This window comes from Diadema antillarum, unplaced genomic scaffold, assembly GCF_040938485.1.
Source record: "Diadema antillarum isolate AM-2024a unplaced genomic scaffold, OU_Dant_1.0 seq00000526_RagTag, whole genome shotgun sequence".
In the NCBI taxonomy this organism is placed as follows: Eukaryota; Metazoa; Echinodermata; class Echinoidea; order Diadematoida; family Diadematidae; genus Diadema; species Diadema antillarum.
In genome coordinates this window covers 1,569,205-1,816,560 of record NW_027271478.1, presented here as the reverse complement: position 1 = coordinate 1,816,560, position 247,356 = coordinate 1,569,205, and the positions used below count along the sequence as shown (strand labels likewise).

The following is a 247,356-nucleotide window of genomic DNA, read 5'->3' as shown; positions in this document are numbered from 1 at the left end:
AATTAATAGGTCCTGTATCAGTGTATAGTAGCTACTTATTTGGTATTTCAATAGTTAATGTCGGAACGTTACATACACGGCGATTACCGACATGACTGTGTCCATGAATTCTCACATCCACAACACAGGGAGGCAACACTCACAGCGAGCCGGGTAAGCCGTGCTGCGGGTTGCTGCTGCGCTGGTTCCGCTGCACACACACACTGTACGGCACAGCACCACAGACAGTCCATCATGATTTGCAATTAAACTAGTTTATTGGAAAACTCACCCTTGGGTTGAAGGAGTTTCCTGGCAAAAATGGTAGTGACATGTCGCCTTCTGTGGTGTTATTTCGTGTGTCTTTCCTCCTTCTTGATAAGTTGCCCTGATAAAATATTCCGGTGCAGTTATTGCTTTCCAACTCGAGTTGCACTCGTGTACGTGTGTGTCTGCGACTCAGTTGTTATTGTGTGACCCAGGCACTTGGCAACGTAGCGTTTTCGGTCGTTATGCGTGACGTCACATACTACAGTATGTAGCTGGCATGACTGTACTGAGTGACCTTATTGTTACGTAACTACGCGCTCCGTGCTGAAGTTTGCAAGCTACTTCAGTCTGAGAAAACTCAGTTTTGGCCTAAATTCATCAAATTAATCGCAAATAGACCCAAAGAAGCTTTGATTCCTCGATCATCCAACTAATTTTTCTGCCCTTTTGTTGGATAGCTGGAGCATTTCAATAGAATATAGGACTAGTTTACTCAGTAATTGCAAATGATTAATATAATTCATAGGTTTTGTAAGAACTAAAAGGAGATTTTTGCTGCCTGTACTGGCACAATAACACGGCCTGTATGTTGATTGTTGCAAAATTTTCTATTGATCATCTATTATTTTGTTAAAATTGATTTGAAAATTTTCCTCAACATTATTTGTTTGTTAGTTTGTTTATATGTATACTATGCTTTTCACTTCAGTTTTGATGATGATGATGATGATGATGATGATGATAATGAATAGCATCAGGGTATAATTGAGAGGACCTCACGCTGTCATTCATGCACGCTTTAGGAAAAACAAAGAAATGATGAACAAATCAAAACAAATAGTTTAATTATCAGATCCTCCTCGCAGGCTTATTCCAGATACATGTAATTATCAACTAGCCATATCTAGCTATCTTTTACACCATGATTGATAGGCCTACCACCGAAAGCTCATGACAGGATAGAAATATAGGCCTACCTAAGTGACAAACCGATATCGGACAATTAATGTCAGATAATAATAAAAACAAAAACAAAATAGAAAAATATTTAGATTTGTGCATCACACACCTCTGTGAACAAGTATTTCCAATTATTGTTTTAATTGGACAGACAAAAATTGCCACCAGCACGTATCCTCTATATCTCCTGAAAGTGATGGTGGCCGCGGCCATCTGGCCACCGCTAGTCGAGCCCGGCTAGCATCCACCTGCCCCCCCCCCCCGCCCCCCCCCCCCCAAAAAAAGAAAGGATACACAATTCCACACACAAAAGAAGCTAGGGGACTGCAGTCGCCCCCCCCCCCACACACACACACGCATTTTCGGCTTCTATCACCCCCCCCCCCTACAAAAATAAATAGGCCCTAAACAAATACAAAAATGTTTGAAAAAAAAAAACGAGGTACAGGCGGGGAAAGAATTATGATACCCCACCCATGAATTTCCAATAAATATTCCGTCCGTAAGATTCATCCCGTCTAGCAAGACGGGCGGGGGGGGGGGGGGGGGGGGGGGGGTTGGGAGGGGGGGGGGAGTTCCTTGACCTTCAAATCCCTGGTCCCAACCCTCCCCCCCCCCCCCGAAAAATGTTCCGCACACAGTCCCTGCTCTCCCTTTGGCAACCTTGCTAATTACAGCAGTAGGATGATTATTAAATTTAGTATATTTTCTTATTTCTTTTCTTGCTGAAAATAGTCGAGTGTATTTTATCTATTAGATAAAATAGGGGAGTGAATATTCAAAATTGAATGAAGCGCCTTCAATCATCAACAACATCAATACAACTTGGACAGAGACTCCAACTCTCCCGTTTTCGACGGGAGATCTCCCGCCGAAAACCCATTTTTGCAAAATCTCCCGTTCTCCCGCTTGAGATTTAATTTCTCCCACCTTGGCTCTGTGTCTCCCGTTGGAAAGGATTTCTTACTTATTGCTATTGTCCCTGTGGCCTACCGCGCCGTCTACCCCTACCCCCCCCCCCCCCCCCCCCCCACCCACCCATACCATCCATGACGGCATTCGTTGCACAATCTTGAGATGAGACTTGACACATCATGAAGCGCAGTCTTGGGTGATCTTGGTGGCTTTCCCTATTCCTCTCCACTTTCTGTTTGCGACATTTATAAAATAGGATGTAGGATCTTAAGCATCCTATTGTGCAAAAATGCCCAAGGGTGATCCGTGCCAAAGACAAGCGTGCGACATTCAAGCCTGTTTGCAAGGTAGGTCATGCTCAGTCCCATGTATTGATTATCGTGTAACGGTAGTAATCACGTGTAGATTTAATATCTATAACTGACAACGGTGCCGTAGCCCGTAGGCTTGTTTATGTAACAACTGTATATTAGCTACAAAGCACATGTCATCATCGGATAAGATTACAAGAATGATACCAGCATAGATATGTAGATAAACCATTGGGCAGTTGTGCATCTTATACCTAACCTGGTACTAGGCCTACTACTAGTGAGTACTACTAGCTGCCGAACGTTTAATAGACCTACTGGCTAAATTTTTAGCAAACTTAAATTTACATTAACACTACTAACACATTAATAAATTACCTTAATTGGAAATATAAAAGATCGGTGAGGTATAAAACTCTGTAATCTGAAATGTAAAGAAAAAAAAAGAGAGAAAAAAAGAAAGAAAGGGGAAAGTGATATGGCAGACCATCATATATCGAAAATGGATAACTGCATCACTCGATGTAAATTGATCACAGAAATTTGAAGTTTGGATTTAATTTGTTTATAATGTCAATGATTAATTCATAATCCTACTGAAGTGTTCTCTTTTAATACTGCTTTACTAATCATTGATAAATAATTTACATCTCTCAAAATTAAACTGATGAATTAGTTGGGGTATTTTTGGGGGGGAGGGGGGGGAGGAAGAGGATGCCAAAGTTCTCCAGTCAAAACATGCCATGAAAGCTATACTACAATCAGTTCAATAACTGACGGTGTCTTTTAAGAATTAATTTACAATCTCGACTAATGTCATAATGAGTCAAATCCAAAGCCTGCAAAGGGACCAGAGATCAATCAACTATTGTACCATGCATTTTAACTTACACAATACAATTAACATTATAAGTTTATATCCATCCAAGTAGAATTCTTCTTTGACTTAGCCATTTTTTTTGTTTACTTTGATATGACTTTATACAGCGACTTAAGTTATAGCGGATTGAGTTGACTCTACACTGATGTACTCCAGCTACTTTGTTAGCTTTTGTGCATTGTGTGTATTTTACATGTATGTTATGTGTATCGGTTTTTTGTTTTTGTTTTTTTTCAACCCACAATCCAGTCTCACATTTTAACCTCAAATTATTGTTCTCACTCTCAGCTTACAAATATAACGAGGCTAAGTGTGTCCACGTCATCGAAGCGATGAGAAAGTGCTGCGACAAGTTTGACTCCAGCCAGTCCGTCTGCTGCTCCGGCTTCCTCAAAACCCATGGAAGACATTCCCGGAAGGGCTCTGAAAGTGAATCTTCAGTCAAGACATCCTGACAACTGGAGGACCTTTTGTTAGCGCAGAATGACTGAAAGTGATCTCAAACCAGCAATCCTTGCGATTTATGTTAGAATTGTTGATTTACAAAAACAAACAAAACAAAACAAAGCAGTATGATCAGAAACTGCCAAATTGGGAATTACGCGTGGCTTGGTTTATATCGTGACTGTTTATTTTTGGCCACAGAGCATGAACAGCCTGTAAAATTTGATTAATCATATGGTTGAATGGTGATCCTGATGTTGCACATTGAATGCCGTTTTGAGGATTGCTTCCCCAAGTGCTTATTTGTGCAAGGTACCCACTTACATTGTTTTTAATTATGAGTAAATGAACTGAGCTTCTGTAGCATTCATAGATTGATGCCACACTCAGAATTGATATCATTATTGCCTTGATGTCACCTGTGTATTGATTATTACACTACATTTTTCAATGTACAGAGATATCATTTAGTGCAATCATTCATGTTTGAACTGCTTCATAGGCAGAAATAAATATTTTCTCTCTGATGTTACATACATACACACTGTATGCGTTCCATGAAGTACAATTTATAAGTGTATGTGTACACAAACTTTGAGTGCAAGTTTGTAGATAGTGGATGAATATTACCGGTAGTTCAGCTCTTGAGTTTGTCATGAAGGGATGGTATCTTGATACCAATGTCATGCTCTGGGACGTGGTTTATTTGTGTTTTATGTTTCAAGACGATCATTGATACCGGTACCTGAGCACAGATTCACATTGTGGCAAAATACAATGCACTTGTTCTGGACTACTATGCATTTCAGACCTCAGGTGTGTTCATCTAAAAATTTTCTGAGGCAGAATCACGATCCTAAATACGTTTAAGGCATTTTCAGGCAATAGTTAAACACAACCGTGTTTTCAAACACATTTAGAAACGCCTATTTGAAATGCCATTCAAAGGGTGTTTTGAAACATGTTTGAGACCATGATCGCCTTTCTGAGAGTTAAATGCAATGCTGTTTTGAAACAAATTTATACAGTGTACAATGTATCTCTGAGCTGCCAAGGTCCTTGGGTCAAACTGCACGAAGCAGCTGTGCATTGACAACACTCAAATTGCTATTGAGTGATGGGTAAATGCCATTCCAAATACATTTTGAATTGTGATTTCCTCTTTCAAGTTAGACAAATGCAGCCCTTGTGTGTCTGCACATGTGTGTGTGTGTGTGTGTGTGCACGAGGGTGTGTGTGCGCAAGACATATTGTAACCTCACCAATTTTAGTTCCTGTCATGTGGTAATAGTAGAAAGATCCTGACAAATTTTGAAAAAATATCAATTCTGGTTCATTGGTATCAATCAAGAAGTTTCAAAAATCTGGATAGTCTGCATTAGTTAGTAAACTGAGCTTCATTTCCAACCAAGTTCAAGTTTTAATCAATGATTTTTTTTTTTTTTTTGACCGAAGTTCTAATGATAGCCACATGATTATTCTTTGTCAATGCATCAATACTATCTAGCTTGGTTTTCTTCACAACCTGTGAGTCAGATTTCAGAACAATACTGAAAGATGCTGGTAAATGCCTCTAAATTTACAAAATATCTGTCAGTAATCAATTGTGCAAATAATTCAACTTCTTTAAAAACAAAGTAATCATTGTCAAATCAATATAACTCTGGAATACTTTGATGTGAATGGAATGTTAGCTTGTGGATTAGTTTCTTTCTTCTTTTTTGAAACAAGCAGAATTTAGGACAAGTTTGTGATCAGGTCAAGTGGAAAGTTGTAAAGAATGATGTCACCATCTTGTCTAGGCGCACATCGACTACACGTATAACGAAAAAAAAAATAGTTTCAAGAAAACTTGAGAATGTCTAATATTGCATAACTTTAATATCTAAGGTCCAACTCTCATTGCATTATTTTTTTTATTTTACTCCATTAATTGCAATAAAAATGAAGTAGCATTTCTCTCTGAGCTGCTTTCATAGATTGTTTTGTTTTTAAACAGCAACTCGCAAGCAACGCTTTTTTTTTTTTTTTTTTTTGCACTACCTGCTGTACAGGTTAAAGTTTCAAAGTCTTCCCACCACTCCATGAGAAACGTCACAAGTTTGACAGAAATTCTTTCACATTAACTCCTCCACGTGACAAAGAATCTGAGAATCATAATAAAAATGAGACATAGCGAGAGTCTTGTATTGAAGTATATATCGTCGGGTGCCCGTGCATTGGCCGCTAACTCAATACAATTTGTATTGCGTTAGCGGCCAATGCACGGGCACCCGACGATATGTATTTAATTTGTAGATGCTGCATTTAACTTAGATACAAAAATACTTTGAGTTTAATTACACATTGTATTATGATAGATTTTGGTCATAATCGGACATCCAGTTATTGCATGACATAAATATTTCATTACGCTTAAGCACACAACCATGAAGGAATCACTTCTTCTATGTTGATAACACTGAACGTGTCACATCATGTAAAGCAAGCTGCATGACTTCAAACTTGAATATGCGCCCATGAAGTCAACTGGCTGACAGAAGAAATGCTTGTGACAGGTGAATACAACTGTAATTACCCTTCATCAGAACATGTACTGTAAAACCAGAAACATTCCAGGCATCAAACTTTCTAGAATTAGAGCCAATGGCCTCTTTTGCGAATTGCCACTGGCATAATAAATGCATTGTGTAGACGAGTACATGTACTTTCATGTGCATTTTACTTTTGCGAATCCTGGCTCTTTAACAAATTTGCTAAAGTTTCATGCATGTGAAAATTTCTGGAACTGCAGTATTTCTAACAGCTGAAGTAGAATGGTTACACCCTGTACAACAACATGAATGTTTGAAAACAAACATAAGTGGTGCTAGAAGATATACTGTATATATTTTTACTGTAGACAAGATTTTGACAGGAAAACATCAATTGTGCACAATTAATGCCAATTCTTGTATGGGGTCTTTTAGTGAAACACATCCATCTGAATACTGCAGGTGACAATAGGTTTAACTAGAATTATCACTGAAGGTGATTAATACCCCCGCCCCTAGTGTTGCTTTATAGTATACTGTATGTGAAGTCATGAGGGCAATGACGTTGGTACAACTTTGTGCACTTGTCGAATTGGAAACAGAATAATGTTAGTTTACTGTACAATTACAGAGTTGACACTGAGTGTAAAACTTACAGTAAATGGAAACACGCCTTCCCCCAGCATCACTACACCTACAGACCATCATACACACAAAATTTGACCTTCACAGCTTGGTTTATTTTGATACAAATATGAGTGGTTACCATGGCAACACATTTTCCTTAAACTAACACATTGGTATCTTGCAAAACTACACCTCTAGATCACGATTCATACTAAATTTGACTTAAAATTGCTTGAATGACGGAAAAATTATCCGATCTGCAAGGTTTTGGTAAAATTGTGGTTACCATGGCAACGGTTTGTGTGACAAAAAAAAAATTAAGTGTTCCACATCTATGCCTCAAGGCCATAATGCCTACCAAATTTGATTTCAATTGCTTGAAAACTGTGGAAGTTGTTCACTCCACAAGATTTTGAAGAAAACATGCGGTTACCATGGCAACGATTTGTCAAGTACAAACACAAAGAGTGTTGCATATCTACACCTATAGATCATCATACCAATTTTGAAATTGATTGCTTAAATACTATGGAAGTTATTCAATCCACAAGGTTTTGGTAAAATTATGGTTAGCATGGCAATGCATTGTCCAACAAATACAAAAAACATGTCTTCCACATCTATACCTCAATATCATCATTTACCCTAAGTTTCATTCAAATTGCTTCAAAACTGGGGGAGGAATTCGCGATGCAAGATTTTGCAACAGACCGACCGACCGACATCACGGTGATTCATACCCCCTTCACACTACGTGTGGCAGGGGTATAAAAAACAGTCTGGTGTATAGACACAAACTATGGTGTGGTCATACAGCTGTAATTGGACATCCAGTTACTGGATGAAAAAACAAAAAAGAAAAGACAACTGCATGACATGCTCATAAGGGCTGCATACAGAGTTGTATTAGTACAAATGCCAATTGTTTTTTTTAACTTGTACTGATAACCATAGGTCACATTCAAGGTCATCTATAACATTTTCACATAGATTATCATTCTACACACTCATTTTGTTTTCTTCAATATCAAGATGGGTGCATATGTCTTGTGACAAGTATAGAGTGCTAGACGTCCAATTTTAGTGAGACTTCCAGCCTCAGTGGAATCCTGGACATCTATTTCAAATACTCAATCTGTAAAATACTTGTCCACTAAAATCTTCAGAGTAAAATTGTCATTCTGCAGAGAACATGATCAGAAGACCAGTCCTGTAGATGATGCACCTTATCGCCATAGTAACAGACTTTGTCGAAGAACAGAAACATGTGTGAGGATGTCCTCTCTTTCTCATTCTAATGAGAAGCAAACTTCACCTCCTTAAGTACGTGTAATTACCAAAGTTATTTTGAACTGGCAGGGAAAAAAAAAGAAGGTTTAATTGCATGTAAATTGCATATCACAAACATCAATTCATCCCAGAGTATTTAGAACTAGACTATTGCAAATACATGTACCTTACTCATATACACCACTGCATGAGTTGCATTGAAATGTGTTCCAACCAGAACTACTCACTAAGACATGCTACTAGGATTCAATTTTCACTATGTCGATGAAGTTGAAGTTCTACAAATATCCTACTGACTATAAAGTCTACACCCATAACGGAAAGGCATATCACAGAAAAGCCCAAATTTGGCGCCTGATACTTCATCCTCCAAAAATACTTTGTACTGCTTAACCATCACTTTGCAGATGGGTTATAGATCATACATTGTATCATTAAAATGTACATATAAAATTGTGAAAATTGTGAAAAGCATGAAATTGAGAAAATAAGCCAGACATGTTGACCAAACTACACAGAATCAACAGTAATAGTGTGACATGATACTTATGATTGTCAAGAATCTTTGAGAAGATGAAATAAGATTTACATTAAGATATTTAAAGCAAAGCAAAAATGCTTCACGACCTATTCACAATTATATTTCAAACAGTGTCTTGGTCACATAGATGATTACAAATCGCTTGAAATAAATAAAATAACAGAATTTCAAAGCGGAAAATGCAAGATACTTTCAGAAAGCCACTAAATCTTGAAGTAAACCAAGCTTCTTCCAAATACATGAACAAAATTAATAGCATAACAAGCTGACTGGAGACATGGCAGGTTTAATGTCTATGTCATATCATTAACCCTAACTAGGCCGGGCTATTTAGGTAAATGATAAGTACTGAAGGTAGATGATGCATGAAATCAGACTATTCGTTATAAATCACTAAATAAAGCTCAAAACAGGCACATTTTTTGTGTAACTATTCTTTCTTGTGTCCTTAGCAAATGTAAAAGAAAAAAAATTGTGCAATCAGAAAAAATTGTAAATTTCTTTGTTTTTATACTTTCATTGTTTCATTTTTTCATTGTTTTTTCGATGAAATTCGTCCACGACATTGTTCCGAACATGAATTGATTTTCAAAAAAACAAACAAACAAACAATCATGCTTTTATGACATTTGTCTGTAAGTACAGCTTGCATTGAAATTGTACATGACTTCACATTTTTGAGCAATTTTAGGTCTGACATGCATGTGTACATAATGTAACTTTGAAACCGTGTGCCCGGGTGTCGCAAATGTGTCAAAAGATGCAGGAGACTCAAAAGAAAAAAGTCATGAAACATCGCCGTGACAGCTTTTTGCGATGGTGATTCATCACGCGGAATGTCGAGGGGGGGGGGGGGGGGGGCCTCTGAGGGCCCCCCAGCCTAGTTAGGGTTAATCCTTTGTGTGCTTTTAGTGCTGATTGCCACAGTAAACCCACAGCATAGTACACACTGTCACAAGTCCCCAGCACAGAAAGAGTTGATATCAGTCTAATTTTACTAATGACAGGTGTAACTCGAAAAATGTAAGTCTGTGCATAAGATCTGTCATTAACGTCCAGTTTGTAAAATAAAGCCATTATACAAACACAAAAATCCATTGTTTACCTCTAGCAGCATTTTCTAATAGAAAACAATTGCCTTCAACACTAACAGTGTAACATGGATTATTGATTTTCGTACACAGCTGCGGATCTGTCAACATGATTGCATTGCCTGAATCACACTTGCAACAGAGTAGCATGGTATCATGTGTGTGTGTGATTTTACACCTTTTACTTCTGCCCAAAACAGACTCACTACAAAACAGGGATGCCAACCTTGTAAGCAGCATAAAAGCCTTTCTTTTTTTCCTTTTCTGCAATAGACACAGGAAGTACAATTGAGGAGAAACATTATTGTCCATGAAACCTGTGCACAGTATTTTTTTTTTTTTTGCACTAACAGCACAAAATACTGAAAAAAAAGGAACAGTTGGCATCTCTGCTGAAACATTGCACATGTGAAGAGAAAAAGAGAAAGAGACGAAAACAAATACTTTGCACTTTCAATCTTGATACCACTTTAAAACTTGTGCATCCAGCATGCTTCTGCTTATAAATAACAACCAAATGTTCAGGAGCAGACTAAGGTTACGGAAGTTTGACAAGTCTACTCCAGTAGTCTGTGGATGTACAAGAAAACCCTGTTAGAACGAGGCTGTCAAGACCTTACCTCGTTACAACTGGTACCTTGTTGAAAATGTACTGAAAAAAGAGACCGGCTAAATACAGTAATGGACAATTGGGACCTTATGATTTACCTCCTTAAAAGCGGTATCTTGTAAGCAAGCTTGTTATAAAAGGGTTTCCCCTTATGCACTTTCAGTGCTTAACTTGATAGGCCTGTATTCATCCCTGGTCATGTGGGGGATGCCTTTTTCTGATGTATTCTGGGAGGATCAGAGTCCATAATTTGGTGCACATGGCGTCTCTCACAAACACGCATGATCGCAATTAGGGCTTTTTAGTCATTTCACATTTCTATTTATACAGTAGGGCCTGTATACTGAAGTGTGTCTGTGACGTAGAAAAAAAAAATTGTTTTTCTGTCAACTTGCACAGATGATTGTCAACAAATTAAATGACCCACCTATGGTACTGCTGTGGTAGCTTTAAACAAATGTCACGGAGATTGGAATATTTCCGCTGGCAGTCACGAGAAAATCCTGTTACTCCTGCCTAAAATATCTTCTTTGCGCAGCCACTTGGTCCACAGGATGAAGTTTGAAACATGATTGACTCCCAGCAAGATCTATACTGCAAACAAAACGTCCCTGTAGCACGGTTGTCTGCAATAAACTTCTTTGACACAGAACGCCAAGAAAATGACTGCTAAGTTGTGCTGTCTTCATCCTCTCTGCTCATATCTGTCAGAGGTACCATCTCCTCCCCCATGACAGAACCCTGGAATGCAGAGGAAAAACCCGAAAAAAATTCCTATAGCTCTGATCTGTACTCAACTTTATACCAAATTCTAATCAGTTCTTTGCTAAATTTGATGATATCAGGGTCTGCAACTAGAGAAAAGAATGTGTACAATTGTAGTTGACATTATTAGATACAATTGTAGTTGGCATTATTAGCATATACTGCCTCAAACTTTCAAAAGATGAAAATTACTATGTGTAAAGATCTCCATCTGGAAAGTGAAATTTCACTCAAGTAATGTAGATTTTTCTCCCTCAGAATTACCATCCAAACAAGAAAACGGACAGAATGTGTTTCATCCAAAGGGTTTTACATGCCACTGAGGAACAAAAGTCATCACCTATTATGATACAGGCCGGTCAAAGTATTGAAAGACTACATACCTTCCACTTGTCATGAAAACTCCGCTGAGCCGGAAATGGATTGTGTTCACACACTCTGAAGTCTTGTGAAAATTCATTCACTTGTGCTAAACCTACCACTCCAACACTTGGTATCATTGGCCATGTGTTTAGAATAAAATGTTCTCCCAGGTAAGGAGATAATGTAATCTTCTCCCCATCGAGAAACATAACAAAATGTTCTGATGTACCAAATAGCTGTGTCTACTTTTTGCTGACTGCTATCTTATTAACAAATATGACATCAATATAGGCGAGTTTGGCGACTTATAGACATGAAGAGAAAGTTTCATAAATGCAAACACATGGAACAAAGATAGAAGAAGATGCTATAAATTCAAGACTATTGACTGCTGAATCGACTTACCCTTTTCTGCTGTGCCCCGTGGCCTCGTGAAGCCCTCATGCTCTCTGAAGGGGTCCTCTGTCGACCCCCACCTGTTGCTGACTGGTCAGGACTGTGGCTGGAGTTGTAAATGAAAATGGCCAGGAAAACAGTGGGCATCTGCAGGAAGAAGTCAAGCGACGGCTGGAAGCCGGTCAGCCACATGGACAGACTCAGGACGGTCACCATCGTCACCTGGGCGCTGAGAACGTGGAACATGTTGTCCCGGTACTTGAGGATGAGGGAGATGGTGAGGCCAACGAGGGCCGTGTCAAAGATGAGCAGGGTGGCGTACAGGTTGTAGCCGGCGAACATACCGCAGTAGAGGATGCGGTTGCGAAAGCGCGGGATGATGAAGAGGGTGAGGAGGTTGAAGATGACGCCAAAGGTGTACAGCCGGGTGTTCTGGATGAAGATGCTCTCTGTGTAATTCTGGCCTTCCTTGAAGATCTTCTCATTGTAGACGTTAGCCAACGAGGCCATGAAACATTGCACAATGACCAGAATGTGGCCCAAACTGACGGTAAAACTGTACTTGCTCTCCACACTGTTCGTGATCGTGGGCTCCACATTGTTTCGGGGTTTGCGGTGGCAAAAGTCCGGCGGAATGGCAGATCGCTTGTCCATGCTCACCAGTGTTGAGTTGCTGACAGATTCTAGAGTGGTTGCAGAGCGGTGGTTGTGCAACGCTGTCCTGTGATCTTGGTTGGAAAGCGATACAATTGCCAGAAAGAGGACAAGCAGTGAAGCCCACTGCACACGAGAAAATTTGCGCCTGTTGGGAGACACAATAGATAGAAGAAATACGAGGATCATATCAAGAAGAATATCACAAGTATGCAGATTTTTCGAAATAGGCACTGAAATATAGAAACACAACAATTACATGTATCATCTGATATTCTACAACAAACAATTTGCCAAGGGCCCTGTTTTATGAAGAGTTAAAATTGATTATATAGTTGATTTTAACTGTGAGTCTATGGCAGCCTGTGTGGTAAGGAAATTTAAAATCAATTTTATCTTTTGATAAAACAGGGCCCTGTTCATGCAATGTGAGGTATTATGGTAACAGCACAGAAGTAACATAAACATATCTGACAAGGGAACAAAGGGGCATAATTTAGACCAGTACCATCTATCTTGATTCTATCAAAACTTCAGTCTCCCTTGTTCCACTACGAATGATTTGCATGCTTCAATGGACAGCAAATATGCATAGCAGAAAAAATATGAATAAAGTTTACTGTACCCATAAACCCATGCAGTCCCAGAAACCATATTTCTACACTATCAGTTTTGTGTTATCGCTTTTTCATAATTTTTATTGTTTGCTGTTAGTGTTACACTAGACAGAGTAAAAATTTACTATTCATTTCAGCCCATTGGTATTTATTGTTTCAGTTACAGATTTTCAAGTCTCAAAACTTAACCCTACTCCAACTTGGGGGGGGGGTCAAATTGACCCCCCCCCCAACATTACGCGCCACGATTCCGCAACGCGCAAAGATTTTGCCGCGTCGTTTAATGACTTTTTTCATTGAAGTCTCCCGCATATTTTGAGACCAAATTTGCGACGTCCGGGTACACTGTTCAGAAGTTACGTAATGTTTTGCATCATGCATGTCAACCCAAAAACGGCTCAAATTCATGATATCGTGTGCAAATCCAATGCAAATTGTGTTTTTTTGTTAAATTGATATAGATTAGATTATTTCAACTTTAAACCATTGAAATTAATCAATTCTAATGTAGATAAGCTTGAAAAAGTGCCTGCAACAAATTTTGGCAAAAAAACAATAGAAAACAAAAGTCGAAAAAACAACAAAATACATTGTACATAAGAAATTAACAAAACAATAAAAATCATAGGAAATTGATTTTGATTTCGCTATTTTTTAAACAAAATTGTTCGATGTGACTTGAGGAACTCTGACATAAAAATTTAGGGATCCTTCAGTCATTTTAATGGAATTATAGATGAAAATATGATTTCATGCGTAAATTTGCATAATTAATTTACTAAAAATAGAAAGCCAATATTTTTCTTTTGTATGACCATGTAATCTTGTAGTTGACATTCGGCTCTATCTTCAGGCAAAATTTTGCGGCGATCGCGCGATTGGCGGCCGAGATCTGAAGGGGGGGTCAAATTGACCCCCCCCCCCCCCCCCCCAGTAAAAACTTGGTCTCAAATAGCCCAGTTAGAATAGGGTTAAGATTGGAAACACATATAAGAGGAAGAAAGATTGGAAACACATATAAGAGGAAGAAAGTTTTACTTGCTCTTTTAAATTGGTTGATCTGGTTCAGATGTACTCAATTTAACCATTTCTGCATCATTCCTCAATATGCAATATGCACAAAATTGCTCTGGATGCCAATGGAATTAAATGTCTGCAAGATAATAATTTTTGCAGCAATATTCCCCCAGGAATGATGGGATGATTGAATTGCTCTTAAAAAAAAACCACATAGTGCTCTGACTTAAAGGGATGGTACAGTATTGGTGGAGATGAGAATTGGGCTTTTAACTTTTTGCGAGATACCAAGAAAACACTTATAAAATAGTACGGAGCATACCAATTTAAGAGGAATTCAAAGTTTATTTGAAGAAAATCAGGTTTGGAATGACTGAAACATCTAAAAACAAAGTAAAACAAAGCGATCGTAATAAATTGTGGGTCCCACACTTATTAGAATCGCTCTGTTTTGGATATCTCAGCCATTTCAAAACCAATTTTCATCAAATAAATGTTGAATTCCTCATGAAATTACATGCTCTTTCACATTTCATAAGAGGTTTCTCATTATCTCACCAAAAAATGTTAGAAACCTAAAATTAGGTCTCAACCAAAACTCTACCATCCCTTTAACATTAACAGATAAATATGCAAGCACTTTCAAAAGGTAGAAATACTATCACCACTGAAGCAAAATGCATAAACTGTTAAACGTTTAATGATGTGTATCTGAACTTTACATGCACATTTTTCAAATGGGTGCACGTTACGAGACCAACACCCAAGAGTCATTCAGCTCACAAGTCATACAGCCCATGATTATACAGCTCATGAGTCATACATCCCATTAGTTCGACACTATAAGCTAACAAGGCCCACGAGACCGACACATTTAGCCTCACGTTATATCTGTCAAGCTCATGGGCTATTGTTACCTAGCGTCGAACTTACGGGCTTTATTTGCCTAGTGTCAAACTCATGGGCTGTATGACTCACGAGCTGTATGACTCATGGACCTGTTTTCAATGTCAAAATTCATGGGTTGTATGACTCTTGGGTGTCGGTCTAGTGGGATGACCCCTTTGAAACTTACTTTAGAATGACCCTGAAGAGTAATGCTGTTGATATGATGCCAAAATTTGTGAGTAAAACAGCAACCGCCTGGAATTTGAAATAAACAAACAAAAAGATAAAACAAGTATACATAGTGAGACACTGTAATCAGGAAGAAGTTTGCACAGATGGAACGGAATGAGACAAAGTTGGACAAGGAGGAACAAAACAAGATGACAGCTGTTGATTGGTTATACCCCAATTATCTATCAATAATTACCCACTACAACCTGGGTAAATTTAAGCTCCATATGATAACTTAAGTACCAGGATGACAGTACAGACAAGTAGCTCTTTCCTAACCTTTCTGGACTTTAAAATAATAACCATACAGTAAAATCTTAATGCTACAGGTTTGCATGCATGCATGAAATCTGTTCAAAGACACAAAAACAATACTGATGTAGCCTCCTTTACCACACTTGCTTCATCATTTTTTTTTTAATGTTACTTTGCAATGTACAGTATGCTGGTATGTATCTACACTGTATATGTCATCTTCTGTATATACGTTTTGCTATTTAATGTACATATGTTCATCAATATTATTCAGGGCTCCATGGAAGACCACTATTTATTGGTGAATGGGCTACCCTGACAAAAGATTAGAAATAAATAAATAAAATAAATATATAAATAAAATTTACAAAGGGTAGTTCTGAAGGTCTCAATTGCAATTATGAGCACCTCTGGATTGCCAGGTACCCCCATTCATACAGCTGATTCTAGAGAGTTATTTTGGGTATCAAAAATGTTTTGAGGAATGATGACTGCAGCAAACATGGTCTGAACCTACAACCTTTTTGTTTACAAATTTGAATCCACAATACCACAGTGCTCCTGCATGCTTTCTATACTTCACCTCTCAAGAGATATGGGGGGAGCAAGGATAGTATGACCAACGAGATAGAAATAGCAAGCCAAATCATTTTGCAAGCATGCACTTACCGGCTCAAAATAACTCATGACGTAGAAGCCGATCAAGTTGTCCAGGAAGTAGAGCAGGCCAGGCACACTCCAGTGAAAAAACTTGAGACACTCCGGCCAGCTGAAGTGAAAGAGCTGATGGAACATTGACCTTCCTGCAACGCCAAGGGAGAGAAACCAGGCATCAAATTAGTTGATATTTAGACCTCTGCTTAAAGGCATAATTTACCATTTGCAGATAAAACAAAAACCCAGCATTAGTGCTTCAAAATAGTTCTGAAATGTGAGTTACAGATAGAAACAACCAATGTAAAAATTAAAAAAAAATATAATTGATGTTAAGTATTGTTAAATATACAAAATGTGATCAATACTTACAATAAAAACGTTTCAGACTAAACCGTCTACAGTTATGGTTTAATGAGAAAAATAGTGATATCTCCTTATATTTTAGGCTTTATTGCAAAACAATTTATATGGTAGGATGTTTTGTGATACAACTGACCTACACATATGCATCAAAAGTGATATCTTGAACATATTTTAACCCATTCCCTACGGGAACCTGGCAACCTTTGTACTACGTCTATGGGGATGCCGGAAATCAGTATGGAATGGGTTAAAACACTGCTCCCAAAGGTAAACAGGACCTTTAACCCTATAAGGGCAAATGCACTAGGCCAAACTTTGTTGCAGCTATTGCGCTGCAACCTCTGACAATGTTAGAAGTGGAATGATTTCCATTCTTTTTGTCGACGAGACAAGTCATATATATAGAAGTTACAGAACTTGCAAGACAACCATTACGTTATATTGCAAACAAATACTGTTCCTTTACACACATACATGTTATTATAAACTGAATAAACTACTGTATATATTGTCATAATATTGTAAGTATGTCATACATACAGTCAAACCTGCCATAGCAATCACCTGTCTACAGTGGCCACCTGCTGTATATGACCACTAAACTCAATTTCACGTTAAAGACCCTGTCTATAGCAGCCATTTATCTATAATGGCCACTTTTTTTGTTTTTGTCTGCCTTGAGTGGCCACCATAGACAGGTTTGACGGTATATGGGGATATTTGGCCAAACATGCTCAAGGCAATTAACCCATTCCATGCGGGAACCTGGTGGCCTGTGTATTAAGTCTATGGGGATTTCAGAATGGAATGGGTTAATGATGTTATTGTGGCCCCATATCTGGGTTTTCAGCAGTTACCATTCAGCTCCATCTTCAGCATGAGCAGGAGACACACAACCAACTTGACCGCCTCAGCACACACGTTGACCGTCACCGGCAGGTAGTCATACTTGTGGTCTGAAGTGTGGGTCAGTGTAGAAGAGAATGCTCTTATTAAATCTTGAAGGGAAAGAATGGCATGGTGTTCCTCAAGGGAAAATTTGTAACTAACAGCAATTTTTAACTATATAAGAGCTGTGATATACACAGTGTTCTCCCATTATAACGAACATGGTTCTATCAAAGTGTCATCACAATAAAGTAAAAATTCAGGTCACAGACTTGGTCTGTATTATTGTGTATTTACTTCATTTGTTCGGCTCTGCTACAAAATTTTGATAAAACAAAAAGAAAACTGCTCATCTGGAGGACTTATATATAATGGGAGTCACCTCTACATTAAAGAGCAGTCAAACTTTTAGAGGAAATCAAAATTTACATCAAGAATCTTACTACAATCTGAGAAGTGCAACATCTACTTTTTAATAAATTGTATCATTCTCCCTCAAAAACTGGCACGGCTTCAATCACCCACCTCTGTTGGCGGACAGTTTCATCAGCATGACACGGCCAGCACCCAGGAAGACGTAAATTGTTGCCAAGGCAACAGTAGTGCAGGATGGATACTCCATGACAAGAGGGTCCCTTGATTCTTGACGGATAATCTTTAGGTTTCCAAGAGTATCAATCCAGGCTCTCACCACAGATCTAAGTGTGACAAGGTACAGAAAATAAAATGGATCATATTACAGTATGTAGCGTAACCAAATTTTAAACATCATCAATAATGATACAAATATTGTAGAATGCTCATTAGATGTGAAGTTTGAGTTTCCATTTCACCTCATTCTTCTAAACAGGGGGCGGGGGGACAAGCAAGTGATGCAAAGTACATTGTATAGCGCAGCAACTGAGCAAGGGGAGGATGTGAAACAGGTATCCCCCCGGCACAAAAGAGTGCTTTTGCATAATTCTTCAATACTGAAATTCAACAATCCACACTTTGGTGGAATATTTGCAAACTTTTCAAAGAGGTTGAAAAATTAGTATTCAGGGCAATTGCGAATGGTTTAATGTTAATTGTCATATCCGTCACCTTTGAACCACATCTTTATTTTGTGCTTTCACTGTGTACTGTAGAACTATACATATCATGTAAATAAGTTTATGGAAATGTATGATGGGGGAGGGGCAATAATGTACTCTCCTGATATTCTACTATTCAAATTCTATAATTTTTTGCTCCCAGTTACCTGAAAGATTTGTCTCATGATATTGGACAGTTAACATCAGCATCAGGTTGTGCTGGCAGTGTTTGTCACAATTGCTCATGAAGAGCGAGTTGTTTTGAGAGACAACATGAATGTCAACATTGATATTGATACTTCCCGATGACCAATTTGGATCAAATTTGAGTGAGTGATTGCAAATATTATTTAGTACATGTTGTACATACCCTGCACGTGTGATTTTGGTGCAATTTAGTTCCCTGTAGAATCCAAGATATTTACACGGGTACTAAAGTACATTTGTACGTTTAATAGTGCTGGGGGAAGGGTTAAATGCGAAACACAGCCCGAACCCCGAACGCAAAGCGTTCAGTATAACTGTGTACAAGGAGTGCCCCGGGGTTAGGGAAAGGGTGGGTCCCTTTCCCACACTTTCAGAAGCACTGAAATTCAAAGATGTGGAGCACACGTTTAGTTGTAGTTAACAGATTGAATATTTAGAAATTTTCTCTTTTTTTTGAACATTAATTTTATCATTTGAGCAGTTTTTCGGTTGCACATTTATCAAAGAGAAAAAGCATAAAAATATGATTCTTATCAATATGAATATTCTAGTTGAAAAACATCACCCTCTTTTCTGATCCCCCATGTAGGTAGCATGTAGCAACACACTTGGTACTTGGCAGTGATCCTCCAAAAGACCCCAAGCGGAGTTTAAACTGGAGGTTTCATCCAAATGATAACATGGTTGCATTATTTCCTTCTTCATTCGATCATGGCTTATAAACGGTTAAATCTACGGCATAATCGTGATATGGTCCCCACCTGCGTGTCCGTACTAAATAAAACCCTACCTAACCCTATAGAGGTCTACCCTAACCCTAAACCTAACGGGTGCAGGCGCACTGTGGTGGTGCAGCAGTGGGGACTATATCACCTACATTTGACCGACAAGTATGTCTAATTCCGCGAAAAGCTTATAAATAATGACATTTGCTGGGTCAGTTTTTCGCTTCTTAGACAGACAGCATTGATATATACGCTATTGTGACGGTTTTCAACCATTCCAGTAAACACAACTTCGACCCAGTTCCCCCCGCATAAAAATGGTTATTATTATTTTTTCCAGCTTGGTTTTCAAACCAATCTGGAAAAAATATATACAGGATTAATCAGTAAACATTTTGACTCGCCTCTTCCACTGTTTCCTCCTGTTTCTGGTTGTTTCCTCCACTTCTTTGCAGCCCTCCCTAATTCATCGCCACCTTCATTTGAAAAACGACCGCAAGAACGTCTATATGGCAAGCCAAATGCTCATTCACAATATTACGAAGTTAAATTTAGCACTCGAACAACTTACTAGTACTTTAGTCAATAAACTTAAGTGTACCGATATAGTGATTGTATGTAGCATTTTGCTTGCCATAGACGTTCGTGCGGTCAGTTTTCAAACGATGGTGGCAATGAATTGGGGAGCGCTGCAAAGAAGTGGAGGAAACAACCAGAAAACAGGAGGAAACGGTGGAAGAGGTGAGTCAAAATGTTTACTGATTAATCCTGTACATAGTTTTTCCAGATTGGTTTGAAAACCAAGCTGGAAAAAAACATTTTTATGCGGGGGGAACTGGGTCGAAGTTGCGTTAACCAAAACGGTTGAAACCGTCGCAATAGCATGTGTCTGTCTAAGAAGCAAAAAACTGACCCAGCAAACGTCATTATTTAATATAAGTGAGAAGTTTTTCGCGGAATTAGACATACTTGTAGGTCAACACCTACATTGGTCATTGTCACATTGACGCTACATGTACCAGCAGTCACTGAAGTACTCTACCCCCTGAACATTTGTGGAAGAATGGAAAAACAGACCTTCTCTTTTCTTGACTGCCGTGATCGAAATCCTCTGAAAAAAAGGGGGGAAAGAAGCCTGAAGCTCTAACAAAGGATTATATAATTATTGAGGTCTCTATTATCAGTCACAGACAGTCATTCAGACTTTTCCCTAGACTCTTTCTACTTTCTACTTACTTTCCGTATCAGTCTGGTCTGTGTCCATGTCCGTCTGCCACCAACAATCTCTTCCTGTCGCTATTTCCTTTAGCCGGTCTCTGTACTGTAGCAGTGCTGAGAGCGCGAGCAGCTCATGTAGCAGGTAGCAAGCTAACTGCGGCCAGCCCGCCCCGGGGTCGGGTCAGTAGCAAGTGAACCGGTACCGTCGATTAATACGTCGCGTCCGTCGTCGGGCTTTTTTCCTGCCTAACCTGTGTGGCGTCGCAAGTCTTGATACTAGGAGTACATCATGTAGACAGTGTAGGAATGGGCGATCTGACCGCTTCAGGCGCTAAATTTGCTTTTCCGCAATGGTGACGTGATTGATCGAGTCACAAATTTACCGGCAGTTCAGCTACAACACCGTACCGTATACGAATTCGGCTATATACAGCTAGCTAGCTACGTGGCCAGGGCGCGCGGCCAGGGCGATGATGTTACGTGCGTGGGATCGACACGAACGTGTACTGGGTCAAGTTAGAAGCTCGGATCGCGGAGTAGATTGAGCGGACTCACTCACCGAACTAACCAACATAGTTCGGTGAGCGGACTACGATTCTGAGTTGACTGCCCTCTATCGCTCTGCTATCGTAGCATCCTTTGGTCGACCAGTCCAAAAAGCAAAAGAGGTAACATCATTCTGATCATGGCAGCTGAAGGTAAGAACTTTATGTAAATATACTTTCAAAAGATTGTTATGAATGTATTTTGGACACCGCAGAGTATCTCGTTATTGTGAAGGGAAATGACCTAAAGAGTGATGTGCTATGACTTTATAATCAGGCCCCAGTTCTTTCGGTGTTATCGTGGTCCCAAATACTGATATCTATGTCAGTTACCACTAGTAAATAGTAATACAGCCTACGCTTGGCGCTATTATAAAGATACAGGGGAATCCCGTTATAACGAGATCGGATACAACGAGATAAATCGTCCAGTCCCCAATAAATTTGCGTGTTAGCCTATGGGGATTCGTAGTTCCGGTTATAGCGAGATAATTTTCGGGCCTAAAAACAAAGAAAAACAAAGACGAATTTGTGTGGATATAACGACTAATTTAATATTAGAGTTCTACTTCTTTTTTTTTTAATCGAATGAAATAACGGGAAAAATCACGCCCTATTTTAAAACCAGAAAAGGTCAATTCTCCATGAATTGTCTGAATTATCGTTGCGTGCAAGCAGAGACTAAGATCTTCCAGTGCCAAAGATAACGCAATCAAGGTTACGCGCCACAAGTTCATAAAGTTCTCTTTCCGAGGGCCGTGATGGAACGGCATCGGAATATTTAGAAGCTGTACTGTAGATTTCGCTAAAGAATATGCCTAAATGTTATCGCCAAACGCTGCAATTCGAATTAGCATTCTTAAATATTGCACATCTCCAATTTTTGTATCCGAAATGTTAAGTTAACCTTTCCGAAGATGTGTAAAGGGCGTATCTAATTGTGAGCGGGAAATGTTTACGAACATAGCGAATTGTAGTAAAGTTTCGGGAGAAATTTTGAACATGTTCAAAATTTCTTTGTGATAAAGGAAACTGGTTGCAAAACTGAAAACTGTTTTTGAGTTTGATTGCAACTGTTACAGAACCCTGACGAAATTTAAAATCTGCTATTATTTACATTTGCAAACATTAGCCACTCAGTTAGATACTGTAAAAGTGGAAATATTGGCGGTGTTGAAATTTTCACGCATTTCGCGCAACCGCAAGCTAGCGCGAAAATAAAAGTACACGAATATTTTTGCGTGCCATATGTCACAGTTGTTGATGTCTTGATTCCGCGGAATTAAAAGCACGCGAAACTCTTCTTACGTGGCCAAGCGCAAAAAATTAGTCGCGCGAAAGTATCCACTTTTACAGTGCCCCATTTACGTAACTTTGATTATGAGAGAAATTGAATTAGATGTCAAAATCAAAGTATGATGAGGTCGTAAGCTAAAATTTGAATTATCTCAACTCTAGCTAATCGAAATACTATTTCAGTTCACCAGTTACCGGGTACTGGTTTTTGTTTTCGTAGATGGCATGCACCCGTCAATCTCGTCAGGTAAGACATTGGGTGATTTCAAGTTCGGTGCTAGTGCTAGTGCTAGTGCTAGTGCTGAGATAGCACTGGGCACCGGCGATAAAACCGAACTTGAAATCACATCAGTGTTGGGAGTTGACCTCAAAATTATGACGTGTTTCCGGTTGCTGGTGCTGGGCTCGGTGTTGGATGTCGTCTGCTGAACCGAGCTCCGCCGTTTGTGTTAGCGATTTACGTGCTTTTTCTCCATTGACTAACACTAGTCCCTAGGGATTATCATTTTCGTCATTTTAAGTTCGGTGCTGGTGTAAGCGTTGCCGTGCGAGACTCATATTTACGTCTATAAGTAGTTGCACGTTTTACGTGCAAAGTCTATGCTAATGCAGTGGTCGCCCACGTAACGTAAACAAACACCATCGACATGGCTTTATAAATCTGAGCCTATGAGCAAAATAAGGATAATTGTGTTTTGAAGAAGTGATGAAATTTGTGGCATTTTAATCCATCTTCCTCATTGTACAATTGTATGTCTAAAACTAAGCAACTTTAGCTACATTTTTAAGTATTTGACTGTAATGACACGCCATCACTTTTTTCGTCGCGCAATTCCCGCGGAGCTCGCGGTGCTGCGATTCCAACACCTAGTGCTGGTGATCGATAATTTTGATCGGTATCGCCTCGTTAATCTGACCGTCGGTGTTGGAGCTTGATTTAACGCTGTTATTCGGGGGTTAGCACTAGGGTTAGCACTAGCACCGAACTTGAAATCACCCATTCATGCAAAGCACGCATTCAACCTCGTGCTTTGCAACAAGCTGGCAGCACATGGCGCACTGGCAGTAAAAGTCATCACGCGTTTCGCGCATCGTTAACAGGCTGTTAACGATTGCCCCGACACTGTACAGGCATGCTAACCTGGAAACATTGAACTGCACATTACTTGAATATGAGACCGTACTGAAGCAAATAATTTTCACACAACATTACATATACTTGTATAATGTACTCTTAAATGAATCCAGAAGGATTGGAACAATCATCCCCCAGCATTCCCACTGATCAGGTACTAGCCATCCCCTTTAAGGTCGTATGACCGGTCTGATTGTGTGGGTGGTGTACGGCGGGCTATAATGAACTGATGACATCTTATGCCTGGTACAATTTCTTAGCTAAACTCTTCCTTTCCATTATTTCCTATGCTTGGGGTCTCTTTGTCGTGATCAAAATAACAACCTTTAGTGGGTTTTTTTTTTCTTTCAAATCTTGAAATGCTCATGTTGTTACAATTTTAACAATTCTTCCTTTCATCCTACAGGTAATAAGCAGGAGGAGAAGAATGCTGATGAGACATTTGAGATACTGGAGCTAGCAGAGGTTGGCAAACACTGGCTAGAGAGGGCGCTAGACGGAGAACTTTCCAAGAAGTCAGTTCCCGTTCAACTAGCCATGGGAGGAACAAGTGGCTGGTAAGCACTGCAAATCCTTGAAACGTGTGATTCTTGACAGTACTGGTCTTCACCAGTTTATTATCCGGTATTACATGTCTGGCTTGATTAAATTTACAGGCCCACGCAAAAAGGAGTTTACCCACTCTAATATTATATTACAATTTTAATCATACATGTAATGATACATTTTGGAAATGTATTCATCTCCTTTGAAGTCTGTTTAACCGGTGTTCTTAATTCCTAGAGTTTTCACTTTCTAATCATTTTTTTTTTCATGTGTGTAATTACAACAGTTAACTGTGCTTAAGTTAGTGCATTCTGCTGAATAGAATGCACTTTAATAGCAAATTTTAAGACCACTGTCATTATATTAGAATATCTAGTCATTAATCACCTCATGCATCTTGTCATTGCAGGGTTGCAGGGTACCTGTTTCAGAAAGTCAGCAAGGCAGCAGCAACGGCAGTGGGTGGCGGTTTCATGCTCATCTTGGTGAGTTTAAGTCATCTTTAATGCTGCTTCTGCTATCCACGCTAGTTTACCTGGAGGGGGATTTACTCTGTTTAGAGCCAGAAATGCTATTTGAAAATGATAGAATGAAAGATAGTGACAAGCAATTTAAAGCCAAAACATTGTTCTGGTACGCCTGCAAAAGTTGTCAAATTTCGCTCCCAAATGTAAACATAAGCCTAGGAAATGTGCGGAATAACGCTGTAATAACAAGATATTCGATGGGTAACGACGAAAATGCGAAATATCAACCAAAAAGGTTCAGTCTCAGAATTTACCCGAACGGGATCAGGCTAAACTCGGTCTCAGGGATAACTCGGCCTCGCTTTGACGGCGGGCTGAGTTGTATTGGTTGTCCCTCTGGATTGTACAGTGTTAAAAATGGGAGCGGCCTGTATAAACTAGCGCTTCGCGTTCTGGCTACTCGCAGTAATGGTCCGAGTTTTTACAACACGCGCATCAAAAAACCTCTTTGGCGCACATGCAGAATTAGTGTGCGCCTATCAAGCACCTCTGAAAACAATCAAAGACGTTTGATAAACAACAACAAAAACTTCAAAGACAGCGCGTCTCAGCAACTGAGGTGATGTGCGCATAGGCTTGAGGGCCGCGCGCTGTCCATTTGTTTTGATTTTAGCACGCACTTTCCTGTCTGTTCAGTTAGGCCTCGTTCGGTATTATACAGTAGAATAATATGGCGATTGCGAACTGGGTGTAAATTGTCTGAAATAGGGTTGAGTTTTCCCTGAGACCGAGTTGTCTGGATTCTTCTGGAACAAAAGTCGGTTTTCCGACTTTTATTGTTTTTCTCAAAATACTCCAAAACGACTCATCATCCCGGCAAATCGCGTCAGCCGGGTAAGTTTCTTTGTAGACTCTTTCGATATATTGCAAGAAAATATGAAATGGTGCCAGACGGGTTCTCAAACCCTTACCAAAACTATGTTTTCACTTTAAGCAGCAGACATAGTTTACACACATGCCAAGAACATTTTGATTAACCTGTTGAAGACTAGTCCCTCGTATACTCGGGCAGGTGTCTATGGGAAATGTGTGTTATAGAAAAATCAGCCTGTCCTCAACAGGTTAATAGAACTTAATGCAAGAATTCCAGTATATCCCTCAAACTAAACATCTTCTTCAAGCTCATTTTGTTCGACAGTGCCACAGGCCGCAATATAAAAGACTGTTCACACACCTCACCATAGCAGAAAGGGAAACTAATAGCTTGTACAGTTTGTAGTCTTTTCCATTAGCCCCTGTGTTGACTTTGCCCCCAAAACCTGATTGATTGTCCAAATTTTGCCATTGACATTCTTGTCTGTAATCAGATTGGACATCAAACAGGCTACCTGAAAGTCAACTGGAAGCAGTTTGAGAAGGATGTCAACAAGACAAAAGAAACAGCAGTGAAGGAAGTGGAGAGGAGATATCCAGCAATCCAAGATGCATTCAGCAGAGTGAGTGAAAAGCAACTTTAACCCATTGAAGACGAATCCCGAGTATACTCGGGTAGGTGTCTATGGGAAATGCGTGTTGTAGCAAAATCAGTCCATCCTCAACGGATTAATATTTTCTCTTTGCATTATGAGCTTCTAATCGTGGCCTGATTATTGTAACTTTTGCAAACACTTCCCTCACCTCCAGCATAAAGCATCAAAAACCTTCGGTGTCAAGAGCTTTAGATAAAGCTTTCTCTTATTCTCTTAATGAGTAGAGTGAAGTGTATTTCTGAATCAGTAGCTACAGAACCTGACAAAATTGCTATTGCGCTTCTCATATTTCTAAATCAGAGGGCATACCGGTAGTTCGATAACTTACTTCTTTGAAGACACTTGCGTGTATTCTGCACATATGACTGCACATAATAAGTGTTATTAACTTGTTATCATCATTGTCATTTCTTCCTTATCCTCTTTTCTGTGTGTAAATGTCACCTTCAAAGGAACAGAAATATGAGAGTGTTTGACTTTGCAAGATCTTTTTCATGTTTAGATAGAACATGACCAAAACAAAACAAAATGTTCTGGGCCCTGTTTCATAAAGCTGTTCTTAAAGTTACGAACAACTTACGAGCGACTGGTGATCAGTTCTGATGTGCTGTAGTTATCAGAATTTCCATAATTCAGTACAAGAACTGATCACCAGTGGCTCGTAAGTCGTTTGTAACTTTACGAACAGCTTTATGAAACACCCCCCAGGTGTGAGTTTCTTCAATTTGTCTCCCTCTACAAATTAAACTTGTTAAGATCGCAACTGCTGATCTGTAAATTAACAGACATGTCCTATTTTCCGACATGTTTGTCAATTTACAGATCAGCAGTTGCAATCTTAACAAATCTAATTTGTAGAGGGAGACAAATTGAAGAAACTCACACCTGAACCTTCACCCCTCTAGATAATATCTTTCTTTCAAAACAAAATGTTGCTATAAGTTTGCAGGGGGATTTTAGTCTCATACATATTGCTTCATTGCCCAAGTTTACTAATCTGCAGGAAACATATGCCCTCTGGTACATAGTTTGTCTTCTGAGTAAATATGTTTCTTTCTTCTTCTTTTTTAGGGGCAGGACCTGGTGAAAAAGAATGTCATGATATCCAGCGGCTTTGCAGCAGGATTTCTCCTGGGAATGGCCATGTAGTTCATGAAATTCCACCCACTTTATGGACTTGAACAGAGACTAAGGAATCCACTTATCCGTTATGTTCCCTTTGGGGGCAATAGTCGAGGACTGTGTACTGGTATCGGAGGATGCCAAGGAGGCTTGAGATCAGAGAGGAGATACTATAAATGGAAAGTTTACCCTTCAAGGAGGTGTGTCTACAATTATCTCTGGATAATGTGCATCTGCGTATGATCTTCTACCTAGATAGAGAATGACTTTCATGGTAGTATCACACTAGTATACAAATAATACACATCAGTGAAGGCATTTATAGTAGGAATTACCCACACAATTTACCTTTAGCGGAACAGTCTAACACACCAGAGCATGTTTGGACTGTTTTGAAAGTACCGATTGTCGGTAATTAAATTATGCTAAAGCCTGAGCAAACTAATGTGTATTATTTGCTGTATGAAATGATCAAGCTGATCCCTCTCCCTTGATAAATCACCCTCATTGCGAGTATATAAACGATGAAATCTTGCACGGTCACCATTGCGATGTGAATGTGCTTATGACAGGTAGTTGTGTTTAACAAAAAAAAAAAGAAAGAAAGAAATGGGAAGCTATTCAAAATAATTTTTCCCAAACAATACTGACATCACATCTGACCCTAATAAATCTTAAACCAATCAAACATTATCATATACATTGTTATGAAATATAAAGTCTCCATGAAGGTGCTCATAAAAGAGTCTCCAAGGGGAGTTCATAAGGGAGGTCTCCACAATTGAGCTCGTAATGAATATCTCCACAAAGGAACTTATAAACATATTAATTATTACGATAATACTCAGTAACTGCAATGATATAAATGTCTTGAAGAAGGAGCTCATAATGAATCAATACTCCTTTGACATTATCCACGCTGATGAATTACCTTACTATCATTACCTAAACACAAATGGCTACCACCATCTTATGACTAGTCACAAACAAAATTATTTGTTAGGCAAAATAAATGCCTGGTCACGTATACACTCTAACTAAACCAATCATCTGGATCTGCTCCATCATTTTATCATATGTTTTACCCCACTCCTAGTGCATGTGTGAAGATTTATACAAGTTATGCATCTAAATCCAGTGTCTGCAGTAAAGAGTGTTTCCATTATGACAAGTGTAATGCTAGTGAGTGTAAATCAGTATTGGATTGGATATCTTGGATTTGCAATATGAGCATTGTAGACTAACATGACTCACATGAGTTACAATGACAGTGTACTTGTAGATCACGTTTCTTTGAATCAGGCCCGAGTGATAGTTTGTACACCCATGCAAAATCAATTAGAGCATTTTTAGTGAGACTTGATGACCAAATGGTTGATCTATTATATCCATCGCATGTACCCTGCTGTGATTAATGTATCGTGCACTTCCTAATAAGTCATACACATGCACAATGCTAGTATCACAGTGATGCAATATTGAATGTATAATTGTATATATACACATATAATTTATGTACAATGCACTATTATTTCACCAAGTTGAGGGGTTTCACTTCCGCTGGCTACATGAGGAAGGGGTGGGGTAAGGGTGTGTTACGTGCTCTGATTTGGTGCTCTGCACAATCAGTACAATGAGAGTAGGACAAAAGGAAGCCACTGTACAGATGTGGAAGCAGAATCCAAGAAAGGAGAATAGGTCGAAGTCAGGTTTTTTTTGTTCACTTTTCTTTGTCACAGTTTGTCAAAAATGGCATAATGATGGATTTGGATGTGAGAATTCAATGAGATTTCAGGCAAATTGTAAAGTCTGTACATAACAGGGGCCATGGAACGGGGAGGCAGGGGGGAGGGTGCTGCCCAGGTTTTGGCTTGCAAAAGAAAGGGGGAACACAACTCCACTTAATTTCCAATGGTTCCATCCTTAGATTCCTGTTTAAGGGGGGGGGGGAACCATTGATCTTGAACCCCATCCCATAGTCTCCCCCCCCCCCCCAAAAAAAAAGAATGAACGTTCCGCGGCCCCTGCATTGCCTCTTGATGTGCGAACAGAATATTAGACTTCAATTAACTGCTCAAATTTGAGCTTAAAATGATTTAAAGAGTTGACAAAAAAAAATAGTATGCAGAGCTCATTGGTTAGTATCATAGTGCCACAGCGCTCTTGTACAAACTCTAGTCATATGATTGCAGCATGCAATTGTACTTTCTATTTTACACATTAACACAATCGTGAGTACTCTGTGCGCAACATTACAATGTACATGTACGCAGATACAGAAAAGTGATGTGAGCAGATGTATTTGTGTTTATGAGATTATTTCTGTATGCAGGCAAACAATTTGTTCTTGCATAACCTGTTGCAAATACAAAATTTAAACTCATTTAAAGCCAAGATTCTTGTTATACAGTGTGTTTGAGTTTATTTTGTTGCCGTATTTTTTTTTTCTTGTGAACCATACAATCATCTGTTCTGTTGCTTCATAATTTAATTTCAGAATACATATTATTGTTTGTGGGTTTTTTTTTCAATGTTGTCCTTGTTGAGTGAATTGTTATGCACATACTGAGCAATATTCTTCATGTGACCACATATATGTTGTTTAGAATTACATCATGGAAGGTATGGATTTTTTTATGCCTCCACCACGAAGTGTCGCTGGAGGCATTATGTTTTCGGGTTGTCCGTCCTTCCATCGGTCCGTCCGTTCGTCCGTAAGGAATTTTGTGGACAGCGTAACTTAAAAACCATTTAAGGAATCCTAATGAGACTTAAATGACATTATTGGTATGTATACGCACCAGTGAATGAAGTTGTGCCTATCAACTTTTGGGCACACATGCTACTTGTTACTTGTTGCAGTAATCCCTTTCGCAGCTCCAAGGAAGCTATACCGGGATACCGGGATGCGCAAGGTTAAAGGTCAAAAGGTCAAGGTCAAATGCTCAAAATTTCACTATTTCCTCCATATCTATGCAATGCCTGGAGGTTTTTCCTTGAAACTCAGTGTATACATGTGATACCAAATAAAGACTTCCAGAGAGAGTTTCGAGTCACGAGGTCAAAGGTCAAGTGAAAATGTTAAGAATTCACTTTTTCTCCGTATCTTGGAAATGGTTCAAGCTATCTTCATGGAACTTAGTACATATGCATGTACTGACTAGCAGTGATTATCTAGGGAATGTGGGGTCATGGGTGAAAGGTCAAGGTCAACTCATAATTTCACTTTTTATCTCATGTTTAAATGCAATACTTGCCAGATTTTTCTTGAAACTTGATATATACATGTGTAACCCAATAGAGATTCTCTGGGAAGTTTCTTGCCCAAAGTTCAAGTGAAAGTGCTAAATTTCATTTCTTTGTCCATATCTCGAAAGTGACTCAAGGTATCATGAAACTTAGTACATATCTATACAGATGCATGTTCTACCTGACAGTGATTCTCTTGGGAATTTTAGGGTCAAAGGTCCAGGATCAAAGGCCAAGTTAAAATGCAAAAAATTTAATATTTGATAGTGAATTACACTATTTCTTCATACCTTGAAAGTTGATCAATGCATAGACTTATAAAAAGAAAGAGTCAAAAGTGAGGTAAAAATCCTCAAATCCCCAAATATCTCCGCTCTTAGGCAGTATAGCCATCCATCCAATTAAACCTAGTTCAAGGAAAGTGAACATTCAACACATTTGTGACAAACCTGTCACTTAAATATTTTGCCAATTATGTGAAACTCATCACACATTGTCAAGACATTGTAGTATAGACTTATTAGGAGAACCATGCATTAAGGTGGAGGCATACCAGTCCCAATAGGGACATTTCTAGTTTTTTCATAAGTTTATCAGTATGTTTTTGTTTTCTCCATGCATGCATTCAAAGTTGAAATCAATTAGTCCTTCAAATGTTTGTGATAGATTGGTTAAAGTAAGCATACTTATCTTATATTAAGTCCTATGTGCTGTGTTGTTCTATTTTTTGTTAACTTGTTATAAGGATAAAACATCACTATTGGTGCAATTTTATGTGTATTCCTTTTGCTGTAAATATTTTTTCCTATTTGTTTTCAAAGCAGACTGAGAATGCTTGAGATTATTTGGAAAAAAAAAAACGTATGAAAATGGTGGAACAATGGAACGTGTCAACTGATTAACAGCGAGCTTTAGATCTACAACGCAAGCATAAACAAAGGGGGGGGAACCTACTTATCAAAATCGATCTTGTGCTGTCAGACTTTTCTTGATAGTTCTGGGTCATTTTAGTGTCCACTCAAATTCTATGATGCCATTGATATTATTATGAACAAAATATACAGGCAACTGTCGATGCAACTGTCATTTTAATGTTTGTGCCACAGGTCTAAAGCTTGCTAATGACAAACGTGCTATAATTTGAGACAATGCTTTACTTCTTGCATGTACATCAAGTGGATCCTATCAGAATGAAGAATTAATCTTAGATGTATTTCTGTCTACAAAAGCGGCATTTAATTAAATGCATTTTATCATAGTACATTGTTTGTGATTACACAGTATATCTTCGCATTGTGTTATTGTTTTTGATCTGTGGATAAGGGATGTGAATAGTGATGAGAAGGTTTGAGGTTGGATTCATCCTGTAGATCAAAACAAACAAACTTTTCTATATCACGCGCAAGAAAGAAATGTTTATCGTATACAGGGGGAACCAGGAATTCTGAAAAGGTTGGCGCCTTTACAAAATTAAGGGGGGGTGCGCGTCCCCCTCTATTTTTTTTTTATTACTTTCGTTTTAAAAAAGTAATGAATTGGGGTGTGTGATGCAAAATTCAGTGGGGAATGGCTCGTTCGTTGTTAGGGCATATTCTGTCATTTTACTGTATTTATGAATTTGTTTGTTTGCAAAGATCTCCGTTTGTTTCATCTATGGCTTTCCAAACTTAAAATCTTATCACAGTTATTGGTATGGAATGATCAATTCTCTGTGCTTTCTTCATACTCCTGTGAATAGAAATCTTTGTTTTGTTTTGTTTTGTTTTGTTTTTAGTCATTTTATCATATTTTTTTGCTTTTTTTTTCTATGCCTACAATGGCAAGAAGTTATGCCTGTGTGTGTGTGTGTGTGTGTGTGTGTTTTGTGTGTATGTGAGTGAATTTGTGTGTGTGTGTTTGTATATTTGTGTTGTCAAATTAGCCCTTGACCTATACTAGATATGCCTAGGGCCTATATTGAAAACATTACAGCTCTTGTAGTGTATAAAGTTCACAGATTTTCAGCATCATGACATGACACCACTAAGTTTTTTTGTCACCATTTTTGGTAAAGACCACAGATCGATCCATGTATTTCAAATATGATCAGTACTTCTATTGGAGTGTGTCCCTTTTCTTTATATCACAGCTTCCGCGGTTGTTTTGTTTTTGTGGAGGCAGATTAATTATGTGGTGGGGAAAACCAAATGCCATTGAGAAAAGAGATATGATTATTCAATTTAGAAAACCAAATGTCGCTGCGATATCTGTTAATGTTATTTTCGTTTTAAAAAGGGGGGCGAAAAAACAGAGATGAGATTGTACATCTTGATAGTTGTTAGCTCGTGAGTGACATAATATATGTTGTCAGCTGGTGTCGTGTGCATTGCCTAAACCAAGGTGCTATTGGCTACACCTGTTCAAGTGACTTGCTGTCGCAGTGGGAAAATCCCATCGCGCGAATGTCGCGCTCGTTCACAGGAAACTCAGAACGCTTTGAGTGCAGGCTAGCACACATGTGGCGCGCGTGCGGGAAAAAAAAAATCAGTCGCTGGGGCTGTCAACACTGGGTACAGTGGTCCCAACACCAGCAAGTTGTGATGTGACCAGTGTACTGTTTTGTACGGTGGCATGATGTGTGTGCAGCATCGGTGAAGCCGTTGTTACAGGTAGGTTTCGTGTGGTCCACAACGCTTGCCACCATATACGTACTACGGCGCAAGAAGGCATCACTTGGAAATGATGTGAACACCACCGAAACCCCACTGCCAGTCTGCTGTAAAATTCGTACAAATTAAGAAATTAGACACCCAGATATCACTACATCGGCCAGCCTCGCCTCGGAAGGTCTCCATCAGACTCTTGGTCTAACGACACGTTAGCAAGCAAGTTACATTGAATCTATTATTGCATATCATATGCATGCAGTTATGTTTACTCTGCTCTGGCACTGGCAGTAACGTACAGGTAACGTAAGTCTTGCGGGGGTGCGATTTACTTTTTTTTCTGTGTCTATGACTAAGAACAGATTAACGATCGTGTTGTCTTGTAAAACTAAAATTTATTTATTTATTCATAAAGCCAAGGTAGGAGGTATCTAACGGGGCGGGGTCAGTGTCCATTTCAGTAGAGTACTATCAGCTCAGCCTCGGACCTCCTTGATCACCTGTTGATCACTGGTTGATGCGTGGCATGATGGTTACAGCTCTTAAGAGTCGGAAGGGGCGCATAGAAGCAATTGAATTAGAGAAGATGGACGCTCCCTGGCGCATGGCCTGGATCTGGAGGACTTCATTGCATCGTCAGAGAGGATGAGGGAACAGGTGCCTCCGATCCGTCTCACAAGTCACAACACCCAAGGGAAACTCACCAGTCAAGTATCATAACCCCTGAGGAGTTTATCATTCTCATGATTCAACTTCAAGTTTCACATTCAGTGGTGGATCCAGAGGGGGTGCAACTGGTGCACCCCCCCCCCCATTTATAATTGGTTAAAAACAAAAGAAATTAAAAGGAAAAAAATGAAATGAAACCTGGAAGTGGCACCAGAAATATTTGTTGCCCCCCCCCCCCCCCCCCCCCCCTTTACAGAATTCCTGAATCTGCCCCTGTCATTTATGATCTGTGATCTACACATCCTCGGGAGACAAATCTCAAAGGAACCGTAGCTTCAGCGTAAAAGTTGTAAGCTATAGTCCTGCAGAATTTTGTTTTGTTCAGGGTAAATCCAAACTTTGTGTGTATGATCATTATGTGCACCTAGGTTTTCAATTTTATTGTGTTCTCTCTTTTCTATCCAATACAGACTGCTTCTGCCATGTACTGCTCAACATTCAAAAGCACCCCAACCAATATGAGAGAAATCGCATGGGCATTAGCATCTACTTGTTAAAAGACAACCAACAGACCTACTTGTATTTGTTATCAAAGGATTTATTATTGGTTCACCATCTGGGTTGCCTGCTAATTATCAGCATGACTATAGATTGTAGTCAGCTGAATTCTGCTTCATGACGTTTTCTGCTCTGGACAATTCAGTTCACAGTGATGTCATATTTGCTGTACCAGTAGTGCTTTTTCAAAACCCTCATGATTAGTATTTAGAGATTAAGCATTCATGAAGAGGTACCATGTGGGTAATTGACAATTAATGACAAGTCAAGAATGTTGCCAAATGTAAACCAAAAATAAAAACTTTTGCACAATGTGTTGATGGAGAAGGTCCGTGCTTCATGTAAGATGTTGTACACATTTGTGGACTAGCTAGCCCATAGAAGGTTTAGTCAAAGAGAGCTGAACAGAGTATTTGTTGGGAAGTAACATAAAAGGTGCATGTTGCGAGAGAGGCATGGAAAGGTCTGGCGAAGAAACAGGAAAGCCCAGTGACACCATCGGTCAAACTGTGGCTTCGAGCACGGCCGACGCCCAGGCTGACCAGAGTGCCGTGGTCAGTATATCCTCAGAGGGCCTGTCTAGCAGATGTGGGCAAGCGTGTGATGCGATGCAAACAGCCAGTGGTCAAGAGACTGCCCAAACGTCAAATGACTCCTCTACAATGCCCAGGAAAGGGGGTGGTGATGGTGAGGGTGTGGCTGGTGGCATTACCGTGGCAACAGAGAGGGAGATCTGTGATGATGATGGGGGTAAAATGCAGGAGAGTGGGGGTGATCCAGATACTGCAGCAATGGACATAAGGTAAGGCAGCATATTATAAATGTGGAATATATGTACATACTGCAGGGCTCGACGCTAACTTTTTGCTGTGGTGGCCCATTCAGACCACTAAAATCATTACATTTGAAATGTTGGTGACCCAAAAAAGAAGTGTAGTGACTCTAAATAAAAGGAAACAAAGTAATCTATGTTGAATCGTAGTTGCCCGATCTGGCCACCAAAAGATTATTATTATTATTATTTTAATTTGATTAGCATGACATCAATCTATACTGGCCCCGGGCCACCACCTAAGTCAATCCCTGCATATTGCATGAATTTGATTATGACGAGCTTGGTTGAATTTTAATAATAATAATAATAATTCACAACATTTATATAGCGCGTTATTACATAAAATGTCTCTAAGCGCTCTAATCTAATTGCTCAACGAACTCATTTTGCCAAGCTGCCAGGATTTCAGATTTCTCAGACAGCAATGTACAAGTGTACATACAGTGAACTATGCTTATAAAATGCAATATTTTGTATACCGGTACAGCGTGCTTTGATAGGCTTATTGGGTTTTACTAGGCTAGACAGTATATCTTACATTACAGATAAACAGTGTTCTTTCAATGAGATTTAATGTTACACTATGCACACATCCTTGTAAAAGCCATTGTCAAATGAGTCATCAGTAATTTCATTGTGTTAACAGCAATACATAATACTGTCCATTAAGAAACCATGTCCTCAACAAAGATGTAGATCCACTGACATGGAAATATGATGTAGTGCCTCGTGATTGGAAGACAGATCTGCGCTGATTGTCAAATTTTGGCACCTATGAACTACAACTGCATGTGCTTTATTGTGTGTGTGTGTGTGTGTATGTGTAAAATATTTTAGAGTGTGGTTGCTGTGTAAAGTGACATATTGTTTCTTTTGAATCTGAAGTTTTCGCACATGGGTCAATGGGAGGGGAACAGTGTTTTATACAGTCAAACCTGTCTCTAGCAGCAGCCACCCAGTCTAAGGGAGATGGAAAAAATGACTGTTGTAGACAGGCGGCTGCTATAGACAGGTTCTTTAACATGCTTTTTTTCTTCTCAAAAAGAGAATTGTTTTAAGTGGTTGTATTTGGCAGGTGGCCACTATAGACAGTCGGTCACTGTGGCAGGTTTGACTGTACTTGTCCATTTGGTGTTCCACTGCAGCTCTGTGCCAAGATGTGACTTCAGCCAAGAACCCGTGCAGATCGCGAAGGCATCAGCAGAGTACATGCATACGAGCTGTAACTTTCTTAAGGGATGCAAATGGTGAATATGCAGTGCCATGAGCCTTCATCAGAAAACGATGCATGCATCTTTTATTTGCTCTTGTTTCATTTATCTGTAAATGACTTTGAATGATTTGAAAAATTATATATTTGCTCCCACTCCCAGATGAATATTTACTCCTACCCTGTGAAGGTACAATTGTAGGACAGGGCATTTTCAAGTTCTCCCAACATCCATCAAATTGAGTTTAAAGATTTAAAACTTGTATTGTAACAGCTGTATGACAAGTTATGCTCAATTTGATAAAAAGCATATAAATTTGTCATAATCAAATGGATTTCAACTTTTTGACAATTATGCTTTGATATTAGTATACTTGCCATCACTATATGAAGAGTTTTATGGCAAAATGGTCTAAGCGCCATTTATAAACATTTCAAAGTAAGTCCATTATCAATATAGCAAAATTAAACCTTTCCATTAATACCTTACTTGTAACATAACAAGGAATATTTTAGAAGTTACAATTAAAATTATCCTGTATGTTCTTATTATTTTCTTTGTCTTTTTTAGCAGCTTTGATCACAAATATCTCAACTTAACAAGAATGGACTTAGCTCGTTTTGCGATAAAACTCCTCATATGCACCCTTTCCTTTTCCTGTCGTAGATATTCGCAACATAAATGCGACATGGTTTATGAAATATTGTTGTAGTAGTATAGTGGATACTTGAAGTGGGTACAGAAGATAAAGACTGTTACCATGGTAATAGCAGGGATGTTACATTTTTCTGTGTGTCAAGGTCTCCAGACGGCCTGTGCATCATGACTAACAGTGACGACCACACCCTCCGCGTCTTCAACCTACCGCCCGAACTCTGCGGCGGCACTCTAGGAAAGGATGAAGGGGGTGGCCCACAGGAGGACATCCGGTCTGTGCTGCAGATTACTGAGGGGGAACTGATCTACGACTATGCCTGGTATCCACAGATGAACTCATACTACCCTGAAACATGCTGGTAAGCAACAAACAAAAAGAAAAGAAGAGTGTATAATAAAGAGTCAGTCTAACATTGGTGTTGACAAAAGGGGAAACCTTGGTATAATGAACTGCTTGACACCACTGGAACTTTCTCGTGTATGTTTGTCGTGTAATGACTTTGGAACAACTTACTGTATACGCTATATATTTCGCAAGTCTAAATTTTCGCGAGTCGGGAATTCCTGACGATTTTGCGAGTAGTTAAATTCGCGATCGTGGAGTCTTGTACTGAACAGAGAAGTGTACACGCGTATGTCACATTCACATCAAGATCAGAGTCGGTATTTTCATGTGTCTTTAATTTCACGTATAGCACCTGACTCGCGAAATTTGTGAAAATAAAAACCTTGCAAAATATTCGGTGTATACAGTAAAATATCCCACTGAAACTAAGTATTTATATACCATATTTACAAATATTCAGAATTGATTTACTTCATTTGGAGTCACGAGATCATAGGTTACTAGATCACAAGTCCTAATGTGAAGGGTCAAGACAAAGGCTAGAAATTCACTCTTAAAGGAGTGATTCAGTGAATGCAAAATAACATTTGGTCAGAGTTTGATGATATTAGATTAATTTTCTGTTTGATTGCGGATAAATTAAAATGTCAAGATCAAATTTTTTTTTTTTTTTTAATTTATATATTTTGAGAAGGACTGCAAGTGAATTTAAATGACACAACAGTTTCGAGTAATAGATTTAGGAGAAATATTGTGAAGGTTAAACATCAAGGTGTTGTTAATATAGTTTTACAAATTTGTCATGATCATAATTTGAACAGCACTAAATGTTATCACTGGAATAGAGTACGAAAAAGTGATGCCTGTAGACAAGCTTGTGATCATTTGGACTAGAGTCAATGTTTGAAAGTTAAGGTCAAGTTCTACTGTGCATATTTTCTTCAACAGTTTGGTGAGCTCTTGTAGGGATCACCCAGTCCATCTCTGGGATGCCTTCAGTGGAAGCCTGAGGGGTACATACAAACCCATCAACAGTGTGGCAAGTGGGATTTATATTAACCAGAATCAATAACTGAATACCAGTACCATACCTCAATAGGAGCATTCCCATTACAAAAAGTTATGCTGTGAAACTTGAGGTGTAAAACACTGTTTGTCCTAACTACTCGGAAAAGTTTGTGATGAAAGCACTGATGAAAATATAGTGAAGTTTCTGGAAGAACTGCACATGCCTAGTTTACTTGTTCAGCCATTCCCAACATGCTAAACCCAACTAATCCATGCATTGCTGTATCCGACTCTCAAGAGCATGACTTTTAGGAGGAGAATCATGTGTATAAATCCGTAGCCATTAAATGTATTACAACTATATTGCCACAATTAATGCTTATGGTAATTCTCTCAATTTAGTGACATTTCTTTGATAGGCTATATATTTGCAACTGATTGACAAATTGCCCTACATTGACATAAATAATAAAAAGAATTTCATGAAAAATTTGAAAGCTGTATATTTACCAGGTTGGCCTTTTGCAGATGCCATTATTTCTCTCTGTTTCTTGGTTGTATTTTTTTTTTTATTAGGATGAGCTGTCGACTCCACATTCGCTATGTTTCTCTCGCAATGGCAAACGTCTCTTCTGTGGCTTCAACAAGCAAATCAGGATCTTCCATACTGATAGACCAGGCCGGGACTGTGAGGTGATTCCCACAAAGGGTATGTTTCCTCTGCTGTGTACACTGATGTTTTTCCGTACAGGTATTTTCACGAATGGCAGTTAACTGTAGACCTTTAATCAAATTGGTAAGTTTTGTGCTTTGGGGTTTTCTCACTATCATGATAATTGCAAAAAGGAAAACCAAAGACACATACCATTACATCCCAAAGAAAGTGTGATACCTCAAAGATAGCATTGGTTGTTACTGAAAACATTGAAAGTGTGATCAAATCTCTCAGACAGAAAAAAAAATGGTAACTTCAGGTAAAATGTCATCCATGCTTCTTGTGGTACCAATTACCTTAAAGGTGCATGGTCGCGGTGGTTTAGTCAAATGCGTACGCGGACGCACGGTGCAAGTTTCCTATAGAGACCTACGCTATCGACTCTTATTTAGTGCTTACGCTGTGGCCCACTTCCCCGAGTCCGAAGAAGTCCGAATCACTGTAGTCAGTGGTCCGATCACAGTTCAGCTCATGATTCGGCTGAGGGGGATGACAGCTTCAGCAAACTTCTTTTGTGATGTCATAACAAGAAGCACATATGCACGCACCCTGGCATTACTACAGACTGCGCAACGAAGGCAATGTTACTTAGCAACACCTACGCACTTTACTCTTGATGACAGCTCAACTTCGGTAACCTTCGTATCAATGCTAATGGTGATCGGCAGTATCATCAACAGCGCCCTCTACACTACCGGGACTATGCACCTTTAAACTAAGGAACACTGACAACAAATGTGAGGGTTGCAAGGCAAATGAGGTTTTCATTAATCGTAATCTCTTGGTCTTTTCATCAGGAAAAGGTGCTGCTGGTCAGTTTGGTATCATCTCCTGCTTTGCAATGGCTCCAGAACTCAATATCTTTGCTGCTGGCTCCTACTCCAAGTCAGGTCAGTGGGTAAACATCACCTCCATCTGGTTGTCATGACAACCGTCTCGTGGTGCTACCTGGAAGTTTTCTTTTGTATGTTTTATCATAACTATCTATGTTACTACAATTGCCAGTAGTAGTAGTAGTAGTAATAGTTGTAATAGTATTAGAAGTAGTGATAGCAGTAGCATTTAGAGTGGTAGTGGTTGTGATAGTAGTTGTAGTGGTGATAGTGGTGGTGTAATAGTGGTAGCAGTAATAGTGGTAATGGTGGAGGTAGTGATGTTGGTAGTGTCGGGCTCTGGGTTCGTTCACATTTATCACAGAGGGTGAATTACTGTTTATGACTTGTATAACATTCGTAATGAAGATGGCTGAACAATGGATATTTGTTACAGGAAAAACCATTGGGGAAAATGTAGGGAAATGAAAACAATAACTTATGTACTGGTAGGACATGGAGATGTGCCTTGGTAGGTATAGTAGTAGTAGTGGTGGTGGTGGTGGTGGTGGTAGTAATAGTAGTAGTAGTGGTAGTAGTAGTAGTAGTAGTCATAGCAGCATCAACATTGTCATCAATACTACCACTGCTACAACTATTAGTCCTATTACTACTGCCACTACAATTAAGATATTATCAGTATTACAGTATTGATGTTATCAACATTGTTGTTAAGGTTGTGTACTTAGAATGATCCCTTTTCTTCGCAGTTGGTTTGTACTCGGCTGATAACAGCAAGCTGATGTGTCTGCTGGAGGGGCACTCTGGCGGTGTGACCCACCTGCAGTTCTCTCCAGACCGGACCAAACTGTACAGCGGTGGGAGAAAGGTGACTATGGGTGCTATCACACTACACGAACTACACATAATTCATTACCTGGTTATTTTTCTTCGCGCAGCTTGGGTAGTGTGACCTCAAACTCCCCAAGAAGTTACCAGCAAAACTTCCTGCATGCACGTGGGAAGTTTCTCACTTCTTGCGAAAAACAAGGTGTACTTCTGTGTAGTCTGACCAGGCACGGACGAAACTTGATTAGATCCATTTCATGTTGTTTAAGCACATTGTGCATTGTTTTGCATGATGAATGTGTTTCCGTTCTTTATTATATTAAGGAGGGTGGATGGATTTTGGCCGTGTTAGCACGTGTGTGTTACAGACCGAAACTATGAGTAGTTTTGCGTCACTCTGACTATGCCTGGGTTTGTCAGTAGTTGGCCATATACTCAAACTTCTGGAGGTTATCGGGAAGTTTACTAGGTGTAGTTTCATGTAGTGTGACAGTGCATTTTGTACTCCGCCAGAGACCCAGTAAAATGTTGTTTTTTAACAGCCATTGGCCAGCCTTCATCATGGAATGGCACAGATTGACTATTTAACAGAGGGTAGTGATTGCATGATCTTCTTAATCCTTTTTAGTGTCACAATGGCTTTGCATTGGACGACCAAGTTGTTACACCCAAGTGGGTTGCCTATGAAAAACCACATTAATCCTCTATGTGCCTTGAGTGCTGATTGACACAGAAAACCCCATAGCATAGCAGAGACTCCAACCCTAAGCACCTTCTGATCGGGAGATTCTCCCGCCTGAAACCCCTAGCAAACAAGAGACTCCAACTTGATGTGCGTCTATCATGAGCACAAAGTTCCTTGTGGTCTAAGGTTCTAGATGCTCTCTTGTGTTATCTAAGGCTTATTTTTCAACATACAATGAAATTAAGTAAGAAGTCATTTCAAGTGGGAGAACGGGAGATTCTGCAAAAATGGGCTTTCGGCGGGAGATCTCCCGTCGAAAGCGGGAGAGTTGGAGTCTCTGGCATGGTACACGCTGTCCAAAGTCCCTGGCACAAAAAGGGTAAAGGTCAAGTTAGTGCTGTGGGCGGCCAACATGATCTGACTGTCATCTTGGGCCACAACTAATCAACAAGAGACAAAGGAAACACTTCTCCCAAGGAATACTCCGCAAATTACAAGAAATTTCAGTCAGCAGTTGAAGACTGGTCATGAAACCAGTATATTGAGAAGAGGAATTTGAAACTGTTCCTTTGGTTCTTTCATAGCTATTTATGTGAGCTTGTAACAGATTAGAAGCCAATGTTTTTTGAGTACTAAGGGCTGTTACTGTCTTTGTAATTCATTTTTTTTTTTCTCTCTCTCTCTCTGTTAAGATACGGTATGGGAAAATTTGGTGAATTTGTCTACATTGACAGCTTTGTTTGTTTTAAGTACATGTATTCAACGTAGGGCATAAATTATCTTCCCCGCTGTTCTTATTTTCCTTCATGGTGGAAAACAATGCATTAGAATTTGATGAAGTAACTTTATTAGTTGGAAAATCTTAGATTGTATTTTGTCAGTCTTAAGGGAAAGAAATTAAGAAATGATTGAAGTTTCCTTCTGTTTTTCCTGTTACACATTTATCTTCAGGACAACGAGATTCTCTGCTGGGATGTCCGGAATACGGGGCAAGTGTTGTTTAGCGCCCTCAGGGAAGTGAGCACACATCAGCGCATCTACTTTGACCTGGATGGGTTAGTAAACATGTTTTGGCCTGACGAAATAAAGACAACAACTCTCATGACAACTTTGAAGGGCAACTCCCCCCGAAACATGTATCTAACCCTCACTCTTCCTCTATAAGTAAGAGCATGCAATATCATAGTGGTAGTAGTGCGTAGAGCAGTGATTGTCGTAAGAATACCATTCATCCCCTTTGCCAGAATTCATAGTTAATAGTATTTAACTGTGTCATACGATGAAAGCAATGAATGTCTTATGATGCTACTTCATCCAATAATGACAACAATCTCTGTGATTCCTCCGTGAGCAGCGAGGGTCGGTATTTAGTCTCCGGGAATCAGAACGGGACGGTGACAGTGTGGGACACAACTCAGACCCCCATAACTTCCATGGATGTGGGCTCTGATCCCTTGCTCCTTCCTGCCATGAAGTTCAAGGCTCATCAGGACTGTGTGAATGGAGTAAGGTGAGTTAGACTGGTTGGAAGGGGAACATCTTTGCCCCTCCCCCTTTAACTTAATAAAGGTAATGATTAAAATACATACGCATACAAACACTGGGTGGTCGCTGCAGAAATTTTAATTCATTGTTAAAACTTCAGCGGCCATCAAGTGATGTCCAAAAAAACAGTTGCCGGGTCTATGCCTGAAAGAGATTGGTAGAAACTTTACTGAGCAGGCTGATTTTGGGGGATGTGACCATAGCTTTAATGTGGTATAATTTATTAAGAACATCACATGCTTGATTCTGTAAGTGTTCCTATTCTGCATACACAGTTACATTACACATCATGAGCACAGTGTAATTGTGACCCTGCATCACAAAACCAACAAGAAGTCGCCAGACATGGATTTTTAGTTAAGGGCAGATTCTGAAAGAGCAGACTCTAAGCTTTACAATGATGTATGGCTCAATTGAAATGGACTCTCCTAACCTATCTAAATATTGGAAAGAAAGCACACACTCTGGAAAAGTGTGAACCGAGAAAAGAGGCTCTGAAGTACAGGGTCTATCTGTCTATTCAAGCGCTTAATCTTTACCAAACCGTGCTAGCTGTGCGATGAATGGGACAAAAAACAGGACGTAAACCACTGGAGTAACAACAATGAAGAGATTATCAGATTAAGTTGAAATTAAGCATGCTCTATTACCACATTCTGCCCATGATTAATGCCAACTTTCAAAGCAGTAGCATTATTTCTTCAAAAGTTATCACACTTGAAATTGAAGAGTGTGCAATGGATTTTCAAGAAATGAAAAGGGGCCTGTAAGACATACCTGATCTCACTACTTTACAAAAAAGGGTTGTAGAAAAACTGTTGAAAATGCACTTTCCCATTCATTTTATGATCCCAAACTTAAGAAAAATGTAGAAGAAGGGTAGCTCATTCAGAAAATAAGAAAAATTTGATAATGACTTGGTTGACCCGTTTCACCTTATTTGAGTCCTCACTTAAAATCAAGGGGTGCGACTTTTTGTTCGTTTTGTGGTGCACGGTCACAATTAGGGATCAGCTCAACCCATCACTTTAGAACATACCAAACTGTTGGATTTATTTTCCATGGTAGTATACCCCATTTGCCTGAATTCACAAAGATAGTTTGAATTTAGTCCATGGTTTATGCAAATTTCTTCTGCGCAAATGTGCATAACAGATCACGTATGCCAACAAACATCAAATATTAGCCATGCGTTGATACTCGCATGTAAAAGGTACACCTGTTTCACACTAACTTTAGTCCATGTACTAAATTGGAACCATAGATTTGACTTAAACGCATGATTTACCATTTGCAGATGAAACAAAAACCCAGCTTTAGTGCTTCAAAATGGTTCTAAAACCTGAGTTAAGGGGGTATCTCACTGAATGCCAAATGTTTGTGAACGTAGCGAATTCTAAGGAATTCTAGGTTTTGCCAGGGTTCATTAACAGTTGCAGTCAAATTCGTAAACAATTGCAATCACATTCGCAAAGTTTTCATTGTCGTAAACGGTTTTTTTGTCGTCCGTCCGTCGTCCGTCCGTCGTCCGTCCGTCGTCCGTCACAAATGTTAAAGTTTACCTGCAAGACTCTCTTATGATGCATAACTTGGCAACTGTTACAGCAATGGCAGCCACACTTGGGTGATAGAAGCACTAGGGGTATCTTCATGTTATGGTGTTGTCAGAGGTCATGTGATGATGTCAAAGGTCATTTAAGGTCATATATTCAAGAGTACAGTGGAAACTCGATATAACGAGATGGTCGGGACCGAGTCATTTTCCTCGTTATAGCCGATATCTCGTTATATCAGTAGGCATAAAAGAAGGCATAACATAAAGACATTAATTTGCACATGTGGGACTACCCATCATATTTCAATCAATACTGATAACTTGATATTGTGCGTGAGGGAATTACTCACCTTGATGGGTAAGAAGATGTTTTTCGCCAAGGAAATCCAATATCAAGAATGCGTTTCTTATTAATTGTAGATGTCTGAATTTGTAAATTTATAATATAGCTTGCGATTGTATCAAGATCGTCTGTGGATTGGTATGTGGGTATCGTATAGGTGTGTGTTGTGTGGAAAGCTTGAATATGGTCTGCACAATGCTGTGTGTGTATGTGACACATGCTGTGTGTACATTATGACTGCGTGTGTGTAAAGATGGGGAATTCCCTACGTCGAAGGCCAATCACAGCATCAGATTGGCTTACACCCGCTAAACGTCATGATGATGTCATGTATACTATGGCCGTCCCACCACATTTTCTGCATGTGTCAGTGTGCGCGCAAACACACACTTACACGTACAACATGCAGTGCTATCTGGAGTGCACTGAAGAAAATGATTATGTGTGTACAAGACAGTTTTTGGCGCATCAAGCTTTACAATCTCGGAAGATATAGCACAGGCGAAGTAAAGCTTTACCGAAGGCATTTTGCTTTACCTCGCTATAGCAGGTTTGATTGACTATGTTTTTCTTTGTTTGGAAGTCACAAAATTTATCTCGTTATAGCAGTTATTTCGTTATAGCCGATCTCGCTATAAGAGTAGCATTTTACATAGACTTGTGTGGAAGGAAATTTGGGACCGGGAAAATTTCCTCGTTATAACCGATATCTCGTTATAGCAGTGTTCGTTATACCGAGTTTCCCCTGTATGTGGAAGACTCTCTTTTCTATGTTAAAGTTTACCTGCAAGACTCTCTTTTGACAAATAACTTCACACAAGTTGCTTGGATTACAGCCTAACTTGGGTCATAGATGCACTGGGGGTACCTTCATGTTATGGCGCCGTTGGAGGTCACAGGATAAGGTCAAAGGTCATTTGAGGTCATACGTTAAAGTTTACTTGCAAGACTCTCTTATCACACATAACTCAGCACATGTTGCTACGATGGCAATCAAACTTGGGTGATGGTAGATGTCTCTTGGGAATTTGAAGGTAATCACAAGGTCAAAGGTCACAGACAGGGGTCAACGAACTTTTAGGGCCCAATGTTAAGTTTTTAGGGCGCATTTCGTTTATGGCTCATAACTTTTGATCCCTTTGTCCGTTTGTGACCAAACTTAGATGGAAGATGTCCCTTGGGGAGGTGAAGGTCGTCACAAGGTCAAAGGTCACAGACAGGGGTCAACAAACTTTAAGGGCCCAATGTTATGTTTTTAGGGTGCGCTTTGATTGTGGCTCATAACTTTTGATCCCTATGTCCGTTTGTGACCAAACTTGGACGGTAGATGTCCCTTGGGGAGTTAAAGGTCATCACAAGGTCAAAGGTCACAGAAAGGGGTCATCAAATTTTTAGGGCCCAATGTTAAGTTTCTATGGCGCGTTTCGATTATGGCTCATTACTTTTGATCCCTTTGTCCGTTTGTGACCAAACTTGGATGGTAAATGTCCCTTGGGGTGTTGAAGGTCACCACTAGGTCAAAGGTTGTAAGCAGGTCAATTAACTTCTTGGAGTTATAAAAGATATTAATTCCTTGTACGCGAATGGGCGAGACACAATTTGGCACTTGCCTTGTCTTGTCACAGAGAAATTTTGAACATGTTCAAAATTTCTTTGCGACAAGAAAAACCGTTTGCAAGGATGAAAACTTTGCGAATATGAATGCAATTATTTACGAATTGAATTGCAACTGTTAACGAACCCTGAATTTCCCTAGAATTCGCTACGCTCGCAAACAATCGCAGCTCAATGAGATACTCCCTTTAGGGATAGAAACAACCGTTGTAAATATGTTAATCAGTATAATCAATGTTAAGTACCGTATTGTTAAATATACAAAATATGAACAGTAGTTATAATAAAATAATTTCGCGAATAAACCGTCTCTATTTATAGTTTATTAAGAAAAATAGTAATGTCTCCTTTTATTGTAGGCTTTATTGTGAAACTTTTATATGGTAGGATGTTTTGTGATACAACTGACGAGCACATATGCATCAAATGTGATAACTCAAACATTTGTTTTAAATCACTACTCCGAATAGTAAACAGTACCTTTAATCTGCCGAGGGGTTTTTTGGCCAGTGTGTTTCAACTGTCAAAAGAGTTGAGCAGTGAAAAAAAAAAAATGTCTCATAAGAGGTAACAAGCTGCTGATAATCGTGATGAAATGATTTGTGTTGGCTCTCTGATCTGCCCACAGTCTCCACCCCTATCTGCCGGTCATGGCCACAGCTTCTGGTCAGCGCAGACTCCAACGGCCGTGGACAGACCGTCTGGAGGATGGGGACAGCGATGATAGCAGCAGCGGAGACGAGGAATTGTCAAAGACAGCAGTGGACCACTCTCTTAGACTGTGGTCCCTCCAGGGCAGAGGGGTTGCTAGGTAACTTTGGAAAGGAGGAGGGCTCTTTTAAAGGGAAAATCTTACCCCCCCCCCCCCCCCCCCGAAAATTAGTTTGTGTGAAAAGAAGCACAAAATGTAGAAGAACAGGACAGTGAAAGTTTGAGCAAAGTCTGATGAAAATTGAGAAAGTTATGTTTTGGGGTGGAGACCAATCAAACACAAAATTAACTATTCTGTGATTTCAAATTAAATCTCATCCCCATTTGCTGTGTACCATGAAATCAGAAATTTTCATGTTTCCATCAAGTAAGTTATTTTCAATTGAATATGCACCCATGGCTGAATCAGTATAAGTATTTTTCTATGCAACCCCTGCATGCCAAAAATGTATTATGTCATCAATGAGAGCAAGAGAGAGAGAGAGAGAGACTGTATGGCGCTTATTGTATGCACAGGGCAAATGAAAGATGCGCTCACATGCTACATCATGAGTTGCCAATTTGTGCTTGATTGATCTTATCTTTAAACGATCATGAATTTCTTAGTTCTGATCAAAATTTACTCAGTCTTTCACTGTCATCTTTCTGTCTGTTCAGGCTTCTATTCACACAAACTAGTTTTCAGGGTGGACTTTTCCTTAAAACCCCCTCCCCACTACTTTCCTGTGTCAAGTGAAGGTAACAATGAAGATAAATTGTTGTGTTCACATAGCTGTACAATTTATTTTACTCGTAACTGGTTCCATGACATTTTCTCCTGCAACAATTGCTCCTAAATTCTACCCACAAACATAACCCTAACCCTAATCCTAATCCTCATGTCAAACTAACCCTAAAACCCTATCACAACCCTAACCGTAAGTCCTTGGAGAAAATAAGGCCGGAGCAAATGTCGTGTCGCCCTCGCAACTGGGATAAACTTTTGATGGGTTCTCAAGTGACACTTGCATTTGGCTCCAAAATCGAAACTAGTGTCATTTATGTTTGTTAGCTTATTAGCTCACCTGAGCCAAAGGCTCAAGTGAGCTATTGCGATCGCCCTTCGTCCGGCGTCCAGCGTGCGTCGTGCGTCGTCCGTCGTCCGTCGTGCGTAAACTTTTTACATTTTCATCTTCTTCTTGAAAACCCCATGACCCATTTTCACCAAACTTGGCAGGTAGCATCCCTAGGGGGTTAGGAACTCAATTTGTTAAAATGGGCACCATGCCCCACCTAGGGGGCCCCCAGGGGGCCCAAACCCCCCAAAATTAAGGAATCCGCAAAAATCTTCTTCTCTAGAACCAGAAGTGATAGAGCTAAGTTAATACTATGAGTTAGTACATTGATGACTGTAGTTTCAAGTTTGTTCATGGCAGAATCAGGGGTGCCCCCCTTGGGACCCAGGGGAGGGGGTGAGGAGGGGTCCTAATGGGGCCTAAATTGTACATTTTTATCTTATTCTTGAAAACCCCATGACCCATTTTCACCAAACTTGGCAGATAGCATCCCTAGGGGGTTAGGATCTCAATTTGTTAAAATGGGCACCATGCCCAACCCAGGGGGCCCCCAGGGGTCCCAAACCCCCCAAATGAAGGAATCTTTATAAATCTTCTCTAGAATCAGAAGTTATAGAGCTGAGATAATATTATGAGTGAGTACATTAATGACTGTAGTTTGAAGTTTGTTCATAGGAGATCCAGGGGTGCCCCTCTTGGGTAGGGGGGGGGGGGGGTGATTGGAAGGGTCCAAATGGGGGCCTGAATTGTACATTTTCATCTTCTTCCTGAAAACCTCATGATGGATTTTTGTCAAGCTTGGCAGGTAGCATCCCTAGGGGGTCAGGATCTCAATTTATCAAAATGGGCACCATGCCCCATCCAGAGGGCCCCAGGGGGCCCCAATCCCCCCAAATTAAGGAATCTTTAAAAAATTGGGCCCTTATTGTACATTTTCATCTTCTACTTGAGAATGCCTGGTCAAATTTTAATTTAGATTAGTGACTGCGTGAAAGGTGAACTTGCGATACTCAGGTGAGCGCTAGACCCGCGGGTCTCTTGTTTGTGTATAGATTGTTTTAATTTTCTGAGCTCTTTTTATTTATGTAATGCAGATGCATTGTAAATTTGAATTTAGGTGTAGACATTGAATGAAATGATTCACCTCATATACATTCTATTCACTTGAAAGCATTTGGATTTTTTCTTGAACATGCCTCAAATATATGACAATGTATGTTTTGTTTTATTTTCATTTTTTCTTCATTTTTGCATGTGTATAGGTGACAGCTTAGTGCAGCTTGTCAGTCTTCGTGTACCAGCTGTTGAAGAAGAAATCAAAGTTGTTGGATGCATACCGGTAGTCAAAAGTGGAGATTGGATGTGAGGCAACGATGTGAATTCACCAAAGGCACTTCGAATGCGACATTTCAACATGGACCTCAGCAAGCAATCCCTGAAAATGGAGGGAGAATTTTGGAACTTGTAGATGAACAGAAAATGTGAGAAATGGAGTCTTAAGTCCTTGTGAAATCATGGATCCTTAACCCGGAGCTTGTCTTTGACATGCATCGTTCGATGGTCTTTTTTTATTTCTTTTTTCCTTTGGCCATCTTCAATATTGTGGAAGGAATAGCCAGCAAGAGATCTTTTAGGGATCAGAAAGGTAATTTGGGAATGGGGAATTGCTCATGAATGTTTGATGGTCTGATGATGGAGGATAAGGACTAAAAGTGACTTAGTCATGGCTCACAGTGACAAGACTTAGCATCATTGGGATGGTCCTGAGCCAGATACTTTTCTCACACTACAGCACCAGTCCACCCTATTGATAAAGAGATGCAGCAGAAGCTTTGTGCAACCTGTGAAATACTTGTGTCTGCATATGTTTACTCTGCACCAGACAATGATACTGAGTGATTTCAAGTTCGGTGCTAGTGCTAGTGCTAGTGCTAGCCCCCAAATAACAGCCTTAAATTGACCTCCAACACCGACGTTCAGATTAACAAAGCGATACCGATCAAAATTATTGATCACCAGCACTAGGTGTTGGATCACAGCACCGCGAGCTCCGCGGGAATTGCGCGACAAAAAAAGTGATGGCGCATAGTTAGAGTCAAATATAAAAACACATAGCCAAAACTGCTTAGTGTTAGACACGTAACGAGGAAGACTGATTAAAATGCCACAAATTTCACCCCTTCTTTAAAACACAATTATCTTTATTTCGCTCCCAGGCTCAGATTTCTATGGCCATGTCTGTAGTGTTCGTGTTCTTTACGCGGGCGACCATTGCATTAGCAGTCTCATATGGAAGTGAATACAGGCAACGCTAACACCAGCACCGAACTTGAAATGAAGAAAATGATAATCCCAAGGGGCTAGTGTTAGTCAATAGGGAAAAAGCACGTAAATCGCTAACACAGACGGCGGAGCTCGGTTCAGCAGACGACATTCAAAACCGAGCCCAGCACTAGCAACCGGAAATACGCCATAATTTTTAAGGTCAACTCCCAACACCAACGTGATTTCAAGTTCGGTTTTATCGCCGGTGCTAGTGCTGAGATAGCACTAGTACTAGCACTAGCACCGAACTTGAAATCACCCACTGACCCCTCGTGGTTCACCCCAGGTGACCAGTAACAGTCATCAGATGGTATCAACCAGGCACATTGTGCCGTATGAAGAACTAAACTGAAGTGAACTGCTCCTGAAATTAGCTTCTGTGAAGAACTACTTGACACAAACTGCCTCCATAGCACAGATTTTTGATGTGCTATGGAAAATATACAGCCATTTTGATTGAGAAAACAAGTTTGTGAAGAACTATTGCAATGTTATGTTATGGAGCAGAAATAAAGTCATTCATTTCAACTAGATGATGTTAAAAATGTTGTTTTGTGTGTTTGTGTTCTGTTATTACAGAGGTTTGAATTAGATAGATCTCTTCAGAGCTGCCAATGCTCCCCGAGTCTGCAAGAGACAGACTCAGATATCTCTTCATGTGTTTGCAGGGCTCAACATTAACGGTGGCCCGGTGGCCAGGGGCCACCAAAAATGAAAGTCGGGCCACCAAATTTCAAAAAAGGGCAAGTTTGGTGGCCTGCCTCGGGCCACCAAAATTTTTTGAAAAGTATGTCAATAAATTCATAACTTTTTGTGCCGGAAATTAGCAGTTAAATTTGTTCAAAGGATGGATGAAAAGGACTGAATGAATGCCTGAGAGTGAGTGTTGCAAGTTTGTTGAAGTTTATTTATGAGTAGATATGTCCAACTTCTAATTCTTACTATCATAAATCTTAAATATTTGACTCATTTAAAAAAAAAGGACTTTTAATGTTTTTTATTGTTGTTTTTTCGGAACACCAAATTTTTATCTCGGGTCACCAAAAATTTGAAATTTAGGATTTTGGTGGCCCCATCGGGCCACCAAACAAAAAAGTTAGTGTCGAGCTATGTGTATGTAACAAAATACTAGGTATTACAAAAAACATTTCCCACTTTTGATCCTCAATAGTTTGGAAACTGTACATCGGATAACACTGTCATTGATATGAGTAGTAGCTGAATAGTGTACAATTTATTTGGAGGTGATTTGAATATGAGAGCGAGAATCAGTTTCGTTAGGTTCCAGGTTGTGGTCAAATTTGAACCCTCTACACTATTCAGCTATTGTTCATATCAATGTCAGTGTTATCTGATATATAGTTTTTGAACTATTAAGGATCAAAAGTGGGAAATGTTTTTTGTAACACCTAGAATAAAAAAAGCTCTCTGATATGCAGCTTTTTTTTATCTCATTGAGATACACGTGCAGAGATGCCAACCTTTATTTTTTTTTTTTTGCAGTAATTTGTGCTAGGGTTTTTTTTTTTTCTTTCTTTTGTCAAAAAAATACTGCCAGTTTCATGGAAACTACCAGTTCCCAAAATGATTGTACAATGTATCCCAATACATGTCCCTTGCAGGAAAGATAAAATACTGGTTTTGCACCAAAAATTCATCTTTTCATCCCTCAAAATACTGCATTTTTTTTACAAGGTTGGCATCCCTCCATGTAACACACAGCTACAACTTTATATCCCTGATCACTACTTAGAACCTCCTTGATGTTGACAGATGAGTGTTGGCAGCCATGTCTTTTGTGACAAATTTTAGAGAATTTCTAGCTTCAAATGCTACTTCCACAAACTCAAGTCATTATCACATTCACGTCAAAATGACACATTTTAGAGATTTTCAGCTACAAATGCTACTTCCACAAACTCCAGTCATTTTCACATTCACGTCAAAATGACAAATTTGAGAGATTTGGTTCTACAATTGCTACTTCCACAAACTCGAGTCATTTTCACCTTCGTGTCTAAATGACAAATTTTAGAGATATTCAGCTACAAATGCTACTTCCACAAACTCCAGTCATTTTCACATTCACGTGAAAATGACAAATTTTAAAGATTTGGTTCTACAATTGCTTCTACAAACTCGAATCATTTTCACATTCACGTCAAAATGACAAATTTTAGAGATTTTCAGCTACAAATGCTACTTCCACAAACTCGGGTCGTTTTAACATTCACATCAAAATGACAAATTTTAGAGATTTTCAGCTACAAATGCTACATGTACTTCCACAAACTCGAATCATTTTCACATTCACGTCAAAATGACACATTTTAGAGATTTTCAGCTACAAGTGCTTCTTCCACAAACTCCAGTCATTTTCACATTCAAGTCATTGGCAAATGCAACTTAGATTTAACTTGATGTGTGTTTATGTGACGCCCAATTCAAGAAAGTGTTAGTCATAAAGGGTAGCTTGTGAAGACAGTCTTCTGTATCGGGTAATCTGTGAATAGTTTTGTCTTTTATGATATGGATTTTTTATTTTTGTGTGCAGACTTAATGATATGGTGTGATGCGCATGATCTTGGAATTTGGATAAACGGTCTGTGAAGTGTGTTTGAATATGATTTGATTGGATGAATGATGCATACTAGCACATAATTGTGATAGTGTAGTAAATTATGATTCAAGATGATGTGGTGAGGATGTGTGATATCCAGTTCTTTAATAATGATACTGTATGATAGCATGGAGTAGTAATATGTGATGTGCTCCGCATTTCTCCATTCTATCTTCTCTTTTGCTCTCTTTTCTTCTCAATCTCCCGTTTTCTTTCCTACTGTATAAGCTGTTATTTTTGCATACAAATATTTTCGCGAATGAGGAGGTTAAAGACATGTTGTTTTCGTGAATTGATACCGAGGCTATTGAGCAAAATATAACAAGAGCAAGAATGGAAATTTGGTCGGAGTAAAAGTAAGTAAGGTGTGGTATTTCAAAGATTCACCAATTTTTTTTAAAACAATTCTTGAACAGTTGATATGAATATGTAAATGAGTGAGCTGTTGATCTTATCACCTTCCAATTTTCCATTGATCTTGTACCAAATCAAAAAAAAAAAAAATGTTTTCTACACCAAAATAGTAAAACTATGTTATTCCTGCCTGAATAACTTCAAAATGATGATCAGCCAGATATATCATGATGTGAGACTGGGTCATGATTACTTTTGAACGAACAAAAATGGAACATGTAAAAAATTTTATGGGGCAAGTTGTGAGAGAATGACGGCATTGTTTCACTATTTGTATATTCATATCGACTGTTAGAGAACACACTTACTGTTTCGTGAATGTCAGCCAAATTTACAAATGAAAGCTTCCTCAATTTTATCGTATTTTGATCAAACTTTGATTGTTCTGCTTAGAAAATTGCACTCTTCCTTTTCAGACTTACTTTCATTTGATGCGGAATTCCTTTTTGAAATGAAAGGGGAGACAGAAGATGAAGAAAAAAATGAAGGAGTTTTGGAAGGAAGAGGGTGAGGACTGAGGAGGGACTGAAGAGTAAAGGGAGAGGGATTACTGGCGCTTTCTTACTTTTCTGCCTCAAAATGGCCGTAGTTTCACAGAACAGTGAAAGCTTTTATTTGGAAGATACTGGACTGTCTGCCCAACCCCCTTCTACCATTTTTTTTCCAGCAAATTATAATCATAGCTTTAGGAATACACATAAGAGCACAACAATGTACTGGAACAAACAATCTGTGAACTGAGATACAATGTTGTCAATTTCATGATAAATACCCAAAGAAATTTTTGGAAAAGGAGGGGACTGCAAAACAAAACAAAGAAAAAACAAAAACGGGGCTAGTGCCGAAATGTGTCTCGCCCACAAATGTACCACAACACATTTGTAAAAATCTAACTAAAGTGGAATCAAAGCAAAGTGTTAGTACAACAAGAGCTTTGTAACTTAACATTGGCCCCAAAAAGTTCGTTGACCCCTGTTTGTGACCTTTGACCTTGTGGTGATCTTCAACTCCACAAGAGACCTCTAACACCAAAGTTTGGTCGCAAACAGTCCTACCGATCAAAAGTTATAAGCCATAATCGAAAACACTCTTCACTCCAAGTTTGATTGACATCGAAGCACTCAGTACAAAGTAATTTAAGTTTTTGTAGCGTTACGGACGGACAGACAGACTCCGCAGGCGATCCCTTAGTCTCCCCTCACCTCCGGTGGGCTCGACAAAAACGGGGCTTGTATTTTGCAGTCCCTCCTTAAGAAGAAAAAGAAATCTAATTACAAAACTATTATAGGCAAATTGCTTAACGGGGAAAAAAGATAAGACGGACAAGGAGTAGACATATCCAGACACATAACAAACACGAGACATCTGTCTTGTAAAAGAAGGAAGTGGGAAAGTAAATAAACGTGGAACGCATGACAGGAAGAAACTATCTACATAGTGGGCAGAGAAAATAAAAAGGAGAAGGAAGAGGAGATTATGGGTCAAAACCACGGCACGAGAGGAACTAGATACAATTATAAACTCACCAAAGTATAACGAGATATAGTGAGGAGTTGTAGAAGACCACAAACAATTGAATTTAAAAAGGGGACTTGAAATTAAGGCTTACAAAAGTATAACTCATTCTGCAAAAAAAAAAAAATTCTTGAAAATGTCTTTCATTTAAAAGAGGCCTCCGGATGATTTTTCAGACTTTTACATTTGAACAACTATGAACTAGTTATACTGAGGACCAGAATTTATAGTGATTGGAATGAGGAATATGAATGTTTTGAAAATTCATAACAAATTGCAATGAACAATGATGATGACATGGCAGCCTCATCATAAGAATGCACGAGTTGCTATCAAGAGAATTCCAAAATTTCGGACCAGAAAAAAGAGAAAACAGATTTGGCAAAAATAATCTTAGTCAAAAGACATGTATTATATTTCGCCAGTGGACTGGGCCCTCTGACGTGGGCCCAGGTCTGTATTGTGTGTTTTCCTCCTAATTACCTGAAGCCCCATCTCAACGGAAACTATACCAAGCCTTTAACTTGCTTGCAATTTTCACTGGAGTTTCTTTTCTTTTTTTAAATCCTCAATCAGCTCCTCGTCAAAGGTATATTAGCGTCACGAAATAATTATATACTCAACTCTTAATGATTGGGGGGGGGGTGCATATCAGGAGGGGGCATCTGCAGGGTCAAATATACTGGGGACAATACTTTACTGCTGCACTTTTGCAATGTTACATATATATATATAATATCATAAGGAACATCTTTTTAGTTTCTCTTGTCAAGCCTGTACAAGTGAAAACGGATGATATAATATATATTTATATATATATATATATATATATATATGTACATATACATATATTAATTTGAGATATGAGAAAGGAAGGAGAAAACGGTGCAGTGCGTACCGCTTTGACATCTTTATTCCTCTTACTGTTCCTCCTTTTCGGAAAAGTGCAAGAGTGCATACATATATATATATATATATATATATATATATATATATATATATCATCCGTTTTCACTTGTACAGGCTTCACAAGAGAAACTAAAAATATATATATATGCCTTTTTTTTAGATGACTACTCGTGCCACTTAATGAGGTCAACGCAACACGCATATCACTTTTCTTTCGACAAAAATAGAAGATATGTGATAATTACCATTTGATCAGCTCAAGAGGGAGGGAGCACGTCCCTGGCTCAAGGCAGATGATATCTGGTCTTTAATTCGTGTGGTATTGCGTAATTCTATGGACATAGCACGAAGGTCTGTCACAGGAATTATTTCAAGCCTTGGTATTATAGCACGCCAGAAGAGCCGATATTCTGCGTAGCCCCTGATCTGTGTAATTACCATACTTTGGTTCATAGCGCAGGTAATGACCGCGTCACATGCTTCGGGAGTCAGGCGGGTCTAAAAATAGACTATCCCTCGAACCGGGAAGATTTCGACGCATATAGGGCCTATACACACACCTTGAAGCGAGCCAATGTTAGGTATGAGGCGGTCAGATTTATAATGAACGTTTCTCGTGTGAAGTGAGGGGCAACGAATGATTTAATGATCCCGTTTATTGCAACATTTGAGTTTTTTAAGAGTGACAATGAGGGTTGCTTTTCCACAGTGTTCGAGCGTAAGAGGAAAAAGGGGGGGGGATTCCATGCAAAAACTTGCATCAAGCCTTATTGCAATATTTCTTGCTCAGGAACAAAGAGTAAATTAAGTATGAGTAAACTGAATTTTGTTTGGTTATAAAATAATGATGTGTAATGTTCACTTTTCAATTCAATTCAATATCTTATTTCATTTTTCGACAAGAACATATAGACATCACTTTTTTTGGTAACAGAAAATAAGGTGCGTAAAACTATGTAGGATGAAAAGAATGTGCAATGATATATTGTAGCACCTTACGATAATTATACATTATCATATAAAACTCAAGTGATTAGAAGTAAGTAAACAGTATGCAAAATTCGAAAAATAAAGGTTGTTGTTTGTTTATGTTTGTTTGTTTGTGAACAGGATTTAGTCTGCCCCTCCCCCCCCCCAAAAAAAAAAAAAAAAAAACGAAGAAGAAAAGTGTCAATACTACAAGACTACAGTATATACCGACACGAATATGTTTCTATTCCAATGATTATGAAGGTGCACCTTTATTCTACCTATATGGTATACCATTAGTATGCGTGTTGTTTATGTGTTATTTTTTTTTTTTTAGTTGCGGTTATCATAGGGGTGCTTTTTTTCAAATAATAACCAGTCACAAATTATCTCTGCATTCACGACATACCCATTCATGTTTAAAAGGGCGAGCAGGCGGCACCACCTCTTATTTCTTTTTCCTTTTGCTTGTCAGCTGATTAAGCCCGGAAGTGGTAGGCCTACGTAAAAATTCCTGTTGAAGCCCTTTTTTTCTGTTTGTTTGTTCGTTTGCTGTTGTTGTTGTTGTTGTTTGCTTGTCAGCTGATTAAACCCGGATGTGGCAAAGAAGTATAAAGTGCTTTGCGCCCATCCCTTTTTTTTTTTCTTTTTTCTTTTTTACGGAATTCCTGGATCCGCTCCTGGGAAACATAAATGTTTCTTAATTAACCTTCTCGCGGAATTCTCTGGGGAATGCTAGAGCAATGGAGTCTTAAGCCCGGCCCATTTTAACAGAGCCCATCAAACTAGTTACCGCGACAACGTCCGAGTAGCGTCCGGGTAACCTTTTTTTTCTCTCTCTCTGCCTGTTAAAACGGTCCCCGCATAATGTTGCTGGGCCGTTGTCGCGGTAACTTTTGCCAAATTCTGTCCTGGCGTTCTAGGGTAATTACCGCGACATTACCGCGGCATTACCCCGACAACCCGTATGCCAGAACAAAAATGCGGTAATATTCCTTTGATATACTCAACATTTCACTCAAGCGCAACATTGCAGACAGGGAATGATTGATACGCCTTAACAGTCTTTATGTGCGTAGATTGTAATCACTGATTTCTGTGCTGTTGAGATCAGCTGGGCTGTTTTATGAAGAGTTATCGATTATTATTTGATTTACATCATAAGTCTATATAGCAGCCTGTGTGGGAAAGGGAATTTACAATCAATTATATCTATAAACGGGGCCCAGTTAATGTAAACACGTTTTGTTACTAACATTGTTGCCTATCAAGCTGTGTACAATGTAGGACAATAGGCAGCGCTGGCCGGTGGGCGGGGTCAGAGCCGTAAACGGTTCTGGGCGGGGTAGTCGCATTAGTGGACACACCCCCTTCCTGGAAACCTACCTGGAGAAGGTTTTCGGTGTGTGTTTGTTAAAACTGTGCCCCTCGCTCTCTCCTATGGTTTCATTACCTGACGTGAGGTGGGGAATTTGTTCTCCAGACGTTGTCCTGGGGTCTGGGGTAAGGTCTGTTAAAATAGGGCTTAAATGTCCACCAGATCGGATGGAATTGTCACATTTATGGTGATGCCTTATGGCCGTTTTGTATAATATCTCGCAATTATAAAGGAGTGTCAACGAGGAACAATAAAAATCTCAAAGCGACTCTGTACTCCACTTCGAGGCTGCCCTCAAGAAGTCTGGAAAAGCTAGGGTTAAGAGTTCCTCCTTAAATACCTTTGTCTAATCTGCGTATCTTTTATGTTTACTTTAAAGAGATTTTTAGAGATTGACCTGAGATCTGAGAGGACTGCTGGCAACTCTCGTGTGTTTGTTTGTTTGTTTGCTTGTTTCTTTGTTTGTAAGTGCAGATGTATCTAAGGTCCGTTGGTACACTCCAATTATCGAGACAGGTGTAGAGATTCATCTCTGAATTCCACATCGACTTGGCGTTTTTATGATTGATCAAACATGCCCTACCGATGAGACACAAAGATCGTTTAAGATCAGCTGTTTCGAGATCTTTAATCTTTGCGCGGATTCAAAGGTATATCTGAAGACAAAAAAAAACAACAAAAAAACAACAACAAAAAACAACAAAAAAACACCACCCAAAGAAGAGATGGCGATACCGAGGTCAAAAATCAGCATCGTCTTTCTATTTTCTTATACAGTCAAACCTGTGTATAGCGGCCACCCAAGGGAGACAAAAAAGTGGCCGGTACAGACAGGTGGTCGCTACAGACAGGTTCTTTAACATGTTTTTTTTTTTTTACTCTCAGAGGGAATTGTTGTTGTTTTTTTGTTGTTTTTGCTTTGTTTTGTTTTGTTTTGTTTTGTTTGTTTTCGTTTGTTTGTTTGTTTGTTTGTTTGTTTGTTTGTTTGTTTGTTTGTTTGTTTGTTGTTGTTGGTTTTTTTTTGGGGGGGGGGGGGCGGGGGGTCGTATACGGCAGGTAGTCGCTATAGACAGGTGGTCGCCAGGACAGTCACCAGGACAGTCGCCAGGACACCGTCACACACAGTGTCACCGGTGACACACAGTGTGACTGTGTGGTTGTTCCATGAGCGATGTGCCAGCAGAATATTTTCTCAAAAAATATAGTTTTTTTTTCTTAATCATGACGTCGAAAAGCGCGTATTCATAGGCCGAATGGCAGAATACTAAAGTCAATATATTATGATGCGATCATTATGTCACATTTTATGGTTATTCATATCTAATTAGTATGAGTTACAAACATTGTGCTCTATCCCATACACCATTACCTGACTAATCATATTTATACAGACATCAAAATATCGTTCACAAAAGCGTTTACACTGCACACAAACAAACATATTGATGCAAAGATGCAAGAATATCTATCTAAATTGCTACGGCTGCACTTGTGATATGTAAATTTAGTGGCACTTTGAACGTATACCATATTTCATTTGATTTGATTCATTTCCACTTCAATAAACGTGTATATCAGATAGATAGATAAAGAGAGAGAGAGAGAGAGAGAGAGAGAGAGATGTAGATATATAGTAGAGAGATGTAGATATATAGTAGATAGAGATAGAGATAGATAGATAGATAGATAGATAGATAGATAGATGGATGAATGGATAGATAGATAGATAGATGGATAGATAGATGGATAGATAGACGGATGGATAGATAGATAGTTGGATAGATCGATGGATAGATAGATGGACAGATAGATAGATGAATAGATAGATGGATAGATAGGTAAGTGGATGGATGGATAGATAAATAGATGAATAGATAGATGGAAAGATAGATGGATAGATAGGTAGGTGGATGGATGGATAAATAGATGAATAGATAGATAGATGGATAGATAGACGTATGGATAGATAGATAGTTGGATAGATCGATGGATAGATAGATGGATAGATAGACGGATGGATAGATAGATAGATGGATAGATAGATGGATAGATAGGTAGGTGGATGGATAGATAAATAGATGAATAGATAGATGGATAGATAGATAGATAGATAGATAGATGGATAGATAGATAGAAAGATATATAGATAGAGAGAAGGGGAAAAGGGAGAGATGGGGGAGGGAGAGATATGGTTATCTATATGGTTGGGATGGAGGGGACAGGCTGTACAAAGAAAAACTAAGCTTTTGGATTTCGGAGGATGTAAAATCCAGAGCCACTTCCATGGCAGAACATAACTTGTCCGACTCGCGATCAACGCATTATGTCTGAAAATGAATATGAGAACAGAGCCAATGTCACACCCGGGGCGTTTTTGTCTTTGAGTGTTTGTTTGTTTATTTTTTTGTTCATTGTTGTTTTTGTTTTTGTTCTGTTTTGTTCTGATCTTCTTCTTGGGGGGGGGGGGGGCAAAGTCCTCGACGGAATTCCAAGACGGGTTGGTCTGAAGTTTCCCAATCTTATTATAATAGTCAAACATAAATAGGGGAAAATGTAAGGAAAAGACGAGTGGAGAAAGATACTGACTCGAAGGTATAACCCTTGTCAAGACATGAAAATTATAGTAGTAATATAGATGTTGAACTTTGACTACATTGGTCTGCGGAACATTATTTTGGTTGCAAAGACTGATTTTCGGTGATTTTGTTAATGAACAATTAGTATTCCCAGGTCAGCAACTGCTAGATAAGTTATTGCTCTTACACTGCCATTCACTGCGTTAATTTCCAGGCTACTGATGACGTTCATTCAGTGCATGCACGCAAGGCAAGATGATATATAGGCCTATATATATATATATCATTTATTAATCTTTATGCTCAAAGGGTAATTACAGTGAATCGTGAGAAAGTTACGTGAACAAAGTGTATGGAAGGTAGTTAAGCATTTTTTTTCTCTCTCTCTGACTTTTATTTACAATTTTAGACTCTGAGACTCGAAACAACACAAAAATTACACATTTGCTACTCAGGGCAGACGGGACCCCCCCCCCCCCCCCCTACTTTTTTTTTTTTTTCACCCATACATATAGGAATACATAGGGTGTCACCACTCTTGGCCCCCTCCCCCAACAACTTTTTTCTTCTTCTTTTTTTACCCCGAAAGGGGCAGTAGAAAAAAAAAATAGAATGAAACCTTTGAACCCGCTAAGACCTTTGGTTTTGCTCTGAAGAAACCCGGAAGTGGAATGAGAAAGATGAGCTGAAGATCTCTTTTTTTTTTCTTTGCTTGTTAGCTCATGAAACCCGGAAGTGGGCCCCCTCCCACTTTTGAAAAAGTGGCGCCGGCGGTGTGCTTTAAAGTAGTATCGCGAAACCAGGTAAACATGAAGACCACACGTGTCATGTAGGCTTCTAGTTAAGAATGCCGTCATAGCGTGTTTTCCGGGGATTACTGAAATACGTTTATATTTACTGAGCTAAGAACGGAGACAAACCGAACTGTTCTTGATGACGACTAACTAAATAAAATTTCGAGGAATATACATGGAAGGTTCATTAGCATTGTCCTCGGTCTAAAGGCGAAACGATCTCTCCTTTCATGTCACTCGTGTACACAAACAAACAAACTAACAAACAAACAAACAAACAAACAAACACAAAAAAATCGATACCATGCGTCAATTTTTAATAAGCCTTGCCCCGTCGACGCGTCGGTGAGTGAAAATTAAAGACTATAAACCATAAAAAATAATCATCGAATACGGCTAGCCTATATTGTTACGTCACTGTCAGTATTCATTAGTCTCATTCCTGTCCCCACATTTGGCATTGATTGAAAATAATAGGAACTCCGTAAAAACGAAGTTTTACCACAGTGTGCTACTTGCGATTAAGTACCGTGTGTTTAAATTATTTGCTGTTTTTTTTTTCTCTCTCAAATAATTATTTCCTCTGCACGTTCTCTGATTTCCCATCAGTATTACTTGTGGCTATGGACAATGCTGAATAGAATTAAGATGACTAGCTGCCTTACGACTTCCCTGTTCAAATCCATGCATAATTAATCGCCACCACTCGTTTATTTTCGTGCGTGACTTGCTGCAACGTCACCAGCGGGTATGCATAATTAATCGCCGTTTCGCACACTCCCATCTACGCTTTCACAGCCTGACGCTTCGCTTCACCCGTGCGCGCTTCCGCTAGTCTATTCCACAAGACTCTCTTTGCTTTTCTGCCAATACTGCACATTCGTTTTCACTGTAAGTTACGACCATATAATCCTTCTAAGCCTTAGCCTTCTATAATATCCTGACAGTAAAGGGGGAAGGAAGAAAGAAAAATGATAATGTCGCTTAGGAAACAGTAGGGCTTATCAGTTTTTGGTGGTTTTTTTTTTTTTTAGTCTAAGGGATCGATTGGGGGGAAAGGAAGTATTGAAGAAAAATAAACGCGAGAAAAATATGAGAATGAAAGATTCGATGTTCATTAGCGAGCAATGGGACGGGAAAGTGTAGAGAGGTCAATTAAAAAGGTCTTGGCGAAGGCAATGCCTGTAGGGCCAACGTCATACGTGGCAGTACGAATGGCAATGAGTATTTCAGATTGATATGAAGTAAAAACGCTGTTAATCTTTAAAGGGGTTGAACGGTTAGGATTCTATACATAATGACTGGAAGAATCAATCATGTATCTCAAACGTGTCGAATTCCATCATGGCTCGTCATCTTCTGATACAATATCAAAGTCTCCAAGAAAGAATTCCAAGAGTGACGTCACTTCACATCTCCTGATGTATCATTTCCGTCGACTTGCTTAATATACGTTAATATTTGATATTCCAGTCCATTGTTTTTTGTATGTGTGCTTCATCATAATATGCTTCATTTCATTTCATTTATTAAATTTCATTTTCAACAAAAATTATATAAATGTATAAAACATATCATGCTAAAATATACATGTTCTATATATAAAATGTTAATACAGTATAATCAACACAATACGATAGGTTGTAAAGAAAAGATGCATACGATATTAACTAAATCATGCTGAAAGGGGTGGAGGAGAGCTAAATGCAGGGCTTGTAAAGAATCCCCCTCAAAACAATAGGAAAATGTTGGCTATAAAAAGAAGGCGGTGACAAACAACGTAATAAACATTAACGGCTAAAGAATAACCATCACCTTTAACAACAAAGCACACTATAGATTAACACACACACCTATATATACACATGCACCAGGGCATTATCTACATAAACATACACATAACAATTGTTGCAGTTGTCTCAACTATATAATTATATACAACATTACATGCATGGTGTATACTGCATCCATTTCCAACAGCTTTTTTTTTCGGTATTAGTCTTGAAATTTAATTTACAAAATTCCATCAATGTTCATAATTTGTTTCTCATTCCATATTGTTGTGTTACTTTGTGTATTCAAATATTGTAGTCATATGTGTTGGAAATGAAATGTAATGAAATGAAATGATATGCAATGGTGGTGTAGCATAGTTGACTTATATACAATGAGCGAGGGGCAGGTATCTAGGCTATTTCTGCAATTCTCTTCCTCCTTCGCTTCTCCTATGCGCTCCTCATGGTAGTCCAAAACTAAGGACAGGACGACCTTGCATCGAAAAGAAATATGATAAAAATGATTTTATGCAACAAAATATAAAGAAATTGTCATCTCTGTAATGGACCTTTACAATGATGCCAGGAACACTTGCGAACATCACAATTTAATATTTTCCTAACATATCTTTGCATTGTTATTTATTTTTTTTATTCCATTTTTCTAATGCTATATGAGGCTTTGTGCAGACAACAACCGAAACAACTGGGAATTGTGACGTATACAGACAGTACCGACACCAAACAGAAGTCAATGCACTTTGAGGGCCCTTTAAACACGTTTACATCAATTCCCGTATCAACACAGCTTACTGCTTTGGCGCAAACAACGCCACCAAGCGGTACCCGGAGAAGCAACTGGTAACGTACTTGTCAACAGACATCACAAATAAATCAACAAAAGTAAAAGCGTTCTACGGTATATAACGCACACACTTTAACGGCCTGGGGTAGGTAAAATGAATATTATGCAGATTCAAGAGTTCATAAAATGCAGCTTCTCTTTGCTAGGAACTCCATTCTGATTCTTTATAATACAATATTTTGCTCAGTGGAAGTAATTAATGTAGTTGTATTAATAAATCGTTTTCCTCTCTCAGAGCATTTCTGAATTTGCTGTGATTTCTTGTGTCTGATTTATTCATCTGTTTATTTTGAGTGAAGAAAAAAGTGCACTTAAGACATCAAACTGGATAAGCAACAAAAAACAGTTTTTTATATATGCATGTACATGCACTGATAATGCGGAAACTAACCTAGTTTGCACCACATGAGCAACGAATTTAAAAAAAAAAAGTGACAATATTTACATCATCCAATGTCAGACAACAAGAGAGTATTCTGGTAACCCTTTGTCTTTACTTTACAGAAGGATAAAAGGGTTCAGCAGGGTGGAAGGTTTTGGTGACAAGGCGTGGGGAGGGGAGATTCTGTGCTTTTGGACAGACACAATTATTCCATCATAGTATTGTGTATTACGAGTATGCGCAGCCAGAAAGAGAGAGAGAGGGGGGGGGGGGGGGGCGGGGGGATTTCAAAAGTTGGGCGTGGACATCACACAGTCCCTCCCATAACTACGGCCCGCCTTTTCGCGCGTCCAATACGCGCATAGGGAGATCAGCTGTTATTGAAGACCTTCCCTCGCTGTGTGTCTCGTGGAAAGTTTGCTGTAAAGCAATGCGATGTACTCGTACTTCAAATCAGAATTTCGTGAACTCAGCAGCCTTAATTACTGTCTTCTAAGCGTGCTATCATGATAACATTTTCCTATCACCAGATAAACAAAAAACAAAAACGCAGGTAGTTGTCGAAAATGCAGAGAAAAGGAATATTTCTTGGAATGCGAGCGAAACAAAAAGGGAAATGTTTGGATTAGCGTGCACCCAACTGTTCAACGTTTTGCCATTTCTATGATGTATACAAAGATGTTGCAACTGCTATTGAATTACGTATTTATGAACGTTTCTCACGATATAAGGAGGGGCTGATATGCGGCTAAATAAATCGTAATTAGATAAACAAATGTATCCGACTGTAGTGGAAAAAAATTGATTCAATTAAAAGTCTTATCTAATTGAGATTGCCATGAAACGGTATTACGGCGTGAATCCTTTCCTAGCCAAGCGCGGGTTTATTTCAGATTATGTGTCAGGAGGATATTTTAAATGTTAATGACTTATTCCATTTAGAAGGTTAATTTCGAATGATTTCACTTATGATCTGTGCAGCGTCCTTGTTCGGGTCTTATATACATCCAGTCCCCTGCTAGCAAGCAGCTATGATATGCACGATATAGCCGGGGCTTTCGCCGTTCGAGCACCGTCAATTAATTTTTGTCCTTTTTTTTTCCTTGGAGCATGCGCGGTGTGGAGGAATGCGTGAAATCTGCCAAGATGGCGACTCTGTTGGTTTTTATGTGAAAATACCTCTAGGTTTTCACCATGTTACCGTCGTAAAAATCGAAGGAAAATCCTGACTTTTGCACGGAAGATATACTGGAGATACTCGCCATTCCGCGGGGAGAATTTGACGTGTTTGAATGGGTGGATTCATCGGGAATACGAGGAGGCAAAACGGGCAGTGTTCATAGAGCCGGTGTTAGTATGCAGCGGTGTGCCTGTCGTTTGTGCGTTGTACGTTGGAGGATCATGTCACCTCATCCTGCCCATGTCTCGGCAGCAGAAATTCAGCATCCAACAGGATTCGTTCCAAGTCCAGGTGATTCTAAGCAACCAAGTCCAGCCTCGACGCTACTTTTTGAGCGTAGCCAAGCCGAAAATCACCACATCTCTCGCACATGACGATCGCCACGCACCCTGGTCTACATGTCTGAAATATGACTTTGAGATTTTACGATGGGGGTTCTTTTAAAATATTGGCGGCGAAACCCTTGGTTCATTGGTTTTTCTTACTCGCCTGCCTCGTATTTCGTGCATTGCTCCTGCTGCCTTTTGCAGTCGACATGGACAGCTACTTGGTGCTAGCAGCGACAAACTTGCCATCGACACCTATGAAGACGTCGACATGGGTCCCAACGGGGCCAACACAAAATGTATGTATGCCAAGTTTGAGCGCAAACGACTGTGATAACAATGCTACAGCTGACACAACTAGACCTAGATCTACTAACTACACAACTGTCAGTGATGACACAGTAAATAGCATTTGCAACGAAACAGGAAGGACAAGATATACTGATGATTCTTACAGGATGGGATTTTGTAGTTGGAGGACACTAGCCAGTTTAGGGGAGAGCCCTCAAAATGATTGTTTAAATAAGAGCACTGAGGAGTGTATCGAATGTTTACGAAAACATGTCAGAAAAGAAGAGGAAATACGGGCCATGCATGAGGAATATGCGAGCATTATTCATCGGTTCGATTGCGACAGGAACTATTCTATGTGGAGATGCCAGGAATGTAAGGTAAGTGGAACAAGGAGTTCATATCTTCTGTGGATGTAGATATGGGGAAAGAAGAAAAGAAAAAGAATTTTTATTCAAAGGTTCAGCCAGTTGTTTTACCGAGAGCGCTTGTGAAGTTAGTGTGTTGCAAACATTTCATACAAACTTTACTGTCCCCCCCCCCCCCCCAGAAAAAAAAATAAAGTAAAAATCTAGGCCTAGAAACTCTGTAGATGTCTTATGCATGATTTTCTAAGTCACCTCAAGATAGTTTGAATTGTTTCATGAATGAAACAGTTCACACTTATGGATACATCATGTAAAACCTTTATATCCATGTACATTCATTCTAAAGTCATTCATGTTCTTATTCTTGTATTGTATTTCAATACTCGTGTTTAGTGCTGACATCTATTTCATCATGTGTTGTGTGGCATAGAGAGGAGGATCACTCATTTTACTTCATCCAAATTGTATAGTTGCCATTCCTTCTCAGATTGGTAGAGTCATTTGTAATTTCATGTAAGAATCATCTTGTCTTCAGCATCACAACTGAAACAGAAAGTATTGGACCAGAATCTACTTCAATACCTGGAAATCTACAAGCTGTATTCTGTACGAATTGTGTGGCTGAATATATCATGTGCATTTGATGGAAGTGTGTATGTGTGTCAGAGAGAGTAATTGGAGTTGTGTGTCTGCATACATTGAAGCAATGTACACTTTCTCAGACCCTCAAATATGAGTTAGGAAATGAAAAGTACAGTCAAACCTACATAAGCAAGCAAAACAAGATGGAACAACTCATTAGTGTGAAAATGATCCAGATATACTTCAAACAAGCTCTTTTATACTAAATGAAGATAATCGTATTTGCAGTGAAATGCATCAGGAATATACATATGAGAGTCCGGCATATTATGTGCAGATAAAGGAGGCAAGTAAAAATAAAAACAAAAAAGCTGGAGAACGATTGTATGGAAAAATGCTCAACGAAAGATAGAACCGTGTCTGAGTTTGAGATGTGGAAATGTTGCAGAGACATGAAATACAGGTATGATAGAGTGAAAGGAATTTGTGTGTGTGTGTGTGTGTGTATAGTTTGTGTGTGTGTTCGTGTGTGTTTGTGTGTGTGTATGTGTGTGAGCTGACTGATATGAAGAAGAGAAAGAAGAGCAGAATGCACGCGGAAGATTTACCATGCCGTGATAGAAGCCGTCATACTGGGAGTGGGTCGGTATATCCGTAATTAACTTGTCCAGTCCACAATGCTAATAAAGGGGATTACATAATCAGGAAGTAAACATCTGTTTGAGTAATTTTGGACACCCATTAGGGGGATTGGGCTGGTGATGAACACTTGCTAGATTTTGCAGCAAGTAGAGCTTGAGACACTAGAAGCATTACTGATTCGTCTCATGGCTACAAGCAGACATCTTGTCGAAGCTTCAGGGAAAGATCTGACGAAGATGTGAACGTCTTAATATCTCTCGTCGCAAATATGGGATACTGTACGAGCTGAAATTTTCGCGTAAAGATATTTTCGCAAATTGCTACTTGGAGGACATTTTCGCCTGTTGTTGATTTCGCGGTTGCGAGGGTCTAACTGAACTTCCTTATTTGCGCTTTGTTATTTTCGCAGTTCAAAGGCGATTTGCAAAATTTGTGAAAACAAAGCCACCGCGAAAATTTCAGCTCGTACAGTACAGCATGTACACAATGTGTATAATAGAGTGTTTGCAATGGTTTATAGGCAGCCATCTTCTATAAAAGTGTACATGCATTATCATGCATACTACACGTAAATTAATGTTAAGTAATTGAATACATGTATTCTACTTTTCCATTCATCCAGGCATGTTTTACGGTATGTTTTGTTTTGTCTCTGCATTTTGAACAGTATTCAGTCAAACCTCAAGTTGTGTACAGTATGTAGTGCCATTTGTACTACACCCGTATATCTGTGCATGCATACACAGAACATTGAATTACACTGTATTGCGCACATCAAAGAGTGTACTGCAGCTCACAATATGAACAGGAATAGACACTTTGTAGCTTAGTAAGCGGCATCAAGCATACTTCACATTATGCATTTAAAGGCTGTTTTGTTTGACTCAAAAATGAAATTATGTCCATAATCTCTATAGTAGCTTTGACATGCCCTTTACATGACACTTCTGTGCTGCCCATGTACATCATAAAATATTTCATTTGAACAATGCCAACCCCAAGACGGACATACTAATATTTTTTTTTTTTTTTTGTACACTGTGTCTTCAGGAAACAAATTACAAAGACTACCGTATGTTCCCAAAAATATTAAACGGGACCCTCCGCAATGATGACTTTAAAAATAGTGAAGCAATCCAAATACAAATTCAGGGTATGAAACTAATAACTCATTGCCCACATCTTACAGAAAACCCCATTTGATTTGCTTCTGTGGTCAAAGAGAAATGAGGAATTTTGTAGAGGATGTCAAGAATCTCTTCCCTCCAAGTTCTGTCTATTGTATTCACACACAAAAGCATCAAAGCGCCAAACTTGGAAGAATCGGACTCATGACATGCTTTACAACTTTTCACATTTCTCTGTGACCGCTTAACGAAATTGAATGGGATTTTCTGAAAAATAGGGATAAGGTGTTATATTTTAAGACCCTGAAGTAGCATTTAGACATTTTAATCATATAATTCGGTGTTATCAATGCGAAAATTTGATTGTAATTTTTTTGGGGGGACATACTGTATAAAGCAAAGTCTGCATACTATGTTCATAACTTCCAAATTGTGTGCTATCTTTGGTCTATTTGAGTTTCAATTGACTGTCTCTGAATACTGGAGGTGGAAGTCACATATTGGCTGCTTTACAAAATATTTTGTCGTGCGCATTGCAGATTGTCGTTATCGTGCTTCCCTGCGCATGGCAGATTGGTGCTACAATGTAGGCTGTGGGTGATAGGGTTAACAACATTCTGCCATGCACAGGGAGGCGCGTTACAACATTCTCCCATGCACACGAAGATTTGTTATATTTACAAACTGCCATGTCTTCCAATCTTACTCTTTCCAAATCAGGATTTGTACCTAGTAGTCTGCAATACCCCTGATGATCACATCCATGACTGTCTTTACTCTAGAATAGTATACTACATAATAAACTGATGTAGCTTATCATGCATCCAGTCGAAGTGTAAACTTCAAAAATATTATGAATCACAAAAACTGGAATTCTTTGCTATCTATGTATCATTCCTTCAAACGCATGTCGAATCTATATTTTTTTGTACATTCTGTTGAAAGAAGTGAAAATAAAACCTTTGAATTGAATTGAATTGAATTGAATGGAAATGTAAGCGTATACTACAGAATATACAGTACATGTATGTATTTGAAATCATGGACTGAAAGAGGACAAAGCAAGACAAGTTAAAACAAAACAGTATCAAGAAAGACTAAAAGTTAGAAAGTACCCAAAGCCCACCCTGTTTACCACATAGATGGGACATCAATACATATTTACATTGCATTATGTATACATGCCTGTCTCCATTCACTCTATAACTACGTAATTGTATGATTATGTACATAATATAGTTGTGATTGACAGTCCATCAGAGAGTGTGTGTAAAATGCATGCCAATGTGTGTCCTGTTGTATAGCCAACAGGAAGCGACGTCGGCAGAACTGCCTCATGCCCCATACCAAGGAATTCTAAGCCCTTGTCTAGAGATGGAAGTAAGAGGGAGGAGGAGGGTTGATGGCTTTCCCAGCCCAGTGGTGCAGCAGGGGGAAGTCAGCTTTCAAGATAATGACTCACAGTACTTTGAAGGTCTGTGGTATCCAGAAAGGAATAAGGATACTTGAGAGGTGTTAAGCCATGTTAGAAATCTATTTCCTATCTAATATTAAGGATATTTACTTCCATCGTCTTTGTGCAATGCATTTAAAGTGTTCATTATTATTATCATTATTATTACCATTATTATTATTATTATTGTTATTATTATTATTATTATTATTATTATTATCTATTCGACCAGGTCAAGAATATAGGATACATGTATGTATCATAAACATTACAAACATGAAACAAAAACAAAAATGAACATTAAAAAGGGATACACTGTACATGTTACACAAAATGAAAATGAAATAAATGGAGACAACATGAGGGACAGGGCACACAAAAGTAAAAATATTTACATGAGCCCACACATGTTGCCCCTAAGAATCATATAAAATCATATAATCAGCAATAAATTTGTTTTATTCATGAGAACATGAGTGTTCATTTGATGTGGAGAAGCAACTTTGAAATGAAAAAGCATGGTAATCAATCAATTATATGAGGAATACAGTACCGGTAAGTAAATTCCATTTAAATTCTGTTGACACATAGATCTGTGACTATTGTGGAAGACTTATTGTTTTAAAAATGTTTACAAGTTCAGTTGGGGTTTTAATGTGTGTGGGTTTTTTTTTTTTTTTTTTTTTTGGTTTGTTTTTTTTGTTGGGGGGGGGGTCAAACCTTACCATTACATACTTGATGTAGAGTGTTTTTCCATTTGCTTAAAGCAGTGGGAAAGTCTCACAAGATCAACAAAATATAGTATCTTTCTAAAGATTGAAAATGTACCAACTCTTTCATTTTCAAAGGAATTCTTGTTGCATGTCACATTGAAAAATATGGGCAGGCAAAGCTTTTTCTTTTAATGTAGGAATCTGTAGTCACATTATCGTATATGTCCAAACTTCCTAGTCAGTGCTTTGAGAAGCCAACAGTTCAGATGAAACTAGTTTTTATGGGACAGTGATAGAGGAATACAGAGAAAGAATTGTACCGTTCACCATGGTAAGTCGGTTTGTATCAGTCTTTCTTGCGCTGATCATATTTGAATATGCAGATTAGTGCAAGATCTCAGGTTTTGTTATTTGAATTAAATCTCAACACCTTATTGTTGACTAGACTGTCAAGAATAAAAAAAGCTACATTTATTGTAAATTTGTGTAATAGGTGATGAACCATTGATTCATGATGAATATCAATTTTATAATCAGTATGAATATATGTCTTGTTATTGTTAAGGATACTGATATGGTAAATGTGAAAAAAAAAGAGTATTCCATTGTATCTTCCACACAGCACTGAGGATTGATGCATTCTTTATGTGCTTGGCAAGACTGTTACGAAAGCACACCATGAACATCTTAAAATTTGTAGTAAAATGATAGTGTTGACAGTAGTGTAAAAGTGTTACATCTTTCTACACCTGTATGAGTCCTTTGTAGATAAGGGTGGAAAGATTTCAATGCATGTCTGTAATATTATAAATGTTTCTGTGAGCAAATGTTTGCTTGTTGGTATGTGGAATTTTAACATAACATTTCTGTACATCTTTACAAAATAAAAGATGCAAGAAGTTTGAAATCCATTATATGTACAGTGTATGATGAAGAAAATAGTATATCATTTGAACAACACATTGGTCTAGGCATGTAATTGCCTGTACATAAGATGAATAAGTCCTTTAATTGTTAACTGATGACCTATAAATGGCTTTGACCTTCTCTCATTCTGTATACTTGTATGTGTGTGTGTGTGTGTGTGTGTGTGTATGTATGTATGTATTGTATGTGTGTGTTTGTGTGTATGTTTTTGTGTGCTGTGGTTTGTGTTATGTGGCATCATTTACATAGTTTCCCACATTCCTATAGCAGTAGGGTGCCAAATTCTGTACAAGGCACTCCACCATGCTAAATATACATACAAATACACTGTAAAGTGTTCCAATATTGCATACCGAGGTATTATGTAGGAGCAAATAGCCAATAGCATCCACTTTTCTTGACATTTATTACCCACGCCGATGTAATCGGCAGGGGGTTATGTAAAGGGTTCCGTATGTTTGTTTGTTTGTTTGTTTGTTTGTTTGTTTTTTTGTTTTTTTGTTTGTTTGTTTGTTTGTTTGTTTGTTTGTGTACAAGATAACAAGAGAACGGGTAAACGGATTTGCACGAAATGTTCAGGGAATGTTTGGATAATGACAGGAAAGAATCGATTAGATTTTGGTGATAATCGGTTGACCCTTGCAAATTCTGTGTGACCTTGAAGTTTTGACCCCATGGTATAGTGACCACTCCGAACATTTTCCGTTTCTTAGCGATTTTCCGCTACCATACAAATATGGCGCGCCATTTGATCAATAATGCCGATTAACTGTTCATCGCCGAAAAACACTGTTTATCGGCGATAAACACTGAAAAAACACTGTTTATCGGCGATAAACAGTGTTTATCGAACGAAAAACACTGTTTATCAAGTGATAAACAGTGTTTATCGAGAAAAACTATGTTTATCGACCAAGTGATAAACAGTGTTTATCGAGGAAAAACTATGTTTATCGATCGACCGATAAACAGAGTTTTTTGTGATAAACACTGTTTATCGACCGCCGATAAACGGTGTTTATCGAGAAAAATTCAGTTTATCAGTTGATAAAGGTGTGATAAACAGAGCTTCATCTTGATAAACAGAGTTTATCGCTCGATAAAGTGTTTATCGCCGATAAACAGTGTTGTGGGTCGATCGGCGCGCCATATACAAAAGCGTATCTCCCAAACGATCCGACTTCGCTGCATGCAACTCTGTTCGTAAGACGATCCAACTTCGCTGCTCAACACCATTCGTAAGAATTTCGAAATTTACGTTTATTTGAGGAACTATGTCCTTCTTGATTTATGAAAGTTCGGGGTTCGCTCTCCGTCGTCACAAACTGTCCCGTATTTGGTGATTTTTCAAATTAACATTGATTCTTTTTTTGTTTGTTTGTTGGAGGAGCATTCCTCAATCATGAAATAATTTTGCTCGGTCCCAGTCACACTGCACGATATGCGCACTCATTGTCAATGCGTGTTCAAGGCCGGTGAAAATGCATCGCGCTCTACCCTGTTGGCGCAAAATTGCATCGCGGACGTTGCGGCGCTCGTTGGTGACCGAATACTGGTGCAGTAGATATTTGCATTCAACCCTTGCATTGAATAATTGCCGTAGGGGGGTAATTGCCCAGGGGCTACGTAAATTTTGTTTTTCTTTTTACCCACGCCGATGAAAATCGGCAGGGGGTTATGTAAAGGGTTCCGTATGTTTGTTTGTTTGTTTGTTTTTTTTTTTTTTTGTTTTTTTTTGTTGGTTTGTTTGTTTGTTTGTGTACAAGATAACAAGAGAACGGGTAAACGGATTTGCACGAAATGTTATGGGGATGTTTGGATAATGGCAGGAAAGAATCGATTAGATTTTGGTGATAATCGGTTGACCCTTGCAAATTCTGTGTGACCTTGAAGTTTTGACCCCATGGTATAGTGACCACTCCGAAAATTTCCCGTTTCTCACTTTGCGATTTTCCGCTACCATACGAAAACATAAACTCCCAAACGATCCGACTTCGCTGCTCAAATGTTCGTAAGAATTCCGAAATTTACGTTTAGGCCTATTTGAGGGACTATGTCCTTCTAGATTTATGAAAGTTCGTTCTCCGTCATCACAAACTGGCCCGTATTTTGATGATTTTTCAAATTAACATTGATTGTTTTTTTCGTTGGAGGAGCATTTGCTCGGTCGCAGTCACACTGCACGATATGCGTGCTCAATGTCAATGCGTGTGCAAGGCCGCTGAAAATGCATCGCGCTCTACACTGTTGGTGCAAAATTGCATCGGGGACGTTGCGGCGCTCGTTGGTGGCCGAATACTGGTGCAGTAGACATTTGCATTCAACCCTTGCATTGAATAATTCCCGTAGACACTAATCATAGGGGTAATTGCGTAGGGGGTACGTAAATTTTGTTTTTCTTTTGCGCTTTTGTGGATACAATCGTACCATCAAAGATCGTACACTCATACGACCTTTGATATCATCACACTCTCGGCTTGCTATAATCAAAATATCCCGCAAGAAAACGGCGTATTTCTCGATTTTTAGCGCTTTTTCCGCGACCCGTCGCGTAGACAATACTCTTAAAACTGGACTTAATTCGCGCGCGCTTGGAAAAGTTCCGATTCTGCACTTTTGACTGTGGAATTTGGGATTTTCGATGGATTTTTGGAGGAGACTTGAGGACTTTCCTGTACGTGAATGAGTGTTGGGTGTGTAATGATGTGATTTGCGTGTGATGTGACTGTAGAACCAAAGATCGTACACTTCAGTGTACGATCTTTGGTAGAACTCACTGGCTGGTGATAAAGCACACTGGCAATTAAGTGGCCGAATTCTGGTAGATGACCGAATGCACATTATGTTTACCCCGACTTTGTACTTAGGCGTGGGTCTGCCGCCTTTGACGGCCCCTCTCTAGTTCTTGATGTACATGTATAGTTTGTTTCAGCTGCAGGAGAAGAGTAAGAATTTCAACTTCACTGGCTAAATGTCCAGATTTATCATTATTTTAGGCAGTAGTGTATTACCCATATTGTTGAACGATACATGTGTATCCTACAAACAAAGAATAGACAATTTATTCTCGTGTAAAAAGAAAACCCACCAGACTTTATAAACTTCAACATTTGGCTGAAAAATTAAATAAGCAAATACAGTGATATGCTGACAAATCTTAGAAAAGACAATATTTTGAAGTATTCATAAACCTTGTGCAGAAAATGTGATGCAACTTAAGAGGTGAAATTACTGTAGTGGATTGATGTTAAATTATTATACAAAATATGCAGCAATGTAAAATTGATATGTTGATAGCGAGAAAATGGTGAAGAAAATGCCCTTGTAACATGGCACAAACTCATTTCCGGGCTATACCAAGGGCAGTCAGTCCCACGACTGTTGGTCGAGAAAAATGTGAGGTCACTTCCTGTCAAATGTAATCAGCTCTTGTCCAGTGGTCAGTTTCCATGAAACAAATTTCATGGTAAAGTGTTTTCATGGAAGCCTCTGTCTGGGATGCATTATTTCTTAGGTTGGGTACATTACTAGAATACTAGCTACAGACCTTGTGTACGTGCCCTATCATAATACTTCATGGCCATCATGTAAACAGTACATTAAAAATTAAATGTACATGTAAATGTGACTGGAGAGTTCCTTGGAACATTCTTTTTTAAACAAAAATGCACCATGCAAGTATATACCTGATATTCACTAAATATATTCAGTGTTGTATTTAGCTGTGAGTGGAGTAATTTGGAGCAGTCGGTTCCGTTAGGTTTACATTTTGCATTAGATACACAGTATATTATAGATACTGATGTTATTTGCAATGCAGGTGAAATATTACTTAACATGAGAAATATTTACAAACAATGGGATACCCTTGTATACCTGTAAGAACCCAAATGCCAAGCATTTAAGAATTTGTATGTTTGGAGAAACTGTCAAGGTTTGTCCTAATAATGAATGTATAAGTTATCATGTTTTCTTGATTTTATAGAAAAGCAAAATTCAAGGGGAACACCCCCCCCCCCCCCCCCCCCCCCCCCCCCGGAACATTTGCATGATACATTACCATCACAGATGATAGTGTACAGGACTAGGACAATTGTATTTACTTCTAAGAACTACACATATCTAATATTAGAAATTGATTATGTGAATCTTGTCTCAACATAGTTTTATGTCTATGCCATACTTGCACACAACTAATGTTTACTTATATTTTGTTGATAAAAGGGGAACAAAGTTGTTGAGTTTTTTTATGTGATTTTCTCTTCCTAATACATATTTACATGTTCTGAAGGTCCTACAGATGAAACACCTTTAAAAAGTTGTCATTTCGGTGATGCATAATTATCTAATGTAAAATAGCACTTTTTCTCTCTTTCATATCAACATATGGAAATAGGTGACTCTTTTACCCCAAAATGGAGGCCTAATTTACAAATCCCATTGAAAACTCATGCACTCTTTAGTTGTTGAAACACAGTGAAAAAACCACAGGTCTAAAATCATAAGCTCCCTGATTCAAGTCAGTGAGCAGCTGCAGTACGTTGTAGTTTTCCTTTTGGCAGGGCACAATTTGTCTTCATTACTATGTCCTTCAGAGGGGGACGTAAGACCATCGGTTTGTATTCTTCCTTAGACGCCATGAACAAGATATACCCAAACTAAGCTAAGAGTAAGGTTAACTCATTTATCTCCATTTTTTCATCTTGTATAGTCATAGCATTTGAGGTGTGTGATCAAGTTTCGTTGGAATTTGCTCGATATGTACTGATGAAGTAGGTATCATATCCAGCATATGCCTCGTCATGCTGATCTTAATACAAGTACAATATGAAGAGTTTGTTTGCAAAAACCGATAAGTCCATTTTTGAAGATTTTGAAGTACGGTCTCTATCATAAAGTATAAAATAATACCTTTTAAATGATATATTGGTCACTACATATAAAGGTACATTTTTGAAGTTATGGTCAAAACAAGCAAATATTTTCTTATAATTCTCTTTATTTTTCTTGACCTTTAATCGCAAATATCTCCATTTGGCAAATATGGACTTATCGGTTTTTGCAAACAAACTCTTCATATGATGATAGTGGTAGTGACTGCATTTAAACAGGCATAATGGTAATGAGTGATAACTATGATGATATTTTTCTGTACATGACTAGAAATCGACAATTATCACAGTAATCTAGCAGTAATTCAAGTGGGTAAATCATGTCTGGCTATACAAAAAAAAAAAAAAAATAAATATATATATAACAATTTGTAGCTTTTGTTAACAGAACATGATATCCAAGTTGATGGTGTCTGAATAAATCTTTATAGTGCTATACAATGTATCAAATACATCCAGTGCCTATATGAATTTAGACTACAGGGAAACAAAAATTAGTTGAAAGAAGGAATTACCAACATCACCTACTGTATATAAATGCCAAATATTTTGCAAGGTTTTTATTTTTGCAAATTTTGCGTTCCTATTTGCAATTTTAAAGACAGGCAAAAATGTTAGCTCTGATCCCAACATGAATGCCATGCGTACATTTCTCTGTTCAGTACTGTGTTCCACAATTGCACATTAAACCACCTGAGATATTGTCAGGAAGTCCTGATTCGCAAAAGATTAGACTTGCTAAATATACGGTGTTTGTACATTATGTCACTTTTAGAAAACATTCACTTTTAGAAAACATTCATGGGAGTCTTGTGCTTTACATGTCTAGTGTATGATTTTGTGTTAAGAGACAGTGAGACTTGTAGCTTTATTTGTGTATCAACAATGAAAGGTAGATATGCATTATGTAGCACAACTACATACTTCAAACCATGATATGTAGAACAGTGTTTATGTAGCGTTTTTTTTTTTGCTGATATGGTAGTCTGTACAGTTTTCAAATTGCTAACAAGGGGGCAGTGAAATAGTGCATTTAAAAAAGCTTATCAGTAGTGAATAATTATAAAATAGACCCATTTAAATGTGTTTCAGTCAATGTAAATTACATAGTTAGCAGAACATCAACTTGAATAGTCACTTCTAATTGATTCTTGGCAGGTACTAGTAGTTGCTGAATTTTACACTAAATTGCAATTGGTATTAAGAAACTGTTGAACATGTAGCCTAGGTGTGGTAATGGTGTCTGTCAGTAATAAAGCAATCATTTTGACTCGTCACTGAAAAAGGCCCTTCTGCAGATGGTATATGAAGTAAACCTGAAACATAATTACATGTACCTTGTAATGTTGGCAAGATGGTACAGTTGAATGAATATGTGACAACTATTTCTAAACACAAGTATTTATGTCACATTATTCGCACAAAAAGGTGATGAAACTCCCAAGTCTGAGATTCTGTACCCATGTGGCCATGAGACTGTGACATTGCACTGTATCTTTTCAGCCACTTATAATTGTGTGGGAAGTTGGTCTCATTTTACAAGGTGATCCAGCAAGTGCAGTGCTTAAAACAAGGAAGTCATTTTGTTACACACAGTATTGTTACCAAAACCAAAGACCAATTTCTGCAAAAGTAGTACTGTTTACATAGCAGCTCAATTATTCAATCAATTACCGGAAGCCACGAGAACATGTACAAGGTTAGCACAATTTCTGAAGGATATCGATTCTGTTTTCTTACTTGATTTATGAGTTTTTCTATTTCTGAGTAATACCTTTTTTTTTTAATCACTTCCTTTCTGAGATTTTTTTTTCTTCTTCTTACTGCATTCTACTGTCTGACTGTTTTGTAAAGAGTGTTGTGTATATATGTTTTTTTTTTCATCTTTTTGTTTCGTTATACCGATTATTGTCTATGTATTATTCTATACGTTGATTGTACCACATTATGTTTTTTGTACAGTGTATATCATACGGACTTGCTGAAAAACAGCCTAACGGCTGAGTGCAAGTATTTTTTACCCGTGTTTAAATAAAAAATAAATAAAAAACAAACAAAAACCATCTGATGCACCATTCCATGCAGAGAATAATTTTTCTGGTATCACACCACAATTTCCTATGTATTTTTTATGTGACTGCTTTACAAAATTTTGTGTGTGTTACATAGGACTGTACAGAACTATGTTAAAAGTATTTTCCCACTGATCAAAACTGCCAATCAAATTTGAGTACTAAAATTATTCCCTACCATGACCTTTGCGGAGATCTATTTTGATGCTACAGCTTCCGTACCAATACTGCAGACCCTCCATAAAAGAGCATCGCTGAAAATCATAAACTTATGATATACAGTGTAATGCTATTGATCACTGGAAGATTGTGATGTTTAACCACACCAGGGCCCCATATCATAAAAAGTTGCTAGGATAGCAGAGACTCCAACCCCAAGCACCTTCTGATCTGGAGATTCTCCCGCCCGAAACCCCTAGCAAACGGGAGACTCCAAGTTGATGTGTGCGAAACGCGAAGTTCCTAAGGGTTCTAGATGTTCTCTGGTGCTATCTAAGGCTTATTTTTTAAACATACGATAGCAATAAGTAAGAAATGCTTTCCACCGGGAGACACAGAGCCAGGGCGGGAGAAATCAAATCTCAAGCGGGAGAACGGGAGATTCTGCAAAAATGGGCTTTCAGCGGGAGATCTCCCGTTGAAAACGGGAGAGTTGGAGTCTCTGGGATAGCAACTTTTGCTACAGTGACAAGTGTCATGGTCATATGACAGGGATCCTGCTTCCTGATTGGCTGTTGATATGTGAAGTTGTTATTTTAGCAAGAGTTGCTGTCCTCACAAATTTTGTGAAATGGAACCCAGGGCCCCATTGGATATGAAGCTTTCAGATAGTACAGCAATAAGCAACTTCATCAGTTGACGCAGATACACAGCGTACCATTGCAACTGCAAGTAAAAAGCCATGATCAGCTTTTTCAGCTGTTCTTGTGATATACACAGAGCTGTTGCAACATGCAATTATTATTCATTCACCATGATTACTGTAAAAATGGAAATTTTCGCGCATTTCGCGCAACCAGAAACTAGCGCGAACATAAAGGCACGCGAATATTTTTGCTTGCCATATGTGCCTGTGCGTGATGTCTTGATTCCGCGGAATTAAAAACATGCGAAACTCTTCCGACCCGGCCAAGCGCGAAAAATTAGTCACGCGAAAATATCCACTTTTACAGTAACTCTTACCAGCTGGTGCTGTATTCACCAACTGCTATGAATGTTCACAAACTAATTGTCAATGAGTACAAATTACTAATCCCATCATGTCACTTTGGTCTTGGTGGATAAAGGCACATGGCTAAACCTCACTAAGCTTACTCTTCTACAACTAGGTTAAGTTTGGATGTATCACTGAATGCTGATGAAAGAAAAAGTTTGACAAGTTATACGCCAAATATTTCGCGAGGTTTTTATTTTCGCGAATTTTGCGAGTCAAGTGCTATTCGCAAAATTAAAGACACACGAAAATATTGACTCTGATCCCGATGTGAATGTGACGTACACGTGTACTCTTCTCTGTTTGGGACAGGACTCCACGATTGCAAATTTAACCACTCGCGAATTTGTTGGGAATTCCTGATTCGCACAAATTTAGACTCGCGAAATATATGCCGCATAATACAGTAGACTACCCCGTAAGTACCTGGCCACATAAAGGGTCAAAGCAAGGTACAGACCTGTGTCTGATAGAGGTCTGGACCCTGTTTCATAAAGCTGTTTTTAAAGTTATGCATGACTGTGAACGACTGGAATATGAAGTGCCAATATATGTCCCCATTTTTTCCCTTACATTTTAACAAAGTACAACTGTATGTCAATATTTCATCTACTTCAGGGCAAGAATACACTTTCAACTGAAAATGTGTGTTGATATGTAAGAATAATCATTATCATCTGCAAATTTCAACTTCAGCTATTGAAATTAACAGTGATTAAGAAACCCACTTGGCTTACCATATTTGAGTCATTCATAAAGTCGTGCATAACTTTACGAACAGCTTTATGAAACAGGGCTCTGACGTATTCTACCAATTTTACTGCAAAACAGTCCATTCAAACAAACACTAATCCAGGTCTGTCAGCGGTACCCTTAAAATACGGGATTTGCTAAAGATTTTGTGAGTCATATTTCATGTTTTTGGTAAATTTTGTCTAAAATGGTCATATTTTCCAGAATTTCCTAATATTTTTCTTAGGGTTCCATACACAAAGCTAAAGAATGAAGGTAGAAGATTGATATGGGAAAACAATTTGGTGCAAATATTATTGCTGCTTACAACATAAATTCATGTCTATAGAGTTTAGAATTGGCAAATGCTTGTGTAACCTAGGTTTCTTGACTTAGTCTTAGCCACAGACATGTTATTTGGTATTTCATTGTATCATGGTGACAAACAAGAAAGAAACTTAGCCACGCCTTCTTTTTGTGGTTTCCAAAATCAGCACCTGGGTTATATAGTTTCCCAGGCATTTCCTGTATGAAACATGATTTAGTGGCTGTGCCTAGTGTGCATGCATGCCAACTCTTCTTTTTTGAGACACTGTAGCGTGCCACGAACACACTTGGTCGACAGAGAGTAGCCTGCTCGTAATACTGTCAGCCACGGTTCTCAAATCAAGCATTGAAAATTAATTTCCAATTCAAGTAGAACGCCAAGAGGAGGCTCCAAGAAAACAGTGGAACATTGACGGAGGAATAAAGCAACAGGGGGAATATGAGAGGGGGGAACAGTTATAAGATTGAAGTGAATGAAATCAAGATGAGAGAGAGAGAGAGAGAGAGAGAGATACACAAGACGTAGAGGAAAGAAAGGGGAAGGGAGGAGAAATATAGAGAAAGATATCTTTAATGTGGGTCGACAGTAGCACAGGTTGATGACATGAAGATGAAATGATGATACTTTCAGAGAAAGAGAAACTAGTGAAGAAGGCATGCAAAGCAACCAGAAAGACAAGGAGGGCATAGTTGAATTTAATATGAGATAATGAAACGTGAGGAGTTAGAGAGGGAGAGATATACGGAGTAATATATATATATATTCATATATAGTGATATATTAATACATTGTATTGTGATAGATTGAGAAAAACAAAAGAGAACAAGAACACATAGGGTAATATTCATCAGTTGCACAAGGTACATGGTATACAGACTGGATACTGCAAGTGGCATGACCAAATACTTGTGAGGAAAGAAAGTGACAGAAAAACTGAGAGGGAAAACAGCTGAAATTGAAATTAGTGAGGAAGAGAGAGAGAGAGAGAAAGAGAGGGGGAGAGGCAGAGAAAGAAGTAATGAAGGTAGATAGTGATCAGAGTGATCGATGATGAGAAATATGTGTTGCAACTGATGAATGTGACCATTACAGCTCACGGATGATCTGATGTCGCCATGTAACTTGGCTCACAATGATGGTTGAAGGGCATGCATGTCTTTATTTTAACCCGTTGAGGACGAGTTCCGAGTATACTCGCGGGCAGGAGTCTATGGGAAATGCGTGTTGTAGTAAAATCAAACCGTCCTCAATGGGTTAAACCTACTTGGGCCAGCTACACTAGATTTCAAGTCTCTTTCAGTGGAAAACAAATTGCATCTTTGGGACCATGCATTCGACAATTCTAATCTTAAACTGGTGTTAAACCAAGGGGACTCCTGAGGTCTGTTTTGCTGAGCCCTAAGATCAATCCCAAGTATAGTTCACTTGATCTTAGGGACAATGTTGGGATCAATAAGTCCATAGAAATTAGAAACTGTTTAAAACAAAGCATTTGGGAACAATATTATGCAACCACCTTGCCACATTCTGGAATGCATCTTGAACACGTCTATAATCGTCCCAACTAGATCTGATCTGAATCTGTCCCAACTTTAGGTTCACTGTTTGGCTCAGTATCAGATCAGGCCCGTAACTGGGGGGTTCAGGGGGTCCCCCCCCCCCCTCAGAAAGGTCCACTATGTCCAATTTTGAGCCCCCTCCCCATAAAAATCCTAGTTACAGGCCTGAGTATACTTCTCACATTAGTGAGACAGGGCCCCAGAAACATAATAGATAACAGTATATGTATGATATGTACTCAAGTTTGTGGGTGAATTTTAATTGTGTGCTATTCTTTGGTGTAATTTGATACCACTTTATCCTACTGGTTTTCTAGTTGGTTTGATTTTTTTTTTTCATTCAATGCAGATGATATTGTTTAAATACTATTCTGTGAGAACATTTCATTGTGCTCCATTTTTACTGGAGGACTTGACCCTTTCTGGCAGACAGTGGACAACTTGATTACTCACACCCATCTGTGTCCGTGGGTTATTTCACCTGCCTTGTCCTGTTCAAGTGGATAAAGATACCTCATTCCCCAATCATTCTATAGTCCAGTATTGTTTACATCATAGAACTTTGTCCCGTATCAGGGCAATTACCCGGCAAGGATAATTCCCCCCCCCCCCCCCTGGCTAAATACTGGTTAGTGATAAGGTTAGAGAAAAAAATTAGGGTTAGGGTTAGGCTTAGGGTTAGAGTTTGGGTTAGGGTTAGGATTAGGTTCAGGATCAGGATTAGGGTTAGGGTTAGGGGAAGGGTCTACCCAGGGGGTAATTGCCCTAGTCCCCTTTGTCCAGGCCCCTTCTCGTTGGTGGGTACATTCTTGGAAATACAAAAGGTATGCAGCACGATGTCCCGTGTTTGTCTCGTCATGCATTCATACAGGTGTGTCTCAGGTTTGTTTTGATGAGTATGTCTCCTTTAGTCTTGTGTATTTTTCTTTTACCAAGGGAGTTTTATTCTATGGGGAATGATATTCCTTCAATTTATATGCCCTCTGTACAAATAAAATTTTAAATAATCTCCTGCTTTAGTTTAAATCAAGATCATTAGTATACTTCACTTGCACAACAAGTAATAGGGGAAGATCAGTAATCTTACCAGCACCCAGATACCAGAAAAGAGCAAAAGGGGTAGACATGCCATTTTAGTGCCTCTTGAACCAGCACACCATGTTTATCTTGTAGAGTTACCCAAATATAAGGCATGTATTGGGGACAAAATAAAATGTTAGCTATTGCAGATTGAAATGCAAGGCGGGAGATTGGTATACTTATTCTATTCAGTGAATGATTGACATACTATCTTGACTGTTTGAACATGGTACTAAAAGCTTTGTCTTTGGTAGATATGAAAAAAGGTGATTTTCAACATTTTGGCTTTGTAAACTCTAACCAGCCTGCCAGTGAATGAACATCAGAGGAAGTTGTCAGTGATGTGCAACCATATACACAGTAGTTTGATTTGGACATAAAAACATCACAACAGAGTATCAGGCTTATATTGAGGGTAGATCAGAAGTACTGATGTATGGACTTTCTCAATTGCACACAGACGTGGAGTATCTGATATGTATAGTCCTTGTACCTGTGTATCCCAGGTGCTAAGTTATACAAATTTAGACAAATGAACACTTCAAATTTACTGCAATGTAAACCTGGAACTTCAAGTAAAATTTCTGAGTACATGCAAAATCTGCAAACTAAATTTGAATCAGAAAAGCACCACCACAGGAATATATCTTCAAAAGTTACTATAAACATTGACTCATACTGTAGATTCCTCATGAGTGTTGGACAAAATGTTCAGGAATTCCTTGGTATGTTATGCTATGAGAATGGTATTGCAGGTATTATTAGTGGGATTCACATGTACACGAATTGGCGGGATACAAATCACAAGATCACAAGATCACAGGATCAGAATCTCAAGATTTTTGCCCATGTGGACAAAGAAATCCCACCAATTATCGCAATCAGCATCACAATGCAATTCCCAAGAAATGTTGCCCTCATTTCTGAATTACCCCAATAATTCTCCCAGCGGTGACCATGTGAACGCTTCACCAAATAATCTCTCATCATTCAAAGCGGACATCACAACATCATGTACACCTCAACAGCAGCGTGCACACCACACCGCTGTGATGCACAAGAACAAAGGGCAAAGAGAAACGCACACAGTAAAGTGCATTGTGTGCATCATTATTAGTGGATATTCTGTCCGTGTGAATGCTTGCAAAAAATCTCAAGATTTTGATCGCAATCGTTATCTTGCTATGTCTGTCCGTGTGAACACTTGCAAAAAAAAAATCTTAAGATATGAATCACAATCGTTTTCCCACTGTTTTGTACCTGTGAATGCGGCTTTAGTGTTATCACTAGTTTAGAACTACTGTAAAACGAGAAATGTTCGCGTGCATTTTAATTTCGCGAATTTCGCGAGCGCCAAGATTCGCGAAATTAAAATGCACGCAAAATTTCTTATCTACACTATATGCATTGAACGCAAGAGGCAATTCGCGAAAATTTCTTGCCACGAAAAAGGCCGTCGGCTCCAATTCGCGAAAATTTCATGCCGCAAATATATCATGTTTTACAGTAATCGCGCTGCAGAAGCACTTAGATAGTTGAATGCAGTATCACAGAATTCTAAGTTTGAAAAACTTTCATGGTATCTTCGCTGTTCGAATTATGTTAAACATGTTTTTTACAGCTTCATGAAAGAGGAATAGACTTTGATGCTGCATTCCACAAATTCCAAATCTTCAAATGTTCACGGAATGATTACTCTAACACCTATTATCTTTTTCTGAACTGCCACCTGAGCCACTCCTAAGAATTAAAGGGGGACTTTTGCATTCATTTTTTCCAAATACAGAAAGTCAGTAAAGTTACAATGGAAACTTGAGTTTTGAAATGGATCATAGAAACTGAACAGATGACAATATGTCTATTTCTTGTACTTTTCAACTTTCTCATAGTTGTTGTGTTCTTGTCTTTGTTTGTGGTTTTTCTCCCCCCCCCCCCCCCCAAAAAAAAAGAAGAAAAAGGTAGTATTGTCTTTTGAATAACCCTTCTACCCCCAAGCTCCGTGCGATTCCTGGAAGAAACTCTCTTGAGGCTTTACTACACCTCACCCAGGTTTTCATCGTTTGTCTTACATGTTAACTGAATATTGTAAAGTTATTAGAGCACACTCCAACACACTCCAACACACTCATGCACTCCAAACAGCATATTCATTGTATTTGTTTATATCATATGTAGGGAAAGAAATACTACACATGTCCAGCACAAGAGTACAAGATATTCAAAACTTGAAATTTTAATGTTCATGAGGTAGAGAGAAGCATAAATCTGACAGATGTCGTAAATTATATCAGTTTTGTTGCATATCTTGTCATACCCAAGCTTGGCTCAAAACTTGAATGTACACTTTCTGCGGAGAAAGAGTGCTAGCTCCTTATCCAAATATGATTGTATTATGATTGTATTTTGTACATGCAATTGAAATACATTTCACAATGTCGCATTTGAAACGAGGGCCGTGATTCAGCTTGGTCGGTAACGCATCTCCCTCTATATCCAAAGGGTCTTGGTTCGACTCCCGAGTCTAACTGAGCAATGTTGTGTGCAATCATACCATCCCCTCTAGGTAAGAGGCAAAACACTCTGTCCCTCGAATAGGACATAGAATGGAGGTCCCATGTATGAGAGAATCACAGATCATTCAAGTAAAAGATCCCGCTTCATTCATTCAATCTCAAAGAGCAGGGTGCATACCCACATCCAACTGGACCCCAAGGAAGACCAGCTAGTGCTGCTGAATATGGGCTATCCAGCCATCTTCTCAGAAAGTAAAACTAACAAGTATATATTTCATTCATTTCATCTTATTTCATTTTCAGTCACAAATGCAGTAATAGCCAAACTCAAAATCTTGCTAAGCAACTTCCCATTGCCGCCCAACTGGTGTACTTTCAGAGCAAATGCAGGTGGAGTTGGTTTCATGACATCTTCTCCTGTGACAATTGCTCTCATGAAATATCTGCACATTGAGCCAATCACTACAATAACCATAATAACAATAACAATAACAATAACTAAACATAACCCTAACACAAATCCTAATCCTCACATCAAACTAAACATAAAACCCTAACACAACCCTAACCCTACAGTCCCTGGAGAAAATAAGAGTGGAGCAATTGTTGCAGGAGCAAGTGTCATGTCACCAGTAGAGGTAGAATGCAGCAAGAACTTGCTGCTGGTTGCGTAAAACACGTCCACGTCAGGTGACCAAGTGTGCGCAGGTGACTTCTTGCCACCTCTGATAAATTACGTAGTCCCATCATCAAGGGGAAGGTGGCAGCGCAGGGCGGCGACGATGATATCACAAGATCGGTGCTGCCTTGGTGTCTGATCTGGGTCCTGTTTCACAAACCTTGTTATCAGTAACAACTGCCACTTTTCTATGACAAATTTGCTCTCAGCCAGTCAGATGCAAGGATTTCAGTAGCTTGTAACAACTATCGCAACTTTGCATTGATAACAAGTTTTATGAAACGGTGCCCAGGTCACTTCAAATTTGTCCTTTATAAAGAGTATCGGGGCAATACGTGGGTTTACATGTGCATTGTTTGGTGACAAAATGTTATCATGGCAAACTTGAGCCGTGTTTCATGAAGAGTTATAATTGATTATATAGTTGATTTTATCATGAGTCTGTGGCAGCCTGTGTGGTAAGGACATTCATAATCGATACCATCTTTTGATAAAATGGGGCCCAGAAGAGAGAGGAGCAATTTATATTTTGATAGGTTCGGAACGAGGACATATGATCACGACTTAGATAATTTTCTACTCTGGTGACACTCATTTTTCACTCTACTTTACCTTTCCCTCCTCACCGTTTCTATCGTAACAGCCAATATAGTTTAATGTCTGATACTTGCATACGTGCAACCAGAGCAAAATCTTCTAACTGTAATTTAGTAGTTAGAATCAGATATTTGCTAGTTCTCAATTGGTGCAATATTATTACCAGTGCTCTTCTCAAAGCATATTGCATCAAGCTTTCAGATTAATTCTTTCTATGGCCATGGGCTTGATGCTGGATGATTTATATTAAAAAGCTAACAGTTCCAACAATAGTGACTCTCATTTATAAATACTTGTGAAATTGTTAATTACATAGTAAACATATAGCCACACCCACTGTAATGTCAAAGAAGACATTTGATACAGATTGGGAAAAGTTGTGTGATAACCAGATACAGCAGTCCAAGAATTGTCATCCATTGTTTGTTCTCTAGGTATATTGATAGGAATCCATTGAGTTTTTCCCCCTAAGCATCAAACAAATTGAATTTACTTATAATAAATTTTTTATGGTGAGCCTGACTGGGTATAAGTAAATGTCTGCTGAGGTAGAAGGACACATGTTGGGTTAAAAAAAAATCAAGAATAGATTGATAAATATATAGCAAAATATCTTTTGACAACAAAACATTTTGGAGTGCCTTCATATAACTTATGTGTTCAAATACACCTAGGGAACTCTCTCTCGTCTCATAGTCCAAAAGTAGTACATGTGTAAGTTAGATAGTGCATGTCATTTCAGATTGCAATGTTAATATCCAACCTTCCTCTAAAACATAAACCATTGCAAAATAATTCAACAGTTTATTCAGTAGACTGTTTAACCATAAACCAGAGCAAAATAATTCAACAGTTTATTCAGTGAAGGTCAGCTATTTTTGCAGAGCATGTTCTGAAAATTTTCAAGAAATTAAGTTTATAGTTTTTGTTTTGTTTTAAGGCTCAATTGACCTTAAAAGAGAATGTTGTGACTAATATTCCTCAATCTAAAAATTGCAAAAAGACGTCATTTGGACTTTTGAACATGCAGATGAGGACATTTGATGGTCACATACATTGTAATATAAGACACAAGAGCCTTTGGTGTACATTTTCTTCATCCAATATAACAAGAAAGTTAATAGGATAACTGGCATTATATTTGTGACTAGGAACTATTCACATGATAATGACGTAATTGTTAGTGATGTATTAACCCCCTAACCATAGGGTGCACTTGAATATGTCTGTAGGGAATGTATTACAGTTCATTTCCAAATACAGTTCCACATCCTCTTCAGGGGTTTTTGCATGACACTGTTCAGTACGTATATTATTGTTTGAAGTTTTCCTTAATATTCTGTTGTCTGGAACATCAAAGGGAGCCATATGTTTCTTACAAAAACAAATAGGCCTACTTACACAAATTGTGAGCCATGAAATGAATAACAAACACTTGTTGCCACCAGTTTTATGTGGAGTTTCACAAACCTGTCTGTTAATATCTGATACATTTGCGTGAAGTTTTTCACCTGAATAAACTATGACGCTCTTGCAAGGACAATTACACGGCGACACGCCGCACTGCCATTGTTGTCGGGTTTATGAGCCGTGAAATGATTGCGAAAGAATGGAACGGGGTGCCATTCGTGCAGTTAACTTGTTTATGAATGCTTCATTCGCCCCATTGTCATTGTGGAAGTATTATACAAGGCTTATTTCACTCAGATTTGAGCGAGGCCGAAGGGACGGGCATCTCATTTGGTTTGTAGCGTCCTGTTTTTCTGTTACATTATATAGGGTGGGAAATGAGCAGTGCTGAAATACTGTCTTAAAAGGATGGTATAATCTTAGTTGAGATGGCGAGACTTCAGATTTCTAACTTTGTTTGTCCATTGAGATAATGAGAGACCTCTCGTGAAATATGAAAGAGCATAGAATTCTAAGAGGAGTTGAAATTTTGTTTGATCGAAAATTGGTTTTGAAATTAAATGGCTGAGACATCCAAACACAAAGAAGTCCTATTAAAAGGTGGCACCCATATTTTATTAGGGGCACTTTGTTTTACTTTGTTTTTCATATCTCAACCATTTTAAAACCGATTTTCATCAAATAGACTTTGAATTCCTCTTAAAATTGTGTGCTAGCTCTGTCATATGTCATAAGTGGTTTCTAATTATCTCACAAAAAAAGTTAGAATATGAATCCCCATCTCAACCAAAACTATACCATCCCTTTAAAGCATCACAGACGGATCTTGCATGTGTTATGCCACATGGTGATGCTGCATGTAGCGGTAAAGGTGTCCTCATGCTTTCAAGTTCCCCCACAACACGAAGGAAATGTTGAGGTAAACTATCATTTCAATCAAGTCAGTGAGAAGAAGTCTGTTGGGATGAACTTGATATTCTTGTCTTAATTCTTCTGTGTAGTGAATATCTTTGCTTGCATGATCCAATCTCCAGGTAGATCTGCGCCATATCTTTCTAATATGGCTTGCTTGGGAGTTTTTGATACCCTTAATGTGCTTTTACAAAGTTTTTATTGTGTTAAAGATGCAAAGAACTCTTGTAGAAGTGCAAACTCAACACTTCTATGCAACACAGTGACTTTCTAGTTGTAGTTTTGATTAGTAATGTCATGTTTAAAAACAAAAACAACAACAACAACAAAGTGAATTGGGGTGAAGAGGAAAAAATAAAATAGGTGATGTAAATTAATTTGAGCCAAAAGGAAAGATGAAGGCAATTACAATATGACAATGAATTGCAAAATATTAGAGAAGGGGTAATACATCTAATTTGTAAAAATGAAAAAATCATGGAAGGAAAGAAACATCCCAAAGAAGGTAATGCAGCACAAACACACAAAAAAAGACTGCATTGAATAATTTCTGTGGGCTTTAGGTATAGTTTGATGTGTAGAAGTTAAGGATGGGTAAAGACAGGCTAGAATTCTAATGCTGAACCCTTATATATTTGAATACATTCAGCTTTTAGACATGAATACCTGTCTGTGATAGTTCATGTCCATACCATGAAACTGTGTAGAGAATGATCTTTTTACATTTTCATGACAAATTATGGAAGGCTGAGTAAAGTGAGATTATGCATGCTGGTTGTGAGAATTAACCTATTCATTCCCAAGTGCTTTTAATGGAGAGCTAGTTGTCAGTTTTACCATGCAAGGGCTAAAGGGTGTTTTCTCAGCCTTGGTGATGGTCTTTAGTTTGATTTGATTTGATTTGATTTGATTTATTGGTTTACTGCATTATCATTGTACATACAGAAACGTGTATGTATGTTGGTGCCATATACATTACATATACATTAGTTGTTAACAAAGCAATTTTTCTTCATTTTTTTTTTCTTCACATGAAACTAAAGAGATGTTGTGCATGACCCCAAAAAATGACAATGTTTACAATCCTATGAAGAAAGAGAAGGCGACCCCTTCCCTCGTTCCGTCCTACTTTCACATCACAAATCCCACACCAAGTAATTCTCTTATATGTCTGCAGTGACTCCTCGAGACTTGCACTGTTTGCAGTGGATGTGCATGTTGTGATCGAGAGCTGCCATGTTGATGATTTCGCAGAAAAATATTCCTCCTCGCTGCTATTCTCATCCGTCTGTTACTGGCATTCAACAGCGCAGGGGACCTACATGTGTACATGGACCGTCAGTATGCATGGAGACTTGATTTACTGTCGCTGGAGTTCGGCACCTCTTGCTGCACAGCGGAGCAGTAGTACCGTTCACATTACAGCGAGCAGATATCGATGGAATTCCCCCTCCCCCTTGCCTCAAACCTCATTGAATATACATAATAATGTTTTAGCTACTCATCTGCATCTGAAAATTCTGTGAGATTGTTCCCCCTTTAACGAAATACTACATCGAAACAAATATATCTATTGCTGTGGGGAGTTCTTGGCCTGCTTCTTGTATTTTTATCGCTCTGCGGTGTAAATTCAGAGGGGTTAAAAGCATAGTTGTTGCGTGCATGTTACGACAGTCGTTAAAGCTGGTACGCTTCCTGTTTCCTACTAGCGCATCTCCCAAATATTTATGGAAGCTGTAAACAGTCCCTCGGTTGGTGCATTTCAAGCATGTTCTCTGAAGCATGAAATAAATTCTTGGCCATAAAAAAAAGGAAGAACAGAAAGGAAAAAACGGGCTGGAACTTATGTTATATATAACGTGCAGCGTTAACAATGAAGCAACACTACTCCATAGGCTGCGTGTCTTGTAAGGCTTCATTAAAAGCCTTGTTTAGTAGGCTTTACACATTGAGGAATCATGTATTATCACTGATCAGATATATATTTTGCTTTACTGCATGATTATTTTGTCTGAGTCTTTTTTATTCTCAGTTTTTTATTTGTTAAATATTAATATGGTATCTCTTTTAATTGTATTTTTCTTGGGGGGGGGTAAACAGCTTTCCACAATGTGCTGCTATTTTCATTCTTTAATTGTTACCATCTTTCAAGGGCAAATATCATATTCACAGCTCTAATATTTAAGGGAGGCATCAAAGGAACTTCCCTCTGCAAGCAGTGTTTTAAACCTTCTCAAATTTGAAACAAATTTCATTCTTCTTGTAACCTACTTCTAATGTATATATGAGGACAAAAAACTTCTGTCTCTTTTGGAAATTCCCCATTCTAATCTTAACAATTTCATTAGAAAAATTCTCCCTTAGCCCTGCCCCTACTGGTGTAAGAGGTTGCAAATGTGTTTCATTTTCTATGAAAATAAAGATAATCGCAGCTATTTGTTGAAGTGTAACAGGTTGTCTGATAGCATGACTTGACACTTCGTTATTTCCATTTAAGGCAAACTTTCACCTCACCACTGAAGAGTAAGAAATTAAAAATGAACTGTTAAAAAACAATAACAAAACTAATGTCACTTGGATGATGAATGGACATCTAGCTTTCTCAAAATCATCACAAAGAAGTGTTTTTTTCTTTATTACAAAACTGTCAAAATGGCTGTGTGTTTGACACTAACATGTAGTACTTTTTTGTACCTTTGTAGTATTAAGGCAAAGACAAGCTTTATAATCTAATAGGTAATGTTTATAAAGGTGTTTTATCCTCCTACTGCTTCGATGTTAAGGCAAAAATTTTTACCATGCTTTGATTAAAAAACATTAATCATTTGACACATCTGCATTGCAGTAATTGTTTGATATTTGTTTCAGGTTTTTACTTCTTGTGGAGAAATGTTACATGTTACACGATATGTTTTGCACTGTGGTTCAGAATACGTGAAAGGAATTGTGCTATTCAAACAAGAATTTTCAATGCACATATATGTATTGTAGGTCACTACCCTCATCATGCGGTGGGTAATTTTGCTGAACAAAGACAGAAATTAGTACAAGCACATGACATACGAATAGCATGAATCCTTTGTGCACAATAGCGGGCTGTAAGCAGTTTGAATACCCTAAGTGATGAGGATTACCATCTTGCGGTCAAAAGTGCAAATGATATATCCAGCGAAGTGATGAGAATTCAATTTTGACTGTAAGGCGCTCATAGTGACGCAAATTGGCCGGTCCAGATGCCGGAATGTTGACATTATCTCGCCTTGATGAATTAGGAGTTACAAATTGGGTGTATTTGCATCCATTAGACGCTGGTTTCGCCCCTCCTCATGTATGCTCTAATCATTAACATTCTGCAGCACGCAGCGCACGGCACAAGGAATAGAAAGTGTTTGGTTGGACTTTGGCTCCGGCACTGTAGCCGCTCCAGTCTCGTTCGGCAGCCGGGCGTGCGTTAAATTAAATGATGACCCAGATTTTGCCCACCTGGTTTGCAGATTCGACAGAAAATTAGACAAAATGAAGTTGAAGGGTAACGACAAGAGCAGGGCTGAACATTTGATGTACGGCCTAACTCATTCAATAATGTAAAGAGCTGGTGCTGAAAAGGACAGAGGCTGTAGAGAGGGCTGGGTGAAAATTTGTATCACAGGTTTGTGCATAGAGGGAGAGACTGTGTGTGGGCATATTGAAGGCGACTTGTTGTGATCCCATCAGGATAGCCTGTGTGGTCAGATCTTACAAGAAAAAGAGAAAGGGGGAGAAGATGCTAAGGGAATAGCAATGAGTGTATTAATTGCAATGCTGCATACATTTATCAGATTACTAGATAGAACAGTCCCAAGAAAGATTCTTTTTTTTTTTCAGTATATTCCTCATATTGATTCCCATAGTAGATATCATGAAGGCTTGAATCTATGCTGTTCATTGTATCTTGTAGTTGTGTATCAGAATAGGTGGGTAGTATACTCTAGGCATTAGGCTCTACGTATGAAATATTCCTGTGATATTTGTGTGTGTTCATTTGTTTCTGTTTTTGTTGATAATAGGGCTCCATTATGCTTCTCTAATGATTGCTACTCTGTTGGTAAATTCACTGCTATGGGTCACACTGTCCTTTTGTAGCTCCAAAGAAACTTTCTTTTTTTTGTTTAAAATTAGGTAAGGTTGTTGTTGTTGTTAAAGAAACTTAATGTTTTAAAAGGCGATGTTTGTTCATTATGGGTAGAGATACAGTATACTTTATCTGTTTATGGCCACAGTCACCCTGCATGAAACTACACATAGTTTATTCCCGATAACTTCCAGAAGTTTGAGGTCTTCATGAGCAAGCAGTATTGTACCATTGGTATTTCAGAATTGAAGTTTGTTATGTGACTGTGACAGTGCTTATGAATGTCCTGAATTTTTGTTATGTTTATATGCCAAAAGATTAGACTGAACAAGCAGTTTTCTTGTTCCAACTTTTCACAAGGAAATTTTCTCTGAGCAGTATAAAAACACATCCTGTGTGTCTGGGGTACTCCCAATATGAACTATAGATAAAAGTACAGAAAAGAAGAAAAAAAAAATTCTCTTCCCTTTATACTGTATGCATACTGGCTGCAAGTTAAGTAACAGAGTCTGTACGCAAGCAAAACATTCCCTATCAAATGCCCGTGAAATGCTATTTAGTCATTCATTGATACTCAAATGGTCAGAAATTTAATGGTATTTGTCTCGTTTCGCTGAAAATTTCAATGATCCCTGACTTTTGTTTTAAACTGCTGTCATTCAGAGAGATATTTTGGCTGTAAAATGTTCTTATCAGCCACCTTCATTATTATTCAATCTGTGAATAGCAATAATCATATCGTATGACAGTTCTTTGAAGTGAAAAGCTAGTAGCATTCTAGATCGGTCATATATTCAGCTGCGTATTACATTACTATCTCAGTACTGTCTTAGGTTATTAAGTTATAATTTGTGAAATACAATTTCTGAAATATGTAAATTGTCACCCCAAAAAAGAAAGGAATGAATGAATGAATGAATGAATGAATGAATGAATGAATGAATGAATGAATGAATGAATGAATGAATTAAATTATTTAATACAGATATCACATTGCACCTTTTTCATGAATTATAGTTCAATATCTACATGAGTATTTGAATTCAGCATTCATTGCAATATTAGTATTAATCACAGAGTATGCGCCAACACAGACAAGTCTAAGGATCATGCTCTGTTACTTGTACTGTGATAGGTAGGGTCTAAGCCCCTAAGTCATATCTGGAAAAACTGTGAACCAGGTCATGTGACCAGCAAGAGGTGGCAGCTCCGTTGGCTGGTGTGCTCCCGTGTGGATGCCTATTATTAGCCCTAGCAGCTCCATCATAATTTCCGTGAGGAATGGAGTCCCTGGAGTGCCGGGCCAAAGTGTTGGCCGTGGCGGACCTGCGAGGGGGTACATTTTACAAGATGCAGGCTAGGAGCCGGTGATTGGAGAGAGAGGAGGGGATGGGGGGTGGGGCGATGTTGCCGGCAGGCGCAGGAAGGGGGGATCAACTGTAGCTGCCTGATTGCCAACAATGAGGAAACGTCAGGGCCCCTTAATAAGGCAACATTGATGGGAACTTAGGGTCCTCATCGTCTAGCCGTTGGAGGAAGCTTACATCTGATGTAGGCTCCGTGTGTATCGCCATGGAGAGTGGAGACGGGATGGTTGCTTCTTGGAGCGGAGTGAAGTGAAGGAGCAAAGCCACAATCCTGGAAGTCATTCTCCGAGATTAGATTGATGATGTAGAGAAACACTCAAGTTTCTATCCTTCTTGATGTGTAGGAGATGAATTATGGATAAGATGTCTACATTCCTTCTTACTTCAGGTTCATATAATCCATGAGTTACAGTTGCATCTATTTTAGATTGTTCATGAGTCTTCATGGTGTTTCAGTTTATGAGTGTCATATCGCATTAAAATGTATGTGTGTTTTATTGATAGACAAGCTGACAGCTTTTTTTCCCATCTGTGAGATGCAAATGATGTTGTCAAAATGTAATGGAAAGCACATTGTGCATAAAAAGTTGTTAAAATGCTCGGCAGTGTTTTAACCAGGTTTGGAGTTGATCATGGGTACCACCTTTTCTCTGTAATATCCTTATTAGATTTGAATGCATCATAATAGTCTGTTTTGCTGAGTTTAATCAATACATGGATGTCCCTCCTTTAACTTCATTTTCTATTCAAGTATAGAATGATAAAGAGCTGAAGAGATGATAAGTGCAAGTCTCAAAGCTTGTAACATAAAGTACACAAAATACAGTGCCTCTGTAATTAACAGTTTAATTTTGGGATACTTTTTGAAGAATCTTGTGGAAAAATGTTTCACTTGTAACATCAGATAAATCTCATGAAAAACTATAGACAAGCGAGTAAGTTGTGAGAAATAATTTTGATGGTTATGTGAATAACTCAATGAACAACATAAAAAAGTTTGAATTTCCCTAAGGATTTGAGCTGTCAATTCTTAAAATATATTATTTTCTTTTGTCAGTAGTAAGGCATTTTTTTTTTGGAGTCAAACAGTCCAAATGTAATCAAGTCTATCGATTGACTTTTGTACATCCCCCAGCTTTGTGAAATTACTATTAAAAATGATATCTTAATGTGCTCACTGCAAGAATTTATGAATGTTGATTAAAATACTGTATCACAGATGTACATGATACCCTTTCATTTCTACTGAAATTGTGGAAAGTAGTCAAGGGAATCTGGCAAATTGCATTTAGTTTTAGATACCTACCGGTATGTTTGATGAACAATGTGTATGAAAAGTTACACAGTGGTAAATCAAAACTTGAGAAAGGAACCAGATATATGCTTTAATGAGGAATGTTTGAATTATATTGTCTGACCATGGGTCAAATGTAAATGGACAAAAGAATGCAGCCAAAGGACAGAATAGGGCCAACTAGAACATTGATTTTCATATGCAAACACAAAGCAGTTGGAAGTCATGGCTTTTAGGCAATGCCAAATGTGTACTATATACTGTATTAAGTTACAAATATGTGTATTTTTCTAATATTAAGAAAGGGAAGAAATGACAATAAGAGGTAGAAGATTATCAAATATCAGTTTTGCAAAGATTTATAGAATGAAATACATGTTGCATTTGTGCGCTTGGTGATAAAATCAATTGTTGATTTTTTGTTTTAGTCGGGGGAGTAGTTCACTATAATAAAAGGTATACAGTATACACAATCATCCCACTTACCCACCCACACTCACACACACACACACACACACATATACACACACACATATATACACAAGTGCAATGTGCGCTAGCCAGCTGTTCCGCTATATATAAACTCTCCCTCGCTTAACATCAGACGCAGGCATAACATGCCATGTACATAGACACTAACTGGGTCATGGAGCAGTGCGGTGCCCGTCATTACGTTGGGGAAGCCACATATATTATGCACAGGCCAGGCAGGAAAATAAGGCCTTACAGTTACACACCACACAGTCTCTCCCCGCTCACTCTCCTCCGAACCTCCTCCGGTCCACACATGTGCATTGCGTTATCTCTCCCCCGGAGTGTGCGGCGGCTGCGGGTGTGTGTCTGAGTGTGTGTTTGTGTGGAGATAGAGAAGAAGAAGAAGAGAGAGAGAGGGAGATGAGAGACTGGAGGGAGGGAGATTATATACTAGTGGATGGCTGGATAGAGAGAAACAGACAGGGCTGTGAGATGGTGTAGGGTTAGAGCGTGTGTACAGTAGTGAGAGATGTGGAAAGAGCGGTATAGTAGATAGGGTGAGTGCATTTTTATACGTAAGAGGGGAAGGGGGAAATGAAAATGAGTGATTGATGAATATACCTGTTCCAGGTTGAGAGAAAGAGAGAGAAAGGGAAGGAGGGGGAGAAGGTGAGAGACGGACCTGAAGTGTAGGAAAGTGTTGTAACTGACGTATAATGTGTATATGTGTGTGTAGTGCATCACAGCAGTGTTTGGAAGCTGCAGTATATTTCATATGTTGTCAACTCGCTCTCGAGAAAGAATAGGGATAGATTTGATCACACCTGAATTCACTGCCTGAAATTGAATAACAGGCCAAGTACCCAGTACTCCCAGCGCATGCAGAGTGCATTATGTGATTTCTCAAATACATTACATGTGTCTGTACATTTCATATGCATGCTCGCACGTCTGTACGACAGATGTATTGTGCTTCTACCACTGGCATACCTCCTGTTGCGTTGATCAATACCTACACCATTTGTGAGCCAGTAATTCAGTCTCGTGTTTAGCTTCCACGCTGCGTTTTGGCTTTGTGAATGAACACAGTTCAAATACATCATTTCTACCTAACTCTCAATTGTTAATAGAGTCCAAGGGTGAATTTTTCTCCAGTATACATTTATTTTGAATGAAAGCTGTGATATACAAGCAGTTGATCAGGAAGAGCTGAGTATAATTTTTTTAAAAAAAGTAATAGCATTTATCACTAGTGGAATGATGACAGATTTTCCATCATAATATCCTTTGGGCATGTCAAAATATCAACATAGTTTGGCAGCACTATGCTATCTCTTTCATATGAGTTCATGTTTGCTGTGTGTTTAAAAAGCCAAAATCAGACTTTTTAGCCCAGTATAAGCTTTCCAAGTCTCAAAAGATGTTTTTTTTTTAAAGAATGTGAAAACATTCAGGAATCATGAACATAAAATGTGTTTCATAGAACTTCAGTATAAAGTGACATTTCATATGTGTATATAGTTACAAAAAAAGTTCCCTGCAGTTGACTTCCTGGTCACAAGACCGAGACAGCTAGCAAACTGTAAAAGCTAAAATTGTTAAAATTTTGGCAAATTTGGCGCAAAAATAAAAGCACATGAATATTTTTGCTTGCAAACATATTTATTATGTTCCAGCAGTTCATGTCTTGATTCTATGGAGTTAAAATCATGTGAAACTCATCGTACCTGGCCATGTGCAAAAAATTACTCACACAAAAATTTCAATTTTTACAGTACCAGGTAATCCTTTTGCCAATGAGATGCTGAGACTCACTGTCATTTCAAATGGTTGTAACATTCATAAAATTGTATCCTTATATGCCCTATATTTAGCGGGTCTAATTTTTCACAAATCAGGACTTCTCGACAAATTCGCAACTGGTTAAATTTGTGAACGGGAAGTACAGTAATGAACAGAGAAATGTATGCATGCACGTTGCATTATGGTCAGGTTCAGATTTTATGTTTTCGCGTGTTCCTGAATTTGTGAATGGCACCTGACTAAACTGGAAATTTGCGAAAGTAACCTCACAAAATATGTGGCATACTGTATCAGTTCAGTGTCTCTCAATTTAGAGCGCTTTGTTCCCTTCGCCTAATCCCTAGCAGTCAAGACAACTTTTTCTCCCTCTTTATTCCCTCTGAATGTGGCTGTAATCTGAAAGCCAAAAGCTGAAGGGTGCTGTTCGTTATTCCGAAGGTTCGCTATTCCGAAGGTTCGCTATTCCGAAGGTTCGTTATTCCGAAGGGTTGTTAATCCGAAACACACAAATTCCCTATACCCAGAGGTTCGTTAATCCGAAAAAGAAAAAGGGTTCATTAATCCGAAAATTTGTGATGTTATTCCGAAGGTTCGTTACTCCGAAGATTGGTTAATCTGAAAATGAAATTCAGAACAATGAACCTTCGGAATAACGAACCTTCGGAATAACGAACCTTCGGAATAACGAGCTGTAACCAAGCTGAATTGCTAATCTTCTTTGTGCTATTAAAGTGATTTGGAATCAAGGAAAGATTTCCACTGTTAGTGTAATTGGGTATTAATATGCAGTGTGGTATTCTTTGGCCATTCTTGCACAAATTGACCTGATATAATAGTGATGATATATGCAAACATTTTGTATTTTATATTACAGTGCACTCCCGTTAAAACAAACATGGTTATAACAAAATTCTGGTTACAATGAAGTAGAAATTCAGGCCGCAACATTATCCACTCTATGTATTTTTATTGTTTATTTGTTCGATTATAATTTCGATATAATGAAAGGAAACTGCTGGTCCCGAGGACTTCGTTATAACGGGAGTGCACTGTACATATTTTGGGCCATAAGAGTTTTATAGTCATCTACTAGTAGCATGCTGTCAATTAGTATTAAACTGAAAACACAAAACTTGCTTTCATGGACCAAGTGCGAAAATCAGTTCAATGAAAATTACCACTTGTGCAGTTAGTCATCAGTGGAAAATCATCTCTTTGATATTTAAATGATTTTCATGAGCAATACTATGCGTACTGTAGCTTTTAGTTTCACTTTCTTAGAAGAGAAGGTATAAAAGGGGGCCTTAAGGCTGAGGAAGACTTTCGCTTAACCTGTTTATTGCTTTAAAAACACAAGCAAATGATATATCTTTTGCATGAGTATGATTTCTGTGAAGAAAAAACCAATAAATAATTGATTGTATTTACAGAATTCATCAAGGTTATGATTCTGTATTTGACTGCATCTGTAACTGTATCTGTTTGTGCATTTTCATGATATCTGTACATCCAGTGCTTGTTGCTTCTAACTGTTAGAGAGCTTTTGCTTCTGGACGAAAGTGCTGCAGGTTTAGTTTAGCAGCTGTACTGGTACACTATCATCTTGTCTCTTATTGCTGTCACACCCACAACAGAGGCTAAACACAGTGAAAAAGTGCTTTGATCTCCTCTCATTTGTCCGGATTCAGACTTTTATGTGTGTATTCTGCAATGTGTAAAAATGAATCAAGACAGGTATGTTATTTTGGCAGACTAATAAATTGTTGGTTTCTTCAATTGATTACTTAGTAATAAACTTATGGCAGTTCTGACAGGAGACATCAAATACAATGTATGGGACTAGTAGCAGAATATAACTTTGCAATATGAAATTGTGGTGGACAAAGTTCAAAATCAGAATTTGTAAGTAAGGTTTGAAATGTTCCAATTCCTGTGAGCTACTAATTGCAGACCTCATTGATTTGGTACCAGACACTAGTATTAGATATGGGTATTTGGACAGTAAAAAGGTACATTTCCAAGATGTGGCTTAAATATTTTTTTCTCAAAAATATGAGCTGTGTTTTGTCTGTCCATGTTGCGTATGTTACATACTTAAGTCTTGAAGTGCTGTAAAACACATGTTCAATAGATTTTAGAGCTGGTATTTTCAGTTGGAAAACAACAAAATCCATATTCAATGAGCATTCATTATTTGACCTCCAATATGTTACTACATGGATGTCTGTCCAGTGTTGCATGTATTACGCGAAAATGTTTCATTTTGGCAAAATTCCTAATTGCTTCTTTGAAGCAATTTTTGGGCATAGTTATCTCTCAATAAGGTGTTCTAAAAGATGGTATTGCAACATCCCTGAAATGTACCCTTTTAATGTGTAAATGCCCAACTGAAATTTAATATATGTATTCTTTATCTGAGAAAGAATAGATGGAATGGATTACATCAGTTCAGTCTTCACATATGAAAAGAAAATTGCTAATTTCAGATGAAAACATTTATCTAAATCCCCTATATGTGTAAAGAGTAGTTATGAATAGAGGCCTCTGATTTAAAGTCAGCAACCAAAATCAACAATGGTTATGTGACCAAGTAATGCCTCAAATAAAAGAGAAATTTTTAGTCCACCGTCTTACCTCTTTGTGTGCAGTGGTGTAAAGCCCCTGGATGCCATATTATTCTGTGGCTGCCATGCAGAGGTGCTTTGGGGAAACATTCTCTTTCTCAAAGTTGTGTACTGTAAAACAAATGTTCACATGCATTTTAATTTTGCAAATTTCACGAGAGCCAAGATTCACAAAATTAAAATGCATGCAAAAGTTCTTGTCTACACTAGATGCATTGAATGTTGCAGGCAACTCACGAATGTTTCATGCCGTGAGAAATGCCGTCGGCTCAAATTTGTAAAAAATTTAATGCCATATAAATGTAATGTTTTACAGTAACTTTTTGTAGAGGTGTATATATGCTAGAAATTCAGTTCAGCAAATTCGGGGAGAAAATTGCCAGCTTTGCTATGATGTATTAAAGTTTTATGACAAAGCTACGGCACTGACACTTTCAATGCACTATGGCATATGGTGGTACATCCATCAGTGTGTGAGCACAGTTGTGCGTTTGAGCAAAATTTGCAAAGTTGGCAGGCTGTTGACTGCGTCAGGCATGTGAATGTGGCACCCAAAGAATGAAAGACTAACAATCACATCAGCAGTGAAAACCATGACTATGTAAGCCAGCACCATGCAAACCAGAGAAATGTGGGGGGGGGGGGGGTGGGGGATTTGATGGATTAAACTGTATAAGACAGGTGCGAAGCACTGTTAAACATATGTAATATCACAGTTGTTTTCAGTTGTGTACGATGCAGTGAGAAAATGACAGCTTCATAACAGGATACCGCAGCGTATGATGATGGTGATGATGATGATGATCCACAGCATTTGTATAGTGCCATACGGTATATCTGTTGTAGAAACATTCAAAGGTGCAGACTCTTCCAAGAGAGTGAGCAATTGAATGCTTTGTGAAAAATATGACAGAGGTTGTTTAGACAAGAGCTGTATAGTTATGATGATGCTAAAAAGGTATCACTAAGGTTTCATTACAAAGTAAATGATGTAACATTGAATACAAAAGTACCATAATCAAATACCAAGTGTTTATCTTTTTAATAGTCCAAATAATACAAAATTTACATGTATTTCAATACACCTGTCTTGCAGGTCACACAAGAAATTAGACACTATCTGTATGTGTCTGATATACCAGCCACTCAGACACTGCTATCCACTGGCATGCATCCTCTTTGTGAAATTACTGATACCACTCACATTCACAGGCTTTCAGCACAGAGGGAAAAGTTTGACAGAGATAAGGGTTATTGTATCTTAGGGCCTGCACAACATCTGGGGCCCGTTTCATAAAACTTGTTATCAGTGACAACTGCCACATTTCTATGACAAATTTGCTCTCAGCCAATTAGATGCAAGGATTTCAGTAGCTTGTCACATCTATGACAACTTGTCACTGATGACAAGTTTTATGAAACAGGGCCCTGGTCTATTCTACAGAGATAAAGTTACCTAGCACAAATATTTCTTAAAGACATCGTCGTTCAAGATTTGTGAACATCCAGTCTTATCATAAGGTGCACATGCAATGCTAACTATGGGTGCTAAAACTGCTACAACCACCACCAGTGCTTACTGGTGGTATGCTGCTCGATGATGCAAGTGTGCAATGTAACCTTACAGGTCTCAATGGTCATCTATGTTTTGTTGTTGTTGTTTTTTCTTTTCTTTTGATAATACCCAGGGTTTGCCTTTATGCACACCTGATAGTCTTTTCATATCTACATAAGAAAGCACATACTTTTTTTTCATTCTGCTGTTATGGTAGCTACAAGTGACTTCATGGACTTTCCTGTGCTTTCCCTTACAAAGTACATTGTGCTACCTGATGTAATATGCAGAAACCATGAACTTGATCTTTGACCTCATGACCTTCTGCCAAAAATATTGTTTGCTCAGCATTCACATTTGACTTATTTCATCTTTGTGCTTAGTTTTGAAATACATGTATTTGTGATGGCAGATTCCAAGTTAAGGCTAGGCAAGTGGGGGATCTTGTATCTGGCTTACTGTAAAGCAGAGTATTGACCCGAGCTTAGCCTGGATCAGTTCTAGTCTGTGGGGTTAAATTCTTTTATTTGGAACCAGGTGTCATCTCATGTGCCCTTCTGATTTTAGTCCACAGTGATTATGAAAGTTAATACCCTGTATTGAATGATTCAATCTTGAATGAAGAAACTTTGTTCAGATGTCTGTATCTGCAACAGGAAGGTCCATAAATCTTCTTGGTTGCAGTGAGTGGCTGCGGGCTGGTCATGTGATATGAGGTCAAGTAAAAAATATAAAAGAAGAGAAAAAAAGGAAAGTTCTTCTCGTCCAGATTTTTAGAGTGAGGTGATATAGGAGGTCTGTACTACTAGTATTTGATATCTTACAACATTTCCGATCTGAAGCCACTGCATATAGGTGCAATCACAAGCTAGCTCGAGGCACTGGCGTAGTTTTGCACTGCCTTGTATAATAATTTTCAATCATGCACAGACTAACCTTAGACATTTCATAACCTAAGATACTTGCATTGAGTCTCCAAAGTCAGAAAAAAATTGAATATTTGCCATTACGTTTCACACTTTTACAAAGTTCTGAATGACTTCACAACCCTGCTGTGTGCGGTGTAAGTATTAAACCTGATGGCTGCACTACTGTGTACCCATTCATAAAGTCCTGCGACTAGCTGCAAAGTACATTTCAGAGCTTCAGTTCAGTTCAAGTACTTTTTACGCCATATATTTGACGAGTCCAAATTTTTGAGAATCAGGACTTCCAGACGATTTTGCAAGTGGTTAAATTCGCAATCATGGAGTTCTGTACTGAACGGAGAAATGGGTAGATATGCATAAGTCACATTTATATCAGGATCAGAGTCAATATTTTTGCATGTCTTTAATCTCGCAAATACAATTTGTAGCTGATAATGGAGCCATGCAAAGCACATTTGGCTGTATTCATGCAGTCAATCATGTATTCCCACCTATTCGTATCCGTGTGTTCACTTAGCAGTGATCTCAGAAAACTGCAGTGGCCTGGTTTTATATAGATTTGACAAAGATAAACTACTGTGTAACACAATATTTTCACAGCATAAAATTTTTGCGAATAGGAGCCAACGGCCTTATTTGCGGCATGAAATTTTCGTGAGTTGCCTCTAACATTCAATGTGTATAGTGTAGACAAGAACTTTCACGTGCATTTTAATTTCACGAATCTTCCCTCTCGCAAAATTTGCAAAATTAAAATGCACGCGAACATAATTCCTTGTTTTACAGTAATGTTGCATGATCAGGAAATAAACTTCCAATATGGAGCTTCTCAAATCTATGCTGTTATATTCTTTGTGGCCCCCAATAGGGTGAGACTTCTGCCCATCTGATGTGTTGTTCCTACAAATGTGGTTGTGTCATCAAATTTTCCCCTCCATAAGTACCCTATGTGATCAAGCCAGGTGATGCTATCTGGTGAAATTACGTTGAGCTGCGAATCCACCAAACTGTAAAATTGCCATGAATACCATAGTGACATGCTGTCCAGGGTAGTTGTTAAAAACCTTTTCAGGGGTGTCATGAATATTTGGCAAGCCATCCTAATTCGTAAACCTTATTATGCCTAATAAATAATGAAGGTTGGACCTTGAACCAGAATAGTAAACAACCAGGGTTAAAGGGCTAATAAGTATGGCAATTCTTGAGATTTGTTGTCTATTCCATGAAATGTCTTCAAGATGAAAAACACAACAACTCAAGATTCCATGTTACTATTCATGTTGAAAGAACTAAACTAGAAAAGCACTTGGAGAGTACAGACCTCTGCCAAGCAGCTATTTCCACCCATGCATGCATGCTTACAATAGCCCAATGTCCTAATGATAGCTATAAAAAAAAAGTTTAGAAGTGTTTACCTCATCAGCACCCTCTTGCGCAGCTCCTTGAGCAGCGCACATGCTTTAGTACATGTATACAAACCTTAACTACGTGCAGCTTGAACTCGGCTAAGTTCATTGATCCTATATTGTCCCTCCCCCCCCCCAAAAAAAAAAACCTTTAAAAATTCATAAAAATTTCAAAATCACTACCAAATCCAATCATCTCTTCCTTGTGTTATAAATATTCCTGTAATTCTCATCCACATCCGTTCACAACTTATTGATTTATTTTGCAAACAGACATACCATTGCCAACACACACACACACAAATATAACCTCATTTCTTGGCGGAGATATTAATCATGTTCATCACGTTCGTAACATGAATTATCATATGCTACGGTGAGATAATTTCCATTTGAAAAAATAATAAAATTGGACTGTGTATATGTCTGCTCCAAAACGAATGCACTTTGCACCTCATGATAACAATTACCCACGTTGTCAAATCTACTTCCTCCCCACATTTCTCTTCATAGTTTATTCAACGGCCCCCTCGAGCTGTTGCAATCTCACCCTCGAAATCCATCACATGAAATCTTGATTGGTACTGCCGGCCAATCGAGTCTAGTATCGTGTGTGTGTGCATGCCGTAGTTGGTGCACACAGAGTGGAGGAAGATCCGTGCAGGAAAGATCCTGATTCACCTGTTATCTCCTGCATTCATATCCCAAAATCCACTTTTCTGCGGGTCAATGCTGTATCTTTTCATTATTGTATTTCATCAGCTGATAACCAGAAGGGATTATTGCAATTTTTTTCGGGGGGGGGGGGAGGGGGGGGGCGGGGGGAGGTAATGAGTTATTGGTATCTTGTTGCAGAGATTGATCTTTTCTTCATTATAGTGTCAATTTTAAATTATTTTCATTTTAAGTAAAATGTTAAAAATCAAAACCACGAGGGCGCTATTTGACCTTATACTTAGAACTATGCTTATAAATCTATCCACTCTTGATTAGATAAGCATCTTATTTCTAGAAAGTTGATTGTTTTGTTTTTTGTTTTTATTTATGCACAAATCTTCAAACACACTAGCACCCTTTTGGTTCTCAGATGAAGATTACATATGATTGTAAATTTCAGTCGCAGAATGTTCAAAAGCCTCTTGCTAAATGTGTATCTGAATCTAAACACACACTGGCAATTATATTTTGAATTATTCAAGTAAATTGTTTTCAGTCCAGATTGCACATTTTTGTACATAAATGTATGCATCTTATTCAGATTTAGTTAATTTACCCATTTCATCTAATCTTTCTCTAGTATAATATATTCAGTGGAATTTAGAGTTGCCAATAAATGATCAGGGGACCATTATTTCTGCACCTAATTTTCCATAAGACTTGATGAATCAGGGGTTTATTTTGACAACCATATATATGTGTACATGCCAGTGCTGTTTACCTTGGCATAATATAATTTGACTGGCTTGAAATTAATTCACTTTCCCTTAAAAAATGCTTGGTATAGGTTTCATGCTTAAAATTGTGAAGTCATTCTGGATTTGGAGCCAATTCTATGACTTTTTGAATAATCTCAGCAAGGATACAAATAGCAAGCAAAACTATAATGCAACACTCAGAGTACATGGTTAATCATATACAGAGATTTATCAGTGCTTGCATTCTTCAGTGTCAGTGGAGATTTTTTCATGTACGAGTAGTTGTGTCTGTGTTTAAAAGGAAGGGAATAACCAAACTGTAATCTGCTGCATGGGGATTCCCCAAAAATTGTATATAAATATATGTGACCCACCACAACAAAAGGATCCAAAAGTCGCTGATGGCTGAGCCAAGAAAATTGAGTTTGAAGTCAGTTCATCAAAATCAATCAAAACCATCTAATTTCTGTTTTTCACATAACTTTGTAGTCTGTTCCATCGATCATCTGCCGAAATATCAAAACTAAATGATAAAGGAAAGGCAAGAACTTAGCGTCTTTCTGGGCCATGATTTTCTGACTTTCAACGGAAGAGAAACATGCCCTAAGAGTTGGATTTAGCACTGCAGATAGACTCCGCCCCTAGCAATGCGGGAGTGATCTTATTGGTCAGTGCATGGCATCCTGATTACTGATTGGTTGTGCGTAGACCGCTGGCGGTAAGCTTGAATAAACATCGTGGAGATTGTTATGAGCAGACCTCGTATTGTCAAGAGGTGTAAACTGTCTTACCTTCCCTTGACTATGATAGCGTTGCAAGAAAAACTTTGAAGGCGGCTTACTCGAAACACTTATTTCTGAGACCACTCAACATGCTGTTATAAAATTATCAATATCTCTGCCACAGACTACTTTTGTGTGTCATGTTATATATGAAATTAAAGCTGAAGAGAAAGGAAATAATATGATGTCACTTTCAGAAAATCGATCTCCCATGACTTTTGTATCCTTTTGATGTAGCGGGTCACATATTATATGTGCGTGTAAAAGTAGTATGTGTTTTTGGGAAAGACACAGGTGCACTCATGCAAGCACCTAATCATTCTCTCACTAATGGCTATAATTGATGACCATGCCAGTTATGTTTTCATGTTTTAATACTCACAAAATCATTAACAAAGTGTGGTTGAATTTACATCAGATAAAAGCAATGAGCCAGATTACATTTGTGCACCTCCCTCCATGTTTTACGAACATGACATATTTCTATTAATGACTCAGTGTCATCAAATGTTTGTAAAAACTTTTCTAGAATGATATATCAAATTGAGTTACATTTCTTATTTTTTTGAAACACAGATATTATTACCCGTTAGAGATGATGGTTAGATTTCAAAAGCAATAAAAAAAGTTCTTCTGAAGAATATACTCCTAATAGTTTCGATTATTGATTTGGAAATGAAGGCCCCATGTGATGTATTCCATTCATATATATGAATATTTGCATACAATATCTAATATTTTCTATACAAGTACTTGAGGAAAACAATAGGGTACCTTTGTACTCTTTTTTTCTTGAGTCACTTTTTGAAGTTACTTTTTTCTTGAGTCACTTTTTGAAGTTACTTTGTTTCTGCTAGAGTATATATTTCTGTGTTTGTTTTTTATGGATTTTCTAGCCCAAACTGAGTGCGGGCTTTAACACTGTGTTCACAAGTCGCGAAAACAATGAAAGGAGGGGCTGGTGTCTCTGCGGGCTGGTCTCATCCGTCATCATGGTTTATTGAGAGCCCCTAGCCTCGGGCAGTGGTGGGAGATGTGCGTCTTTGTCACACGCTCAGGCTTCATCAGAATCACTCAGGCATGACAACATTGGCCTGGGTGTGTGCGGGATAGTTGCAGCTTTCAACAGTTGGCGGCAGATCGGGAAAATGATGAGTGGGGAGGGGGAATAAAAACATACAAAGAAGGAATAAAACAAAGCTCAGATGTGCTGGAGTTCATGTGGCGGTCACAGATATGCCCCTCCCCCCCCCCCATATAAAGAAGAAAGAAAGAAAAAAGCAGACAGAAAGCCAAGAGTGTAAGTCAAGAGAACAGTTGTAAATTTTGCATTAAATACAGAAACCAGATCCTAATACCTTACATTGATGTTATTGCAAAGGAAACATCTTTTATGAAAGACATAGAAAGGAAGAAATATACACACATATAACAGAATAAAGTATCTTTCATTAGATATATGTCATATGATGAGCATTGGTGCTCAACAATATGACACATCATTCTCCTACTATATACTGTATACGCTATATATTTCGCGGGTTTTTTTATTTTCGCGAATTTCGCGAGTCGGGAGCTATTCGCAAAATTAACAACACGCGAAAATATTACCTTCCAAAATGAATCCCTTGCCTTGATGATACGAACATTTCAGTACTAGTATACCATGTCACGGCTTACCGAACAGACCATACTGGCTAAGCTTGTTTACGCACGTCCACGTCTACTTACGAATACTGTAGAGAGCCAATCCATTATCGCAAGGGGACCACTCGTCAGAAATCTCGCGCGATGGACTTAACCACTTCAAAAATGTTGAATTCTAACTTACTAGTTCGCAGAGTTTGGCAAGTCTTTTTCATGCAGTGTATATCATTCTTATTTGCTAGTTAGTTGAAAATTCACACTTTCTTTGCCACTTCATATTTTCTCTGGTCCCCCAATCGCGAATTTAACCACTCGCGAAAATGTGTGACAGCGGCAATTCGCGAAAATTTATGTACGCGAAAATTATAGCGTATACAGTATTCTGCTCTCAAAACAGATTGTACATAAATGAACAAGATATTGTAAGAGTTTCATGCAAAATTTATTGTTTCTTGAGATAAATTTTTTGAGCAACATTGTGTGACAAACTTAATAATCTATATATCTTTAGTTTTTCTGCTGACTTGCACCTTCTTGAAAGTTGGAGAAATAATTACTTTTGCTCTTTTACTGTTTAACCCTCTATTGTGCATTGAGTAACTGATTGGAACAGAAAACCTCATAGTGCTGTACACATTACGAGCGGTTAGACAAGAGATCGAGATGTTTAAGATCTTGAAGTTTGCCAGTGTGATTGCAAACTTCCAGCAAAACTTCCTGCAAAACTTATCGCAAAACTCCCCACTCCAACTAGGGATATTTCCCCCACCCCCGCTTGAATTCTCAATCTTTTACCAGTGTGATCACAGAAACTGAAACTTTATGTGACCAGTCCACCACCTGTTTGTGGGTGGAGCCTCTGAAGCACGCGGTTATTGTGATGAACAGGAGTGTATTGTTACGTCACAGTCATCAGCTGTCAGACAGTGTACTCTTTTTTTCTTTCTTGCGCACTTGCAGTAGCGACCAGACAACAAAAGATCTTAAACTTCTGTGATCTTTTGCCAGTCTGACTGTGCCTAGTGTCTAAAGGCCATGGCGCCAAAATGGTTAATTCTTTTGTATTGTTCTGATGCTTCTTTTTATTTTCTCATCGGAAGTTTGTGCATGATGATTTGTAAATTCTCTATCAGAATTTGTCATTTAATCTGATCTGTGCTCTTGATATATTAATGGATACATAAATTTGTACTTAACACTATTTTCACTGTTTTATGATATGTTTTCTTCCCTTTCCTTTCTCACTGTTGTCATCATGATAACTATCATTTATTCATAAGCAGCAGCATATCAGTATTGTTATCAATATCATCATCATTAATGTTTTTGTTGTTTTTGCTGTTGTTATAGTTTTATATAATCAGAATAGTTGGTAGAACTAGCCTGGGTGTGTTAGTTTCCCCTGCATTAAGCTGTTCCTTGAATAAAACATGCCAAAATAGAGCCCATTAAACAAATTTCGGAGAAAAATTAATACCAATATAAAGCTTACTTTCAACGAAATCCATCACTCTTGAATTTTTCTTGGAAAAATCACTGTTGAAAGCTTGGCTGGATTTGTACATCCATTGCTCCAATTTCCTCTATGCCTAATAATGCTGTGATAAATGAGTATGCGATGTCTTTCTACCAGAAAATTAATTGTAAATAGTTTAATTACCACATCCATGATATGGATCATTACCCGTGCAGCAAGATTTCCATTCGGTGATAGAGTTAGCTGTCATGTTTAATGGCAGCTTAATTAATATCCGTTATTGTTACTTTTTGCCAGAAATATTGATTCATTGTCATTAGAAAATTGTAGATTATTTTCAAATAGCGGAATAATGGTCCCATATATTTTCCATAGTCCCAAATTGAGAGATGGGCTCGTTCTTATCAAGACAAGAGCATTTATTTGATTCAGAATTTGGTTGCTGACTAGTGAGAACCAATTTTAGTGCCATAGTGGTCTGGGTAATATCAGTTGAGAATCAGAAAGGCATTAGATTCCAGCAAAGTTGCTTGCAGAACTAGCAACATTTTGGTCCTCACTATACTTTGCAGTGTATGGCAAGCTTCCTAGCCATGCATGGGCAATATTGATATAATAAATGAAATACTGTATGTAAAGTATATATATCATGGTGGTTTCATTGTTTTGAATTTTGCTGGTCAACTGATTCCCACAAAATTGACCACTCACCAGATGTATTGTCTCCCATTTTAATAACAAATGCACTTTATATTATCTCTAAAAAGGGAAAAGGGATATCATTCATTTCCTATTCCATCACTATAGTTCTCAATCACATATTCAACTACTTATTAATTGATCTTACAAGTCCCAATTTGCAAAATATCACACTCGCAAAATGTATGGGATATGCAGCGTATGGAGAGCTTACTTTCAAAAGGGCCTAAATCCATTCTTTATCATTTGATAGCTCTTCACATGTCTGAATAGACACTCACCATGTGCATCGATCAAACTGTCAAGAATTTAACTCACAAAAGTTTCAGGAAGTTTGCGAAAAATCAGTTACATGTATATGAAATTCATGCTTTCTTTCAAAAGGACCTTTATGCATACGTTATCTCTATCATGTATCCTGATTGGCTGAAGCAAAGCAGCCATTCCTGACGAATAAAAAATCAACACACAACCAGCTGAGCAGAATATTCTGTGTGAAGATATGTTTTGAAAACTAAATCAACCATGTCAAAGTTGATGATGATGGTGGTGATGATGGTGATGATAATAATGATGATGATGATGATTATGGTGATGATGATGTTGATGATGGTGACGATGATAATGATGAAGAAAATAATGAAGAATGAAAATATTGATGGTGAAAAAGGGATAGTAAAACCTGTCAAGAAGAATGCAGATGTTCAATGCATTGCACTTGGTAGAGATTGCTGCTATGTTGGTAAGCCTGCATTTTAGTAATACTGACACAGTGATGAATGTTTATGTAAGGTATTGGCATAAACAACCTCACTAAGGCATGGGTGATGACTAAAGCTCAAATTTTGAATTAATCCTAAGTTGTTGCTACATCAGGCAAGGTTTCTAGTAACCAAGTGAACAGTTAATAAGCAGATTGACAGATGAAGGAAGGGTAGGGGATATTAAGAGAGGCGGTTTTCATGTGCGTGATAAACCTGTTTCAAATGTGTTAAGCTATTACCCTTCAAGACTTTTTTTTTTAAATAAAAGGGCGTAAATCCCCCTCCCCCCCCCCCCAAGAAGAAAAAAAATGGAGAAATTTTATAAAAGTCAAGACATTTGCAAGATTTTTTTAACTATTATTTTTGTTACCTATGGTGATGACTCTAAAGCTTAATAAAAGAACTTCATGAATGAAAACATAAAATTGTTTGAAATAAAAAACATTGATTTAGTAGGAATTAGCTATAATAAATTTAGGCCTTTTTGAAAGACAACTTCATACAGACTCTCAGATAGTGTGTGAAGTTGTTCACATAAGTTGATTTTCTCACAAGAACATTTTGTTAGATACAGATTTGTTGTCATAATTTCTGGCATTCACACTGTAAGAATTCAATTGCCTACACATATTTTATTTGAATGATATTTACTGTAAAAGTGGATGTTTTCGCGCAACTAATTTTTCGCGCTCGGCGGGTTAAGAAGAGTTTTGCATGTTTTTAATTCTGCAGAATCAAGTCATTAACTGCTGGAACATATGGCAAACAAAAATATTCGCGTGCTCCTATTTTCGCGCTAGTTTCAGCTTGCGTGAAATGCGAGAAAAATTTCAACACTGAAAATTTCCACTTTTACAGTACACAGTGCTCAGTGTAGTACTTGTAAGCAGTTAATTTTTGCGATTGAGGAGATCACAAACATTTACACGAGATGTTGTTTCACCAATTCTCGCTATTGCCAATGACGTAAAAAGTACCCGGATGTGGCTTTTTCGTCAAGATTTAGTGCACTTGGTAGCAAGGGCACTTCCGGCGCGGGGCATAATTTGCACAACGCTAGCGTGCGCGTACGTGTACCTTACCTATAGCGCAGCGCCGACCACGGATACTTGTACAGTAGGTCGCTGTACCGCCCGAGCCAGCGAGTGGCGCCAGGCCTGTCATACTGGTACACTGTAGTCCCCAACGCCGGCGGCCGGCCTTGCATTTTCACTGCACGCAGCGCATAAGCTAACACATACCGGTAGCGTACTGCTTGATCATGCGATCGATGTGCACATCACAGATCAGTCATCTCTGCATACGCTGAAAATATGCTGGAAAATATTCACCCACCTGGATATACAGTATATCGTCATGGAATGCCCATCTTTTATCTTTATTTGTTCTCCGTCGAAATGTCGCGAACACAATCGGGAACGAACAGTGATCTCGAACTTATCCTGTCTCCGAAGCAATTTCTTCCAAGTAGGTACGTACAATGTACGTAGGCACTAGGCCGAACAGTTACTACCTAGTGCTACTACCACTACTAGTAAGTCGTGCGTGCACGTACTGCGCTGTGGAGTCACCCGCAAACTTCACCCACGCGGCCACGTCACGTCTCGCATGCCAGTAAGGGTCCTATTTCTGCAGATTTTTTTTCATTTATTGTCGTGCGAACAACACATGGCAGCTTCGCAGCAACAACCAATAGTCGTATTAACTGCAATTTCTTAAGAATGGAGAAATTTCAAACCATATTAAAGCTGTAATTCAAGTCGAGAAAACCGGAAGTACACGTAGAATACAGTCGGTTGTGTGTGTAAATAGCATTAGTCACGTATCACGCGCATACGAACGGAAGTGACTTTGCTACCGGACTATCCCATAATGCACCGTAAATGACGCTTAAATCAACATCCGGGTACTTTTTACGTCATTGGCGATAGCGAGAATTGACACAGAGGCTATTGTAAATGCGCTATTACCCTATATCACATGGCAACATTTTCATGTGTTGTTATATTCGCGGTCAAACTGTGATTCCCCAAAATTTGTGAAAACTAAACTGTCGCAAAAATAACAGATTTATATAGTACTTAGTCAACACTCCCACAAAAAATAATTCTGGGCATAATTGCATTCCTTCAAGAGCTACTTCTCTTTATGCAAGTGTATGTGGGTGTGTGAATACATGTATATGTTTTACAATGACCAATGATGATTCATATATACTCCCAGGAATAAAATGACCATGCATCATGAGTTTCTGCTTAGTCAGCCAGCATCAACTTTCACTCTTTACTGCCGTTAATAATTCATAATTTTCATTTCATAGAAGTATGATCTGTGCTGATGTAATTCACTATGCTGCTACCACCATGGCCGATTGCAGACTGCTGTAGATTAGCAAAGGGAGAAAGCAATCATACAAAAGTTATCCCAGTGAGAGAATGAATCGGAAATGGGGGATTACAATAATAATAGAGCAGACGTAACCCCAGGAGGGCACTCAAGAAGTTGTTGGTTTTGTTTTTCTTATTGACATTGCCTTAGCACTAAAGGTTGAATTAGACTTGTGTTTGTTTTTCTTCTGTTGTGACTCATACTTCCATATCTGTAGACACTGCTGCCTTTAGTTCGGTTCACACGCAGTTCCTAAACTTTAAGTTTAGGTAAAAAACTTAACTCTCGTTGATCAGCTCATAGTTTGGCACCATGTGGACGCACTCGAAAGTTAGCAATATTAAAGTTTAGTCGATGATTAGAACCACGAAACATCGTAGGGTTTTGTACGCTCTCTCCACGAGCCATTGGGGGTCCCCACTCATAGTTTCACCCAGTGTGGACACAATAATCAATGAGCTTGTGAATTAGCGTGCACCTCGCTTCTCATTTGCATCCGGGTCAACCTCCAGCTGCACTATTTTGTATGGGCATAAGGTCATCTAGCAAAGACTGCACTTCTGGAGTAATCATTGTGTGGGATTCGCTCGTAAGTTGTAACTTAAAGTTGAGGTGCGCGTGTGAACCCGCGTCGTGAATTCACGAGTGGAGCTAATCATCGAGAGTTAAGTTTTCAACCTAAACTTCAAGTTTGGCAACTGCATGTGAATGTAACTTTTGATGCAAATTGACAGTGTATGGAACAAGTTGGAAATCTTAGTTATACTTGTCAGTTTTGCCCTACCAGATCTACTTGCTCAATTCATTCATCATTTCTGATTGACTGAATGTACAGATTATATTGACAATGTGACCATTCCCAGGATTTTTGTTACTTAAAGTTGTATATTATATCATTACTTTTCTCTCTTTTGTAGTCAGCAGAAAGATGGCCTGGCCATTACATGAGAGAGATGGCTATAGATACTGGTCTCTCAACAAAGTCACTGTACTACGCCCTGTGGTTAAAGGGGCTGTACAGTACTGGTTGAGGTGGGGATTCATGTTTTTTACATTCCTAAATGAGATAATGAGAAACCTCTTACGAAATATGAAAGAGCATGTTACAATTCTAAGAAGGATTCAACGTTAATTTGATGAAAATTGGTTTTCAAATGGCTGAGATATCCAAAAAAGTGATAATAATTAAAGACTACAGGCCCCAACTTTATTAGGATCTCTTTGTTTCACCTTGTTTTTGGATATCTCGGCCACTTCAAAACCGATTTACATCAAATACACATTTGATACCCCTTAGAATTGCATGCTCTTTGACATCTCATAGAGTGGTTTCTGTATATCTCACAAAACGTTAAAAGCTAAATCCTCACCTAGACCAGAACTGTACACACCCTTCAAAGCTGCACATCTGTTTATGTCACCCCACACATTAAAGTTATTTTCATGAGAAAATGGCTCGATATTCATAGATAAGGTGAATTATACATTTTTTGAAATGTTAAGCCTCAAGAAATATGAATGATAAAGTCTCAGAACATGGAAACTGCTCTAAAAAGATGGATAGATGGTCTTTTGACACCCTTTTCTGAACACCAGAACCTGATGGCGAAGTTTGGGGGACCCATATTATGACGTCACACTGTGGACGAATCAGCGCTGCGCTGTTGCTACGCGGTGCTGTGGTTTAAAGTGTGAACGATCCGTAGGCAGAGTATAGCGAGGTTGCTTCATTACAGAATTGGGTACATGAACATTGTTTGCTGTAGGTTTTTTTTTTTATTCTTTAAGGGAATATTATGAATAGTTTATGACCTTCATACATGTATAATAGAATCATGTCAGCCAAAGCTGCTGATTTCCAGATATATAATGAATGTCATCTTGCATTATTCATTCATAGCACGTTGGCCTCACAGTATATAGAAGTGATGTCACAGGCTACTGACCAAGGTAGCTCGTTTGCGGTACCCATAGATGTTAAATGACTCACGTTATGTGACTCACTGACTTTCAAATTGCTTTAACCTTCTAATCATTCATCCAATTTCCCTCAAATATTCTCTGATAAAAAAAAAAAAGTTGCCTGTTTTCTTGGGATATGTTGAACATTTTTTCATGGATGAATTTTTTAATTACTCTCTTACTTTTCCAGCCCTTTCTGATTTGATTACATATTATCGGATATGTTGCCTTTTTATACACCTTTCAGGGAAAACTTTTTAAATTGTTGCCCAATATCACTTAAATACTATTTGATATCTTGCATTTTTTCACATATTTGAGACATTTTTCTCCATGGGTGTTTTCTTTACTTTTGCCATAACGTTCACATCACTTACCTCATTTGTTCACGTATCTCCTTTGTTCACTTTGTTGCCTTACACTGGTTATACTTGGTAGCAACCTTCCTGTCATTTTACCTTCTGTTTATACCGTATATATTTCACAAGGCTTTTATTTTTACAAACTTCCTGAATCTGATGCAATTTGCAAATTTAAAAACATGCAGAAATATTAACTCTGATCCTGAGATAACTGTGACATGAATGCATACATTTCTCCATTCAGTACTGATTCGCGAAAAATCGGACTCGCTGAATACATGGTGTATGCAGTATTTGTTTCTGAAATATTCACTGATTTCTTGCCTGTGTCTAAACACACAGGATCCAAACAACTCTTTCTCATTTCTTAAAGGGATCGTACAGTTTTGGTTGAGACCTAATTTCAGGTTTCTCACATATTTTGGTGAGATAATGAGAAACCTCTTATGAAACATGACAGAGCATGTAATTCTATGAGGAATTCAAAGTTTATTTGATGAAAATTGGTTTTGAAAAGGCTAAGATATCCAAAAAAATAGTAATTCTAATAAAGTGTGGGACCCACACTTTATTACGATCACTTTGTGTTACTTTGTTTTTGGATGTTTCAGTCATTCCAAACCCGATTTTCATCAAATAAACTTTGAATTCCTCTTAAAATGGTATGCTCTGTACAATATCATAAGTGTTTTCCCGGTACCTCACAAAAAGTTAAAAGCCCAATTCTCATCTCCACCAATACTGTACTGTCCCTTTAATTCTCCACTATAATCCTGATGTAAATTTTCTTTTGTCTGTGTATTGAGGACATTCACAAATGTGTTGCTAATCTTTCTCAGTACTTGATACTTAAATTCATAACAGCCTCCTCTCTCGGAATCATCTGTATACACAATGCATATAGTGAGTCTAATTTCTTTGCAAATAAGAAGTTCCCAACAATATCATGAGTGGTTAATGTGGGATAATGGAGTACAGTTAATGAATGCAGAAATGTTTGTGTGCATGTCACATTCATGTCGAGATAAGAATTTTCGCTTGTTGTCAAATTCACAAATAGCGCCTGTCTTGCGACAGTTCACGAAAATGAAAACCTTGCAAAATGTATGGCATACACAGTTGCCCTTTACTGTGTACAAAGTAGCGAACAATGCCATGCAGTATGGGCTCCTTTTAAAAATAAAACACCAACAATTCAACTTTTCTACTTTCTTTCCTGTGAAAATTGGGTACAGGTATTGACTTCCACAAATCAGTAGAACCAAATTGTCCTCTTCAATTTCATTTGTGTGTGTGTCAAATGGCTTATCAGTATCGATTCAAAACTTGAAAGTGTGCCAATACCCTGAGTATTATATTTGCTATCTTTGTAGAACATGCTTGAGACATACCCTCCGCAAAATGTTAGGATTTTTATTGTCACTGCGATTTTTATTTATTGGAGTTTAGATGCAAATTTTAAAGAGTATACAAAAACAAAAATGACTTTAAATAGACTAGTCAATCACCCGATTCTTTCAAACGAACTATCGTGCTATCAATATATATTTTTTAAATACATCTTTAACAATAGCGATATGCAATGGGTATGTGCGATCAGGACATGGAATCTTGACATTTTTGGTAAAAACGTATGCATGTCGCTAGAATGTGTACACATCAGTACCATTGCTTACAGAACAGAACTTCAACGTGCTGAGCACAAGTGCCAAATTGTTATAGAGGTGAACATGATCTGATTTATCAAAATATTTATACTTTCAGTGACTATCACAAGTGAGTTATGGCTGGGGTTTTTTCTGTATTCTAGCTGTACACAAATTTAATTTCCATGGTATTGGTACACTTTAAGAAAGTGTCAGATTGATAGAAGTAAAGGTGCAGAAATGCTAACTGCTTCTTTTGTGTGATCCTGGAATAGTTCAAGAAACAAACCATGGAGTTGTCTGTGCAAATTAACATTTATTTCTTCGGTTGATAGAATATCTCAGCCCCAGTATGGGATATTTCTAATGTTGCTCCCTGAAAGGAATAGTGTCTATTTTAAAATCCATCATGTTGGTTAAAACTGATTGTAAATTTACCTTATGTTTGACGATATCATCAAACGAGTTCTGGCTCCCCAAAATTACACCCATGAAAATTTTGTGTCTGCAGTATGCAATTACATACACATGCAAATAATGTGAAAAAGAAGCAAAACAAAAGAGCAATCATTATAAACACATTATAAATGTTTATGCTAAAAATGTAAAAGACTATTAGGAAAATAACTGTAACTAGCTTCTAGGAGCATAATGCAGTATCTGAAGTTGAACCTCAGATTATAAATGTTGAATTATACATTGAAACTTATACTCCCCTCTCCCCATCCTGAGAAAATACATGCAGCATCACAATCGAAGTGCAACATCACCCTGACGTTGATTTCTCTTCTGTACACAAATTACTCATAAGCTGATCACATCACATTAATCCAATGGGGGGGGGGGGGGGGGGGGGGGAGGGGGAATTGGCACACCATGTTATGTGATCTAATCACCTTAGAATTGCGGCTGATAAGGAGCCCCCACAGACAAGCACGTATGGAATGTCTCCGCATCAAACTATTTCAGCGTGTTTGGGAACTCTGTGCTAGTCTTGCCTTTGTCCAGACCCACTAAGAAAATATGTTTTTGTAATTGCTTCAGGGCTCTCCTTAAAGGACAAGTTCACCGGCTCTCCTTAAAGGACAAGTTCACCTTCATAGACATGTGGATTGAGTGAATGCAGCAATATTAATAGAACACATCAGCAAGAGTTTGAGGAAAATCGGACAATCCATTTAAAAGTTATGAATTTTTGAACTTTCTGCTTAGTCACTGCTGGATGAAAAGACTACTCCAGCTTATGATGTCACATGTGTACAACGATATAAAAAAAGTATAAGGAAAATTCAAGATATTTTCACTTTTCTCCCATAATAAAAGAACACTTGACTTCCCTCTTTCAGAAGGCAAGGGGGAATAATATTACCCTTAACGTACATCAGTGACGAGTCGAGGAAATGTGCACTTTTCTCAAAAAGTAAAATGTTGTGAAATTCTCTTTATATTTTCCTTATATCATTGTACGCATGTGACATCATACACTCTAGTAGTCTTCTCATCAAGCAGTGACTGTGCAGATACTTTAAAAAAAATCATAACTTTTGAACGGATTGTCCGATTCTCTTCAAACTCTCACTGATGTGTTCTACTAATATTGCTGCATTCACTCAATCCACATGTCTATGAGGGTGGACTTATCCTTTAATCATTTCAAAATACAGCAAGCCTTTTCTACTACTCCCCCATTCAGAGAAGAAAACTAAAGAATGAAAGCTAAATGAATTGCCCTGTAGGTAAGAGTACACATGGGTGATTTGTTGTGATTTTACAATTGAATGGCATATATTTCTGTTCTATGTTGAACCATCAGTGACTGGATTTACCAAGAGAAAGAAAATATGTGCATTTGTACATGCATTACACCTTTTAAATTCAATTGTATGTGCCAAGTGAGGTTTGAATATATAGGATAGGCATGACAATGTATCCATGTAGTACACATGTATTTGTAATCACACATCAAGAAGTTTATTGCAAATGTAAACATGCTTAATTCCTGACCGCGGGTGTTTACTTAGAAAGATATGTTTGTTTGTTTATCTCATCCATATTTCCCAGTTGCAGGGCTACAGATTGACAATAACTTGTTTGGCATGATGAAACTTCAAACTTCCGGAAAACTTCTAGCAAAACTTCTTGCGAAACTTCCATTAAAACTAGGGAAATTTCCCGAGCCCCCATAAATCTTCGTGAAGTTTGTGCAGTCTGAACGCATATGCAGCTGAAACTTAGCAAAGTTTGTCAAGTGACTAACCCACCTCCTCTGTGAACAATACCCGCCTCCTAAGCTATTGCAGGCTTTCTTCTTTGTTGGCGCGGGCACACCAGTGACCCAAGCTTCGAAAACTTGATCAAGAACTGAAGCTTTGAGAAATTTGGCCTCCATTGTGAATGGGTGAGCAAACTTCATGATGTGTTCTTTAGGTTAAACTTTTAGAAGTTATGCCAGTGTGACTGCTGCTAGTGTTCCATCTGGTTCATCTGTAAATATCTAATTTCTGAGTAGCTGTGCTACAATCTTTCTGTGATATGTCGGACCTGATGACCGATATCAAAGCCAGTAGATTCAGAGGCGGATCCAGGATTTCCATAAGGGGGGGGGGGGGGGGTGCAAAAATATTTCTTGTGCCACTCCCAGGCTTAATCAGCTGACAAACTAAAAAATTAAAAAAAGCCTGAACATCTATTTTCTCATACTGCTTCCGGGGTTAATTGGCTGACAAGCAACAAAAAAAAAAGAAGAAAGAAAAAAGAGGCTTCAGCGCAATTTTCTGGTGCCACTACAATCGGCTGACAAGGATGGTTTCTTTCCAAAATTAAAGAGGGGTGCATGTGTCCCTTTTATTTCTTCTTTGTATTTCTTTTATTTAAAAAGAATTAAAGCCCCCCCCCCCTCCCCGATTTGCCACTGATATTTGAGTTTTGTACATACTCCTACTGCTTTCTGTGAAAAATAAGTCATAGACAAGTGATCATAAGGATATATGTGGTTTTATGCCAATAGGACATCATGTCAAGACTTGACTAACATTCTTACCATCATGGTCGTATTTCACTTTAACTTTTTGCTGCCTAGTTGCACTAATGCCATACTGATTTTTTCTCTTATTTCCTTTTGTAAATGAATTTACTTTTTGATGTTGTGAAATGTATCAAGTGAGTGTGAACAGCTTTTTAAAAAGAGCTCTTATGCCTAGCAAGTGTGAAGGTGGGCACTTCAATAGTTTACTTATTTCATCTTGTTTATTTTGTTATCATTATTATCATGATATATTTTCGAGTAGTAATAGTATTAGTAGTAGAAGTACTACTATCATTATCATCATCATGTTATTTGTACAGGGAATAATTTTACCTCCCAAATTTGATTAGCAGTTTTAATCAATGGGAAAATACTTTTAACAAAGTTCAGAACAGTCCTATAGAAACCTGCTACATGAAAGAAATTTTGTATAGAAGTCATATCAAATATGCATAGCAAATTGCGATGCGACATTAGTAAAAATTTCTTGATATTTCCCCCAAGTAGGTAAACATGTACTTTTTCTGTGAAATGTTACATCATGCGTTTGAATGGAATGCTGGGATATGTAGACCATTACCTTGTATCCCGTCACACCACACAAACTTACTCGTTGCCTTCCCGCCCACCTCTGGACGATGTTGCGCAACATCAGCTGTTCCCTTTTATGGCCATTTCTCTGAAATGCCATTTTGTTGATTCTGATTATATATTCACTAGTTTTAGTCTTAGAGGCATTGGTGTAACATCAGAAAAAGTGATTCTTTTTACAGGTTGATTTGCTTTTAAACATGACATTAAAAAAGTATTGTAAAAGTGGAAATTTTCAAGGTGTGGAAATGTTCACTCAACTTGTGTGGCCAGAAATCAGGGCAAAAATAAAAGCATGTAACATACTTAACATACACAAAATTCATCTTAGTAGTAGGCAGAATGAAAAAAAAAAATTGCTCATGGGAAAATATCCACTCTTACAGTAGTCACTTATGATGGATGCCAGTGAGTCCACTTTGGAGGTTTGTTATCATCAGCTGGACCTCTATGAGGGTATGTGCATGATAAAGGAAAGAGAAAGTGTAACAAGTGAGTGATTGTAGCATTGTAGAGTCACTCGCATGAAAAAGAGAATACTGTATACGCCATATATTCAATGAGTCTAATTTTTATTAGTGGAAAAATGAGCAAAGAGAAAGGGATTCCATCGGGCTTTGAACCCGAGACCTCCAGATGCAAGCCCGGTGCTCTACCGACTGAGCTATAGAATGCCCTAGTACCAGTGGTCAGAAGCTATAGCAGTATGTGTTTGTGTGACACACATGCACACACTAAAACCTGACATAAACCTGAAGGATAATTCAACTTGGGGATAAATGCGAGGGATCACCGAAGTGTTGCAACTTTTGAGTATGTAACAAATGCAAATTTTACACGAATCGGGACTTCCAGACAATTTCATCAGTGGTTAAATTTGCGATAAGGGAATATAGTATTGAATTGAGAAATGTATGCGTGCACATTGCATCATGATTGGGAGCAGAGTTAATGTTTTCATGTGTTGTTAAATTCTTGAATAACCCCTGACTCAGAAATTTTGCAAAAATAAAACCTCACAAAATATATGGCCTATACAGTAAAGCATGCTTGATACCGTCTACAATACTGTAAAAGATAACTCACTCTTGACCAATACCTTTGAATAAAACCTGTAAAATAAAAGAGACATATCTGTATCCACATATGGATTTCCCTTGGATAAATGTGAATCTTTGTGAAACTACTTAAGCTCACTTGGACATGCATGAAAAAAGGTTCACCCGTGTTATATACATATATTTATAAGTACATAAAGAGATCATATATTCCATGGACAAGTTCTTCAAAATTGCAGTCCTGGTAAAGGTGACATTTGGCTTCGCAGGTAGTATAATCTCTCATCTATAATGAATTTGCATGAAGTTTCAATTATTCCGATTTTTCTTTGAAGGAGAGGTATTTCTTCAAGACTGCTGAAAATATCTTCAAGAACCTTTTTAATTTCATTATTTTATGCACTTTACCAAACAAAGAGGATTTCAAAAGCCCCCTGAAATTGTTAGATTGGCTGTCTTTAAACTTTTGTGTGAACCCCCCCCCCAAAAAAAAAGAAGAGAAGTACAGTGTAGAGGAGATGTCAGGTGCATCTGCACTACTAGATCGAGTTGTGCATCTTGCTCTATGCATATAGGATTGTCGATTCATCGAAATTCAAATCCTCTTGATTTGTTTGATTTTGTCCCAATCTTGCACACAATTTTTTTCATCTGTTTTTTTTTTTAACGGCTTTCATTCAAAATTGATTTCCCCCCCCCCCCCCCCCTTTGGGTATTAAAGTTCTTTAATTACCAATTTAGGGTGTATCGATTTATACCACGGGATGGGTGACAGTATCATTTCATAATATGTGCTGTGTGCGATGTGAAACAGTCAGTAATCACACTGATGCAAAATTGTAGGATCAAAATCAGTCAGCTGTTGGTCTGCCCCGCCCAGTAATTCCCCCTGTCCAGCCGTCCAGTGCACTCGTGGTGACTCCACCGGCACCATCTACGGGGCTAAGGTGTGTTTAGAGCGTTGGTCGGGTGCCCGATGCTTGTTCCTTGATTTAATTATCCTCGCCATGTTCAATGATTTATACGCCATCAAGGTCGAACTCGGCTGCACATCGCTGCCTGTTAGTCTTGTTCTGCAGACCCTTGTGTGAGTTTATACTGAATAAATATGAATATCAATTCAACTATTTGTTATACATGATTTTTAGCTAGTTTAATATAGAGGAGAAATAGTAGAATACTTCATGCAATATAACTTTCTGCAACATTTTTTGAGAGACAGAGGTCAACTTAATATCTAAAAGAGCCCCCCCCCCCCCCCCCATGAAAAAAAAAATAGCCCCTTTCACTCGGGTTTTACCTGTATTTTATCATTCTTGTGTGCAGTTTGAATCATATAGAGCATTTTTGCTATCATTTGCTTTCATGTCCCATTTAATTAAAATGACAAAACAACAACAACACAATTTTATCTTTCATCAGTACTAAGTCCCAGCCTGTGCTAGATAAATAATTGAAAAAAAAATACTGTGTGGTAATGTTCCCAACTGATGTTGATAAATCCAAGTCACTGTTTTTCTTTTCCGTTGTTTTTTTTTTTCTTTTTAATAGCAAAATGTGTTTCGTGTATCAAGATTAAGAGTTTTATGAGTACATTTATAATTGGTGTTGTATCATATTCGTATTACATATGTAGATAGGGCCTCATCCACGTCAAGCTCTGCTTATGATGACGGTCCCCTGTATTGATTTCTCCTTTGTTCATACATACAGTATGCCTTAATATGTTATTTTGATTCATATGTCACCCAGACTGATGTTGTTACGAAAATGATATTTCTTGTATTGATTTGTATGTTAAACTCTCTCTCTCTTTTTTTTTTTTTGCATACTCTGTATCACTCTGTTTTCATTTGCAATTGTATTTTGAGAAAGAAAATGCAGAAATAAACCAAACCAACAAACCAATCCTAGTTTCTGCAGCGGTGGGTGCCCATGTTTTTTTTAGTAGGCCCTTTAAGAGTTGTCATTAGAGACAGATCTGCAGAATATCTCAGTGACATCCAGATCCTTGTGGAGCCTTTTTAGATGTTCCCTCAAGCATTTATGGCTACAGAAAGGATACAGTGTAGATTAATCACTCCGGAAGTTAATGCTTCGGCGCATCAGTGTCGAGGTGTAGTGTAAAAAAGAGGGTCTATTTTCTCAAGACTACTACCGGTTTATTCACATTTGTTTATGCAGTTTGGAAATGAACATGCACAACGGTAGCAGCCAAAGTGTCTCTCAACACATGCAATGCACATATATCTCTCTATGCATTGCAGCTAGGCAGCACAGCAGAACTGGAATGAGAGTCATCCACATTCAAAACATCATCATATTTAATGTCATCAGATTTTCAACCTTCATATTTCACTCCACTGTGACACTACAGTATCAGCTTGCCAGTCATTAACTTTTCAATGTATTCATTTTCAAGTGTGAAATGCTCTGATGCAATGGATGGAGTTGGTCCCTTCACAGTTGTGCTGAGTTGATCACACAAATATCATATGACTGTCATTGCAAAATTTCTGGTGGTCAGAATTCATGCCGATAGAGCCTCTCTCACATCAATACCAGAAGAATCATAAAAATTACCAGTAGTCCTACTTTATTCAATGTCCATACAATTATGATAACCATAATGAAACTCAAAGATGCAGAAATGCAAGTCTGTTTTGCTGAGTGTGAAAAGGTTCCAGTAGGGATAGGAAATAAGCTTAACCCAAAAAGTGCCACGTCCATGCATTCTTGCTTGCCATACATTCAATGTTTACCAGCAAACAGCAGTGGTCCACCTTCCTAGGTGCATGGTATTGGCATACAGTCATTGTGTGAGCCCATTGATGTTGGCAAATTACATTGCACAATGACAAATACCCCATTAACCCTTTCTGTGCCAGGTACTTTGGACAGCGCATACCACACCATGGAGTTTTCCCAAGCACTTAAAGGGTTAATGCAGTTTGTAAGCCTACCAGTTTAACTTGATTTCAATAATCTTTTTTAATACAGTTGAACCTCTCGTATCCGGACAAGTCGGGACCAGGGCTCATCCGGATAAGGGATTTGGCCGGATACGGGAGACTCAATGCTTTATACATGTACATATACATACACATGTACTGATGTAGCCCATTGATTGTAGTACCACATGTAGTAATGTGTATACTGCAACCTTTTCATTGTTACACACAGTAACAGACCCCAAAATAGAAGTTTGTGTTTGCAAGAATTAAATCATTTTCTTTTATAAATTCTTGGGATGATTTACCTAAATAATTATTAAGAAATGTATCAAGTATATGTAATTCATGTGTGTTTGTGTAGGAGTTCTCATGGAGTTGGGAATCCCCCTTTCCTCCCGTAATTATATAAAAAAAAAAATCCCGGCGAGATTGCGTCCGTATAATAGAGAGATCCGGATAAAGGGAGGCCGGATAATAGAGGTTCAACTGTATTTCACTCGTTACAACAATGACAGTTGCACTGGTATAATACATAAACACAACTAGGGTTTGTACTTGCCCACTTTCATGGTGAAGAAAACTTTCATGTCAACCAAGCAAAAATATAAAAATGGTAAAATTTACTTGCCCGATCATGCAAGTAAGTTATTGATTATATGAGGGGAGAATTTTGGGAAAAAAAGAATCTTCACAAAAGTGAGCCGATTTAAATGTGTAGAATTTCCTTGCATCAAAAAGTCATTATTATCCAAAATAACCAAGCTCGCCTGATTTCTAGCAAGTCCAGTAAGCAACAAACACACTGCATGGCTATTGTATGGGGAAGGGGTATAGACAGCGCTGGGGTGTTGATGGCTTTGAGCAGCGTTTTAGGGTTTGTTCCACTTGTAAAAATATTTAAATTCATAACGATTTAAATGTCATAAGTGTATGATGCTGAGATGGAATGTTTAGAACAATACAAGCAAGCCAAAACTGATCCAGCATTTTCTAATTCTACTGTGTACATGATGAATTAGCATTTTATTTTCTTGTAGAGAAGAACCACAAAAAATATTAGGCATATAAAGATATTTACATTTGTAACAATTTAAATGTCGTAAGTGTATGATGCTGAGATGAGATGTTTAAACAATACAAACAAGCCAAAACTGCTCCAGTCTTTTCCAGTTTTACTGTATTCATTATGAATTAGCTTTTTATTTTCCTGTTGAACCACCAAAATATTACTGAAGCACACAAAGGCTGTTGCCCTGGGAAAGAATGTGCATCATGGTATGGGAAAGTTGTGTTGAGTTCAAGAGGGGTTTAGTGTTTTCTTTGCCATTTTCCCTCGCATCAGTCCAGTTTCACAACATATAATGCCTGATGCCTACTACTACATCCTGACAACCCTGGTAAAACCAGCCGTATGTTCACCCATATCCTGCTTCCGTAGTTCCTTTGTCAGAATGGATTAACATTGCATTAAGTTGGATAATCTCTCCAGCAAACTCGGGAGTCGACTTGGGTTACATGTAGGAGGAAGCCCGCAAATATTTGTATGCATTATGAACGTGGCCAACTAGAGATCTTAAAGGGGTTGTTCAGTTTTAGATGTCTAGTCTCTTGTAACATTAAAAAATGATTTGTGTTGACCTTCTTCTCGGCCTGTCATGGTGAATTTTAGAGACTGTCTCGAGTTTGGATATTATTACCAGATGTACATATCAAGATACATTATATGTAATATATATTGGCACTTATTGTTACTCAAGGCAAATGAATACTCAACAAATTTACAATAGAGGTAGGGAACATGGCCCAATGTGTACCACCCTTTATATTGTTATATGGATGTGTGTGAAAGCTGTGTACAATGTATATTTCCATAGGACCTTGCTTACACAGCACTATGTAGTTGGATTAGGCATGAAATTTTTAATTTTTTCAAAATTTCAATGTTAATTTTCTTGTGTGCAATGATATTAGATGAGACAAATTGATACATCCTCAAAAGAAAGTTATATGATTCTTGTGCAAACTAAAAATGATCATGATTTTGATGCCTTTTGTGTTCAAAACATGGAATTTTGAGTAAACTTTAAGCCATTTCATTACATGTTATCATATGGCCAAGATCTGCAAAATGTTGTATGAGCCTGTGGCTATAGGTTCATTCTTTATAAAATTTCTGTTTTGATGAAACTTTCTGTTGAAAAAATAAAAAAGTATTTAGCATAATCTAACTCTGAAGTGAGTGGTATGATGCATTTGGTGTGCTGTTTAGAATTTCATGGATATTATGAGAATTCTTGGAAGAGAGAGGTAACTGCTGTGAAATATGACAGGTTTTTGTGAAAATTACCCAGAGGAAACATACAATGACATATATCTCTTTACTTTAAAATAAGTTAAAAGAAGTAGAACTCAGTTCAACAGTAGAGGACAGGTATGCTTATACACACATGCGTTGCAGAAATCTCTGCATGACAGATTCAGAAAGAATGGATGGACAAATCAGTTTGTGTCATAGATGTCAAGCTTTTGATGAAGATTATCACTTTCAGCAAAATCTTGCATCCTTAATTCACATTTTGTTTATTATTGCAGAGGCATTTTATGATCTTTGAAGTATATTAACCAAACCTGTCAGTTTCTGTCAAAACGAAAAATATTCTCAAATTCAGCCTCTACAAAAAGGAGAAGTAGGAGAAAGAAAAGGAGCTGTAGATTAAAGAGAAGAAGCTGTAGAAGACATGGCTTGGTAGAAGTAGAAGTAGTAGTCGTTGGGTAGCGTGTATTAACTTTAATAGGAAAATGAGGGCAGAAATATGACAGCATGCCTCATCCAAAGTCTCATACTAGACCCACATATATGAGAAGCAGTCGGATGCAAAGCATACTTGAGCTGCACTCTGTATACTTGTACGTGGTATTGAATGGGGAGTGCTGTAGTGTGTGTGCATGATTAATTCTCTTCGCTTTTGGTGACAACTTGGCGTGAAAGTGAGATTGTTTCCAGACACGGCCACCCGGTCATTACGGGGTGGGGGGGGGGGGGGGGCTCGTGGTGCAAAAAGGCGGCGGTAATTGAATTCTCAGATTCGTCGCAGTGAGGCGGACCGAAAACGGCAGCAAACACTTCATTAGTCGACTTCGGTTTTCATACTAGATTGTTGATTGTTGAGCTTGAATTGTTAATTACGGAAGCTTCTTGAGGTTTTTTTTTCTCTCCCCTCAGGTCTATCTTGGTGCAAGTCCACAAGGGAGATTTTAGAAATTGGGCTTACAGGAATGCAATGAAAGGAAAATTGGTGAAATGGGTGGAAAATCAACTTCTCTCTTTCCAATCCAGATTTAAACATGAAATAAAGGTCCCCTGTTATTCATTGCGTATGACTAGTCACAGATTTCGAACATATTGCATGATCCAAATTTTAGATCCACAAGGTGGAAATTTGTGTGGTTGGGTATATCTGCTCACTGTATATGATTTTGTCATCACATGAGCAAGAATGAAATACCACTGTTTTCATTAATTTTGGAATTAACATATCCCTGTTGTAGGTGTCTTCGGAATATTCAATGAATATTACTTATTTTAAAAAAAATGATTTGCAGGTGCTGTGATATCATGTACTGGGTTTCAACAAGTTGATTTTTTTTTTTTTTGCACTTACTGCTGTTGTAGTTAGTTTCTTGTACTGTGAAAAAGTGTTCATGCACAGTAGTTGTAAATGGCATTTTTTTTTTCAGTTGACATCAGTGTTATTGTGTAATTGTATACCTTCATTCAGTAGGAGAAAGTAATGAGACACAAAGTGTGGGCTTTGCACTTTCAGACAGCATTGACGACTATTTTCCTTTCTAGTTAGAATTTGATAAAATTTTGAAAGCCCAATTTTCATTATCTTTACATCAACAATCAAATGTCGCTTGAAATTCAGTACACATTGCTTATGCAGTATGTATAATTCACACTACACTCTAGTGATAAATGCAAAGTTATATCTGTGAATATACTATGAGTATAATATTTTGCACTTAATATCTAGAAAAAACATATAAGCAGATGTTTTCAGTCTGTCTTATTTCTGGTATAATTTGTACATCTCTCTTCAAATGTACTTATACAAGCAAAGTACATTATTATAATCTTTTTTTGGGGGGGGAATGTTTGTTATTCGATATAGATGCATTAAATTGAAAGGGAAAATTATTATTATTGAACAGTGAATAACTGTCCCTCTTTCCTAAATTCCTCTATCTCTCCTACATATTTCTCAGAATTTCGTCATGTTTAATAGAATATAGTAGATCTTGGTATATCATATTTTCCTTGATTTTTTTCTTTTTTTTTGCAGGAATATATTTCATCTCTCAAGTTGAGCCTGAATGATATCTACTTTGGCTTTACATGTTTGCACCCACATGCCTTAAAACAAAGAAGTTTACATCCATGCGGAAAAATATCATTCTTCTGTGTATCTTATAAAGGATGAATTCAAATGGCTTCTGAGATCTGATGTTGGTATATTGACATGATTCAAATACTTGGCGTCTGTTTGCTGGCGATGAAATGATTTTTAAAATCTCTCGTTCAGTGAAAATCTCTTTGAGAAATGCATTGAAGTTGGTAATCAGAATGACTTGGGGGAAGGAGAATTATATGGAGAAGGAACATGTAACTGTGCTTAGGTGCACACACATACACATACACGCATGCACACATACGCACTCGCACACTTGCACACACACAAACACACAGACACACACACATACACACAGAGGCACTGGCTGGGGTATCTCCCGCTATTTTTCCTCCGCGTACACAGGCGCAGTGAGCATGCAGCACAGCGTGGGTATAGACCCATTACAGCATCCATGGCCATTGCTGCGCATAAAGCTGGTATGCAATTACGATATGCAGTACACTTGTAGGCATACCCCTTGTTCACACAAACACTGGAAGCTTCCTCGTAGTCAAACTGCGAGAGAAGGAGAACACGAAGGAGAGAGAGGGAGAGCATCTGGCGTAATGCACTAATAATTGAAGGTCGCTTGATGAAACGACTCTAAATGTCTCAGGCACGAGCCAAATGTTGCCAGTTGAAAAGCACAGCGCCTCGGTACGCATGGGAGACGATGGGGGAGAAGAAATCGCTTGTGACTGCATGCTTTCTGTAGGGGCTGAGCTTACCTTTCTAAGAGTACAATTTCCCTTGATGTGAAATCCTGAAGATAATTTTAGCAATTCATGTCACAGATTTAGATGAAGATCATCATAAAGTAATGCACAGTTCATGGAATTTATGAATTTGTATTATTTTTGATAATTTATCTATTTGAATAATTTTTGTGGAGAAATAATCATTGATAGCACATTTTCTCAGAAAAATGCATTCAGCGTGATTGCGCTCAAGATTACAGTTTAGATCTTTCATTATCCAAAAGGTTGGCATAGTAAGTCTATTGTGTAGAAATTAACAGCATCTTTCATAACTCATACAGGAGAGTTGAAAAACTTGTGAATCGTTTTCTAAAGGTTGAGGACTTCATGGAATCTACAGCAATTAAGTGAAATGAAACAATGTTCTTTATTCAGTCATTATTTAAATTGTTAAAGTCTGGAAATACTTAACTTCATAAATTTGCACAAAGAAGGAATAGACAAACAAAAGAACAAAAGTAAACCAATGCTAAAAATTCTCTGTGGTCATTTTTGTTTATTATTATTTTCTGTTGCTGATCTTTGATGTTTATTAACCCATTAAGCCCTGGGGTGATTTGCTTTAAAAAGAAGCCTCTCTCACTTATTGAATTGGCAAATGTAAATTTGAATGCGTTGTCCATGTTCTAGAAAACATTAGATGGAACAAATTAATTTCATTGACTCTTGCAAAAATTAGATAAATATTTGCCACATGGAGGCAGAAACAGTGAATTTTTATCTTCCAATATGTGTTGGCAATTTACGGATGAGCTGTGAATTTAGCAATTTAGAGGCTTTTGATACTTGTGCAACAGAAACAAGCAATATGTGACCAAAATAGACTCAAGTGAGGGGAACTTTTTTTTTTTGTCTGATGAATGCTAGCAATGAACAATTAAAAACTAGAGTGAAAAGATATATACAAAGTGTATTAATTGATGGGATAATTACGTAAATCATGTACACTTTTCTGCAAATGCCAAGGACGGTGAAGGCAAAACAAAAGGAAAGTACTTTTTCTATTGATACCAGCAATGAATGATTAAAAATTAGAATGAAAAGATATATCAATTGATGGCTTAATCACATAAATCATGTGCATTTGTCCTCAAATGCCTAGAATGTGAAGACAAAACAGAAAACTGCTGTATCAATGGTCCTCAAAGATAATTAGTACAAAAGCCAGCTTTAGTTTGTGAGTGTGAAGTGATTATGATGAATCTGGGTGCCAATACAGATGTGTATATTTTGTCGGTCTGTTGATGTTCCACGATTGATGGCAGAGAGAGAGAGAGTGAGAGAGAGCATGAGACCGAGAAAAATTACATGTAAATTTCCAAGTAAACCAATTTGATGGATTATTGATTGATATTGTGAAGTAATATTTCAACTTCAGAGATACTAAAAGTTATCCAAGATGAGTGACTTCATATTTTGCAATGAATACTGACATTAGATTTTGTGAATACAAAAACCCAACAGCCACAGTGATACAGTGGGTGAAAAAATGTTTGCCATATGTATGCGGCTATTCTTTTTTTTTATTGAAAGTGGTATCAATTTTTGCAGTTTGTTTTGTTTGGGGTGGGTTTTTGTTTTGTTTTTTTGCTACGTCCAAGTAATTTGAAATTGGGAATTATCATGAATGTTAATGTGCTATGTGTAGTTTCATATCTTATGCTGATGTCAGTACCGGTACTGATAAGGGACATATTAGAGTAGAATGTGTGAGAATGTAATTAAATGAAGATATAGAGGATTTTTTAAGGCCAGTACCATATGCTTGCCTCGATCATCATATTTCCCCTCCAAAACCCCCCACCCCCCCCCCCAAAAAAAAAACATAACAAGTTGAGGACGGGCTGAGTTTGCTATAACATGCATCACTCATAGACATCTGCCTGTGTATACTGTAAAACGAGGAATGTTCGCATGCATTTTAATTTTGCAGATTTTGTGAGAGCCGAGTTTCATGAAATTAGAATGCACGCTAAAGATCTTGTCTACACTATATACATCAAATGTAAGAGGCAACTCGTGAAAATTTCATGAGCACACTCTGTGAATAAGGCCGTTGACTCCCATCCGCCAAAATTTCATGCCGCGAAAATATTGTGTTTTACAGAACTCGGGACTAGTCTTGGTGGGTTAAAATGCATGTTTCTATATCTTGGTCTGAACTGCTTGAACGTGCTCACACTCAGTACTGAAATGTTAAAGGCAAAGTTTACCATTTGCAGATGAAATAAAAACCCAGCAATAGTGCTTTGAAATAGTTCTAAAATGTGAGTTAGGGATAGAAACTACTACTGTAAAAATTTGAATCGGTAAAATTGATGTTGAGTAATGTTAAATACTGTAAAACGAGGAATGTTCGTGTGCATTTTAATTTCGCGAATTTCGCGAGCGCCAAGATTTGCAAAATTAAAATGCACGCGAAATTTCTTGTCTACACTATATGCATTGAACGCCAGTGGCAATTCGCGAAAATTTCATGCCACAAAAAAGGCCGTCGGCTCCAATTCGCGAAAATTTAGTGCCGCGAATATATCATGTTTTACAGTATACATAATGTACCAATAGTTATAATAAAAATGTTTCCAAACTTAGCTGCTACAGTTATGGTTTATTGCAAAAAATACAGATATCTCCTTATATTTTAGGCTTTATTGCGAAAATCTTATATGATAGGATGCTTTGTGGTACAATAGACCTACACACATGCATTAAATGTCATATCTTGAAATTTTTTTTAAATCACTGTTCCGTAAGGTAAACATGACCTTTAAAAATGTCAATGAACTTTTCTTTAACTTGTTAGTTTTTGACAGATATGTAGTATATGTTTAACTGTCAAGAATTTGATAGGCGACATAATCTATTTGACGGTATTCCTGCTTTTTCATGTACATTCATCTGCAGCAGGTAACAAGCCTTTGAGAGAGGAAAAATAGGTGACAAATTTTAGACCAGACACTGCCTCAGATGTGGCAACCGATGAAAGTATTCCTTGAATTTGTTCTTTATTTTAATCAAGTATGCTGTGTATTTTTTAAATCACTGTTAGTTAGAACTCTCTGTCACTCTGTTAGTGCCTCACGACGACATGGCTATTAATCGGGTTTTGTCATTTGCCTGCTAGATGAGGTTTCTCGTTTTCTGTGCGACCTTGTCTCCCCCCAACCATTCCACCTCAAGGCTCTTTAAATATGGGCTACAATCTTCGAAGCAACTGTTGCTATTTGGGCTTGCCAGACATTCTTTCGTGATCCCGGCTATGATGAAAGATCTGGAGCCTGGTAGCATTCGTTAAATTTTGGTGTCGGTGTGCGTGAATATGTACGTGTGTGTGTGATGTGTGTATTGTGTATGTTTGTAATATGGGTGTGACTATGTGTGAGCATGTATGTGTGTGTGTGTGTGTGTGTGTGTGTGTATGTATATGTATGTGTAAATATATAATATGTATATTGGTATGGGTGTTTATTTTTGTCTGGATGTTTGTTTGTCTGTGTTAATATGTATCTCAGAGTTTTTTCTCATTGCATTGATCTACATCAATGTTTGTACAGGTGTGTATGCATATAATACGTGAGAGACTATATGTGGGAATGTGGGAATGTGTGAGTGTGTGTGTGTGTGTGTGTGTATGTGTGTAATGTTCTGTAGGCCTAAATATGTGTATATCTATTGAGAGAGAGACAGACAGACAGATTGGTATGGATGTTCATTTGTGTCTGTCTGGAAGTTTGTTTGTCCATGTCAGTGTGTATCTGAGGGTTTTTGTGTGGCTGAATTGATCTGCATCTATGTTTGTGCTGGTGTGTATTTATGTGAAAGAGGCCAGGGCGGGGCTGCTACCAAAGACCCATGCCTCCAGTGTGGTGTTGGTGGTGATGGTGATGGTGAAGCCAAGGGGGCAATACAACTTCTCGTTTCCGCGGATACGCCTGGACATCTGGCTTGCATCTCTTGATGGGGATGTAATTTGACAAGCGCTCTTGTTGTGACTAAATGCCAGGCATAGTGAACATACACAAATTGAAACTATTCCCTCCGTTAGCACATATTGCCTGTGCCCTGAATGGGGAGGATGGATTATAATGGGGGGTGAAGGAAGGGAGGAACAGAGGGATGGGAAAGCATTCTTGCTGAATGGCATAATCCAACCCTGGACAGACTCCTGCCATCCTAAATGTGTAATACCTCAAATTCCTTAATATTCTACTGAGCATCTGATGAAATTACATTATATACACTTTCTTATACATCATGTGCATTCATATATGTGTGTGTGTGTACTTTATACTGTAACATCAGTAGCAATTTATGAATTCTCTTTTAGTTTTCCTGTTATTTTCATTGCTTCTGGCAGTAAAGTTCAAAATACAAAAGAATATGATACTAACACAAACGGGGTCACCACTGGTAATAGAAATTAATGACACAGATAGAAAACATTAAACAAAACCCAGAGTATTTCACCAGACTACATATTTATATCAAAATATTCTGATAAAATCCAAGATTACTTTTATACAAGTGGACAAATGAAGCTTACTGAAACTGAAGATTGCCAGAAGAAACACACATAGGGTCACAAGTAGGGGGAAAAAAAATCAGATACATGGAAAAGCTATGAATGGTACAAGTTTAGATAATAAGGCAAATTGGCAACACTGATATAGGCCGTGATCAGTTTTTCACTTGTTTTGTACACAAACATTTTATGCATTTTTATATTTCTCAAATATTTGGGCACAGACAGAATTAAAACTCACCCACTGAGGAGGATGCACAAAAGCATGTTATTCTTGTTGTATACCAAGAACAGGTCTGCAGAATCTTACTGAATTTCTGCGTACAAACAAAATCTTCCTAGGAATGTTCTTGTACTTTGTACTACTGCCTAATTCTGGCATTTTTACATTCCAAAATGGTTGAGCCTGGCTCTTTGATGTTAGCAGATATTATAAAATGGGTTCAAGAATGTAGCCAATTGGAAGCGCTGAAATGAGTCACGTGTGCGTGCATTATTTTCTTCAGGTAAGCACTAAGAAGAGTCTCTCTTACACCTCCCTGGCCTGACGTACGTCACAATGTTTTACACTAGCAGTGCGCACTCAATCAGTTGTTACAAGTGCGTCACGCGCTACTATACGCGCTGTCAATCCTGTAAACAACTTCTAGTTCGGGCCGCGGGCTGCCACAACAGCCGGCGGCCTTTCTTGTGCATAACAGTACGTGGCGTACGTATACTCTTATACGTACGTACAGTACTAGGTGAGTGTGCGGGATTTCCGAGTGCGACGTGCGTAAATGTTTGGGACGAACATCTTCGGACATCTTGACTTTTGAGCGAGTGCTACATGTAGCTGACTGGTATTGACCCACAAAGGTACGTGAATAATGCTGTTAGTTTTCGACCCATTTTATAAAACTAATGATGCACAGGATTATTTCGTGGCGTTAGTGAAGGTGCGGCGCGCTCGAGAGTATTGACAATGGTGCGACATGCACGAGGCGCACACACTCTATCCTGTGCATTATTAGTATATCAACCTGACTCTGGTAGTACCTTTAGTGTGACAGCACCTTAAGCAATTAATGCACATCCAAGAGAATTAAGGCAAAAGAACTGTAATTGTGTGTAACAGACGATCTCCATCCCCCCCCCCCCCCCAAAAAAAAAAAAAAAAAAAAATGGGTAAGGTTGCCAAAATGAACATAATCATGCATTTGAACACATTATGAAATTTATGCATCATGTTACTTGGATCATTCAAGCTTTAGACAAGTCATATGCCAGCTTTCAGTTCTTATGGTTACATTTCAGAAAGATAGCATTCCAAGTAAGGCAGTGCATTCTGGGTAAATTAGTCTATTTGGCATTGTGTACATGAAAGCTTGTGCCTGACAACCAAACTATGACAATAATTCCATCAAGATATGACATCAAGTAGCATCCTGGACCATCTGCAATGAAAAATTCTTCGGTTTTCAGCTTTAATCGTACAAAAAAAAAAATGTACAAAAAATAATGTACGTTCAATATCTTGAAAAGTGCACAAGAATATGTTGCTGAGTCATAATACTTTATGACTGAAGGTGAATATAAATCATAAAATGTTTGCTCAGCCTAGTTACGCTGGATATCAATTCATATGTATTATATGCTCCACAGAAAGGGAAGGGGCTGTTGAATTGCAGGATAAGGGAAAAAGCATATAGTCAGAAACATCTTCAATAGGGTTTTGCCATTGTACAGTTGCAAGCGCACCATGCCAAATTTACTACATGTCTTTTAGCCTCCTACTGAGACATATGTGTAGAATGAATGGGACTCGAGTATCTCTCAGTGTACGGCTACATGTATACAGCCGTAGCGAGGTTATACACTCAGCGTCACTGTTGCTAATTCATCTGTGTGGCTGGAGATAGTTGGTCAGAGTGAATCAGGGAATGCATACATGTGTGTTTGGGTGTCTGTCTGTGTGTCTGTCTGTGTGTGTGTGTGTGAGTTCACATGTGTGTGGAAGAGATAGCGTCTGAGTAGGTGTGTGTCTGTATGTATGTATGTATGTATGTATCTGTGTGTGTGTGTGAGTTCATGTGTGTGTGAGATACAGTTTGTCTGAGTAGGTGTGTGTCTGTATGTATGTGTGTGTGTGTGTGTGTGTATGTGTGAGTGTGAGTGACAGACAGTGTCTGAGGATGTGTGTGTCTGTATGTATGTATGTGTGTGTATGTACATGTGTGTCTGTGCATCTTGTTCTCCCAAGGAAGAGAGAAAGAGACGAAGAAAATAGGAGAATGACTTCTAGTGGGATACTTACTCCGGTGGATATATCTCTGAACCTCTTGGTGAGGATGCTAATAACTTCCAGGCAGCCCCCAGTCTCTTCTCCCTGATCAGAGGCAGCCTTATCTTACCATCTTCCCACCTCAGTGCCTCTCATTCTGTCCATCTTTGTAACATTTCTCATCTCCGATATCCGATGTTTTACTTTTAATCTCGTATCTTTGGTCCGTCCCCTTTTCTTGTGTGCATTTCCCATACATATGTGTAAAAACATATCAATGTATGTCACATATGTTTTATGCGTCAGAACATATCAATTTATTTCACATATTATGTGAAAGAACATTATACTGTAAAACGAGGAATGTTCGCATGCATTTAAATTTCGCGAATTTCGCGATCGCCAAGATTCGCGAAATTAAAATGCACGCAAAAGTTCTCGTGTACACTACATGCATTGAATGCTAGAGGCAGTTCGCGAAAATTTCATGCCGCTAAAAAGGCCATCGGCACCAATTCGCGAAAATTTCATGCCGCGAATATATCATGTTTTACAGTATTCAATTGTGTTGCACATATCATGTGTAAGAAGTTATTGTGTTCCACATGTGTCATACAATGTGTAGAAACATCAATATATTTCACATGTATTACATATGTAAGAACATATCTTGTTTCACTTATATATTAGGGAGCTTTAGATTTTCACGACAGGGACGTTCAGAGGGAAAAAAACATGTTCTGAGCCTGCACAGAAGCGCGCGTCAAGTCGATCTATTTTTAGCTTGCGTCGCCTGATTTTTTCACTACGCGTACTGGGCTATTTCTACATCCACAAAGTTTGCAACGTAGAGAACTACTTCATGTACCGATCAAATGGGGGCGCCATTTTATTTTTTATACGTTGCGTCCCAGCGTAATCTAAAGCTACTTTTCAGCACGACGCAGGGGAGAGGAGAACATCCAGTACAAGCGTCATTTCAAACGTCCGCGCGTCAAAATATAAAGCTCCCTATTATATGAGTAAGAACATATCAATATGTACACATATTTCACACACTTGTATTGTAGTTATTGTCCAGTCGTGACTTCAGTTATTGCGTGTATGTCCAAAAGATATAATGGATTAATAATGAGATACAATGTGAAAGATCACATTGTAAATTCATCAATATTTCTAGAGCTGCAAAGTCTTCCTGATTCTACAGGAATCTCCCCAAAAAATGAAATATTTCTGCACATTCTGTCAAAGTTATTACAAGTCTCCCCAATATAAAGTTGGTTTTGGCCATTGAGCTGCCCATAACACACAGTGACACAGTATTTGCTCCTGTTACAATTGCTCTGGTCTTATTTTCTCCATGGACTTAGGGTTAGGGTTAGGATTATTGTGATGGGGTTTAGTGTTTAAGTTTGATGTGAGGATAAGGATTAGGGTTAGGGTTATGTCTTGGGAAAAATTTTGTTTGGCTTAGCGTGCAGATATTTCACGGGAACAATTGTCGCAAGAGCAAATGTCTTCTCCTCCAATGCTCTAGAATCTTTCTGATTTCGACATGTGAATTTTGGCAGCCCTGCATTTCTAAGATTAATCTGCACCATTGCCTCCAATTTCATTGTCATCACTGTGAAATGTATTCAGGGCTCCATGAGAAGTATCTGTTTCACTTCCTTTGTTAAGCAAGTTCATTGTCAACACAACTCCCCATGCCCTTTTTAAGAGCCAACTGACAAAAATTATTATCAAACTACAACGCGACAACCATTTTCTTGTTGATTTTAATAGATAGAAGAATAATATGAAAATCAGACCTACATCTGTAAGATAAGAAAGCTGTCAAATGTCAAAAGTTTCACAGTGATATCACATATTAAACGAGTCTCCTACTAACCTGCACTTTAATGTTCACTGAATGTCCTTTTTTGTACTTGAATGAAAACAAGTTGTATCTTTCACATTCAATTATTGTGGTCTTGTACTAGCTAGCAATGACATGTTTTAGAGGAAAAGGGGTAATTGCACTTGGCCATGCTGCAACAAAAAGCATGATTTTTGTAAGTAGATTTTTGTGTACAAACCAATGAGAGGATTGTGGGGTGGTGACATTGTCACCTTTTTATGCCTCCGCCACGAAGTGGTGCCGGAGGCATTATGTTTTCGGGTTGTCCGTCCGTCCGTCCGTCCGTCCGTCCGTCTTTCCGTCCGTCCGTCCGTCTTTCCGTCCGTCCGTCCGTCCGTCCGTCCTTCCGTCCGTCCGTAATGAATTTTGTGGACAGGGTAACTACCAAAACCTTTTGAGGTATCCTAATGAAACTTGGCATGTATGTGTATTAGGGGGTGAAGTTGTGCCTATCAACTTTTGGGTGCACATGCTCAAGGTCAAAGGTCAAAAGGTCAAGGTCAAATGCTTAAAATTTAACTATTTCCCCCATATCTATGCAATGCCTGAAGATATTTTCTGGAAACTTAGTGTATACATGTACTACCCAATTAAGATTCTCTGGTGAAAGTTTGGGGTCATGAGGTCAAAAGGTCAAAGGTCAAAAGGTCAAATAAAATGTTAAATTTTCACTTTTTTCTCTGTATCTTGGAAATTGTTCAAGGTATCTTCATGGAACATAGTATATATATGCATCTACTGACTGGCAGTGGTTATCTAGGGAATTTAGGGTTCATGGGGTCAAAGGTCAGGGGTCAAAGGTCAAGGGCAATACTTCAAAATTTTACTATTTTCCTTATGTTTATGCAATGCCAGCAGGACTTTTTTTTTAACTTGATGTATGCATGTATAACCCAATAGAGATTCTCTGGGATTTTTTTTTGCCAAGAAGGTCAAAGGTCAAAAGGTCAAAGATCAAGTGAAAGTGCTGAACTTAATTCTTTCTCCATATCTCGGAAGTGGCTCAAGTTATCTTGAAACTTAGAACATGCTGAATTTATGTATGTTCTGCCTGACAGTGATTCTCTTATAAATCAAAGGCCAGATGAAAATGATAACAATTTACTGTTCAATACAGAAATTGCGCTTTTTCTCCATACCTTGAAAATTACTCAGTGCATAAACTTATGAAATGGTCAAAGTCAAGTTAAAGTTCTTAAATCCCCAAATACATGCTCTCCTATTCATCCAATAAACATAGGTCAAGGAAGGTAAACATTCAATACATTTGTGACAAACATGTCATTTTAATATTTTGCCAATTTTGTGAAAATGTAATCACACATTGTCCACATGTACTATAGACCTATTAGGAGAATCATGCATTATGGCGGAGGCATACCAGTCGCCATAGCGACATTTCTAGTTTTATACATGTATGTGTGTACGATTGTGTCCAATGTTACTATTCTGTGAAAACATGTGAAACAATAACCTCCAGATTCTTTATCCGAATGTGGTTCAATTTCTACCATTTTACTTGTCTGATTTTCTCCATTAACCCATTGAGGACAAATCCCGAGTATACTCAGGCACGCGTCAATGGGAAGTGCGTGTTGTAGCAAAATCAAACCGTCCTCAACGGGTTAAACATTGGGTGAAATCTGGTTCATGCAGCAAATTGCATCTAAAAAAAAAAATCATGCAGGAAATTAATAATGACATTGCATAGCACTCATTATGCAGCAACACTTAAGTGTGCACTATTCTCGGATGCAGAGGGATACATAACATAACAGTAAACCAATATACCAAATGTATTTCAAAGATTAATTGTATATACGCAAAAGAAGACAACAATGTCTTTTGAGCTGTCTTAATGCATCATATGAGCTAAAGCTGTGTACTCTGGAGGGCAGAGAATTCCATAAGACTGGAGCAGGTGCGACAAATGCTCTCACTCCAACTGAAGATTAGATTCTTTTTTAAACCAACATACTACTCCCAAAAGATTAAAGATTTCTACTGGGTACATATTCATAAATCAACTAAATACTGAGGAGCACAACCATTAAGAGCTTTCCAAGTCGGTAGCAATTCAACTCTTTCCGATACTGGTAACAAATGCAGAGTTGTTTAAGATAAGAAGCAATGTGAGAGAACTTGAATGTTTTACTTGGTAATCAAGCAGCAGCTTTTTGTGCTCTTTGCAATTTTTGCAGGTTGAGTGGATGTAACATTAACTTATGTACAGCATTTCCATGATCAAGACAAGACATTACATAGGAATGCACAATGGAGGCTGTAACTGGCAGATATCTTTTAATGCTATTATGTGTAACTATATACATCTGCAAGTGGCAGGAGTATGGAAAGCATTTCAGAATCAAACTGAACAGCTAAATTCTTTTCACTTGATATATTAACATGAAGTACAAGGCCACATTAGAAGAAGAAGAGCAATTTTGTGATGAACAAGTAGATTGTACAGTGCACTCCCGTTACAACGAACACGGTTATAACGAAATCTCGTTATAACGAAGTAAAACTTCTGGTCCCTAAATTATCACCATTAAAAGCCTATGGTACAAAATTCGCTTACAGCGAACATGGTTATAACGAAATTTTCGTTATAACGAAGTCTTTTCCGAGTGCCACTGACAAAGAAAAACAAAAGAAATGTGCTCCGTAATAACGAAATGCGAATTGCTTTTGAAAATACGTAGCGGAACAAGCATTTATAGCGTCTCTGCACGGGCGAATGCTTCACATCACTGTGTGTTCGCTCCTTGTGTCACGCACAGTTTCTGACGGGAACTTGCGTTTAATATTGTAATACAATAATCCCATATCCCATTTCACTTAGCTTTCCAGTGTGTGATGTGTATTCAGCAAGCAGAATATGATATATATGCGTGGTTTCCTTGTTTTTTTTATATATTGTATTTGTTCGGTTATAACGAAATTTCGTTATAATGAAAGAAAACTGCCGGTCCCGAGCATTTCATTATAACGGGAGTGCACTGTACATATCTTAACTAGCGTGAGCTAGTCAGTTCATGCAGTCGATTGATAAAGATGTACTGTATACGCCATATTTAGCGAGTCTAATATTTTGCAAATCGGGAATTCCCAACAATTTCGCGATTGGTTAAATTTGTCATTATGGAGTAGAGCACTGAATGGAGAGATGTTTGTGTGCACATCACATTTATGTCAGGATTAGAGGTAAAATTTTGCATGTTTTTAAATTCATGCATTAGCACCCAACTTGTGAAATTTTCAATAATAAAAACCTCACAAGATATTTGGCGTATACAGTATGTGGTCAGAGAGAGATGAAGACGTACAGTATTCTCCCATTACAACAAACAAAATTATAACGAGAAGGTACTCGGATCACCTGATGAAATTTCGTTACAACCAAGTGAAAATTCAGGTCCCAAAATCATCATTTACATATCCCAAGTTATACTTTGTTTGGTAATAATGAAATTTTGATTTAACAAAAGAAAACTGCTGATCCTGAGGACTTCTATATAACAGAAGTTGCCTGTACTATACACACACACACACACACACACACACACACACACACACACACACACACACACACACACACACTCACACACATGCATTGTGTTGTGGTTGCTTACCAAAGTATGTCATGATTGCAATTCAATGAATGCTTATTAAAGGGATCATATAGTTTTGGTTGGGACCCAATTTCAGGTTTCTAACATATTTTGGTGAGATAATGAGAAACCTCTTATGAAATATGAAAGAGCATGCAATTCCAGGAGGAATTCGACATTTATTTGATGAAAATTGGTTTTGAAATGCCTGAGATATCCAAAACAGAGCGAGTCTAATAACGTGTGGGACCCACCTTTTATTACGATCACTTTGTTTTACCTTGTTTTTTGGTGTTTCAGTCATTCCAAACCCGATTTTCATCAAATAAACTTTGAATTCCTCTTAAAATGGTATTCTCTCTACTATTTCATAAGTGTTTTCTTGGTATCTCGCAAAAAGTTAAAGCCCAATTCTCATCTCCACCAATACTGTACCATCCCTTTAACCGACAGGCAATGGTGGTGATCATTCTTACCTCTCCATTGCTATAGAACATCTGTAGAAACAATCTCTTTGAATGGCTCTTCAAGTGTTTTGCATCAGTGAGGATGTTTAGTATACTACAACAGGGCATTACAACAGACTCTGGTTTTTCTCCCCTCCCCCCCCCCCCCCCACCTGCCCGGATGGACATTCAGGCACCCCCCATGGTAAACAGGCAAATGCCCACTCAGTAGTATCTATTTGCCCGATAGTGAGGTTTAGTTGCCCAGAGGCGAGTGGGTTTATAGCACGATTCTCTGATGTGAAAATTTTCTCCGTATTTCCTCAGTTTACATGTTCATCTTTTATTCTCAATCCTTAATGTCTTTCTCTTTCTATATATTTCTCTCTGTCTGCCTCTATATATCTCCTCACTTTTTGTGTCTGTCTCTTCTATTTCTCTCTCACTCTCTGTATTTCTCTCTCTCTCTGCCTCTATATCTCTGTGTCTGTCTCTTTTTATCTATTTCTCTCTATATATTTCTCTATATATTTCTCTCTATATTTCTCTCTATATATTTCTCTCTATATATTTCTCTCTATATTTCTCTCTCTATATTTCTCTCTATATTTCTCTCTCTATATTTCTCTCTATATATTTCTCTCTATATATTTCTCCTCCCTATATTTCTCTCTATATATTTCTCTCTATATTTCTCTCTATATATTTTCTTTGTATATTTCTCTCTATATATTTCTCTCTAGATATTTCTCTCTATATATTTCTCTCTCTCTCTCTCTGCCTCTATATAACTCCTCCATCCCATATGTATCTCTGTATATCTCTCTCTCAGTCTTATATCTCTCCTTTTCTCTCCCGCATTTTCCCATCTCCCTCACTCCCTGCCTCTTGGTCTGACTCTCCCAGTCTTGTTCCCATGTCTGCCCTCTCATATCCGGCACCATGGATTTCCTGACCTTTCTCCTGCATTTTGCCTGCCAGGAAAAGGCCGTCATCCAAAAGACAGAGAGAGAGAGAGAGAGAGGGAGATTGTGTGTGCATGTATGTGTGTGTGTGCTTTTGGTGTTTGTGTGTGTGTTGTAAAATGTGAGACTAGAGAGGGCGCTATTCTGGTCTTCAGTGCCTTGGTTATTGATTGCACACCCAACTGCAAAACTGGATTCTTCGATTACTCATCTTGGAGTCTCATTATCTCTCCATTTGTTCCCTCCCATCCCCTGAATCTTGTCATTTGTATCAAATATCAACTTCAGATTGATAAATCACCTCTAAAATCATGGTAATTTTCTATGATTTTTTTTTAATTCATGTATCTGTTTCTTCTCTTTGGTGTTCTGTTCGCGTTGCTGCAGGATTCTTACAAGGACTGGCTGTGTGCTACCCAGCTTCCATACTACCATGAGGGAACTCGGGTGCGGCCGTGTCTGGACCACTGCACCAGAACCAAGAGAAAATGTCCCTATCTCCTGCCACACAAACAATACTGCGGCCAGCGGTCATTCTTGTGTCCAGGTGTGTGACCCTCACGGATGATATCACCCATACGATGGTCGTGATGATCCAATTTAATAACTTGCTCTAATTTCATGGATACCTCTATGTTAGGTCGTTATGATATAGTCTTTTGTTGACAGCAAGAGAGTTTGCCCAAGGCTTGCCTTACGTTGCAGCAAAAATTGCATGCAAACTGTCTTTGATAGGAATTGATGAATAGGAAATCTTATTACTAACTAGCTCCTTTGCAAGACATATCCATGGATTTCAAACAACAGACAACCTGCCTATTCTGACCTTTCTTGGCGAACAGCAGCAATATCATTTCTTGTTCATACATTCAGTTGAAAAAAAAAAGAAATACCAATAAAGAATATAAATTAATACATAGTTGTTAGGCAGATGAATAAGAGTTTGTGTAATTGGATAGCTATTACTAGATCCTATTGGAAGAAATATCTGCAAATATGTAGACATTAGGTAAGAAGACAACAGCAAACAAACAAAGCAAAAAACAAACAAACAAACAAAGACAACGAAATACCCAATGTTGTCCATTTTAAGGATGTGGTGAAGGCTTTCATGTTCCTTTTGGTCTTCACCGTCTTTGTCTTACAGAAAAACGTGACCTTGACACAGAGTCCACCTACTCACGGTCTCCGTGCATGAACTGCAAGCTGGACGAACATGGACTCTGCGTCGCGGCCAACGTATACAGTACCGCGTCGCCGGGCGGGGGGACTATCCACAGTATTCCGCATCTCCAGGTCCTTCTGCTCGGCTGTGTCATTTCGCTGATCCTGGCCAGGACTTTAAGTGGCCAGTGCATTACATGAGGACAGTGCAAGGACGAGCGGGGAGCAGCAGCATGTTTGAGGATCAGCGAACTTAAATCCAACAGCATCTAAGTCAAAAGATGCAGACTGCTCAAAAACAAACAGCTGTCCGTTGACTGGAGTAAAAAACGTAACTGGATATACACAATGGAAAGATGCAGTAAACTTGAGAAAAAGAAAAAAAATCACAAACAAACACAAACTACAAATCAGAGGCTATTAATAATATGTCTGTTGTGCTTTGATGTTTAAAAAAAAAAGATGGAAAAATATTATTACCTGCAGTGATTATACGTGCTTGTTTTTGTCATGGATTGCTAAATGATTATTACTACAGTGAATGCTCCTTCTGCTACGTCAATCAGGAACCACTTTTTCGTTGTCGTTGTTGCTGTTGTAGTAAACTTGACGATAGAAATGCCCTTCATTTTGTTACCAAGGTTTCAAAAACACTTCTCCTTCCATTGCATTAGAATCATAGCATTCCTCAGTGTGTGTGTGTGTTGTGTGTGTGTGTGTGTGTGCGTCTGATTGACCGGAGAGCAGTGTTACCATGGAAACAGGAGAAAGAACCCAAGTGATGACTTCACTTTGCGAAGAGCAGCAGCTGCAGTGAGTATCATACAGCATAGCGAGCGGAAATCTCCAAAGGAGGTAACCCTGAGCGAACCCCGAGTCGACCCGCTTCTTTTGGAGAAATGGTGGTCCACTTCCATCTCCACCATCGGCAGTTTGCGTCAGCGATACCCCGTTCCGCATTCGTCCAGATCTCTTCGCGAGCCAGCCTTCGATGTCTGTGAGCGGAGACAGATGTGCATCATCCCAGCACAAAGCGATTCTCCGCTACCATCGTCCGTGCAAGACCCGACAGTCACGACTTTGTGTGGACATCATTCCCGATCTCAAGTCATGGTCATCGTATCATTCATCGTGAAAACGAGACAGGAAACCCAGAAACGTAAACGGAGGATTTCCCCCTCGATAAGCGGGGAAGAGCAGTATGGCAACATGTGGCATTCCTTTCTCCCACCAGTGATCCAAGATTGCCCAAGAAAGTGCTCGCAATTGGCAGGCTTAATATCGTAGAGTCACACAGCAGCCCTTGCGAGTCCAATGAAAGAGATACTACCTACTTGGAATGACAGCGTACTACCACCCCCAAGGCATACAATTAACTCTTGTATTGTATCTTACTCTTTCTTGTTTGGAAAATAATGACTATTGGTTTTATGTACTTGCTGATATGGTATCTATTTACTGATGAGAATATGTTTCAAGTATTTGTATTGATGGATTAAAAAGAAGTCTTATACATCCCGTTCCAAGCAACTCTTAATTGAGAATTATCAAGGTCTGAACAAATTCCTAAATCCATAGAAAGATGAGTGTACACTCAGTTTGGCGTTAGGTGTGGAATCCAGAAAACGAATTATAGGCCAAAATTAAATCAGCCAGTTTTATGACTGCTCACATTCACAAATTAATTTCTGTTCTATATGGATGTCTGAAGCAATCTGGTGAGAATGTCACAAACGGTTAAATACGTTCACAATAAATGCAATTTTCACTAACCATCATTCTTTGAGGCAGTGACGGTCAAATGCTTGAATTGTATCAAGAGTTTGCATCAAATAAATTTGTTTTTTTTTTTTTATTTACATCTAAAAAAGAAAGAAAGAAAGAAGAAAAGGTCCAAATGAGCAAACCCAATTTGTTTCATCAATGATAAGACTGTATTCCACATGCATTGGTATCATAACCCATTTAAAACAAAATGTATGTTGACTTCCATTTGCTTATCACTTGAAAGCTGGACGATGCAAACTATGTTCATGTATAACTGACCCGTTCAGCACATCTCGCCTGGCATATATGTCTGTTCCTTGTGTCCATAATTTAAAGCCACGTCGGAAATATCTCCACGTAGAGCATGGCTGGACGGAAGTTCTTCACTGCGGGGGAAAAGCTTGAGAAAGACGAGAGAGGTTTGGAATCGGCTGGCAGATCATCATCGTTTTGAGCATGCCGAAGAGACTGTGTTCACACGTGAAATCTCGCCAGGAGCTTGGGCTTGTGTGATTGTAATAAGAGGGGAATATAAAAACAAAAATGTGTAGTGCGCTTGATTAGTTGCTGTCGCTGACAGCGAGATTTAGAGAGCAATTGACAAAGGTTCTGTGCTGGTCACAGGAATCTAGAGTTGATATTAGAGCGGAAACGGAATGAGAATATATCTAAAAAATATGAGTGACACATTTATATATGATATATCTATATATGTTTGTGAAGCAGAATCAGAAACGCTGGCAAGTGTTGTTCCATGTATTGAGTATGTGAAAGCTGCACGGTGCATCGAGCGTGAAACATTTTGTCTATTTACCATGGATGGGGGGAGGGGGAAGAAATTGTTGGCATAGGTTACATTACCCCATAGCTTGCTGTGGGGTAACGAACTGGCTTTGATATCGGATGTTTAAAGTGATGTAATCACAGGCACACACATGAACACACGCAGGCAGCGGTGTGCTTTCAATAAGTATGACAGATTATTGCACAGACAGACAGACATGCAACCTGCCGAGAACTGAGGGAAGAGGAGTTATCGGTAGGCTGATGGAGCATGCTACAATTCTTCCGTTGCGAGTTTTGATAACAGCCCTGAAAGTCGTAATATACAGAACAGTTGGGGACCAATCCATTGCAGACAGCAAGCATAACTAGGTGGGCGTGGCAGGGTGTAGCTGATAAGGTTCGCTAGAAGCTTAATTGGTATACAAAGAGTCGGGGGGTATCGTTCAGCTTCGAAGGAATTGATGGCGAGAATAGCCATTAAAAATTGAAAGGCAACCCTAGGAATTTTAACAGACCACTTGCCATCTTCTGTACAGTAAGTCTTCACTGTGCGTTGCGTGTTTCCATGCATCAAGTGATCAGCAAAGCAAAGAAGCATCTGATATATGGATCCCGAAATGACTTCAAAGTTGCAGGTGTTTGTTTGAGAGAGTGCAGAATATCTACCTGAAATTAGCGTCTAGCAGAACACTAGGGTTCAAACAACATGCTTCACAGCTTTTGCTAGATGGAGTAAGAGGAGTTCTGCTTTTCAGCTTTAAAGATACACCAAGCGACTGTTTTTTTGGTTGATTCAGATCGGGAGAAAGATATGCTAGCTGCCTCATGATGAAATCATCATCATTTCCATAGCAACCACTTGGAAGGATGTGGCAGATGGGGCCAAAGATGAATGCTCCTTCTTGGAAAATAGGGTCCAGTCTCTCTGTCCTCAGCAGTTTGCATGTCTAGCATCCTGATTTCTTAGCAGAGTCCACAGACTTTGGTACAATGACAGAATTACAGCCATCTTACAATATGTACGAACCCTGTTCCTCAGAGGGTTTCAGACCTTAACTATGATCTAAATAGATGTTGGATCAGAATGAGACTTTTTTTTTAAAGAGAGAGAGATACCTTTCAAACCAACCCCAGACCTACCTCAAGAACTTTCCCCAACCCACCCTTGGCAATTTCAGTGACTGCTATTAAAGTAAAAGAAAGCTGTAACTTGTGTCTGAAAATTTTGTCTCTGTGGCATTATGGTAACAGAACACAAAAGACTGGCCAGTGTTTGAGTCTGTCTCGATATTCTGTCATCTTATGATCTTGTTGAGGGAGACATCCTCAGAAGCCATAGGCCATCAATTCCATGGAAAAAGGCCTCTATTGCCACTTTCAAGAGCACGACAATAAGGGCCTTATTGCAGGAAGGAGAATATAAGAAGTGCACAGGCCAATTATGATGGTAAATAGACAGATTGCTTTCACACTCAAGAGAAAGTTTATGTTGCGAAAAAAAAAAAAAGATCGAGAAGGGGAAAGACACTGGTACTTATTTGGGAGAAATCTTACAAGAATTGCATAATCTGAGAGTTGATGAGTGGTATGAGTATGAGTATGTTTTTGTGTAGCTTTTTGCTTGAAATTTTACCAAAAGAAACATGATACACGAGAAATATACAAGCAAGTGAGAAAATGGACACTTGTATTCTTCCAAATGAAAAAAACAGTAAAAAGCAAGCAAACACAGAGACCTCGCAAAAACGCATGCAGTTTATTTTGTGACACTATCGGCTGAAATGCGAGTAGATTATCTGTGCGAGCGGCCCTCCTTTGCATCAACGCCTGTCTGAGTGTAATCTGTGTATCGTAGGCTCGCAATGCAGGAAACGAACGCCGACGCCCGTAATTGGCGTGACAAAAGTGGGACTTGGCATGCTTTTGGTTCACAGTATTCTAGCTTCCCTTTAGGTGTGTTCTCTACTTTTTGTTTCATTTATTATTTTTTTGGAGGGGGGGGGGGTAGGGATGGGGGAAAGTGAGTGAAAAAAATGAGGATAGATGTGTGAAAAACAGCAGTTGACATACAAATGTATATGGAGCATTCCTTGCAGTGCTTTGTAAAGGAATGGCAAGTGATTTTGTAGAGGGTGAAAGAAAATCATGGAAATGCTGCCGTGTGATGAAATGGAGGTATAATAAAATCAGCTGACACAGAATGCGTATTACTCAGGGGTTTTTCTTCTTCTTTTTCTCCACCCCCACTTTGCCTGTCCCAGCTTTTCGTTTGACACTAGCTTTGCTCCAGCGCTCTCTTCTGCCTTTCCTTAGTATCGCGGGTGTCAGATCACGACAGTGGTAGAGATGAATTTTGGCCCGTCGTTCAGGAAGAAAATAATTTTTCATGGTCGATCAAATGGCACTGCATGAATAAAGGTGCAGGCAGACGTGTCGAGTCTGTGCAACAGGGCTGCCATGTCACGCATAAGAAGTCACGCACACTTTGAGATCGAAGTGGCTATGTTTGTCATCCAGGTTGCTTTCTGCTGAGCAGATAGTTCATGCTATTTTAGAAGTGCAGGTGTTTTTATTTTTGTCTAATGCTCCATCGTTTTCAGTTATTATTGCATGTTGGGGGGGGGGGGGGAGGGATAGGGGGTTGATATGGTTCAAGAGAAACATGCTATGTCACTGAAGTTGTATTAAGTGATGTGAGCATGTTGCAACCTTAAGCATTGGGTAGCCAAACAGGCAGAATGTGGTTTGGTAGATGCATCTTTCATGACATGACAGCTGGTCTGGTATTTTGCCTTTGGGAAGAGAAAGAGAATATTTCTTAGAATCACTTTAAAAAAAACCTGAAAGAAAAAAGAGCAGTGGGTTAAAAGATGTTTGTATGTGTGTGTGTGTGTGTGTGTGTGTGTGTTTTGTTTGTTTATTTTGTGGGTGGAGGGTTGGTTAAAGGTTTAGGAAGCTTCCTTTGCTAGCTGTTCTAAATTTGCTGCACGAACACTGTATACGCCTAATATTTCGTGACGTTCTTATTTCCGCAAATTTAAGAACACTCAAAAATATTACTCTGATCTCCGAACTGCATGTGTGTACGTCACATTCATTTGACGTACACACATGCATTTCTCTGTTCAGTACTGTACTCCACAATCGCAAATGGTGACATTGTCGGGAATCCCTATTCATGAAAAATTAGATTCACGAAATATATGGCGTATACAGTACACAGGAATACACCCTCACTTAAGTGTTAGACTTTTGATAATGCATTAATGTGATTGTGTGAAAGGGAAGAAAAGGGGGATTTAAAAAAAAGCAAGAATTTGAAAAGTTGGGAATTTTTTATACTGCCATATGCTTCCTCCTGGTTTTCTTGAGTTTCATCTGAAGCTTGCAAAATGAGATCTGGGGGGGCATTTCATCAATGAGTTCGTCGGAGGTTTTCACCGACGAATTTGCTATCAGCCAATCAGACGCAAGGATTTCTTTTAACAGTTGTCAGTGTAAATCACTGACAAAAAGTTTCATGAAAAGGTCCCCTGGGGGGCATTTCATGAAGGAACTTGTCGGATAAAATATCTGACAAGTCAATTATATCCGACAAGTTTTGAGAAATTCTTTAGTCTGATTGGCTGATTTCTCAAAACTTGTCGGATATAACTGACTTGTCGGACATTTTATCCGACAAGTTCCTTCATGAAATGCCCCCCAGATCATTACCCTTTCATGATAGAAGGGGTTTAATTGATTAAGCATTACTTACTTCACATATCAATTTTGGTATGTGCTACTAGTATCCCCCTCTCCCTTTCCTATTCATTCTCACCTTTAGTTGTTGTCTTATCATTACTTTTTTTTCTACACGATTCAGATTTTGTGTAAAGAACGAAATGACTTTGATCGGTAACCAACTGTCTTGAATTTGTCCAAACGCCATTGATTGGTGGATGAGGCAAATTTGTGCTACTTGTTGGCGTACGTGAGCCATGCAAAAATCTGTCAGTGATCGACCTCTGACCCAGGGAGATGTAGGGGCTGTCAGACAGCCAGCAAAATTGTGTCAAACGAATCTTTGAACGGAGCTGGAAGGCTGGGGCAGGCAGAGTGAAATCTCGGAAGGAGCAGAAACTATGACGGCCGTTAAGTATTCAACAACAAAAAAGCAAGGAGAGAGAGAAAAACATGTAAAGCAAGATATGCGGCGCTTTGCTTAGGGCTGTGTGCTTGGAAAGATAGCCAAAAAAAATATACCAGAAAACCTTATAGATAGTCCCGTTTGCTTGTTTTTTCAACTCACTTGCATAGTTGTTTTTACACATATAAAGGAATGATGCTGTAGAGACTTACATGTTACACTCATCCTTTTTTTTTTATTTTGTTTATATGTGGACTACAGAAATGTTGCTATATGTATTTATTGATTATTGACTGCTAGGTATAGTTCTGTGGCAAACGTCTTGTTTTGATCATATTTACATAATTATATATATGAATGAAAAAGAATTTTATGTATTTGCATTGTGCCTAAGGCACAGGTGTATATGTATAGAGGAAATATAATACATGTTTGGCCAAATTATTCGTTAGAATGGTAAGTATAGTATTTGAAGTTACTTGAACATAGAGAGATTTTAAGATGAAAAACTTTTGTATGAGCCAAATATTACTAAGTCATCCAAATCATTATCCTGAATTTTTGTTTCTGAAGCTCCCTTATGTGTTGTCTCTATGTGTTCTGTTCATTGTAAAAGTTAAATGAGGAAAAAAAAAATGATAAAACAAGTTGTGTTTTCTCCATCCCTCAAACATATAATGAATTATGTGTGATATCATCAAACAAAAGAGCAGATAATGGTTTGAAATCGAATTTAACATTGTGTTCCGTGTCTCGACAATCTGTTGTATCTGTAAGGAAATGCACTCATAGAATTTGTGTCGGCCTCAACTGAGGACTTTTCTATTTGCTGCCTAGCCGATCATAGAGCAACCGGCAATGTTCGGTTTCCATGACAACTGTTGGTGACATATGTGGGTGTCTGGCTAAATCTGTAAATCTGTGTACTTGAAGAACTTCCGGGGGTGGGGGGTAATAGTGGACAACATGATGAAGGCTTAAAATGACATGATCTAAAGAATTCTGCTATGCTGAAATTGCAGTACGGCCTCCTACCTCCTAGCCCTTAGAATTCTGGGACAGTGGTACACAGCCAGCACCAAAATTAGTCACAGGAAAATGAGAAACATTTAAGATTTCTCATCATTCACTAGCGTCACGCTTCCTTCCTTTGTTATATCAGATTAAGTGAGGAAATGATGGACTCGTTCGCGTGTAGAGTGTGCTGTAAAGCCAGAAATTTTCATGTGCATGAAAATTACGCTCATTTTGCAAGCAGCTAAGATTTGTGAACGTGAAATGCTCTCAAAAGTGCTTACCTACACAATGCATTTAATGCCAGTGGCGATTCCAAAGTTTCATGCCACGAACGTTTCTGGTTTTACAATGACACACAGTTAAGTTTTCAAATGGCTGCAGGAGCATGCCCAAAGGCAACACTGATAAGTGCAAATACAGATAAACTTTACATCAGCTACTTGCATTTTGACAAAGCAGCATTTTAAGGGTTAAACATAGAATGCAACCTTTCAATCAGTCACTCTGGATGATGCTAGATATCAGAAATCCTCAGGAAAATGTTGTGGTTGTCATGGCAACACTTCTGTGCATCAAAAGCCAAACTTTTCTCGATGCATCACTAAATAGGACCTATAAACAACAACAGAAAAATGCTTTTAATGATTATAAAGCTAGTACTACAGCAAAGGACGGTGACATCAATATGAACGGTAAACCCTAAAAGCTGCTACATGTAACAAAGGGAAAGGGGGAAGTGGTTGTATCTTGACAGTATTGGCTCACTAGTAACATGCACTCTTTGGTCCATTCCCAGCTAGCATGCCACCTTGTTGACGTGTATGTGTTATGTAATATGAGCCAGTGTGCCAGTGTGGTTTAAGTTGGATGTTATAATCTTATCGGCTTGTTAATGTGATCCAAGACATAACAAGGAGTATGAGCCAGGTGGGCGTGGCTTGGTCCAAGACAATAATTACGATGAAAAGTGAGGAACTTTATGTAACTCTGTCGTAGGTGATATGTGATTGTTTGTTAACATAATCCAAAATAGTATTGCAAGAAGAAAAACAGATGAATAAGATTGTTAATTTTGGTTTTATATGGTCTAACAAAGGCTGAGGTACTTGCTGGTCCTTGTTGGTTCAATGAGGTACACTTAATGTATGTCATCTTGGTCAAATTCAATTTAATGAGGTAGGGCCTGAGAGTTGTCCACATGATGAAAGGTGATGCAATGAAATCAATGAAAGTGTATGACTGTTTCTGTTTTGTTGGGTCTTTTATTTGACAGACATATGGTATGACAAAATCTGGAGGTAGATTCAAAAACTGGTCCCAGACACTAGTAGTGAAGTTTATGTTCTCTAGCCAATCTGATCATTTGATGACGAGTAATAGCTACGTTTTCTATTTCTTTGTCCAAGGCGACGCTATGAAACAAGGCATATTGATTCTGAATTAGTAATATTTCTGTTGTTGCAATGCTTGCTATGGACTTCTGACAGCTTGGGGCCAAAGGCCACTTGCTTAAATTGGTACCCACATGGTCCAAAACCGAAATTGGTAAAAACCTTGCTCTTGTGTTGTTGTTTGCCTACTAGAATGTCGAATCTATGATGTGTATATGACAGAAAATTGGGGCAGGTAGAAGGCAAGAATTCACAATCAGAGCCAGAATGTAGACGGAGAGAGTTGTAAACAATACTAAACCTCCTTCAAAGTGAGTTGGTGCATTTTTGGCTCACAATCAGCAGTATACAGATATATCCGACAAGCATATGGTCCTTTGTAAACCGGTTTTCTTCAAATTCTAAGCTTTCTTTCTTCTGTATTCTCTTTCTTTTTGTTCCCTGAAAAAGTTTGGTCCATTTCTTCTTTTTTTTTCTGAGCAAAGGCAACTGGTGGCATTTGCACACGGCATCTTAAGGCCAGGAAGAGTCTATCTTGTACATATTTCTGGATCTGTGCATCACGATCTACAATGCTACCTTGCAATCTTAATAAATGTGGACCAACCTGTTACCTCCCTGCATATATATATATATATGTGTGTGTATGATATATCAAACATGGGAAACTGTCACCTTCACTTCTCAATTTTTGTTGTGTCTCCCTCTCTTTCTCTCTTCTTACTTTCTCTTCACGCTGCTAGTGTTGTAGTCAGACGATGAAAACCTAAATTCAATATCGTGGTGACTTTTGTAGTATGTCTACATGGAAAAACTATAGAAAAAAAGAGTTTATCTTATAAAATGGATGTATTACCTCCCAATAGATTGTGTGATTATATGAGCCCCTTGCCAAACTTGGGTGTTCCAAGCATATAAATTGTTGTGTAATCAAAAGATTTTCACTCGATCGCTCTCGATGTGGTAAAAACCATCAATTAAATTCGTGAGAAGATCATCTTTAATTTGTTAGCATGGTTGAAAGCATTTCTGTGATTATTGATCACAGAGGTGCATGAAATATCTATCTATATATTTATAGAGAAACTTTTTGGTTTATCATCTTTTTTTTTTTTCGGTTGAATGCTTCCAAATGACTGTACACCGATATGAATGAGTTATGCCTAGCAAATGCATCTTGGTTGGTTATATTCAAAACAGTCTTTGCTGTTTAAAGAGAGAATGAAGATTGGTATAAAGAGGAAACATTGGTCGTTAGCAAGAAGCAGCACAGAGCTAAAAACCTACGATGGTTACGGAGGCATGAAATTGTAGCGGGTGCTAATTCAAATGCAAAGCGATTGTTACACCGACATCGTAGAAAAAGTACATGACACATTAAAAATGATCCCTGGACATGTGATTTGCCTGAAAACATCTGTTTTGTGATATTTTGTGCATTTCAAGCATTATACGCCGATGTTCAGTTGCAATGAATGGAGAGCCTGTGATTGATGCATTAGTGTTAGTCCCACATCCCCACTGCCCCGTCAGTCAAGATTCCCGCTCCCAAAAAGAATAACTTCCATACTTGCCTTGCCAGGAGATAAAGCAAAGCGTCCAACCTGGCTTCAGGGGCACTAGATCATTTCTGTAACAGGTCCGTAGAAGGCCATGCATGCGGAAATTTTCTGGCTATAGATTTCATCTCTCTTAAAAATGGTTAGATTTCACTAGAAATTCTCTGGAAGTCTCATTTTGTGCACATGTATGTTGTAATGCTCACATTATAAATAGAAATTATGATTATCTGGCATTCTACAGGAGTGCAGCCACACACACACACACACACACACACACACACACACAGACAAAACACCTTCCATCAATACTGTTAATCAAGAGAGGTGGGGGAAGGGGGAGATGAACTGAAAGGGGGAAAACAATTGAAGATTGTCACTCCAGTTGGTTGTGGTTGGCAACAACTCTTCCAAACTAATGCCTCGCAATCATTCTGGGCGGGGCTACAACTTGACAGACATACAATACCCGAGTTAATGTATATTACACAGGTTCGTATCACACAAGTTCGTGCTACACATTCATCACACATACAGACCAAACAATCTTCAATCAAAACATTTTTTCGTGAAAATCTAATCTAAACATGCCATCAAGATTTTGTAGCCGCATTACACCGTACATCACCTCCCATGCTAGTGCAAGCATCAATGCATTTATGAGTTTTAACCACTGATATTTTGTACATTGTGATGTCATAGGGCAAGAGAAGAGGCAGTTAATCCTTTCATTGCTGCTGGCCATTTTGTTTCTGTACAATGTCTGTGGGCTTTTTTGAGGTGACGGTGCCGAGAGAGTTATGCTAGCTGGTTGGTCGTGAGCATGTGAACTCTCTGTGATACGAAAAATGCAAATATCAGGGGGGATCCTTATTTGCTGCCGTTATCCCTGTGAAAAGTACACAGTGGTAACAAAAGTCCTTCATTTTAGAGTTTGCCTGCTCCATGTGATACAGTCAGTGTCAATTGTTAAGTTTATAATTTTCACAAAAAGTGCAAAATTCATGGTCAATTACTCCCCACCCCCCCCCCCCCCCCATGATTGCTTCCATGCTTTGCTGTAAAAAAACAAAACAAACAAAACAAAAATGTCCCCCAAGATTTACTGGAGGGTTATTGTCGGGGAAATTTACTGTTCAAGTGGTAGAGTGGGTAGTAGAACTGATTATTCAGGTGGTATTGTCCAGATACCTCGACATGAGTTTTTGTTTTGAAGTGTGCAAAGTTATTATTGACAGTGTGTTCACAGTGCGTCTGAAAGTGCCCCCATTCTCAAATGATGTCGATATTTATAGAGTCGTTTAGACCACGCTGTCCATCCAGTGTCATCCACATAGTGAGTCCAAAGATTTCGAGGCACCGTTAAACACCGGAAAGTTGTGACATTCATTTCAGATAAGGAGGGTGTAATGGTATAACCCGCATACTTACTCTCGTTTTGCGAGACTCCACGCCCTAAGAACAGGACAGGTTGGGAAGTGTGTGTGTTGCGAAAATCACACACTTATTTTCCTTGCAGGATACTGTTTATCTGTTAATTGTACGGTGTAATATCACACAATCGTCGTGCTAGTGAGCGAAAGTTTTTATCCTGTTAATATATAACAAACTTGTATCATTTTCTCACCGTGTCATATGTCATATATGTCTTCTTCCCCCGTCCTCGAATTAAAACAAAAGGACATTTGAATGTTTCATCATCTAAACCTCTAATTTTTATTCTGTTCTTGTTGAAATATCAAGATGCGTTATATCTACTCGTGTGAAAAAGTATACAGAGTATGTTTTGTTTTTCTTTTCTTTTTTTCTATAGGCCATGTTTGCTTGTTCTAACCACACAATTTGTGTCACATTTAACATGATAAACTTGTAACATATAATTCTTCCATACTGAATTTGTCATTAGTCGTAGGCTCCAGACTTGATCTATAATAAATCATGAACGAGAAAAAAACTTGTACAAACGAATCGTATGTGGTAATTTGGCCATATTGTCTGTGTGTAGATGTGATGTCTTTACCCTATGAAAAAAAATCATTACTTCTTCTTCCATGGGTGGATATAGGCATAGTTTCCCTCCCTTCTCATGAACGCATTTTCTACATGACCCACTGTAGATTCCTTTTTTTTTTTATTGCTCTTTTTGAGTTATAGGTACTTAGGTGTGTTAGCAAGAAAGCACATTGTGATAGATATACGGCCTTTTTCGTGTCTTCTGTTTCATCTCTCAATCTATCTCCTTCTATTTCTCTTTCTCGTTACGATCATCGTCATTGTCGTTCTCACTACTGTCGTTCTCATCACCAATATTGTCATTATCATCACCATCATCATGACTGTAATCTCCCATTTTCAAGTGGACGTTTCATAGCCCAAAGAATTTTATGAAATACCTACTGAAGTGGATTAGGAGATCTATCAATTACAAGACGAAAAAAAAAAAAATGTTGATGACTTATAAAGATTTAAAAAAAAAAAAGATATCTATTTACTTGCGTAGTAGTTTGTGTGTATTACAAAGCATGTGACTATGCACTATTAACTGTTGGGATCTTATTTCACTTGTTATGTATTATGTATTACCTGTCTTTAATGAAAATATACATTTAAAGTAATTGTCCATTTGCAGCAATGTTTTGAAATAAACTAAATTCCATCTTGCCACGGAATATCAAATTTCAGGATTTGTCCTCGATCTGCTCATTCTTCTGTGTCCTTTTGTGTTTCCATTCCTCTCTGCATCATATCCCTTCCCTGCCTGTTTCAAAATTGTTCTGAGAAAACCAGCTAGAAACGATAAGTTCATATCTAAGCAAGCAAGCAACCCCCCCCCCCAAAAAAAAAAAAAAAAATCACACTTCTATGAAGACACTTTATGGAGCATTAAACGTCAACTAAGAGAAGCGGCAAACATTGCCAGTGGTATATTTTGACCAACTCCCCCCCCCCCCCCCAAAAAAAAGGAAATTAAATAAAGTCTATCAAAATTTGTTTGGTCTAGATTTTTCTCATGCAAATTTCTTTCAGAACCCTTTTCTAGCTGTAGACAATAATTTAGCAAACTAGCCATGTGGGTTCTACTTGTTTAGACTTGTTGGAGCAATGGTATAGTTTGTGAGGTTTTTTTAATGACAAGAAAACATAATCGGGCTTGAATTATCACTCCTATACAGTATCAATTTCGGTATATCATAATTGAAGCATATGATAAATAATGAGGGTGAAAATATATGAAGTAAGTGAAGCTGCTTAACTTCTCTCAATCCAGTTAAAGTTTTTGTCCAAACTAAAATTGGAAATAAAGTTGCAGATTTTTAAAGTTTCAAGTTTCCATAAGATCAGTCATATTGGCTGGAAGCACATACAGTGCACTCCCGTTATAACGAACACAGTTATAACGAAATTCCGGTTACGATGGAATAAAAATTCAGGCCGCAACATTATCGGCTCTATGTTTTTTACTGTTAATTTGTTCGGTTATAACGAAATTTCGATATAACGTAAAAAAAACTGCCGGTCCCAAGGACTTTGTTATGACGGGAGTCCACTGTGATGCAAAATCAGATGAGGTAGTAATGTTGCCATGCAACTCTCTAATTTGCTGGAATGCAACACACACAAATCTAAAAATTCCGATCTTTCTAATTTAGCAAAACAAACACCCCACCTTGAAATCATTCCTTTCTGAGATATTGCAACACAACAATACTTGAAAACCCCTGTTACAATAAGCTCGCTTGCAAGGTACCGAGGCATCACTTCACCGGTCCTGATTTTCCATTACTGTACATATATTTTTAGCTGGTCTCTTTTAGTACATTTATGTATGTAACTGGTCAAAAGGATGCAAAATTGGCAGTCCCGGCAACCTCGTTATAACAGGGTTTCCCAATATTTCGTTGCAAAGGTGATGACATCCTCCTCTTATCAAATTTGCCCACCAATACATGAATTTGACCAATATCGGTGTTCGCAAAAACTTAATTTGATACCAGATTTAATAGATGAAACTTTCCATCATTCTATTCCTCTGATTTGACTTGTACTGGCAATGCACTTTAAACCTCGAGTGACTTCTACATAATTTTTGAAGTACAGTGAAACCTAGTGATAATGAGGGTTGATATAGCGAGGTATAACAAGGTAATGTTTGAAAGTCCCATTCCTTTTTATTCTTTTGTTTTTATCCCTCGTATATAACAAGATACCTGATATAACGAGGAAATTTCAGTGGTGCCAGCAGCTTACGATAAAGAAGATTTCCTTCAGCATGTTCTCAACAGCAATAGATCATCTTAAGACATCGCTAAGTGGCAAGTCTCTACACTACTTCTTAACTCTCCTTTCTCTCCTCCTCCACCATCCCTCTCTCTCTCTTCTCATTCATCCCTCCATCCCCCCCCCCCCCCCTCTGAATATACCATCAAACTTGCCTAAGTCAACTTCACACAAGTTGGAAAACATTGACTGAGAACCAGAAACGCTCTAAAATTATAGCAATTTCAGGGCATATTGAGTTGTCGATTTTGATCTCCTGTTCACTATGGTGTCAATTCTGAAGTTTTTTTGTTTTGTTTTTTCATTTTCAGTAAAATGTTATTCAAAACCACAAGAGCACTTTCTTTACCCAATGTTTGGAAAAATGCTTATATATCTACCCACTTTTGATTACATTCACTTTTCATTTCATGAAAATTTATTGTTTAGTTTTCATTTACACTCAATTCTTAGAACATGATAGTGCCCTTCTGGTTCTCAGCTAACAAAAACAAAACAAAACAAAACAAAACAAAAAATTCTACCTGGGATGGATGTAGACGTGTTAATTCTACTGTGTAAGTTGAAATTCATTTAAGTCAAGGGATTTTCTCTGGTCCTTTTGGATTTGACTTTGGTGTGGTTGACTGTAGTTGCATTCAGTTCCACCTGCCTGTTGTGAAAATTGAATGCGGAGCTGTTTGTAAGTTACATTTTTTCTTTCCCCCCTAACTTTATCTTATGTATGTGCTATGACACATGGGGCAGGTATAATATCTTTATAGTCATCAATATATATATATTTTTCTTATCTAATCACATAGCAGAAGTACCTGTCAAAGTTTTGACAACTTTCTTGTCTTCTCTTGACTGCCTTGACTTCATGATCAAACCATACAGAACATGTGGCAAGAAAATTGTAAGCCAGTTCAGGGTTCTACTCCACGTATAGCAGAAAAGGGTCATTTGTACCAACAGGGCATGTTGGTTTTAAATTCACTGAGATAAAAGCATCTGTGATGTCATGATTATTCAAGTAATCCTTATAAATGGTGCTTGCTAGCACATCCACCTGACAGCAAAAGTGGTATTTGGCAAAATCAACAGAAAAACAAAAGAAAGAGTGTTAATACATTCAATGCAATATAATGAAGTGGTTGCTTTCCTCAGTGTTAATTGATGGAACATTCTGGTCAGCTGGTCTATATAAGTTTATCCTTGTTTGACCATGACTGATGAATTCCATATAATAGATATTGTTACGTCTGGCAAGCTTATACATTTTGCGCGCTGAAAATGAGTGGAGTGCCTAAACAACCGAGGAAATAAGAAGGGTCATTTGTACCCATATGCACATGAGCTAACTCTAAACTGGCTTACAGGTATTTCCCCCTCCCCATTAGCCAGACATGGTGATAATAAGGACAATAGAGGGCGCTCACACACAAATGGTACTGTCCACCCATGCTTCCGACACTCTCATATGGAACGCTGACTTACCTAGAATAAAATACATGCACAGCTATGATTTACTACATCAACAACATTTTTAATTATTTCATTCATTACATTGCACAGATAATGTATCAATCACATTTGCGAAACAAATTGTCACTAGATGAACTTTGTGTGTTATAAACAACTCAAAGACTAAAGTCGCCATATATTTCCTAACACTGACAATTATTAACTGGCACTCATTCGGTTTTATTGGTTCGCAGAGGTATGTAATCCTTATATTGCAAATGTCAGAGATAGATGAGTCTCCATCTTTGAATGAAGTACATTAGCAGATAGCTGCAACAGATATTCTCTTCTTTCTGATGTTTATTTTTTTGAACATTAAGTAGAGTAAACCCAGCTGCTGGTGCGAACTTCTCAAAGAATGCCCATATCACTACAAAGTAGACATGATACACCCTGCAAAATGATTAAGGAAGGAATTATGGCAGTGAAATGAACCACTGATATCGGTATCAATATTGCATGTCCATATCAAATGTCGGTAGAAAAGGAAAGTGTGGCACTTACTCCTGGTAGGGTAACAAGCACAACACCCACACAAAGAATTACCTAGTATGAGTTAAATGCATACGTGTCCAACAGTTTTACGTCTCTATAACATGCACTTGTGCTTCTAAAATCCAGAATAGAGGCATCAAATCTATAAAAAGCGCAATCTCCTTGGGTTGTATCATGCTATGACACTAGATGCATTCATAAAAGAATTAATGTAGTAATACATACCCTGGTAATCTGCTGTCTCTGTTCTAAATGGCAACTTACCACAGTACTGGAAAAGTAGATATTTTGGCATACATGATATTTTGCACTCCGCAAGGTAAGAAGAGTTTCACCTGTTTTTACATCTCCGGTATCAAGACATGCACTACTGGAACACATTGAAAGCAAAAATATTCGCACGCTTTTATTTTTGCGCTGGTTTCTGGCTGCGAAACTTTCAACACCACAAAAATTTCCACTTTTACAGCACTAGATACCACGGTATTGCAGTTGGTATTATCCTCATTCAGGAAAGACCATGGTATTCCAGGGGAATGTTTCATAAAGCTGTTCTTAAGGTTATGAACGACTTAAGAATGACTGGTGATCAGTTCTTGTGCTGAATTATTGAAATTCTGATATGCATGGCACATCAGAACTGATCACCAGTCGTTCTTAAGTCGTTCATAACTTTAAGAACAGCTTTATGAAACACCCGCCTGGCCCGAGAGTACACCTCTCCTAGGTAAGCGCTGCTCATACGCATTTTATCTCCTACGAGGAGAATACAGGAAGTGCGTCAGGTCATGTAAGAAATGCACTGCAGTGCGGTGAGTGGTATTTCGTGACAGGATTCACACTCAAATGTTGCATGCATACTAGTAATTTGCACAAAGTCTAGATTACCGCCCTAAATACCATGTCAGTATTTTGCGAGGCATTTGCATTCAATTTTCAAACTACCACAGTATTTCATTGTAAGTGTAAATGGTCCTAGTGCTTTTACCAAAGCATTTTTTCATGAGTATTAGCTCAAAGGCTTTTCATTGCTCTCTATTTTGCACCATGCCATCCTTCATGCAGAATATATTCATATGACAAGTATGTTCATATGACTACCTGTGCTTGAGGTGGATTTTCAAGTGGCAGTAATGCTGGTTCGAAACTATCAATGCTTTTCTGACGATCAAAACAACTAAGAAAATTTATGAGACCAAAAAACATATATGGAACAGTGTGGGTCCACAAAGAATCATAATAAGATAACACAAATATCACTGTTCAGTACAGTGTTATAGTTGCAAATATATTCAAATTAAGATGGTACACTTCTGAGACACACAAAAACCAGCTAGTGAGTCTATAACCTATCAAGTGCCATTTATTCTATTAAAATGGTTCTATCAAAAATATAGGTAGATTTCTTTCTCATCAAAAAATTTACAAGGCCATCAGCTGATTTCATTTATATTACAGAACACTTGAATTATCTCCTTTTTTCATGCAGTACTGTGCTTTTAGTATATTTCATGTTTTTCATTGTTTCCATTCTAGACAAATATAGAATGCATTTTCAGTCACATGTCAACTTAGTGGATCAGCATTTACGTGATGACAGCTCGATATGTCACGCTACTCTTACTTTGAGGTTACAAAATAAGGAACTAAAATTGGAAAATTTTAACTTTCTGAATGTGAAAAGAGCAGTGTTAAAATGGAAAGGGACTCTGCACAATAAAATAAATATTGTCATATGAGCAACAGAAGGCTGCAAGTGAAGTTAAAGGTCTATGGAATCAAATGGCTTTCTGGATCTCAATTGACAAATTACTGGCATATAAATGGAAATTTTCTCTCAATTATTTTTTCACACTTGAACGAGTACCTAAAATGAATTTCACGTTTTTAATTCCCTGGATGGTACCGACAATTGAGCGAGCACTTTACAGCTCATCGTTGCTATGGTGACTAACCAAAAGATTTGCATGTTTTTACTTTCACACTACTTTAATGTTGCACATATCAGGCGAAAACTTCCAACCTGCGAAAATTTCCACTGTAATAGCAATAGCCACAGTCACATGAAAACTTTACTGGACCACATGACTTGGACCCTGTATGAGGGCGTTTGGACTTTAGGCAGTCCATATGAAATCACATTATAAGGATGTAATAGTCATATATATATCACAAGTTGTCTACCAACTGGCTACAGAATCTCTGGACGTGGTAGTAGTACCTTTACCACCAGATCACTAAAACTGCATAAGGATACCCTGTTGACTCGGTAATGAGCAAGTGCAGACATCATGCAAGCCCTTGCAAATGTGAAAGTTCCTCAGGACCACCTGTGTACTAAATAGTGGGGGTCATAGGAGGCCCAAGTAACCCAGTGCATGGTCTGGATAGAGCGAGAAAAAGGGCCGCTTTTGAGGATCGCAAGGTCAATAATAGGTCTTTAGTCCCATTCTCATACACACCTGATATTAATCATTTTCAAAAATCATTTATTCTTATGATATGCATCACAGTGCAAAAAAAAAAAAAAAAAAAAAAAATTGGCCCTGCTTGAATTTTTTTTCTTTGTTTAACAAATCATGCAATACTTTGCTCTGTAAAGCATGTGTGAATGGCATAAGAAGAAATTTTTTTTCTTTTTTTTTTTTTTAAATCCCATTCTGCAACTTGCCAATTTAGGTTCACACACATACAACCATAGCATATATGAAAATAATTGCTCGATATTTGGTGGCGGCAAATGCTGTTTGGTAATTACACACAAGAACTCTATGTAAAGATTGTACTGAGCTCTTTACATTACCTTCGGTATTGCTGTCCTAAATGCACATAAGACCTAAAGTTCACAGTATACATATTAAGTAATGTATTCTACATATAATTACAGCTCAAAGTTTGGTATTTATATATAGATTTGGATAATTTTTAATGCACTCATATCATAAATTCAGCCTTAAATACCATGCAAAACTCTTCAGAAAAAAAAACATTACTTGATACAGAAGTGTTGAACAATTTTTCCATATATTGGATTAAAATTGAATTTGCATCGATCCAAATTTAGACAATGATTTGAACAAAACAGAAGTGGCAGAAACACTGATTCAAAGGCATAAACCCTCTGTTGCATACTGTATACACCAAACAGTTTGCAAACTTCACAAGTTGACTGATATTCGTAAATTAATAACACATCAACACATTGCTTTCCAGAACACATATGCAATATAGTTGCCTGCAAGATGGGAAAGTGCTAACTTTGTTTTTTCGAAAAGGATAACACTTTTTTTTTTCACTCCACACTGTGGTTCTAGACCACGCACTCATGAAAGTTGGCTTTCTAGTCGAAGATCCCAAAGTCTTGCCCTTGCAATATACTGTATATGGCATAAACAGCAGCATCCGAGGGGTCTCAAATGAAAAGAAGAATGAACCCATTGTAGATCAAAATGGCAACACCTTCTGGTTGATGCTATGTCAGCAGACTTTCTTGCGAGATGTACCAAAAAACTGTACATCAGTGAAAGCCTGCTTAACGCTGCAGTGTGCTTTCTATAGTACCAGGATGGAAGACACCCAAGCATGCATGGAAACTGCATATGCAGGGGCAGAGTACTCCGTTAACCCCTCCTGTACCAAGGACTTTGGATAGTGTGTACAGTGCTATGAGGTTTTCTGTGTCAATCAGTACTCAAAGCACCCAAAGGATTAATGTGCATCAAGTTCTGTGCAGCATTTAATGTCACTCCTAGCAACCATATTATAAAGACACACCCATAAAGGTATACACTTTTACACAAATAGTATTAAATGGTCCCAAGTACAATGGTACACGATTTCGTGCAAGGTGAAAGATGAGGTGCTCCATTCAACAAGGCAAAACCGATTTGAATAGAGTGTCTCTTCTCTCACAAAATAATAAATCTTGTTCCACTGCATGGGCTAAGACCATACACTACTTGTTTTACACAATACCTCAGATGTCGACCAAATGTGGTCCATGCCAATTTCTGAATATAGTACAGAAATGGCAATTAAATGGGGGGGGGGGGGTTGGTGGAGGAGGAGCTTTAGAATTGATAGATATTGCTAGAACTTTAGAAAGTAGGTTACTATTGTCGTCTGAGATTTCTTTGATTTGATCATAGATTTATATATCTTTGTCATCTCTATTATCAAACTTTTATACAAATAAGTCATTTACATGAATCTCAGATCCATGGAAGAAGTGTAATCACACAACAAAGCATTCTGCCATTGACAGTGTACTACATGTGGACAGAAACTGGAGCACACACTACAAATATTGCTTAAATGATTTGGAGACAATGTTCAAATCTGTTTTAATTTCCATCAAATGTACACAGAGCTGATGATCAATAGCACCTTCATTCCTAAAGTCTAAAGAAGACTGTCCAACGCTGCTTCAAAAAACAGACTGATATACAAAAGATATCAAAATATGTATTCATTACACTATTCAAAGAGCAATATTAAGTGACGAGTCTATAAAGTTGGCCTATTTTTGTCATCAAAATCAACAACCCTGGATTGCCAGTATCAACGTTTTGACGCACCGCTCTACAAGTGCTCACCTAGCGGGAGTCAGTCCAGTGGACAGAATGCCCTGAAAGCCAGCAGGCCGGACTGCAGAGTGAACGACAGCGTCTGATTGGCTGAGAGGAAGAGTACTGACCCCTTGCAGAACGGCAGGCTCTGTCCATCTCCCAGGGAGGGGTGCGTCACCGCTCCATCTCCCTCGATGACAATGACGATGCTCGCGCTATCCTCCGCTCTCAGAGTGTAACTGGTCTGCTCTGCTGGCACCTGTCAGATAAAAAGAAAAAAGAAGGGGAAAAATACAAAACAAAAAATACATGAAAAGATGAATTTCCTAAGATATTGACTGGTCACTCATACACACAGTACTGATCATTAATTTACTTTGCATAAATTTCACAAGAAACTTGTTAATGTCAAAAGAAGACCCCTCCTCAACTTTCTACTCACTTATCATCATTCATTCTGAACAGTCCTTTTAAAGACCACTACTACTACAATGTACATGGTGCAACCCCAAAAACATTCAACAACACACTCCAAAGAGTTTCAACAAAAGTATGAATTCCAAGCTATGCTACATTCAGTCTTTGATTACATAATTTCTTTATTTAAAACATTAAGAAAGCTTTCGCATAAACCTGATTACCCACATCAATATCCACATTTCTTCACAGACAGTTGAAAAAATGAGTGCGGGCATTAACACTAAGAAACTTTTAGAGCTCTGCCCCAAAGAAAGGCTACACTCCATGCAAGTGAGAAATTCTCAAACCTTTATCCTTGCCACTGCAAAGTCAGGCACGGGAGGGTCGTAAATGGTGAGGGTGGGATCTGAGGGGTCGGTCCTGCTGGGAAATACCCTCTCTGCCGGGGTGGACGGGAGGTAGGTCAGCATGTCACACAGGGTGGGAATGTCCTTGAACTTTGGGGTTAGGCCTGCCCTGACCACGTTGTCCGAGCATGCCATACACTCCATGCAATCTGCAATGCAAGACACACGACTATTCTCAGAATACCAGTATACCATTTCAACTGCCTTAACCCGTTGAGGACGAGTCCAGAGTATACTCGGGCAAGTGTCTATGGGAAATGTGTGTTGTAGCAAAATCAGTCCCTCCTCAATGGGTTAATCCCTGGTATCTTTGATGATGACGATCACAGAAAGATGAGTGATAATAACAACTACAACAATATAATCATCATGATAACAATGATAATAATAAGAACAATAATAGTATTGTCAGTCATCATCAGAATGACTATTATTATCATCACAGAAATGCTTTTTCCTTTAATACAAAATAACCTTAAGTTTATATCTTGTTTATTGATGAATTCATATTGGGTAATGTAAGTCAGATTTCCATGTATATGATTTGACAATAGGTAATGGATGTAATTTAGTGAAATGGGTAATAAAATTGAACAGTGATGGTGAAATTATCAATATATCAATATGTCATTGGCAACCATTATCATCCAGAAATTTCATGCCACGTTTACACTATGTTTCGGAAGGGCATAGCAGCCCCGTGTGCCCAAAACGTAGTGCGCCATGGGTAGATGGGACATTCTCCTGTTTTACCCCTTCGTATTCTATTCTTGTTCATTCCAGTCCTGGCTCCAGTGAACATGTAGCTATCAGATGCCCTTCTCACAGCATCTGGTCAGGCTAGACTACACTATGTTTTCCATAGCGTCCCGCTACAGACCACCTCCAAGTTTCGTTATGGCATGTTATGTGCTATCATGTTTCATTGCATTCACTCCATTTTATTACAGCCTACAAGGTTTCTCAATAGCACCCCCGACTGTCATGGCAAATTTTTTAACATTCTAAAAATCTGACACAGCATCCACGGCAATCACGGCCTGTCCCATTTGCCCATCCCGTCCCAAAGCATTGTCTAAAGTGATTGCCATGGCCGCTGGGGAACATGGTGTAAACGCAGCATTACACCGAGTGTTAACCTGTCCAATAAGGATAAGGATGAAATAATTCTAAAAGTGATGTGGCCTTTAACTCACTGCCTGACAGGTATGCATGAGGCTCATTGGGCCCGAGAAACATGGCCTGGCCTGGTTCCAGGATCACATGGTTGAAGAGGTAGGACACGAAGCAGCCGACATCACCGGGGAACTGCCCCTGCAGCCGTAGCACCAGAGCTCCGTTGTTCTGGGTCAGATCCTTACCAGCCGCCTCTGTATTTCGCAGCAAAAACAACATAAAATCAATACACTAAATCAATCCTGAAACAAGCCTCAAACTAGCTGTAAGTTACTCCTTTGGTTTGCTTTTTCACTGAACACTATAAAAGGGTTCGAGGAGTATGTGACTTAGTTCACTTGGGAGTAATACATGGCAACTAAATATGAGGCTTCCTACAAGAGAGGATTTATGTTTACTTGCAACAATATATTTCAGAATGCATACACAATATTCGGCATGAGGATATGAGCAAATATTTGCTTTATATCCCTCCAACAAACATTAATATGAAAAAGAATAGTAAACTTCTTAAAATGAAAATATTTACACATAACAGTGCAGTCAAACAGTGTACCAGAGTGAACGCAATTTACACATTACACAAGGCCAAAACCAACAGCACTTCACACACTCTATCGACAAAAAAAAAAAAATAATAATAAAAATATCTAAGACGTCATATTCATGGTATAGTGCACTATTCCATGAATATGACATCACAGTATACCATATTTTTCTCCATTGGCATTTTGTCTTCAACATAGTAATGTCATGTTTGTTCACATGACATTATGTAGACCAATCACTGAACAGGATTTCGTTCATGAAGGATATAATATTATATCATGAAATATTTTCTTGACTTGGGTCAAATATAAACCAATACACTATGACTACAGCAACAAATCATGGAAAACTTTCTGCATAAATATAATAAAGAAGAAAAAAAAACAGCATCTGAATACAAGAGACCCGGGGGTCACGCGCTCACCCGAGTATCGCAATTTCACCTTCCATGCATTCTTGCACACTCTTACCTGAGAACATTGGAAACTTAGGTCTGCATATGGATCCCTCCCCCCTCCCCCCCCCCCCCCCCCAAGAGGAATATGGTGCCCATTTGAAGAAATTGAGATTCTATCCCCCTAGGGATGCTATAACTGTACCTGCTAAGTTTGGTCAAAATTCATCATGAGGTTTTCAAGAAGATGAACATGTACAATTCAGGCTCCATTACAACTGTAGTACTTCTCCCCATCCCCTCTCCTGGGTCCCAAAAGGGGGGGGGGGGGGGGGGCACCCCTGATTCTGCCAACCCCATGAACAAACTTGAAACTACAGTCGTCAACGTACTAACTCATACTAGTATCATCTAAGCCCTATCACTTCTGGTTCTAGAGAAGATTTTTAAAGGTTCTTTAATTTTAAGGGGTTTGGGCCCCCTGGGGACCCCCCAGGTGGGCCACGGTGCCCATTTGAACAAATTGAGATCCTATCCCCCTAGGGATGCTACCTACCAAGTTTGGTGAAAATCAGACATGGCAATCTCAAAGTGAAGATGAAAATGTACAATTTAGGCCCCATTAGGACCCCTCCCCCCCCCCCCCCCCTCCCCTGAGTCCCAAGGGGGGCACCTCTGATTCCCCCATGAACAAACTTGAAACTACAGTCATCAATGTACTTACTCATAGTATCAACTAAGCCCTATCACTTCTGGTTCTAGAGAAGATTTTTAAAGATTCCTTAATTTTAGGGTGTTTGGGCCCCCCTGGGCCCCCCCCCCCCCCCCCCCCCCCCCAGGTGGGCCATGGTGCCCATTTGAACAAATTGAGATCCTATCCCCCTAGGGATGCTACCTGCCAAGTTTGGTGAAAGTCGGTCATGGGGTTCTCATGAAGAAGATGAAAATGTGAAAAGTTTACGCACGACAGACGACGGACGACGGACGACGGACGACGGACGAAGAGCGATCGCAATAGCTCACTCGGCTCAGGTGAGCTAAAAATGTGAGATTATGAGTTTGTCCTGACCTTCAGCTTGAAGACGTTTGATGAGTGTCTCTAACTGGGCCGTCATCTCACTGATGTCCCTAGTCATAATGGCAGAGAAACACTTCCTGAGGGCAGCACGGCATTCCTCGGTCTTCCCTTCACCCCCACTGGCTGCCAGGGCGGCCTTCAATTCCGACGCAGCTTCTTCACCGACGACAACTCTCAGTTCTGGCACCGCTGTGTGCAAAGGGTGAGATTTGCATCAAAAGATGAAGTGTATTGATCATTGAGAAATGTTGCTGCAGAAATAATCACCCTGTAATCACTAAATTGGCACCTCTGAATTTCACAGCATTATCTTACACCGGTGAAAAATTAGATGGAACTAGTTAAATTCATTGAATCTCCAAAGAATTACTAAAAGAAAATGAAACAATATTTCTAAATAGAGAGAGAAAAAGAACACTTATCATCCAAAACGCTTTGGCACTTTAAAAAACAGTCCTAGGTTGAACGATTAAGAGACTTGAAAATTCTGCAACCCAAGCCATTATAAGTTAATAATACAGGGCTCGAATGAAAAAGTATTTTTCATTCAACCTTATAAAATACTGAAAATGAATAGTCAAAAATTACCATAAAGAGAGATAGCATAAAACTATAACATGTGTTTTTCCAGGATTTGATGAGCTAAAAGTCATCACTTTCTTGCTATCAAAATTCTGTGTTATGATGATCAATCTATTCATGATCAGAAAACCTGCTATAACTCTCCCGCTTCAGTGTAATGTGGAGAAAACATAGAGGCTACATTCTACCTGCATTTTACCTGAGATCTCTACACTTTCCCTCTGGAGATGTATATTAAAAGAAATCAGAACGTAATCATAATCTGACAACTTTAATTGCGAGGAAATTCAAGAATGATGATAACATTCTGGAAAATCGTCATCATTATTGTTCTCCCTGAGATGCTTGTCATTCTCTTCTCTGTGCCAACAATGGCTGACGAGAAACTTACTGTCCAGAAAGGCACAAATCTGCTTGACCGGTCTAAAGCCATTCATGCCCTCGAAGGGCGTCAGAGCAAGGGCCATCTCTGGTTTGTGGTTGGGGTCTGGGTACTTGTCTGGTCTCTCTGCATGTAACTGTTCAGCATGTGCCTTAAAAAACAAACAAACGATGAAAAATATCCACCAGGAAATATAATGAATCAAAAAGCCAATGGAATGCTGGTATGTGATCACAATAACTTGAAGAAGTGATTTTTAAAAAAGTATGGTTCATTAATTTTTTTCTTGTTTTGGCATGGTTGAAAAGGGTACAGCATTCAACTAACAACAATTAAAGTTTGAGTCTCCCTTTTCTAACCCTGATAATTTGATACCTTGCACTGGTATATTGTCAAAGTACGTAATTAAGACCTTGCCTCAGAGTAAAAAGATACTATAGATTTCCAATGAATTTATTTAGACCTCAAAACAATTTCTAACTGTTATTCTTGGTATAAAAGGGGGAGCATATTCTCAAGTGACATGGGATTAGTTATCTTATATTTATCTTTGTTTAAACTCTGAGGTGTATTAGCATAAGGTTTAATACATGACTTGGGGAAACATTATTGTTCAACTATGCAACTATTTTGAGGAATGCACAGAGGTATACAGTAAAATAAAAAAATCATTTCGTAAAGACGATAACGGAAAGGGGAGGGAACAGGAAGCAGTGAGCGACAAGGACTCACTGTCGATGTCCATAATCATGTGGCTTTACCATATTTTTTGTATTTCATATTCTTCTGATCTATCTGAACCGGGATCATATCAGGCAGAATCCACAATGCCATTCTCACTTCTTTGGCTTGAAGAGATGATCCTGTGTGAATAACATATCAGGTGTAAAGGATCAGAGCTAGTGGGCACTGAAATACTTTCAAGTGACTTCCAGACAGGATTTAAAAATTCTCTGTGAGTCCTTCTCACGGATCCAAGCAGATATTTTGTCATTCACTGGGCAGCTGCCAAAGCTCGCACCATTTTCCTCTCTCTCACTTCATGACAACTGTGTGTGAAACGAGGAGATGGCACAACATTCAAACAACTAGTGCAATATGACTGTAGAGCGCAGTCAACTGGAATACCCCCATTTCCTGAGAATGAGAACATTATAAACTCTGTTGTCGCCCTCTATTGTCAGACAAGTTCTCAACATCAAGAATGAGGTGCATTTATCACATCTAAAACATTGTGCATGCCAGGTGCATGACAGCCTATAATCCAAGCGGAAGATGCAGCTACAGTCTTTACTGTCCGTTTCACACTAAACATCTGATGCAGCGGGACTGTTTTCTTCGCTAAGCAACATGTCTGATGCGGCGAGACTAATGGATGCCTGCAAAGTATCCACCACCTATATCCACTCATCTTGCTTTAGTCGACCTTTTCTCATTATCAACTATGAATCAGTGGGAGTTTGGGTAGGAAAAACTGCTGACTCATAGTCAATAATAAGAAAACAACGACTAAAGCAAGACACATGGATATAGGCGGTGGATGCTTCCACTGTTTATGGTATCACCGCATCAGACATATTGCTTGGCAAAGACAATAGTCTCGCCGCTTCAGACGTTTAGCGTAACAGCAAAGACAATAGCTGAATCCTCTGCCTAGATTATAGGCTTGGCGCATGACACCTTGATGCTTACCTTGTTCGGGTGAGCCTGAATGGAAAGGGATTTGTTGACGGAGAGGACCTTGAACAGGAATGGAAGCTGGTCGCCAAACTTGGCCCTGACCTTTGACCCCAGGCACTCCGGCTTCTTGGCGATCCAGTCACTGAGGAGCATACCAGCGCGTGCTGAGCTGCTCACGGACGACGGACCCTTGGGATGCGTTCCCATCCACAGCTATTTTACAATTGGAAATGAAAAATCAAATCAGTACTGTATTTTGTCAATCATCACAAAAAATACATACTTCTTGTGGTGCATAATTGCCAGTGACAGGCACAGTGAAATATGAATGACATTTGGCAATAAATGCATGGTCTTTATTTCTTTTTTTTTATTTAATTAGATTAATTATTACATCATCAGCAATGACACAAGTTCATCGTTTATGCAGCTCCATATACAATGACATACCAAACAACCAGAAAGGAACAAATGGAATACAGTATTCTTGTCATGAACTGAAAATAACAAAATACATTAGTAAACTAAAGTGCAAGTTGCTAATTATGATGGAAATGGCTGTATCTGCCAAAAGGCTTGTCTTGTATGTTTTGGACCCCTCATGAGTGAATAATAGAACAAATATAAAGCTGTGTTAAAGATCACATTTACTAAACAAAATAAAAAGAATAATCACCAAAGAAATTAAATGAAATCAAAGTACAAAACTACAATACACAATAATACCTATCCAGGTTGTGTCCATTTGTGTGTGTGTGTGTGTGTGTGTGTGTGTGTATGTACATCATTTGTTGCAATAAAGTGTCATTAATGATAAACAATATAATTATTATGGAAGGTGCATTCAATATATCACAAAAAAAAGGTACAAGACACTACTCCCTCTGGGCCTAGGACAATATCCTCCACAACATTTATCCTCATACTGTAAAACGAGGAATTTTCGCGTGCACTTTAATTTCGCGAATTTCGCGAGCGCCAAGATTCGCGAAATTAAAATGCACGCGAAAGTCCTTGTTTACACTATATGCATTGAACGCCAGTGGCACTTCGCGAAAATTTCATGCCACGAAAAAGGCTGTCGGCTCCAATTCGCGAAAAATTCATGCCGCGAATATATCATGTTTTACAGTAATCTCCTTGGATGCTTATTCCAGGACACTTATCCCTAGAAAAATAACCTCAGGACACTTACCCTTATGTTATCCCTCATTTGATAAGAGCATGATGAGAAAAAATAAATCTACACAGAAGCCAATTACAAGCCATGATCCAGTACGATGGAACCAATTGGATGTAACCTATTAACCCATTGAGGACAGGCTGATTTTGGTACAACACACATTTCCCATAGACCCCTGCCCAAGTATACTCTGGACTCGTCCTCAACTGGTTAAAGCGAGTATCTAATATTTATAAACAAAAAGTAGAATTCAGTTACAGGATCACATAAAACTGGGTGGGAATTATGCAATTGCAAAAAGGACAAGGACTTACCTCTGCATAAGGTTGGTCCGCCTTCATCTCAAATGTCTTGCTGCCGCTCTGGCTCAGGGTAGCCACAGCGCTGTCACTGCCTATACGGCCCCATGCATACTGCTGTACCGCGCACTGAAGAGTAACAACTATGGGAATAGGGAAGGTATACGACTGTAAATCATGAGCAACTTTTCCTTTTCATCACTCATTATGATATCCTCAACAGGAGATCTAGTCTTTGTAAAAAACAGAATGCTCCTGAAAGGCAATGACATGCAAAGTTTGTCACGGGTAGAAAAGGGAATGAAAATACCCAGAAAAATCTTACGCATGTAAGAAATCTTGAGTCATACGTAGTAGTGGGGAAAGCTTTTCTGCGCTGGTTAGTGGAGGTTAGTATGACCGACATAAATTGTAACAACTACTCACGAATTCGCGAAGCAGATGTACATTGATTGACAGAGGTAAGTTCAGAGCAATTTCTGCTCCAAAGAGAAATCGCAAACATCCTTCCATCAGGCTTTCAGAAAGACTACTCATTCATCACGACAACTCTCTCCTGCAACACAATCACGGAGATGAACTCTGCAAAGCGACAGGATACCTGCACTGCTCTGCTGGATGCCACCAAGGCATTCGATACTGTCTGGCACGATGGACTCTTTTCCCATGCTCCATAAGCCAGGCATCCAAGGAAACCTCTAGAAAATCCTGAGGAACCTGTATTGAAGACTAGAGAGCATGGCTCTACGGAATGGAATTCTCAGCCAACCCTTTCCAGAGACTCCAACTCTCCCGCTTTCGACGGGAGATCTCTCGCCGAAAGCCCATTTTTGCAAAATCTCCCATTCTCCCGCTTGAGATTTAATTTCTCCTGCCCTGGCTCTGTGTCTCCCGTTATAAAGGATTTCTTACTTATAGCCACTGTATGTTGAAAAATAAGCCTTAGATAGCAAGAGAGAGCATCTTGAACCCTAGAGCTTCGAGGGCCCAGCGGGCCCTGGACCCCGAACGCAAGGAACTTCACGCTTCGCGCATATCAACGTGGAGTCTCCCGTTTTTTAGGGGTTTCAGGCAGGAGAATCTCCAGATCAGAAGGTGCTTGGGGTTGGAGTCTCTGCCTTTCCTGTCACTCACGGCATGAGACAAGGTGGGGTTTTATCACCATGCCTGTACCTGGTGTACATAGATGGTCTCATTAAGGCCCTGAGATCAACAAACATAGGACGCTCCCTAGGCCATGAATTCCTCGGTACCCTGGTCCTTGCACATGATGTGACACTTATCAGTTCAAAGCCAGAAGACCTACAAACCATGCTGGATGTCACTTACAAGTACTCTTACAAGTGGAAGTATAAGATCAATCCCTCAAAGAGTGCCATCATCTCTTCTTCTGCACACAGCCCATCAAACTGATGGCATCTTGGTGGAGACACTATTGCACTGGTGGAGGCACACCCACATCTGGGCATTAACCATACTTTTTCCTTCTGTGACCCTACTCCAACAATGACATCAAAAGGTAGGAAAACATTGTATGCCCTTGCTGGTGCAGGGGCTCACCGGGGCGGACCTACTCCACGTAAAGTCGATGCCCTCTGGAAGTGTTCCTGTCCTCCACGCATGCTCTACAAATGTATGGAGTGGATGTTTGTCATATGAGCAAACGAATGCTCATATGACTGGAATTTGGACTAAATGACAAATCAACAGATTGTAAGTTTGCTGATGATACTAAGCTAATCCACCCAGTGCAATCAGATAGTGACAGAACAGACATGCAATACAGTATCAGCCACCTCCACAAATGGGCAAACATATGGCAGATGAGGTACAGCGCAGACAAATGTCGAGTCATGCATTTTGGAAAGAATAATCCACACTACACTTACACAATGGACAACTCCCAGCTAAAGGAAAGTACAGAAGAAAAGGACCTCGGGGGTACTAGTCAACAAGTCCCTGAAAGTGGGCACCCACTGTGCTGCAGCAGCAAATGAAGGAAATCGGACACTGGGAATGATCAAACGGAACTTCACTTTCAGGAGTAGAGAGGTGATCCTTGGACTGTACAAATCACTCGTCAGACCCCATCTAGACTATGCCATGCAGACGTGGAGCCCATACCTCGAAAAAGACGAAAAGGTGTTGGAAGAAGTCCAAGCTAGAGTCACAAAATTCATCCCAAACATTCATCGTCTGCCATATGAAGAGAGACTAGCAAAACTGAAACTAACTACTCTGGAGAAAAGAAGAGAGAGAGGAGACTTACTTCAAACTTACAGGATAACGAAACAAATCGACTTAATCCAAACCAGAGAATTATTTTGAGATTGCCAGAATGAATAAAACAAGAAGTCATTCCATGAAACTAACCAAAACAAGAAGCCGCCTTGGCATTAGGAAGAACTTCTATAGCCAGAGAGTTGTCAACATCTGGAACAAACTACCACAAATTGCCACTGATGCCCCCACACTCCTAAGCCTCAGAAGAAAATAATCGAAACTTGAGTTTTTAAAGGGGTCCCAAGGGACTCCCTTAACCCTGCAACACCACACTATCTACAGTAATGTACTACCATGACTGTAGTAGCGAGGTGTGGCCTTCAAGGTAAATTCGCCAACCTCGACAGAACGCAGTGTAGCATGTTCAAAGCTATCCTTGGCCTCCCTCACAAAACAGCAAATAAGGCGGTCTCCATACTTGCCAAGCTCTTCACAGTCACTCATGAATCTGACAAGCAGTTCCTCACACTTCCTGAGGAAAATCCTCCTACTCCCTCACGACAAAGTCAAATGGAGACTGCTCATGGATGCCATCTCCCACATGCCAATAAATAATACCGTGAAGAACCGTAAAAACAAGCTTGCCCTGTATGAACGCCTACACACCATAAGACTGATGAAGTGACTACACCTCCAGTGATCCTGGCTGTGTCACCCAAATGAAGGAGAAACTGAATCTGCCAACTCTTGCCTCGAGACGCCAGATCCTGAGATTAACATCCTTCTTCAAAGTAGGGTTGGTCCCAGCCCTACCTCATACCAGTTGAAAACTTCTTTCAAAAGTACGACCAAAGTGAAATATTACAGCAAAAAATTCAAAGATTGTAACGTAGACAATATTGTCAAAAAATATGCTACAAATCATACAAAACTTTTACTCGGTTAGACATGTAAAACAGAGCGCTAGATTTTTTTTTTTTTGGGGGGGGGGGGGGAGGGGGGGAAACAACCCTGGCTTGGAACCAGCTCTACATCAAAGTCATTAACAGTATATCACCTGAAGTATTCAAAGCAAAGATTGAGAAGAGTCATCTTCGATTCGACTACAAAACCTGCGCCCCCTCTCACCCGGTGCCCCCTCTCACCCGGTGCCCCCTCTCACCCGGTGCCTTATACCAAAAGGTCCTGCACTGTACTACATCCACATCCAGATCCAGGTAGAACAAGGCAAAGCCCAGGATGCCCCTGTCGTTGTACCATTCAAACAGTGACCCACTTGGTGGGTGACTGCTCATGGTACAAAACCCTCAGAGACAGCTTTCTCACCAAGTGGCTAAAACAATGGGACAAAACATCTCACCACATCTACAACACCACCTGAGTGTTTTAGCCGACTCACTCTTCTTGGATCTTGTTGCAGCTAGAATGGTATGCAATGACCACAGACAAACCACTAGTGCCACAAAACTTATGCAGGGGTTAGGCTGGGACTTGCTTTCGATCCGAAGGAAAGCTTCAAGAGTCAGTGTGTTGCACAAGGCCTGGGGGGGGGGGGGGGGGGGGGCACTTGGCCCCGCCAGAGTCGGACTACCTACGTCCAGCCACGCGAGCCACCAGATGCACTTCAGGAAACACTTTCATCCAATACTTCATCTGTACCAACTGTTTCAAACACTCCTATATTCCCCGTACCATCAAGGATTGGAACTCATACCACCAGACATTCAAAGCACAGCCAACAACGACACTTTTAAACTTCAAGCAACCATTTTTTTTTTCACAACCAAGACTCAAGCTACAAGGACTAACAGAGCAACATGTCGCGCACTCCCCCTTTCCTCCTCGTTTGGTTCCAGACGGAACATTGAGGAGTAGACATCTACCTACAAGAAGAATTCTGCTATCTCCCTCTCAGACTTGAGAAACCCCTCACTGTTCAATAATCTATTTATCAACCGATCTTTCTTCTCTAGGCATGTAGAAGAATCTAGAGATCCATCTCTAGAGCTTTGGAAAGCTCTAGAGCTCACAGGCATGTCTTCTTGACGTACATACCACATACCAGGTAACAAATGTACAATTCAATTGTGCGTCCATCAATGCATCATCATTGCACTTTGTAACCAGGGATGATGTGACTGTGCAGTGTCTAGATTCTAGTATTCGTTCAAAAAACCTCACAAGTTTCTAGCCAACTCTGCAACTTCGGCAGTTCTCCTGACTGGAGGAATTCTAACCCCGTTGTGGGTCGCTGTAACCAGTTACAAACGTGTTGGGGTCGCTGTTGCAGTTAGAGGAATTCAAGCAAAGAAGGCCAAGTCCAAGGCAACCACAACTGACATTTCTTCCAACACGATTTTGAATACATCGGACTGACATTTCGTTGTTTGCGATAGTTGTGTCGTTTATGAGCGTTTTTTAACACTGTGATAGTAACGTATTACTTTATAATGCCACGAAAATGCTCAAAATCCTTCTTACCAGCTGGAAAAGCCATTCTTAAATGGAATAAACACGATGTCAGTGTAAGACAGCTCTAATTTGTCAGGTTTTGTTTGGGTCCCTCTCTGACACGTTGCTGCATTTCCTTCAGGAGCAATGATGGGGGTGGGGTGCAGTGGTGCACCCATGCGTAGGTGCACCTGTGTACCGTGCATGCAGGCGCGAACGAGCGAGGGACTGGAGGTAAAACGCTCGTTCACATGTTGATGACTTTGGAATGCGGATATAATTACTGTTATATGTATGTCTACGTGATAGGATGTTCCTTTGACTGGTCTATCTGTCTGATCAGGGAGGTAGTTCTGTTCATTTTCTCTGTTCTCTGTTAGTTCTAACTGGGATGAACGGCGGGGGGGGGGGGGGGTGGGGGGAGGGGCGGAGGGGAGGGAGGTTTATGTACATAACAACCTTTCCTGCCAATGCTGTTTGAAATATACAAATCCTCGATTGGCCAAAATGATAATGGTAATAAAGAGCCACTGTAATGATAATAATGATAGGTAATGATTTGCATCGTTTTTATCATCACTGTTTTTATAATTATTTCATTATTATCATTATCCGCATCGTCATTTAAAGCTCAGACGAGGAGAAGGAGGATCATGCAGAGGAGCAAAGTAGTAACCACAGAAATTATGAGTTTAGTAAGCCGGGGTCAGGGAACCCCCCCCCCCTCCCCCCCCCCCCCCCCCCCATCTGATCACTTGAAAATGGCCGGGCTATTTAGGTAGATCATAGAGCCGAGGGGGGGGGGGGGCCTCCAAGGCCCCCTCCCCCCCCCCGATCTCCAGATCTCGGCAGTCGACAGCGCGATCGCAGCAAAAATTGGCACACACATTGCCTATGGTGTAATCTAAAGTACCATGAAGTTAGATTTTTTTTGTTAATTATCATTTATGCTGAATTATGCTAATTTATGCATAATGATGCATGAAATCAGACAATTTGGTATAAATCACTAAATAATGCTCAAAATGGGCACATTTTTTGTGTAAATATTCTTTTTAGTGTCCTGAGCAAACATAAGAGAAAAAAATTGTGCCATCAGAAAAAATTTCTGAAGTATTTTATTGTTTTTTGAATTTCTTATGTATTTCTGTGTTTTTTCGACTTTATGTTTTTCATTGTTTTTTCTATGAAACTTGTCCGCGACATTGTCCCGAACAAGAAAATATTTTATTAATTGATTTTAATCAATAAAACCCCAAAATAATCATGCTTTTATGAAATTTGCCTGTAAGCACAGTTTGCATTGAAATTGTACACGAATTCACTTTTTTGAGCAATTTTTGGTCTGACATGCACATACATAATTATTTATGCGCAACTTCAGAACCGCGCGCCCGGGCATCGCAAATTTGGTGTCAATAGATGCGGAAGACTCGAAAGAAAAAAGTCATGAAACGTCGCGGCGATGGCTTTTCGCGTTAGCGATACATCGCGCGGAACGTCGAGGGGGGGGGGGGTGGGGGGGGGGGCTCGGAGCCCCCCCCCCCCCGGCCTATAGTTAGGGTTAACCCAATGGGGGTTATATACCTACCGGGAAAAAGCAAAATCGAAACGATGATGGAAACTTTACTCCCACGCTGTGTTATGTATTTAAAGACGTCGTGCACGCAGGTTTAGAATGGTACCATAAAGCTTGAAAATTAAGTTTGTTTTCTTCTTGAGTAAAGATAATAAGCTTGCATACTTCGTCAGGTATTGTCACTAACAAACATAAGCGAAACAATAAAAAAAGAACAAACACAAGGGCGTCATCAGCTTTTTTAAGGGGGTGCGTTTATATTTCTGGTTCCACTTCCGGGTTTCATCAGCTAATAAGAAAAAAAAAAACGAATACAGAAATGCCGTTGGTTATGGAGTGTTGCAACAAAAGGAATAATCACACACCTGCAGGTGGAGTCAGTTGACAGAAGAAAATTTTTACCTGCAGCAGCTTTGTGTCAATAATGAGGACGTTTTGAAATAATTTATATGATAGTCTGTCTATGTATATATCGAAAGAGATCAAAGTTTTGGTTTGAAAACGTTCTAGGAGAATAGGGATAAGCAAATATTTGAAACAATATATATGTTAACTTGATGCTAATGTGCTTGTATAATGATCCCACGATTCTCATTGAATCGAGATGCGTGCAAACAATCATATGAAATTCTATTAAATTCCCTATGGAAAATTTATGGCTTGCGTATCAAAGGTCTATCTGGGGATTTCAGAGTTCTGTATCTAAAACGGGCGGGTTAAGTATGTTGTTAACGTTGAAATCGTATCAATTATAGAGAAATCTTGTTCGTTGAAGTTTGTACACTTTTAGTTACTTCTTTTTCATTATTGCCTTACTAAATTACGTGTAATAGGCTGTACGGTTTCATGATTTTGTTTATTGTTAATCGCTGATATTATAGACTTGAGAACTTTTTTGAGTTCTGTTGATTTTATCCATCATGCGATAATTCCTTTTCGGTTAAAAACAACAACAACCGATAAAACCAATACAACACTAACAAAAAACAAACAAACGGAAAACAGAGAGACTGATGCGAGCTCAGCCCCAATCCCAATTAACTGGAGATTCTCCCGCCTGGATCTCCCTTTTCTCTATAAAATAGTGATAGCAAATTGGAGACTCGAACATTATGAACTGAACACATGCACACCACAAGCGCAAAACGCGAAGTCCTTGCGAACGGGTTGTGTGTATGTCGCTCTGTAGCCTTATTTTCTAACATCTATTTTGTATGACGAAACTAAAGTTGAGTGGGAGAAAGCTGAATTTCAAACAAGAGAAAGTGCATCTTAAAGAGGAAATCCACCACAAAAATGAATAAACTCCTAAAGAGCGAAAATAAAATTTCCCTATACAGAACGTTCCAAGAATGACAAGTCGGATAGGAAATAAGGAAGATATGACATTTCAAAATTTCACATTTTTCCGGAAAACATTTCTTGACTAGTCCTTATGAATATTCAAATGAGCGAGTTGAAGATGTCATGCCCTCATAATCATTAATGTATGTTATATAAATTTGTAAAAAAAAAAAGAACCACACACATTTTTAGATAATGCAGGTAAAAGCATTTTCCATAAGTATACGGAAATAAGATATATCAGAGGTAACATTTGCTTTTTTCGGTGGTTTTCAGGCAAGTTGTATATTCATACAGCTGAAATATGAAAATTATTGTCATTTTTGTAGGCTATATTATGAAATAAATAAAATATTGTGAGAGCACTGACATCATCAACTTGGTGATCTGAATATTCATAACGACTGGTGAAGAAGTGTTATCCGAAAAAATTTGCAATTTCAGAATGTTATAACTTTCTTATTTTCTATTCGATTTTGATCATTTTTGCACTATTTTGCAGGAATTTTTTCCCTCTTTTTTATGAAATTGATAAGAGTTTGGAGTGGATTTCTTCTTTAAGCAGGAGACACACATTATAGAGCGGGACAGATTCAACTGACTCAAGCAGGAGATTTTGTGAAAATGGCCTCAGAGCGGGAGTATTAGCTGGAGTCTCTGTCAACATCTAAAATGAAAAAAGCCTGTAAATCATAACAGTCAAGTCTCTAAGAGTAGTCTCTTACAAATCCCATGAATATCATTTGCCTTTGACTAGGACGGTTTTTGCAAAATCTTTATTCTCCTTTTCTGGACCAAAATTCTGGAATTCTCTTGATAATAATATAAAAGAAATGTTAAGTTTTAATACATTTTCTTTAAAGTTAAAGAATCATTTAAAAACTTCGTATGCAGTATGATAATCCATTCTTCTTTTTTTTTCTTACTTTTGATTTTCAAAGTTGTTGTTGTTTAGTTATTAATCTCACTACTCTTTGTTCATCAGCGAGCCCGTGCTTCTGTGCCTCTAGTGCCCTGGTTATGACTCACTATTTCCCTCTCCTCTCCCCCCCCCCCTTGTCCACCTCGGACTTATACCTTCTTCACTACTATATCTTTCTATTCTCTCATCAATCTTTCCTTACAAGAGAGCCGCCATGTGTTTGTTAATGTGCGTCCGTATGTGTGCATGTATGTCTGTATTTTTTTTCTGCTACCGCTTAGGGAATTTTGTTGTTGTTGTTGTTTTTGCAATTATTTTTTTTCTCTAAACTAGAGGGGACTGCATTCTACAAGCTCTTCTTTTTAGCAGTCCCCTCCATTTCCAGCAATATTGTTTATGCATTTACCACAGTGACGTAACAGTTATTTGTATCTCTGTTGATAATTTACCTGTATCTTTTTTACAATGTTATTCTGTTTATCGCATTGTCTTACTGATTTCCCGACGTCTGTGTATATGAGCGTTTCTTTGTATTTCTTGTTATTTGTTGGAAGTGAAATAAATCAACTTGAACAACTTGAAGACAGAAAGAGGGAAAAGGAGGTGAGCTTAGAGAGAGAGCGAGAGCTTTCAGAGAGGGGTCCATGAGTTTTACATTATGGAAGTTTGTGTTGTTTTTATTCTAATCTTTTGCGTTTGTTTACTTCCAGTGCAGTCGACATTACAATACAAAACATCTTACTGATTACATGAGAGAACTTCAGCGATATATGCGTTGCAAATTTCCCATCCTGATGCCCTTTTTCTTTCAGCAATACGTGTTTTTACCAACCACTACAGTAATTGATGTTTCAGCTCACTGATCACAGCTGTACACGCCCATTTTCAAACTTGCGGCCTTTTGCCACATACCGATGGTTCCTCTAGTGTTGAATTGGAAGCGAGGTTGCGAGAGATCGAGGAGCGCGTACATCTGGTACCGTTGTATTGAACTCAATTCCTCGCTCGCTTCTTGCCGAATGGTCGGTCATTCACATAAACACCCGGGTACCCTGGGCGCATACCGTGCACGCGTGCGGCGTACCGAGAGTCTCGCCGCCGCATCCAGCTCAACCAGTCGTCGACACTGCATGCACCGCACATTCAGTGTGCCGTGCCAGCGGATACACGACCGACCACAACTCCATATCATATACACACACAGTTTGATCATTGCACTTGCTTGCTGTGCCTGCCTAGCCTCATACCATTTCTACTCATCTTCTGTAGACTGTGGCTCTGTTGTATGTAAGTGAATGAACAGAATTTGACCATTCTCGAGTTCTTTTGTGGATACATTGCTAACTATGGGGTTTGTGCGTTGGTTGCATCTAGTGCTGTCATCTTGTTCATGATTAACTGCACACGATTCCCATTACTGATGACGTTTTTTCTGTTTTGACATTTTCATCGGGAATACTCTCGCTCTCTTGTTGTATCGCCTACCGGCAGTAGCCTGCAACACAAAATGGCAGCGGCTAATCTTCCGATGCCCGTTCTGGAGCGGATGTTCTCATATTTGGACCTAGCGGAATTACTGTGTTGTTCATTAGTTTGTAAAGCATGGTATGACTGTCTCTACGATGAAAACAGTCCAGTTTGGAAGGTCCAGTGCCTCCGCAAGCTTGCTAAAGACGCCGTGAATGGGAAACTCTTGCAACATCTACCTTCGTACAAATCCAGATTGCGTGCGTTTCACCACGCATTCAACCCAAACGACTGCTCCAGAAACATTTACATACGACCGAACGGCTTCACGTTGCACAGAAATCCGGTGGCGCAGAGCACGGATGGGGCAAGGGGGAAGAAAGGGTTCAACGAGGGAAGGCACGCCTGGGAGGTGTGGTGGGAGGGGCCCCTGGGAACGGTAGCCGTTGTGGGCATTGCCACCAAACATGCCCCCATGCAGTGCCAAGGGTATGTTGCACTGCTCGGCAACAACGACCAAAGTTGGGGGTGGAACTTGGTGGACAACCTCCTCATCCACAACGGTGATCATCAGGGAAACTTTCCAAACTGCAATAATGCCCCCAAGTATGAGGTGAGTGAAAAATATCCTGTCGCCATGGAAATGTCGGCAGAACTCCATCAGAAGTGTTATCAAGTGCTTATCTAATGTTACTTATTTAGCAAAATTTAAGAGAATTATCAAATGTCATGATTATTGATATACATGTACTGTAAAAGTGGAAATTTTCGCTGTGTTAAAATTTTCGTGATTTTCACGCGACCAATAGAAGCTAGCGTGAAAATAAAATTCAAGCACGCAAATATTTTTGTGTGCCATATATTGCAGTAGTTGATGTCTTGATTCCGCAGAATTAAAAACACACGAAACTCTTCTTACCCGGCCAAGCACGAAAAATTAGTTGCACGAAAATATCCATTTTTACAGTATTACCTCCACCAAGGAGATTGCAGTGTTTGTTTTTGTCCGCATTGGTTGGTTTGTTTGTGTGCAAAATATTAAATTCAAAATAGTTGTTAACGGATTTGGGTGAAACCTGCAGGAAAACTTTATAATGACACAAGGAACAGATGATTAAATTTTGGTTGTGATCCGGAAGTTTTTATGAATTTTTGAAGGTTGTTATTTGCTTTGTTTTGTTTTGTTTTTAGCAAATAGGGTCATTGAATATGTGGTTCATGCTCCACTTTTAATATTTCAGGTTTGCATATATGTGCAGTACATGTAAATCACATATTATGGTGTACATGTATTCTGCTTGAGGTGCCGTGCAGCAGGGTCATTGATGAGGTAAACATGAACACAAAGCTTCTTTATCATTTGGAAATTGGGTTGATTTTCATCATGCGTACTCAGATGGGTAGAAATAAACTGCCTGGTGGAGGCCTGCGCTCTCTGAGTGCTATTCTAGTTTATGATGAAAACCTTTGCAGATAGATGTCCATTATAGACAGGTTGGTAGCGAATATGATATCATAAAATGGTATTATTGGTCATTTCATCTCTTTCTTCTCTCTCACCAAAGTTTGTGTCTTGAACCTTCAAGTAATAATCCCTTTCAGCAGCTCCTTGGAACTACAGTTTGTACAATGTCTGTATCCTGGGATGGTGAAAATGTGTGACAGTGAGAAGTGGCAGGGAGAACAATGGTGTCTTAACTCTTAAGCCCTGTTCTAAAAGACCTTACCAGAGCAACATCGCGACAACGTGCGGAGAACAAAATTCCTCTAAAATTTCAATAAAACCGCAGGAGAGACTCAGAGTGAGGGGTACAGTTTTAGCAGACACACACCAAAAACCTTACCTGGGTAGATTTCCATGAATTGGCTGTGTCCACTTGGTTGTACGTTGTACCAGTACCACACCAACCAGCCAGCACCACCTGTTCTAGATTGTGTACATACAAGAACTGGGTACAATCCATGCACATGATCAGCGTACGGAATGTCAGTCATTCTCTGTCTTCGATGTTGTGCATGCAGGTTGAGTGTATCGAAGGAATGTTACCGCAGTTGCGTTCTAATAGGAGAGTTGCTAGGGTAGTGTCACGGTAATGTGAGGATGATGTCGTGATGATTACCTGAGCTGGCTAGGATAGAATTTGGCAAAAGTTGCCACGGCAACATCTGAGCAACATTTTGTGTGAAAAGCTTGAACAGGCAGGGTGAAAACAAGATTACCCTGACGTTACCCGGACTTTGCAGCGGTAACTATTGTTTGAAAGGCTCTGTTAAAACAGTACTTGAGACTAACTTCTGCACTTTAAAGGACAAGTTCACCTTCATAAACATAAGGATTGAGAAAATGCAACAACATTAGTAGAACACATCAGTGAAAGTTTGAGGAAAATTGGACAATCGATGCAAAAGTTATGAATTTTTTAAATTTTTGTGTTGGAACCGCTGGATGAGGAGACTACTACAGCTTGTGAGTCATATGCGTACAACAGTATAAAGAAAATGTAAAAGAAAATTCAACATATTTTCACTTTTTTCGCATAATAATAGAGCACTTGACTTGCCTCTTTCTAAAGGCAGGGGGAATAATATTATCCATAACATTTGTCGGTAACGAGTCAGGGGAATGTGTACTTTTTTCAAAAGATGGAATTTTGTGAAATTCTCTTTATATTTTCCTTATATTGTTGTACGCATGTGAAATCTAAGTTATTCATACACTGCAGTAGTCTTCTCATCCAGCGGGTACTGCCCAAAAACTTCAAAAATTCATAACTTTTGAACGGATTGTCTGATTTTCCTCAAACTTTCAATGATGTGTTCTACTAATATTGCTACATTCTCTCAATCCTTATGTTTATGAAGGTGAACTTGTCCTTTAATGTCCGTCCTTTAAATTCAAAGTTTTGCATGTGAATATACTGCACTGAGCTTCATAAGGACTTGATGTCTAGATACACTGTACATGACAAGCAAAATTGTTGTGTGGTATAATCAGCTACCAGTATGTTGCTAATGATCTGTAGTCATAAACTTGCAGTTCAATTTAGTCAGGGCAATTTTTCATCTATGTTTATTATGTAGGATGTCCCAATTAGCCATTGTGTGAATTTGTTTGACACAGAATGTTCAAAAGAATTACATGTACAATTGTACAGTATGTACACACTATTGTATGTCTCATATATGGTTTCATTTACACTGTTGCTCCTAAGCTACTGTATCACTGCCCCATAGTGTGGTTGATACGGTTTATGGGATTATGAGTTTATTTACATACACGACTGTACAATGTATCACAGGATGTGTGGGTCCACTTTTTTTTTAAATGTACAATGTGTGATAAGATCTGTGGTTTAAGTACTGTACATACAGTGGTGTGTGTGCCATGGAGTATTATGTTATGGGTATGACAGAAGAAACACATGATGAAAAAATAAAGAGGAAACTATCTAGAGTATTCTAGATGAAATGTACCAAATGTACACCCTATGTCGTTACTTAGAACTATAAAATGTTCTCACCCTAGAAGGATACAAATACCTTGGTATTGTGCTAGAAAAGTAACTTAATAATACTGCATACTACATCTGTATCTGTTTCATTTCGCACTTAGTAAAGTACCAAAGGAACCCTTCCTGATTTGATTTCAAGCATTTATCTGAAACTGATTGCTTGAAATGAACTGCCATATGAAATCAGACAGAAATATATGTACAGTATTTCAGTACTGAAAATGTCACATCATGCATGACATGCATTGTTAGTCCAACATGGCTGACGGTTCTCTAGCAGAGAAAATTACGTTACAATGCCTCAATTTCCTTTAGGGTTACTTAAGGTCACGTTTGTATGCACATGCAGTATTTGCATTGTACAAGGTTATAAGTAAGAGTACGGTACTTTAAGGCAAGGCTTTGACACAGTGTGCCACAAGGTGATGAGTGGTTGTAATTTGAAAAAGTGGTCTGTCATTCAAATCGTCTACCATAAAAATTCCAGGTCTTAGTGAGTGTTTCTGTGAGCTTTGCACTGTAGGTGTATACCTGTACACATATGCACATTTTGCTATTCAAATTACATTTTAAGTGCCTACATACATGTACAATGTAGGTCCACTTGTGTGCATGTAACACAACAGTAAGCTGTGTGCCATGACTTTTGCAGTGTATCTGTATCATATTTGATGCAGGAGAACCCCTTGAATCTGCTTTTGGCTGATTCGCAAAGTGACTTTGCAGAAGCCTCAATGGTTTCCCATCAGTGAAAGTGGTTCCAGTCATGACAATAGAGGCCTTTCAGAGGCTCGTGTGAACTCCGTCATGTCCTAACATGATCCACTTCCTTGAGAAAGGAAACGTCGGCGGAGCTTTCATGACTACTGCTGTATACATGCAAAGGAGACAGGAAAAGACTAATTTTGCCCTAGCTTACCCCTAACTGAAACGTGTGGGATCAATGGGAACTCGTGGCTGCATTAAGTCATTTTCTGCACTCCGTGCCGTTGAAATGCCTGTCTTTACATGTACAGTAGATGTGTCAGCTGCTGCAGTTGGTATTCTGGGAGTGAGAGCTTAATTCTTTCAATATATTGGATTAATAATGTACAGTTTAAGGAAAATATGACTTCCAAATTTAGTCTGCAATGATCATGGCCACTTCTGTTGATTTTACTAGTTCGGTAGATGTGATCTTTGACAACAAATAATGATAACAAAACCTGTTATCATTGTTCTTCTTCTATCATGTTGTTTCTATTATCATCAAAGATAGATACGTGTCTTACAGCATCCATGATCCATGAGCAATGCAATATTCCCTCTCCCCAGTATTAGAGGATGTGATTTTTTAAAAAGGCCAGCCAAGAGCAACTCTTGCTGATCATGCACATTGTACAGAAATTGTACATACATGTACTGTACCTTGTATCATGAGAAGCGATGCAATAGGAATATGTACCATCCTCTATTCCCTCTAACTGACCAAGTTGTGTTGTACATGAGACTCTTTAAGATTTTGTTTACATTGGATGTCACTTACTTGGCAGCTTGAGAAGTTTGGTGTGAGTCAAGCACTACTTCACAACCATGTGTATCCCCTCACATGAATCGTTGTCATAGGAAATTACACATCTTGGGATGGGTAACCTAAACACAGTGCAGTGTTTCACTCTTGATACGGTGGCTGTTTCTCCATGAGGCAGTGTTAGATTGATTTTTGCAAAACTTGCGTTTTCCAGATAGTAGATTTAGATTGCAGGTATTACTTACTGGAAATTGAATTTGTTGATTCTGGGTATAACTTCTTATGGAACCTTTCATCCCATTTGCCACAGATACAAATGTAATAATTTAGGATGGAATACAGCATATCACCCCCTTGTATCAGTGTCACTGTTTGACAGACATGGCATATTTATAGAGGACAGCATTATTATTATTATTATTATTATTATTATTATTATTATTGTTATTATTATTATTATTATTATTATTGTTATGATGATAAAAATTTTATAATAATTGTTATTACTATGATGATGATGATGATGATTATTGTTATGATAGTAAACATTTTATAATTATTATTATTATTATTATTTTCAAAGTGCACTGTACACTTGTATTTATTTGTTGATTACCAATTTTTGATATACGTCTGTTGGTGGGTGAGGGAAAAGTCATTTTGAGTTTAAAGGGGTCAAAACACCCTACACTGTATGTAAGTGAAGTTTGTGGGAAATTCAAGAAAACCTAAATCAAAGCGTAATTTCTTCACAGTGACGACCATCGTATTAAAGTAATTGAATAATTTAGTGATATACCAAAGGTCATAACCTTGTAATGATTTGTTTACTTTCACAAAGATATTCATTAGTCTGTTTATTAGACAATTTTCATTGTTATGAAGGTTATGAAATTTGTATTCTTGATGCAGAAAACTTTTATCGGTTTGGGAGAGAGTACAGTATCATAACAGAAATCAAAACTTCAACCAGCCTGTATGTTTGACTTGCATATTTTCATTTATTACTGTGGTCGTCCTCGAGCTGTATTGTATTTTCCTTGATTTACAAACAGTAACACTGCTCACCAAATTTATAATGTGCAAATGCATTATGTGGTGTATGGACTAAAATGTGCTTCATGTTGCAGTGTTGAGTGCGAGCATTCCTCCCCCTCACAACCCCCTGTTCTGCCCCAGGGATTTCACAGAAATGACTCCATATCCCCATTATGTGCCAGCCCAGTGGGTCTTCATACAGAAGGCAATTTAGCCATAATGAGAGGTAGTAATCACAGATTAATTGCGTGTTTGTGTCCAGTGTTCTACCCCACAGGATTGCACACATGCCGCGCTGCATCTAATTCTATAGCAATGACGTGCTGACACTGAAATGTCAGCGCCCACCAATAGGGTGTCATTAAAGGGACACAGTCCTCACGAAATTTAAAAAAATATGTTGTTGTTGGTACCTCCAATGAACTACTTTCACCAAAAACAAACTTTAAAATCACCAAATAAGCTCGTACATTTTGGTTGAAAAAGTGTGACTCTGCATGGTGAATATGCTAATGAGCAAGTCTTGGCGGAGAGTCATACGTCGTCGATGCACAACTCTTCCCAGCCGTGTTCTGCTCGTTATCCGTACGCTCCCTAGTTTACCCGGATGCATGAAGACGTCGGTGGCTACTCCGACTCGTATTTGACATTGTTTCTACGTTGTGTGTGTGTGTGTGTGTGTGTGTGTGTTTGTGTGTGTGTGTATGTATTGTGTATTATATCCGCACGTGTGGACGGTACAACTAGATGATAGATCTACGGTAGATACGCGTACGCACCCCGTACGCGGTTTGCCCTACGCACTTTTCCAGTCTCAAGCGCAGCTGCAGCCCTACCTGTCGCCGCGCCGCTCATGCATATTCTATAGTACGTACAGAGTGTACATATTTGCTGTAGAAACGATTCTACACAGGCTAGGCCTGCTAGTACACTACAGGGGCGACCGCATTCAGCGTCATCTGGTCAGGCTATCTTACATCAGTAGTTTTGCTCGAATCGTGCAGAAAATTTCCCAGGAAAATCCTTTTTTCCGTCCCAGACCAACAAAAGTATCGTGAAAGGTGAGCTGTATGGCTGGGAAATATCGGTACAACGATGCCGAACATAAGAAACTTAGGGCCTACAAAATCTCGAAATCGTGTTGTGACCTACCTGTGCGTGGACAATTTGTGAAGCGATGTTTTTACGTGGACCGGCAGGCTGTGGCCCTCGGTTATAAACCGAGAAAACTCCTGAAACCAGATGCAATCCTGACCATTTGCTCACATGAGTTATAAAACAGAAACACCTCGAGCATCGACTTCGAAGAGAACCGAGGGAAAAAAGCGTAGAGAGGTAAGGAAAGTGGCTAGCTATGTTTAATTTACCATGGGCCTGCAGCCGGGGTTGGACTGCAGTACAGTGCCACTGAGCTAGCTGCTGCCAGTGCCGACTGGACATGCACGGCAAAGTGGAGCGAAATCATATCCCTACGACCCCCTGTGTTTACCCTTCCCGGCTCACGTCATTTTTTTTTTTTCGAGGAAAGGCGATTATCTGACTACTTACAGAAATATTGAGATACAAACAATATTTTCTTTGAAGAATTCGACTCTCTCATGCACAGGTTATCTTCGGTTTGAATGCCAAAATCGACTGGACGGAGTCGAGTGTATACTGTGTATGTATACATTGGTATGGTAAGGATTTGCGCGCAAGAGTGGTTTCTACGCTAAGAAGTATGCAACACGGACGGAAGCTAGAACACGACCGTGCCTATTTGATGTCAAGTTCATGGTATATTTGGTTTAAAAATACATATAAATTTATGTTTACAATATTAATTTTTCGTAAATTATATATATCTAAGCTTGAAATATTTTGTTTGAAATTATAAAACCACAAACTTTCGCATTATATGATAAAATTGCAACTAATCATTTGAACACTTAAATTGGTTTTTAGAGGCACGGCTGTCAACTTGGTGAGTAGGGCATGCACTCACCGAACTAAAACATAGCTATGTTTTAGTTCGGTGCATGCACTACGTAGCATCTTTTTGCCGGCTCTTTCACGATCGCTTGCAGGAATTATTTTTCAAAAATCGCGTACGGAGACAATTTTTGATGTCCAAGCGTATAAATTGGTGAAAGTTTATATTTTTTACTCTTCTTAATTATCAGTACAGTGAAAATCTCAGGACTGCTTCCCTTTAAGGCATCGTACCTGTTTTTATTGGAAAAAGAGAGTAACATGTACAGGTCTGTATTTGTCTCAGTATTCTTTGAGTGTTTGTATGCATTGTACATTGTTTATGTGTTGTTAATAGATGTGTGCAATATATCGCCAAAAATCACCATTTCCATCCAATTTGATGGTTTGACTACCGGTACTGATATTATATGTTCTCATTTTATCAGTTGCTATTACATGTCGTACTATTGTACATGATGCACTTGCTTTTTGCTATGACAAATCTGGTTCCAAAAAGAGCCCCCCCCCCCCCCCCCCAAAAAAAAAAAAAAAAAAAAAAAAATCAGTATTGACAACTAGAGATTGGGATTTGTGTCCTCAAACACTCCACTTTTATTTAATAGTGATGTTTTGTGACTTGGTGCATGAAACATATTTCTCAAAGTTATGACAGAAAGAAAAATGCTTTTTGGTCAGAATCACACCTTGCGTCTTGTTGTAGTACACATGTATGTACAAGTACGTAACAGAACTTACAAAAATGCAATGTGAGTTGTCTGTTGTGCTCTAGCTTATTTATAGTTTTCATTGTACATCATGCCACAAATATCCAGAGGAAATACCTTTTTTTGCAAGTATTGTTCTAAATGATGATACGTGTACGTGTGTATTTACGTTACAGTTTAACACAGTACAATAGTAAGTAAGTCTCAAATACAGAAATGTCAATAGAGACACATGCTTTGCCTTTAGATTTTGGTAAATTGCATACAGAACAGTCAGAACTACTTTTGTAACATATGTACATTTTTCATTCTAGATTAAACACACAAAGTTGACAGAGAGAGGGTTTTGTTTTTATTTTGTATTTGCTTGTTCTCTCATTTTTTTTAAGTTGTATTGTATCCTTACACACGGATGATGATACCCCTACAACTGCCACTGCTGTTTCATAAAGAAAAGAGGTCACAAATCAGTGATAACTTGAGTTATTTTACTTTATGATTTGTCATCCTGTGAGATTCTTGAATTGCTGCCATGGTGAAATAACTACAACTGTATAGCATTTCTTACCTTTTTACAGCTCTTCATATAATGGGCCTCACCCAAAAATATTAAGCTGGAAGAAAGAGAGAACTCCCTGAACATAAAAGTATTGCAGAGTGCCAAAATCATTTCTAACACAGGATTATCAAAGCATGTTATGACTGTATGTTCCAAACAATTAATGTGAGTGCTGTTATATGAATGCACGTGTATTGTATATGACCCAGGGTTTGGTATTACAATGTGCATAAGAAATCCATGCAGTGTGTAGCCAAGAGCATGATGAGAACTACAGTACTGTTAAGTGTAGCAAGGGCTGTGAAACCTTACAGATGAATAGAGAGCATAGAAGAGGGTTGATGGCCCAAGAAAGGAGTTCAGGAAGGGGGGGGGGGGGGTCCTTTTCAAACATTTTTACCTCCATGGCACTTCTTGTGCCTTTTGTTCATGTGCCCCTTGCCCTTTCACGTTGTCCCCATAGTGATTTTTTTTTTCACTGTGGAGGTACCAGTAGCCTTCCATCCAGATACTCCCTTTCTGGAGAATTTGTTTTTATAAAAGAAAATCCCTCGTCTTATTAGTTTCTTAGTTTCTTTGTTTCATCCATTTTCAATGCTTATCAGTCTATCGATCATATAATTTCTTGTATTACGTGTGGGGGGAATGCAGCCTACAAGCTCAGCTTTTTAGCATTCCTCCCCATTTCCAACATTTTCCTATACCTACAAGTTTTCTGTAAATTTATCCTTTACTTTGTATGATGAAATTTATGCACTGTATTCAATTTTTTTAATATATTTATATGTTTTTGTTGGAAATGAAAAATAAATGAATGAATGAATGAATGAATATTCTTTCTTCCAATGTCATCCCTGTACTTTTTATTAGATCTTCTAGAGTCCGAAATAACAGTAAACGAATAATTGAAAATGTTGCTATGGCTAAAGAAATAAACTAATGTTCTCTTGAAATATTAGAAAGGAAACATCATATTTCAGCCAGAATTGTTTTCTTGAGCTCTATATGGGTCTAACAGCAACTGGAGCATTTGTCTAAAGAAATGAAGTTAAAGCAAAAAGTATGAAGTTTGTTGACTGCAGCAGAAAGTGAAATGAAATGTCTCTCTACTCCAGATTATTACAATCACACTCCATTTAAAGGGATTGCACAGTATTGGTGGAGATAAGAATTGGGCTTTTAAGTTTTTGCGAGATACCAAGAAAACACTTATGAAATAGTACAGAGCACACCATTTTAAGAGGAATTCAAAGTTTATTTGATGAAAATCGGGTTTGGAATGACTGAAACATCCAAAAACAAAGTAAAACAATGTACACTGTTGTAATAAAATGTGGGTCCCACGCTTTATTAGAATAGCTCCGTTTTGGATATCTCAGCCATTGCAAAACCAATTTTCATCAAATAAATGTTGAATTCCTCATGGAATTACATGCTCTTTCATATTGCATTAAGATGTTTCTCATTATCTCACACAAGTAATTATGTTAGAAGCCTTAAATTAGGTCTCAACCAAAACTTTACGATCCCTTTAAAGCTGATACCATTTAAATCCACTGCTACAATTGTATCTGTACTAAGCTTTGTTGAAATAATGAAAGGTTTCCACCTGTAAAATGTAACAGTGTCTCAATTGGTATGCACCGATCCATGCAGTAATACAAATTTGTATATTATCAACCTACACGCTTCATATTTGTACATGGTGTGGATTTTGATGTATCATTCCTGCCCCCTTCCACTCTATCAGCACAGCGTATTTCCTGCGAAGAAGTCCCTGCTATTTTTGTCAGGCATTTCTTCTCCCTACATCCCCACTTCTGTTTCGTCCAAGGCCACCATGTGTGCACCATTCATCCGTGTCCCCTGACTCATTCTTCATTTCATTTTCCATCGGTTTATTGCTAATACCTGACTATTTGCCCCCCCCCCCCCCCCCATTACTTGCACGGTGTAATGACCGCAGCTGGGTCTAACTGAAGTAGATGTGGGTGTGGGGGTCTTGCACACTTTCAAAGAAAGTGTGTAGATGTTGCCAGTCCATTAATGCAGTTCCTTTTCACAGTTGTCAACTTTTTTAAGAGGGCATGAAAGTCTACACAGCAGTGGAAGACTGTTTCCTTTGGATATTCCAGGAATTCGCTGTTTTGTCAATAACTTTTTGTTTTTAAGGGTGGAGCACCCACTCACACTTTGAAGTGTTGTTGCTATTGGAAAAAAACAAACGAACAAACAAACTTGAATGGCAGTTGAAAAGATGAGACATGTATGTCTTATGTTTAATCTTTTCCTAGAGGGACATTTACACACTACGTATGTACCATACAATGCACTTGAATCAACATCTCCCTCCATATCCATTAGTCAATAGCAAGCCAAAAATCAGCCAAGCCTATTCCATATCTGTACAAAGCCAGAAACAATGTTCTTTTTAATACTTGAGGTGCACTTTATAAAGTTAAGAGATAGGACAGGCAAGCTATGTTACTACATTGAGCGGATATGTAAATTTATTGTTTTCTTGACTTTGATACAATATGGCATCTATCCTGTGTCTGGGCTTGTACAGCTACTGAGCCAGGATGGCCACTTTAGCCTGGTTACTTGTGAATTATTTCTGCTTCCTGTTAGGATTTCGATCGCCAATGCAAGCATTTAAAGGGTTGTTAATCATAGTAAAATGTTGTTGATGTCCTGTTCGTAAAGGAAACCAGTAGATCATGTGATTGACCATATACATATACACACCTGTATCACTTAAAGCATTCTTTCCAAATGTAGATGTATCAGACTTTTCTCCTTATTACTGTACTATCAGATCCAACAATGTTTTATCAGGACTTACATTTGTACAATAAATGTACTAAACTGTTCAATTAATATTGATGTTGCAGATAGTGAGCACTGTTAATATGTCCTGCCTTTTATAGTGAACCTGTTTTGTCTGCAGTCGTTTACGTGCGTGAATAAGGTATAATCTGCGGTTATTATCAGAGTGATAATGATATAGTCATTCACTATTAAAAGCTCATATTTGCTACCATGAATTCATACTCGTACGAGATTGAACGAGAAGAGTGTGTGAGGAAAAACAATCACCTTGTGGCTTCGGTAGTTCCACTACTGATTAATGCATGAAGCTTTATTCCGAGATCTATCAAAGTGGCCAATTTGAGTTGATATCGCCAAAGGGGGAAGAAAGCATCGCCTGTCCTGGATTGCCCCAAGAAGAGTTCAATCCAAGCAAGTGGCCTGTTTTCTCACTTTTGTGAGAGGATTTTGTTGGACGTGGTAGGGGGGGGGGGGGGGGAGAAAATTCAGCGCTTATATTTGAAATCACCTAGGTGCAATTGGATGTAGTTGTATCCCTCCGTTGTTGTTCATCCTTCCAGCTATTCTGGCAGTCTTACAGTAGATTGACTGGTGAAATCAGCTTTCCCTCTTCAATCTAACTTTTCAGCAATCTGCCATGTTCTAAGAGGAGAAACATTCTTGATCCTGAAGTTCCCCTTCGTCCCCCGTAGTCGTTTACTGTATGCAGAATCTGTGGCCTATAAAACTGTTAGAAGTCATGCACATGTACTTCAAATGTTGAGTGTGACAATCATATAATGTTCTGATATTATGTCTAAGTATTAGACACATTTAAGTTTCAATTTTATATAATTTGTGTGTGTGTGTGTGCACTTATCTCCCAACACCAAATAACCAAATATTTTCTGATTTCTTGGAAATGGGGACTTGTTTTAAAAAGGCCAAAGTTATTTAGTGACATGAACACCCACTTAGTTTGTTTTTTTTTTCAAAATGCCGTAACAGTCATTGAAATGCTGAACAAGACAAAGATCCCATGTTTTAGGATCCCATGTCTTGTAATATCAAGGACATAGTCAATGTTTGTGGTATCAATATAAACCAGGTATTTTAAATGGTGCTCTGTTGTACTGCTGTCATTTGCTCTGCCTGAAAAAGCCATCATCTCGGCTTTTTTTTTCTTTTCCAAAGTCATATGATTTACACCCATTACCAACCATACGTGCAGATCATCTGGATACAGGCTGACTTTTACCTGTGGATTATCACGTTCACCCTGCACTCTGAAATTGCACGTCACAGGGGAATGCGAAAGCAATATCAATTTGCATGTTTAATACGTGTGTCTGCATGCTGGCCAAAACACTCTACATGTATGTGGCTGAAATGTGTAGCCGCCAGTTTTGTCAGCCCTGGGCTCCGGAGTCCCTCCTGATTTTCCACAGCACAGAAAATGTCTTCCCCGTGGGGCATGGCGCCAGCCGACACTCAGGGAGCACTCCTGCATGCAGACAAGGCTCAGTGACTCCCAGCTCCAAGCCCAGAGCCCAGAAGCCCAGACTTATTAGTTAAAGGTGGAAACACTCTGTTTGTAAACCCATCCAATCTCCCTCAGACCCGCCAACACATACGATTCATGAATGCATGTGAATCAAAGTCATTCCCATGGATGTTCTTCTTTTGATGATGCGGTGTAATCAGCAAATTGGTTAGATCAGTATGATTAAATCTGCTTCCCAGTTTTATGCAGAAAATGTGGCCTGAATATCTACCTGATTGCATGCTCAAAACATCGTCCATTAGTCTTTAAAGCTACAAAGGTGTACCATATAGTCTGTTATTAATGGGTTTTGACGCATTATGCTTATACATTTTTTATGCTGATTTGGTATTACGAATACGAATCAAAAGTTTGGTATGCTTGTGACATGTGTCGCGACCTTTTAAAGCTACACTTTCCTACTGTGGTAAATAACATTTCAAGCAGAGACACTAGTCGTACATGGAGATACAAAATGAAAGTACGATTTAATTCTGAATTATGATTTGCTTTATGTTAACCTGAGGAGCCAATGAATACATAACAAGCAACAACAGAATCAACAGATTTTAATCTTCTTCAAAGGACCAGGCAGTAGAGGATTATAGTGCTCGGGTGCCCTAGTCAAGATTTCTGGCCTAACCTTGTTTTACCATCCACTTAAGCCCTTTTTACACTTGTGTTTCTTAACCCCGGACTTTCTCTGACCCAGGACTATGATTAGTCCCGCACCAATTTTACACTGGCCAATTAGTCCCGTACTATCTCTTGTCCGGGGCTAAGGAGAAAATTGATCTTTTTACACTCGTATTTCTTAGCCCCGGACTTTCCAAACCACATGAATATTCATGATTACACTGTGTACTGTACACGTACACGCACGCACTGGCAGCACTTGATTACCTCGTTTCTGATTGGTCAGTGAGGGTCGGACTTTGTCTCCGTCGCTTAGCCCAGGATTATTTTTTCGTTCTGTTTACACTCACTTGCTTGGCACCGCAATTGCGGTGCTAACCCTGCTATTTTGCAGGGCCAGATAGTACCGGACTATCGGTGGGGCTAGCCCACTTTGGCAAAGACGAGTGTTTACAGAAAGTGGGCTAAGGATAGTCCCGTACCAACGGTGGGGCTAAGGCCCCCCCCCCCCCCCCCCCCTTAGCCCCACCGTTGGTACGGGACTAAGCAAAAATTTACAAGTGTAAAAAGCCCTTCAGTGTTTCTTGATGATTTTACCCTACTTCAAAGTTGCTGAATCCAAATCTAGATGATGTATCTCTTGCATCCTTGAGTTTAGTGAGATATTCAAGATGGCCACCCAACTGGCCACCAAAAATTTTGAATATTTCGAAACCCTCGTGGAAGCAAGAGTTGCATCAACCAGATTCAGGTTTGGCACTCTCGAAATAGGGTAAAACTATAGATTTATTTTTGATTTATGCACCACTTACAAGGAAATACTTGTATTGGAATTATTGGCTACCATCTTAGATTTTATCTCAAAACCCTCAGGGGCACAAGAGTTGCATCATCCAGATCCAGCGCCCTCGAAATAGGTCCAAACAATTAAATCTTTTCAATATTTCGCCATTTATATGGAAATACAATGGGAATGTCAGTTTTTTGTATCTTGAATATTGGGTGGTAGAAGACTTGACGGTGCACCACATACTCTTTCTTGGGTCTCTCTAGTGGGTTGGCCCTTTTCAGGACCGCATACATACCCAAGAAAGAATATGTGGTGCACCGTTATCAAAAGCTTTGTACCACCCAACGTTCTACCCCCACGGAAGCCTTCAAAGATTTCATCATCTTGAATCTCAAAACCCTCAAGGTGTATTCAGAAAGTTTGCATCATCGAGATACAGATTCAGCCCCCTCAAAATCAGGTAAAATGTTAATTTTTGTTTTCAATTCTTCACCATTTGTATGAAAGTATGTAGGAATTTCAGACTTAACAACCATTTTGCCTGCCATCTGGCATTATGTCAAAATTCTCAAAGATGCAAGAGTTGTATCATCCAGATTCGGATTGAGCATCCTTTAAATACATAGAATAAAACCATTTATAAAAACAGTAAACAAGGTTCAACCTCTGGCACCCAGACTATTGCATAGGAGCACAACTGCTGCTACCAGGTGACTTGAACGTCAAAGACAAGTTTCACATTCAGGCCTGCACTTTGGTCATGTGATCATGCATGGACACCAAATGGAGGTGTGCACTTCATCATAATTTAGTAGCTATTGGGATAGAATACAGGTTTTATAGTTCATTCAGAATAGAGCATGACATTTAACAATTTTTGTACTGATTTTAGGCTGGTCTCTTAGATTTGACACATTGAGAGCTTTCTGGTTGAATGCAAACTATCTTTCAGAGCAATTTTAGGACAGTTTCTGTCAAAAGTGTCTTCACAAGAAGATATTTGAGATACTTGCTGTTCCTTATCTACAGTCATCTAAAAAAATGTCACCTAATAAATTTTCAAGCCTGAAGTCGATATAAACTTGACTGTCCTGATTATCATAGTTTTTCTGATATATTTAACTATCAGAGCTTAGATTTTGTGAAGAATTGATACATAATATCTTTGGGATATTCAAATGACACATGGTATGAAGATGGGCTGAATTATCAAACCATATGAATCTTGTCAAACCTGTCATCATTACCATTTCTTGATAGTCATTAAAGATGTTCTGCTCCTTGACATCTTTGTGTTAATGGTCTGAGTAGATACAATCCATCCCAGTAATAAAAAAGAAAAAAAATACTGAAAATATGGCAACTGCAAGATAGTGATCACTAATGCATTGAGAGGATATAGTAAAATATTTTAAATTCATCACTTGAAAAATCATGGAAATTTAATTGCAGAGGTTTTGTGAAGTATGAACACGCTGCTTGTTAGCAACTGACATCACTGGATTATATCACATACGCTGTCCCTTGAGGTGAGCTTCAAAAAGCACTCAGTCTTTTCCAAACTCTTCCATCCCTTCCTCACCCCAACCCCATCCCCACTATCACTACACACCCAGCAGAGAAGGAGTTGTCCTGCCATCTTGTGATTAACATTCCGAGGGACGTAATGATGTTGCTTTCATCCCCGTGGTGGTGATTCAATGGCACACAGGCAGCACATTTTCAGCCCGTGACCTTGAGGGCAGGTCTGATGCACAGAGTGGGTGGAAGAGAAGAGAACACTGAATGGATTGCATTGCCATAGTTTTTACAGTAGCATGGCTGATACGCACACCTACGCACACACATACGCACACACAGCATTATATTTATCATACTGATGATACTTAAGATGAGACAGAGAAAATGATTAAAAAAACTGCAACAAATTATACATAATGAGGAGAATGTATCTAGATAGGTAGATCATATTTAAAGGTAGATAAGTTTATCTATCAGTCTCAGAGACTGATGCGCTGAAAATTACTCGCAGTAAAAGAATGCAAGGAATATTTGGGAAATGAAAGTGATTGAATTATCCACCTGTATGATTATCTACAGTATACATGTCTGTTACAGAGAGAGAGGTACTGTATGTTGACTGCCACAGAATCAAAGGAAAGTAGACGAGAGTGGTGAGAATTATATGCATCCTGTATTGCAAAAAGTTTATTTTTGCGAGGGTGTAATTTCTAGCGAATTTTTAAAATCACTGTCTGGCTGCAAATTTATCAACTGGCAAAAATATCGCCACCTGATCTTGATCACAGTCAGGCCGTAGTGTACTTGAATTAGTGTCCCTGTCAAATTGTGAAAAGAGCATCTCAGAAAAATCTCTCTGACCTCATGTGCAAAAATACATTATATGTGTGTGCAAAAATAACAACTCTTACAGTATCCCTACACATATTTTCTTCAATCTGCCTACAGTGTAGATGGGCATTTCCACAGTAAAAGGGTACTTTTCAGGGATGTCTCTTTATTTTCTGTTTCCAGTGTGCAGTACCTTCAGTACAATGTGATCTTCTAGAGCACTTTAATGAGGAATAACTTTGCCCAAAAATTGCTTCAAACAAGCAATCTAGTTGACTTTATTCCAAAATGAAAAGTTTCAGGTGAATGTGTGTAACACAGTCTGACAGAAATCTATGTACCTAAACATATGAAGGTCAAATTATAAATGCTCATTGAAACTTTGTTACTTTTCAATTGAATGGCCTAATTTTGATGAGAAAAGATAATAACAGCTCTAAAATTCTATTGAACATTGTGTTTTATACCATTTCTAGACGTAGTGGTGAACGCGCGTAACATGGACAGACCAAAATGTGACAAGGAAATGCCCAGATTTGTATAATCCAAGTACACTCGATTTATCACATATTGGTCTCAAGACAGAGCAGGGGAGATGGTCACATCATCTGGAGAAAAGAAAGCAAAGTCAAGATAAATTATGTCAATCAATCATCCCTCCGTCAGTCTACGTACTAAACAGAGAGGTGTAAGAGTTTTCACAGAATCCAGAAAGAAAATTGTAGAAATTGAAAAGTGTAATATCCACACTCTTTTTTTTTTTCTTGTCTGTATTTCCACAGTATTTTTCCCCCACAGACAAATACACAGGAGATCATATAAATAGATTATAATGTAGGGGCTGTCATAGAATCACGAAGAAAAAATAGTATGTACTGTTTAAGAGGAAATTTTCACGTGAGTATTTTTTTTTTTATCCACTCGGCAGGGTAAGCTGAATTTCACATGTTTTAACTCCACAGAATCAAAACATTAATCACGTTACATTTAACAAAAATGTTTGTATATTCTTGTGCATTTATTTTTTGCACTATTATCTGCTTGTGCCAAATGCATGAACATTTCTGCATCATGAAAATTTCCACTTTTACAGCAAGTGACATAGACCCCGTTTACAGTGCAAGGCCGGGCCGAGCCGCAGCCGAGCCCGGCCTCAATTGCAGTACTCGTCCCCGCAATTTTGTCTGTAAACAGTGCCGGGCTCGGCCCAGGCTTTTAATTCAAACCTTTCAATATTTTGTCGTAGTGGCGCTCTGCTTGTAAACAGTACGTAGTCTGGTTTCCAGACCCTTTGCCGACTGGACTCCGCGACGCTGCCTTTGCCAAAGGCAAAAACCTCTGCAGGACAAAACCACCTTTTTCGACGTTGAGGGCGTTAATATCCTGAATAGCGAAATAGTACGGGCAGAGGGTCTGGAAGCCAGACTAAATTTGGTACCAGTACCGCATTTGGCCCAGTTTGCGTTAACAGTGAGAAAAGGCCAGGCTCGGCCGCGGCCGAGACTACCTCCAGAGCTTGGCCAAATGCGCGGCCCATTTTGGTACCGCATTTGACCTTTTGCGCATTTACAGTGAAATGAAGGCCTAGCCCGACCTATTCACTCACTGCAAATGGGGTCTTAGAAGTCCCTTAGACAGAAAGTGGATTAAAAAGTGAAAGACAAGGTGGAAGAGAAGAGGATTATAATATCCCTTACAGTGACGTGTCCAGGAATTCAGTAGAGGGGAGCACAAAAAATATTTCTGGTGCCACTTGCGGGTTTTAATCAGCTGACAAGCAAATAAAAAATAAAAAAAGGTTCCTCTGCAATTTTTTCCGTTTCTTGTGCCACTTCCAGGTTTCATCGGCTGACAAGCAAAAAAGAAAAAAAACAATTTTATGGGGGCGCTCCTTTCATTTTTTTCTTTTTATTTCTTTTATTTTCCAAGAAATTAAAGGGGGCATGCGCCCAGTGCGCCCCCTCCCCCCGCCCGCATTTGCCACTGCTTTATTTATCCTTTATCCATCAACATTGCATCTCTCTCACAGACAGACGTGCAGAGAAGTAGCGTCAGTCCCAAAATCTCAAGAGAAATAGGAGTCAAGAAGACAAAAAAAAAATATCAGGAAATAGTGTGGTTAGAGCATGGGAAGAGAGAACAATGGCTCCCAGGGAAGGCTGAAAATTACAGATATTTATTAATGAGAAAAATAAAGTTAATGGGAGGGTGGGGGGGGAGAAAAAGAAGGCAGTAAAAAGGGGACCATAATTCTCAACATAACACACATATAAATGAGAGAAGATTATTGCAGATGACAATTCTCCGTGGAGTGCATGCCTTTTACGTTTCAAGCCAGTTCTGCCCAGGAGCAACGTTGTGAGATTCAAAGGAGAAAGGAAATAGCCTTCCCGCCGGCACGTTAAGATCAGCAAGGAAAATGGTTATTATATTCAGAATGCGGAATCAGCCAACCGGAAATATGATTCCATTCATTGCAAGAATGGCAGGTTGTATTCGATTTTTTTTTTTCCCCTCATCATCATCCCTCACTCAATTTTCCACAACGAGAAGACGAGAGTGTCTGTCAGATAACGATGACGATACGAGACTGCAAGTCAATTTCCACTTCCACGGCAAACATCGCTGAGAAGGAGTCAATCAATATGTGATATTTGATTCATGAGATATGACAAATTTGTTGGCCTACGCTTGATGATTATGCAGGCTGGTGCATTCCAGGCTATAGATAGACATGATGGAAGCAAATCAATGGATTCAAGGCACATTCCATGCATTCCAATATGAAATTCCGGCACAGTTTATGAACAAGCATCTAAAGACACTGCATGTACCTTTAAACAACTTTCATCTCCATGTGGTTTACACGTATGTTGATTCCGAATATCTCTTTTTCTTTCCATTTACGTATGGAATGCTTTATTGTGTAGGTTCATGGAAACATGCGTGGGTATTTATAACTTTATTCTTTAAAGCTATGCTTGAGGAATTTACTTTTCTGAGAAGCAGCAAATCACTTGATTAGCCTAATTAGGATTTCTTCCATCGGGGACACCCAAATTAGCTTTTGTGGAATATATAAAACTAAAAGAGTTAACAATTGCCATATTTTCAAGTGGGCATTGCCTTCCTTTATATCTCGGTTCCAAATATGAAGGCTTGTTTCATCAGCAACAACGACAACGTCAACAACAACAACAAAAAGGATTGTTTTCTTGGCTCTTTCTGTGTACATCGTGTGTGTACGATTGAAAAGTCAGTGCGGGATATACTACCCCTTGCATTCACAGTAGATTTTTAATGAGAACATGTCCTGGTAATATTACGGAATATAGTGCTGTATTACCTTGATGTGATTATACAACTGTACATATATCTCTTTAATGAGGTATTTATTTTTGTTTACTGTCATTTTAATAGTTATCACTGACCTTGTCCTTTATGTTGCACCATTAAAATGTACATTAAACTGTAAATTCGCCTTATATTATAAATTTAATCTAGGGAAGAGAACTCAAGGACTGCTGTACTAATCTGTTACATTCTGGGAGTTTACCATGTCTTTGAATCAAAGGAGTGTATTGTCTTTCGAATACACAATTTAATGATTTATTAACCCAAATATTTACAAATATGTTTCATTTCTGTTTCCTCAGTTTTAGTATCTATTGTATCTTTGTATTCCCCAAGATGGTTTACCAGGAGCTGTTAAAGAGAAGTGAACAGAGAAAATGTCAAATTCCAAACTCACACAGGGATTAGACTGTGCGTTTGCTTGTTCAAGCTACACAAGAACTGACATATACATGTACTTTGTAATACAGTAGGACATAAGACGAAGCAACTCTTATGCATTTATGATGTGTGAGAGTGGCAACAAATGCGATCAATTGTAAGATGTTTGTTGCACACAGGCTAAACAGATTGTCAGCTCGTCTTTCAAGCGTGTCACTGCACGAGCTTATGTCGTTTCCAGAACTTTCCGCGCCGAGCCGAGCGTACCTTAAGATCAATCGTACATAATGAGATTCATTTTCCGGAGTTGACCCACTTTGGAAATGCCAGCAGAGCGCACTTCGCTGGGGGTCGGCATGCAGCGGCACCTGAGCGTCTTTTCATCGAGCGTTCGACCTTGAGCCGCTCCCTTGCCTCTGCGGAGAGATGGCTGTATCAAGTCGGCAGCATGTGAGGGAGCCCTTTATGAGATGCCTTTTAGTCTCCGGGGGGGGGGGGGGGGGGGGTTAGTTCATTGGATGAGAAATGGAGGTTAGAGTTGCGTGGGTGTTCGATCATTTGTGAAAAGAGTGAGTGTGGAGAGATTTTGTAATTGTGTGCGCAGTGTACCTCAAAATAGACATTAACGTGAGATGTATAACAAAAAAAGAGGGTTACCACTTCATTTTGGTTTGTTTCTAGCTTGCTCTTTTTGGGGGGAATACAAAAAAAGGAATGTTAATATTGTGATAAAGACAAGCAATTTGGGACTTGGAGACAAGTATTTTTAAAGAATGTTGATCAAACAGGCTGAAATTTCTGCTTCATTTCTTTTTTCCTTCTCTGAGGTTGAAGGTAATCTTTCCTCATACTAAATATGACTTCAGTGGTATATTGGGGCAGTGAGAATATCTATCTAGCCGTGCGATATAGCAAAATGATAACTTCCCAGCTAGAATAAATCTAATAAAAGAGAATTTCTAGCTTCATAGAAGGGCAATCCAGGGGATTTGGAGTGTTAGTGGCTGCAACTCTCTCAATAATGCCGGGATAATGAATGCTAAAGTGATTGACTCACGAAGGCATCTCATATGCACCGTAATGACGAAGCGAGATTCCCCTATGTTCACATCTAAGTGAGATGGCTATTACAGGCACGCAGCCACATTGCTATCAGGCATTCCTGATATATACGGTTGAACCCACTACATCCACTGCTTTGAAGAATCTAGAGAGGTTGTATGTTCATCTCCTTCCTTTTCTTCTTCTTCTACTGCTTTTGTTTTCCTCTGTCTTTGCTGTGGTTTGTGAGGGACTAATGAGGTTATTAGAGCAGAGCTGTTCTGGTTTTTAGTTCTCGTGGTGCTCCAGGCATGCTTGAAGTGGGCCGCTTGATGCACAGGGCCAAGCGGAGGTCAACATTGGGACTGTTTATCCCACCTGATGGCACGATTGTATTCACATGCGTGCAGTAGCCTCTCAGTCGGGTCTTTTCATCCTACCCAATACAATTACACCCCTCCCCTCTCTCCTTTCTCTCTCTCTCTTTCTCTTACATTCTTTTTCTTTCTCCATCCGTCTCTCTCACTCCTTTTGCTCTATATCAATAGTCTTTCTTTTTCCTTTACATGTTCGTGTACGTGTGCAGTGTTTTTGTTTTGTTTTTTTTGTACAAAGCATAGTTCCAAAGGATAATGTGATTCTTACATTGTAGATTTTCAGAGCTTTTCATGCTTAGATTCATTCCATTTTGATGATTATGCAAGAAACAAGCTTCCAGTGCTTCGAACACCTGCTTAGTAGTGTAAATTAAAATAGTTAAATGTGAAGATTGCACAAGTATGTCAGTGGCAGATCCAGAGGGGGGCGCACGGGGCGCGCGCCCCCTGTTTATGTTTTGTTAAAACAAGATAGATAAAAAGAAGAAATGGGGGAGGGGGTGTGCACCTCCCTTTAATTTTGTAAAGGTGCCTTCCCTTTACAGAATTCCTGGATCCACCCCTGTATGTGTAGTTGCTGCTTTCTGCACCTGTATGTGTAGTTGCTGCTTTCCCCACATTGTACTCTGCAGTAAGGTTTGGATATCGTCATTCATACACTTTTGTTGCTGTCATCAAAATTATTTGCAGTGCATGCTGAGCAAAATATTTTGATATTTCCCCAAAGCATTCGCACACTCATATACATCATATGGAAATTTCATATGATCCTTGAGTTTTCTTTGCTGCAAACATTTACTTTTTATGTTTCTAGCTTCCAATTCTGACTTCTTTGTCTTTTTTTTCAAAACTATTAAATCATTCTGTTTATCAATTAGTCCCTTGTTTGTTATTCATGTTCAATTTCTGAGCTGAGCAATGTTACTATTCTTTATCTGTGGTAAACACTGATCAGGAATATGTTATGTACATCTTGCCAACAGGAAAGAAACAAACTAGTGATGACGCAGAAAACAGACAAATTTGATGCAATTATTGTCATTTTTCATATCATCAGCATTTAAGCAATATTTTAATTATTGATTTTTCCTGCTACACTGTGCCCCTGTTGCACCCCTACTGTTTTCAAACTGTTTTTCTCTCCCCTACCTCTTCTATAGATGGTGCCTCACACATGTAGCACATTGTATATCACACCTTATCTCCCACTCCACTCACTCACCTCTCTCTCTCAGCAACCTCTATCAACTGTCCACTTCTCAGTGTATAGCATGACTAATAGGTTACTTACACACTACCAGCAGCGACACATATTCTGACCTTTAAAGCTGCAGTATATGTGGGGGGAGGGGATGATTAATTCCATTTTTCATCACGTTTGCAATTATACATAATTCCAGTCAACTATGTATGCATAAAGTTCGTGTTTCACGATATTCTTGTATTATATGCAGCACTTGCTTCATAGGAACTCATAATATTTCAGTGCTTTGTATTATCCAGTTCAAAGTGGCATATGTAAAGAATAAAGAAAGAATTGGAGTGGAGACCCTTTATTTGGCATGCCAAGAACTTGCTTTGTGTCGTCATACCCCTTTGTAATGTAGGTTTGGAAGAGATTATAAATTCTGTAGGAGTTTCTCCCCACTATCATTACTTTGCATGCAACAAGGTCGTTAGCAAGGAGCGGTCTCCCGGCACCGCTCTTCCAGTTCATTGCCCTCTATTGTTCATTTCGAGCGGGAGTTCATGCCGTCGCTTACCTGTGGGTGCTATTTTTAAAGCAATCTGTGCAAATTTGGTATGCTATTATGGTAGTCCAGCATGTGGGCTTGACACATCAAGAAGTATAAAGAGCATTGTTTATGGAAAAGGATGACGACCAACATTCACATGCATGCAGTTCAAACCCCTCATGAAATTAGCTGCGGGAGTTCACTCTTATTTAAGTGCGTCATTGGCATGATTTAAATTGTTCCCCTTTCAAAGATCATAAGAAAGTACACTTGTACAATTTAGTATTCCTTTTTTGTACCCACCTGGTAGAGTGATATTTTTCTCAAAGGGGACACTTTCTCAGCAACAAATAATTCCCTAGTAGAAATCTAAAATGGTGGAGAATATATGCAAACCTGTGTGCAGCTTGCGTCACCTCAAGTTTTCTTCCTTGTGTACGTTTTCTTTGCCAGCAGTGTGTTGACTCAGAACAAAATGCACTTTTGCACAATACTCTGAGCAGGTTATGGTCACTAGTAGCAGTGACTACAGTTTAGTCACAGCAATGACTGCATAGCAAAGAACATGGTTGAATTCACACAAAAAGATTAAAAAAAAGAGGGGGTAAGAGTGTAATGTCCCTTTAAGATTGTTCAGTTGCCACTGGATGTGAGTCAGGGCTTCAACTCTGTCAATAATGCAGCATAAACTCCTTGCCTCACAAATCGATTGCGATCCTGCCCCCAAAATTAATTGATTGTTGGTGGAAACAGGTTTTGCACGCAGGCCTTTCGGGGACACAGTGTAAGGGAATTTTGATGCCTTTCTCACCCCTAAAGATATATTTCATGATGTCGGCTCCCTTAAGCGAGTGCATTTTTATCAGCCCTCGTGTGTCCGGGCAATTTATATTCATCACTTTTGCAAGTGGAGTGTCATATTTTCACAAGCCATCAAAATGACGGGGAAAGGGTGTCGGTAGGGTGAGGGTCAATTATTTCTCACCTATTGGATGTTGTGCCAATATTTGTCAGTCCATTATGTGATACTACGAGGGATCTACAGTGCACTTTTCCTTAAATAGCGAAGCTTAAGCCTGCTGTTGTCAACCTAGATTGTGCCTTTAACCCACCCAGGAATTTATAGAATACTACATCAAATATCTCATTTAGTAGCCAGTTGCCAGCAGGGATGAAATGGCGAATGAGTGTGTATGTGTGGGCATTGTAAACCAGCTAGCACCTGCCGTCATTGTATTCGTCTAATTGGAGTTTCTTCAAGTCCGCCTCTTATTGAAGGGAGCGATACAGAGATGTGGCAGTCATTTTGCACACTTTTCCCAGTCCTCACATCTGTTATCAAGTTAAATATAAAGTCTCTAGCATTTACCAGTAGCCTACTGAAGATTTTTTTTTTTGAATTCATAAGATGTATCTTTTTTTTAGATTAGTTTGTAGCAATGCAGAAAGTTTTAGCCTTTAATTATCTCCTGGATGAATACATGCACCTGTAGTTGATCATCAAGCCTTTAGTATAATATCATGCCACTTATGACTTTTGAAGTGAGAGACAAGTATGTGCATTACTGATATCGTCGCTGGGGTGACAAGACCTTGTATCCGCAATTTTGGTGAAAATGACCTTTTTGCATTCGTGGTCAAATAATCGGTTAAGTGATGTCCTGTCCAAATCCTAGTTGTTTTACCCCCAAAATGAAGCCACCATGGCATGACGAAGGAACGGCTGTCCCATTCGGTATAGTGCTTTGGCCACCATGTTTTTTGGCTCTCCTGATTATTTGACATTTTGTAAGAGCTATACAAGGTCTTGTCGCCCCAGTGACGATATGCATGTATTGCCTGACAATGATTCTTTGGAATTTTTGAGGTCATAGGGTCAAAGATCTACTCTTTCTTTTCTTTTTTTTTATGCTAAAAATATACCGCTTACATCTGAAATTACACTATTTTCTCTATACCTTGGTAATTACTCAATGTACTGTAAAAGTGGATATTTTTGCGTGACTAATTTTTGGTGCTCGGCTGGGTAAGAAGAGTTTCACGTGTTTTTAATTCTGTGGAATCAAGACATCAACTATTGGAACATAGCAAGCAAAAATATTTGCATGCTTTTATTTTTTTGCTAGTTTCTGGTTGCGCGAAATGCGCGAAAATTTCAACACATCAAAAATTTCCATTTTTACAGTATGCATATATATAAATTGTCATGCACTGCCACACAATTCTGTTCTGAAAGATTTGATCCAAGGGGTCAAAGGTCAAGTTAAAATGGTAAAATTTTTGCTATTTTTTTCTGTTTTGATGTGGCTCAAAATATTGTCATGAAAATGTATTATAAATATTACTAGATAAGTGATTATTTGGGGAAAGTTGTGGAGTATGGGATCAAAGGTCTGTCCAATTAAGTACCACACATTGTCAAGATGTACATATGTACTGTACATAGACCTACTAGGAGTATAATGCGATACAGTGGAGGCATACCAGTCACCATAGCAACATTTCTAATTTTCTGAAATTCTGCTAAACTACACCCAGTATACATGTATGTGATTGTACCTTCTATGGAGTTGGAAGTTGATTCCAATCATCTATACATGAAGACATTCATATTATTTATTCATTTTTTAATCATGGAAAGTGGACTTGATATCAGGCACTTGCCAAATTTCATGTGTCATTGCACAATGCATCTCATGTGAAGGTACAACTGTATACAGTTGAAAGTGTTGCACACCATGTACATGCAGCCCTCATTTACTGTATGAAGCAATGTTTGGAACGGGAAGCTGCCTTCACACAAAAACATGCTAGAGGTAGAATGATGATAATAATGATAGTAATACTACTACTAATAATAATAATGATAATAGTGATAATAACAATAATAATAACTTTAATAATGATAATAAGAAAGATAAATATATGTATACATACATTGTACATGCCAATGTGTGGAGATGAGAATAATAATAGTGTATACTTCTATAGTGCAACAGTCCATCAAAAAGATGCTCATGGCGCTTGTGTAAAATGTGTAAAAATGTGAGTTTGTTTTGGGTGTTTTTGTTGGAGTTCTTTGAATAATTTATATCATCCCTGTACCATACCAAGGTACTTACCTGGGAAAGGTGTACTTTTTTGCAAGAAATACAACATTATTTTGGAAATATGCAAACAGTACCAACTGAAATACTGCAGTAGTACTGTGCTATTTCGCCAATGAGAACAGTGACAAGCTGTGGAATTGAATACCATAGTACAAGTAATTCTAATGTGGATGCTCCTATTGTGTATGGTCAGTGATGACCACTTTCAGAGATGTCCTGAGGGCAATGAGTGGACATCACTGCTGGGATGAGAAGTAGAAATTTGGAGTGGACACACGATCTGATCGGCTGCCTGTGAAGTTATCGGAGGATTTGGGTTGCGAGGTTTTTGCCTCCTACATCTCTGTACACATTCTGCAGCTGAGCTCTGGATTTTCCTTTGAAGTTTGCCATGTCGTTCCTCTTTAGCTCACTACACAAGACACCACAGAGGCACTCACTTTACTCGCTGATGAAACTCTATAATTTTGTAACCTATCCAGTCCCGGAAAACACATTGCTGTCGTCAGGTGCTTTTTATCATTTTACTGTAACTTTTGATATTTATTGTCAGTGTTTCATACAAGTGAAGTAAAACCTTAAATAAAAACTTATTTTAGATTAGAATATTATCAGGGCCTACATTTTTATTATTTTTGAGGGCCCTATACCATTGTTTATTTCAGCTGCAGAATTATTAGAAACTTCTTCATTAAGTATTTTTTATTAGTCCTTAGATTGGCAACACATGTATGTAAAAAGGTGAAAGCGATCATTTCTAATTGGCAAATCTCAGTATTTTTTTCAGATTTTTGTGCAGATGTGTAATGAATTCAACCAGTTCTACCCTCTCTTTCTCCACTGTAAGATATGCATAAAAAAATACTGAGTTACCAATTTGATGAGGCTATTAGTGATATTATTTTCAAAAGATAATCCATTTTGAGAAATATTGGAATTATCGCAAGTGTAATTCACAAAATTCATGTATCCTTATCTTTAACTAAATCCAAACAAGGTTTAAATTTTTGTTTTGTTTTGTATTGTGAGAAATGTGCATTAAGTCTTACATTTGGCTCTGACTGATAAAGTTCAGGGAGAACTTTCCATGACAGAACTCATATTATGAGCTATGAGAGTGAGTTCTGTTGTCATAGTGACAAAAGTCTGTATACAATGTATTGCCACTTGCTTACAATAAGCTCAAACTGGTGAAGGCCTTCCATTATTCTTTACATAGTTATTCAGAGAGCAGTAAATAATTTACAGAGCTCTGTCAATGCAAATGCATTATATACGTGTAGTATCGCAGCGGATAAAAAACATAGGGTAATGTTCAGTTAATAATACGGAACTCAGCTTGTGAGGCTGATGTATTTGCCAAGAACAAAGGCTGCCCACTCTAACAATTTCCCAAAGGATATTTTGGGTAGGCACAATCAAACTCGCCAACCTAATCCAATAAATGGCGAAGGGCGAAACTTGGGATCCTATTCCGTCCTTTCGCGTCGCCAGCGACATCAGTCAAGCTCGACGCAAGCAATGGTGTGAGACCGTCATTATCGCAATGAGGAAGTCTTATTTTCTCTCTATCCCTCCCTCTCTTCTTAGCACCCCTCCCTCTTTCTCTCTTTCTCTATATTGCTTTCCACACACACACACACACACACACGCACACACACACACACACACACACACACACACGCACACACACACACACACACACACACACACACACACACACACACGTACTTGACACTGTTTCAGTGACATGCCGGTACATTCATGTTCATCCAATCTTCCCTTGTGCTGAAATTATTCGTACTCAGTGTAAGAAGCTTCAATTAAGTTTGTATAACAAAGAGAGACTTTCATACTGTATGTGCCATAATTAGTGAGTCTTTTTTTCAAGAACCAACAATTTAACACATGGTTGAATTTGCAACCATGGAGTACAGCAGAGACAGAGAAATGTACATGTACACGTTGCTTTCATGTCGGGATCAGAATTGATAATTTCCCATGTTTTAACATTCATGGATAGTACTTGACTCGCGACATTCATAAAAAATTAAAACGCAACAAAGTACATTGTAATTTGTATATGGCATATGTTATATACAGCATTATCATTGTGGTTATCATACAGTAATGTCAGTCATTACTGACCATTACAACCGTGAAATTTGTGTGTTGTATGATAGCATTTGAAGTCAAAACAATCAACCTACAGAAGAGGATTGCTGAGGAGTTTTCCCCAAGTTTGCAATAAAAAAAAAAGTCTCTTCAGTGAAATTTGCAATAATTCTATTCAGTGAAGTTAGGTAAAGGAATGGAGCAGAAACAGAGGAATGTAAACACAACTAACTCCCACTGTAGCTTTAAGTATTACATACACACATGATCATTTAGAATTTTTTATTTCGGGATGGATGGCACCTGGCATTAGATCGCAAATGTTTTGGCTAAACACACGTGCTAGACATTCAAATGGGCATGATTTTGTGGTGAGATCACTCTAGCTATGCGAATCCATCAAATCCATAACTGTGCACTTACGTCATATCGCTGGCATATTTTCATGCTGAGACGCAAGCCGAAAACCATTCAGAGATCCAGGCATTCTTATCGCAAGCCTCTTTCCAACTCGCAGTCATCACCCCGCATGTCTTTCCTACTCCTCTCTAAGTGAATATGACGAAGAAGATGGAGAAGAAAAAAAAAATGTAGTCGCTAATATGCTGTGATTCATCCTTAATCTCCCAAATTCATGGAAAATCAGCTGGGGGCGGGGCAGCGGATGGGCTGAAGGCAAGATAGAAAGGCCTGGGGACTCTTGGAAGATGCCCTGGCTGTACATGTAAGAGGACCTGGGGGTGGGATGTGGCCTGGGGGGAGGGGGAGGAGGGAGGGGTGGGCTTTGAATTGGAGGAATCTGCCAAAACATTTCTTTTGAAGGATGTCAGCTCAATGTGGAAGTGGTATGACATTCATCGTCCTCGGAGAGCATCCCCTCGGGACGCAAGTCATCTGAATATTGATTGCGATCCATTTTTCTTGATCCGTGTTTTTCTTTTTCTTTTTCTTTTCTTTCTTTTTTGATTTGACCCAAGGGCTTCACCAGGCAAACATGAATCATGAGTCTATCTTGAGATGAGTAAATACCAACATTCTCCATCGTGGTGTTAGAAATAAAGAGACTTGCAGCCTTTTGGTGGATAATGGCAGGATGGGTGGGGAGTTCCCGGGAGGATTATATATTGAAGAGTTTGATCGCAAAATGAATTAACTCCATCCTTGAAAGAAAATAGAATTAAATATGGGATATCTTTAATCATAACTTCTAGATTATCTCTTGTTGTAAAAGTGAGGTGTCACTGTAAAGGTTTTATTTTGCTCTATCTGATTATGGATGTACTTTGAAATGTTAAAATGGTCCTTAAAAACCATTTTGCAGTCAAATTCTGCAATCATTTTAATGCTATCATATTCAGATCACAGAGGACTTTTTCCTTTCCTTGTTAACGCCACTGTTATAGAAAGTCATTACCAATTAATATTTGTCGTATGGACTTACTCCTTTTCCTCGGCCGTATTCTTGAAGAGATGTCTACTCTGTGATCATGACATTGACGTCATTGAGTAAGCAAAATCAAAGCTGTTTGCAGGATGTGTGAGCTTATGTCATTCATTCAGTGTGTTTGCTTAACACAAATATGCATATGTGGGACTAATGTGCATTTGGTTAACACATTGGGCAAGAGACTGCTCTTTTTTTTTCTTTTTCTTTTTCTTTTTCTTTTTGTGGGAAGAGGAATTTTACTTCCCACTGCTAGTTTGCTATGTTTCAAAATTTGATTTTGCTGCTGGACAAAAAAAAGAACAAAAATGAGTGATAAAATCAGCATCTGATTTCTTCCAGGATTTTTTGTAGTTTAAGTCTTTAAGGAACAAACATGCCATCAGGCACGCATGGTGAGTCATTATTCAAGAGCCAGCACTTTGAGCCTCTTCATCGGGACATCATGCATTTTCATCATGCCCTTCTTGCAAAGCTGGCCTGCCAGATGAAATTTTCATCGACGTTGTCATCAGGCAGACAGTTAGATAATCTGTATCAAGAGTCAAATTAATGGACTTCAACTCATAAAAACATTTTGTGAACTTGCGATCAGGTCACATGACAGAGTCCATGTCAAAATATCTTCTGTAGTCAAATCTTTTCTTATTTTTTAATTCAAGCCCCTTCAAAAAATATTTTATCCATGTTCTTTAACAGAAATTTTTATCCATGTTCTTGAATGAAGTCATGTGAGTCTACATTTGTGGGGGAAGTAAAAGGTGGTTCAAATTCTGAATTCTTTGGCAGAACAATGCAGAGAACTAGAAATTTCAGTATTTTGTCTACAGCTTCTCCTGTGGAAGTAAAGACAGTACAAGTACTTTATTTTTCATCTTCCCGAGAGTCAGGCTGATCAGTATGTTGCATCCTGTGTTTCTCTACTCCCGTACAATCATTGCTTCTACAACAGAACAGTTTTGTGAGCGAGATATGGAATAATTTCATTGAAATCACAATGATAATGAAATCACGGAAAAACTAAAGCCCCTTGGCACTATATGTTCCAGTTCATTTCAACAGATCATTAATGAGTTTTTCTTTTCATTTATGACTGACTTTCCGTGTTCTAATTTCTCGCTAGGCTGTATTTCAGTAAGTGTCCTATATTCCCCTAGCCTATGGTGTTACATGTAGGGCCTACCTGTGATGCTTTTTTTCTCTTTTTTTTTCTTTTTCTTGTTATTTACAAAGCATCATCCAGGGAGTAATTTGGAAGAGGTAATACCCCAAAGACATGATTCTCAACTAAGGATCAAATGTGCCAGACCAATATGACATTTAACACCACCTGGGCTACCTTAAAGGTAGTATGTCGCAATTGGAAGCCATCCCATTCACAGCAAAATTGATTCTGAGTGTTGCATTTGATATAAGAAAGGGGGAGGGGGGATTGGATCTTTTGTCTACATCAATCTGACTCTCAATCTTGCATTTGAATAATATTAATTCTTTTAAGTACAAATTAACACATTCATGAAATTCTTTCGTCGAGATGTTTTCATTACAACTGATTGACTAATCAAATATTTACATCGATGTAGGGCAATTTGTCAATCAGTTGCAAATTAAGACATGTTCTAACTTTGTCAGAATCATTGTACATGTAGATACATTGTACCTCATGTAGATACCTCGTGGTACTTGAAAGCCCTGACATGAGATGTTGTGGTATATGCACAACTTATGTTGAAATTTCAAGCTTTTACTATGGACCCATTTTTGTGTGATGAATGCTGTTAGAATTTTGACACCCACTCTTCAGGAAAAGATCCTTTCGAGTAGAATGATCAACTTTAAGTGTATGAGTAACACATTAAAGTAGCAGTGCTTGATAGGGCAAATGCAGTGAGTATATAGTACACATATAACTCTGAAGCCATCGTCAACCTTATGAAAAGAACAACTGTGATATTTTTGAAAGCTGTAAAATTATCAGAAATAAAATAAAACTAGAAGTGCAGAAATTTTGTTTCAGAAATATCTTTTGTATTAAACCAGTCACTTTGATTTATTATGAGTTATTGCTTACATTTTATAATGACTTCATCTGTTATTTTGCAATTTTCCAGCATATTTCACATATATCTCTGTCTAGGCACGTATGCAGAATGTGAAATTTGGATTATTCACAAGAGGATATTAAGGAAAAACAAGGAAAGGTCATTTTAAATAGATTGTTTTGAACATTGCTGTGGAGCGAGTGCAAGGTACAAAGTGTAGCTGTCGGGCAATCAAGACAAATATCAGTTGGGAACACAGCGTCCAAAATAGTATGATGAAAGTGATCTCCGGATGAGGGTTAAGATGCGAAAAAGCGAGTGATTGGCCGTAATACGGGACACTTGAAGATGTGGATGTTTTCTCGATTTTCATCTTCGCCACCACCACGGGGGTTGATGATGGGATGGATGATTGCGATGACAAGCACGATGAGGGTGACTAACGCCTCCGTCCCCCCCGCTAGAAATCACTCCTCAGATTGCGAAAACATGACCTGGTATGGCACGGTGATCCACCGCTCCGCTCCTCTATCTCCCCCTCTTCCCTGCCCCATCCCTCTCCACTCTGTCCTCCCTGTTCTCCTCTCTTCTCTCCACTGATGCAAGACCCCTACACAGGTAGGGCCATCATGGGGTTCATCTGAAGGTCGCGGTGCAATTAATCCTCCAAATCATCACCCAGCATGCAAGAGTTTTTTTCCCTTCCCACCATCTTTACCCCTCCCCCCCCCCCCCCCTCTTTCTCATCTCCATCTGCTGGCAGATAATTTTGCGTGTCAATGAATGATGTCAGCCAGTATCACCATAGTGCATTTCTGAGATTTTTCAGTTTTTTGTTGACAGATATTACAAATACAGCTGCAATACCATGATGTATTCAAGGAGGAGTATTTTTCATCTGTGTGATATGAAATGAACAAATATACTCAGTGACACAAGAAAACAACAAAGCTAATGTTTTTATCGAGAGAATCTACCTTAGCAGATGTACAGAAAAAGCAATCGGAGTTTGAGGTTGGAAAAACATGTGTGACGTATGTGTGTGCCTTCTTGAGTGATGAAATAAAGACAGCCCATAATTTACCAGAGTTTGAGTTTACCAAAGATGCATTTATAGATTCGGGGTTTTTTATGCATAATTTGATTTGATTTGATTTGATTTATTTTAAATTATCTTAATTATCTTAAAAACTGATAATTATTTAAAGTAAGTATGTTTCACTATTGATTTATGACAATATCTTGACAGGCATTATAGAAAGGATTAAAAGTTATAATTCAGCTGGAATATACAGTTGTACCATTGCAACAAATGGTTTGCTCATGTAGAAAGCAATTTTTTTTTGAGGGAAGGACGCTGTGGAGATAGAAAATGTACATAATATACCATCGGGGGATTTTTTTGGTGGTGTTGGTTGTGGTCCATACGTCTCATTACATAGTTCGGAGCCATTGATTGGTACATGGCAACGCCAACCTCATTCAAAGGAGTCGTGCCAGCGTGCACACATAATCTATTGCAGCCTGCTGTGCGTGCCAATATTGTACTCTGCTGTGAGCAGTCACTCTGCGTACAGTGAATTACGGGGGGAAAAAACTGTACGCATGACTGCATGGCTGGCAGTATGTAATGACCACATGGTGTGTATATGTGTGTGTGTGTTATTGGATTTACAAGAATGTGTCATCGAAAATAAATGGATTAATCGTGTAGAATCAAGGGGTGTATTACCCCTACTGTATCAAACACATTTATCATTCCTTCCAGACAAGCCCCTCATGTTTTGTATCTATATTCAAACACACACACTCACACACACACACACACACACATACTAACATTGGTTCATATGAGTGTGTCATACAAAATAGTTGGATTTGCAGTATCATGCACAATTAGGCATGCACCTGCTCCTATCATTAAAGTAAGCATTTAGCATTCTTTCTGGACAATTTTTCCATACAGATATACATGTGCACACGTACAGAGACTCCAACTCTCCCGTTTTCGACGGGAGATCTCCCGCCGAAAGCCTATTTTTGCACAATCTCCCGTTCTCCCGTTTGAGATTTGATTTCTCCCACCCTGGCTCTGTGTCTCCCGGTGGAAAGGATTTCTTATTTATTTCCATCGTATGTTGAAAAAATAAGCCTTAGATAGCACCAGAGAACATCTAGAATCCTAGGAACTTCGCGCTTCGCACACATCAACTTGGAGTCTCCCGTTTGCTAGGGGTTTCGGGCAGGAGAATCTCCAGATCAGCAGGTGCTTGGGGTTGGAGTCTCTGCACGTATGTGTATCCACAACCCCCCCCTCCCCCACGCACACACAGACATGTAACATACACACATATATTCACACATACATACTTTTAAAAGACAAGTCCACCTTCATATACATGTGGATTGAGTGAATGCATCAATATTAGTAGAACGCGTCAGTGAACATTTGGGGAAAATCTGACAGTCCGTTCAAAAGTTATGAATTTGTAAAGTATCTGCGCATTTACTGCTGGATGAGAAGACTACTTCAGTGTATGATGTCACTTGCGTACAACGATATCAGGAAAATGTAAAGAGAATTTCACAGAATTTTACTTTCTGAAAAAGCATACATTTTCTTGACTTGTCACTGACATTTGTTAAGGGTAATATTATTCCCCTTGACTTCTGAAAGAGGCAAGTCAGGTGACCTTCTATTAAGTGAGAAAAGTGAAAATATGTTGAATTTTCTTTATATTTTCTTTATATCATTGTACACATGTGACATCACAAGCTGTAGTAGTCTTCTCATCCAGCAGTGACTGTGCAGAAACTTCAAAAATTCATAACTTTTGAACAGGTTGTCTGATTTTCCTAAAAAAACTCTCAATGATGTATTTTACTAATATTGCTGCATTCACTCAATCCACATGTCTATGAAGGTGAACTTGTCCTTTACGGTACACATAGAAAAACTTTATATCCATATGTTTTTCTTGATATACCTTAAAAGTCTTACAGCAGTGCACAGTGCTATTAACATCTTCACATCTCCTCTAGATAACACTTTTAATCAAATTCTTTTTATTATCAATTAAAACATGGACTAACGTGGAAGCAATGGTTGGAAATTATAGTATTAGATAATTACTGACTATATGATGTACTAAATCCAGGGACATAAAGAATGGTCAGAAATTTTGTATTATATAGATTAACTGTAAAAGTGAAAATTTTCTTCCGAGTGAAAATGTTCTTGCAAGTAAATATTTGTAGGATAGTTGCATGGACTTATACTTCAGCAGAATCAGAATATGATATTGTGTCATATGTAAAAAGCAAAAAAAAAAAATGTGTGCTTTTAATTCTTGCGCTAGTTTCATGTCACACAAATTGCTTTAGAATTTCCACACTGCAAAAATTTGTCACTTTTACAGTATCTTTGATCCCTGTCAGCAATACAATTGTGAATTCTTCCATCAAAGATGTAAGATGCGCCTTTCTTGGCATTGAAGTTTCGCTTTTAATGTTACAAAGGATAGTCAGTAGTATTGCATTTTTATAGGTATTCCCATTTGACAAGGCTTTTCTGACTGATTTGAAGCCTTTTCCTATGAACAAAGCTATGAGATTCATGTCAGTACCTTTTGCGATGAATATTGTGATCAATGTGTGATGTCATACCATATCTCAGTTTGAGCAGACCTCATTGCAGTGCCCTGTTCATACATGTAGTCTGTCATTGTTATATACCCTTTTTATTCTCATCTTTCACATTTCTCCCCCTCCATCTTGTTTCCAGTAAAATATTGTGCCATAATGATGAGCTTGGGGAGATAGTACACACTCTGAAACACAACATAAAATTTGTTCCAGACTACTCTGGTATTTGTGCTGGTATTTCCAACACATGCAGTAGTGTGTAGGCTGGGAATTCACGGTATTTTGTGCAAAGGGCCTATTGTCACAGTCATTGGACAGTAACCTCTTAAAGGTGCAACAGTATGGGTTACAGCATTCCAAGAGTGAGAACTATGCAGTTGAACACTAGGCGTTTTCATATCAGCCCGATAAATATCCAAGCTCGAGATATTTTTTGCGATTGCGAATTAGCGCGCTATTTCATTTCTTATTCACATCAGCCCAAAGAGAATTAGCCCGGAATTTTTTCGAGTTAATTCGACAGCTAAGCATGTTCAAACAGCATCAGTAATGTTTGCACTTTCAAAAATTTCTCATGCTTTGTGTGCAGTTTGCCTCGATCGATTGGGTCACACACGCTAGGCATGATGGGATGCATCGCGCTGATTTCTTGAGGCGTTTTCATATTATCAAATAGCGCGCTAGTTCGCCAATTATCGCGCTATTTCAGAAATTTCTCGAGTTGGACTCGAGAAATTTTCTCAACCAGAGCGATACAATTAGCGCGCTAATTTGTGTTCACGTTATCAAATAGCGCGCTATTTCGTGATCGGGTTAATTTCCCAAGTCAGAAAATAGCGCGCTATTTCGAAACATCGGGGCTGATGTGAAAACGCCTATTGAGTCTAAAACTTCATATAAATATTCATGAAAATATGGATCTGTCTGATTGAAATCATGCATCATGTTGCATGTCTCACAGTGTTATATTGCATTGATCGCTGTTGGACAAATAATTGTTTCTAGGAGAGGCATGTAAATATTGAAATGCTGACGTGATCAAATTTGTATCGCATATAATCTCTCATGCAAAAGATACTCATGGCATTCACACCCTGCCATTACTGTTTGCATGCATTGTATGTGTCATGTATTGGAATGATGAGTTTTTGCTGATCTGTGGCAAAAAGAAAAAAAAAATATGAAGAATGGAAGATATTTGTGTCATACACTCCCATAGTTTGTGATAAGCTGTGATAGTGTAAGGAGAGGTTTATTTAAAGCCTGTTTCATGTTAAGTGATCGGATTTCAAAAAAAAATCATAAATTGTCTTTTATGGTAAACAGAAGTAGAACTCATCTGTACTGAGAGAGAGGGAGAGTGAAGAACATTTTGCAATGACTCTGGTTATGACAGTAAGGATGCAACTTGTCATATTCCACTTCGGAGCTGGTATAGCAATTTTTTCTTGATTAATATTATGTTATGTTTTCATGAAATTATAAAATTTAGACTTTAATTAGATCATTTGTAAATTCCATTTTGTTTCTCAGATGTGTGCTTCTTGCTAGCAAAATATTGCTATGATGCAACCACTTCATACTGTTCCTAGTAAAGTGGTTTTGATTTCATGACTCGGTCTGCTAGTGCTATACGTGATAATCTCTCAACACTCATTTCAATCAATTTGTCTTTCATTTTTTTCTCCCATTTTATAGTCTGTCTCATGTACATCATGAAATTGTTGCACATTTTTACTTTGACTGATTTTGATACACACGCTGTAGCTTGTCAATGCTCATTGCATCTTTTATTGTCTTCTTTGATCCCTTTTCCCAGGTGGGAGAGAAAATCCGGGTAATTCTTGACTGCGAAGACAACTACTTGGCCTTTGAGCGTGGCTACGAGTTCCTGGGCGTGGCTTTCCGGGGCCTGCCCAATGAGAAGCTGTACCCGTCAATTTCCGCTGTCTACGGCAACACGGAAGTCACCATGGTATACCTCGGGGAGCCTGTGGATGGATGACGAATGCTTCACAAACCAAACTCTTCTTACGACACCAAACGGGGGAATGCAGAAGCAGAACAAGAAAGAACTCATAGCAAATACTTAGCATTCAACAAGTAATCATTGTGTACATAGTCATATCGATATAGAACTTTTTTATCACAGTGTGTGAAGAGGGGGAGGAGGGTCGTTGCTATGGTTGCGAGAGTCACACATCCGGCATTGCAGGACTCAAGTGCCAAAACTCGACCGCTATCGTTTGCCAGGATTACCAGACGACCGCAACGGGCGAGCGATTTTAGCCGATGACGAAGTACGGAGATTGTAGGCAGGTCAGGGAAAGGCCCCATTCACTACGTATATTCTGCGGGTGTAATGATGCGGGCAGAGTCCGGCAGAGTCGTCCAAGCTGCCAGCGACTGGGCTTGTTGCCATGGAGACGGCTTCTCTGGGACGGCAACGAGACGAGCAAGACATCTGCATCCAACTCCTTTGCGCAGCTAGCTGATGTGTGCTTAGCACCTGCAGACCCCCTGCTATGACACCACTACAAAAAAAAAAAATGATTCCCGAAACTTCATGTTGTAGCCGTGGTGCATAGCTAGCCATTATCTAGTGTGGTGCCTGTTAGTTATGATGATACTTGCAGGAGGGAACAGTCCATTTTCTAGTCCTGGTGGCTTTAAAAACCTGAATATCAAGATAAATGGGTCAGATGTGAACACATTCGGAACATATATGTTTCATAAGTCATCTGGTACGATAGTCTGATGTAGAGAAAAGAAAGGGATACTGGTATCTCATCACAGATTTAATCCTAGTAGTTCATTTTTCGTTTTGTAAAGGTATGCCTCTTTTTGCACATTTATTGGTATTCCTTTATTTTACTTTGTGATTTCTTTTGTTCATAAAGATTGATAAACTGATGTTGTCACAAAGAAAATTAAGTCACTTTTTTTTCGACAAGCAACTCTTTGTTGAGAGCGTATGAAATGTTTGATTGTAGAAACATTTGTCAAACTTCAGAGTTGCAGTTTATAGAAGTGCTTCACATTTTATGAGTGCAGTATTGAATTACGGCTCACGATGAAGGCAATTTCTAAAAATACATTTGAATCTTGAAGTTGAGAATCAGGCTGAAATTCACCAAGATTAATTCCATACCTTCTGTCAATCAAAGTAAAGACTACAAAAGGACAGTAAGCTCTTATTTCCTCTTCTTTCCCATAAAAGCTTTGCCATCTGTTTCCCATATGTTAAAAATGAATTGACCATAATTTATTCAAGATCTTGCCATCCAATGCAACAGTTGTGCTGATTCTACCACCGTCCACCGCAGGCGGTACATTTGTGACATATTTGACTTATAATAACTGTAGATTTTAGAGCTGCAAATATGATCCAATTGTCAGTATTACATATTTCCATTCAGAAATACAATAAAAATTTTGATTTCACCAGAAACAATAAAATGTTAAATGCTTTCTACTACCAGAAAAATGAATCTCTGTCAACGTTAGCCCCCAAATTGAAAGATTTATGCATGCACCTCAGCAAATTACATCACCCAGCTGCGAATATATAGAGTATTAGGAGAGATTTGTGGTTATCGATGCTCCCGAGTGACCTGATATTGCAGATCGAGTGCAGTTGGGCATCAAGCGTTTTCTCCCAAATTGAAATGAAATACAGTCTCCATCATGATACGGCAGGTAGTCCCACCTAAATCCTGCCTAATTGTTTTGATTTGAATAAACAAAATACTTTTTGAAGCTATGGGACTGGATATGAAAATGAAGCAAATTCATTCATTTCGTGGAAGAGCAACTGAAAATCAGAGTAATTAAGTGACAAAGTATCAACCGTCAATTTGATGTCAGCAATAGCAATTTGCTTATAGTATATAGGGTAACTTGTAATAAACAGTGAAAGATGTGGCAGTAAAACCTTCGTCAGGATCAGATTATTGATTTAAAAATGTACTGCATCGGAATATAATTAATAATAATGATAATAATAATAATAATAATAATAATAATAATAATAATAATGATAATAATAATAATGATAATGATAATAATGATGATGATGGTGATGATGATAATAATAATAATAATAAAAAGATGTTAATGATTTGTCGAAATATGCCACCGATCAGCAACAGAGTTGTCTCAGATGACCACAACATCAATGGAGAAATATTCCATATTTGGTATATATCCATGATAAATTACATTTTTTTTTTTTAAGGAAACACATCAGTAGGCACCTGTTTGTATACCGTCATCATGACATAGAAAATCATTTCCATCGTTCAGAGTACAGGGCAAAAACTAACAAAACTATGTGTTTTCCTGACTTTACGGACAAGGCAAATATAGGAGGGCTACCCAAGACATGTGAGTGAAGCTAAAATGTGTATCTGCCATTCAGATGCCATGTTTACGTTATATTATTTCCATTCAGATTTTTGTTGTAAGTTTCTTAAAATTTGCCACATTTTTGCAGCAGTGTTCACCAAAGCTGCTTCTAATATGTCCCTGAGTTGTCATTCCAAACAATTCACTCTGAAGTAAATTCTGCCATTGATTGCCATCAACTTCAAATGAAACTTTGAATTTTCCCCAAGTGTGCTAAGAGCGACGAAATCAACAAAGTTCACGACTATTGTGCAGATTTTAGTACTAGGATTATCACGTTTGTCTAGCATTGTCCAACCAGTTATGTTCCTTTAGGACGGGCATTCGCTTCTTTTTTTTTTTTTAATCACAAAACCATTGTGACACCATGTGTATAATAATGTTTTCTGCCAAAGTGGTAACATACTGTCCAACACATTTTCCAACTTTTTTTTGATTTATTTGGCCCTTGCTGCAACTATCTCTTATAAGATGAACAGTAAACCACTGATAGAGCCCAGAACACACTTTATCCATTAGACTGCGTTAACTTATGTGAAAATATTGAGAAAAACAAAATATTTGTCAATTTGTTAACTCGGTCACGTCACTCTGTTACTTTTACCAGCCATTTTCGAGAGTAAGTCATCTTCCAATTGAACAAGAAATTACAGTTAGTATTCATTAATTCCATGCAAGAATTATTGCCAAACCATGTCAATCCACTGCCAATGTGTGCATATCAACTCCTCTCATTTTTCTGTGAAACTATTCCAGACAATATGCCAAAACAAGCAAACATCCTGTATTGCTCCCGTGATGAACACTGTAAATACTCCAAATTTCACTTTCGAAGAGAAATCATATCATAAATGGTATAGGTGTATGAACTGATGAACGTTGTATGTGAGGAAGGGGATTCCCTATCCCATCACTCAAACACACAAATGCCTTTTTTAAAAAGGGGCTTGTCTTTATAATGAAGGTTCACTGTTTCCTTTGCATTGTGTGATATGTTGGACCAATAGCACTGTAGGGATTTAGAATGGTAAAAGGGGGCTGTCCTATCTTTCAAAGCTCCTTGGAGGGGGAATGATACACCAAAAGGATGCTGTTGATGTGGTATAGTGGTTTTGGCCCAGGGGTCTTTAATTAGAAGTCCTGGGTTCAATCTGTCAGCCGCCTTAATGCACATCCTTATGTCAAGGACAGAATGATCTCCATTCCCCTTTGTGCCTGCCTTGATGATGCCGAGCTAAGGCTGTCATCCATTTCGGAGGGGATTTATGGAGAATGTGTAGGCAGGAAGGTAGACAGTGAAAAGAATTATGCACTAAACTAATGACGATTGCTCAAAGCTTTGCCTTTGACCTTTTCTGGACATATTTATGACTACACGTTGACGTAATGATAACTACCTAACGAGTTTGAATGCATTCTCTCCTAGTTATGAGTCTACGCCTGTTTCTGCAAAGTTGTGTCATGGTAAAATTCAGCACTTTAGAGACACGAGGGCATAAAGTCAACATTTGTAAGTTTGCAAGTTAATGCCCTTCTGCATCTTAAAGTTATTGGGTTATCAATTTTTTGTTTTTTTCTAAACCACACTTGTTGATGATTAGATACTGTATACGCCAAATATTTCGCAAGGTTTTTATTTTCGCGAATTTCGCGAGTCAGGTGCTATTCGCGAAATTAAAGACACGCGAAAATATTGACTCTGATCCCGATGTGAATGTGACGTACACGTGTACTCTTCTCCATTCAGTACCGGACTCCACGATTGCCAATTTAACCACTCGCGAAATCGTCAGGAATTCCCGATTCGCGAAAATTTAGACTCGCAAAATATATGGCGTATACAGTAGTAGTGCAGTAGCAATGCAAGCTCGCTAGGGTCTGTTAGTGCCTGTGAACCTTCTACTTTAGGAGGAAGTTGAAATTGACTTTGTGGTAGCAAGAAAGAGGTTTTGGCATATTGATATAACTGCCTGTGGAATGAGGAAGAATTGGGAGTATAACTATTGATTCGATACGATGTCATGAGTGTAAGAGTCTTCTTAGTGATATATCAAAAAAATTACATCTAAAGTTGTGTCTGATGTTGTGAGCAGAAGATTGTGGTGGAAATTAAAGGCATGTGTTTTAAGTCTGCGGGAGATTCTGAACGCTGTACCGTCTTTCTTGTTCAAACGATGCTAAGGCATTTTTCGTAGTGAGATTTTCTAGAATTCATCAATATTAAGGGAGGCATTCTCCAAACGAAAAATTGTAGGAATAGCTTGTTTAAAAAATGCAGGTTGTCAGAGCATTCTGTCAATTGTAAATTACCTTCAGCTATGAGGGTGAATAGTCTGAATGTTACCATGCTACAAAAATACAAATACAGATGATTCACTTGTTAATGTTGATTTATTTTATGTAGGATTTTTGCCTTTTATTCAAGACAGCAACATGCAATATAGGGTTAAGAGCTACTAACTTTTGCATTACCCTATAGTTCACTGGTGGGAAAAGGGGGCGGGGTAAGACAGTTGCCATTACTCTGCAGAAGAAAAAACAACAACAACAACGTAAAAATCTGTGAATGAAAAGAAGCTGTGTGTTCAATGAAGCATTCATTGTATGTTATGGGGACAGTGTAGACACTGGATGTGTGTACAAGGAAAACTTCTTTTCTTTGTATTTTTATGAGAGGGTATACATTACGGGAGACTACCAACACACATCATGAGTGGCCTCTTATTCTGCTCTGCGCAAACTTGTCTCTTTTACGAAATGTCAGTGATGTGATATATGATACATACAAACATATATATATATTTACATATATTTATATATTTGAGATATTTCTTCTCTCATTGTGACAGATAATATACCTCAATAACAAAATTTCAATCTTGTTTGTAAAAATGTCGTTTCTACAGAAGTGATTAAGAGTCTACACTTTCATCACTTGCGTGATGGGAAAATAGAAAAGGGCAAGATTTTTTTTTTATATAGTTTGTTAGGATATGATTGTCCTTTGTGTATGTTAGTTTGAATCTGTCTGCTGCATGTCTCTATGTGTACATTGCATTGGCCAAGTGTCATTACTTTGCTATATTTGTATACAAAATGATAATGGAAGTCTATGCTAGAAGTTTTGATGAATGGAATATGTCTTGAAAGCAGATATATATATATTTGAAAAAGATTCTTGTTCTAACAAAAAAAAAATATTTCTTTTTGTTTTGTGAGAATTCTATGAACTTTATTGCAGATGTATACTTTTCTCTTGACTACCTTCTGGAAGATTGTAATTTGTTGATTCACTGGATGTACGATGCTGTAGGCAGAACGAGGTGTTTGGGAATTCTTCTTTGTATAATTTGTGCAAATGTAAGTTCATTTGATGGTTTTAATATCTGTGGTTGAGAATCTTAGTTTAAGATTTGGTTAAATATGATATCTGATTCCGTGATAAGCTGATGTCCTTGCTATGAGCTCTTGTTTTTGTCTTTTTGTGTTTGCTATATAAAGATGAACTGCAATTTGTAGTGGTTAGAATTAAGGGATGAATTTGACACACAACTTCCTCACATTTTTCACTTTTCTGCCAGGATGGCCTGGGTAGAAATGGGTCCCTAGTGGACTCGGAAGAATCTAGTATTTCAAGTGTTCAAACAAGAATAGACCACTAAGAGAGATATTCCATGAATTTAGTGAGACTGTTGCGAGAGACAGGTGAAATTCTGGACCGATATTGCCTGAATATTAAAGAGTATTGCGACCAGGCAAATGTCAGTAAGGATCTAAAAGGGTCTTGAACCACTTTTTCTGCGTAGTTGTCATGATCAGCTGACTTTGACACCACTTGCATGTGTACATGTTAGGAATCCTTCATTTCAAACATAGAAAGTATCACTGCTTTCACATTGTTGTAAAAGTCACAATTCTCACTGTACATCTGTATGATGATGTATAATTGCACATCATCAATGAAGAAAGGAGGTTGACTCCTTCTTAAACAATTCCCTACCAGTTCTTGAAATCATACTAGACCTTCTGCATGTCCTATCAGACTCCTGCAAGTGCTGGGTTAAATGAATGCAGTGAGGGCATATCTGTTCTCTTTGTATACAAGAGTGAAAGGAATATTTCCGTGTTGGTGATGTCATAGTAACACGACAGACAGCTACAGTGTATCAAAGGTCATGTAGTTAAGTTGTGTTTGATAATTTGATGTTCAGACTGTTCATTAAGTATTTCAGTATTTGTCTGATTTCACTCGAAATTTTCAGATCTGTTGCTTTCATGTCACAGGATTTCATTCCGAGCAGCTTTCTCTGTGAAGTAAATTCTTTACGCCATTTGAGATGTTTTGTTGCGCTATAGAAGCAAAAACAAACAAACAAACAAACTAATAAGAGGTGACGAAATATGAGCGTGAACACTCTTTTGACAACAGCAAGACCAGCAGTTGACAGTGTATAACATGTGATTGTTAAGTCTGACGCCAGTGCATGCAAGAAACCCCCTACCATTTGTCATGCTGCAACAGGTGCATTTCAAAGTGCTCTGATCAAATTTAGATGAATGTGAAATCCTTTTTTTTTCACAGGATATTCTCTAATCAAGTGGTTGTTAGGAAATTAAGGTTAATGAATTTAAAGACTAAAATGAATTGAACAAATTAATTATATATAAAGTGATGCGAATAACTGTTTCTTTATGTCAGTTTCCCTATCTCTCAAAAACACTGAACACCATGAAGAAATGTAGAATGACTGCAGTTTCCATGGTTGCGACTGGGCAACAACCAGTCAGCTGCAACTATTTCAGTTGTTATCAACTCCAGTCAAGTTATTGCTAGTACTGTTTGTTGCAAACTCCCTTCACCAAAGTTAATTACTTTTGCTGGGTTATTATTGGAGTTTGCAAAGTTATGTCAGCACACAAAAATAGCAGTGGTGATAGTAATTTGTTTCCCTGTAGGCAATGTCTTTGTGTGACCTGTTGCAATTGTAAGATTATGGGTTCCTCCTCAGTTAAAGCCCACTTGTGAGTGAAGAAGAGAATCTCAAGAGGGGGAATGCTATGGGGTGAATTATGTGCTGCCATGGACCCCAGGTACTTTTCAAAAGTAGGGATGGATAGTACCAGGTAATCTTTTAATGCTTGTCACTTTTAAAACAATTATGAAAAATACCATTATCACTTCTCTTCCCATCAGTTTGAAGGAAGAAAGGCATTCAAATCCATACACTTTGTTCAGTAATATAATGCCTTTCTTCTGCTCAGTGTGCATGAACTTCACTGCAAGACCTGGGGGGTGTTTCATAAAGCTGTTCTGAAAGTTACGAACAACTTAAGAACGACTGGCGATCAGTTCTTGTGCTGAAGTATTGAAATTCTGATAAGTATAGCCATCAGAACTGATCACTAGTCGTTCTTAAGTCGTTCATAACTTTACGAACAGCTTCATGAAACACCCCCTGGTCTTCTCACCCCCAGCCCAGATATCACTGTAGAAGGTCATTTGAAGTTCATTAACATCTAGCCTATGCTTCACATGGTTAATTGACTTGTGAGAGATTAAATATGTTGTACTGCCCTCTACTGTTCTCTGATGGCAGAGTGGTATGTAACCCCATTATTACCCAGCATCAATCATTGAGAGTCTATGGCGTGTAGTGGTCTTATTGCTACAGGTGTTATTACAACTTACTGTATGTTTGATGGATATGATACTGATGTACATATCACTGAAAACAAATCAACATATTTTGAGTGAAAGTACATGTATGACCATTGTATACTTGACAGAGGATGATAGGGGGGGGTACAAGTTACCCTTCTGTAATGCTGCAATTTCTGATGGTGATTTAAGGGGCGAGTTTTATCCCCCCAAGAGAAGTTTAACGTATTGAACACTTTCCAAGTTGTTATTCCGGATTGTGCATTACTGCACTAGTGTACTGGTAATGTTGCTTCTTTATGGAGGTGTTTTTAGTGCAGACATTTCTTGAAAACTGAGTTTGGAGTCACTTGATGAATTTTTCATTTGTTTTGAATTTGTTTTTTCTTGGGGGAAGGAGGGGAAAAGAATGAGATGTTACATTAGGGGATCCAAAAAGAAGCTTTTGTGTAATAGCTTAGCCCTTTAAAGGTAGTAGCTATCATTTCCAAGGTATTGTTCAGCAGTCTAATGGAACTAGATGCGCTGTGGCACAAACTGATTGTCCATGCAGCAGTTTTGATTTTCATCCCACCTAGATCCAACTTTCACCTAAAAGCCTCTTTGCTGTCCAAAGGCAGTGAAACATGCCATAATCATTCAGTGTGAACAGTGGTATTACAGCTTACTGTCTGTTGAAACAGTCTAAAATGTTTAGAATGCTGTGGTACAGATTGTCCTGCTTCGTGCGAAGAAAGTGCGAGCAGAACTTAACCCCAAATATATGAAAATGGATCGGGATGCCATTTTCAGAGAGTATTAAGTGCTAAAAAGAAAGGAGACGAGGGAAAGGTTCATTCCAGAGTGAGCTACTTCTAAAATGCCATCAGAGGAATAATCCAACTTCCAGGTAGTAAATGAGTTTTCTAATTACAATGCACCCATGCCTATTTTCATTTAAGCCTCATTGCCATTGGAGTATATGCAATTTAATCGTGGGCCCCCTAATGACACTTTCTCTGGAATGTGTATAAGGTGCAAGTGAATTGGATAGGACGCCGTCTCCAAATTAACCCATACGTCCTTCAGCGCCCCACCCTCGTTTTCATTGAGTAGTCTACGTACGCAGACATAATCCTACACTCTGTAATGCGACAGACTCCGATCTCTCGATGTACCTACTCATGCAGGGGATCCATGACAGTGGACTATTAGGTGGTTACCACACTTACTCTCATTTAAATGATTTTGTGGGTTTGAGGTTTACTTATCATGCAGTCTGTTTATGAAAAAGTTAAATGTCATTTTGCTATTTCCATAGTCCCTTCTATTTTGTTAGATGTAGTGTCTTTCATTAGTATTAATGTTTGGATTAAGTACAGATCAGGTTCAATGTATAAGAAATGTATGACGGGTATAATATCCTATCCTGTTTTGTACAATTTTGTACATTGGCTACGCACCCCAAACTGTTCCTGCAGACACCTGCTATTTTGAACCTCATCCCTTTTTTTCACCTTCCTTCCTTCCTTCCTTCCCCTCCACCACCCCCTCCCCACCCCACCACACCACTCCCACCATCATTCAAGTGCTTTGTCGATTACAAAGGTGATTTTCTAATGGCATGTTCTGTGTGAGTTCCAATAACTGTTAATGCCATGTAGGTTCTTTCTCTGTACAAAAGTTGCAAAACCCATGGTCCTGTGCAATTCAATTTTGTATGCAAACTGTGTAATGGCCTCTTTTTTTTTCCATTTGTGTATGTCTTGAACTAGCTCATTTGTTGTGATGTTATCAAATCGCACAAGCGAAATCCCATTACCAAGGGTTCCTGTGTCCACTATGAAGCTTGTCCAAAATGCCGACCGTTGATAATAGATAGAAAATTGAGGAAGAGAAGAGCACTGTTTTCCATGACTTTTGAGGAGCATTAACGCCCTTCTAGCTCAATGGATCGCTTTGATACAGTGTAGATTGGAAGGGAAACTCCCAGGAATTCTGAGTACATCATTTAGAAATTTAGGCTAATGCCAAGAAAGTGGCAGGTGTTTTTAAGCTCTTGCTTTTCTATATGTTAATGTTTCAAGAAGATTTGTTGTACCTCTTTTTTAAGAATTTGTTTTTCAATGTTTTGTTTTGTTTTTGTTCTTGTTCATATCCTGGCCTGATATGTCAGGAAGATTTCAGATTGAATATTAGATGATATACGTATACATTATGACCCTGCTATCTCTTGTGTGTGGCCCCTATCTCTTTCCTGTTTCCAGACTTTGCATAGTGAGTAGATACATTCTTGGGAAGCCATCCAATGAATGCCTTTATGCATATGATACCGACGATTATGGCCCCTTTCGCACTCGCAAAATAAGAGAGTTTGTACCATAGATCCAGACCTACCTCCATCAGAGATATTAGCACTCAAAAGGTATGAGCATTGCAACTCTTCTCCCGATTATCAAAGAGAAGTTCATCCAGGAGGAGAATGCAAGTCTGAGAGTCCTTGTAAGTGCAATTTAAAGACAGGAGTGATAAGATCTGCACACAAAAAAATTATGATCATTACAGAAGTGTTGCAACGCCTTCTCCGATTCAAAATCAACTGCCCTATTGCAATGTATTGACAATGTTGTGGCATGAAAAGAAATGCATTTAAGTGCAGAAACACGCAATCATTGCCTACCATTACAGCAATCATATGAATTTGCACCACTATTAATGCTCTTATTTCCGAATGTGAATGGGTCCTATGAAAGCTAGTGTGCACTTGTCTGACTTACGCATTATGCTTGGCCAGAGGTAAAGTAATGTAACTGCACATGCGCATTTCAATTCATCTGTGGTTGTGTGAACGGGGCCAACATTAATGCTAGAGCAACAGCAGATTGGGTCACTTTGCCCCATCGTCGGCAAATTGTGGAGTTGAAGGACTGTGCCCTCAGCAGACAGACAAACCTACTGGTCCGCTTTGTGTGTGGCTGCCACCAACAAACCTACTGGTCCGCTTTGTGTGTGGCTGCCACCATGTTGTACCACTTTGTGTGTGGCTGCCACCATGTTGTACCATTTTTCGTGTTCTCAGAGGCTTCAAGTCAATGAAGGAAAGATTAACCATAGCTAATATGGATTGTTGCTATATGGAGTATATTTCTCGAGACTGAATAATCAACAAAACATTTCTAACTGTTATGGTTACTAAAGAATTGCGTCATTCTTTCTTGCTTGATTTTAGTAGTCCTTGTAGCAGGTGTTGTGATGTGCTCTGGAGGTGGCAGATGTGCCTGTTACAAATGTAACTGTGTGTCTTTCAATCGTACAAACTGTTTGTGTTGTGATTTGCTGTTGTGGAGGTATGTGCTGCAATTGAAACTGCACTTGTTGTGATTAGAGTTGTGTTGGTGGTTGCTCCTTGTTGAGATCATAATTTTCTGTGGTGTAATTGCTGCTGTATTTTGGTGTTTCTGAAGTTGTGTGTGTTGTGAATGTAGCTGTTTGTGTTGCAATTTTAGTTGTGCCTGTTGCACAGCAGCTGTTGATATGATAGCATGTGCCAATTTAGTTTTGAGCTGTTAAAAAAAAATGGTTAAAGTGATTTTTTTCTGTATTTCTGTAGTTTTTAATGGTTGTTACATCCCTTTTGCAAAATAATGTCAAACAATTGTGCATGATTGGTGAATAATGTCTCCCAACATTGTGTATGAAATCTTATGGTAATTATACACCTCAGAGTTGAAATTAAAAAAAAGACATGAAAAACTAATTAACCCCACATCACTTCAGAATACGCTCCCCTTTTAGGACTGTGAGTAACAGTTGGATTTTCTTGGAGGGTAGAGTCCGAATAAATTCATTGGAAATCAATAAAATTGTTTCCCCGTCCATCATAAAGAAGTTTCCAGATTTATTTTTCTACCTCTTTTGAGCTTATGAAAGGACTCTTAATTTTCAGGGTTGCAAAAGGGACACACAAACTTAAAAACTTGCTAACATTATGAGGCTCAAATTAAAACAAACATCAAGTCACTCACACTTTGGTTTCAGAGCATTTAGCAAACATTTTCAACATCAAAATACTTTGATTTTTTTTTTTTACATGTTGATAACACTGGTAACATTTAGGACAATACTGCTGAGATATTCAAAGTGAAAACACTGTTTCCAGGTTATGCCTGTTATTGCACCTTTCACATTGACAGACAGAACTTTACATATGAATATAAATGACTCGAATGAAACCGACTTTTATTTTTCATTTTTTTAGCTCTACCCTGCAAAACACTACAAGTGAATAGTAAAAATTACCAAAGAAAGTTACATCATTAAGCCACAGAAATGGAGCTTCTCGGATTTTATTTCCCGATCTTCTGTCTTACTCTATAGCAAGCAAGATAAGATAATTGAACTGATCAGAAGAAAGCAAGACTAAAAAAAATTTAAAAAAAGATAATAATCATAATTTCGCGAAGCCGTTGTTGCACTACCTGAGTGTGCCAGCGGAGCTTGTAATGATAATAATAATAATAGTAATAGAGCAGTATATCCCGAACAACAAGGAAAACACTTGCAAGAAAAACTTGTCCAAATCCGAGAAGAGAAATATCAGGTCGCAAATACCGCGATGAGTTGCTCCAAAGAAATGTATGCTCAAAATAAAAGATGGTATAGTAGCAGGGCGTGAGAGAAGGAGAGAGAAAAGACATTGAACTGACTTGTTAAGAATAGATGTGACAGGAGCTTATTCTTGAGGCATTCTGTCACAAACCACAAAGACATGCTCATGAAAGAAATGAACTCAATTCTGATGAACAGAAATACACCGGATGACAAATATTGCGATGAATAGAATTACAAGACACAAAAAAATATATATAATATGAAGACAAGAAAAAAGATTGCGCAAACCTCGACATTGCACATTCATCGCGGTTTGCGGTCGCTTTCCCTCTTGGCGTCATGGTAACTCGAGACATCTCACTTGGTGCGAGGATCAAACGCAAAAAAAAAAAAAAAAAAAAAAAAATCTCTTGATGAGCTCTTTACAATACAAAGACATAATTATGCACGAATGTAAGTACAGCTCGAGATGAAATCATTGCCCATACTTTATTTTTTTCCCCGAAAGCGACAAAGAAGTGACTGGATTTGACAAACCGCAATGACGAACGAACGGACGAACATTTCGTCAGCGCGCGGTGCATGGATGCATGGTCACCGCGACACTCCATGCTATGACGCTGTAGGGCCCCCAGACTACAGATTGATTATTAATGAAGATATTCGATCCCAACATGTTACTAGAGTTCAGTAGCCGGTAGCAATTTCACATGAAATTTGAGAACCTCGTCCTGGGGAAGGCTTTACTCTCCTCTTAGCATTTTCGTCCTCGTTTTTGTGTAATGTATTGCATCTTGCCTGAGAGTTGTAAACAGATGAAGTTTTAGGACTTGTTTTTCCAACTGCTATTTCTTGATTGTTAAGTAACTTGTCAGTACTCCGCGTTCAATCCTCTCTCAAATTCTTTCTCCCTCTTTCCCTTTGTGTCCTGTAAGGTGAGTAAAGTGTCTGAGCTTCCTAATATACAGTATAGCTTTCTCGGTTTCTGTGATCTCAAAATTAGTCGGCTTGGCCCCGACGACGGGAGATATAAGTCTCGTTAAAACTCAACCAGTGAAGAACACGAATATTCATTTTCGGTCCCACCTTCCATGGTGTACCGCAAACTATTAACAATAATCGACTGTAATGCGTGGCTACAAAATACAATTTCTTCACTCTTGCATCTGTATATATTCGCCAGTTGGTGGTATACAATGCAATGGACTTTTGCGGAGGGAAGGGGGGGGGGTGAGTCAAGATGGTAAGTTTTACAAAGAGACCAATCATTGATTTCTTTTGAGCGATCGGTAAACCGGGTGTAAATCCATGGTGTACCTAGGGTGCAATGGTTTATATTTCCTCCTCTCTTTCTGAAAGATTCTCTTTATATAATCATGGAGGTCTACCTCCATGATATAATCGGTGTGCCTGTCTCTCCCTATTGCATCATCTCTCTCTCTCCCTCTCTCCCCCTATCTCTCATATCTTCTTCCTTCCCAATCTCTTTTTCTGTCTGCCTCGGGATACATTTCTCTCTCTCTATCTTTCTTTCTTTGTTTATCTCTCTCTTTCTGTCTTTCTGTCTTTCTGTCTGGGAGTCCATTGTCTCCGGAGAATACTGTGATGCTCAAGTTGCAGAATACTGACACGAACTTTTTTTTTGACTAAAAGTTATGGAACAAGCAGGGAATCGGAGAGAAATTACACGGGGAATTTTAATTCCTTCACCATCAGACAGAGGCCAGTCTCATGCTTTTCTCACAAATGTGTGTGTGTGTGTGTGTGTGTGTGCGTGTGTGTGTGTGTGCGTGTGTGTGTACGTGTATCGTTAGTCGACTGAATGAGTGAATGAAAGAATGAACTCAGTGGAGTCAATTAAACTTTAACTTTACGAAAAAAATGGAATTACCGCATCTACATCAAGTGTTGTATATATTTCAAAACTATATAACTGCGAAAGTAAAGAAGTCACGTAGATTATCATAGTACACCATTGGAAAGTAGATCCCCACCCTTTTGCTTCCCCTCATTTTTACAACACCCCATCCTCCCCCCCCCCCCCCCACACACACACACACAAATACAGACATACTCACGCATATAAATCGAAATTGAAAATTACGCGTCCTTTCCACTCTCCTGCTCGCATTGAAATATATTTGCATAATGAATCTGATTCTAGCGCCACCACTGGTACACATCTCCATTTCAAATTGAATTTCTCTCTTCGTTCGATTTCATGTTAGAGCAGAACTAGGTTTTGGGTTTCAGGGTCATGCAAGCCTTTTCTCTCCGTCAACTATCATGCGTACTAAGAAACAATCTTTCGATTTGTTTTCCTTGCGAGGTACATGATGATGAAAAAGTTTGATGCCAAAACGAAATAAGTCCTTTATTGTTAATTTGAGATATATATTATGTGATTGAAGCTGCTGAAAAAAAAACCAACACGCACACAAAGAAAATATTAAGACAAATTTATCATGGGATATTCTTCATCATAACTTCCAAAATATTCCTTGGTATGCAACACATGGGATATCACTAGAAAATTCATTTTGCTCTACTAGTATACTGATGATGGATGCATGCCTACAAAAATTGCGCTTAAGTCGTTTTGCGATTAAACTCTTTACTATATTTTTGATACATCTTACATGATGATATTATTATCAGTAAGTCTATAATCTAGTTTGGCTTCCACATTCTGATTACTTCCACTTGCTTCTCTTCCAATTCTCCTCTTCCTCGTTCTCTTCATTCCCTTTCATTCACGATCACATCTGGGAACCATAAAATGAAAGTTGTCAATCCTGACAAGTTGTCCGTCTCTGACATGGTAAGTAACAGTCAGTGACGACCAAGAGCTTGTCAGGCATACTTTCAAAACCAAGGATTTTACTGAAATTGTCAAACACTGACAACTTGTCAGAGCTGACAATTACTGTCATGAAACGGTGTCCTGTTATCCATTTTTTACCATTGATAAAGCTATGCACCACAACTAAAGCATCGACATCACTTTTTTTTTCTAATCGTTGACTTTCTTTCTTCTCCGCTTTCACTTCGTCCCTCTTCCTCACGTTCCTATTCCGAGAGAACAACAAATATTGTTCCCAGATCCGAGCACTCTTCATGAACATCAGTGATTTTCACAATCGATCTTTCTCCTCTTTCACACCCTCGTCTTCCTCTTCTTCCTCCTCCCCAATCTACTTGTCCTTCTTCTTCTCCTCCTCTCTTTTCTTCCTCTTTTCCTTTCTCTACACTCTAAAAAAAAAAGAATAGGTTCAAATTTAAACCTTTACCCGTGTCATACTGGAAACATCTTTACGGGTGCAACTTTGTACCTTTCAGACCAGTGTCACAATAGGAGCACTTTTAAAGGTGCAATTTTCACCTCTCTGATCTGAAAGGTGCAAAGTTGCTCCCGTAAAGATGCTCCCAGTATGACATTGGTCTGTACCTTTAAATGGATGGTATAGTGTTGGTGCAAATGGGAATTAAGATTAAACTTCTTTCGAGATAATGAGAAACCGCAAAGTATTAAAGAGCAAACTGTTCAACAGAAATCCAAACTTCATTTGATGAAAATCAGTTTTGAAATGGCTGAGATAATCAAAAAAAGTAAAACAAAGTGATCCCATAGGAAAACGTGGGTCCCATCTTTATCGGAACCTCTTTCTTGTTGGATATGTCAGCCATTTCAAAACCAGTTTTTATCAAATAAACTTTGAATTCCTCTTAGAATAATTATATGCTCTTTCATATTTCAGAAGAGGTTTCTCATTATCTCACCAAAAAAAAAATGCAAATCTGAAGCCCCATCTCAACCAAAACTATATACCCATCCCTTTAAAGTTACAAAGTTGAACCTATTTTTCTTAGTGTGTAATCTTCTGCCCGCTCCATTGTCCATCTTCATCTCCCCTGTTCTCTTTCTCTTCTTACTGTCTTCTTTTCCTCCTCTCCTCCCCTCCTCATCTGTCTCGCCCTCTTCTAACTCCACCTATATTTTTCTCATTCTATTTCTCCGTCTCCCTCATCTGTCTATACGTATTGGATTAAGACATGAGTTGCGTCCCAGTTATAGGTATAGCCACACTAAAACTCCTGGGCAGAGTATCGATGTACTCTACCAGGTCCTTAGTTTTGCATCCATTCATCTCAATGAGCACTTGTTGGTTGGCGGCTGAACGTGCCGTGTCCACCGGTACGTGAGATATGCGTCTCCAGTGTTTATAACCGCACTCCTTGAACGTTGAGTGGCTACCGACTTGAAGTATAATAAGATGTGCCTCTCAATCTATTGAACTCGGGATATACGCACATCTCTTGTCAACCCAGCTGGAATAAAGACTGCACCACAAGAAGGATCAATGTCTTCCAAATGCCTTCGCTCACATTGCTCTCTCTCACATTGCTCTCTCTCTCTCTCTCTCTCTTTCTCTTCCCCATGTATCGTATATATATATATATATATATATATATATATATATATATATATATATAAACATACAATTATTTATATACAACATAACATTTATTATGATATGCCTTCTAAATATCTGTAGTAAACATTTTATTCGGGTACTTAACAATAGAGGCTTCTATACAGAACTGTATATACGGATTTACAATTTTCCGGAGGGAAAGTATTGATGACTTATAGGAAAACAAAAAGGATTAAAGATTAAAGAAAATACAAAAACAAAGCAAAAAAACATGTACATATATATATATATATATATATATATATATATATATATATATATATATATATTATGTATATAATTAAATCTAATGGCTTTTTCTGACTGCCACACATAGTAAGTATATCTTTTTGTGTCATTCTCTTGTTTCCAACGTAAACGCAATGTGCAACATAATGTTATGTCCGTGTATTTGTGTTTTATTTATACATATTTTTAGCATGTGGAATGAATGAATTGAGTTTACATGAATAATAAATACATACACAAATATACGTGTGAATTTAACATCTTTCATCTAGAAATTTGTTAGCAACATGATGGACACTTCAAGCATCTGAGAAACACTTTACTGCTCTTCTCGAAAGAGCAATGTTCATCAAATTCGCTTAGTGTTCAGTTTTGTAATAAGGGCACATGATGTGATCTGTTCCTTTTTTTCCTCTCCTTCAGGTTGTCTAATTTGGAGCCAGCAACCATGGAAACGAGCGTTATTGATGACGTCACCTCGGTGCTCGATTTGGTATACTCTGTTTGTATCGGAGTGGTTGCGTAATCGAGCGTAACACTCTCTAAATATTTATCGAAAGTGTTGTATTCTATGGCTATAAATACCCCTATAGTTCAAACGGCGCCACATTCGATGAACAGTTTTGTGTCATTCTTGTCTTTGGTGGACATGATATATCGCTATGTCCCAAAATATAGCCGCTCACATCCCTGGAATCTCTAGACAAAGTCGTCGATGTTTCGATGACGGCAACGCTGGCAGCAAATTAAAGATATATTGTAATTTTAGGCGCTGATCTTCGCTCCAGTGATTTCAATGGATACAATTTGTAATGTAGTGGAAAACACTGGAAGACTCATTGATTTAAACCTGAAGTTGATTTTGAGTACACTCTTCATTACACCTTTATTACTCAAATTGCATTCATCTATACATTTAATCCCTATTGTGATGCCATAGAATACAAACAAAAATCATAAACATATAGAGAATGTTCAGTATGGAAAGATAAAATCTGAAACTGGGGAATAAACTCGGGCAGGTTGTTTTTCCTTGTTGCCCACGTGAGATACAAAGGCGCCACTTCCCGACCCTTCATCGTCTTCTACCGGGGGTCTTCCCCGATGGGTGCGAGGGATGTCGGGCCGTTTACCCGCTCGAGGCTTCTTACGTTGTCTACGTTTCTCACTTTTGCTCGCTTTGAACTGTCTAGACCTGCGTAAATGGGAGGAGGAATAGCGAATAGATGGCATTACGTAATCATTTGATTAAACGAATAGACCATGATAACGTGGTGAAAACGCACTCAATATAAATGGTCATTACTATTCTTATTGTTCAAACTGTGTTTTTTTTTTTGATGAAATAAAAAATGGAAAAGATAATATTAATCGCCTTATAGGGCAGCTGGATGTATCTTTATGAGAAATAGAAGAATTCGCTTTTAGAGTCTGTACTGGTTTGAATATTCTAATTTACACAATAATGCACAATATTATAATACGAACATGTACACACACACAAACACAAACAAACATTATAGTGAAAACTTTGAGCAAAGAAAATGAGTTTCCATCGGGATTTAATTCTACGAAATGATGTATCAACACACGGGTGCAGACAAGAAATTTAAGGTACCATTTTCAGTTTGTCCTTCTCTCTTTCTTTCTTTTGTCTATACATGTATTCGGGTTTTTTTAATCTTTTATCTATTTCCTTATTTCTTTTTCTGTATGTACGTCTAAATCCCTGAGTTGACTTCCTAACCTGTTTTCATTTGACGTCCTTTATTCATGTTGTTTCTCTCTCTCCCTCCACTCTCTCCCTCCTCTCTCTCCCCTCCCCCCCCCCCTCTCTCTCTCTCACTCTCTCTCTCTCTCCTGCATGCTTTGGCCTCTCCCGAATCCCCTATTTCATCGATTCTGCTTTTCTCACCCAGTTTTTGTGCCAATGAATCAAATCTGCACAAATTTTGCACACAAACCTACATGCAGGTTATGCGTAACGCAGAGGGTTATAGGCTCACCCTTCAATCGCGGCTTCCTTCGGTGCCATCCCGTGGTTGAGCCACTTACTCACACTGTCTCGGCCGTGATGGAGGACCCCGTCATCATTGTCCTGTTCAGCGTAGGCTTCGACGTCGACAGACTGGCCCGACGCAGCCGCGTCCGGAGCGCGGGGTCCTGGCGGAGGTCAGTTGAGAATCACACATAACATGAAACTCCGCTTTAATTATGTCTTAAATTGACACTAAAACGAAAAGAGGACTCTCTAACGAACAGGACACAATGACTTTCCTTTGCAGACTAAACGGAGGATTGATCGAACTCATAATCAAATGTTGTAATTTTTCACGAATTGACGATAACAGTGGGGAATTTAAAGTTAATGCCGATGGTTTCATCACCTCAAATCTGACTGATTCTTATGAATGTGAAAACACTTCAAGAGTCGAGGGCTGTCAAAGATTCAGCAAATAATGTTACACGTCTCATTTAAAAGGTCATCATTATTTGATTTGTATACAATCCTACCATTATTTCATCCGAGGAGAGCAACAAGCTTCTCTTTTTGCATTCAGTAAACAAGCAATTTGACGAAAAATGCACATCTTACTAAGTAAAAGAATTCTGAGGGGATGATGTTATCACGCAGTCTAATGCGCTTATGTGCCTTTCAGCTATATCAATGTTTAAGATTCATAACTTTCTTTTAGATTTTATTCGATTGTAATAAGAATATCATTGTTTTGTCTCTTTGACTCTATTATTTACAGCAATATCACCCTGAGCATGGAGTGAGATTTTCCTTCGAAGGAAAATGAAACCCAAATATATATGTGGATTGAGTTAATGCAAAAACATTAAGAGAACACATCAGCAAAATTTGAGGAAAATTGAACAACCTGTTCAAAAGGTATGAATTTTCACAGTTTTGGTATACCGCAATTTATTCACTAGATAAGAATTAGACTACATCAATTCGTGATGTCGCATATATCAACAATAGAGAGATATTAAAGAGAAATCCGCAAAATGTCACATTCTATGAAAAGCATACATTCCCTCCACTTTGTTATGATATTAAATTATGTTGAGCATCAATGATTACCCCTGCCTTCTGAATGAAAAAAAATTAGCATTAACCCAATCCACATATATATTTGGGTTTCATTTTTCTTGAATTCTCCAAAGCTAACTGAACTTGCCGGATTGACGTTTTCGGTTTAACTTTTATGTTATTATAATTACACATGATGATAGCAAACACACCTGTAGGAAATTGAATTCATAGATGAAATTCTTCTATAGGACCTACACCACTTGGAATGTTCATATTACTATAAAAGGTATTCGATACATGAGTTCCCCTCTCAGTAGAGAAAGATCAAATATTGACATTTGTTGGCAGTGATAATATTCCCGAAGGGCCTATTTTTACTAAACCCTTTACCGTGAATTCATGGCCCGGTGTGAAAATGTCAACAGCGACGATAGGTACAAAAGTATAAATAATTAGTTCACGTATATTGACCCTTACGGAACAGCGCGAATAAAAAATTTATACTAATTTCATTTATTCATTCTCATTTTCAACAGAAAATAGAAATGTACAAAACATATCATGCTAATAAGAAATAAGAATACACAGTCATATGCAAGATATGTCAAAATTTAGTATTATCACAAAATTGTAGGTTGCAAAGCAAATATTCATATCTACTAATAATGTTGAAAATTGAGGGGAAGCTAAAAAGCAGGGCTTTTAATATGCATTCCCCTAAAAGCAAATATGATAAGGTAGAGAACATTTTTGGCTAAAAAAAGAAGAAAAAATCATGAGTAACTATTTGTAAAATTCAAATGTTTGATATCTATTTGGGTATTTGGACCAATGTTCAATAAAACAATGTCCATATTACCCCTGACATTGTGTACTTTCAAAATTTTTACATCTGGAATATCTACCTGTGAAATTTTTACCATGCACCGGATTAAACCGTATATCACGTCTTACCTAGAGCTCTTGCATTCGTCTGGACTGTCTCAAGAATAATCATCCCAAACAACACCGGAAGAAAGAGCATCGGTCGCATTTCTAAAGTCAGGTTTTCACTGCAATGCACAGATTGTGTTTGGAGGAGAAAACTAAATACCGACTGGCTCCAGAACCAGTTAAACATCAGTTCCGAAAGGGATTGTCGATTGTGTTTTATTGAAACCTGACTACAATTTCAACGTATGGGCTCAACATGATGACATTAACGCATGGCAGCATAAAATAGTGATACACTGTCGCGTCAAATGAACTTCGCTAATTTTAGGACAGTCTTCTTTACCTACGTGTAAGCATTTGTTGCTATCAAAAGAAAGAAGGAGAGAAAGATAGATTACAAAAGCAAGGCTTATCCAGTCAGTGAGCACCCAGCTGTTTAGAAGTAAACAACCGTTTTGTTCAAACACGACGTGCATTCTATGAAAGAATTGATTACTTTGTCTTCCTCCGTCATAGTATATACCTCACTTCTCTTTTTTAAAGGGATGGTATAGTTTTGGTTGAGATGGGACTTCAGGTTTCCAACTTTTCTTTGTGGGTTAGGAAGAAACCTCTTATGAAATATGAAAGAGCATATAATTCTAAGAGGAATTCAAAGTTTATTAATATTTTGATGAAAATTG

General features: G+C 38.6%; 6 protein-coding genes across 6 annotated transcripts; 4 read left to right on the top strand and 2 right to left on the bottom strand.

Moving 5' to 3' along the window:
- Positions 1-10,484: 10,484 nt before the first annotated feature.
- Positions 10,485-18,195, bottom strand: LOC139734440 (UDP-sugar transporter protein SLC35A5-like). Its single transcript, XM_071645224.1, has 6 exons — positions 18,072-18,195; positions 17,516-17,614; positions 16,308-16,441; positions 15,340-15,407; positions 11,986-12,778; positions 10,485-11,193 (listed from the first exon to the last, which is right to left on the bottom strand). Exons 1-6 carry the CDS (start codon positions 18,166-18,168, stop codon positions 11,122-11,124), a joined length of 1,263 nt encoding a protein of 420 aa, XP_071501325.1. The 5' UTR covers positions 18,169-18,195; the 3' UTR covers positions 10,485-11,121.
- A 6,286-nt stretch (positions 18,196-24,481) lies between these two features.
- LOC139734423 (FUN14 domain-containing protein 1-like) lies at positions 24,482-27,634 on the top strand. Its single transcript, XM_071645210.1, has 4 exons — positions 24,482-24,501; positions 24,704-24,779; positions 26,129-26,257; positions 27,362-27,634. The coding sequence occupies exons 1-4, from the start codon at positions 24,482-24,484 to the stop codon at positions 27,437-27,439; spliced, it is 303 nt and encodes a 100-aa protein (XP_071501311.1). The 3' UTR covers positions 27,440-27,634.
- Positions 27,635-34,988: 7,354 nt separating this feature from the next.
- Positions 34,989-66,836, top strand: LOC139734422 (telomerase Cajal body protein 1-like). Its single transcript, XM_071645209.1, has 11 exons — positions 34,989-35,335; positions 36,514-36,615; positions 37,380-37,595; positions 38,531-38,621; positions 39,167-39,299; positions 40,103-40,195; positions 40,888-41,006; positions 42,603-42,706; positions 43,006-43,161; positions 47,337-47,519; positions 66,707-66,836. The coding sequence occupies exons 1-11, from the start codon at positions 34,989-34,991 to the stop codon at positions 66,834-66,836; spliced, it is 1,674 nt and encodes a 557-aa protein (XP_071501310.1).
- LOC139734449 (uncharacterized) lies at positions 66,151-147,629 on the top strand. The gene is made up of 3 exons (XM_071645233.1): positions 66,151-67,173; positions 146,235-146,394; positions 146,995-147,629. Exons 1-3 carry the CDS (start codon positions 67,064-67,066, stop codon positions 147,043-147,045), a joined length of 321 nt encoding a protein of 106 aa, XP_071501334.1. The 5' UTR covers positions 66,151-67,063; the 3' UTR covers positions 147,046-147,629.
- A 20,915-nt stretch (positions 147,630-168,544) lies between these two features.
- LOC139734439 (mannose-6-phosphate isomerase-like) lies at positions 168,545-181,472 on the bottom strand. The gene is made up of 8 exons (XM_071645223.1): positions 181,362-181,472; positions 176,673-176,800; positions 175,188-175,388; positions 173,505-173,646; positions 172,523-172,720; positions 170,531-170,704; positions 169,275-169,483; positions 168,545-168,766 (listed from the first exon to the last, which is right to left on the bottom strand). Exons 1-8 carry the CDS (start codon positions 181,375-181,377, stop codon positions 168,545-168,547), a joined length of 1,290 nt encoding a protein of 429 aa, XP_071501324.1. The 5' UTR covers positions 181,378-181,472.
- Positions 181,473-186,473: 5,001 nt separating this feature from the next.
- LOC139734438 (F-box/SPRY domain-containing protein 1-like) lies at positions 186,474-225,948 on the top strand. Its single transcript, XM_071645222.1, has 2 exons — positions 186,474-187,256; positions 225,137-225,948. The coding sequence occupies exons 1-2, from the start codon at positions 186,684-186,686 to the stop codon at positions 225,320-225,322; spliced, it is 759 nt and encodes a 252-aa protein (XP_071501323.1). The 5' UTR covers positions 186,474-186,683; the 3' UTR covers positions 225,323-225,948.
- Positions 225,949-247,356: the final 21,408 nt, after the last annotated feature.

Coding starts and splice junctions, on each gene's coding strand:
- LOC139734440 (XM_071645224.1), bottom strand. CDS start 18,168: ATGGAGTATCCATCCTGCACTACTGTTGCCTTGGCAACAATTTACGTC. Junction 16,442..17,515: donor GCTGAAGATGGAGCTGAATG/GTAACTGCTGAA, acceptor TTGGCGTTGCAG/GAAGGTCAATGTTCCATCAG. Junction 15,408..16,307: donor TCATGAGTTATTTTGAGCCG/GTAAGTGCATGC, acceptor TTCAAATTCCAG/GCGGTTGCTGTTTTACTCAC.
- LOC139734422 (XM_071645209.1), top strand. CDS start 34,989: ATGGAAAGGTCTGGCGAAGAAACAGGAAAGCCCAGTGACACCATCGGT. Junction 40,196..40,887: donor TGGCTCCTACTCCAAGTCAG/GTCAGTGGGTAA, acceptor TTTTCTTCGCAG/TTGGTTTGTACTCGGCTGAT. Junction 41,007..42,602: donor TGTACAGCGGTGGGAGAAAG/GTGACTATGGGT, acceptor ATTTATCTTCAG/GACAACGAGATTCTCTGCTG.
- LOC139734449 (XM_071645233.1), top strand. CDS start 67,064: ATGTCAGAAAAGAAGAGGAAATACGGGCCATGCATGAGGAATATGCGA. Junction 67,174..146,234: donor GGAGATGCCAGGAATGTAAG/GTAAGTGGAACA, acceptor GCGTTGCTGCAG/GATTCTTACAAGGACTGGCT. Junction 146,395..146,994: donor GCGGTCATTCTTGTGTCCAG/GTGTGTGACCCT, acceptor TTTGTCTTACAG/AAAAACGTGACCTTGACACA.
- LOC139734438 (XM_071645222.1), top strand. CDS start 186,684: ATGGCAGCGGCTAATCTTCCGATGCCCGTTCTGGAGCGGATGTTCTCA. Junction 187,257..225,136: donor ATAATGCCCCCAAGTATGAG/GTGAGTGAAAAA, acceptor CCCTTTTCCCAG/GTGGGAGAGAAAATCCGGGT.
- LOC139734423 (XM_071645210.1), top strand. CDS start 24,482: ATGTATTCATCTCCTTTGAA. Junction 24,780..26,128: donor GCGGTTTCATGCTCATCTTG/GTGAGTTTAAGT, acceptor GTCTGTAATCAG/ATTGGACATCAAACAGGCTA. Junction 26,258..27,361: donor TCCAAGATGCATTCAGCAGA/GTGAGTGAAAAG, acceptor CTTCTTTTTTAG/GGGCAGGACCTGGTGAAAAA.
- LOC139734439 (XM_071645223.1), bottom strand. Junction 170,705..172,522: donor CAAACGTCTTCAAGCTGAAG/GTCAGGACAAAC, acceptor TGCGAAATACAG/AGGCGGCTGGTAAGGATCTG. Junction 169,484..170,530: donor TCATGCATACCTGTCAGGCA/GTGAGTTAAAGG, acceptor CTTGCATTGCAG/ATTGCATGGAGTGTATGGCA.